General features: G+C 31.8%; 14 protein-coding genes, 7 long non-coding RNA genes and 1 other non-coding gene across 42 annotated transcripts; 9 read left to right on the forward strand and 13 right to left on the reverse strand.

Moving 5' to 3' along the window:
* Positions 1 to 7,200: 7,200 nt before the first annotated feature.
* On the reverse strand, positions 7,201 to 8,054 carry LOC105344444 (uncharacterized). The gene is made up of 3 exons (XR_010712041.1): positions 7,973 to 8,054; positions 7,655 to 7,789; positions 7,201 to 7,316 (listed from the first exon to the last, which is right to left on the reverse strand). It is a non-coding gene; the product is annotated as an uncharacterized protein (transcript).
* An 803-nt stretch (positions 8,055 to 8,857) lies between these two features.
* Positions 8,858 to 11,053, forward strand: LOC136270238 (uncharacterized). Its single transcript, XR_010707982.1, has 2 exons — positions 8,858 to 9,286; positions 10,105 to 11,053. It is a non-coding gene; the product is annotated as an uncharacterized lncRNA (long non-coding RNA).
* Positions 11,054 to 13,177: 2,124 nt separating this feature from the next.
* Positions 13,178 to 14,130, reverse strand: LOC136273801 (uncharacterized). The gene is made up of 3 exons (XR_010712045.1): positions 14,004 to 14,130; positions 13,587 to 13,732; positions 13,178 to 13,338 (listed from the first exon to the last, which is right to left on the reverse strand). It is a non-coding gene; the product is annotated as an uncharacterized lncRNA (long non-coding RNA).
* A 249-nt stretch (positions 14,131 to 14,379) lies between these two features.
* Positions 14,380 to 16,484, reverse strand: LOC117688540 (uncharacterized). The gene is made up of 3 exons (XR_010712046.1): positions 16,411 to 16,484; positions 16,213 to 16,249; positions 14,380 to 14,503 (listed from the first exon to the last, which is right to left on the reverse strand). It is a non-coding gene; the product is annotated as an uncharacterized lncRNA (long non-coding RNA).
* Positions 16,485 to 18,707: 2,223 nt separating this feature from the next.
* Positions 18,708 to 21,232, reverse strand: LOC136273803 (uncharacterized). Its single transcript, XR_010712048.1, has 4 exons — positions 21,008 to 21,232; positions 20,190 to 20,327; positions 19,723 to 19,860; positions 18,708 to 18,864 (listed from the first exon to the last, which is right to left on the reverse strand). It is a non-coding gene; the product is annotated as an uncharacterized lncRNA (long non-coding RNA).
* Positions 21,233 to 27,933: 6,701 nt separating this feature from the next.
* LOC136273804 (uncharacterized) lies at positions 27,934 to 30,296 on the reverse strand. The gene is made up of 4 exons (XR_010712050.1): positions 30,196 to 30,296; positions 29,678 to 29,730; positions 29,283 to 29,488; positions 27,934 to 28,006 (listed from the first exon to the last, which is right to left on the reverse strand). It is a non-coding gene; the product is annotated as an uncharacterized lncRNA (long non-coding RNA).
* A 630-nt stretch (positions 30,297 to 30,926) lies between these two features.
* Positions 30,927 to 33,746, reverse strand: LOC105344435 (uncharacterized). The gene is made up of 5 exons (XM_066079358.1): positions 33,614 to 33,746; positions 33,174 to 33,407; positions 32,605 to 32,859; positions 31,361 to 31,495; positions 30,927 to 31,144 (listed from the first exon to the last, which is right to left on the reverse strand). The coding sequence occupies exons 1-4, from the start codon at positions 33,699 to 33,701 to the stop codon at positions 31,473 to 31,475; spliced, it is 600 nt and encodes a 199-aa protein (XP_065935430.1). The 5' UTR covers positions 33,702 to 33,746; the 3' UTR covers positions 30,927 to 31,144; positions 31,361 to 31,472.
* Positions 33,747 to 39,123: 5,377 nt separating this feature from the next.
* LOC105318691 (uncharacterized) lies at positions 39,124 to 46,822 on the reverse strand. 5 transcript variants are annotated; one of them, XM_066067251.1, is made up of 10 exons: positions 46,560 to 46,820; positions 44,538 to 44,631; positions 43,788 to 44,027; positions 43,103 to 43,354; positions 41,799 to 41,936; positions 41,410 to 41,547; positions 40,938 to 41,078; positions 40,299 to 40,436; positions 39,662 to 39,769; positions 39,124 to 39,466 (listed from the first exon to the last, which is right to left on the reverse strand). In XM_066067251.1, the coding sequence occupies exons 1-10, from the start codon at positions 46,560 to 46,562 to the stop codon at positions 39,159 to 39,161; spliced, it is 1,560 nt and encodes a 519-aa protein (XP_065923323.1). In that variant the 5' UTR covers positions 46,563 to 46,820; the 3' UTR covers positions 39,124 to 39,158. The 5 variants fall into 5 exon arrangements, with proteins under 5 accessions (XP_065923323.1, XP_065923321.1, XP_065923320.1 ...); XM_066067249.1 differs by having other exon boundaries at positions 39,124 to 39,454; positions 39,608 to 39,769; positions 46,560 to 46,819; XM_066067248.1 differs by having other exon boundaries at positions 39,608 to 39,769; positions 46,560 to 46,818.
* Positions 46,823 to 56,101: 9,279 nt separating this feature from the next.
* On the reverse strand, positions 56,102 to 94,194 carry LOC105342568 (uncharacterized). Of its 3 annotated transcripts, XM_034465988.2 has the most exons (27): positions 94,069 to 94,194; positions 88,507 to 88,568; positions 88,000 to 88,059; positions 87,782 to 87,856; positions 86,474 to 86,569; positions 85,995 to 86,076; positions 85,589 to 85,715; positions 85,154 to 85,238; positions 84,229 to 84,420; positions 83,301 to 83,433; positions 77,628 to 77,744; positions 76,371 to 76,498; positions 75,897 to 76,021; positions 74,837 to 74,979; positions 63,423 to 63,539; positions 62,965 to 63,059; positions 62,593 to 62,722; positions 61,535 to 61,710; positions 61,049 to 61,130; positions 60,703 to 60,831; positions 60,374 to 60,484; positions 58,971 to 59,204; positions 58,449 to 58,550; positions 58,188 to 58,310; positions 57,931 to 58,047; positions 57,490 to 57,729; positions 56,102 to 56,455 (listed from the first exon to the last, which is right to left on the reverse strand). In XM_034465988.2, the coding sequence occupies exons 1-27, from the start codon at positions 94,148 to 94,150 to the stop codon at positions 56,208 to 56,210; spliced, it is 3,411 nt and encodes a 1,136-aa protein (XP_034321879.2). In that variant the 5' UTR covers positions 94,151 to 94,194; the 3' UTR covers positions 56,102 to 56,207. The 3 variants fall into 3 exon arrangements, with proteins under 3 accessions (XP_034321879.2, XP_065923342.1, XP_065923347.1); XM_066067270.1 differs by lacking the exon at positions 77,628 to 77,744; XM_066067275.1 differs by lacking the exon at positions 57,931 to 58,047.
* Positions 94,195 to 98,711: 4,517 nt separating this feature from the next.
* LOC105345636 (scavenger receptor class F member 2) lies at positions 98,712 to 108,242 on the reverse strand. The gene is made up of 7 exons (XM_034465989.2): positions 108,125 to 108,242; positions 106,100 to 106,237; positions 105,857 to 105,994; positions 101,473 to 101,570; positions 100,849 to 100,973; positions 100,398 to 100,459; positions 98,712 to 100,257 (listed from the first exon to the last, which is right to left on the reverse strand). The coding sequence occupies exons 1-7, from the start codon at positions 108,219 to 108,221 to the stop codon at positions 100,115 to 100,117; spliced, it is 801 nt and encodes a 266-aa protein (XP_034321880.2). The 5' UTR covers positions 108,222 to 108,242; the 3' UTR covers positions 98,712 to 100,114.
* Positions 108,243 to 112,681: 4,439 nt separating this feature from the next.
* LOC105333541 (scavenger receptor class F member 1-like) lies at positions 112,682 to 166,257 on the reverse strand. 12 transcript variants are annotated; one of them, XM_066067298.1, is made up of 12 exons: positions 166,105 to 166,227; positions 124,209 to 124,253; positions 123,300 to 123,392; positions 121,152 to 121,391; positions 120,500 to 120,751; positions 119,524 to 119,610; positions 118,611 to 118,748; positions 118,237 to 118,377; positions 117,757 to 117,894; positions 116,041 to 116,138; positions 115,374 to 115,484; positions 112,682 to 113,622 (listed from the first exon to the last, which is right to left on the reverse strand). In XM_066067298.1, exons 3-11 carry the CDS (start codon positions 123,349 to 123,351, stop codon positions 115,377 to 115,379), a joined length of 1,254 nt encoding a protein of 417 aa, XP_065923370.1. In that variant the 5' UTR covers positions 123,352 to 123,392; positions 124,209 to 124,253; positions 166,105 to 166,227; the 3' UTR covers positions 112,682 to 113,622; positions 115,374 to 115,376. The 12 variants fall into 12 exon arrangements, with proteins under 12 accessions (XP_065923370.1, XP_065923367.1, XP_065923362.1 ...); XM_066067295.1 differs by having other exon boundaries at positions 119,473 to 119,610; positions 120,518 to 120,751; positions 166,105 to 166,225; XM_066067290.1 differs by having other exon boundaries at positions 112,682 to 113,572; positions 119,473 to 119,610; positions 166,105 to 166,223.
* On the forward strand, positions 128,829 to 148,246 carry LOC117681006 (uncharacterized). Of its 2 annotated transcripts, XR_010708006.1 has the most exons (11): positions 128,829 to 128,856; positions 132,260 to 132,351; positions 132,469 to 132,717; positions 137,962 to 138,213; positions 138,557 to 138,694; positions 139,234 to 139,371; positions 142,955 to 142,998; positions 143,566 to 143,699; positions 144,213 to 144,256; positions 145,557 to 146,088; positions 146,313 to 148,246. XR_010708006.1 is itself a non-coding variant. In XM_066067330.1 (10 exons), the coding sequence occupies exons 2-10, from the start codon at positions 132,285 to 132,287 to the stop codon at positions 145,718 to 145,720; spliced, it is 1,230 nt and encodes a 409-aa protein (XP_065923402.1). In that variant the 5' UTR covers positions 128,829 to 128,856; positions 132,260 to 132,284; the 3' UTR covers positions 145,721 to 148,246. The 2 variants fall into 2 exon arrangements, 1 of the variants encoding a protein (XP_065923402.1); XM_066067330.1 differs by having other exon boundaries at positions 145,557 to 148,246.
* A 3,422-nt stretch (positions 166,258 to 169,679) lies between the features above and the next one.
* Positions 169,680 to 186,005, forward strand: LOC136270250 (uncharacterized). Of its 3 annotated transcripts, none has more exons than XR_010708005.1 (11): positions 169,680 to 169,742; positions 173,146 to 173,237; positions 173,357 to 173,608; positions 175,566 to 175,823; positions 176,310 to 176,447; positions 176,993 to 177,130; positions 180,718 to 180,761; positions 181,340 to 181,473; positions 181,986 to 182,029; positions 183,317 to 185,554; positions 185,779 to 186,005. XR_010708005.1 is itself a non-coding variant. In XM_066067325.1 (10 exons), the coding sequence occupies exons 2-10, from the start codon at positions 173,171 to 173,173 to the stop codon at positions 183,478 to 183,480; spliced, it is 1,239 nt and encodes a 412-aa protein (XP_065923397.1). In that variant the 5' UTR covers positions 169,680 to 169,742; positions 173,146 to 173,170; the 3' UTR covers positions 183,481 to 186,005. The 3 variants fall into 3 exon arrangements, 1 of the variants encoding a protein (XP_065923397.1); XR_010708004.1 differs by having other exon boundaries at positions 183,317 to 183,848; positions 184,073 to 186,005; XM_066067325.1 differs by having other exon boundaries at positions 183,317 to 186,005.
* A 6,946-nt stretch (positions 186,006 to 192,951) lies between these two features.
* On the reverse strand, positions 192,952 to 226,882 carry LOC105333551 (scavenger receptor class F member 1). The gene is made up of 10 exons (XM_066067340.1): positions 226,715 to 226,882; positions 225,765 to 225,857; positions 201,440 to 201,667; positions 200,789 to 201,040; positions 199,840 to 199,977; positions 198,975 to 199,112; positions 198,601 to 198,741; positions 198,121 to 198,258; positions 195,924 to 196,021; positions 192,952 to 193,220 (listed from the first exon to the last, which is right to left on the reverse strand). The coding sequence occupies exons 2-10, from the start codon at positions 225,814 to 225,816 to the stop codon at positions 193,119 to 193,121; spliced, it is 1,287 nt and encodes a 428-aa protein (XP_065923412.1). The 5' UTR covers positions 225,817 to 225,857; positions 226,715 to 226,882; the 3' UTR covers positions 192,952 to 193,118.
* On the forward strand, positions 202,216 to 207,880 carry LOC136270254 (uncharacterized). Its single transcript, XR_010708011.1, has 4 exons — positions 202,216 to 203,145; positions 203,610 to 203,679; positions 204,250 to 204,324; positions 204,800 to 207,880. It is a non-coding gene; the product is annotated as an uncharacterized lncRNA (long non-coding RNA).
* LOC117686848 (uncharacterized) lies at positions 209,411 to 221,549 on the reverse strand. Its single transcript, XM_066067338.1, has 16 exons — positions 221,179 to 221,549; positions 220,804 to 220,932; positions 220,391 to 220,488; positions 219,679 to 219,859; positions 219,173 to 219,240; positions 217,801 to 217,867; positions 217,442 to 217,595; positions 214,617 to 214,734; positions 214,319 to 214,466; positions 213,642 to 213,814; positions 213,328 to 213,523; positions 212,917 to 212,994; positions 212,512 to 212,655; positions 212,220 to 212,416; positions 210,345 to 210,651; positions 209,411 to 210,031 (listed from the first exon to the last, which is right to left on the reverse strand). Exons 1-16 carry the CDS (start codon positions 221,533 to 221,535, stop codon positions 209,729 to 209,731), a joined length of 2,718 nt encoding a protein of 905 aa, XP_065923410.1. The 5' UTR covers positions 221,536 to 221,549; the 3' UTR covers positions 209,411 to 209,728.
* Positions 215,009 to 217,020, reverse strand: LOC136270252 (uncharacterized). Its single transcript, XM_066067346.1, has 2 exons — positions 215,690 to 217,020; positions 215,009 to 215,558 (listed from the first exon to the last, which is right to left on the reverse strand). Exons 1-2 carry the CDS (start codon positions 216,477 to 216,479, stop codon positions 215,296 to 215,298), a joined length of 1,053 nt encoding a protein of 350 aa, XP_065923418.1. The 5' UTR covers positions 216,480 to 217,020; the 3' UTR covers positions 215,009 to 215,295.
* LOC136273530 (uncharacterized) lies at positions 221,852 to 223,952 on the forward strand. Its single transcript, XM_066078077.1, has 6 exons — positions 221,852 to 221,875; positions 221,972 to 222,074; positions 222,405 to 222,508; positions 222,935 to 223,009; positions 223,140 to 223,244; positions 223,716 to 223,952. The coding sequence occupies exons 1-6, from the start codon at positions 221,852 to 221,854 to the stop codon at positions 223,878 to 223,880; spliced, it is 576 nt and encodes a 191-aa protein (XP_065934149.1). The 3' UTR covers positions 223,881 to 223,952.
* On the forward strand, positions 224,023 to 224,802 carry LOC136270255 (uncharacterized). Its single transcript, XR_010708012.1, has 3 exons — positions 224,023 to 224,189; positions 224,404 to 224,495; positions 224,776 to 224,802. It is a non-coding gene; the product is annotated as an uncharacterized lncRNA (long non-coding RNA).
* A 3,560-nt stretch (positions 226,883 to 230,442) lies between the features above and the next one.
* On the forward strand, positions 230,443 to 245,441 carry LOC105333605 (uncharacterized). The gene is made up of 10 exons (XM_066067352.1): positions 230,443 to 230,523; positions 233,932 to 234,023; positions 234,143 to 234,394; positions 236,314 to 236,565; positions 237,142 to 237,279; positions 237,826 to 237,963; positions 241,507 to 241,550; positions 242,140 to 242,276; positions 242,799 to 242,842; positions 244,128 to 245,441. Exons 2-10 carry the CDS (start codon positions 233,957 to 233,959, stop codon positions 244,427 to 244,429), a joined length of 1,374 nt encoding a protein of 457 aa, XP_065923424.1. The 5' UTR covers positions 230,443 to 230,523; positions 233,932 to 233,956; the 3' UTR covers positions 244,430 to 245,441.
* Positions 245,442 to 248,987: 3,546 nt separating this feature from the next.
* On the forward strand, positions 248,988 to 259,558 carry LOC105333599 (protein PIF). The gene is made up of 13 exons (XM_066067356.1): positions 248,988 to 249,161; positions 250,101 to 250,168; positions 250,957 to 251,514; positions 251,822 to 251,866; positions 253,154 to 253,192; positions 253,532 to 253,708; positions 254,468 to 254,671; positions 255,360 to 255,539; positions 255,988 to 256,183; positions 256,586 to 256,796; positions 257,839 to 257,935; positions 258,493 to 258,572; positions 259,317 to 259,558. Coding segments are annotated over exons 1-13 (1,914 nt in total). The 5' UTR covers positions 248,988 to 249,159; the 3' UTR covers positions 259,374 to 259,558.
* Positions 259,559 to 272,626: 13,068 nt separating this feature from the next.
* Positions 272,627 to 283,789, forward strand: LOC136275921 (multiple epidermal growth factor-like domains protein 10). The gene is made up of 9 exons (XM_066086350.1): positions 272,627 to 272,709; positions 275,256 to 275,322; positions 276,944 to 277,039; positions 277,514 to 277,654; positions 278,415 to 278,552; positions 279,045 to 279,182; positions 280,392 to 280,529; positions 280,965 to 281,149; positions 283,610 to 283,789. Exons 2-9 carry the CDS (start codon positions 275,271 to 275,273, stop codon positions 283,787 to 283,789), a joined length of 1,068 nt encoding a protein of 355 aa, XP_065942422.1. The 5' UTR covers positions 272,627 to 272,709; positions 275,256 to 275,270.
* The last annotated feature ends 4,569 nt before the right edge of the window (positions 283,790 to 288,358 follow it).

Here is a 288,358-nt window from a genome sequence, read left to right on the forward strand (position 1 = left end):
TAGATATGGATTTAATTTGTTTTTTTAATGTTTGCTCAATAACAGTTATAATCAAAATCTGTGAAGAACAATATAACTATTTTTTTTTATCCTACATGTAGATACCTGATTATTTAATAACAAAATGATTCAAATTTATCTGTTTTTTGTACTTATTTGGCGTGACTGGCAGAGTTGGTGTTAAATTGATGCTACAGCAGGGTTGCCTCGCAACAACAACAATATCACAACATGATGTGATACTTATCAATAGGTGAATTGTACATACACAACTGCAAAAGCGAATATAAAAGGATATAGTCTTAATGAAATGTAGATATATCTATTTGTATTATTAACTGTTTCTGTGCGAAATTGTGATAAAATGTTTGTGAAGTATGGCGTACTTGATAATGCTACCTATTGTATAAATTATCTTATAAATAACTTTGTTTTAACGCCTAATATTTAATTGGAAAACAGTCAAAGATGTTCCTCAGTCTTTACCTGAATCTTTTGAAATAGTTTTAAATATGTCTGCCTTTGTGAGTTCAGTTCAGTTTCAACATAAATGGAATGGTATTTGCGAAATAGTCAACGTCTTTAAAACAGAAAACTCCGATTTCTTTTTCCGTTGTGTTTGATATGTACACAAAATACCAAGAAAATCAACCGACTTAGCAACGTTGGGGGCATTATCAACTTTTTTGGAAAAAAGAATCAAACCTCTCTTGCCATTTGAATAGACCAAAAAAGCTCTTTAATGTATTCTAATCAAGGACAGCATCTGCTTTCTCTGGGATATCTCATTTTGATATTTAACTAAATTTTATACTGCTTCAGTGTTGATATTTTTAAACTGTCTCAGGTAAATTGACTCAAAAATACAATTTAAAAACAGTGTTTCTTGTACGTTAGATATTACTTTTATCTGAAAAAACAATATCAAAAAATATTTGGCTTAAATGAGCCTCCTCTAATTTTGCGTCTCATCGACCTGATGATAACATAGCCCGGCTTGTGCTTTTTTTTTTTTTTATAAATGATGATTTTGAACTATAGTATCTTGATCATAAGATTCGGCAATATAGCATAATATTCGTTCTCGTGCCAAAGCTACGTGTAAGTTACATTCCATGTAAAGATTAGAAAAATAACGTCTACTATAGCATGTCCTTTGTGGAAACGGGTGTCACACTCGAAGATGAAAAATATACTGTTACAAATAATAAATATATTCTCTAATTATTCATTTATATAAGTTGGATAAAAATCATATCCGATCGCAAAGCATGAGATTTTTTTATCACATGTTTTCCACGTATTTTGTTAAACGTTAATCTTTTCTGTAAACATTGTATTAGTGAGCTTCACAACTCATTTACTACAAGACTTTAACAAACTTACACAAAAGTAAAAAGGTTTCTTGAATATTAACAAATACGTATTCAATTTTTAAAGATATTTTTATCAATGTATAAAAAATGAAACAGCATTAATGAGTCACATTTGAAGCTCTACAGTTTTCAACTGATTTTTTTGCTACTTAATCATTCTACGTAGTTTTTATTGCACCTTAAGCTACTGAATGTTAAATAATGACGCCACATGGCATAATAATACCCAGATGAAGATTTGAAAATTATCCCATGAGTAATATCCACCGCACATTGAGCTAAATATGTGATAAAATGAACACAAAAATGCAATGATACTTTGGTTATTATCCATGCTCTTTAAATGTATTTTTTAAAATTGCTGTCGTCCATTGGTCTCCTAAATAAATTTTCATCATTTGGTAAAGTCAGGATATTTTCTGCATAGCAAAATTATATATTTTAATTTGCAATTTTTGCAGATTCAAAAAAAAATCACTGTTGTCATAATGCTATATGTTAACTTGTTCTTTTTTATATGAAGTCAGTAAAAGAAATTGAATTTAAGACTGCATTTTTAAAATAGAAAACAAATACCTTAGGGATCAGATATACTTCATGATAAAAAGATTTCAAACATTGTCATTGTTGCAATTTGTTTTAGTATAAATGTCTATCCAACTTTTCTTTAATTGTATTTTTAAAAATATCTATTAACGTAAAATTTGACAAACTTAAAATAAATTCTAAATGGTTTTTAGTTAATATAAAACGTAATCATGTCTCCACTGGGCAACTGTATACCTATGCATTAACTATATTGTCATACTTTAGGAGAACAGAAACCATACATTGAATTAATAGTATATTCCACGTAACAATCATTACCAGTATGTGTAATGCAAAGGCATACGGAGTTCAAATATCTTTGATTGTCTAGGGTCCTCGACACTCCATGATTAAACTTTTTTTTAAATTGTACGTGTACGTTAATGCGAAACTATTTATTTTTAGTTGATTCACCCTGTAAAGCAATGGTTATAATGTTTTTTGACCTGCTGGTCCCTAGTTTGAACACAACAGGCCCTGTTATTTTTATGAAGAGTGATACATTTTCAAAAGTGATTTTCTCCCCAAGATTGAACTGAGCCTTTCCTCAGTAATTTTTATGTCAAAGGCATCATAAAATTTCATATCTTAAAGAACTATAGAAATCAAGGCTGGTGCGAGAAACATTTTTCGAAGTATATAGCCAAAGAGTTGTGCTTAGATATTGGGTGCCCAAAGAAGTTGAGTTTTGGTCAGCTAAATTACGAATGTAGAGCGAGTTATGTTATACATACATGTATCACACATAATTTGTTCTGAAAACATATCCATGTACCTGTTAACACTGGGAATAGTGCCATGCTTAAGAAAATGTTAATTGACATCCAACATGTTCAGAAACGATAAAAAAATAATAAGAAGAATGTTCTTACCGATTTTTTAATCTCTGATGACACTCCTTGGGTAATCTATATATAAAGAGAGAGAGAGAGAGAGAGAAAGAGAGAGAGAGAGAGAGAGAGGTGCTAGCTAGACCAGGAAGCAAATCCTTATCGGTGAAATGTGATTTGCATGTTTATACACATGCCTGTTTGTGCGAAATCAAACAATTTTAAACAAGAGGCCAGTGGGCCCATATAACATTCTATTTCTTATCATATGCTTTTTCTATTTTAAACTTTGAAACCATTTCTGGAGTAACAGTATTGATCCGGGTTTTATAGTTAATATAACCTCAACAAATTAGAATCTTCACTATTTGAGGATCCCACAAACTAGCATTGTAGTTCTCGAGATTAACATTTTTAAACATTTATTTTCCATTTATATGTCTATGTTAAACTTTGAACCCTTTTTGGGCCTCAGGATTAGCCTGGGGTCACAACTTTGATAATTTTAAATCTACATCATGTATGGATGCTTGTATTGTAATTTCATTATTTGAAGCGTTGTAGTTTTCCAGAAGAAGATCTTTAAAATATGTCCCCTGTACATTTTTATGTTAAACTTTGAACCCCTTCTAGGGACCCAGTATTAGATCGAGGGTCACGGCTTTTATAATTTAGAATGTAAACTATCATGGAATCATAAAAATTCGTGGTGGCTTGAGACCTGAGTTATCTGTCTTACTGAAAATGATAATCGAGGCAACCATGAAAATACATTCCCACGAATAAGCAAAAATCCACGTACCACGTAAATTTGCCCCCGCGAATTTATATGATTCTACAGTATTTGAGAAAGCTTGCTTTGACAAACTGAAGCATTGTAGTTCTCAAAAAGAAGGTATTAAAACAATTTACATAAACACTTCAATGACATCTACATTACACTCTTTACCCATCTTGGGTTCCCAGTATAAGTTCAGGGGTAACTGTTTTGGAAATAGTATTGAAAATACTTTATCCAGTGTTGCATGTATAGTAATCTCACAAATTATAGCATTGTGGTTCTCGAGAAAAATATATTTACATGTAAAACATTTTCCCTATGTACTTCTTTGTTAAACTTTGAACCCCTTTTGGGCCCCAGTATTAGTCCAGGGTTCACGATTTTACCAATTTAGAAACCATGGATTATTGCATGTTAATGCCACAAACTGATGCATTATAGTCCTTGAGAGGAAGATTTTCAATCATGTTCCCTTTTATTTCTATGCTTACCCTGAACCCCTTCTGGGGCCCCAGAAGTCTAATAATATAGAATCTTTACAGTTTGAGGAAACTTGCATTGTTATCTCACAAACCAGAGCATTAAAATTCTTAAAGAGAAGATTTTTAAACACTTTATATACTTCTCTGTTAAACTTAAAACCCCTTCGTTTTGATCAAGGGGTCACGGGTTTTTCAAATTTGAATTTTTCAGTCTTTGATGATCCTTGCATAGTTAACAATAGTTGCAACTTTGTAGCCTCGAGAAGAAGATTTTTAAACCTGTTTCTTTGTTTCACTTTGAATCCCGTCTTGGGCCCCATTTTTTTATTTTTTTTTTTTACAACTTCACAATATATACAAGCTATTATGTAAATATTAGCATTTCTGGTACAGTGGTTCTTGAGAAGAAGCTTTTTTTACAGATTTTTTCCATCGTATTTCTATGTTAAACTCTGAATTCCGCATGGGACCTCAGGATTTTTTTCTGGGGGTCACAATGTTTACAATTTAAAATTTTCACTATTTTACATGTAAATACTGACATTTCTGTTGCAGTAGTTCTTGAGAAGATTTTAATTATTTTACCGACTTATTTCTACGTTAAAATGTGATCCACACCTGGGGCCCCAGTTTTGGTCCGGGGTCATGATGTTTACAAATTAAAATGTTCACTGTACATACTAGCTTTTGATTAAATATTGATATTTTTAGTGCAGTGGTTCTTGAGAAAATTGTCTGAAAAAACACACACCTTTTACTCACTCCTTTATAATATTCTCCTTTTTCAAAAGGGTTTAACCTTTTGTTTAAACAATTGAAATTTACCTTTCCATAAGAATGCTTTATACCAAGATTAGCTAAATTTGTCCAAGTGGTTTAAGAGAAGATGTCAAAATATGTTAAAAATTGACAGACGGACGTCGAATAACGGGCGAACAGATAAGTTCACTTGAACCTTCGGTTCAGGTAAGTTAATGATATAGTAGATGGTATCCTTGGTATGTTTGTTTTCAGCTCACTTGGTCCAGAAATCCAACAGCAAATTTTCAAAAAATGAAGCATGGTATCATAATTTATTAAATTAAGCAATAAGTTTATTATGTAAGGTTAGATATTTAAGAAAACCTAATGAAAGTTATTTAAAAAAGTCTAAATAATTTTCTACAGAAAATATACAAAAACATTACATTTATTCTTCACAGAAATTTCCGAATAATTCACAAAATTTCATATTTTTGGAAATGTCTCAAAACATTTTTTTGATTACATACTTTTCTTATTTAACATTTTAAAGAGTTCTTTATTTTGTTAACAAATGAATATAGGTTATGAAAATTGATGAGATGGTTTTTGCTTGGTATTTTTTTTAATTTATTTGGAAAATTATGACATATATATTTGTACAGCAGTACAACAACAATAACAATAGAAACTCTTAAAAAATCTAATGGCATAACTACATGCAAAGCTTAAATTAAACATAAAGATAAATGAGAAATAAAAAAAGAAATATATAATAGTAAAAAGAATCATTTAAACAAAACATATATACATTTTTTAGGTATCAAATATGATATTTATTTTGAGTTATTTTATCACATTAAAAAGTTTGTAAGCAATTCATATATCATCGTTGTTTTCATCTTCTTTTTCAGCCTTCATATCACCATTAAATTATATCTTACTAATCAAAGCAAACATACTCCGACGCGTCTTGTAGATAGTCGTAAATGGTTTGATAGATTAATCCGTATTCATCCTTAAAGTTAAGTATAAACAAGAGAAAAATTATAATTTATGTAAATCCAAAGTTTTTTTGCAAAATTTCATAATACCGCAACTACTGATTCAATAATGACTACAGTTTTAAAGTATGAATGATACATTTTAAATGAAATTGCTAGTGCGGAAGAAACAATGTTTTATATTCATTGCTTAAGTTATCAATTTCATTAAACTGTGTTTTTGATATGTTTTATTTTTTCCTTAGAACCCTTGCAAGGTTTGTGTTGGTCAAAACTAAATAACAAAAAACTCTTTAGTTCCAGAGATTCCAATTGCCCTATTTCACTTGTTCTGGTTTTGGAACCTATATTAGTACTTGCCAATTATAAAAAAAACAAAGTAACTACTTAATAACTTTATATTCCAAACACTTGTGAAGGAATTACATGTACTATTTGTACATATTTATGTAACGTCCACACTGTACCTGAGTTGCGCATAACTCTGGTCTCCTTGTCTGTAGTTGTCGGACTGTTGTTAACACGTCAATGTTGTCATCCATAGTGATTTGTTGTATGGAGTTAAACACAGCACAGAAGACACCACACATTGAAGCACCATCCCTGTTTCCATAGTGTTTAGAAAACCACATAAAAGATCATAACATTTTCATAAACGCTTACGTAAATCATAAATGTGAAATATTTATCGACGCACAGAAAAGTGTTTGACACATAGAAACATTGAGACTTTAAACACTGTTAAACGGTGTTTTACAAGTGTATATCAAAGGTTGTTGTTAGAGCAGGTAAAATAATCCGCAATAACACTATTTACGAATAATACTCTTAATTGAGAATAGGTTATAAATATGATAGGAATATTTAAAAAAGTTTAAAGAATGCTCACATGCTAATAACAGCTATAGGACTGTTCCTCGGGCGATTAATGGCAAATGAGACCAAGTTAGAAAGACATGTCACATCGTTCTGAAATTTTGAGCCAAATTCGTATTTAGGTTCAGCTACCGTAACACAGACTGGTTCTTCCTAAAAAAAATATTCATGATATGGTATTTTAGAAGGGGATTGCATTTTTAACAACAATAAATTAAGTACATCACATCTTTCTTTCTTTTTTTTTTTTGAAAAACAATCATTGGTCGATGATGAAAATGAACACCGTTTATCTAGAGATTGTAATCTATAACATGATCAGGTGAATCATTTTAGAAACAAATTACCTGGTACCTACATCTTCACTCATTAATGATCAATCTTAATAATCATATAAAAATGCATCATATATGTATTATTCGTATCTTTGTATAGGTTAACGCAAATGTTTAATATAAAGAAAAAAATATCTGACGTATAAAGAAAACCCATACTTCAAGAATAAGATTAACTATTACCTTGTCTTTGTGTACAATTAAAGTTGACACCTTCAGGTCGGTTTCTTTGCAGGTATTGCAGACTACTCTGTATGGAGACACAACCATTTCAGATGATGGCGATGGCATCCATGCTTTGCTCTTATTTAAAGAAAAGAGTATTTGATGTTAAAAATATAAAATTACATCAAGTTTGACTTAAAGCATTAATTTGCATTTAATTTTAAACCAATTGGATAGGTTAATATTTTTGCTAGACAGATTAATTTAATTATGTTCAATGACTCGTCAAAATTATCTCAAATAAATTTAGAATAGACGTCATAAATGTAAAATTGAAAAAAAACTGCTTTATAAAATATAGTAACATATATTGTATTCTTGCTGTAAGTTGGAACATACAAACTACATTTGAGAGAACACTAAAGGTAATAAGCATTTGTAATGCTATCGGGAAGACAAAATAAAAGATAACACACTGATTTGATATGGTGTAGGGGATCCAGGCAAATGACTGTGCGGCATTCATAGTAAACTATGAGACGAATAAACTCAACAACGTTGTCATGTGACGGGTACTGTGTAATAATGAATCCGTTGTCCTTGGTATATGTCTGAAGATAATAGATTTTATCCTAATAAACTAATGTCTAAAATAACATGGCAAACAAAATCATAATGCATGGAATTTAACTGTAATAATCATTTTTCGCAGTCCTCTTAAACGAATTGATTGAAAATCTGCAAGTTATGTAATAAGGTTTTAGGCCTCACTTGTTATTGGTAGAATTACTTACGGAAGCAACAATAGCGTCGATAAAGCTCCCCCTGGCAAGAATAGTTGATGTCATATGAGGCCTATATTTATTAACTTGGAAACAGAAACAGAAATGCCAATAACTATGTCATTTGCAATTAATGATAAAACAAAATAGATATCTTAGCTTCATTTTTTGGTAAATGTTTAAATAGAAAATCATATAGTCATGAACAATAGATAAAACAAACTTTAAAATGTAAAATTTGTTCCTTTTTACATATCAGAACCATTTTGTTATTAAAATGTTAAAACGACTATGTAATACAGAACAGCATGTCACATGCAAGCTCTAAAATCTAAAACATTTAATTAGAATTTCTCTCTTCCATAAAGATATGAATACACACCAAGTAAATATGCATCTTTCCCAGAATTTTCCATATGCTGTTTTTCCGCCTTGTAACCGTCATCCGTGTATGCTGAACACAATTTCTTTAAAATCTTCAAAATCATGGTAGTTTATAGTTAAAAATAGGATAGCGCAAACAGAGGGTGTTATTCAACTACATTTAATTTTATGAAGACACCATCAGATGAAAATTGTCCTTTGAGAGTTAATGTAAATTTTTATTGAATTTATTTTTTGATATCAAAAATTGTATAACATTTAGTAAGTTCATTTGGAGTCGGTAGTCATTAATTCTTACGGATAATTTTAAAACCTTAACTAAAAAAAATAATGTATAGTGAATACCCAGGTAGGGTACATGTTCAAATAAACTATTAATTTCAAGGACATTTCCGGATCGTTTTGAAAGTTTCAACAGCGACGTGAAGGACGGCTATTTTCGACGCCATGTATGGCACCGACTCGTTAATCCCGCTGGAATGAATTATTTTGTAATCAAAGAATGTATTAAGGATGTATTCTTGTCATCAATTTTTACCCCAAGTGGGTCTCCATACATGAACATGTCGTAAAATTCAAACTGTTACAATTTTCAACAAAACTTCTACAATAAATTAAATGAATCATATTTTACACAATAAACCCTTATTAAATGCATACGTGACAAAGGAATATGTAAAAATATGTCATTTACGACATACCATAGTCGGCGCGAACAACAATGGAGAGGGAAATCCGAAAGGAGAAAGGGTCGCTTCGTTTCAAAGCGATGTGAACAGCAGTACGAGTCCTCCGAAAATGACAACTGAGAGACGAGGAAAGATGGGGAAAAAATTCAAACAAAATAATCGCCAAAAAAATTATTTTAAAACTGCAACTAACGAGCGAAATGAGTCAGAGGAACTTCCAGTAGAGGAAATCGAGATAGTTTACAGCAAAAATGTAAGTCGTCAGTGCTTTTAGACTTAGTATAGTTAAAATGGCATCGTTTATGCTACACTATGCCCATCATATAAATGTTCTTCAAACTCAAGTATCGCATATATATATGATAATCTTATAGATCAAATCAACACCATTGCAACAAGCAGGCGATACATGTGTATATGGCGGCCCATGCGGTAATACCGAAATGGCTATTTTATGAGAAACACAAGATTTGAATGTTTATATAGTAACTATTTTCATTTTATTTTAATTTCGGCAAGTCTACCATAGAAATAAACCTTGCTAATAAACAGGAGATCATAGCTAGAAAGTTATTTTTCAGTTTTATCATTCTTAATAGTGTCAAATGGAGTCAAAGAAATATGAAAGGAGACAGCTTATCTACAAATCAGTATTGATTTATTGAGGTTTTTTTTTTTTAAAGATGATCCTCTAAATATATTCTAGCCATTCAATAGTTTAAAATAAATCACTGGTCAATATTTTTTCTGAGAATCCTACATTTAAATTATAATTGAATGTCTATTTTCATGTAGAGCTACATTTGTATATAATTTATATATTCATAGTAAAGAGATACAACAGAGTCTAAGAAATTAAAGCATTGTGTGTATGCACTATACTTTTTGCAGCACTAATACAATATAAGTCACAATAAATATTAAATGTGGCGAATTGATGATTAATTTGTTACACAATGGCCTGGACATTTAACCTTTAAAATGTCATTTTTTCTGCATATCTAGTCTAAAGCGGAAAACTAGCAAGTTAACCATAATTTTGCTTATTATGTATTAATTTTTGTTTAACAGGTGGTAATTGCAAGTTATCCAGATAGCTGCAGCATGATGAGAAGATCACTGGCAGTGTTTTGTCCAAACAAAATTTCCAATTTCTTCCTCTGCATCTGAAGAGACAGTCCTAACTGTCAAAGGTGGTCAGTGTTCAACAGAGGCAAACCTTATCAATCCAGCAAATTTCCTCTGCTTTAGAGTACTTCGTTGACTTCATTAACAAGGAAATTGAGCCATCCCTACTGGGCATAGCATCAAGTCTTACTGGGCATAGCATCAAGTCTTACTGGGCATAGCATCAAGTCTTGAGATGGCCATGTTTTAGTCAACACCATGTTAGCAGTTGGAAAGATGGATGCTTTTAAAAAACATGTTGCAGGATTTGTTGATACAAAGCTTCTGTTGAGGTCACAATTCCCAAGGTTGCCATCTTATACCCGACAGACTTTAGTTTCATCTTCTTACCAGTACATTGTAACTATGCTGCTCATGATGCTTTACTGTCATATCCCTTCAAAGACTTGTATGATCAGTCAATTTTGATTCACAGAACAGTTAGAAGGCATCATTCTCTCTGCTAACTGCAACTTTTTTACATGAACATTTGTCAATGAAGAGAATCATTTAGTGTATGGATAGAAAAATAGCTGTCAGTGACTTGAACTATGCAGTTCTAAAGCTAGGATTTAGTAGAGGAAGAGGGCACACAACAAGTTTTGTCAAAAGAGTGTGGAAGTGGACCAAGAGTAACAAAGTAATCAAAAATCAGTACATTCGCTTGCTGAACACTTTGGATATACTTTTATAAGTGATAGTTAAAGCTCATTATATCAGAAGTGATAGTTAAAGTTCATTATATCAGAAGTGTACATACTACCTTTGATTTTCATTATACCTGAACTAGTTACTAGTTCCAGTACATGTATATACTGTATGATGTAACACAACACAACACCCCCACCCCCCCCCTCCAAAAAAAAATAATCCTGATAAAGATAAATTGATAAATTCTACTGATAGTATATTTTGAATCACTCATCGCTATAAAGTGTTCAATTTATATCTATATTCTAGCTACCTTAATGGAATGGTTTTGTCATTCAAGGAATTTTCATAAAAGAAATGTTTTTCAACTGATCAGATGAAGTAATGTGCAACTTCTTATATCAATAGACAAGACAGTATTGTAATGCAACCATATATTGATGTGTGTTCATTTACAATATAACAGTTTATTAGAATATATCATACATGTAATTGTATGTATATGAACTATCAATATATGCTATGACCTAGAATGCATATACACTGGTTAAAACTTATTGATCAGACATCAATCCATTTTGAAGTTGCAGTTTTTTCATTCCATGGCATTGCTTGAATTCATTGAGAAAACACTGTCATTCAAAATCTATGCATCTAGCTACTTTTTTTTTCAAAGAAAATACCAATGAATTTTTAATTTCATAATTATTACATTATTTTAAAGACTTCGATGAATTAGAACATATAATTATATAGCAAAAAATACCTTATCTCATTCCATGTTATTCACACCAAGGTCAAGGTCACACCCAGAAGATGGTTTATAAGCACTATTTTTATGATTATTTTAAAGTTTATTTTGTTGTATGTCTATTATATATTCTTGTAATACTTAACTTTACATAATTACATTTGTTATTGAAGATAAATTCACCAGTTTTAAAATTTTGGCGAATAAAAGTCTATGTTTTGCTGCAATTATGGCTTATTTTGTTACCATAAAATGCTTCAATGGAAATAGGGGTGGGGATGTAACCAACAATATTTTTTTCTTATATATGCACACTAACCCCCACTTTTTATGCCTTCAGTTGGAACCATAATATGTAAAGAAATTATACAAATACTTTCATAAAAAGTTAAATTCTAGAAACCTGTCTAACTTAGGTTTATTTACCATATTTGCAACAAAAACATGCTCCAATTTTACTTGGGAAACACACATTTTTGGGCATAACTTATCAAAAAAAGTTGTTTCATAGTTTTAGATTTGTCTAAAAATAAACTCCGAGATGTTTTTAAGTAAGCAAAACTGAAAATGTCTGAAATCTGCTTTTATTTTCTAAATTAGAGGGAATTTCTGGTCAAATTGCTATTTATATGAGAATTTCAATACACCATTTTTGGCCCATGTTCTGGGGGCCAGATCTCTCTTAAATGAAAACGAACATGCACTTTTCTTGTTTTCAATTTATTCCTTAGGAATAGTACTTTTAAAAAATCATAAGCATCTACAAAGTTTGATGTAGGGTTTTTTTCGTGAATGAGCAGAATACACCCTTAAGTACGTGTTTAAATGTTCGGGTGTTTTTTGGAAAAGAAACAATGATCAAACTAGAGTGTTGTCTGACGAAACTACAGTTCAAAAAATAGTACTGCGCTCAGTTATGATATATTGGGAAAACCCTCGTAACACAAACCAGATAAGAAACACGTACACAGTGGGAGTAGAGTTGAAAAGCTTTTGATCTTAAAAATTAGTTGTAACGTACATGTCAATGACTTGTAATATTTCAGAAATTCAAGTAAACAATGCTTAAAAATCAAACCTCGTGTTCCTGTTTTAGCGAAGTAGAAATCATATTTCCTTTCTTCATTAGTGATGTAACTTTATTCAAAAACTGTTTCTTTGATTGCAATGCAGGCTGAGCTTGAAAAGCTTCTTGCAATGCAAGGAACACTGCCACATATTGATTCTGAATGAACATATAAACAGAATCATACAATTGGCACGGAATTAAAAATAACAGTTAGAGCTTGGAGAATTAAGACATTTTTAAGTATTTTAAAAATTATTCCAAAGAGAAAATAATTGATACAGCCAATAATTCTGTGGTATGATTTTGATTAAGACAATAAGAACCATACTCTATGACATCATTGCTACATTTTACATTAATGGGATTATCATTAAAATCTTGTACAATAATTTGTAAACTAATTCAAAATACTTAATCATATTGAATGTAATTTTCACATGCTATATTACATTTTTTTAAGGATTACATATCGAATGACTTGCCAAAATAGAATAATGCTCCAAGTTTATTCACTGTGAATAATTTACTTACAAAAGTTTCAACCATGTTCATTCGGTTTTCCCTCATTGTTTTTACATATTCCGCTACATTTACACTGCCAGACATCTTTCCAGTTTTGTAAAGATAGTCAAAAGCTATGTATGTACCCGTGCGACCAGTTCCTGTGCTGTAAAATCAAAGTATTCGTTTAATCTTAACTATTCAATCATTGAAACTCCACTAGTCTACACATATATTCAGACTTACGCTAAAATTTAGTTCTTTTATTGTGTTTAATCAATAAACAAATATTATAGAGGAAAATCTAATAGTGTCTTGATACATGTCTTACTTTATACTATATCCTTGTAAATCTAAACTATGTCACAAATATACGTAAATGCAAATCGTTTGAAGTTTAAAGGGATGGTTTACCTGCAATGAACTAGGGTTGGGGATATTCCTTGAGCAACAGTTTCATTGGCCACGTGATTGTGAAATATGACCAAACACAGAGGATCTAGGGTCTTGTGATCAGGCCACGTGGTATAATGGAATTGAGTTACCACGTATGATTTTATCTGCAGCAAAAATTTTAAATTCAACAATGCACATAAAATGCATAATTTTAACAAATGATTGTACATGCCGTTTTTCTTATTATTAAGTGTTTTTAATTTTGTTAATTTGAATGTGAAACAGGAAATTTTTCTTTCATCTGAGAAAAAAAAAACAACCTTGGATCTGCGTTGTTTTGACACCATCTAATCTAATACAGTTAATTAACAACATTTAGTTCATAAGAGTATGTTGCAAGCAATAACAATGTAATTTCAGTTATAAGTCACTCACCCCTAGTTGAGACACTCTAAATCTTCTCTTGGTGAAGAAAGCATACACCATTTCTTCAATGAATTCAACAGAAACTGTTCCATACGTTTCCGTTTTTCCTTTATTTGGCCAGTACTTGTAGCATTTTACCTTTAATAAAAATAATATAATATAACGTATTGTGTTATTTGTCTCGGTTGTAGCATTGTGTGTGTCAAACAGTTAATAAACGATACATTTGAAGGAAAGGGGAAAAAGTAGAAAATCATCATCTCGTTTTTTCTTCAAAAGATACTGTTATTACTATGATTATATCAAAATGATATGTCTTTTTCCATTATAACTGATCAGTACAATCGTTAACATACCAACCATGCAATTTACTGATTTTTTTTTCATTGGAAAATATATGAGTAAACTCGCCTTTTCTCCTTCTGTAAGATTTGTCAACATGATTATCTGCTGTATCTGATCTTGGTACACCATCTCCCAGAACTCAGATAAAGTTGTTTCGAATGGACCTAGGCGTGACAGTTTTCTAAACTTAATAATTTGTTACATGCCATGCCACTTGACGAGAGAGAGAGAGAGAGAGAGAGAGAGAGAGAGAGAGAGACGTAAAATAAATTCCGAAGAAAATACATATATAATTAAATACATTTATGGCGACACTTGCACATTACTTTGACACGCCAATAAGCAAATACTATATGTAAGTGTATCCATTAAAAAAATAAGTAGAACTGAGAAAAAAGGTTGGCATTTTTCACAGTTTGCATCATGATAAGCAAATACTAAACTTTCACCCGTGCGAACACGTGAAGACATTGCATATGATATCGGACATTGACGAAACAGATACATTGACACAACATATTGTTGACATTTATCTAACAAAGTTTTAAGACTACAATAATGCTATTAATTTCACTACACTCTGCTTAGTTAGAATATTCTAACTGTGTCTTGGGACAGGCCTTCACGACAGTTAAAATGCATCCCATATATCCAGAATGATGCAAAAAATTGCAGAATCGCTCCGAAACGATTTCGGAGAAAATTATAGCAGCTGCATAAAAAATAACAATTAAATTATTCATAACAAACCATTTTGAAGCTGTAAAAACCCTCAATCGAAATATTTAATTCATAAATATGAAGAATTAAACACTTTTTCACCGGCGTTTTTACTGGCTTCGAATTTACATGCCATGTTGATATTTGGATCTCAATTGTGGAAGCGTAAAGTAAAGAGCCTTCTGTGACTTAGCGTGAATGTAATGTGCATACGCAAGATTGTAAAATCCAAAAAAATCAAGATGATTTCCGGATTTTTAAAATGAATTTGCGCTGATTACTAATTAGCGAAGCTTGATTTAGAAAAAATAAAAACAAATTGGTAATCTTTAAGTACCAATGATGTTAAACATATATAAACCAAAAGACAGTACTCCGATTTCTCGGTATTAAAGCCCAAAAACTTGAGTCTATTTTTTTAATATAGTAATATAGAGGTTATTATGCTTTTATTGTGTGTTTCAAAACATAAAAAAACAAGGATGTTCACGTTTTTGTGCATTAACTAAGAAGTAACAAATTGCGTTAGATGTATACAAGCGCATTGATTTATATGATTATCTCATGGACGTTTAAAATCTGACTTACATACAAAGATGAAGTCGAAAAGAGACACGCATACAGTCAGTTCAAGAATATCTTTTACAACATACAACATAGCATAGCATAGCATTGAAATCTCATAGCATAGCATTGAAATCTCATAGCATAGCATTGGAATCGCATACCATAGCATACAATCTCATAGAATCGCATTCATCATATCAAACCATAGCATAGCATACAACATTATTTTAACTCTGTTTTGAATGTTTTTATTTGAAAAAATAAATGTTTACATGATAGATTTTTGGTAAGTTTTGGCTTTTTATTATTTTACTTCGAAATGTGTGTAACTCTTCTGTGTATGGAGGCGTTTTTGTTAAAATCTCAAAGCATACCATAGCATAGGATAGCATACCATATCATTAGGCCCTTCATTTCTATCTCTCACAGCATAGCATACAAATCTCATAGCATATCATTAAAATCGCATACCATAGCATAGCATTAAATTGTAAAAGATATGCATGAAATGGCTGTATGCGTACAGAGACAAACATTGATAAGGTTTGTTTAACGGAAGTTTATAATTGTTGTGTATATAGATTACCTTGAGCAGCAATGTATTCATTATTTCGTTCGGCTCCCTAGAGAAAGAGAAAGAAAAATAAAGAAGAAAATAATGAATTTAAATGTGATATACGATTTCCATGTATTTTGTATAACTGTTTCTTACATGTTAACATAGTCATATTAAGTTTATACATTTACAGTATTAATGTAAAACCTCAACCTTTAAAACGCTTACACTTATATAATTGGCGTTGATGTAATCACAAGCTGTTCCTACGTACCGTCTAAGGATTACTCTAGAGTGATCATCTTCAAAACAAAAACTAAAATGTTAATACTAAATATAATATTCATCGGTTGAGAAGAACAGGTCGGTACTCAAATACTAACATTTGTACGTTATAATATGACTGAGTAAAATATTTCATCACATGACTTTAAAGTTACAATTTGTGTTTTGAAGGACAAAATAAAAAAACTAACTATTTGACTTTTACTTATTTATATTCCAGTTTTATTAGAAAGTAAATAAATCCCATAACAGTTAAGCTATTCATGTGTTTACCTACCATTGGAACTAATATTTGGCAAGTTTAGAATTTTGTAGATCAAATAATATGCAACAAAATCTTTTTGTATATACTCTCAAAAAAACTAAACAATTGTAGCATAAAGAAAAATGAGAACTTAATCAAAACTTTTGCAAACAAGGGTTGCATAAAATTTTCCTTACATGGAAGTATTTTTTGAACACTATTTTTCGGACGATTTATGGATAATTTTCCTGCGTCGCATGGAAATCTTTCGCCATGTGGTAGGGACTGAACAAAACAAAAACCATATAATGACTGACGTAAAAAGGTAGAATAACTATGTTACATGATTCTAGTAAAAACTGCTCTGGCTAAGTGTAGTTTTGTCATTACAAAGGTACAAAAAACAATAACAAATGAAATTACCTTAAAGATGAATATCTTCTAATGTATTACAATTTTAATGATTGCGTATTATCTACAACTTATATTTACAAAGACATTTTATTAAAGATACACACTGCATAATCTCGTTTAAATCCCTCAGAATTGTCTCTTTGCTTCTTTGTTATAATGGATCCTAGTTCAGTTATCGGAATGTCGAGCAGCAACTGTTGGTAGGTACCATTGGAATTCTTCACCTGCAGTTTTTCATAGATGTTACAAGTGGTCACATGACGTTTAACTTCCGTTTGGTCTAAATCTGTTCGAGCCAATCGTGTTTCTTCTTGGAAAGTGCTGGTGTCTAATTCTAAAGTTTCGTAACTTCGGCATGAAGACCCATCTATACATAAAATATTTGGGAGCGTGTTACATGTTATACGTTCATAAGATTTTTATTACTTAACCATTTCAATTTTCAACTCTTAATTTAAGTTACAAATATTTATAGGTGTCATTTCAGCGATAATCATAGCCGCTAGTAAAATACGTTCTCGCTTATCACTATTGTACCCATATAATGCTCTAAATTGTTTACGCTTCAAAATGCATGACAAACTTACTTCTTTGTTCAGGTCTGGTTGACTTCAGGACAGCCCTCTGAATGGTTTGCCTATACAGATATCGAAGTGGAAGAGGGAAAAAATGATTATATCATATGAAACACGCATTATGATACTGTAAATAGTGAGAAACCTAAGTTGATAGAAAACGTTTATTTCGTATGAAACACAAATTATGAGATACTTTTTACACATACACATTGAGAAACTGAATTTGATACCTTCTATACAGAAGTACGACCGCGGCTATTATCACAACAAGAGACAGAAATCCAACGAATCCGTCAACATAAGCCGACAAAAGATTATTCTCAGTCTCGTGTTCCTGTAAAACGTCGTGATTAGTTGTGGCGAAGTTTTGTTGATAACTCAAACTGATAGTTTAACGCAGGAAGAAAAACTATTCAAGGTAGTAAAAACATGTCATTGTAACACATTCATTGCAGTAAAGGTTACCATAAGGACATTTAGCTAAGGAGCTGAAACTATATTCCAGGAAATATTAAAGTATAAGAGTAGTAATTATTAAGATGTTTATACATACATGTATATCAAATTATATTCTATGTACTTAAAGAAGTTTGCAAGAAATTACCACCAAGTTAAATATCTACATATGTATGATGATAATGTGACATACTACTAGGCAATATCCGCTTTTAGAATCACAAGTTTGGTTTCGGCAATTTAAGCTGCAGGTTGAGTTGCAATTCGATCCATAATACATATAAGAGCACGCTATGAAAAAAATAAATAAAAAATATATAACCAGAAAAAAACGGTTTCGACAGTTTGATACATTTAAAAATATATATATTCAAAACTTCAATCCTTTTTGGCTTTAAGGTAACATAATTTCAGATTGCATTTGTTTCTAAAGCGTTTTTTAATGGCTAAATTGAAAATAATGAATACATTTTTTTATTCATTCTCAAAATTTTAATGTAATATGTATGTCTCTTTTTTATTCTCTAGCTACTGAATTGATAAAAAAGTAATACAATATACTCTGTGTCTTACTTTTGTTGCAGAAGACCCCTTCATAGCCCGGTTTACAGCCATGTGGGCATTTGCCTGTTATTTTATCACATGGTGGGTCACAATGACCACAGGTGTTGTTGCAATTCTTACCGTATGTTCCGTCATTACATTCTTCAATTAAAAAAAAAATTGTAATTTTTTTTTTCTAATTGACACTTTCATATTCACCCATATACAACAATACTATACAAATGAGATATTCTTGTATGATTTCACATAAAAGCATTTTCATACTCCTTCTTGAACCATGTTAACAGTTGAAAATAAAAAATATTCAGGTTCAAAGTATCCGTATTTCTTTTTATGCGGGAAAAAAATATTAAGAAGTGTGTAGTTTTTATATATTATTATTACAGTAACTTGATCTAAAGGGTCGGAACATGTCATTTTACGAGGCGCGGATCATTAGAGCAAAGGAGACGCAAATCGTCGAGTTTAATCTCATGAACCGCACCTACCAACGAGATTTGACCCGCTCTTTGTATCAAGATACTGTTATAATTACAAATTTATATATACCGTTGTCTTTTTAAAAGTGTTGATCACAAAAATATCCTTATTAAATCAATTTTATAACATTTACTTTTATAACAAAACTATTTTGAAAAGAACTCTTTTAAAATGCGCTTAAATACAGAAGTTAATTAATTCGTACTACGTAATCAGAATCAGAAAGTTGTGATACGGAATCGGGAAACCAGAGTGCGGTAATCCAGAAAATTGGATTAGACTCTGTAAAACTGACATAATCAAAAAGTGAAAATTAATGGATATGAAAAAAAAGTTTCCCTGCACATATTTTTACACAACAATTATAAAATTCTCTATCAAATATGATATATGATAAAGGTCTTGGATCAACGTTTCTTTTCTTAATATTTTAAAAATTTATATTGATTGAAAACAATTTAATATTTTATTCCATACACGATGATATAACAAATAATGTTTAAAACATTACAACTTTACCCATTTTACATTGACTTCCATAATACCCTGTCTCACACCCAGCGTAACAGAAGCCGTTAATGTGGTTACATCTCCGTCCATTTATACAATATCCACAGTCTTCTGCACATCCAATTCCATATTTGTAAGTTTCACAGTCTGTAACGATTCAACGTTCAATTTAATCACAGAAAAATGATAAAAAGAAATAGCCTGGTTTGGTACCCAACAAAAATAAAGGTACACAAAGAATAATCATACTTTTAAAATCAACGTTATTTAACACTAAATAATAAAACAAATGCCATCGATATAACCATTTTTAAGCATGTAATTGTTGTTGCATATATAGAACATACCATTTGTTGGTTTTGTAGTTATCTGTATTTGTGCTATCAAATAAATTGACCATACCCATACTCATTTCCTTAATATTATTATCATGCAACTTACAATTACTACTATGCGATTGAAACAAAATTACTTACAATGTTCACATTTTAATCCCCGATACCCATCATTGCATCCAAAACAATCGCCAGTCTCTATGTGACAGCGATGGCCTTTACATTGAGCTGGACATAGATTGGAACAGTTTTCTCCGAAGACAAATGGAGAAGGACACCCTTAAAATATATATTGCTAAAGTATGCTCGTCAGATGATGGCATATATAAATCTTTCTATATAAACCACGAAACATGATTTAATAGAATAGGTCAGAATAAAACTTCCGGGGAAACACTGTTATCGTCTATCCTAAGATACTTATGCAGGATATTTGGCCGATTAAAAAAAAACAAGTACACATACCTGTGAAAGAATTTCAATTGAAATTGATAAAAGGGAAAATCCCCAAGATATCTTCATTAACACATTATCATTTTTCACTCCTAAAAGTTTACAGAGACAAAAACAAATTTCTGAAAAAGATTTCCAGTGGGGAATGTTTACATCTTTTCTCCATTCTGAAGTCACTCGGAATACCTCGCACAATTTTTCAACGTTATCATCCAGGTCTGCTTCAATACAAAATCCCCGTAGACATTACTTTTTTGGCGTGGATTGAAACATAATTAGCCACAGGGACTGTTTCAGCGAAAATATCTTGGAAATAGTTGATACTTTGAATGAACATCGTTTGAATCCTGAGGTATTTATAGATATTGAGTAATTAAGCCAAATGTGAATCCAGGATATCTTGGGACATTGTATAAACACATTTACGTCTCAAAAATTAAATTTCAGCATTCTGATATATATAAAATAAATAAGCTATTCGGATATTTAACGCATCAAGTACTCACCATATACCTCAAATTCACAAAGATCGTTGTAAGCGTAGCGTGAATAGTCTTCTGGGTAACTAGTTCTGGTCCTGTTGTTTTTGAAAGTTACATATCTGCCGTGCATAGTACAGTTCAAAGTTAAAACTGCAGGAATGGTGTACTTGTCAAAATGGAAGTCGTGAAAACACAGAACTTGGTCTTCTTTTAACGTTGTGTTTGAAATATACACAGAAAATCCCAGAAATTTGCCAGCATTCTCGTTAGTGGGTCCTTTGCAAGAATTAAAAAGAAATACATGTTAAACCAGATTTAATTGATATACATGTTAAATCAATCGATCAATAATCGTGTCTTTCGTAACATTTTTCAAAATCTACGATACAACATCAATTTTTAGGTATAATTCAGTGCTGAATGTTGACATGATTATGCTGTTGCACTGTTTTTAAATTTTAGAAGACGTCAAAACCACAAATACATCTGCTTACAAAATGCGACAGTCATATCACATGACTAATATCAACATAGAATCATAGAATATTGCACTGCTATGAACAGTGTATATATATTTCAGAAACATCTTGCATTTGAGCGATTGTTATTAAGAAAAGACATGCCTGTGAAACTTAAGTTCACGTTTTTTCATCACAAAAATTAGCCGATACTTTTACTGGCCGCCTTAACTGTATTGCGTACGTAGATAGATAGATAGATAGATAGATAGATAGATAGATAGATAGATAGATAGATAGATAGATAGATAGATAGATAGATAGATAGATAGATAGATAGATAGATAGATAGATGGATTGAAGAAAACAATAAATTAATCAATTATTGTGTTTACCCCAAGGTAAGTTGTCTGTTCTATAATATATAGTGATGTGATGAATTCCTAGAATCGCCCCAAGATATACACGTAACAGAGCCACATATCTACTGCTATGTGATATCGTACATTGATATCCAGAAAAGGAAAGGTTTGTTTTCAATCCGTCAACTGCCCTTGACGAGTTCAGATAGTCTGCAATTTCTTCATTTTCGTAAGGATACAGTTGCCAGGTGTCCTTATTTAGAGCAATGTTCTCTAAAACAAAAATAAAACAAATGTGTTTTTTTAAACAGTGATTAATACACGCGGTCAAAACGAGCACTTTTCTCTTACTGTGATTTTTAAAAGTATTATGAATTCACTCAAGCTGTTTTCTGAGACTCTTGCAGTTCTAAAATTGGTTACATTGACGAATGAAAATAAAATTATTTCTTGGCCAAAAGCCTGATGGTGTAAGACAGAGAAATAAATGACAGAATGAAAAAAAAATGATTTAATATTTTATTTATCATTAAAGTAGATCCAGTGTTCTGTGACGTCACACTTTTTTGTAAAGCTTTGAATTCTTTAAAAATTGTGCAAGATAGTTTGATTTATTTTATGTGAATATAATCACATGGACGTAATTAGAATTATTGGTAGGATAAAGATATTTTCGCACTTAATTTTATACTTAATTTCCAAATTTTTATATATTTTATCTGTGCAAAGGGGAAATAACTCTTTTTCTGACTTTTCTCTCAGTTGTATGTCTAAATGCTATAGTTTTTCTTATTCCAACGATTAATTTTAAAATATTTTTGTAATTTTGGTTTTCTGATAAAGTTGACATTAAAATTAAACAAGAAAAACAAATTTCTGCCTACAAGATTTTACTTTTAACTGAAAAAAAATACATTTTTCTAATGCTTAAATATGCTTTAGTTTGTGTTTATCTGGCATCTCAAAAAGTGTGATGACATGTATATTTTTTCTAACAATTGACGACATTTAAGTCTATTAAGTCGAAATCAGTTCGGTTTTTCAACTTTCCTCAGAGAATTTTACGAGTATGGAGCTACCTTAAGTCAACAGTTTTCATTTATACTGAGATGGTGATTGATACTGGCTTAATAGTTAATATTCCGATGTATACTAAGCGCTTTGACTAATTGGGCAATGCTGATTGTTTATTGGGACATACATGTATTGCTTTGCAGTCCTAGATAGCAATCTTAGCTCTTTTGCAATTCACTTCCAATAGACTACAATGCTACAAAGAGACAGTTACCGTAGGCAAATACAATCCCTGGCATCATAAACAAACATAGCATCTTAGAAATGTTGTGTATGATAAAACTCATATTTACCATATGTCATCTGCAAATATATTAAATAAACAAAAATAGGAATTCAAATTGTACATAAAATGCATATTTATATACCATGGAAAAAGCCGGAAATATAACTGGCTGTTTTATAAAGCAATACAAATGAGTTTCACCTTTTACTAATTTATATAAAAGTCTATGGCGTTCTTCAGAGATACAATATTCAAATTTTTAAAGGAGTATCCCGGGGTCATTTTGTTATAATTTTCAACCACTACTTTCAATAAACACCAACCTAATTCGAGATGGTAATATAAATCTCCCTAGATTAAGTTCAGTGATCATATTCTGTAGTTTTGTAAATAAAGTATTTTAAGGGTAATAAATGATAATGAAATAAGTAAACATTTAATGCAATACGTTGGCCATGTGAAAAGACGTGCTATCGACCCAGAAAAGTTTAATAAACATAATCATTTTTCCTTCTTCCTCTTTCTATCACCAATTAACGAACTAAACAGAAAAAAAAATATAAGGATAACACGATCGATATTCCCATACATTTTATGGGTTTTTTAAAAATCGATATATTTGAATTATAACCTAACAAATATCTTTCTTAATTTTTAAATTGGGTTCATTAATTATTGTTTTCAAACTCGTAAAAAGAATAATTGCATGATTTGTTGACCAGCCATTGAAGGTTTCAGCGCTTGTCAACCCTCACCACCAATAGATACGATTGTTATTTATCATTCCTTTTTTTTTTCGAAAGATCAGTATGTCAAGTGAAAAAAAAAAAACATAAAAAAAGAAGCTAAATTACAATTACTCAAATGACATTGTAAAGGCAAGGGCCAATAAAATGAAATCTTTGACGAGCAGCAAAACAAGTATTTTGTTAAAATGTCAATTTGAATTGATATGGCGTTAATTTTCTTTGTTAAATTCGTTGTGCTTTTTTAAAGAAACGTTGATGGTTGTAAGAGATTGATCTGTTGATTTCGATTTTACCATAACATCAAATAAAGGTCTTGCTAGTTCAGTATTTACAAGTTAAATCAAGAAACCGCTGAATCATTGAATGGCCCGATTTATGGGTTAAACCTCGAGGAGGATAGATGGTATACAAACAATTGTTGTACTTTGTAATAAATCCCTTAATCAAACATAGAATTTTATGTAAGAGCAAGGAATGGACCGATATTTTAAACTTTTTTTAAAAGAAAGACATTGAAGGTCTAAAGGGTTTCATATATTTTTTATTAACGAATAATTCGTATTAACTTTTTAAGATTTGAAGGACTATACATTTTGAAGATATAACGTTTATTCTTTTTTTTTCTTTTTTTTTTGAGCAAAATAAAATAAAATAATATTGGGATTTTAATCAATGAAAAAAAGACAAAAGGATTGCTAAAAATATACTTGATATCCCTATTCCTATTTACTTAGATGCATACGAAGAACGCTATTAAGGTAACATATTATTTCATGTAACGATTTCTTTACCGATGCTTAAATGAGCAAACGAATGTTTGTCATATTTAAGTATGACATAAATGTTAAATACCAATATCTGAATACATGATAAAAACGAAACATGAAAAAAAAAACCATACATACAATTCATATCCTGTGATTTGGATATTCATGTACTCACTACTCTCTGATCCAGATCGAAACCGATAGAGACACTTATATAATGTACACCAAGTTTTTACATATAAGACAGAGATTTACGAGAATTTTATTTATTTACGCTGGTTTAAAGATTGAGAAGGAAAATAGTGATATAAAGTAACACAGGAGGACATAAACATCTCATCACCAATACCATAAACTCTACATACTTCCGTGGTTCTCAAGGAAGAAAAAGAGGACATAGTTCCCTTTTGTGATATCTACCAAACAATATGAATTTGAATTGAAACAAAACTAGAAAAGTTGCAGCAAAATTACAAGGAATATAAGTACTGAAGTACTGACGGTAGTTGATTTTAATTATCGATTGTTATTTAATTTAAAATCGCCGATATGTTATTTGCATTGAAAGTAGTTTCTTATATGTTCATGTACATCCATTTAAATTGCACATTTTTTATAATATGAATTCTTGTACTTCTCCGACGAGACTTTTGAGAAAACCTCACGTGATTCGTTTTGTGTAATATTTAAGGATTGAATAAGTTGCATCAAACTACATATCAGTAATCGAAATATATCTGAGAAACTGTATGGATCTAAGCAATATTAAACTCTTGTCTCGTGTAACCATAGGCTCAGCTTTTACCGGTAATATCCGACAAAAGAGAGATTTTCTGCTTGTCTGAGATTTACGGAGTCAGCCGAGCTTCAGGCTGAACGAAAATATATTGAAATCTCGCGTAGAAATACAAACGACGGCAGGAAATTGTTCGTACCATTTAAAACCTTTCTATTTTCAATGTAAGCAAAAACAATGCTTCAGAATAGATTACATCGAATTCATCGATAATGCTCAAGTTAGTGTTCTTTGGCGTTTTTATTTTATGCTTATGTTAAAACACTGTTTCACTTTCCAGTTTGCCAGAGTAACTGCATAGGAGAGTTGAATAAAATCCACTCCAAAAAGTCGAGCATTTCTTTGAAAAAATAATATTTAAAAATAATTTGTTATTACATTACATTTTGTCTTTCTTGCGCATTTTAATTTCTACAATATAAAAAATGCAATATCACTGTACAATGTGCAATGTAGATAAACCAAACCTTAGAAGACTATCTCAGTATTATAATTTTACCAAACATAATTATAAAATGCAAAACAGAAGCAAATCTAACACGACCTCTACAAGAACTAAAGGCATGATCAGGTTCATGCCTCTGCTTACCGGCCACAAGCCGTGTGCTCTTTGTCGTAATCTGTAGAACAGCAAAATTCGTAGACATATCGGTGATTAATAATGGCTAAACACTAAATATGAAACACATTATTTAGCATTTAAAGTAGCAGAAGATTGCGTTTGCTGACAAGGTCGTTGTATTGACCTTAGAACTAAAAACATGATGACTTCAATCGAAGCTGTTTATTTTTTGTTTTATTAACTTGTTTGTCAGTAGCTTGCCTCGTTTTAAAAATTGTTCATCCGTAGAGCATACCCTTGCGTTTTGAATCAAATGAGAGACAAAAACTCTATGCAGGTGATGAAGACATATTTCTACATTCGTAAAAACACTTGATAGAAATATTGAAGTCATCACGTTTCATCATACAGTTTTGTTGTTTTGTTACCATTAAATGTTTTTTTTCTAGTAAATATCTAAATATCAAACAGATGACTCTGACTTTGTGGTATCTTTTATTTCAAGTTCACTGTGATATATCGAGTCAACCTAAAAATAAAAGTAACCGATTTAAAATAAAATGAAAATTTCAATAATATCGGTAGAACAACAGTTTACGTCAACAATAAGTGAAATTCGGACTTAATAGCTCTTTATAAACTCCATTAATTTTAATTTCTAAAGGAAACCAATCCATTAAAATAAAAAAAATGAATTAATATTAATAAGAAATGCATTTTCATTAAAATGATAAAGAGCTACTGGAGCAAAATTAGAGAACGTCATGAAGTTTAATTGTATACAAAATTAGAAAATGTTATCAAAAAATCAATAAAATTACATGGAAACAACTTCCTTGTTATTCATTTGCATCAACCCAATTTGCACGTTGATTATACAGAATGATAATAAAAAATATATACATTGTTTCATGAGTAAAATGATAAAATGCCAATAGATATGTACCTTATTAACTACATCTACATGTACAGCTGTACAACACACTCGGTTTTTTCGTTAGTTCATTTTTTTTCCTTAAGAAATGTACAATTGTTTCAGAATATAATTTGTGTTAAACATATATCAACAGAATTCAACTGTACTATCTCTTCACATATATTTTTTTCATAGAGCAATTTTCAGGTCAGCAAAGGTGTACAACATTATGTAGATGACATTGTTGTTGTGGTATGTTTTCGTACCTCATTTCTAAAATAAAACAAATGAAATAAAATGTATGATGTTTTATTCAGAAAAAAGCAAATTTAAAGGAATTACTGAAGAATGATTTCCAATTTATCTTTATTATAACTTTCATCGAAACTTCGAAAGCGAGCAGATGCAATGTGGATGTGAACTTTAACTACAGTATGGAAAAAACAAAACTTTTTAGTTTTACTTTACAAACAGATTAGAACGACAAAAGCCATACATGTAGTTTGCTATTACTTTAAATCAATGATTAAACGTTTTTCGCCACATGCGAATAACTGATTGAGATTGTTTTCGCCAACCATATCCCATTTTGTCAAAATTCCGAATGAAATAACTGATTGTAGAGAATAAATATCCAAAATGTCTATATTCACTCGACTATGCATCTATTTATTAATGTATTTTAATATAACGATTTTCACCAATGGTTATTTAACTGCTTAATACATGTATGTTTGAACTGTAAATTTTAATAATGCCTACACCATTATTGATATTACCGTTGATATAACTTCCAATTTTCTCCTTGTACAACTCTGATCTGATTGTCTGTAAAGCAGATAATCAGATTGATAAACCTCATAGGATTTTTTTCCTTTGGGATATCAACTTGCAATAGAAATACAAGTAAAACTTTGACTATCCCAAAAATGTATTTTATTTTACATACTACATGTATGTAATGCAGTTACAATCACAAAAATTCTTTTTTAAAGTTTGAAACAAATTAATTTAAAATATCAGGATGAAGCTTTTCTTACATGGAAGTGTTGTTTGGACGGCATTTTTAGTACAATTCATGTACATCTTTCCTTTGTTGAATGAAGATCTAGACTTTAAAAACGACAAAAAGCATTTTGAAAAACATTGTTAGTAAATTAATATTTATACATAACTATACTTTGACCCGTGCGTGCACGGGATGGTATTGAATATGATATCGGACATTTACGAAATTGATACATAAACACACTGTATTGTTGACATTTACATAACCAAGCTTTCAGTCTACAATAATGCTAGTAATTTTACTACACTCTGCTTAGTAAGAATAATCTAACTGTGTCTCGGGACAGGTCTTTGCCACAGTTAAATGCCTCCTACCAACCAGGGACGTATATACGTCCCTACTCCCACATACCCGTAATGTAGCAAACAAATTCAGAATCGCTCCGAAATCGTGTTTGGAGAAAACCAATGAAGCTGCATTGAAAATAACAGTTAAATTATTCATAACAAACCATTTTGAGGCTTGAAATACCTTTTATCTAAAAATGTAATTCATCTTAATGAAGAATTCAAAACTTTTTCACCACCGTTTTTTACTCGCTTCGAATTTACACACCATGTTGATATTTGGAACTTTTTTTTCATTTTAAATGCACTGAGTTAGAGTTATCTCCGTATTTCCTTTGACGAACAGAATATATGACAAATGTTCAATGAAAAATTACATGTATTTGTAATAATGTTGCTGAAGTTAGCTATGCAAATGTGATATTGTGATACATAAACTAAAGAGCCTCCCGTGATTATCATGCATGTAACGCGTATGCGCAAAAATGTAAAATCCAAATAATCCAGACGATTTCCGGGTTTTTAAAAATGAATTTTCGTTTGTTATAAATTAAAGAAGCTTGATTGAGAAAAAAAATAAACAAATTGGTAATCTTCAAGTACCAATGAAGTTTAAAATATAAAAAACAAAATAGTTTTCCGATTTTTCGGTATTAAAGCCCCAAAATTCGGGTCTATTAAATAAAATAGTAGTATAGATTAATACTTATGACATCAACCACAATAATACGTTTGTATTGTAGAACAAAGTGTACAGGCTTAACAAAAGCATACACATTTCAAGTTATCAATTATTTATGCAAATTGATTCGGACAATGGGATATTTTATCAACAACAAGTTACATGATGCATATGAATAATGAATGACACATCATGATTTGAATCTGTTGAAATATTAAACGGAAGATGTTGGAAATTATATAGTTGGTTAAATTCAGAAAAAAAAAAAATAAACAGATATTTATAACTCAAACATAAAAAAGAGTTCTAATTATATTAGAAAAAAAAATCAAATGTTATCATAAAACATACTTCCCTGTCCGTCTTAAGTGTGGTAGATTCAGTGTCATTTATTGGAATGGCGAACAACTCATCGTAGGTGCACATATTTTCAGCGGAATTTTGAATGTGTATTTGTTCGTAACTATTTTTGTCAATAGCATTCATTTGTCTTTCTATTAGACGCCTTGATGGTTCGTCAGTGTTTAAATTCAAGTCAGTATTTTCGTATGTTTTGCCTAAAATCAAATCATGCAAAAAAAGATTCTTAGTCTTCTTGTTTGTTTGCAAAATTTTTAACGTACGCAGCAACCTTACTTAGTCAATATTACTACATTATTGAACACAAGAGACACACAAAGCAATGTTTTTTTGTAATACATATCCACTGTAAAGATTTAAATAAGAATACTTAAAAACAAACTTACGTTTTGATTCCGTTTTCTTTGGCATTGATTTTTGACACTTTTTGCTGATAGTCCTGTGTTTAATTGATTTCAAAGTATTTTTAAAATAAATAAAACGAAATACATACATTAGATCTAATTCGAATCAAATTCCATAACTGTAAAGAATTTAGAGTTACATACTTGTATTATATTTTACTGATTAATATCGTGAAACATTCTTTTAAAAAGTTAACAACAACAACAACAACAAATATTAACTATTTTTGGCAGGTTATTGTTGAGATAAGTTCTAATTATCTGTATATGATTGCATAAGTTATCATACTTAATCTAAACATCACATGCATGCACTATGATTATCAATATTTCTGTCAGCGTCTCAATAATATAATATCTGTAAGAAAGTACTTCACAGTTGTAACAAAACAGAAACACAATAAGTCATACAAATATATGCTATTTTTTGTTTCGTATTGTTCTTGCAATTATTTATAGTCTTTCTAAGTGTAACCTGTACAATATATGAAAATAAATACCTTTTATATAAACTGAACACAATAATGATTAGGAGACACAGTGCTGCCGAGGATCCACCAATTACAAACAACATTATATTGTTATTGTTCTTTTGAACTACCTGAAAAGAGATCAGTCGGATAGAGTGTGCATGGAATATATATATATATATATATATATATATATATATAAAGCACAGAGAAATTCACCTTTTTGGAGCTCCACCTCCGCCCCGGCCGGGGCTTGAACTCACGACCTCTGGAACCCATTCTCCTAGCAGTGAGCGGCCACCGCGCTAACCACTGGGCCATATATATATATATATATATATATATATATATATATATATATATATATATATATATATATATATATATATATATATACTCAAAGAGTTGTATCGGTAAAATGTGGTATCAAAGTATCGAAATTTTACAACAAATTGATAATAAAATAACGCCTTTCATCATAAATTATAATATAATGACATATCATTGCAATCTTTATATTTAGTATTGCGTTTACAGTGAAAATATATTAATTCGACGAAATTTCATTAGTAAATATTTAAAAAACAAATATAAAGCCTTGAAAATATAATGAAAAACTAACTTTTAAATTTTTGACTCTAAAACGAACACCATTATCTTTTACATAAACAAAGGGTATGCATTAATTTTTGTGACAAATAAGAATTGTTCAATTGGATAAACACAGTGGAAAAAATGAGGTAGATGTATTATACCATACAAACAAATAACGACTTGTTTAGGTGAGAACATATACACATTATTTCATCATTAAACAAAGTGGCAATCATAAATCAAATTTCTGATAAATAATTAGTACATACAGGTACTAACGGTTTCGTTTCCAGACAAGTCCCACTTTTAGAATCACAAGTTTGGTTCAGGCAACTTGTTTTGCAGGTTAGCTCACAATTCGGTCCGTAACGCATTAAGGCGCATGCTGTGAATAGTATGGAAAGATAAAATGGTCATGTGAATATATTAACAGTTTTAAAACAACATAAAATAAGAGTTATTATGTCTACTATAACATGCACAATTAATAGATTATTGAAACGTCCATATAGGTTGCAAACAGCTGCAAAGTAAAAACTAAACCGGTTTATGTTCCTATTATTCTATTTCTTTTTTCTACACATATTAACTGTTATCTTACTTTTATTACAATATATCCCTTGATATCCAGGCGAACACCCTGAAGCACAGATTCCCGTGTTTTTATTGCAGTGTCCCCGATTACAATAACCACATACACCACTGCAATCTGTTCAAAACGTCCCTACGTCACATTCTAGAGAGGTAAATATTTAATAAAATCAACTAAAAAATAGATCGACATATTTTCTTGTTTCATGTGTTTAGTATATTCATCCAAAAGTACAAATATCAGTTACAAGGATACCATAAAAGCTGGTAACTTTTCTTTAAATTTAGATTGGGTGTTTTGTTGTTTTGTTAGATTTTTGTTGTTTTCTTTGTTGTTTTCCTCTTTTTTGTATTTGCTTTTTCGAACGGAAACAGTGACAAAACATAATTTAATTACACTTAATTATCTAATGAACATTTTATTCATAATGAAACTAATGTTATATACCATAGTGCGCAAGGTCAATTTAGGAATATCTCATGCTATTCAACATTAAATTTTTCATACCATTTACAAATTAGCTACTCGTTCATGTATACATATTTAATATACTTGTATTTGTTTCCAAAGATAGGTTCTAAATTAAATGGTTAAACAATTAAGACACATATATGCAGAAATTATGATAGCTTAAAATGTAAATTTTTGAATCTAAAAATATAATAGGATATTTTTAATCAAGTTTTATTAGTTAGACGGTTTAATGTTTTTTAACTAAACCTGGGGAAAATATGTATGCTCTCTGCAATTTCTGAATATTTGATAACTCTTGATATAAGCGGACATAATTAATTAATTGATCCTAATTGTTTCCTGTATCGACTCTATATTTCTTAATTACATATATGTTTTACTTCCTTATGTAAGGTTTGATACGGTAATGTAGGAAATACCATAAACATCAGTATAAGAGTGAGATATGACAATAATTTTTACTAGCAATTTATTTTAGCTATTGTTTGAACATTTTTCAAACCCCTTATGAGCTGGATCTGTTTTTTATTGTTTATTCTCTGCATGTCAAAATTAGGGCAGTCAAAACCATGAACGGGCTATTATATACACTGTAAATGCATTCTAATTCAGGAACATTAATACTTTCTTTCTAGTGCATTGAATAAGCATTTTAAAACACCATGCAAACGCTTGCTCAAATATGAAGACAAATGGAGGATAATATTCTGTAAGTTACTGATTTTTGAACATGTTTATAAACTACTAATTCTCTAAGATCATTATAAAAGCACACATACCAAATACTTCTACTTCACATAAGTCAGTTCTTGCATATTCAGAATAACCGTTAGGATAGACAAGCCCTGGCGCTCTCTCGTTGTGGTAGATTACATACTGTCCGTGTAAAAGACACGCAGTGGTGAAGACAGCTGGGATGATGTTTAGTGTAAAGTTGGTGTCCTTAAAACACAGCTTTCCCTGTGATATATCCGGAGTGTTGGAGACATACACAGAGAACCCCAGGAAAAAATGTGCGTAGTAATTAAAAGGTCCTACAAAAGATAAATCTATAAATTAAATCATTGGGTGTCTTAATAATACATTTATTATTGATCATATAAAAGACGTTTGCTAATATACATACAAAACCTGAATAACCTTTCAAACACGTTCAAAGTATCTAAGCTTGTGGACAAATCAAGAATTCGGTCTTTTTTCAGATTTTCAATTTACTAGTTATGTTTTTATCTTTATTCTAAGATATTACTTTTGAATATATGTTTAGTTACTATCAACTATTTTTTTTAAAATGAAAAAAAATGTCAAACTCAGCAAAAGAATATTGTGAATGTTTATCTACATGTACCCCAATTTTTATTGTTGGTCATGTAGTGGATGGTGATATGATGGATGCTGTGGACTCTAGTCAGGTCCACCCACCAGGTGGCAGTTTTTTTCTCATCACCTGATACAACACATTGACCTCCCCAAGGTCTGAGGTCAGATTTACGCCCATCTACAGCATTACTGGCGTCGAATTTCTTCTGACCTGTTTTGTGTGGATGTTGTTGGTAAGCTGGTTTGTTAAGGGCAACATTAACTGGAAACATTACAGAAAATATATTTATTAACGTAGAACATTTGTGGATACTTATTCATATTTACCGCTTTTAACTATAAAGATAATAAGATTAAAACCATATTTCAAGCAAAAATTATATACGTACAATGCACGTCATAACTCTAAGATACCTGCATTTGTAGATTGTCTTTAACTATGAATAACTTTTAAATTGACAGTCTTACCGTAAGCTTGGGTTATTGTCAACAGGCTGAGCAATATTAGGACGTCTTTATAACACATATACAGTCGGAACTTGAAGAACATATTCATATGTTTCTTATTCTGTGAACATTAATGACTCTGTCAATAGGCATGCCACTTTTAAAAAAACAAATCAGTCTAATTAAAAATATTGCATACAATATTTGGAAATCTATTTAAGGTATAAAAGCGTAATACCGTAATTAGGACGTCAAAGAACTATGCAATCATTGTTATATTTCCCTTATTATAAAGATAATTATCAAGTCTCATTATTCAACACATACGTGATAATTGATTTTACATAGACATGACGCATAAGTTTTTTGTTTTAATTTTCTGGAAAATCAGATCATGAATACTTTAAACACTTATTTTTAGATACTAGTAAATGTCTTCTTACAATATGGATTTAAAGTTTCAAGGCATTCTATAAGAAATATATTCATTTAAAATTAACGGAAAAAAAACAATTATATTTGATCATTATGAAGTTAAACGATCTAATAATCTCATAAAAAATCATATTCAATAGACGGTACTCGGTGCGGGTTTTGCTCTCAATGTACAGCAAATGACCAGTTGTAAGATTAAAGGTGACGTCCTAAAAATGCTAGAACATAGAAAAGTTAGTTGAATTTGTGAAAAGAAGAATGAAATAATAATTTTAACATTTATATCTTTATTGATATATATTGGGGTAGTAGTTATCACTACTAAAAAGTGGAGTAGTTGCTTGGTAACAGTATCGATAGCCCTGCTGACTGTACTTTTATCAAACCCCATTGTATCTCCGATAACCTACTGAAAGCTCCTAGAGGCATAAAAACGTAGGGCCAGCATAACCTGCAAGGTTTGATATAATTTAATGATACATGTATTTTTTTCACGTGTTTTTAAATAGGCTCAGAGGGGGCACATGATACACCGATCATCAATGTTAGCAATCTTGTATTAATTTTATAAAGTACTGACGTCATATTTTAAGTATCAAAAATGACGTCACTTGACAGCGTTCATATTTGCTAACACTTTCATTTTTTCTTTCTAGATGTTTGCATTGATAATATGTATACTTTAAGATGGACAATTTTCATTTCATAAACAATTTAATAAACAAGTTTACCAAGGATAAGAAAGGATAAAAAGAGATGTGTATTTCTCGGCCCGATACGTCAAATTTATAAGTATATAATACGTTATACTTAGCATAAAACCTCACGTTGTATGTTACGTACCAATTTAGTAATTGGTCCAGTATGTGTTTTTATGTATGCTAGTATAATGCTTATTTTGTCATAATGTTGTTTTAAATCTATGAATGTGTATTCTGATAACAAGTACATGCATTTCCACCGACATGGGCTGACTTCGTTTTGTTTCTCTTCACAGATCATTACGCACTATGTCCGAAATATATACCTACATGTAATAAACTAAGCTTTAACAATAAGTTAACGTTCGTGCAACCCATTTAACTCGCTGTTAAATTAACGTCACGTTAACGTCAAGTTAACGGCTAGTTAAATTTAACTAACGTTTGTGCAACCGGATCAAGGTTTTCAGATAACACTGTTTCTCTTTAAATTTGCCTGCAATTACACTAAAATCTTGCTCAAATGACAATCAATGATATTGCATTATACTGTTTTGTTGTTATATTCTACTACAGCCACGATTTATAAAAAAAAGATCCCTCAAACATAGTCACCATATCAAATTAATTGCAGCTACATATACTAGTATGTTATGTTTGTGAAAACATAGTAAACATATTATTCACGATCATTCTAGATATTGAAACAATTATTTCAGCAAATGTATTTAAATTAGAATGTTTATTGATTGATTCATTGTGTTAGTAATAATTTTCCATGAGATATTCTTGTACCATGTATTGATGTATGTTGTATATATAAACATTGTCAGGGTTGTCTCCAAAAATTGACGTAGAAGGAAGAAATAAAAATGTCGAAGGGGAGTCTGGGCGTCTTACTTGTAGCTACATTGTGTTTGAAATGCAATAATAACCGGGTAATTAAGGCATTACTGGCGGGGAAATTCCCCGCTCCCCGGGTCTTAGAGACAACCCTGCATTGTTGTGTTATCAAAACTACTGAGAAACGAGAGTTAATTGACATAACAAAAAGTAAATAAGTAGTTACATGCAAAAAATGTCAACCATAAGTACAACATTCACACCAAGTCGAGTTAAAGTGTTACTTAATTTGGTGATGGGTTTTTTCTTAATATTTTGCGGAATTTAGTTGAACTCTGCTAACTTATCGATCTATGCAAAATCAATGACGTTGTTAGTCATAATTTAACTTGATGAAAAACTCATCGAAGAAATGCTGACATCCTCTAAATTAAGTTGTGCATGTGAAATACAGTTGAAACGTGTATATAAGCATGTTTAATTTTATAACAAGGCCAGCCACTATATATATCTTACAATATATCAATACAATTAAAGACATAGAATATGTTATTTTGCACGGGAAAAAATCGAGAAAGTAGAATAAATATCATAATTCGTTCAATTTTATCTAAAAAACAAAGCAAAACAAATCTATATCATAAATTAGAAAGATGTGCCTCTCGCAATTTTGCGAAAAAAAAAACCCAGCGTTTTTCCCTCATATTAAAATTCGCCTCTGATGTCTAGGGGGGGGGGGGGGTTCTAGTTGCATTAAGACTTCAAAATCGCTACAAATAAAACAACCCACAATGATTTGGAATAGCAAAAAAAAAAAAAAAAAAAAAAAAAAAAATGAGTTCATTTAGTCCAGTAATATATCAATCTGTGTAATGAATATTGCGAGTACTATTTGGAAATCTATTTAAGGTATAAAAGTGATAATACGTCATAAGGAAGTCAGAAAACATGTAGTTTTCGTTATATTTTTCCTTATTTAACAAATATCAAGTTCAATTATTTAATATAATAATTAAATATACCCGGACATGACGCATAAGAATTCTCTTTTTAATGTTTTTGGAAATCATATCATTGATGTTTCACACATTTATTTTCGGATACTAAAAATGTGTTCTCACAGTATGGATTTAAAGATTCAAGGCGTCCGATAAAACATATGTTAATCGAAAATTAACGAACTAAAAGATAACGTTTAATCACTATAAAGTTAAAGGTTCTCAAAATCTCATAAAAAACAATCATCTTCATAATAGGTACTCTTTGCAGTTTAACTTTTGCTATTGATAAACAATGAGTAAAAGGATTATTGATAAATTTCAAAATAAAAATGCTGAAAATACAATCTACCAAAAAAAACCCAAAAACTGTAAGATGATTTTATAAAACGGAAGATGAAATAATTATTCAATATCTCTATGCCCATAATGATTGGACATTTTGACATGCATTACTTTATTCAAAATGCTTTCCATCATGTTGTCAAAGACATTTTCATAATCTTAGGGTTTGTTTACATACAAGTTGTTTGTATTTAATTTACTACAGGTAGAAGACATTGTGCGTTTTAAAATGGTAACAAGTTATATTTTCCTATAAAAGATTATGGTAAATTCAACTAATATCATAATTTTGAATATCTGTAAAACTGGTCATTATCGCTATCAATTTGTTTCATGTGACATTAGGCAAAAGTATGACCGACGGCTAGAAATCTGAAAAAAAGATGGACAATCAATTGTATTAATGTTTGTTGAACTATAGGTTTTTTAACTTGTTTCCTAGATATAAAGCTTTTGATGTTAACGATTAAATGAATCATTAAAATCACCAGGAAATTCACTTCGAATGAATCAGAATTAAGCATGATCTATTAACAAGTGTAAACATTAGAGTAGAGAATAAAAATATATCCAAGTTTCTAATTTTGATGAAAACATCGATTGTTTTGCATAATTTTAATTGGATTTATCCTTGAAGAGAATTTAGAAATACCTTTTAATGTTATGTCGTATTAGATTTCACTCATTTAATGTCGGTATTTTAAATATAGACAAACATTGTCCTATCAATAAGGAAAAACCAGTCCGAATACATGAAACTATGAAGTGGTGTACTTACGATGTTTGTAGATAATAAAAGTGAAGTTAATTGTATAGCAATATATTTCGTACCAAATAACACAAAATGCACTAAATTCAGTCAGGATTTTAATTCCCAGATTTTCAGATAACACCGTTTCTCTTAAAATTTGCCTGCAATTAGACTGAAATCGTACTCATATGACAATCATTGATATTTCATTATACCTTTTCGTTGATATACTCTTCAACAGATATAAGATGGATCTCTAAAACAAATTAACAATATTAAATTAATTGCAGCTATATGTAACTCGTGAATTATCCATCAACGCATGGTTGTATAAGTTTTTTTGGTGAAAAGACAGTACACAGATTATTCACGGTCATGCTGTTTCTTAAGCCAAATATTACGGTACAGATTTTGGAGCCTGAAAGCTGAAAGATATATTTATTGTGTTCTATCGATTTATTTCATATATTCCTGTACCATATCTTGATTGTTGTTTGTTTATATAACCATTTTTTACGTCATTACGACTATTGAGAAACGAGAAGTAATCGACATTACGAAATGTTAATAAGTAGGTACATGCAAAAGGGGCATGTATAACAATTTTTTTCAGAAAGTCAATATGAAATGTACATTAACATCCTCTGATGATTTTTTGTTTTTCATGACATATTAAGAGAACTTAGTTGAAGTATGTTATCTAACTGATCTATGCAAATTCATGTTGTTACAGATAATCTAAGCTTATGGAAAACCCAGTGCATTCTGACATCTCCTAAAGAATGTTGTGCTTGTGAAAAACAGTCGCAAAGTGTAGCATTTTACATTTTATAACAAAAAATAAAGCAAGATCGTATCATCCACAGAAGTTGTTTTATACGATTTTGCGTAGATAGTATTATTTTGCGTTTAAGTAAAACACAACAACATAACATTAAATTCAAGTGACGTATAATTGGAGCGCAAGTGGAGTTTGCATACTTTTATTCAAATACATGTATATAATCGTACACTTGCTGTTACATAAAGATAAGTAAATTGAAATCATTCTTTGAATAATATGACATGCTATCTTTGATCGGGGCATGACCAAATTTATCATTAGCTATATATTTGTGGGTTTTTTTTTTCTTATTTTTTAAGAAGTAATATTATGTGTAATGAAGATATTTACCTCTTGAGCTCAATTATTGTTGCATGCAATTTGAATAACTTTGAGGAACATTTATTCAAACATTTCAGGTATCAAAGTTATCCTTTGACATGAAATTTTGATTTATACATAAATTATCAGCCAAGCGAAACAGCCTGATCTGCTAGTAAATGTTCACATATAATTGATGAGAGTGATTTAAGTATACATTATATAAGCATATGTACAAGGCAAATTTCAAAATAGACTGTATGAAACTTAAATGAGAAATACTTTAGTCATAACTTTAAGGTTCATCTTTAAAAAAAGTACAAATTCCCTTTTTCAGACAAAACCTGAGCTACTGTTTTTCGGATGAAGAGAGAGCTGTACAGTTTGCTGACAAAGATTTCTTTTTCAGCTCCAAGATTTCAATCTCTGATGAGACTTTCTTCGTCAGAAGTTTGATGTATTCCATTTCCAATTTCAGTTTTTCTATTTCAGCAACAAAGAGTTCTGACTGACTATCATAAACATTATGTTTTCCTCCAAAGGAGTGTTCTTCAGGAAATGTCTTTGAGATGGGAGAAGTGGCAGCCTGCATTGGTTGTTCCATTGTTGCAATTGTTGGCTGATTCACTACTGCTTGCTGTGTTCCTGGTGGTTGAACTAAAGTTATCAGTTCATGTTTATTAATTAAAATCATAAAAAATTGTTTATTGTGGATGCAGTTTTTGCATGTAAAAATTAATTGTATTATTGTAAAGAAAGTAGTGTTTTACGAAGCTTGTAAAAGTACGTATAGTTTACCTAATTTATCATTTACAAATTGTTGTTCATGTGTTTCAAAACCAGTATGTGAACCTTTCAAGTTGAGTTTCCCAGTGAGGGGAGAAAACTCAGTTTCATCAGTTAAGGGCGTAGAGGAAGGACCTGGGTCCGAGTTTGATTCATCTCTGTTTATCTCTTTAGCTAAGAAAATGACAATTGTGGCGATTTTTTTTTAAAAGGGACAAATTACAAGGTAGACATGGTGACATAAACAAGTTTAATCAAGTGTTCCATAAACAATGATGCATTTTTCTATTTTCTTTGAAAATCGATATACAGAATCAAACTTTCTAGATGTAAGATAAGAGAAAAACATCATTGAAAATATCTCTAAGGCGTAGCTTGAATTTTAGCTATTTTCAGTTTAGTTTTCTCATACAAAAACAGCATATTTTTTAGAGAATATTTGTATAAGAGGAATACAAAGAGCAGAATAACTTTGTTTTTTGCTGTTGTTTTTTTTTGCTTCTGTTTGACAATTTCTTTTTAAAAGAATAAGCAATCAGACAAAGTTAATTATGTTTTTTTTATTATTGCATTTATATATTATGTTTATCTAAATTTATTTTTGTACTTTTTGAAGAAAAAAATTGTAAACGTAGGAAAATGAATTCTTTTGATAACATTTTTAATTGAGAGGAGCAATAAAATAAAACAATTAGATTCTTACATTGGTTGCAGTAGAGCCCATCGTATCCTGAGTCACACACTGGGGGACATACCCCTGTTTTCTTGTTACATGCCTTCCCCTGGTAACAGTGACCACATACTTTGCTGCAATTTGTTCCAAATGTTCTGTCATCACATTCTAAGAAAAAGAATTCTTTTTGTCATATAGAAAATAATTCCACATGCCTATTTTCATTCGCTTTACATATCATACAAGGTGAGAGGGATAAAACATATATTTAAATCACTTGTTTTCGCTTTAATGCTTTAAAATGAATTTTGTACAAACTGTCATTATTCGATCGTCATCTTACCATATTTAAAAAAAAAATCCTCTTATTAGTAAGATTTGTTTTTATTATAAGTTACCAATTTTATACATATTATCTTGTTTGAGCAATTGTTGACTGACTTGGCAAACGTATATGTATAAAACCTACGATTATCTAAAAAAGCTGATAAAATCAGCATTAAATTAAAGTTCATCCTCAATTAAAAAGAATGCAAGATAATTAAAAGTGTCAACTTTTATGTTAAAAAATATTGAATAATTGGGAAAATAATGATAATGAATGTAGAACCAATATATTTGTTGTGTTACAGCCTTAATAGCTAAGACTTTAAATCAATAGTTATGTACCTTTATTACATTGAGGTAATTTCCACCCCTCGATACAACCACCATGGCAGGCACCGGTCATTTTGTCACAGGTATAGGACACATGACAATTTTTACTGCAGGTTTGTAAACAATTTCTTCCATATTGGCTATCTGGACATTCTAAAAGAATACAAGTAAGATGTCGTTTTTCAAAGTTTGCCAAAGTAAACTTTGAAATAATTTGTATAATTGTTTTTTTTTTCAAAATGAAAACATTAATCTACATGTATATTCATACTGCTTTTCCGATTTCAACGCAAGTAAAAAAAAATGTGTATGCATTTGAAAATAAACATATTTATTTTCACAAAAGAGCGTTAATATATGTATAAAAGCAACTCAATGTATTAGTTTTAATTGATTCATCAGTAGAAAGGTAATTCAAAATTACTTAAATAAGCAGTTTTCCTCCATGTATCATAGTTTCAAATTTCTTTTTAAGCTCTAATACCTGATTTACAGCTAAAATTGTAGTAACCGGCTTCACACCCATTACTGCAAATGCCGTTGAGAAAGTGACATTTTTCTCCACCTAGACATTGACCACACTTCTCTAAACATCCGGCTCCATACGTGTTGTTCTTACATTCTAAAATATAAAACTTCACCATATAACGTTTTCTTAGCAGCTTATTCAAATCTACATTTGTTTACATCGTTTACAGTAAATTGTTCATTTTTCAAAAGTCATTCATTTTTCTATGTAATTTAGTTCTTTTTGTTCACTTTAAACATTTTTTTATTAAGTGTATATATGATCATGTATACCGAACATATGTTAACGAAAAAACTAAGAAAACAAATTAAAACAAAAAATAAAAACAAAAACAAAAAACCTACGTTCTTTACAATAAGGTCCCCGATAACCATTTTCACAATGTAGACAATATCCAGTCTCTATGTGGCATCTGTTGTCTTTACAGCGAGATGAACACGTTTGGTTGCAGTTCTTGCCATAGTGATCAGGAACTGGACAACCTATACAACCAATATATAACTATTATGGTAAATTTATCTTTGTTACAGAATTAAATAATTGATTATGTCTTGAAAATAATTCACAAAAAAATGTTTAACAGATCCAATATATTTGACTTTTCTTTTGTAATTGTTTACGTAAGCATTAGGGAAAAAAAGGAAAAGTTTTTAATTGATAAAAAGACAACATCAATTAAGAAGCTAAATGTACATGTATATACCATAGGGCGTTACCATGCTCGATGTGTTTAAAACAAGTCTGTCGCTAAACTTTCAAATAATCAATTCGTGCACAAGCATCTTTTTAAAATAAACTGTCCAAATAGAATTAAAATTTATCCATCTATGATATAAAAAGTCTTTTGTAAGAAAACCAGACAAACTGTGTGAGAGGTTTGACTGCTAAAAAAATGATATATCAAGTGACAGATCAGTTTCCTATAAAATGTCACTATGTTAACACCTTCGTACCTATTCAATGATGGGATTAGAATCATGCTTTATTTAAAGATTTAGAAAATTTCCACAGAAGGAATTATTATGAAATTAGATTGACAATAACATTAATTATGTTGTTGTATGTTACATTGTTTAGGGGAAGAACCATTCTGACGCTTGCCTATTTTTTATATACTACTAGATGATACATGTAACCCGCAAAAGTGCGGGGATTAACACTTTATACATTATTATTTTATAATGCTTAATATGTGGAGCCACATTTCTTTATTCATTTTTGTATACACTTTGTCCGAAACAAATTGACAAATTTTTTTTATTCAACATTTTCAAATCTTAAATTCAAGACTTTGGGCAGAGTATTTACTATTTTAAATTTAAAAAAAAGGGGGGGGGGTGTACTCTGTCTTCACATACACCTTTTGAAGTCAAAGAGCAGGGTAGCTGACTGCCAATTTCAGCATGATAAACGATTCAGTTTGACCTTTTGGAAGTTTTTTTTTTACTATTACTATAAATTTATTCATTTAGCCTACCATATGCTTCAAACTCACAACGTTGAATTTAAGCATAAGGTGAGCAGTCAAACGGATTGCCTCTGTTGTTTATGCTTGTTTCAAACCCTTTTAAAAAATCATTATCCATTTTTTGTCATATTGATTCATAGCAACACTAAAAAATTATATAGTTAGTTTTAAAGACCTCACCATATACTTCAAATTCACACAATTCGTTGTAAGCATACTGTGAGTAGTCCGGTGGTAGATATCTTGATGTTCTGTTGTTGTAGTAGATGACGTATCTACCGTAGTGAGTACAGTTCAACGTTAACACAGCTGGAATAGTGTACTTGGTAAAATAGTCGTCCTTGAAACAGAGGATGCCGTCTTTTCTATCTGTTGTATTTGATACGTACACAGAAAATCCCAGGAATCTGCGGGCATACCCATTGTCAGGACCTAAAAAAAAAGGAAACTTGTATTCGAAAAAAATTAAAATCTGGAGAACACAACGAATTGCTATGTTTCATGTCGAATTAATTATGCCAAGCATCTTGTATTTGTTTCAATATTGCGATGGTCAAAGAGCAAATAGAAAAAAAATATCTGTGTTTTTATTTGCATGTCGAGTAATTTCGAGACATTGAGAATCAGATTGTTAACACGTTTTCAAAGTGATCGTTAATTTATCTAGGAGAACCGTATTGACAAACGATACCATGGTAAACCATTTTAAAAAAAACCACATATTAGTTAATTAAGCAATGCGTAAAAGAAAACACAAAACTTTATCACACATAAGAATTTCATTTCAATTATTGAGAAAGAGAGAGAGAAAGAGATAGCGGGAGAAAGAAATAAAGAGAGGAGGTATATAAATAGATATACTTACCCCACAAAACATTTTCTGTTTTATAATATAGAGTAATATGATTGATGCCTAGAACAGCTCCCAGGTCAACACGCCACATGGCTTCATATTGACCATTTCCAGAATGAGTGCATTGTCCTCCAATGAAAGACAGGTTTGTTTTGAGTCCATCAACAGCATTTGAAGCGTTCAAAGAGTCTTTGTAGTATGTACTTTCGTAGGGATGTAACTGCCAAGCATTTTTGTGTAAAGCAACGTTCTCTAAAATCGAATAAACACCAGAGTGATCGTTTTTTGAAAAAAAAAACAAAAAAAAAACCAAACATTTTTTTTCTTGACACACATAAAAATTCCTTCAGAATAATGTATTCAATGTAACTCATTCTTATATCAATTAACGCTGGTCTACGCGATCAAGAAAACACAATAAAGTTAGATCTTTTTGTCTTAATTAAAGTGTTAACATTACAATTGACATATTTGTTGTATGCAGAAAAATAGATATTTTCAATTTTAAAAACTTGGTTATTATATCTATTCTTTATTCATAATTGATCATGTATACTTTTTGAAACTTTGGTATACATATAATTATCTATGATAAATATATCCATTAATATACATAAACTTGATAATACAGACATAAAGAATGGATATATAGGTATAGAAAAAGAGATACGGAAGAGATAGTGAGACAAAGCGTATCAAATAATGTAGGGATTGCATAATACACTGCATATTATATCTCAAACTTTATATAAAGGGACATACCGTAAGCATATGCTATCCATGGCAAGGCAAACAAAATCACGGTTTTTAACATGGCGTTTGGAGATAAATTACACATGTACCCAATCATCCATATCTGCAAATGAACATTTATACGGAAAACGGAAAATTACACATTTATATCACTGCAAGAAGTGCCAGCTGAACTTATATTTTAAACATGTTGACCAACAAGTGTTCATAGACTCTGCAAAAAAAAAAATAAAAAAAAAATACACATCAATTTACTGAAATGGATCTACGTCTTCTTTTTAAATGTGGTGCATATTTCATGCAGGCCTGGTTTAACATTAATTGTTTAGGAGTTCTTATTAGAGCCGGATTTAATGCCATCGATGGGCTTTGAATTTTTGTTTGTATCATTTTCTTCAATGATTAATGTAAAGAGAACGCAATTTTGCTACTCATGCAAATTAATACATCTCTATAATGATCATGTAAGCAATTTGAACACGTTAAATGTCTGAAATGATGAGGTGCATAAGCAAAATGTACGACCAAGAAACCAACATTGAAATATGATATTTATCAAACTAACTTTGTCCAATCATTGGTTAAATCTACTTAAAATCAGATGGACCACTAACCAGTGGCCAAAGCAAAGAATAAATTATATTTTTTGCATTGTGTCTGTTTTGCATTAATATTTTGTTGGGGAGGGGGAGGGGTAAGGGGTGTTGGAGGTGTTTTGTTTACTTTTTTAAACATATGCAAACTCCATATCCATTTAAATAATTGGTAAAATTGTGCTGCTTAAAGAACAATGATATAATTATAATTATTCAACAAATAAAAAGTTGCTCAATTAAAATAGTGCCAACATTATTTAATATACGATAGCACTTGATGATTCACCGCGCTTAATTATTAATACTTTACACATTATTATAATAAAGTGCTTGATATGTTGAACAATATTTTTTTTTTCATTTTTTGTATACACATTGTCCAAATGTTTCCTTATTTTAATCCATTGAATTAAAATTAAAAAAAAATGCATTGCTGGATATTTCGGAGAGCGGGCAAAGATGAAAACTCTAAACTGAAATGGATATGTACACATGTACATGTACGTGGCCTTAATCTAGTCTGAAGCAGCTGACTTTAAGAAATAAACCTTTTTTTTTCATTCTACATTTATTTATTTCAAACCAGTGGATTTGTATACAGTGTATCTCTCTCTAAAATTGATTCTTTAAGTCGATTTTCAATATAATTTCTATAAATGTCGCAAAGAAGGATTTTAGATAAAAGAAAAACAATCTTGAGGAGGGGGGGGGGGTGCTATAAATTCTCCTGTTTTATGCATACAGCATTTTTCTATCAATATAGCAATAGCAACTTTCTGAGAGGTTGCGTTTGACAGTAAATAGACATAGAATACATTTAATGTTTTAGGTGTACAACCAATCTGTCGTGGTATGAAATGTATGAATTCAAACTAAACCACGCCAGGTTATGCATTATTAATATCCATTTATATGCATATTTCAACCCAAAGTTGTCAGATTCAAAGTAGCTGATCAAAGCCGAAGGTTCACTTGCCCTACGGTTTCTGTCATGATGTGAATTAGTCAACCCCTTTCTAGGCTCCCTGTTCTGGGAAGTTCTTTCAATTAATACCAAAATTGTATTAATTGTTTCATTTGACTTATTAACTTTTTGTATTAATCGAAGTCCGATCCAAGGTATCTGCCCGCGATGCATGATGAACTCGCCCTACAGTTGTCGTTAATAAGTCAATCTACGTTCTTGATTTCCCCGTTCTGGAAAGTTGTATCTCATTTTTTCGGCAGAGGACGTGCTTCGCAAGTGAATGAGTATCAAATCTCAAATCTACCACTTAAGAAAGGAGTTGACATTTCATTTACTCAACATTTGTCAATTCATAATTTTAATATATTATCTAAAAGGGCTCACAGTAAATATATTCACTATATACGTAATTATTCAATATTCTTTCATTGCAAATATATATTTTATAAAATTTCAATTTTACCTTACCATATTATTCACTGTTGCAATCCACAAGGTTAAGAAAAGTAATCTGTTGATTCCCTATGTTCCTTGGTTGAACTGTTTTGCCTATGTGTCACATTAAATCACAACATCATATGCACGACATCTACTTCCTTGATGAAATGCTTAACTTCCCGAGATGTGTTTGCCTTCAATTTTTGAATGTCAAGGTCAATAATTATATCCGCCTCAAAAACATTTGGCTTCGTGTACCGATCTAATTTTAACCGCTTGTTTCTCTTTTTAATCTGTGAGATGAAATGTTTCATAAACCTTTTATTTCCAGTATAAAAGTTTTATCAAACGTCAATTATATCTTTGTAAACAATAAATCAAATGTGTACATGTACATGAAAACGATCAATGTATATAAACCAAAACGATTTCTCTTCAATATGTATAAACTAATGTGAGTGTGTATATGTAAGGCAAAAGTGTGTATATGCAAATATAAAACTTTAAGGAATATTTAAAATCAAATCTAGAGACAATATTAAACCACACATTAAACAAATTGACCTTTTCACTTTAAGACATGTATGAACATGAAAGCACTGCCTTTATAAAAGAGTCGCTGACACTTTTACCTTCCACCTTCCACCGATAAAAAAAGGATCAACTACAAAGCTTCATTTTATCATATCGTCGTAAAGGCACAATGGCAACGCAATGAAAACTAAAGTCGGTCTCCGGAAATAGTCGTGTTTTTAAATCTGCATGTCTATTCCGGACCTCCATTCTGACCAAAGAAGAAGATGGAAATATTGGATTCTAGAGGTTAAGCTTCTTGAATGCTATTCTTTTGATAAGCGTGTTGCATACAATTCGTTAAATTTCTCAATCTCTACATCTTAATAATCGTGTAAACCGGGGTTTTTTTTAAGAGTCCACTAGTCTGTTTTGGAATCCCATTTTGATGAAGAATGAAAGTTTAGATATATGATGCTGAACGTCATCCAGTCCCTAGAAAAATATCCCTGTTTTACTTATTGAAATTCCTTAATTTCATCGGGTTACCTGTTTGATATTATGCTAACGCAATTTCTTATGTAAACCCAATTCCTTTTATATGTATGATCAGTCTATCTGTCATGTGTTCCTATGCTGACAAACAGATAAAGGTTAAAATGTGGGATCCTGGGTGTAAGCCAGTACCTTTGATAATATTTTCATTATCACAGAGTTATATGAAATTTGCTAACATCACGGGGCTCTACATATATGTTAGTGATCGTGGACCTTTTTCCTTTCGAGGGTGAATAAAGTCCTTGATCTGGAACCTTACCAAAGACAAGTTTCCAAATGTTAGATCCTAAGTTTTGGCCAGCCTCTTGGAAAAGTACTTATTAAACATCTTATTGATTACGAAATACTAATGATACTCTCCTCAGGCGAGCTTAAAGTGTTAGTGGTCAAGTAATTTATGCCAACGAACTGTTTTACTCCTCCTCTGCATTCTTTGATACTATGAAAACAAAACCGATCACATAGTATTCGTTATAAGAATTAGGAATAGCATATACATTTTCTTAACTTCTGCTGTCTGTTTTGGTCAGATAGCAACTAACTGTAACCTTACAATGGCGTTAACACAATAAGCTGTAAATGCACTTGTGAAAGGTATTTTGTGACCAAATAATCTTTTTAATTCCGAAGCACTGTTAACCGACCAGAAAATATGGAAAATGTTAACTATGACATTATACAAACAAGTCGTCAAAAATACTATTAAATAAAGTAGTTTATGATTGTTATGGGTAAAAAAAACCCATTGAAAATTACCTATGCGTACAACTACAAAGTCAAATAAGTCCAGCAACAATAAATAAAAACAACTGACTGATCGTAGTGCACTTGTCGATATGACATCATACTGTTATTTTTGACGCATATTTTGTGTAGATAGAGGCGGGTCAATCATTTTTAACATGTAAAATGCATTTTATAAAGGACCAGAGCATAATCTTCAAACAATCATTATAACATTAAATCCTATATTATGCTTGTCTTTATTTGACATGTGATTTTTTTTAGAGCGTGCATTATTTCTTTTCTAGAGTGTTTACAGCAAAGTCCATAGAAGCATTTAAAAGGCGTTAATTTCAGAAAAGTTTTTATGTTTTGACTACATGTAACCTTTGTCCAATCAGATCGTAGAAGGAGAAGATGAGAGATCACTGCTCGTGACTTAACGAGAGAGAGAGAGAGAGAGAGAGAGAGAGAGAGAGAGAGAGAGAGAGAGAGAGAGAGAGAGAGAGAGAGAGAGAGAGAGAGAGAGTTATTCGCTTAAATCATAGATGTATATCAAGAGTTCTAAAGTGACAAATCAAGGTCTAGTATCTCTTATAAGTTTATGTAATTTTGAAGTGTTTTGAAATTCTTTAACCGGAGAAAAACGATGTCTGTACATGTATACAGATGATGGGATGATGTAATGTCAAACATCGAAGACTACATACGAATATGAAGGATACTGTTTTCATTACAATTGTTACCGTTAGTATTTTAATCAAAATATGCTGCATCTTCAAGGAATCAAATACAGGTTGTAAATTTACTTTGTATCAAAACTTTCCTCATTGTTACTCATTGTGAAACATTCTCTACCTAAGGACGAATTTGTCCGCCATTGTTTTATTTTTTCACTAGGCATCCGCTTGCGTTGCCTTTCCTTTTCACTACACCTAAATTCATAAGTGATCTTCGCATGTCAAAATATTTAATGACCGTTTTATCAGACTTCATGCCAGGAAATTAAGTCAGTTAGTTTCATCCTCCTTATACATTTACATGTATGAAGACACTGTTGTCGACGGCCAAAGAATTGTTCACAGTCGTTCTTTAGAACGCTTTAAAGTTAAACCAATATAGGAAATACATGTAATATTTTTTATCTAGATTTCTTCATCGGCATCATCGGCATCGCTTACAATTTACTCAAGTCTCTCTCTCTCTCTCTCTCTCTCTCTCTCTCTCTCTCTCTCTCTCTCTCTCTCTGGCAATGTCTTATTTCCGCCCAGCTACAATTTGATTAGACTAAGCACTTTTTTCAGAATCTACCAACTAAATAGAATTTGATTATCATTAAAAAATATTTCGAATAAGAGTATACTCTTGTAATATTGAAATTTGTTTATGCCCTCCATTCGGAAGAATTATCAACACATGTCACGTGACAATCAATTCAGGGGGCCACATTAAGTGTCATACAAAGTAGCATTTACTATACTGTTTCAATTAATATCACGTTTATATTATGATAAAATAACTTAACATATGTTTTTGTAATAACAGATGCATCGTTTTATGAAGATTTATTCCGCTGATATTTTCATAGTAAGCCTTAACAGTGCTGAGTCCTGTCAGCTTTAAAATCAGCTAGTAAACAATGAGTCTTAAAATTAAATAGTAAGTGTGCATAACACACATTCTTACAGATGACAAAATATATGTACACTGTACATTGAATACAGGAAATGCAATAATTAACGGATAATGTTAAAGGTCTTTAGAAATAACCAAAACAATTTCAGAAATGGATGTAAAAATAATAATTAAAAACAATATTCTGCCTACCGGTTAACTCTTCTCCGACTTCTTCGTTAGTTGTTTTTTTTTTTTAGACCAGGAAGCACATTTCAATTGTTGCCATGTGATACTCATATGAAGACACTCGTATGTTTGTATTATGCAGGGGTTTTCTTAACTATATTCTACCCTTTTAAATTTCCTGCATCATACTTAAGCGTATAAGTATTTAGATGACTTTAAAAAACCTTTTACACTGCATGTACATATCAAATATTCTCATGAACAGGGATATTTGAAATGTCCCTTAAATTTTAAAACAAAAACTGTTTCGAACTGAATTTAGACCGGGGAATATATTTTACAAGTGTGATCTAGGGAAAAATATATTTATTCGAATAACGATTTTCATATTAAATGTAATTATTTCAGTGTATGAAATTCGTTTTTAATGTTTTTTAAAATCTGATTGAGAGCAACTTTAGCCAAATAATGTACATAACTAGTAATAAAAGTATATGCATGCAGAAATGTAGAAGTTTCAGTCAAATATCTTTCACACTATGTATAGCACAAGTACAAATGTATACTATTTGTTTACCACATCATAGCAGTATCCAAAGGCTTCAGTGATTCAATGATGCATCAAAATAGATGAAAAAAATACACGAAGCAGAGTTGTAGGGAAAATTGTTGGGACAATTTTTATATTTTTGGGGTAAAGTGCCAAGAGGTTTCAAAACTAGATAAAAAGCCATAAAGACACATGAGGTGGAGGAAAGAAATTAAAGTACAATTTCCATGTAGCTACATGTAAAATATATTTATATAGAGATTAAACAAAATTAATAATAGATGCTATGATAGATTTGGAAATAATTTCTATAAATAATATATTTTTGTTTAATATAATATTTTGATTTTGTTAATCTTGAATCAAGATTTTGAAAGAATTTCTATAGATAATATATTTTTTTTAATATATAATCTAATAAACCGGTTTATTGTTTTCATATCATCAGGTAAACAACACTGTTCATTAAATTATGGGTGCATTGCATTGCATTGCTCAAGTTTGTTATCATTATTTAAAATTAAAGTTTTGTAATGAAATATGCGTTCATTTGATATTTTGTTGATAATATGTGGTAGGGTGTGTTCATCCTTGATCTTGGTTAAATTTAGACCGGGGAATATATTTTACAAGTGTGATCTAGCAAAAAATATATCTATTCGAATAACGATTTTCCTTTTAAATGTAATTATCTCAGTGTATGAAATTCGTTTTTTAATGTTTTTTATCTGATTGAGAGCAACTTTAGCCAAATAATGTACATAACTAGTAATAAAAGTATATGCATGCAGAAATGTAGAAGTTTCAGTCAAATATCTTTCACACTATGTATAGCACAAGTACAAATGTATACTATTTGTTTACCACATCATAGCAGTATCCAAAGGCTTCAGTGATTCAATGATGCATCAAAATAGATGAAAAAAATACACGAAGCAGTGTTGTAGGGAAAATTGTTGGGACAATTTTTATATTTTTGGGGTAAAGTGCCAAGAGGTTTCAAAACTAGATAAAAAGCCATAAAGACACATGAGGTGGAGGAAAGAAATTAAAGTACAATTTCCATGTAGCTACATGTAAAATATATTTATATAGAGATTAAACAAAATTAATAATAGATGCTATGATAGATTTGGAAATAATTTCTATAAATAATATATTTTTGTTTAATATAATATTTTGATTTTGTTAATCTTGAATCAAGATTTTGAAAGAATTTCTATAGATAATATATTTTTTTAATATATAATCTAATAAACCGGTTTATTGTTTTCATATCATCAGGTAAACAACACTGTTCATTAAATTATGGGTGCATTGCATTGCATATGCTCAAGTTTGTTATCATTATTTAAAATTAAAGTTTTGTAATGAAATATGCGTTCATTTGATATTTTGTTGATAATATGTGGTAGGGTGTGTTTATCCTTGATCTTGGTTACATTCAGTATTCATTACTTATCAATGTGTATTGATTTGATGGTGTAATACCAGAGCTCATCTTCAATAGATTTGATTGCGCATAGTAAATAAAAATCCTCTGTCTTTGAGTTACTCAAGTAAAAACTAGAGGTACTGTGAGCAAGCTCACAATTGATACCCCCGCTAAGAAAAAAATCATAACGCATGTATTTTTGCTATTATAGAAAATATTGGATAAATCTATTTCACTGATCATTTTCTAAAAATAACAACTGCTCTATTTTTTAAATTGTTAATGCTAATAGGAGTAAACAAACCAATTTCTATCCTTTAATTCCATTTTATTTTAAGTTAACTGTTAATGCATGAGGACATTTGCATCTTTCCTTTAACAACCATGACGCAAATCAAACTCAAATCAAACGAAATCCACATGACAAACAGCCATTTAATATTTAAACATTTTGAATTATTGGTATACTGAGCCCGATTGTTTTGCATTTTTTCTGCCAGTGACCTTGACCTTGCACGAATGACCTTGGGTCAAGGTCATGACACACCCTTAGGTCATAAGCAATCTGTGTGTGAAGTAAGAACATCCAATGTTTCTCCATAAGAAAAATATAGACCGGACACAAATTTTGCATTTTTTCTGCCAGTGACCTTGATCTTGACCGAATGACCTTATGTCAAGGTCATAACACACCCTTAGGTCATAAGCAATCTTTGTGTGAAGTACGAACTTCCAATGTTTCTCCATAAGAAGGATATCGACCGGACACGATTGCACAGACAGACGGACAGACAGACGGACGGACGGACAAGGTGATTCTTTATACTCACCAAACTTTGTTTGCGGGGTGTATAATAACTTTTGGAAAAGTTGAACTTATTTGAGACTTGTCCATTGGACATTTTGGATTGAAATTAAGCTCTCGTTAAACTATACAAATAATTGATAATGTCCAATAATTGGTCACAACACAACAACAAGACCAATGTAAGAGTCATAATAACACAATAACCAAAACATAAATAAATACGAAGTTGTTAAACTCACCAATGTTAATTTTCAGAGTATGAAGCAAAGACATGGCATCATTAGCAATGCAACCTCTGCATTCCATTTCACTCGGGGTAAAAAAGCTCCGCTGTATTTTTTCAAACAAAGTAATTATTCAACCTTTATCATTTTAAAACGATCATTTTACTAAAAGTGTGTGTTTGAAATTGTTACCTTTGTTAATCATATAACGACATTTTAAAATTGGTATTTGGATATTCTAATGACAATGTATTCAAGAGTTATGCTCATTCAATCTGTATTACCTAAGCCTTAGACCAAATAGGTGGAGTCTGACGACGTTAGACACCTCGCACGCTGGTTGGTGTCTTAAAATAGTGCGTATGATTCAATTAGAGCGTTTTATTGTCCGAGTGAAACCATCCGATCACTATTTAAACAACTTGTTCATGGCAGCAGCAATATTGCTGTAGTGTTTATTTTAATACGCCCTTTCTGATGTGTCAGATCAAGAAGTCACAAATGTTCAAACAAGAGTTCTCTCACAACAGGGAGCACTCGTTAACCCATATTTGTTTAGTCTGTACGGTCAAAGGTTTATGTCGGAGTAAATAATAAACTCTGGACTTTGGAAGATGTGTGTTCTAAATATATGCTGCATTTTAAAAGGTAATATGATCCGATACATTTCATTCTGGGTTTTTTTAACATATGCTACTGTAGAATATTAAAGAACTTTGTTTGATTTACAATAGTCTTGTAATACTGCGAATTTTAAAACATAATATAATTCATTAGATTGCAGTGAATTAACCTATGGACCCAACTAAAGCACACAGCAGCAGAGGCGGATCGGAAATGGGGTTAAGACTCGGGATATAACAGTATGTTTAAAAAAAATCATGGTTTTAGAGTTTTGAATGTAGTTGTTAATCGGACACACTGAGCAGTGTCAAAAATGGTACATGTATGTGGCCAAGGTGCATGTAGCGAAGAGGGTCTTGGTATATGGATGATCTTTTACTTCACCATATTGCAAGTCATTAACAACTAACTGAAGCAGCAGATATTGAAATACCAAAACGACATCACTTTCGGTTATATTTCAAGTAAGTGGCTAGAGAAAAAAATTTAGTAGGTAAAACATGAACATTGTATGTCTAAGGTCTGATATATGAAGTACTAACATATGTTGTTGTTTTTTTTTATCAATAAAGCAAGACTATTCACACCCATTTTCACGAAGTTGCAAAAATATGTGACGTCATTGTTTTCAAACAGCTGTGGCAGTATTGAATATCAAACATTGATATTTTGATGATTTTACATATATAGTTTTTTTTAATCTAAAACGGCTTCAAGAGGCGTCCATTTGCAAATAGACAGTTTATTAAAAACAAATATATATTTCCATATACAACAGAATATTCGATATTATCTATTAGATGACCAACAGGGAATAAAAAAAGTGCAAATAGATAATATTGTGATTTATGTTAACTGTACCAGATATGACACAAACGGAATATATTCAACCCCCAAAAAGTTGATACATTTCTTTCTGGAGAGACCCGTTAGAGGTTATGCGGATCTTCAACAGAAATGGTTTACGATTAAGATCAACTTGTTCAGAGAAATCAAGAGGTAGATGCTCGATTGAGGTGAATTTTTATCTATGCTTTCTAGGGACAGCTTTATAACATTTATTTTGTATTTGAAGATAAAAAATCAAATTTCTAGATGCTTCATGCGATTCTTGTTTTTCTTTTTTTATTGACATCGATATTTACAAAATTGAAAACAATGCATTTTATTGAAAATTGGTGGATGATTCTGAAATTCAAAACAAAACCCATAAAATTAGAGAAAAAATAAGCGCAGTCATTTAAATACAACTTAATCTATATTAAAAAGCTGAAAATGTATTTCAATGCGCTAGTATGTAACCTTTTAAAATGATGTAAAAGTCTACATGGTCTTTCTTATTATAAATTGTTGTTGTTTACCGAGTGTGAACTAAATGCACCTCTCACATTGCATCTCGTCGTTGGCGCGTACAACGTGACATGCATTTCGGTAAGCTTGTTCTACCTGATTAGATCTGCCAATTACTCTACCTTAAAAGCTTAGTTGGATCTAATCATCAATGTTGCTTTACGCAATCTTTCCAAGTAACAGGTTTTTTTTATCCGCTGTGCGCTACATAAACCCTTGACCAGACAGGCAAAACACATTCAGGTCAGCAGTTGCGCCATCTAGTGATTGTACTTTAATTTTTTTTTTATTGTTTATTCACACCAATCAGAAACTGCTAATTGAGCAGAAAAACTAATTTTTTAACCCCGTCAATCTCTGTCTATTTTTTTTTTATTGTTTATTCACACCAATCAGAAACTGCTAATTGAGCAGAAAAACTAATTTTTTAACCCCGTCAATCTCTGTCTATTTGTTCAAATCCGTGGACTTTGGAAGAATGCATCAAACGAGGCAATACAAAATAAAGCATTTCACACGAATCAATGTCATTCTTTTTTAGTCAAAGTTCTTAAAGTTTTAAGACAATGTATAGATGTTTATATCTGACTAAACAGCTACTTCTTAGATGAAATAAAGAAGATCTAAAAAACTGTAATTACAAAAAAAAAATCACTATCTAATCTTCATTGAAATAAAAGGGCTACTTAAATATAGTCAGAATATCATCATTTTATGATGATCAACAACCAACTTGTAAAGTCTAAGCATTTCAATTAGCAAACACCACACCGAAGTCACTGAGTCTGCATTATTTCATTTGTGCAAAATTGCCAAAAAATTAGTCATAAAATTTCTTTAGGTCAAAATTAATAGTCAAGTTATGATACTTTTTCTTAATAATAAATATTGTCATGTTTTCTTGTTTCTTTTTTGTTGAATAAAATCGTATATCTTTACACATAATAGTTTACATATAACATTAAAAACAAAAGCAAAAGAGAATATTTGCTGCAAATATTTATTTAGGATTACCAGAGTAAACATAAATTATGCATTGTTTTTTTACATCTAGATTAGACAAATACCGTTTCCAAAAGTGGACGATTCCCTAGCAGTCTTTGATGATACAGAACAACCATGCGCGATTGGGATTCGTTGTGTAGCACCAGGGCATTGCTTTGTTGTCAGGGTTTCTGCAGTAATTTTCCTGGTCACTCAGTGCACTCTGTGAGTGTTCGTGTGGGGTCTGACTGTCCCAGCGCTGACACGGGTACCCAAACTGCGTCACATTGTAAGTTCCAAAGTAGAGCTTTCCTTGTGGGTCAGAGTCAGGGATACATTCCAATGGTGGAGTCGCTAAATAGGTATGATTCGTTTTTATGAGTAATATTAACACTACACATGTAATCTTATACATATGTGACTTTGCAGATCTGTAATCTACTATTTACATTTTTTTTCTTCTGTTTATAATTGTATAGACCTAAATACTGAACAATTTTTAAAATTCATAAAAGAATTTGCAGCAAAAATATCTTGAGTTTAGCTGATTCAACATTTGGATCAATTAAAAACAATCATTCTTTAATCATTTAGAATGTTTAGAAGAAAAAAAATCTTACTTTAAATAAATACAAAGAAGCATTTTGTTTATCTACTAAAGTAGATTACACACACCCACACACACACACACACACACACACACACACACACACATATATATATATATATATATATATATATATATATATATATTTAGTAAAACTCGTTAAGTTCGAACACAGATATAGCGAATTCTCGGATTAACGTAGATATTTTTTAAGTCCCCGGTAAAATTCTTATCAAATCTTTGCAAATGTTTACGGTCATAGCAAATTCGGATATAAGGAATTTACGGATATATCGAACTGATTTTGAGTCTGGTATAGGTGAATAATAACGAAATTTAACACTTTTATAACGAATTCCTTTTTTTTAAATGAAAAAAGTATACACTAACATTTAACGTAATATTGTGAATTTATTTTTATATAAGTTTTTCTATTCAGAATCCGATTATTAAGTATCAAAGTAATGTATTTTGATTTAAAGCCTCAATTATGAAAAATTATAGTCTGGTGAAAGAAAACATGTGTATAGTGAATTCCTTATAGTTATTATTACGAATTCGTTATACTAATATAACGACTTACGGATATAACGATGTAAATCCATTGGTCCCGGGGGACTCCGCTTTAACAGGGTTTTACTCTCTCTCTCTCTCTCTCTCTCTCTCTCTCTCCCTCTCTCTCTCTCTCTCTCTCTCTCTCTCTCTCTCTCTCTCTCTCTCTCTCTATATATATATATATTAATCACAAAAGACAATTGATTTCCCAATATTTTAAACATACCACAATTTGGAATATTGCATTCCTCCCAGTCCTTGTATGGATCCGTTGTATAGCACCAGAGATACCCGGAGTCACTTGGATCCCTGCAGTAGTTCCCCGGTAGGTTTGTCCCGTACGTGTGTGCGTGCGGGGTCTGTGAGCCCCAAGCCTGACAGTTTCTTCCGGACTTCGTGATTCCAATCTTTCCACTGTATTCCCAGCCCGTGGTAGTTCTTTTGCAGTCTGCTTCTTCAATTGATTCTATACAATAGCGGCAATTTAGTTTTATAATATTTACTTGTATATAGTTAATAAATCAGAAAACCGAGTGTGGTACATGTACACCGTTAATTTGATTTAGGTTATCAGAATCTCTTCAGAATGTTTTGTTTTTAATCATTTTTGACAGTCATTCAAACAATATATAAAGTATGCCTAATACATTACCGATTTATAACGTACCAAGTATTTCACAATTATCGCCCTTAAATCCATTTAGACAGGTGCAGGTAAAAGAAGTGTCGTTTACTGTACATTTGCCATGGTTCTTGCAAGGGTTTTGAAAACAAGGAGATTCGGCTGAACAAAAGAATCAAAATTAAAAATTGTTTTGTTCCTAAACATACATTTCTACAAATTTTTGTTCCTAATTTTCCAATGGAATTCCAGTGACGCTTAAAATTTGTCCGTGAGAAGCTTTATGACAAAATATAATTTACCACAAGACGGAATTGTGCATTTTTCTTTTACATGTTTCGTGTTTCCTTGTACATAGCACCACGGGCTATCGGATGAATCGGGATTTCTGCAGTAGTTCCCTTCATGCGCCATCTTTTCTGAAACTAAAAAAACCCAAATCTATAAATACATGTAAAAGTTAGGATAATTTCAAACCTTATTTTTCATATCAACAATATTTATTAAATAGTTACCGTGTAGGCTAAAGAACATTTAATTGATTTTATTTTTCGGTAACTAACTATTTTTCCAAGGCAAACAAATTTTTCCCGAAGCTGTGACGTTGGTTTTTCCAGCATAATCTATCCCTGTTGCTGTCAGGATACACTCTTGTTCGACTCTCTCTGTAAAAGGAAACATAAGTCTTCCATAATCTCCGCATAACATTGCATTTACTTCGTTTTTTTCTAAATAATAATGCTTTAATTACAACCATCGTCGCCTCAAGTACGTGAACAAATTATCGTTATTTCTGCGGTTTAAAGCATAATTTTGCAATACCGGTAAACGATGACGCGCAACTTCAGCACTTTCCTTTATGAGAGTCATTAAATCAATTTTGCAGCTCAAAACAAGTTACATACATGTATAATGGCAATTTTGATAAATAAAAACAAAAACAAAATACAAAAAAGAAAGTTATAACTTTGCAACTATAAATGCTAAGGAATAAAAAAAAATACACGAAGTCAAACTAATCCGAACTATACTCGGCCTCGTTAGATAATATTTGCACTTCTTTTCAAAAAATATATTTTTGGTACCACATCTGGGTACGTCGCAGTATCCCAAGCGTACGGCGGGGTCCATAGTCATACACCAGGGAGCCACGCTGGAGTCGGGATTCCGGCAGTAGTTCTGGTCCTGGGTCAGCATGTTGTATCTGTGTTTATGCGGGGTGTTCGACTCCCACATCTGACAGGGCAGGCCGTTCACTGTGTGACTCACTGTCCCGACATAATCACTGCCGTCAGAGGCGTAGGAACATTCCGAGGCGTCTGCACAACACAACGTCATACTGTGGTTTCATCAATATTCGTTGAATACCAATTCTCGTGAATTTCGTTATTAAGTTGATCCACGAAATTAAATGTTCATTGAAGTGCAATTTCTATTAACATTTTGTATTTTTATTAACATAGGGTCGTTGGCCACGAATTAACGTATTCTTGAAATTGTGATTTTCACTTTATCCACGAAAATTGATACCCTTGAATATTAATGAAACCACAGTAGTTTTTTGTTTTTGTTTTTATTTTATAAACACGAAACTTATATAATATTATGTAAAATACGCATTTTAGGAAACAATTCAACAGTTATGTTAATACACCTGCATTTATAACCATAATGTAAAAAATATCATAAAGAAAAAAAATAACATCATCTTATCTGTGAACCAATGCTCACAAGTATAATAACTCCGCTCTGATGTGATTATGCAAAATAAGCAAAGTCGACATTTAACAGGATGTTGGCATGTGATTATATCCACTGATATGGAGGGCCTAAACAAATAGTATGGTTAAATTTCAAGCATCTGCAATATACATGCATATAGTTGCTGAGAAATCTTTGAGGAAAATGTGTTTAAAAAGTTAAGCTAAAAATAAACAAAATTTTTATTGAACAGGAAGTTGACATCTAATTGGTTAAAATATACCAGACGATTTGGCATGCGTAAACTAACAGTAAATTAATATATTAAAGCATATGCAATGATTAACTGCTGAGAAAAGTTCGACAGGCAGACACACACACAAGTGTAGAACGGTATAACCCTTTCTCCTTTTGAGCAGATGAGAGAGAGAGAGAGAGAGAGAGAGAGAGAGAGAGAGAGAGATGTGTTAATTATTGAGAGAGAGAAAGAAAGAAAAAGAAAGACGAAATAATGATATATAGAAATGTTTATGTCTTATGAAAATTCAAAATGTTTTAGACTTTGTTCAATTTACAGTGGCATAAATCATGTTGATCTCCAATATGATTGTTTACAAATATCAGTACACAACCCCCCCCCCCCCCCCCCCCCCAAAAAAAAAATCTAATAAGTATCGACCTTGAAGAATGATAGATTTTATGAGAACAATTAATTCATAGCTGTAAATTAGACCGAACACATCACCATGCATTTTTTGATATAGCGATAGTCAATAATTGTACTTACAGCAGTAAGGAACGCCGCACCAGTCCCATGTTTTGTTGGCATCAGTGGTGTAACACCAGGGATCCGCCGCATCCCCCATTCTACAGTAGTTGGACTCAAAGTGGGCGTACTCTGTAAAATAATGCTTTCTTTTTTTTGGCTATTCTATAGAAGCTAGACTAAAAGGATAAGCATTAGGTATAACATTGTATTCAAATAACGTGGTATGAAACAAATGCATCAAGCATTTGAATAATCATGATGGTCTATTGATGAAAAAAAATTAAACTCATCCGGGAAAAACTGAAAGCATCCCATGTAAAAAAAAAGAAAAAAAAGATCACGCTTACTTGAGGTCACTAGATGAGGTTCACTAACGTTCCACGCCTGGCATTTGATCCCTTTCTTGGTGTAGCTTCGTGTTCCGTTATATTCTTTTTCTTTTCCAAACTCAATACAGTCCTCGGGGGCTATAGCATCTATTTAGTAAAAACCATGAGGAATTAAAACCAAATTCAGGCATAAACATTTCGCACTCTTATATTTATCTACATTTGATCTTGCCCTCAGTCAACACAATTCCATTTCCTGTAAATCTCTTCTGAACATTTACAAATGCTTGGCTTGATTTTTAAGTTGTAAAAATGAAATCAATTGTTTCTTTTCCGTAGATTGGTAGATTAAATTGAAATATACCGCAATTTCCAACTTTCCACCATATGTCATCCAAAGCTATGTCGCTATCCCACGAGTCGCCCCTGATTGCTTCAAATGACAGCTTCAAATTGAAGTGGAATTTAAAAACCACTTTTTATACAATACCAATGATTTAAAAATGAGTTTGCTTCCCTTTCTCTTTTCCTTATCGTTTACATTTGTTTACAATTTGTTCGTCTTTCAAATACATATCTTACATTAGAGTGCAAAAGAAAAAAAACCCGGAAACATATCTATACTTTGATGGAAACGGAAACAAACAAACATTGTATTATTATAATGAACCGTTTATAGAGAGAACTATCAAGGAAAAAGGTCAAATAAAATAACCTGTTCAACTGTGTTTCCTACGGAAATGCCAATAAATTACAAATGAAATTTTATTCTACTATTGGTCAATGTTGTCTAGGTTCAAGTAAGAAAAAAAAACAATGGATAAAGAGTAGCAACGGGCATCATACTTACATTTAGCCCATTTGTAGCAGGGACACTGATATCTGCTATCAACCAATCAGAACCTTGGTTTCCTGTTTTTGACCACAGTTCAGTTTTATTTGAGGCGGAATCCTCAAATAACAGAGATAACTTGTTGACGTTACGACCAAACATATTGTATGCAAAGGACAGGCAGCCGGCCTTCTCTGGAAAAAAATAGTTACATGGATTATTTTTGTAAAACAGGGAAAGACGTTTTCAATAATGATAAATTACCAACCACATATTCAATAACAGATATATCTAACCTTTGGAAAGTACACATTCATATTATATATACTGGTACTGTTCCAGTTTTCGGCTGAGACCAGTTATCTCTTATTCTGAGAGTTCAGGTTTATAGAAAACGAATTTTTTTTTAAATTTAGTCGCATGTTTCGGTTAAAAAAAGTTTGGGTTTATAGCAATCGACTTTTTTTAATACGGTTATCTGTCTCTAAATAAGAAAAGTAAGTTTGCTTGAAAACTTTCTTGAAAATGTCTGAAATATGAGCTTAAACGATCATTGTTTACCTCTGATTTCAGTAAAGTAGGAATTATATATATCCGACTCTGCTACACAAAAGTATGGAAAATCTTTAAATTTTAAAACTACAGTATTTCTTTTTTTTTACTAAAGAACAAACAAATATATTCTAAATGTAATGTTTTTTAGCACCAAGCCTCGAGCTTACAAACCGTGCTTTAAAATTTGGGTACTAATATTGGGAAAACATAGATATTCATTATTACAGTGTAAGTATTGAAGTAAATTTTATTTTCACATACTGAACATTTATATAACATATTTTCATCAAACTAAACAGCACTTCAGATAAAAACAAAATGAAATAATGCATGCCGTGTAAAAAGCGATTTAATACATTACAAAATTCATTGACCAGGTCTACTTCTATTAAGTTTTTTTTTTTCAAATCAGATTTAGAATATTTTCCCTTATTTTCCCAAATGAAAAAAAGTGATATACATATTCCGGTATCATAATGATCAAGAGATCTAAAAACATTTTGGCAAAACTGAACACTAACCTGGTAAAGGGACAATTGTTCGCAAAATGGCCTTGTCTCCTGGAAATCTGGGGAAGGACATTTCAGTGAACAGGAACTGTGTACCCCTGTGTGCCCCTTCCGGTCCCGTTCCCAACGACACGGAGTGTTTCTGATCATAAACGATAAAGTGTAAAAAAAAAAAAAAAAAAAAAAAAAAAGAAAAAAATATATACATATATATAAAAAATTGCACTTATATACGAACCTACGCAAACGGTTTTTGGTTGTTGAAAAGGCCATAAATTATTAGCAAAATGTATTGACAAAATCAGAAATAAAAGAAAAACCTTGATATTTTGTTATCCTTTTACTAACTTCATTATGAATTAATCATAAGCTACATGTACTTACAAATCCTGGTCCCCATTCAAAATCATCTCCGTCCTGAATGTTATCGAAGAAGCATTTCTCAAACCGTTCAAAATTGCAGTTTAGTTTTGCATCATCTATAAAACGAAATTTCACTTAATGTCATAAACATTTTGTTTAAAACTTGGATATTGTTGCAATGAAACGAATTTATTCATTACTATATTCTGATTAGGATATCATTCCATGCGTGACGCTGCATGGTAATTTTGAGGTGACTTAATAGAATCACTTTGAAAATGGAATTAACAATTAACAAGATAGTTACAATGCGTTGTGTATTCGCGCGCCTTTGCACTTCTGCAAATAACTTTATTTACTGCAAAGAAAAAATCAGCTAAATGCACTTCAATGAGAGAGAGAGAGAGAGAGAGAGAGAGAGAGAGAGAGAGAGAGAGAGAGAGAGAGAGAGAGAGATATGATTTGTTTCATATTCTGACCTTCGACTTTATCACACATTTCTCCCTGGTATCCGGGTTGACAGACACATTTGTAATTACACTCCTTCAGCTCGTCAGCTACACACACTCCAAACATGCACTGATTGTCTCTGCACACTGAGAACAGGAAAGCATGTTACACAAGCTACACATTGGAAATGTTGCTGAACAAACACCAAAACAATGTTTTCTTTGTTTCATTTAGATTTGCCAAATATGTTGACAAAATACATACACAAAATGATGGTCAAACATTATATATGAGGTTATTCCCCTTATTCTACCTTCTGTTGAATGTTGTAATAAAGGTGTTTCGTTTCCAACGTTTCTTTTTCTCTTTTTTTTTCAATATTACTAATAAGGTCTTCCGTTGGAAACGGAAGACCTTATTGTTTTCGTACTGTTTCTTATTAAGGTCTTCCGTGGGAGACGGAAGACCTTATTGTTTTCGTTCTGTTTCTTCTTATTATTATTATTAAGGTCTTTTGTTTCCGACAAAAGACCTTATTGTTATTGCTTTGTTTCTTCTCCCCTATTATTATTATTTTTCTTTCTTTGACGTTTTCTCTAAAACACTTATTCGATTTTGCTGAAACTTTCAGATCTTACTGAGCACAAAATTAGTAAGTAATTTATCGATCAATTTTTTGGTCGCCACCTCGGGTCCCGAGATATATAAGATTTTATGTTTTTGCTTGTTCACGGTTTTTCTCAAAAAACCTTAGATAAAACTTTCAAATTGTCAATGGTGGTAGAGAGTCCTAAGCCGCAGTATCTCTCGCATATCAGAACGTGTCCCGTTACTTCCGGTCGCAACTGGAAGGATATGGAAAACCTTAATTTTTCATTTATTTTTTTGAAATTATTTTATGTTACTATTCGATATAGACGCTCAAATAACTTCAGAATATGAAATTTGTCTTCAAATCGATCCACGCAAACTTGAGATTTTGGGCTCCAAAGTCCTGATGCGAGAGTCAGAGTAGTGCAGTAGTTAGAGTGTTGGACTTGTGCCCAGGCGAGCCAGGTTCAGTCCCCGAGTGCCGAATATTTTTTCTTCCTTAATTGTGTTTAGTTTAACTATCTTATCTTTAAAATGATGTATGTTGATGTTTTCGGTTTTATTCTTAATATAAATGAAGATAGTAGCAGCTTTCTTTAAGTACAAATAGATAGCTCGTTTCTGTCTGCAGTTTGCTAAATTCAAACGCTTATTGCATCGCCGGCATCAAAGACGTGCCGCTGAAGTTCCCCTACAGTACGACCGCAGTAGAGGTGGCTGGGTTTCTTTGCCGGCATCAAGGAAATGCTGCAATCTCAATGACTGTATGCACACACATTTACCATTGCAAATGCACCCACGTTTTAAGTATTCTACATGGCTTTAAAAGGAGGACTGATTTGTATCTATTCACATATATAGATACGTGCTTGAATGTATACATGCGTTTATTGACATATGTTGCTTATATACAGATTTCCTGAACACTTTGAAATCTCTCTCTCTCTCTCTCCTCTCTCTCTCTCTCTTTCTCTCTTTTTCAGAAAGGTAAAAGCACGATAAATACCCGTACAGAATCACAACTGCCAGTTCCAACACAGTTTTGATATAAGTGATATTTTTTGGTAAGTGTATAGCTACAGTGTATAGCTAGATAAACAATGAACGCGCTAATCCGTATGAAAAAAAACAAAAAACAGCGAACATTTTCATCCGGGTATAATATTAATTTATTAAATTGGATTTTCAATTAATTATTCTCCCCATTGAATAAAGGCCTTTTCAACATGGGGATCTTCCAAAATTATTGATGAAATAAAATGTTTTTCTATTAACTAACATTGCAAGTTAGAAATGCTGAGGTGGATTGAAAATATGTTTCTTATAGAACGAAAAAAATATATTGCCAAAGCGTCAAATTAACTGCAAAAATATAATTGATGTATGAATCATCATTAGTTGTTTACATAAAAACGCACCACAAAGAAGAAAATAATTAGTTGGTTGTACTATTAATCTTAAATGTAAATGTTGATATATTTTTTCAGGAACAGGTTTTAAAGTGTAATATTTCACTATTATTATTAGGAATCGAATTCGTTACTGTAAGTATTTCTAACGGTTATTGGATGACCATTGCCATAGTATGAAGTAATGGAGAACACATTGATTTGTACCTTAATCTATGACAAAGTTCAACTCATCATTTATCTCTTGGGGATTATGTATTTAAAACCATTTTTATTTTTTGTTGCATTGCATTGAATCGTGTGAGATTATATGGCATTGCTCATCCGGTAGCGATTATATGCTCATCCGGTAGAAACTGCAAAATTTTAAAGGTAGAAAAATAAGCCGGATCCTTTTTTTCCGAAATTGAATATTAATTCTTATTTTCACTTCAGTTTATGAAGATAATCATGCTTATTTATTTTCATGAGGTTCTCAAAAGGATTAAAAATCAATCATGTCAATTTAAATTTTCAGGTCTTTCATTTTGCGTAAATTATTGATATGGACGTCATTTTATGATATTTTTCTACCACATTTCATATAGAAATATTAGAAACACACATATAGTCATTTCATTTGAAGAAGAACAAAGAAATTTAAATATATCATTTATATAAAATTTCATGTAATTCAGGTCTTCAGTATTTCAGGTCTTCAGAATTTATTGTAAACCAATCCCGAAACAATGAAAAACTCCAAAATTTTCCGAAAAGATTATAGTCTCGTAAAATCGCACCTAACACGACAGTCTATGACCCACTTTACATTTACGAGTAAAACAAAAAATATGTAATATTTCTTAAAGGCATACAACATATTTCTACATGGAAATTTACTTTTATTTTATACATATGAGCATAATATTAATTCTATATATATAAAAAAAAAACTATCCCGCAGAAACGCAGTTACCCTATCTAAATGTATATCAAATATCGGACCACTTTTTGGTGGCCAATGTTTTCTCAGACCTCCGCGTCAATTTGTTCCCGCTCATTTCAATTGTTTTTACAGTAACAGGTGAACTTGACGTAAGCCATCTATTTCCGATCTTGTCAGTTAAGGTAGGTCCCTACTCTGGGTTGCCCTCTTTTCTTGCAGAAATCAAATTTCAAAAATTAATTGAAGTTACAGGTTTACTACGTACTACGTAATCTCCCGCACAGATTAGGATTATTTTTTGCTCGTCATGATCTTTAAATGATTTTGCCCCCCCCCCACACACACACACACACTTTTTAAAAAATGGTGCTACATGCATGTTAAAGAATATATCATTATCTTGTGATCGTAACATTCAATAAGATTAAAAATAAGTGTATGATATAAAATATTGAATGAATTCATTCTCCTCTTTGTACAAAATGTTAAAGCTATATTTATCATGATAAAAATGAATATCGATGAAAAAATCATACAGAAGATTTTGAGAAAGATTTCATTTTTCAAAATAATGGTAGAGGGGCGTACAATAGGGTACAGTGCTGTTCAGTTCCCTGTACATTGCCGTACAGTGAGGTACAGTGCTTCAATAGGATTGTACAGTGCGATACAATGGTAGTCAGTAAAAGGTACAATCAAGTACAGTTAATGTATAGTAAATGTCAGACAATGTCAGTCAATTTTTGGGAATATTATTGGATTTTTAATTCAGTAATCTTACTTCGCTAAGCCTAGCTTCTCTCTCTCTGTTTCTTAAAATTTTAGTGATGATTGTTATTTTTTCAGCTGCAGTGCACTTCGCACATTTAATCGTCCACCGTCACTTCCGGTCGTCACCAGAAGAAAGCAAACCCATTTATTTTTCAACTTTCCTTGGTTTTAAATATTGTTTTGCCACGTTACGATACAAACGCTTTAATGATTGCAGAATATGTATTTTTGTTCTAAAATTGATCCACGTTGGAGTGGAAGACTTTTGTCCAAGCGACCCGAATGCCGACTCTTTTTTCTTTCTTCATTGTGTTTCGATTCAAAATGTTTTCTCTAAAATGATGAATTTTAATAAGTTTTGTTTGAATTTTATCAAAAATCATAGTAACAATGCCCTTTCCTAATCTAAAGATATGTCTGTTAAAATCCTTAAAGAGGCTTACTTGAATTGGAGAAGGTGTTGATAAATGAAAGAAACTGTCCCGATACCCTATTGAATGTGTATTCAAACGGAAGACCTCTTGTTGCTTGCAACAAGCGTCTAGTTATTATTATTTTCCAAATTTTGTGCACGCGATGTCTCGAAAACTATTCAACCGATTTCAACAATTTTTGTACAGATGATTGAACGTGACTTGAATTTTATATGTTTTTGAAATTTTTGACGTCGTCACTTCCTGTTATGGCCGATTTTGCATTTTGTACGACCTATTTTGTGCAGAGGTGATCTCAAAAACGCTTTGAGATATGGCTTTCAGTTTTTCAGTCAGACTTTAAATTTTTAGGATATATAAAGTATAGATTAAAATTATGCCCTATTAAGTTTTTTGCCAGTTGCTCCATTTCTTTGAGCTCAACGAGGCAAGTAATTTTGGTACACATTTTTTTTTTCTCCGCCCCCCCCCTCCCTTTTTGTTTGCATAATATCTCCGAGATGACAGCATAGAATTACCTGAAATTTTCAGGGAAATAAGATTTTGCATATATCTCCCAGCCTTTTTTGTCATTTTAAAACAAAAATCGTTTCCGGTCGTCCGTTTCCTGTCCGCAACAAAAAAAATTTGTTTCCTCGTGAACTCAGAAACGATTAAGACTTGAACAACCAAACTTTGTAGGATGATAGATCAATGTCTGTAAATGTAATTAAACAATTTTGTTTCGTTTGTCGTAGCTTCCGGTCGTCACTGGAAGTAATTAAAAATATGGTGTTTTTTTTCGTTTTTAATTTATTTACATATTAGAATGAATGTATTAGTATTAATCTTTACGTATGTCATTTTTGCAATGCTGAATTAACCAAAAAAAAGTTCTGCTTCCAGTGAGATCTCAATTATATCAGGTAGCTCTTTTGAAACAAATGATCGAGATCTCCGAATGTGCACGTGATCAAGTAACAAAACTAACATGGATAAGAAACATTTGATAAGATATTCCTTTGACTGGTCTCCTTTTCTCAACCTTCACTTCCGGTCCTCACCGGAAGGGTTCAAACAAATAAAGTTGATTGAAAGTTTAACTGTTGTACAACTGTCTAATATTCAAGAAATACTAACGTTAATTTTCATTAAGCATTTCGGTTTGTCTGTTTCTTGTCGATTGTCAAAACAATTGACTCTATGACGACTTGAACAACCAGACTTTCCTCAGCTGTGTTAAGGGCGTCCATACCAAAATAGCGATATTTATCACATAAAATGTTAGCCTTTGAACAATCTTGGTATTCTACTCCAAACATTTGTTAAACAAAGTGATATTTTATCGATTATACACATTCAATAATTTGTTATCGGATGAGCAATTTTTGAGTCTCTTTGGAATACCCTGTCACGTGATACTGCTAAAAATAGATGAACCAGGAATAATACGAACAAATGCAAAGTGCAAGGGCATAACATAAACAAATATAATTATTTCTGTTTCTAACTTCTGAAAAAAACCTTCAAAATTTCGAAAAATGCTGGGAGCTTAAAATATTCAAGTAAGAACAATTATTAAATTCAATGTAAACAGTGTATGAACAGCAATTTACTGGGACAGCACTTTTTGATATAATAGGGATACAATGGTAAGACATGGAAATTTTCAATATAATTGATCAAGTGTATGCCCTTGCACTACTGCATTTTATCTGACCCACTTCACTTTCAGCGTCATTTGCATGAAATTCAAACGCAACACTGACTAAGATCATGATTTAAATTTTCATTCTTAAAATAATTTAACGCTGTGAATTTCACTAGAATAATGTTAAAATGTTGTTTCTGTTCACACCAATCATCATTATAAAATTGTTGAAATTGGAAAAACATAACTTCATCAGTTGCCTTTATTGGGGGGGGGGGGTGTAAGTGTTGAGTGTAAGTGTTGAGTTTGTAATTTACTTTATGTTTCATAATAATTTATGCTACTATGCTGGTGAATAAGTTCTTTTAATGTATAATCAGGTTTATTTGTAATCATAATTGATATTTTAGTACTAATTAAAGAAAGCAAGAAGAAACAATATATCAATATTATCAATTTATTTTGTTAATCAACTTTACAAATACTGTAGAGATTGCTTTTCTGTGACAAACTGTTCAACAAGACTAGTGTTTTCTGATTTTTAGTATTTTTCAGTCATAATGTGTAATTTAGGGTAATTGACAATTCTTCTTGCACACTACATGTTCTTCTCTTCTGTCTTTTTGATATAAGGAGGTAGTACAGTTGATAAGAAAACCAATATCTGAAATGATGAATATATATAAATTTCAAATTTCATTTCAATAGATATCAATGCAAATTATTATAATAGGTTACATTAGTGTCATTATCAATATGATATTAAAAAACAACAAACTATGCATGAAGTTGAAGTTAGTGAGTAAAAGAAATATTTATATACATTTGTAGTACCTACTTTTTATCAACATCCCAAGAAGTGTTTTCAGTTCAGTGGACCACCTACTGCCTAAGTAACCCTGAAAATGAATAATGTGTCATAATTAGCATTAAGTTATTGTGTTAAAAATAACATGAAAATGAAACATTACTCTATTATTGGGCATATTAATGGCGGTTTCAATTTCAGTGATAATACAACAGGCATAATCAAATGTTTATTTTTCAAATGTGTGGAAATTCAGTTTGAACACACTTTAATTTTGTCTTAAATAAAATTAATTAGATCTTCATAAAAGAAGGCTGAATAAAATAACACATTTCGATTTACTTAAACAAATTACAATCTTGTCTATAATCATTCCAGATCCTCACAGTAATCTTTGTAGTGCTAGCACATACAGTGTTTGGCCATGGACTTTTTTTTGTGTACTTTGAACATGGAGGAAATGCGATCTAATATTATCGCAATATGATAATGAGACCAGAAAAAAGCTACAATGAGCCTCAACGCTCTCTATGATCAAAACTAGCGAAACGCAGAACAATTACTTTGCCTGACTGAGTCACCAAACTGATGTTTGAACACACTATTACATGAAAAACAAATGTAAATAAGTAAACAAATCGAAGCCGAGGAATTTCACTTCGTTTCCGTTCCATCCAACAATATTAAAGTCTGTCCCAAGATATTTATGCTGCATATTTGAACGATTTTTAATAAAAATACACATACATGTGACTGAAGTGCAGTTAAAATCGATGAAAGGGAAAATTCCCAAGATAACTTCATTCACACATTATCATTTTTCCCTCGAACGAAAACAGTATCAACGCTATCATCCGGGCGTCTTCATCTCCTTGGCAATGGAAAAACCTCGCAGAGTTTTTATTTTTAGCCGGGTACTGATACCCGACAAGCTAGAGGGGGCGTTTCAAAGGGGAACTCTTGGGATTTTTTCATACTATTGAATGAACATCGTCTCAACCAAGAGGTATTTATAAATATTGAATAATTGAAGAAAATATGAGGCAAAAATATCTTGGGACAGACTATAGGTAATATAAAACAATATCTATGCCGATTTATGTCCACGCTGGTTGTAAACGAGTTAAATTCTGAGATATATCACTGAAATCCACATGTTTATTCTGATCACAGCTGCAAGCGCCGGTGTGACGTAGTCAACCTCGACACGTCATCAGACGACTTAGGAATTTCATGATTTCGCGAGATATAAAGAATAGTTTATGATTTTATTTCAGTACACCTTTCTTTAACCATTCAAACCCAATAATTAATCATATTCATTTTGGTAGATGTTTCATAATTACCGAAATACCCATATCTCGTAAAATCTCATGAATAAGGGGCGGGGCTTATGCAAATTTTTCTAAATCACACGTGATAGAATTCTTAGACCTTCCTTAACATAGCTGAGTCTGAAATCCTAGCCCGATGAATGTATCCGTGTTTACATTATTTTGTTTGATTTGTCGCCACTTCCAGTCGTCACAGGAAGCATTTAAAAAACTATAATTTTTTTCTTATTTTTTTTTTTAAATGGAATGAATATATCAGTATAAAATCTTGTATATGTTAAAGCTATACACGCTATAATTTGCGTCAATTTTGAATAAAGGGGAAAATGTATGTGTTTGATTACTAATAAAAGTTACCTTCATTCTGTAAGTTATAATGCTCAATTCGATCACGTAACAAATATATCAAATATTAAACAATAAAAAATATTTATTTTCCTGCCAGGAAAGTAATGCCTCCTCGTGAATATCAATCTATCACGTGATATCGACAGCTAAATTTAGCCTATATTACCAAAACTGGTGAAGGGTCAACACCTTCATAATTGTGATAGTTTCACAAAGGAAAGGATATTTTCAGTAAAGCATAAATTTGTCCGATATACGAGTACAAACAAAAGAAAAAAATACAAGCCTGTGAGTAGATATGAATACTTCCTTTAAAAAAATGACGTAGACCTATGTTTTTCCCATATGTGCTATTTATAGATCCTATAAGTGTTAATGCAGAAGTAAGAGTATCGTGAATGGCAAGCGTATTTTACTCATTATACATGTATGTTTTTCAAATTAACAACTGTTAAGCATATTAAAAATCAAGTTGGAATTTTTATTAGGCAAACAATAACGACCACCTAGTTCTCCGCGGACATGCGCAATGAGGTCGGTTTGCTCTTCCTTCATCAATATTCATGAAAAGGTATATTTTCCTGGCAGGAAAATAAACAATTAAAAATCGATATCTTTGTAACGAGATGGAATTCACCCTTGTAATTTACAGATTAAGGATAACTTTTATAAATAGACAAACACATGCGTTTTCACTGTCATTCAAAATTGACGCAAATTATAGCGTGTATAGCTTTAACTACACAATGTTAAATAAGCAAACTTATTCTACTTCCGGTAAGATATCTCAAATATCTTATGTGGCTTTCCTTTTAAGAAATTTGATACCCGCGAGATTTTAGTTACTGTAAGTGGTTGAGACACAGAACTTTTCTGAATGATAGACAATTGATTGAAGATATGTTTAATGGGTTAACTGTCACTTCCGGTATTTACCGGAAGGATTAAGAAAAATCATGTTTTTAAGAAATCAAACAGACTTTATTGGGTGTTTCATTTATCCTGATAAACAGTGATGTACACTAAGCAAACGTCCAACAAATATCAGCTTTTATTTTCAACAATTCACTTACGTCCGTCCGTTTCCGGTACCGAGACAAAAAAAAAGTTTCAACAAGATCTCAGATCTCGCAGAAAGTATCAATATTTCATCGTATCATACATGTATAAAACAAATGAGACGGAAGACCTAATCGTTACTCGTAACGAGAATCTAGTTATTATTATTAATTTGTTCTACGAATTGCGTGTACGCAATTTTCTCGAAACCCATTCGGCCGATTTAGACAATTTTTTTTTCACAGATGATTGCCAGTGGTCATTATTCTTTTTGAAATTTTGAAATCGTCACTTCCGGTTCCGATTTACGGCCGATTTTTTAAGTATTTACGACCAATTTTGTGCTGACATAAACTAAAAAACTATCAGAGATATAATTATGAAATTATCAGGATAGGTAGACCATAGTATGAAGTTGTGCATAATGCAGTTTTTACGCCATTGGCGCAATGTTTTGGACCTTGCCTAGGCTTGAAAATTGGATACAAATTTTGAATCAAAATTTTCATACTTTTTATCAGTTCATATTGTGTTAAAACATATATAACAAAACTGGTAAACCATTAAAAGTTTTTTTCCCAACAAAATCAAGAAAAAGGGGCAAGGCCCCTTTTTAGGGACCAAGACACTCGTAAACTCTATCACAAATAACTTAAAAACGATCAAGATTTTGAAATGCTTTAAAGAAGCAGAGTTTTGGTCATAACAATATCTATCAGGGAAAAAATCATTGCCAGGCCCATTTATTACGTAATTAGGGGTTTTTAGGGACCAAAGTACTTAAACTTTGACGCAATATATCTAGAGAAGTAGACATATTTTGTTAAGCATTGTAGAAAAGAAATGTTTGCATCGATGATTCTAATCGATTCTATTAATCAAAACACCAGTGTCTGTTCCATTAAGAATCTAGCGGGCTGACCCCTAAAATATTCAATCATTTGTTTCTAAAAAATTTTAGATAGTAGTAAAAACAAAAATGTTAGTATTTGTAAGACCTTTTCAATGAACTCAAGAAAAAAGGGGGTGGCCCCTTATATTAGGGACCAAGAGACTCGTGGAGTCTCTTACACATACCTTAAAACGATAAAGATTTTGTAATGCATCATAGATGCAAAGTTGTTGATCGTAACAAAATCAGTTTGAAAAATTCCATTGATATTTTAATCTATCGTTTAAAAAATGAATGGGAGACCTACGCGTTACTCGTAACGAGATCGTATCTAGTAATTATTCTTTTTTTCTGAACACTTTTCTTAAAACTCAAATAACTCAAATATGCTTCAACGGATTTTTATGAAATTTTTAGAAATGATACAAAATATTAAGGTCTTTTATCACATACATTTTTGTTGATGACATCACTTCTGTCGACCGTTATAGTCGTTTTTCTTTTTGTAAAAAGTGATTTTGTCCTCTTTTTTTCTAAATAACGATTAAAGATAAAAAATTGAAAATTTCAGGAATTAATTTTTAAATTCCTAGGGCCAATCTGGTAAATCGACGATGGTCCGTAACTTTCGCTTTGCTCAAACAGCATATTTGGAAAATTTTGTTTTAAAAATTTTTACAATTAAAAAATTTACATTTTTTTCCCATCAGAATATGTTTTAAACTTATCACCATTTAATTTGAGCAGGTCGTCCGTCACCTTCAGTCGTCACTGGAAATTATTCCAAAATTTCGATAATTTTAAAGCATATAAGGTTTGTATACATGTTTATAATGAATACAAAACTAAATACCGTTTTAAAATCAGACAATGCATTGCAGAGATATTAAAGTTTAAAAATGAACTTTTCCAGAAATCTTAATTTTGCAGTGTATGTCAAAAAATTAGTTTAAAATAAGTTAATATAGTAAATGTCAGCATTTTAATTCAACTCTATCATTAATTCATAATCCAACGGAAGATCCACTCGTTGCTCGCAACGAGATCATGTCTAGTTTAATTTCTTATTCAAGATATGAATAAACTTTTAGATTATAAAATGTTTATTGACCAAATATGTATTTCTTGAAATATAATATATACACTACAAATTTACCTAACTTACATTTTTTAAAAATATCCACATCATGCATTAGCTTTATGAATTGACGTTAAGTATAACAGTATTTTGCAGTGTACTACCTTCGCGTTCTAACTTAAAATGAAGCTTTAGTCCTTTATTCGCGGCCATTTTCCCTGCTCTCTTAGTATCCATGGTAACAATCATAAATGTCGGGGAATCAACTGAGGTTAAGAAACTTTTACCAACAATATCACCACACCGACTGTTAAAAAAGGAAAGCATAAATCAAATCTAAAACGTATTTTGCATTTAATTTTCCTCTTTTCCAAACATTCGGTACTTAATTAAAATCACACTGTCATCATGGATAAACATACGATCACCATTTGTTGTCATTAAATCAAAAGAAATATAGAGTCAGTAATCTCTTAACAAGAGGCCCATGGGCAACAACGCTCACCTGATGAGCAATAGGTGTGATAAAAACAGCTTAATAGAGTCAAAATGCAAATTATCTGGACGATGTACAATAATACATGTTGATCATGTATAAATGAAATCCATCTTACCCCCTGGATATTCTTATGAGGATGTTTGCAGACAAGTTTCAGCTTTTCTGGCTCATGAGTTTCTGAGAAGAAGATTTTTAAAGAATTACTCTATGTAAAACATTGACCCCCCCCATTGTGGCCCCACCCTAACCAGGGGGCCATGATTTTCACAACTTTGAATCCACACTACCAAAGAATGCTTCCACACAAGTTTCAGTTTTCCTGGCCTAATGGTTCTTGAGAAAAGGATCTTTGGAAATTTCTCAAATTTTTTGATTAATTTCTAATTATAGTCCCTTGAAAATAGGCGTAGCCCCTTATGTTCACAACTTTGAATACCATTTGCCTAAGGATTATTTGTGCCAAGTTTGGTTGAAATTGGTCTAGTTGTTCTTGAGAAAATGTTGAAAATGTGAAAAGTTTACGTACAGACGGGCAGACGGAAGGACGACAGACAAAATGTGATCGGAAAAGCTCACTTGAGCTTTCAGTTCAGGTGAGCTAAAAATTGCACAATAACGTGTAGGATTTTTTACGTTTTTCGTGTTTGTGAATTTTAATAAATCACGCTTATCATTATAACATACAACCGGTCATAGAGTTCGTTTTATTTCAGTTAGGGTCATACCGAATGCCAGGTTGTCCGGGCAGATTGTATTGGATCTCCAGCCAATGGTAGCAGAGCACTCTGTCATAATTGTAGGCCATGTGAAGGTCATCTATCGTCATCTTTATGATGTAACCAGACGGTGCCTTCGAATTAGAATATATATTAGATCTAACTGGTTTGAACTTTCTCAATTCAATAACTCTCCATTTATTTTTATTTTCTTCAAGAATACCCTTTGACAGATATGATTTAATTATTTCGCAAAAAGAAAGAAATCTCAGCCCCCTAAAAAATTGCTTTGACTAAAGAAACCGATAGACCAAAAGAAAAATACAAACCATGAGAAAAGAATATCATAAATCATATACAATATCAAAATAAGGCTTTCAATTCAAAACAAGAAATTTTGAAAGAAAAAAAAAAACCGTTATACAAATTGTTTCCGTCTTATACCGTTTGATACGTTACATGTACGCTTTATAATTAGAATACCTTGACGGCCCATCTACAAATTTTCCCCAGACCGACTGGGTCCGGGTAGTTTGGAGATGAGACGGATATATCCCTGCTTACGCCAAAATTGAACGTATCATCCTCCAGTGTTACATAGCCACCGCAATCTGTGATATTAAAAAGAAATGCATTGAATATTAATTAGTACATTTTTTGTTTATGTTTATTGTGGGCGTAAAGAATCTTTATTAATGCATTTTTTAGAAGATATTTATTTAGCCACATTAACAATAGATCGTGGAAGAGACGACTCAACGTCATTTTGCATCATATAACTAAAAAAAAAATCAAATATTGTCGACAATCTTGTGTAAATTAAAGGACAGAGTGTACTTTAAACCCAACAAATCCTAAAATAAACGAATCGAAATTACACGTAGGAAAAACAAATGAAATTTCTGAACTGCACGTATTTTTACTTTATGTATTTCTTTAGAAGACTGTATTCATTTGTTTTAGAAGAAAAGTCATGTAAACAGTTAATCGACATCGTGATAATACCTATCAAATATAGAGATTCAATATCGTTCAACTAAATGATAATACATGTATACAGTACCGATCAGACCCAGCCTAACACTAGAGTAAACCCAAACTAAACACTGGGTTTACTATTGGGGTTTATTTTGGGTCTACTCTGGGTTTACTTTTTGAAAATTTGGGTCCACTCAGGGTTTACTTTGGATTAACTCGGGGTTTACTTTGGGTTTTCTTTAAAATGGTTTTTTGGTCAACTGTATGCACTGAAGTGTGAAACAGACTAGTATTTTTATCTTACCATCCTACTGCCTGTAATTCCTACCCCTTGTATATTCCGAATACACAGTTAGCGTCTGCTTTCAGGCGTATCCTTCTGATCGGGGTTTACTCTCTGTGTCCACTCTGAGTTTACTTTTGGTTTACCCTTGGTTTACTTTTGGTCCACTCTAGTAAACCCAAAGTAAACCCAGAAAGTAAACCCAGGGTTTTGATGGGGTTTACTTTCTGTTAGGTTGGGTCTGATCGGGACGGTACTTTAATCATACCTAAACAATTACGACGGATATGCTGGGTATGATTGCTAACCACTTATTCCCCTTTCTACAATTTAATATTTTTTTCTGTTAAGATGTTAAAGAGAACGCATGCAGATTTAAATTTCTCACTCTACATGTTTCAAGAAGCATTGGTTTACACTAAACACTACGAGTATGTAACATATAATTTGCAAATCTGAATTCAAGTATGCAATTTTACCTGGATCAGTGACAACCGTCTCACACAGCGCCCCCGTGAAGCCTTTAGGACACTCGCACTCACAATGTGTGTTGGTGTAGCCGGCGTTCTGACATTTTGGAGTGTTTGTACAATGGTCTTTAAAAAAGGTTTTTTTTTTAATTCGAAAACTCCATTATTATAATTAAAATGAGATGACAGGTCAAAATCAGTCATTTCATATTAATATATTATATTTTTTTTTAATACAAAATAGCATCTAACGACAGTTGGGTCAAAAACAAGAGGCCCATGGGCAACATCGCTCACCTGAACAGCAGTTCCTTGTTACATTACATTTCGTTGCATATGCTTTTTCTATTTTCTATTTTAAACATTGAACCCCTTTCTGGGGACCCAGTATTGGTCCGAGGTTTATAGTTAGCTTGAACAACATGAATAGTAACATAGGAATGAAAATGTGTAGCACTGCGGTGGGACAACACGTACACAGAAACTGAACGTAGAAGAGTTCCACTTCAAGAGGAATAACTCTCAGACTGTACAGAACATCAAGAAAGATAACTCTTGGTTCCACTACATTAGCGTTTACACAATTTGAGGATCCTTGCTTAGTAATCTCACAAACTGTAGCATTATAGTTCTCGAGAAAAACTTTTAAAAACATTTTCAATATATCTTTCTATGTTACATTTTGAACCCCTCTTGGGGCCACAGTATTAGTCCAGTGCTAAAGCTTTAATTATTTGGAATATACATGTTTTAAGGTCAAACGACACGTTCCTCAATTGTATATAACTTTTTCCAGGAATTTGTTGATGATTTACTACTATTTTGACAAGCTTTCTTGTAAAAAATTAGGGTACCTTACCAGGCATTTCTCCGAAATACTAGAGTATGCAATTTCCTATATATACACTTGAATTGCTGATATAAAAATAAATACATATACAGCACAGCAAAATTCACTATATAGGAACTCTATCTCGGCCGGAGCGGGGATTTGTACTCCGACCTCTAGAACATATAGTTTTACGCTTCTGGCAGTGAGCGGCCACGGTTCTAACTACAGGGCCATCTAGACACATAACCACATCTAATTAAATTTTAATCATTCTTAAAATTATAATAAAATTAATATTTTTTATAGGAACTATCTATAACGAGGAGATACAAACAAGATTCTCGAGGAACGTGTTATCTGACCTTAAGGATGCTTGCATAGTAATCTCACAAGCTGAAGCATTATAGTTCCCTAGAAAAAGATGTTTCAACATTTTCCCTCATTATTTCTATGCTAAACTTTGAACACCTCTTAGGGCCCCAGGATTAGATTGAGGTCACGGCTTTTATAATTTCGAATCTACATATTTGAGGATGCTTACGTAGTTATCTGACAAATTGATGCATTGTAGTTCTCGAGAAGAAGATTTTAAAACATTTTCCATATATACTTCTACATTTAACTTTAAACCCATCTTGCGTCCCCAGTATTAGTCCAGCCTGAGGGGTCACTATTTTAAAACTGTCGAACCTTCATTATCCAAGGTTGTATGCATGATAGTAATCTCACAATCTTAAGCATTGTAGTTCTCGAGAAGAATATTTTTTAACATGTTACCTTTATATTTCTATAATAAACTTTTACCCCCCTCTTGGGGCCCAAGTATTGGTCCGGGGTCACGATTTTACCAATTACGAATCTACATAAGCCAAGTATGCATGCAAAAAAATCCACAAACTATAACATTGTAGTTCTTGAGAAGAAAATTTTGAAACGTTTCCTTTATGTTGTTTAACATGTTTATATTTTGAACCCCTCTTGGTGCCCCATCAATTGTCCGGGAGTTACGATTTTTACAAATTAGAATCGACATTATTTAAGGATGTACATGTATGAATAGTAATATCCCAAACAGTCGCATTATAGTTCTTAAGAAGAAGATTTTAAAACATGTTCATATATATGTTAAAATCTAAACCCCTCCTGGGGCCTAACGTTTTGTTCGGGGGTCACGATTTTTACAATTTAGAATCTTCACGATATATACAACCTTTTGTGTAAATATTTGCATTTTTGATGCAGCGGTTCTTGAGAAAAAAAAATTAAAACATTTTTCATATGTAGTTCTATGTTAAACTTTGAACCCCGCCTGGGGCTGCAGTTTTGGTCTGGAGGTCACGACTTCTACAATTTAGAATCTTCTTTATACATTTCAAAGGCAGGAACGCCCACAAAGGCCTCAAGCTGACATTCTCTTTAAAATGGGAATCATTAATTTAAATTTCTGTACCAATAGTCGTATATCAAATAATATCAGACTTAAAATATTTTGTGTAACTATATTCGTACATATTAAAGTATTTATTGACAAGCAGACAACATACAAATTAATACACATAAAACATGGGTTCATCCGTCCTTGACCAGAGATCCCGCGAGATAGCGATCCGTGCTTGCGCTGTCTGAGTTAGGTCGTACGTACAATAAGTCCATTAATACCACAATATGCAACTATATTTTTATATGCAATTTTAACATCACCATGTGATAGTATACTCAGTATATTTCCTTATAGAATACGTAGTGATGCATTTGTAATACAATGAATCATAACTCATCATTTTTACAAAAATCGAAAAAATGTCAAAGTTCAAAAATAAATTATCTTCTTTCTGCTTTAAACACTCTTTGAGCAAGTTTTACGAGTTCATCATTTGTATACGAGGGAAACACATTAACAGTGTTTCCCTAAGGCTGTTTAAAATTAATTCTACGTTTAACATCACATGAAAAATTAAAACCTACAAGTGAGGGAGGAAAAAATAAACAAACAAATGTGTATTTATTGAAAGCCGTCCATTCAGTTACCAATACATCAACACATTATATAATACATATGGTCGGATTCGGTCCATGTAAGTTCTTGCATTTTCCAAGCAAATACTTTGTGTAATTTGGGTTTATGTCCTTTCTGTGAGTACATCATGTAGTACTGGGCGAAAAGTGGAGTGACTTGCAAGCACATCAAGTGGTACATTCAATGGATTTTCATCACCACAAACGTAGCAAACCAAAGGAAAACTTTAAATTTTCTTTTTATTGAACAAGTTGCATATGAAACACATATGACTCACACATCAAAATAATGACATTATTTCATACATTTTCATAATGACACATTTTAAAACTTAACATACCAGAGCTATGTTGTAGGATTCACTGTACATACTTCTAAGAACTCAAAACAAGGTCCTTAACATAAGTGTATTCCAGTTCTTCTTTCCCATTATTATTCTTTATTAATATAAAAAAATGTTTTTAAAAATGTAGATACATTTCAAATGTAAATGATTTGGAGTCATTATCATGTGAGAACTAAAATAAGTAAAATATGCTGACTTAATGCATTACATTGGGACTCTTTGCATTACACTTCAAGATATTACATCCATAACTATCATATTTATCATCAAATAGTGTTTGTTTGAACACTAAAATCTCAGTATAATTTTAAAGGGTTCATTCACCCTTGAAATTGAACAAAAAATAAATAGTAAGAAATTCATCAGATCGTGACGTTAAAAAAGAAGTAAATGGGGAAAGGTATAATTTTTAAGTCTTTTGAATATACATATATTCAGTACAGTGTTGGTAAAAAGCTGCTTAAGTTTCTTCAAGCTGTAAAAATGCAAAAATTGTAACTTCATCGTTAACATTTTGATTTTTTTTATTAAGATGGGTAGTAATTTCAGTTGTTAATGGACTACTTTAAAAAATGTATACAACAAACTTAGTTTTTGGACAAAAGTTGGCTCAGCATGGTTCAGGCTCTGTAACTTGACAACCGACATCATTCAATCTTGAAATAAGATTTTTACTGCCAACTTTGATCATGTGTTGATCCATTTTTGTTCATTTTTAATTTTTTTTCTTTGACAGTGGCGTAGACTCTCATTTTCTTCGTATTATGAATAATGAATACCTCGATGCTGTTTCTGAGCATGTTTTTCTCTCATCCAGGTTGTAAAAATCAGTAGCTAAATGAAAACCCAAACCGGAACGACTTTTACAAATCCGGATTTGCTTGTTTTTTCAAAACGACATTTTCGCCGAAACCTACGCGTTCGGGTTATGTTAAACGTAGAATTAATATAAAACATACTTTTTTAAAAAATTTAATTCCCGTGTGAAAGAAGATTATCTATGGTATGGTTGTTTATAAATAAATCCACACCACATGCGTTGATCTGCCGTATCTATAATCCTCACCCAAACTAGCTGCAATATTGCAACAAAATCACAAGATAAATTTATCGCTTACATTTATTTTGGAGACCGTGCCCGATAACAAATCAATTTACATATTAATTTTTATTCTTATCGGACACAGTATCTAAATTAAATGTAAGCGATAAACCAAAATAATATTTAGTGAATTTTTACACCTTATTGTATTCATCCGTCATTTCTTGATTAAACAACCTTATATACTTATGCAGTGAGTTGTCAATAATAAGGGATACACAGTTGGGTTTTTTGGTGCACAATTTAGTTGAATAAAGGGAACAAAAGTCATGAAAACATTTTGACTATGTATTTCTATGTAAAACTTTGAACCACGCTTGGGGCCCCAGTTTTGGTCCGGGGGTCACGATTTTTACAATTTAGAATCTTCAAGGCAAACTTTTGTGTAAAAATTGGCATTTCTGGTGCTGCGGTTCTTGAGTAGAAGATTTTTTAAAACATTTGCATATGTATTTCTATGTTAAATTTTGAACCCCGCCTGGGTCCCCAATTTTGGTCCGGGGGTCACGATTTTTACAATTTAGAATTTTCACTATATTTACAAGCTTTTGTGTAAAAATTGGCATTTCTGGTGCAGTGGTTCTTGAGAAGAAGATTTTTAAATCATTTTCCTATGTGTTTCTATGTTAAACTTTGAACCCCGCCTGGGTCCCTAGTTTTAATCCGAGGGTCACGATTTTTAAAATTTAAAATTTCACTATATATACAAGCTTTTGTGTAAAAATTGGCATTTCTGATGCAGTGGTTCTTGAGAAGAAGATTTTTAAAGACAGGCACCCTATACTCACTGTTTCGCAATTATCTCCCTTGTGAAAAGGGCTGTGCCCTTTATTTTAACAATTTATAATTTTTGTACCAAATTTAGTTAAATTTGGCCCAGTGGATATGAGAAGAGGTCGAAAATGTGAAAAGTTTATAGACGGACGGACGGACGGACAACGGGTGATCAGAAAAGCTTACTTGAACCTTCGGTTCAGGTGAGCTAAAACGAAGTCACGCAAGATTTTATTAACCTGAAAACAAAAATGTTGCCGAAGGCCGAGGGCAACATATCTGTCTGAAGGTTCAACCCATCATTCAATACACATGCATGTTGACATGTTTCTTTCCTTAATCCCATTTAAAATCGCTCTGTCATATCCTTCACCTCAAATGCAATTTAAACCATGTCATGTCGAAAACCTCGCTGGCTATTTTCGTTCTACCAAGACCGGATGGGTATAAATGAATTGGTGCAAATCAGTCATATATCGGTATATCATTCACAATCAATTTCGACTGGCTTGTTCGATATTTTTTTTACTATCTGTTGGTATGAACTAAAAATAAATTTCTATGATGGTAAAACGAAATTGGTATTATTTCGAAGTCTTATATACATATACCTGTGCAACGGTATTGGTCTAGGACATCCTTTAAATCATAGAAAGTCAATAACTGTCTTTTATCTGGGTATGCCAGGAACTCTAGGTTCTCGTCCCTCAATTCCATTGTTCCTCTATCATCAACTCCGAAAAACTGAAAATAGATGAATATATCATCACTAATATATAATAATTTCAATCATAAAAATACATAAAATTAGATTGATAACGGTCGCTTTCCCCCTAAAAGTATCAGTGACACTTACTTTGCCTGACTAATTTAATATACTTTGATGCAACATTTTTGTTTCTGAGAAAAATGTATGTAACCTTTCAAATTAATTCGGATTTATAGAAGCTCATCAACTATGGACTATTTTATGATTGCATTTTTTCTGATCAACTATTACGAGTATTTCACTGAAAAAACGACAAGCAATACAACATTCAAGCTCTTGTCATTCTTATTGAAAAAAAGGTTAATCTCTTTTTTAGCTTTTGATGCAATAAGAATATATCATGCAAGAATAATACATTTAATTTCCTTTTGGTCACAATGCTTAGCCCCAGCTCCTTATATGTTGTCTGTCATGTGAATTTGGTTCATTTCACTTTCATAGTTATCCAGCAATACATATTTAACTAGTTTAAACTGATTCAAAATTGTTCAATATCCCTTCGTTATACATTGAATACCTTAACAAATAACAATCTTTTTTTATTTACTTTTGCAGATGTACATCCTTATAGAATAGTAAAAAAAAGTCCAATTTTGTGTGAACACTTTTATGATTTCACGATAATAAGGGCAGGCACATATTGTTTGACGGTTGCAATGTTGATCATATGACCAACACGGTTCATGTCCTGGTGAATTTTTAAACTTGATGTTTATTTGTAAAATCTATTAATTACACTGTTTAAATGTACCATCTTATTTTTTTTTTACCAATGGTTCATACTGCATAATACTCCCAAGATCATACGGGTTGCGGTCGTAGGTTAACACCCTGTAAAAGTTTTCCTCATGACCGGATATGACGTTCTTCCAGATGATTTTGACATACCGATTCCGATCGTTACGAGATTGTTCGTGAGTCTGACCGAGGATGTGCAGCATCTCATGCACTGCGATGTCAACCTGAATAAGACGAAAAAGACAAATATGTTTTTTTTTTATCAATTTTTTCATTAAAACAACAGTACTAGGATGTCAAAATTTCATTGTAATCAACAATTTAACCTTTTGAAGTTTTTATCAACAAGCTAAGCATCAGTTTAGTATTTATGTTTCACTGCGTCAGCCTATTTTTATCGAAAATTCTAGATTTATTTCACTGCCATATTTTTTGTATCGGAAATCTTTTAATACTGATACCAGCATGCACTTGTCTGAAAAAAAAAATCTTGGTCCTAAAACTCTATTATATTTTTTTCTCATGCGGAACTGCCTTTAGCTTTTGCTAACTAAACAACGTCTTATTTTCAATATAAAAACATATTTGAATTGATGAACATCACATATCTTTCAAAGAATTCATACAAGCAGGCGAAGTCTTGCAAGGTGATAAAAATATGAACATGGTGGCGATAAAATTAGAACCATTTTAATCATAGCTTGAGCTGTGCTTTACAATGTAGTTGTGTCGAACATCAACGTGTCAACATTCATTGCTGCCCCCTAACCATGGCTCTTTACAGTCAACACGATTTGTCTGGGATTTGAGTTATGACTACGTAATCAGTACATATTTCACCCAAAACCAACGTCACATTTAAATTGTTTTGATGATAGTTGCAAGGAATAGATAGGTTAGTCCTATCAAAAGTCCACGTTCATGGTAAAATGGCTCTATACTTAGCTATGTTCTCACCGATCCACATCCGGGTTCTTGTAAAGTGATATTGTGTCCTCTGTCCCCTTTAAATCCAAGTCCAGAACTACTGCAACCGGAACCACTGTAATAACGTAATGAACATGTGAAAATGTAAAATTATATTTAATGTAACAATTTATCTAAGGTCATACGTTGTAGCGTATGCATGATTGTTTAAAAAAAAAATTACCAAATGCAATATCATATCAAATGTATGAAATAAAACATTGCATCAAGTCGAATTTCATAAATTAAATAAAGAAATAAAAGACGTGAACTGTCCAGCGTGCGATTTACGGGTTGTAGACACTGTATTGCATAAAACATTAACATAATCAGTCACAAAGTTCATCTTTATAACGCTGTAAACATATTTTATGTTATTTAATATTTTTGGATAATTATTAACTTCGGATACATCATCAGACCTACCTTTGAATCTTGACATATCCGTCATGCCCTGCTTCCGCCTTAACTTCCGGGGATCTAGGATTCCATCTGATGCATGTAAGGTTGTTAAACAAGTCTACTGCTTCAAGAAAAGATCTTCTGTTTGCGACTTGAAAAAGAACAAAAACATAACAAATGAATATGACTACACTCAGGACAATTTAATATAATTATGATAATTCTCATATCAGTTTAGATTTTTTAACATAACAGTACTTTTATTGTATTTACATTTTTTTTAATTTTTTTTTTTTTTGGTTGACATATTTTTGGTTGAGTTCAAGCACTAAAAACCCCAACCGCAAATAAACAACATCTAGTCGAAAAACTAAACACACATACGCCAATGCACAAGCATATATACGATTGGTCATTCAAAAATATTTACCTAAGTTGTCATCAAGTATATAAGGTACGATTCCTTTTGGCCATCTTACCCAGCCTGGCCCAAAGTTCCTTTTATTCCTTCTCTGAAAAGTTAAACAGTGAGTACTATTAAATTTTGTAATTAGAAAATCTGATATACAGTAAACAAATGAACAAATATGGCATGTCGCATATCTAATTTGCCTGAAACATACATGCAGTCTGAAATTAAAAATTAAAAAAGAAACAGTTATAGAACAGAACGAAAAAAAAATATTTTCTTGTAGCTTCAGAACTGTTAGTTACAGGTAATTTTAGAGTGATTGACGGTACAGGTACAGTTCCGATCGTACAAAAAGCTATTAATGTATAACAAAAACATTCTTTAGATTTCAATCACACAAAGGACAAAAAAATGTTGCCAATATTTATCTCCAAAGCTTGAGCATACCTTTAATTATAAAATTGAAACTGGAAATACAGACATAACAATATACAAACTTGTCCTTCCTTATCCGCCTCGCGGTCTGTTTGTAATGTCCTATCCAAACTCTGTTCTTTCAGTAGCTTGGAATTTTCGGGATGTAGTCCTTTCGGCTAAGAAGATAAGTATGGTTTATCACTTAAATACATGAAAACTATCAACTAGTAAGTGTAGTGAACTTATTCGGAATGGTAAACGCCATTCATGAAATCTAAATTTAGTGTGATTGTCTTATTTCCGTTTACAGAAAATCGTGCAACATAATCTGAAATGTAGACCCGTCAATGTGCAAGTTAAAACTAGATAGCCTATTTTTGCATATTATTGCAATGCATGTACTTATGATACTTATCAATTCCTGTGAACTTAATGTATGTTTACATTTGTAACAGGTTGAAATCAATAAATATGATTACTACATGGTGGTCTAGATCTACATATATTTGAGTTCAACAGTAAGGAAGGATTGTCGATAAGAAACAACAGATCTATCAGAAAAACTTTTTTTTTCAATTGTAATGGAGGTGAGAGAGAGAGAGAGAGAGAGAGAGAGAGAGAGAGAGAGAGAGAGAGAGAGAGAGAGAGAGAAAGAGAGAGAGGATCAACATCTCCTGATGAAAGAGAAAAAAAGGTAAATTTGAAATTCGGGCATATGTGTGATAGCACATGAATATTGTATATGTCAGTTAATATATCGTTCTATTGAAATGGAAATTGTCGTACAACTTGTACTGACATATATATTTTATCAAAACAATAAGTTTCGATAGGTCGGCACATTCTTCTGCTTTTTTCTTGTTTCATTTTATTAACATTAATTCTTAATTAAATAGTCCTGATATATGTTAATACTTTCTAAGCTAATTTGGTATCAAATTTAAACCTCCTTATTTGCATTAACTGTAAATTGTTTCCGTTAAATACTGACAGCAAAATATTTTTTTTAGGAAACTGTTACGAAAGAAAAGCCAAAAAAGAAAAAAAAAAGAATAGAAAGAAAATCAAAAAAATGAGTAAAAAGAAAAAGAAAGGAGAAAAAGAAACCAAACAGACAAACAACATTAAAAAAAATAAATGAAATCAATAAATCCACAAAAGTTCTGTGCAGGGCATCAAGTACAATGGTAAAACTAGTAAAACTATGAACAAAGAATGCGGAAAAATCGGATCACGCTTTGTAAATTTTACTTTATCTATCGTAAGGCATATCTTCTTGGACAAAAAAAACCCCACAAATTTTTATATCTAAAAAGAAATATTCGCAAACCGTCAGACTTTTTTATCGATAGAATAACTTTTTCTTTTGACAAAGTTATGAAACTGACCTTCTTTACAACGCCGTTTATTTCTACACCCATACTCAAGAATAACTGCATATTTTTGTCATCGGGATCGATATCCTGGAAAAAGAAAAACAAACAAAATTATTCCACTTTACCGACACACAGAAAAATAGGATAGGTCTCGAAAGACTTAAAAATTACGACTGACAACGTGTTTATTATCTAGATGAATCACTTTCATTGTGTGGTCGATCGTTAACCTTGCTGTCAATTTCATCTTCATTTCGTCTACCTCCACTTCCGCTTTCCTCAGGTTTGGACTACAAAATATGTCAAATCTTAAAATGATATTATCGACATTCCTTAGAGAAGCTTTCTTGATATTAAAGGAAGTGATCGACACGTTTCATCAATGGCGAACATCCTAAAATGTATTCATAAAATCCAAGAGGACATCATGTTTTAATTAACAGTATTCCTTTCATATACCCTCCGAAAAAATCGCTCAAATTTAACACTTTGAACACATCGTCTTCGTTAAAAACATTCGACACCTCCTCTCCTTAAAAAAATCGAGTTGTATACGAAGTTTACTGCCAAATAAAGCAGTGAAAATATTACGCATACAAAAAAAAAAGAAAACAAAGTTGCCAGTTCAAATATCAACAACATAGTAAAAAGCAAAATGTGTAGGCAAGCTGTGGAATTGCCATATTCCTCAACAGAATCAGGTGTAACCAGCTATAAAAGTCGATCATAAAACTTACCATTGCGTTATAGTATTCTCTTAATTCTTTTCTGATGTCTTCTAGTATGTGTTGTTTTATGGCTAAATTTAAAGAAATATGGAACGCCTCGAGAAATTGCGATTGTATAACTGAAATCTCAGTTCTACAAAACATCAACAAACAACAAATGCATTGGAAATTGAAAATTATAAACAAAAATAGCATTCGGATGTTAAAAAATCTTGAAGTAGATACCGAATAAAGCTTACTCGCTGTGTGTTTTTTAATGAAATAATGTACACAAATTATCTAAAACCAAAGAGGAAAGGACAGGGGACGTTTTAAAACAAGTTCTCCTGGAAAAGGGTGAAAGCAGATAAAACTTACAACAAACATTTTTCGAAAAAAAAAATGTGTTTATTAATCATTTTTTTTATCATTTCCGTTAATCATAGGAAATATTGTGCTCAGCATGCGTAAAATAGTCAAGCCTTTACTATTTACTACATTGCAGTATATTCAATTTCTTTCTTTCAAATTCATTGTTCTCAAATTAATACCAGGAAGCTGATTGAAAGACACATGATATTATTTTATGTTATACTAGTTTTTGACCCGTGCGTGCATGGGTTAACATTGCATATCGGACATACATGTATACGAAATAGATACATCGACACACCGTATTGTTGACATTGACATAACAAATCAATGCTATTAATTTCACTACACTTTCTGAGTTACAATAGATCTAATCTAACTGTGTCTTAGGAAAGGTCCTCACCATAGTCAGTTAGAATGCCTCCCATATTCCCGTAATGTAACAGAAAATTGCAGAATCGCCTCGAAACGATTTTGGAGAAAATTAATGAAGTTGCATTGAAAATAACAGTCAAATTAATTATAATAAACCATTTTGAGACTGACTGTTAATACCTTTCATCTAAAAATGAAAAAATTCAACACTTTTTCAACAACGAACACGTATTTTCTTTGCTACAGAGACAATACACGGAACGCATTCAATCGTAAAACCGAGTCCGTAGGACATAAATATATTTTTATCATTTTAACGATAAAACATTCTATATATTATATATTCACTCTCCTAAGAAATATATTGTGAATTTTATGTAAGAAATCAAATATTTGTTGCCATCACGAAGACAAGAGTAAGTACTATGTAGATATGCATATTTGTTAATTTATAATTTATCTCATAAAAAATCATAAATATATATGAACAGAATATATAGCAATTAAATTTCCAATGGAAATTTATACGTATAAGTATTATCGTTTCTGAGTTTATTAATGCAAATATGATATTGTGGAAACATAAACTAAAGATCCCGTTAGCGAGAATATATTGCGCACGCACTAGATTGTAAAATTCAAAAAATCAAGAGGATTTCCGGGATTTTTTTGGGGAAATTTCACTGATTATTAATTAGCGAAGCTTAATTGAGTAAAAATAAAAACAAATTGGTAATCTTCAATTACCAATGATGTTTAAAATATATAAAACAAAAGGCAGTACTCTTCCGATTTATCTGTATGAAAGCCCAACATTTCGAGTCTATTATTATAATATAGTAGTATAGATATCATAGATCGGTGATTTATGATGTCATTTTAGAGAAAAGTGCGACGATGTGTTTGTCTGAAACTATAGGTAGAATAAAAAATCGCCGTAAACAAGTAAGTGTTTTCGGGTCGACAAATACTTTATCGACATAAATCTGTTTCATCGTACATCTGATTTTCATTGAACCCTGGACTTTTGATTTTATTACGTGTGGCAGTTAGTCATTCCTACCCGAGGTTATCCAAGCCGTGCTTTTTTCTGTTTGCAGTGGGTTTTTTTCACCCTTAAGGTTGCACAACAGTATTAAATTGTACTATATATCCTTACCAAAATTGCACAACTTTACACACAGATTAAAAATTCAAAACGAACTTCTGGAAAAAATCCTCTTGACATCTGTTTAAACAACGCTTCATTTACAATTTTCTAACAAAATACACAGCTGCATCTAGCAAGGCGTGATACTTTACTTCGACGTTACACATGTGCTTGAAAATCAAGCTCGGGCCTTTTCACCCCCTCCGGAAACAACAAGCTTCAAAAATTCAAATGACCTCGCATTATTACAAAACTGGGATAGTTAGACCTCTTACACATAGTTTTTAATCTCATAAAAAAAAAAATCACCTCCTGTTTCGAGCGGAAACGCCCCAAATTTTAAGGAAAATTCGGGAATTATTTTTCTTCAGCCATGTTTTGAAATGAACCTTCAGTGAAATACTGTAGTGACACCTTGAAGGGGCATGATCACAATTTTGGCCAAACATAATTTTTCCGATTTTAATGTTTACAATGCTTCAGTAAGGCACTTCTAACAGGCAACCAAAATTTAAGCATCAGTAGTAGAGTTAAAAGGGAGTGACATAGCTTACAATTCTTTGCTATGTTAACAAAGCTTTTGATTACATTTTAAATGTTGTAGTGAAAATTCAAACTCAGTGTCCATTCTGGTGTATTTCATTTTATCAAATCAAATATACAACATGACTACTTCTTGTATATTTGATTTGATAAAATGAAATATATCAGAAAGGACATCAAACCTAAAATGAATGTTTTAAACGTTAGGAACTGTTTATTTATGCATAAAACGATTTATAAGATATGCAAATTAGCTTGAAAAACATATTTTAATGTTATAGTGAACCTATGTAAACTAAATCGTGACCATGCCCCTTTAAAAACCTGATTCAGATGTCAACAAGATGTGCCCTAGTTTTTTCGCTAGTAAATGTTTTGATCTGTAGGCATGGAGTTATGAAGAGGCGAGAAAGAATTGTTTTTATTTATTTTACTCATCAATTCAAGCGAAATAAATATCTTTTTATTGTAAAGCTGTGTCCAAATTCCAAAGAAAATTATAATATAAGAAATGAAACTTTAAAAAAAAGATTGTTGAAATTTTAACATTAACTTTTTTTAAAAATGTATATCATTATTAGCACATCGGGACGAAGTTAGGGGAGCTTATGCTATACGCCCGGCGTCACTTATTTTAATATACAGTTCATGCAACCCCGTAGGACCGTTTTAGCTTCACATAATTGTTATAGCTCTTTTTGTCTTCCTTATAAAAAAAGTTAGGGTTTGGGGCTTTGACTGCTACAATGCTAAAACGTGTGACAAAGCCATATATTTCCACCTTTGAAAAGTGATCCTTCGATATCCAGTATTTCATAACTTATTCATAGAGTTCTCCTTCATTGAGTTCACTGTATAGTAAATAGTCAATGTTTCATAATATTTTCGTTTTAAAAAAAAAAAGAAACAAAAGAAGATAAATCACTGTTCGTAAAGTGTTAATCGAGAACGGTGTCAATTGGGATCACCAGCTATATTTTCAGATCCCATTAACATAATGACTTTCCTCGTTTTCACTTTTTTTCTAGTTTTAAATGGTTATGTCAAGTTGTAATAAGTTTGCTTTATTAGAAAAAAAATCAAATCATAAAACGTGAAGTTTCAGCCATCAAAACTTTTTAAAAATGTATAAGAAGTGGCGCTTGGCGAACCACAACAATAAAAGCAAGACATTAAAAAATGGAGGCAATCTAAGTTAATGCAGAGTTCTGAGGTATTTGAAGCTAAGGAATTAAACATAATTGAAAGCTAAGTGAAAAAAGAAAATGCATGCACGATGGCTCGTTATAGTATTTACCGTGCGGCAAAAATTGTTTTAAACTGGCTATTCTGATAATGAGTTCGACCGGAGCAATAAGAAACCGGCGGAAAATAGTTTAAATGTCGAAAAAATGAATGTATTTGCTACTTTGACAAATGGCAAATGGCATGGTAAATTGATAGAAATTAGTAAACTAAAATGGTTTATCTGCCTTTTGTAGCTCACTTAATTAAGGACATAGTTTATATGTCGACAAAAATGAATTAATTTGCTACTTCCGCAAATGTCATGGTAAATTGATCAAAATTATGGAACTTAAAGTAGTTAATCTGCCTCTTGTAGATCGCCTTATATAGGAAAGGTACTTAACTTTGACGACACTCTTACGTGTATGATGAGTCAGAATTACAATGGCCAATAACTAAAATCTTTTCATTGTAAAAAATTTGAACAGTAGAGTTATCCTGACGATGTATACATGAAAATAAGAACTCTCTTGTATGAATGTTATAATAAGCACAACGCATTATCATGTGTAAAAGGCTTGTAAAACGATTCAGACAGTGATTGTATTCATTTAACAGTTCATTAGATTTAATGTGCCAGTCTTAAGAACTAATGTAAACAAATGCCAAAAAAAACCCCGTGTCTGTTGTGTCCTTCTTATGGTCAAATCTTTATTGCAAGGCCGTTGCTTAAAGTGCAAATCAGGATTACTGTATTCCCAATCTTTTTAGTTCCCGTTTCATAGAGAAATCGTAAAGTGAATACGTTAGCTTGAAAACTCAGATATTATTTTTTTTACCACTTGCATATTTGATGTACCGTGTATTGTGAACTAAAACTACACGTGATACAGTTAATGCAATGTTGCCGTGTGACTCTTTCAGACTTAAGGTAGTTCATCCATAACTATCATGTTTCATATCTAATAGATTGTAAGTTTGATCACAAGAATCATACCGTGATTTTAAAAGGTTTATTGGATAATAAAACAAGATCCGCCTATGAATTAAAAACAAATAATACCAACAAAAGTTTGCCACCCTTGAAGTCTATGGAAAAAATGCATTTTTAAATTTATTTCCTTAGTACAAGTCATTCTCTCGCAAATCGTTTGGTAAACAGTTTTAAAACACTTTCACTTTCTTAGATAGTGCCCTAGTTATTCATAGCCTACAGTACTTATGTGTAATTTGAGAACTTTTTTTTTTCAAATTTGTTGTAAAGGGCAAACAACTCTTTCAAAAAGTTTAAAAGACAAACAGACCATATAATTGACAACATACAAACTCCCTAATGTGGTTTTTGTTAGTCTAATAATAAATTTACACATTTTTTGCAGTTTTAATTTTTCAACTGTAAAATCCACCTTAGTTATGGATACACTACCCAAAATGCAATGTGAAGGGCAGTTTACAGTGTAGCAGTAAGGACACATTCAGTACTTATGTATACCTTGATCGATGTTTTTTCTTGTTTGCATTCATGTTACAACAAGCACAAAGAGGTCGCACGTAACGTTCGCACGCACGTTCAAATGTAGCCTAATTATTATGTATAAGTAAAGACGTCAATACAAAGAAATTGTTTTAACGGACTTCAAATGTAACGGACTTCAAATGTAGCTTAAGTATTCTGTATGAGTAAAGATGCAATAAAAAGAAATTGTTTTAAAGTTGGTATATTTCACGTTGACCAAATTAGGTGGTATATACGAATTTTTCATGTTTAATACAGTTACAGCAAAATGACGTCAGAAATGGATGACGCGTTTAACTGCTGGTATGATGCAGCCAAAAAAAAAACTTGCACATATTTACTGTTATTCGTAATAAGAAAAAATATGTTACATGTTGACAGATTCCCTCTCCCGTTTTTCATAACTTACATTTTTGTTGATTCTCAGATTCAGACACGGGATAACCAGCAGTCACCACTATAGCCAAGCAGACAGTTACACATCGCAACATACTGGAGGCTTAGGCACATTTAGTTCACCCACAATGTGATGGCAAGGTTCTTTTTATGCATGTACATGTAAATGACGTAAGTGACAGGTGGATAAAAATCCTCATTTTCTAGATGTTAGGTACCACCCCTACCATTACATGCAATTTTTTAAAGATAGCATGAATCAATGAAACTTCTGCATTTGGTTGGTGGGTGGTTTGTGTTTTTTGGGGGTTTCGCGAATATGCGATACATGTACATACGTTATTTTCTTTTATTCTAATGTTAAATTTGAATGCGGCATTTGGGTAGGACCAACAAACCTACGTAGAAAAAACCCCAACAACAAACCATAATCAATATATACTAGAACAGACTGGGAAGAATGATGCTGTGCAACGAACGACTAAAGGTAGCTGCAGGGCTGATTCCATTTCTGCACTCAAGAAAGCCGAATGTTGTTGATACCAAATACCCGGGGTTTTTATCGCATGTCACAAATTTGCGATAATAGGAAATTGTGTCATTTTTTTAGCGACAGTCATTTATTGCAATTTTAACAATTTTTTTATAGAAATTAAAACCGAGTATAATTTATCCGTATTAAATAATTTGTAATTCTAAAAAAGATCGCGAAAATGCGAAAATTAGATAATCGCAAAAATTACGGGATATACGGTATGTTCCTCGCCGAACGACAGGTCTAAGTAAGAAATAGATTGCGGTGTTTGCCCAGTGTATCATCATGAAGTTTAAATGATTCTTTAAGGTCAAAATCTAGTGAATGAATTCAGTTGTGTATTGTGAAATATGTTAAACTTGCTACATTCCTTGAGTACTTATATCATGCACTTGTGATATCATCAAGTAATATTTTTTTAACAAAAGTGCAATAATCCCAGAGTCAAAAAAAATTGTGCTAACAACCGTTCTACGTAAAACGGGATTTTACCAAGTTTAGATATTAAAATGTCTTGTTTCTTTATCGATTTTTATTGTCATTCGCATTGATACATGTATTTATCTGATGCAATTTTTCTAATTAATGATGGTAGAACATTTCGATAAAGCAATCTTCCTTAACTTGCTTACTAATCCCCTTAGCCTTCCAAAAATGTCCTAGTCTTAATGCTGCATCAGATCTTAGTGTATACATCACTGGTTCATGTGTGCTAATATGACCATATGTAATTCATAATCCAGAGTTCTTGTTGTTTTATTTTAAAGTAATTTTTGTTCGTAGATAATTATCAAAACGGACACTACCAGGTACTTAGCGCAAAACGTTTTGATAACATTTAATTCTGGTTGTAAAGTTGATTACCAAAAACCGTTTTATAAAAACAGTTTTAGAATATTTTAAAAACATTCAAATTTGTTGCAAGGATGTTATCAAACATTATCAATAAAACATTTTAAAAACATGTCCTTATAGTTTTGACAACGTTGTAAAACATTACGAAAAATTTTATGATTATGTAGCATAAAAACATATCTTTAATATGTTATAAAAATGTTTTATTTGTGATTTTTATTACACTGTCAGTAAGAAATGTCTGACCAAAATTGCTTACATCGTTTTTGTATGTGAAATGTATGGTTTTTTTGGGGTTTTTTTATCGTCAGAAAACTGCTTATCATACACAATGAAAATGTTATCAGAAAGCATAACAAAACCCGACAATGTTTGCAGAACGTTTTGAAAACATCTAAATAATCGAAGGGGTTTTTTTCTCTTTAAAACGTTGAAGATTGGCCTGCCTCAGTTTCTCGTGTAAGAGTTAAGCAATAATCACTATAAAGTATATTTAAACATTATTATTTAAAAAAAATCAGATTAATAAATTTTCATATATACACGTATACTCTTTGTTGTATTTTTTAATCGAGATATTAAAAAGAAAGAACTTAATAAACATCCAATTTCATTAAACATCTAACAGTGGAAAATAAATGAAAATACTTTGGGTGCAGGGCATTGGGTTTTCGTTTAAAATGTGTTTATTGCAAGTTAATTGAATGTCACAGCGGGATGCCATCATATAATAGCCAGCGTGAAAGCAATAGATCCCTGTTAAGCAGTTTTCGAGCAATTTGTTATCTAAGTGGGACAGATTTTTGAAATGGCAAACACTTATGCCATTTTACAAAGAGTAAGGATTTAGAATGGTGTATATTTTTTTCGGTAAATGTAAGTATTATTTATCGTTAATGCAGAGTAATAGCTTGGGAAAAGTGCACATGTAAATATAACTGCTTTGCGCTAAGCTATGTTATATCTTTGTATTGCTTGTGCCATTTAATTGGCAATACCTGTATATAACTAGCAATATGCAAATTATTTGTGATAACACCAGTACCATATTGTTTTCAACTTTTAAAAACAATTATTATATTTTACAATAAACCAAGTGCTGCGCCCAAATATTGACTGATCAAAAGGTGTACCATTCTAAAGTGAGAAGTTTAGTTTCATTGTGTTGATGTTAGCCGAAGATATGGCATTTAAGGAGTATCAACCAAAGGTATTTGAATTTTCCCCCAGGTGTATTACATGTATTATATAAATTGCATACAATTGCATACATGAAGAACAATGTTAATTATTCAATTTCCACCGTTTTTTTATGTTTCAGGGCTAAGAAATTCAATAAAACACATCTGTTACGACTATCAGGTATGGGGTAATTGAAAACAGTATTAGTAATTGAGTGTAATTAATTACATTTTTTAAGTAATTGAAAGTAATTTGTAATTGAATTTGTCTTCAATTACAAGTAATTAAATGTATTTAAATACACTCCAAAAATATTGTGCATTTTCAATTCCTTTTTATTTACATCTCAATTACTTATTTTCCAAGTTTAAAATATAAAAAAGATGTCTTATAATGATAAATAAATTTTATAAATGATTGGCATGGACTTTTGTTCATACAATAATTAAATATCCCATAATGTTTCATATGTTTATACAGCATAACACACTGTCCAGGGCAATAGGTAAAGATCTAAATTTGTGGAGTTGTGAATTCCTCTAATACCCAAGAACCCCTATTGATTTTAGACTTAAGGATTCAAAAAATCTCATTTTAGTGAATTATAGCAATTCTTATTTATACTGATATGCTGTACTGCCGAAAGTTGTACTTTCTGAATAAACATAGTTTTGATATGTGAATAACAATTAATTCACTATAGAGAACATATTATTCAGAACCAAAAATGAACTCAATGGTACTTCATGAATTTAATGTTAACGAAAATTTTTCTACAAATTTTCAAGAAATCTGATATGACGTGAACTATACAACCTTTAAAAACATAACCGTACATAAAGCTCTGTATATCTTAATGCTGTTAATATATGTATATGTTCTCAAGATTTAAGAAATAAAACTAAAGTATTTAAAATGTAATTAATTACATTTATCAAAGTAATTGAGAGTAATTAATTACATTGTAAAAAATCAATGTAATTGTAATTGCAAGTAATTGATAAAATTGTCAATGTTATTGAAAGTAATTAATTACTTTTCAAAGTAATTGACCCCAACTCTGACGACTGTATCCATTTGAGGAAAAATGAAAAAAAGTAGTACACTGTACTTTTAGGAACTATTAAAAGCATTGAAAAAATCCAGCGTTTTCCCATTTGTAATCTTATGCTGTTTACCTGATGTGAACTCGCTTTACCTTTTATAATGTTACTTCTCAGTGCCACGCGTGTCACGTGACATAAAAACCGGTAAGCGTTTTGGACGTGATTGTATATGTCATTTACCCTCATTTATGAGGCTACATTATTTTTAAGTTGTATCTTCAACGGATTCCATATCTGATCACTAATTCTTCCCTTACTAGAGAGGATAAGGCAATAAAGAGAGTCCCGTGATATGTCCATTATAAACGAGTCTTGTCTGATCTGCTTCATTTCTTCATATACACGTACATATCACGTATTAATATACCTCAATATGATTATTCTAGATAAAGCAACCTCTGATTGGTTCTAGACAATCAGGTGCAAGGGCAATACAACTTCATATTTCCCTGTCATCGTAATATTTTTCATCATATCCCACCCCCTTGAATTTTCATTCCATTCTGATGAAAAATCCTAATGATGAACATTCGATGTAATTAAATGATTAATTCTACTTTTAGAAAGCAGTTTTAAATCCTTTTTATATCATAAAACAGACATAGAAAGAAACCGGTAAACATTAAGTACGTGAATCAAATTGAGGTATTCTAAATATTCACCTGTCGTTCGATATAACAAATAATTTATTGCATGAACGGGAAATATGAAGATTAATTCCCCCATAAAAATCATATTTTCATCGGGCGTTGTCTTCTGGAAATATGATTTTCCGTGGGAAATAAATTTTCATATATCCCTAACAATCATGCAATAAATGCGTATTGTACCATGTTTTTCCATTCATTTTTATTTAGTAGAAGGACAGTGTCAGAAACCAGAACTCAATTTATTGTTACCGAATCCACACTCATATATGATGTGCCAATTAATGCGATAAAAAAAAAGATCCATGCAAACAACACTAATTAAAATGTGTCATATTTATTCACACTTATTTTTAAATTATCCAATGCACGGTAGTTTTTATAATTCATTTTATGAAATGTGGACGTTTTCATATAATTAGGGATTTCATTTGCATTTGCTATAAATGTTGGATGCTGTGGTTTTAAGTTTAATGGCATACTTATAAAAAATCTTTAAATCAGATTCAAACAAAAAATATCAACATTTTGCTTACAGTGCATGGGGTAAAATTTTTACCCCTTTGCTTAAAAAATCTACGTCTGTTATGTTCTTACTGAATAAAATCTAATTTTACACCCATGTGAAGATGAAGTTTGCCATGTAATAAAATCCCAATAATGTATAACAATACATATATGCATATATTGACGGAGAATAATAGAGGCTCAAAACAAAAACAGAAATTTATCAATACAAAATGATCTATAAATGAAACATTCCCCTGATTTTAAAGGTCTACTTTATATATAAACAACATTATAATGATAATAATAACAAAATAAAACTACGAAAATAAAAATGATTGGGGGGAGCAAGGAATTGGTTACTGACCGATTAACCGGTTATTAGTTTGAAATTAGGAAACAAAAAAAAAAAACAATACATTTTTGTCTTTAAACTAGGCACTATTAAATGGCATTAAAATCCCCTTCCTTAGTATAAAACATTTTTTAAAAAAAATAGAAACTTAGAGATAGTCTTCAACAATTTTAAAATAAATCTTGAGGACATATCACAATCTGCAGATTCGAAGAATGTTTTGATTTTCCTTTAAAAAAAAAAAACGGTTCCTTTTAAACTTTGAAAAAAATCAACGATTTTGCTTTGAATTTATAATAACTTTATGAAAGAAAATACATTATTTAAACAGAGGTTTAATAGTGGTACTTGAATAACTTCAACACACGTATAATTAGGAGAACGAATGAACGATGCCTGTTGTTCATATGAAAAAGGCCATTGAAGATATTACAAAAATCCAAAGAATAACATAACAATTATACAAATGTACGATGAAGACAATTACAGTTATAAAACAGCTTAGGAAAAAATAATAATTTTAGTTCACACGACAATAACACATATAATACACTTCACTGTATTTTTCGTCATAAAGGATATATTATATACAATTATATATGTACATATTTACAGAATCTTATCTTTATAGTCTCTAAACGTGTTACTTCTATGAAATTATAGTTGCTCAGCATTAGTAGAAATGAAACATGTTTTAACAATCCTAATGAATAATCATATAGTTATTTGAAGAAAAAAAAATAATCCACGTGAATTTAATTCAAACGTTTAACGTACACAGTATACCAAACAAATTGCAACCTACCAAAAACTAAAAGCGGTTTTGATTTAGAACACCGTAGTCGACATCGCATTCAAAAGAGGGTTGCTTCTTAAGCTTGTTCATATATATGTTCAGCGGTGTTTTGGTATTGTGATTCCATCAGCTCCATGTAGAATCCCGACGTCTGTGTGGATGGCTCCTCTTGACATGTGTTGCTTTGAATGTTATCATTCTGAGCGGATTCGCAGTTTACTATAAAATGGATCTCTAAGTACATTTTGTTGATTTAATATCATAAATCAGAATATTTTTACTGAAACCCATGCATTTGTGGTTTTGAATGCAATCTTTTGTAAAGTCGATATGAAATTATATTGTTAAGTTAAACTCACTTGATTTATGTGATACTAAGCTTGAGGTTTGACGATTCTTGCCACTGTGACAGTATGGTTTTCTTATGAAATAGAATGTTAAGTTCAATTAAGCAAAAACACAGTTGTTTTTTTTATTTATTATTATTATTTATTTTTTTTTTTGGAATTTTTTTTTTTTTTAGTGTTCTAGTTTTTTGTTTGATTGTATGCTTTTGAACTTTTAATTTCATATCCAGTTATGTGGAATCATTAAAATTCGTGGGGGCCAATTTTCGTGGGTTGCTTCAATTTTACAGGTTCCTGGGGACGTGATTTCGTGTATTCTCTAATACTCACAAAAGGAAATATTTACAGTTCTAATTTATTTATTTGTGGAGGATGTTAATTCGTGGGTGAGAGGTACCCACGACTTCCACGAAAATGGAGCCACCACGGAATCTAATGATTTTACAGTAATTAATAGCGATACCTTTTGTTTGATGTGATGAGGGCAACAACATGTATTACGACAGATAAGACTCCCACTGATCCACCAATCGCAATGAACAGTTTCATATTTCCGCAGTCATCTTTTCCAGAACGTTGGTAATTTTCCTACGAGAAACACCGCACTGTTTAACTTATGTATGACTACATATTGACTTTATTTTTAAGAAGATTAATATAATATGTATGCCCATTTAAATAAAAAAAAAGGTTTCATATTTACATCCTCTAAATATTTAAAGGAAACCCCATAGTTGTAAGGGGTTGGCATTTCTTGTACCAGTATTTAATAAAACAGGGAGAAATAAGGTATCAAAGCTGGATGCAATCATGAAGTAGCTTGAATATACAACAAATTCAAACATACACAGATTTCATAAAAAAAAAAACCAATACTCAAATTTTGGCAAATTAAACTCTCCATCATGCATCAGTCTAAGAAACAGCAAAGACGATTATTCTTGATATTTGTTAGACGTTTCATTTTCGTTTCAAGGGGTATGTAGCATTGTAGCAGCAGTTGAAGACATGAGAATAAAAACCTTGGGTGCCAGTTTTTATTTTAAAAAACGGTTATTAAAAAATGACAATTTATGCAATGATATACCTGTAAACAGTCTTCTTTTCCAGAGTAACACATTTCGTTTGGGCAAGAACTGTTGCATATTAAGACGCAGTGGGGTCCGTAGTAGACAGTTTGGCATGCTGAATGACAACAGGTATTACATATTTATTTTTTTCATAGTCATTAACTCTTTTCCATGGTAACATTGATAACATCCTAGTTTAAAGGTAAACCTAAACTCTAATTGCAATTAATTAGTTTATTAGGCTGATCACGAATGAGCAATTAAAAAAAGAATATAATAATAAAAATAATTTTTATTAATTTCAATATTTTATATGTGTATATAAAAGGACTGTGTTCCTGCAAGTTAAAGTTATTTTAAACCACATGTTGAACTCCTTTTCCGATTATTATCGTCTGACAATTTTTAATAGTAATGTTTTAATATCAACCACTGTCACATAGCCAAACCAATGGTTGAATTGTAGTTGAATGTAAGGTAAATTTTCCGATTTAAAATGCAATTTAGGCCTGATAAGTGTATGCTTATGTATTATGTTCAGTTATACATTTCACACACAATCACTTCCTCTATGCACTTGTATGAGTTATATAAAGCACAGAACAATTGTTATGCTTTTATATGGAGACTAAGTCGGGGGTGCCTTTGAGTGTTACCGACTTTTTAGATTAAAAAATGGCAATTAAGCAAATTACTGATAATTATAAAACAGCTGTCTATACTTTACGTTTGGCATTGGAAAATGCAAGTCATAAGTTTAAGCTTTAAAATACTTATTATTGTAAGCTTTCCAAGGTTTGTTTTTTTTTACAGCATTATTTCCCATTTTTCGCTCACCTGAGCTGAAAGCTCAAGTGAGCTATTCTGATCACATTTTGTCCGTCGTCCGTCTGTCCGTCCGTCTGTCCGTCTGTCCGTCTGTAAACTTTTTACATTTTGAACTTCTTCTCTAAAACTGCTTATCCAATTTCAACCAAATTTGGCACGAAGCATCCTTATGGGAGGGCGAATATAAATTGCAGAAATAAAAGTTTGATCTGTATTCAAAGCGGAGAAAACCTTGAAACTGTAGAAAAAGGGGGGTGCATTTTTAAAAATCTTCTTCTCATAAACTACCGAGGCAAATTCAACCTAGTTTAGCATAAATTATCCTTATGGGAAGGAAAATATAAATTGCAAAAATTAAGTGGTAATTCTGTTTCAAATCTGAGTTATTACGAAAATAATAATAAAGGAAAGGCGTGTTTCAATCAGTTTAATAGCTTCGGGTTCGGCATCCGGTAAAATGATTCCATACTTCTAAAACAAGGTTCTTTGTTTAAAGCAGCCATGACATTATACGAAAAAGGGTCGATCTGACTATGATGAATTTGCTTGTTGTGCAACAGTTCGCGTATGAAGGGAAATTTTGAAACATACAAAATTTATTGGTGCCGATTTTGTGAAGTTATTTCAATGCGTTGACAGTTTTCACACATGACGTTGGTGTTAGCTTGTTCTGATTTTCGTTTCGTTCTCATTATGCTTTGTAACCTGGAAACTATCGTCTGTATTTCGTGATTTTTACGTATCAAATCAAACAGAGACTTCGGTAAATCAAACAGTTAACTGATTACCTGCGCAAATTAAGCAAAATCGGATGTAGGGGTACTGAAATACAATTCATTCTATCGGTAATTCGGCATTATCTTTTGCGTAATGGTACATGTAGATTAATGCAATAGGTTTTGTTGAGATGCTCGGCATTTTCTCAAGTTTATTCAGTTTAAATAGAGTTTGATATCGCTGACGGAAATATGTAGGTATATACATGTATATATATGATTCATTTCGAAAAAATAAATTGTGTTCTTTATTTGTTATCCATGTAGTGCATGTTTCTTGTGTTTAATTGTTTACAATTTCTATTTACTAACCATATTTGAGTGTTAAGCTTCGAATTATAAGCAATATACAGAGATTTGCTCACAATTCTATGTTTGTACACAGATCTTAAAAACTAAAGCTTAAAAAAGTAAAAAAAATTGTCAATATTTATTAAGAAAATTTTCAAAGTCTGTTCTTCCAGAAACCAACTTTAACAACTTATTGTATTGTAAACTTAACCTTTTTAGCTCACCTGAGGGTGGGGCCACAATGGGGGGTCGAAGTTTAACAAATGAATATATAGAGTAAATCTTTAAAAATCTTCTCCTCAGAAACTAATCAGCCAGGAAAGCTGAAACGTGTGTGAAAGCATCATCAGGTAATGAAGATACAAATTTGTGAAAATCATGATCCCCGGAGGTAGGGTGGGGCCACAATGAAGGATCGAAGTTTTACATAGGAATATATAGAACAAATCTTTAAAAATCTTCTCAGAAACTAATCGGCCAGAAAAGCTGACACTTATGTGGAAGGATCCTCAGGTAGTGTAGATTCAAAGTTGTGAAAATCATGACCCCCGGGGTACGGTGGGGCCACAATGGGGGTTCGAAGTTCAACATAGGAATATATAGAGTAAATCTTTAAAAATCTTCTCAGAAACTAATCAGCCGGCAATGCTGAAACTTCTTCGGAAGCATCCTCAGGTAGTGTTGATTCAAAGTTGTGAAAATAATAACCCCTGGGGGTAGAATGGGGCCACAATGGGGGGTCGAAGTTTAACATATGATTATATAGAGTAAATCTTTAAAAATCTTCTTCTCAGAAACTAATTAGTCAGGAAAGTTGAAACTTGTGTGGAAGCATCCTCAGGTAGTGTAGATTCATAGTTGTCAAAATCATGATCCCCAGGGGTAGGCTGGGGCCACAATGGGGGGGGGGGGGTCAAAGTTTAACAAAGGAATATATAGGGTAAATCTTTAAAAATCTTCTCAGAAACTAATCAGCCAGATGTTTCTTTATAATTGTTAAGACTTTGGCCTCAGGACAATTCTTTGGCCTCCCGAGAAGGTTCAGAGTTTGATGTACGTTTATATCTAATATATAAATTATTGTTAAGGATCATTTTGAGAACTGCAATACTCAACATATGATATGACTATAAAATCATCTGGTTAGAAAAGGGACTAATGATTATAAACAAAATAATATCCAGGGGAAAATGGATTTTATTTATACAGGATCTACATGTATTATTGTACATTGTCCAGATAGTTTGTATTATGACTCCATTAAGCTGATTTTATCATACCTATTCTACCTCAAGTGAGCGATGTGGCCCATGGGCCTCTTGTTACATATATCGTAAGGTGGGCTAAATTCTTTATGGTCTTGGAGTTTTTTTCCATTTGATTCGTTCGCGTATATTGCAAGATTTGGTCCGAGGTTGATTAATATACTCATTGTTATTTCCATTCATCTTTTCGCAAGTTCTATGGTTGATACAACGACCTTTTCAGCAAATAACATTTTCCATTGGGTCGCATGCTGACAGATGTTTTTCATATTAATTGTTAGACCATAATTAATCACCTAATTGTCTACGGACTTTTCCGATTTTTTCCCGATTACGACAAAGAGCACACGGCGGGTGTGACCTGTCAGCAGAGGATGCTCACTCCTCCTTGGCAACTGATCCACCCTCTATCTTTTTGGAGGTCCGTGTTGCTCTGCTTTGAATTTGTATTTCGTTTAATAGATTGTTGAGATGATTCAAGGTTTGTTATTGTCACTTTTTCATACAAAGAAATATATGTCCTAAATACGCCGTATCAATTAGGGTGTTTTTGTCAAAAAATCATCCCACATTTTACCCCCTAAATTTGAATGAAGTTATATTTGATTAAAGCTAGCTAAACGAGATTAATTGATTTAGCTTAGAAGTATTCAATAAATCGAAAAAATAAAAAAAAATAAACTATGTTTATATCGTAAGCAAAGATTTGGTTAAAATAATATAAATGTATATTTATTATCATGTTCGTTCTAGTTTGTTTTATAATTTGAGTAGAATAGGACATTATAGCCTATCACGTTAAGTTATATAATGTATTTGTAACATATTTTATCATATATGATTGTATTTTTATGCTTTACCATACGGATATCTAATGTACATCATCATATCATATCAATATATGATCTTTTTGAAAGTTTGAACTCACTTACTTGCAAAATATAATTATTTTGAGGGGGCAATTGAGGGGTGGGGGTCCGGATACATTCGTTATTTTAAAAAGGTTAAAAATCAAATTAAGATAATAATATTTTTAATTACATACTTAGTAATAAATATATGTTTTTGCATTTGTGATACGGATGACATCACAAAATTTATATCGGCCCTCGGCCTGATATTGGCCCTTGGGCTGATATTGGAGTCTCGGGCTGATATTGGAGTCTTGGGCTGATATGGAAAATGGTATGTATTATTCTCTATGTATAGGATGCTTTAAACCAGTGATAATAATATCCTACATTGGTTGCAGTAGATTCCTTCATACCACCGATGACATCCTGAAGGACATGCCCCTGTCTCTTTGTCACAGGCTTCCTCATCTTTACAGTGACCACATAAGGTAGCACAATTTTCCCCGAATGTTCCCTCTTTACATTCTAGAAGATGCATGGATAGAAAAAAAACTTAACGTTCAATCAAGTAGATGTATTTAGATAGAAATGTACATATGTATAGGTATGTTTATTCTCTCGGTAATATACCTTTCTTACAGCGTGGTGAGTAATAGCCAGCCTCACACCCGTTGTGACAAGTTCCTTTGATATGATTACACTGTTCTTTGTTCAAACAATGTCCACACTTCTTTGAACATCCGGCTCCATAGGTATTATTCTGGCAAGCTGTTACAAATGTGCACAAAAAGAGTGATACAATGAATAAAAAAAAAAAAACCTACTCATTACTTCAATGATGAAAAAACCTGCATGTAGATTTGAGGAGGGTTTGATGGTCGCTGCTAATTTTTTTTACTGTATGAATCTTCTTTAGAATAAAAGCTCTATATAAAAAAAGTTTGGCAAACACCCAACTGTAAACCATGTCTTAAAGATATTAGGTAGATATGATGGTTAATCTGTTGACTATTGAGCCACCTTAGCAACAAATTTAAAACTAAAGGTAGAGCCGAGTTCGTTGCAAGCAACGTGGAGGTCGTTATAGCCTTAAGCCAAGATAGATTGTCCATCAGCCTTAATAAAACCACTCTCCTTACACTTGTTAGGATCTGACAGGTATTGATAGGAGGTCATCTTGCATAGGAGGTCATCTTGCATAGGAGGTCATCTTCACAAGACTATAACTTCTGCCCAATCAGGGCTTTAGAAAATGAGTTGAAACGCTTCAGAAGTCGATAGACAAGTTAATACATGCCTGTTTTCTATGTAACCTCCAACTGCAGATTATTGAAGAGTTACCACTCTCATAAAACAGATAAAGGCATGTGATAAATTGGGGTTATATTTCAATTGTATGCAGTTAGTAGTTAGGAGTGGAACAACCTAAGCTATTTTGAATTCAGGGTGATTCTTAACGAGGCCGAGTACAGAACAAGTACGCACGCTTTCGCGCAGCGTTTCATTTGTATTGTGACGTCATCTTTTTGCTTGGTTGACGCCATGGCGTGATAGTTTCAACTGCAGACATTCAGCGAAATTTGTTGAAAATGGCTCGTTTAATGCGTAAAATTAATGTTATATTGTGGAATAAACATAACTGTCTCGAAGTATAAGCTATATTTGGGCTCGGGTCGCGTTTTCTTAACCCGCCTAGATATAGCTTAATTCATATATTTCAAGACAGTAACCATGTATTTTATATTAATGACCCTTAATATGTGATGTTATATATTTTTTTATTACTTCAATATGTCTGAATGCTTTAATAATACTATAAAGATCACCTTTTCCGCCTTTGTCAAATAAAAAATAGCCATTATCTGACAAATCTGGGAAATTGGGCATACAAAAATCAACTTTGATAAGACGCCTGGAACAAACCAGGAGGTAAAAGGTTTTTTTATTTGACCATTTGATGCCTTTTAGCAATAACTTTAATATGTAGAACAGAAAAAGAAATCCCTAGGGCAGAAGTTTAAAAAAATTTGCAAAATTGATACATTTCAAGCGAATTCCCATAGGGTCCTATGTTAAAAACTAACAAACTTTGAGATGACCCCCTAAACAAACGGTGTGGTAAATGTCTTTTTTTGTAATCTTAAAATAATATTTATATCAGTAGAAATTCAGGTAAAAAATTTCATTAAAAAATCTAGGGCCGAACGAATTAGACCCGGCCTCGTTAAATGTGATATAATTCATTTATTAAAAAAAATTCTTAATTATAGAGATATAACAGTAAGATATAAAAAAAACAGCGTAATTGTTTAAAAAGAAGTGTTCTTTTTAAACTTAGCTGAGTGGAAAATGTTCATTCAAGGTATTTATCATGATTAATTTATTGCTTTTTGCATTTTTTTTTGTATTCTGTTTAACAACAGTGACAAATATATCCAATACTTTTTTTAATTAGTGCTAAATAACATAATTCCTTTCAAACAACGAAGTTGGATAATCGTTTAAAAATGCGTTGATTGTAAGGACTTTTTATTTGAAAATTTGAAATAATTGAGAATGTTTCAGATAATAAAATATCATGGATATTTTAAAACAAAGTTTAACATGTGTTATATATACTCTTTATGGTCGTTTTAAAGACATTGAAAATCTCACCATAAGTTCCAGATATTGCCAACAGAATAAACACAGGTATGGCGTCTTTATGACGCATGTATAGTCCTGTCTTGGGCCGCATATTTGTACGTGGCATTCAATGCTTGGCTAGCTTATGTACTTTTAAGTATCAAAGTGTGTGTTGACACTATATATATTTTTTGTTACGTTATGAGGAAGGAAAACTATTTTAGTGTTTACTATAATTTTCTTCCTGAAACCATTATCAAGTGTTAAATTTTAGCGTACTTAGTTTCAAATCAACATAGACAAGACTTACGTGTTTTGTTTTTGTTTTTTTTTTTACATTTTAAAACGTGTATATTCTTATCCTGAAAAAATGTCTTGACTTAAGGATGGATTCTTTTCATATTTCTTATATTCCGAAAATGATGAAATTAAGCATGTAGATACTTTAAGATATGCTTATTTTAATTAAAAAAAAAAAGTTTAAGGTATTTTTGCTTGATTTGCCTTGAAGGTCATATGAAATGTCAATACTAAAAATAGAGTATTTTAGTGTAATAACACAGAAATTCCATGGTGGTATCTTAAATTGATTGCTCAAGAAAATAAAATATGATTAGATGTAAAAAAGCAACTAAAGTCTACGGTTCTATGTTAAAGCATGATATTAAGTAGTAAACAAAACGAACTATTGTGCTTGAAACTCACAAAATATTTTTTCCGAATTTCCTCTGTACACTTGAAGAATTGATATTTCGGTGTTCGTAAATCCCCTTTCAATGGATATTTTTTTTCGATGTAATCATATATTCAGAATTTTGTTGTTTTACATTCATAGTGAAGATTAGTAGTCACAGAATCATTAAAGGAATCGTTAGGTATTCATGCATGTAAGATTTTCAGATTTGCTCGATTTTCCTCATCTTTAAATTTTTCAATAAAAACATAAAATTATTTTATTGTAATATTTAAGACACAAATTCATAAGGCCAGACAAGGAGTTGGATAATATATTCTTTATAAAATGTGATATTATGAATTATTGCTGTTATTATCATGTTTCAAGTCAATGAAACGTAAAAATAATTCCGTCCGAATTTCTTCCGATACAAATTGATTTAAAAAAAGTTACACATTTTTCCGGAATGTAATAATGTTTCATTGAAAAACAAAGCCACAAAATGAAGCTGTATTATGAAATTATAAAAATGTTTGTATATTTACTATTAATTTTTGATATAATAATTGATAGTATAACTATAAAATTGTTCACAAATCTCAAAAATGTACCAACATTTTTAATCTTCCTGTTTACAATGACCAGTTGGCTGATACTGGCACGGTACAAGTTATCTGCTAAAATTTAACGTTTTCTTTTCGTATTTCCTTATTTCTTGATATTTTTGGATAAAACTTGACATACTTTTATGATTTACTGTACCAGTTTTTGGCTTTGTGATAACAAGAGTAAAATCCCTGTACATGTTGATTTTATACTCTGCTAAATGTAATTTAAATTATGCCCCTTGAGGGATCGGACTAAAGTCGTCGGGGTTATGATACAATATAAACAAAACTCATAAAATTGTTTGTGTATTATCATACGAAAATACACCAAATCGTAGACTATTCAATACATAATTGTGCAATCAGGCGTTCAACTGCGCAACGAATCTCTCGGAAATTAGTGAATTTCTTTTATTTGTACATGTTATATGTATTGATATCATATGTCAAATCAAAGAAGGGATATAATCACGTAACACAAAGAGGTAATATTTTATTGAAAACTTATTACGTCACTTCCCCCACTGCTGAAAGTCCAAAGATGTAAAATCAGCGGTAAACAATGATCGTTTAAGGTCATGTATAAAACATATTCAAGAAAATTTACAGGCAAAATTACTTTTCTCTTTTCGATAAAGACGACTGAATTAAAAAATCTTGGATTGTCGGGTGCTAAAAACCCGAACTCTCAGTTTAGTTGATAACTGGTCTTAGCCGATAACTGGTACAGTACCAGTATGGTTGGCAGATATCAGTGTAAAAAACGCTAAAAATACAATTTATATATGACATCTTAGCTGTACTTATAATATATTGATCACAAATCTCAAAATGTACAATGAATTAAATTATATTTTCCTGTTTACAATGAAATTTTGGCTGATGTGGTTAATAGATATCAGTGTAAAAAATGCTAGAAATACTAAATGTATTAATATATGGCATCTTAGGTGTACATATACATGTAACTATATCTCTGATAGCAAGCTTATATTGGCCCAGCGTCGACCGATGTTATCATTTATTTGGGCCATTGACATGTCGGAAAATAACATCGGCCCAATGTAATTTTGCTCATCGGCGCAAGATTGCACAAACACGCTGGCGTGACATTGGCCCATTGTCAGTAGATTGACAGTTTTAATGTTGGCCCAATGTTGAGGCAACGATTTAATCCAACCAATATTCTCCAAAGTTTGTCCTTATAAAACAATGTCACAAAGATTAACAGTAAGTCTAATCTTTATTGTTTTCTCACAGAAATATAAATCACTATTCAAATTTTCAGTTTTTGTTTTTATAGTCGATCTATATACTACCACATCCCTTCAATCTTCTTCTTTTGTTTTCTTTACTCCCATGTTCATCCACTTTCCCAATCAGATGAATAACGAATCACAATGAATGCGTTTAGTCACTATCTTTAGTTCAGTTCCAGTTTAGTTCTCTAGTTCTAACCTCGTTGATACGCTGCTGTAAATAAAAAAAATAATCATATAAAATGGAAAAAAATACATTGAAAAAAAAAATATATATATATATATATATATATATATATATATATATATATATATATATATATATATATATATATATATATATATATATATATATATATATATATATATAAGCAATTCTAATTATATTGATATTCAATAAATTATGACTTTTTAGTCAGAAGTTTTAGTTTTTAAACGGCAAAAAACTGATAAAATGATTTTGCAAAACATATACAATATCAGCAAAACAAGGTCAGAAAGTGGCCATGAAATTGGTATTTATATTGTGGAGGATATCTTAATGTTCTTTAAATTTGAAAAAAAAAATTAACAAAAGTTTATTGAGTAAAGTTTTTGAGCTGCATTACCTATTCCTCCTTAATTGAATTTGACCGATGGCTTTTAGAGATTCTTTAAAAAAAAACTCATGTATTGTATCATAATGAAATGTGCCGATAACGAACAGTGTTCCAAAGCAAAAGTCCTAAGGAAAAATACAACACAGGAGCAAAGCAAACGCGAACCTCTACAAAAATAAGAGGAATAAACTGGTGCCATGGAGGAGTAAGCAACCTCTGTTGACCGGTCACATCGGACGTGTGCTCCTTGTTGTAATGTCAGTCATCATACGACCTAGCAGAAGATTTTTGCTGACATTGTAAAAAAAATGTATGATATTGCATCGAATCATATAAAATGATATTGTAGAATATGATATTATATTGTATCATGAGATACGATATTGTATCATATGGTATTGTATAATGAAATATGAAATGGTAATGTATTGTATGATACGATATTGTATAATATATATGATATGTATAATTCAATCATACTTTTATATCATATAATTTGATACTGCCTCAGGCTGTCCGATAATATCTTATACCATTTAATCTTTAAATAAATTTAGCTTTAATTCTATTTAACAAAAAATCATAGGCATTTAAATAAATGTATATGATGTAAATTTTCACTCTGAAAATTTCATAAATAATCATAAGTTTCTGAGATATTGAGGACTGTTTAGAAAAAAAAAACACGAAAAATACGCTGCATCAAAATGACCCCTTTTTATCAATGAAAACGTCATGTAATTGGTTGAGTAATATTCCTCACAACAACTAATTTACGAATCCCATTTTCTTTTATTTTGTCACTATTTTAAAAAAAAAATGTCGCCTGTTAAGTTGTTTTCCCCAAAGGTATCCTTATTCCATGAATCGTACAACTAAATCTTGTGTCTGTTTTATATACAGTTTAAACATGAAAGATAACTGCTCTTTTGTCTGATTCATCTTGAATGAAATGTAATTCAACCAAATAAGTATTCAACCTACCATTCAAACCTGCAATTGATTAACTGGACTTATTGTTAGTTTTCCCGTAGAATATTTCACTTAGTTATTATGTATTTTCTGAAAATATATTTCGTGAGCTAGAAGCGATCCTAAACACACGATTAACATGCATATGCATACACGTCAACGAATATAAAAAAAATTGGACTTTTATCATATTTCACTTTACGCTCGACCTAAGACAACAACAAATAGAAAACTTTGCTATTTTTCATCATTAAGTATCATTTTTGTTTACCTTTTCTTTTCTTTCTGATTAAGTTAAGATCATTCACGCTCTGTCCCTGTGTTAATAAGAAATCTAAACAGAGGTAGCGATTAATCCATGTAGGCGCGTTATTTATCAAACATAACTCTCTCTCTCTCTCTCTCTCTCTCTCTCTCTCTCTCTCTCTTAACACACATGTATCCATAACGTAGTTTTAAAGAAGAAACGCACGTGTCGTTAAAATAGTCTCCTTTATTACAGCTTGAACGATTACATGGTACATGTAATAATGAATATTATCCAACATTGAAAGTATAAACACCGATGGAAAACAAACATATTTAAAAAAAAAAAAACAATATGTCTGCATTAATTAACAATATGTATTTCCTAAATATAAAACAAAGTGAGAGAGATACCTTGATATACAGAATATAAAAATAACAAGTATAGCTTTTTCCACAAAATATGCAATTGAAAGAAGTAGGTGGTGTTAAATAAAACTCATGAACTCTCCGAACATATATAACTACATGTATATTTACATTTTCAACTGTCTTTGTCTTCGACAACATCACAAATCAATTTTGAACACTAAAACCCAATAACTAAAAAATGAGTGACACAAAATGGTCGTGTCTTATAGCATAATCGAAAAACGGTATTGGCTGCGCCGCGTACGAATACATACCATGTGCTTCATGAAATTAATGGTTTTGATACAATATTGCTTTTAAATGTACAAATTGCAATTAATATAAGTAATAAGGAATCATTCTTCGAATATTATGAGGTGATAATTTCGGTCGGGGCGTAGTCAAATCTATCATAAAGCCCTTCGGGCGTTATCGGACTTTATCGGATTTGACCACGTCCCGACCGAAATTACCACTCATAATGCAGAATGAGTCATTATTCCTTAAATAATGTACAAACAACATTGAGCCCCGACTCTAAGAATATATCATTCGTGTTACGCATTGCATTATTTGCTTATTTTCTACACAGGCTTTTAAAATTAGGAACAAAAGGAGGAGTTTGATGTTCGATTCTGTATCATTCACTTATTGTAATCATCCTTGCTGTCCTCCTATCTTGAGTTTCGATGAATACACTTTTTTACCTGTTGTGTAGAGAGTCGAGCATTTTCTTATCGATTAGTTCAACACAATCCTAAAAAAATCATAAAACAAAAGAATTATATATTGTTATTTAAAACAGTATGAACACCACCAATTCAGTCAACTAAAAACAACTGAAATATGACTACAAGATGCAAAAGGTGACCAATTGGTCATAAGTCACGTTTAACGACCTTATTAAACAATAAGCTGAGTGAATAGCACGCTATCCAATGTGATTTTAACATCACCAAAAAAAAAAAAAAAATGAAGCGTACTCTTTATCAAACTGAAATATACATTTAATGTTTGGGTTTTTTTATTTGTGATATTTGAATTATTTGTTATTGAAAAAGAATGTCTTAAGACATTTGCCTTATTTTAATGTTAACTATAACAATAAGAACTATCATATTTTAAATCGCCTTAAATTTGTTCCAACATACCCTTAGAGACACACTTAATATGGTAATGTCATCAAACAAATGTATATTCGTTTAAAGTGGTCGTAACTTCTGAAATATTTTTTTTCTCAAATATACAATGTAGGGGCAATATTTCCATAAAGTTAATTTGAATATTGATTTCTTAAGTAAAATATAGATAACATTGTAACTTTCTAAACATATAAAGAACACGTACTACCTAGTTTTATCATTTCGAAACATACAGTCAAATGAGTTTTGTTTGATCTTAATGTAATTGTTAATGAGTATTTATTGTTAATTAATGTGAAAATGGTTTTCCTAAAGAATGAATACCGTTAATCATAACAGCAATGTGACGTGTGCTTAAGCTTTTTGAACATCATTATCGAAGGCCAACACAAAAGGTTGGAGGTCATTCAAAGTAACTTTATCTCTGAATTGTTGTTAGTCTCCACTATCCAATATTCATATAATTATAATGGTATTATATAAAAGTTTTCGCTGCATTTTGCCTATCTTAATTTAATAGCAGAGTAATGCCAGTCATGACGTTACCTTTTTTATCAAAATGAATATGTTTAGACACCGTTAAGCGTTGTTGATTATCGTTTGAAAATTCTTACATTATCTTACAAAGGTTTTTAATTATGATGTACAGCAACTGTAAAATGCAGGGTTTTTTTTTAATTATACTGCATAAGAATTGATCAAGTATTATGATTTTTATACTTGCAAAGAAACTTTTATAAAACTAATATTAGATAAAGGTCACGATGGTCAAACATAAGGTCAATACTTCGATAGCAAATTATCAACATTAATATAACATATAGACTGTTGTTAGAATAATCATGAACATTATAACCATTAATTGTTGTTATCGAACACATGGAAGAACATAGACGGTAGTAGCATCCAAAAACAGTAAGGTATTCCAATTATAACAAGAAATGAAAAATACATGTATGCAGTGTATTTCAAAAAACCGTCTGCTTAGCATGTATTAATATTCATATTTTGAAAAAGACCATGTCTAGACATAAATAATAGATAGGCTTCTTTGTTTGAGATTGGTGCACTACAATCATGCTCCAGGATCAGGAAGCAGTGGAATATATGTCAAATATTAAACATTGTCTCTTAATGTATATTGATTGAAAACAATGACAAAATTAAAATGGTATTACAAGTGTTCTAGTATAAAGCTGTTGATGACAAATTATAGTTGCCAAGTAATATTTAAAAATCATTTTATAACTGACTAAAATTTTTTCTCAAGCCAAATATTGTTTCATTAACCTGAGGCCAGAATTAAAGTACATGTTGTCAGCATTTTCTTAACTAGAACATAAATGAAATGCACTAATTTACCAACCTTCTAAACAAATACTACAACAAGAGCAGTTAACACTGCAAACAGGATTTCCCTGGATTCAACAATAATATCAGATGTCTTGCTATTTTTGTGGCCAATTTCGTTTTGAACCTGCCAAGAGACCATGATATGTTTAATATTGATGAAAATGATTTCTTTTATCAAAAAAGCAATTTTATGAACCTGAGTAATACTACATAATCTCACCTTTTTTTCTGCCAGTAATGATCAGTGACATGTTTAGAATTTACGACAATTTCTTCTTATAAGAATGCAATTTTGTTATTCTGAATAATACTGAATGATAAGATTTTTTTTTCAATATTAAAGGTTTCAATTATATCTATGAAAAGCATTAATACATGTATTATATATCAAGATAAATTATAATGAGTATCTAACTTTTTAATAAAAAATGAATAAGAATATGTGTTAACAATTTTGTGTAACACCTTAATTCAACTACGAAATAACAAATATGAACACCATAGTTAAGCATACGTTTGATAAGACTTTTTCGAAGGTATATTCTTCTGAGAAAAAATATCAGCGATGGTTGATTTATATATGTTTAGTAACGATAGTTATTGTATCATTATAGTGTAATTAAATAAACAAAACCAATATCTATAATTTTAGCAAATTGTTTTTATGTTTTATTCTATACCATATCACAGCTGCCTTTCTCAGCATCACATGTCCGGTTGATGCAGGTGTTGCTGCACCTCAATCTGCAATTTGGTCCGTAGAATGAATGGGCACATGCTACAAAAAAAATGTAAAAAAAAAAAAAAAAATTGGAGTGACATTAACAATCCTCTGTTTCTCTAACTATGGCTTATGTACCTGCTATATACGCAACTCAAATACAATATTTAAAAACATTCCATAATGTGTTACCCCGGTACAACCTACATGCATACAGATAACAAAGAAAACCATTTTGAAAGTTTCTATAGGTTTGTCATAAATAGCTCTATTGAATTTCTAGTTTTTAACCCAAAATGTATTTTAAGTTAATTTTATTAAATTTGCGACTTAATTCCATTTGACTTTGAATTCCATTCCTTTCAGTAATGAGACAATAAATCTTAGAAAATGAAAACAAAAACAAACATTGACTCGCGCCCCGATAGCATGAACGAGCTCATCATTTATTTTACACAATTTTTGCGCTTTGCTTTAGGAATAAAAACAATTTCCTTTTAAAGGGGATTATCAGTATGTGATCTCATACGTCAGCAAATTTTCATGCAATGCAAAGAAAAACCCAACATGATAAATATGATATACATTTTTGTTTATTTACATCTACCGAGTATGATTCCCTGTATTTCTTTCAGAAACTTACAGTTATTTCATAAATCTATAGAATCAGCAAGACTGAAATCTACAGGCCCCGTTCATCGATTGGTCAAAATCTACAACGACTGAAACTGAGAGAACTAAAATCAACACGCCCTGTTTATCGATATCTCTAAACCTACAGTCATTTAGAAAAATCACAGGCTACAGGAAAATATCATGATGATGTCAGAGCCAAAGTCTTACACAAGAGACGATCTTGCTGTCTCTTTAAGCTAACGTTCTTATCAACATTAATAGTAATTTAGTAAATTTCACTTACATTTTATAATCACTTTATTTATTAGTTAAAAGTACGATGTAAATATAAACAATTAATTGTTTGTTTTTTTATGATTAAATGTTTAAATCGTGAGGTGGACGCATTATAATATTTATTCTTAGTAATCTGCATGTAATTGAAAATTAACATGAAGCTGTTATTGGATAGTTAACGAAGTAGTGCAAAGGGCAATGCATGCGCAAAAAGTAATGTTACCGGATGCTTCATATGGACACTACCGTCATCGGCCGATGCCGATGCCGATCACAAAAGGAAACTCCCATTAAACAAACAACATTTCGGTAGTGCCAAATGAAAAGATTGTTCTGAGATGAACACGTGTGGGAATTTGGCAGATCTTGTTAAACATATTATAGTGTGGACCACTTGTCAAGCCTAATGTTTTACACCACTGCAAAAATAGCAACATATTGAAAATGTAAGGGCATTTTAATACATGATTGGTTGTAAAACCTTAGAGTTTATTAATTTGTATCAAACGGTTAGATTGAATTGCAACTTCACTTTATAAAACAATTATAAGTTTATTAATGTGTTAGAATTTCCATTTTTATGTTGGTAAAAAAAGATTTTAAGGAAATATTAATGCATTTCCATTTATGTTGTATTAGATACCGGAAAAAGTAACATATTTTATCCTTCTTGCAATAGATCCCAACTGAAAATAGCGATTGTTATTCCGTTTACATTTCTGCAATATAAACCTAATTAAAATACATATAACTGATAATTTACATTCGTTGCAGTGGATCCCTTTGTATCCTGAGTCACATCCATTTGGGCACGCCCCCGTCTCCACGTCACATGACTGTCCTTGATGACAATGACCACAGTAATTGCTGCAATTTGTTCCAAATGTTCCGTCATCACATTCTATGGAAATAATAAAATACTCTCTTCTAATTCACTGGGAAAAGTTAAATGCAGTATGTTGTTTTCATAATAGTTTACTTTAAATTATAATTAAAACTTTTTATTTTTTTTTCAATCAAGTTTTAAATTAGATAGGAACTTCAACTTTCTTGTATTCTTTTCTCATAAGACCGGTTGGATAATTAAATATTGAATTAGATGGGTAAATGGGTAAATTTTGTCAATTTAAACAAACTAAGATTTAAAGAAAAAAGGTGTAGCATCAATAAGATCTATAAACGAGGAAAACTGTAAAACGAAAATCATAGACAGTAGAAATAGATGTAAACAAAATATATGTACCTTCATTACACAAAGGTGGTTTCCATCCTACAGCGCATCCCCCGAAGCAGACACCGGTCTTTATGTTACAATCCTTGTATATGAAGCATTTTTCACTGCATTTGTTCGAACAGTTTCTTCCGTAAAACCCTTGAGGGCATTCTAAGCAATCACCAAAAAATGAAAGTAACAATAAAATAAAATCTGACAATTTTTTCTAATATTTCATTTTCAATACTTTGAATGCAAACCCTTTTGAAAATTATTCTGTTAAAATGGTAGTAATAGTTCAGTTCTTATTAGATTGTACATTTATGTGGATGACTACAACAGTGATTTTCTTTTTTGTTCCCCCTTTTTGAGGGGTATGTTTCATTTCAATGCCAGTGAAATACCCATTTGACAATGACTCCCGTAAATGCCAGCCTCACAACCATTATGACAAGTTCCGTTGACATGGTTACACTGTTCTCCATTCACACAAAGCCCACAGATCATTGAACATCCGTGACCATACGTGTTTTTCTGACAAGCTGTAATGCGCAAAAATTAGAGTTAAAACTTAAAATCAAAACAATAGCCATACATGTAGCATAAATTATATTAGGTGATGAAAAAATTTACTATATGTCGATGTTGCTATAATCTATGATTTACATTCCACATACTTTTTGCAAGTAAAGTGTATGATATGTGTCCACCATGATAATAAGACTGTAACAATCAAAGGATTCTGGAAGATTGTATGATGAGTTTTATTATGACGTTGCACACATCGATCACTGTTCGTGTGCAACATCACAAGTTAACGATGTTGGCTGTAACACAGGCTCTTCCATTATTTTGAACTTACACTTATGATTATACAGTAATTTTGAAATATAAACCACATTACAAAAGAAGAAGTTAAACTGATATAAAATATAAGCATTGAATGCCTTATTTTGTTTACCATCAGCCCTATAAGCCACCAGACCATGCAGATATATTCAATATCGCGCGTTAGCGCCGCATAATTTGTCTACACGGCCTGTTGTGTTATCGGACCGACGACTCCTAAAACATAAGTTTTCCATGTTAAATAAAAATGTGAAGTAACCATGATCATGATTTTAAGAACCTTGAATTGTTAAATCATTTGTGATAAAGTTTTCTTTTAAGATTGAATTTTAGTAATAAAAAAGAATATAAATTTGGGTTAAAAACTTGACGAAAATGTTTTTTTTTAACACATGGTACAATTGTATCTGTACGTACGTTGATCACAGGTAGGACCCTGATATCCAACTTTGCATCCAAAGCAATTACCAGTTTCTATGTGACACCGGCTGTCCATACACTGATCTGGGCACGATTGAGAACAATCTTCGCCATAGTAACTAGGAGATGGGCAACCTTAAATATCAATACATGTAAAATGTCATATTGTACTTATACCTTGGGAATCATCTGTTATTACATTATTTTTACAAAATGCTCAAATGTTTCTAAGCATACTATGTTTTTTTTTTAATATTTTGCAAAAACATTACCCCGCTGTTTCAAACTAGATCATCAAAGTCGATTGACATTTTCTTATAGCAGACAATGGTACGAAGTTCAAGAAGTTCACAAGGAAATAACGTCTCTCATAAGAAATATTGTTGGCTTGTGTCAGTATGCACAGACGTTATCTCTGAGTTATCTTGAACCCAGTATTATCATTTGTATTTTTTGGGGGAAGTTTGCTTTTTTCTTTCTATTCTTTTTTTTTCGGGAAAGTTTGCTTTTTTCGTTTTTATTCTTTTTTTTTTTTTTTTTTCTTTTTTTTTTTTTTTTTGGGGGGGGGGGGCTTTGTTTTTGTTGGTTTTTTTTTTGGGGGGGGGGGGGGTGGTTGGGTGGTTGGGGGAGGGGAGTTACTATGGAGAAAATATATGTTTCTTCTTGTTTTCTTTTCTTCGTATTTTCTGTTCTTTGCTCACACCATTAACGATAATTACTGACTACTGTATTAAGAAACAAATAAGAACGATACACGTATGATTAAGAAGGCAGTGTGTAATACATTGAATACCGATGTCCTGCAAACAATCTGACTCTCTCTTGTCTGTATTGACCGTTATTTTGAAAATTATAAACATGTTGTAAGTAACAAGATCCAGATTTAATGCTATAAACATTTGACTTTTTTTATTAAATTTAGAAGCGTTGATCAAACATTTTTTTTTTAAGTTTGTGGTTTAGCAATATATATTAATGAATAGAAATACGAATTAGAACGCTTCAAATGATGACCATATCTTACCATATACTTCGAACTCACAAAGTTCGTTGAAAGCATAGGCTGAGTAGTCAGGTGGTAAATTAGTTGATGTTCTGTTGTTGTAGTAGATGACGTATCTACCGTGGTGAGTACAGTTCAATGTTATCACAGCTGGTATGGTGTACCTAGTAAACTTGTCGTCCTTAAAACAGAGAACCCCGTCCTCTTTGTCAGTTGTATTTGATATGAACACAGAAAATCCTAAGAATCTGGTGGTAAACCCATTACCGGGACCTAAGAAAAAGAAGGATATCTACGAAATTCAAGACAAAGTTCGGAGGAACAAACGGCAAAGAATATGCTTTACACTACAGCTTTATTACAACTTTCTTGTGCATCTTTAGTTTATGTCATAAAGTTTACAAATTATCAGAATTTGTTTGTTTGTTTGGGTTTTTTTTGCATAATGAGAAAGCAAGAATTAAAAACTATGGGAAATATGAAATCCATAAACTTTGTTCTCAAGTAATATGTTTTATATGCACGAATGATATTGTTTTGAAACATTGGAAAATAGAACAATAAATTAATTTATGGAAATGTTTAATGAAGAAAACACAATGCTAACAAATACACAAATATGTCAGCTTAATTTCTAAAACTCAGAAAGAGGGACATTAAGTTTGATACTAACCCCAAGGAACATCGTCTGTTTTATAATAAATATTGATGTGATGGATCCCTAGAACTGCTCCAAGGTCGACACGCCACAAGGCTTCATATTGATAATTTGCAGATATTGTGCACTGACCTCCAAAATACGACAGGTTTGTTTTGAGTCCATCAACAGCATTGGATGCATTTGTTGTTATTATTTTATGCTTGTACATGTATGGATGTAACTGCCAAGCACTCTTAAGTAAAGCAATGTTCTCTAAAAACCAAACCAAATCAGGGCTGCAGTTTACAAAAGAACTTACGACAAAGCCGTAAATATTTACAGTCTCATAAAACAATCTTTAGAGAAAAAAATTGAAAAAAACCATTTGTTTACAAATATTTCAAATCCCATAGTTATATTTTCCAGCCATATGAATAAATCATTGATTAGTTTGTGATTAATAAGCATTCATGAGTTTGATCGTAAGTCGTAATTTCTTTTGTAGAACTCAGCCCAGAGTGGTACATGTATCTCATGAAACAAAGCGGCATTGTTTATATATTATAACCCCATATAATTTTGTTCAAAATGATGTATGTTCCCCTTAGTAAAATTAATATGGCACTTAAAAGCATGAAAATTCGCAACAGTTGCATATTAGACCGATATATTTACATTCTACTGTGTTTTTCCATTAAATTCCGTGATGTTTAAATGCCTCTAAATGCAACAAGTAGTCAAAGGTCAAATTGACGAGTTTTATTATGACGTCACAAACGTTGAACGTTGTAAACTGCAACGTCACAAGCGAAAATCAAAGTTCACGCTTGTGGCTGTTACTGTGGCTCTTCCGTTAATATTAACTTACCCTTAGGATAAGATAGGAATTTTAAGGTATGAATCACATTTGCAGACAAGGCAAAAAGTTAAAAAAATGTAAATATAAGCATTAAATCATGATTTTTTGAAGTATACACTCTCATAACTGCAGCGGTGTGTGCATACAAATTTTCATAACGCGCTAACGCGCGTTATAAAAATTTGTATGAACACACCGCTGCAGTTATGAGAGTGTATACTTCAAAAAATCATGATTCAATGCTATAGTATTTACATTTTAAAGTTCTCTTTAAAAAAAGTAAAAAAAGGTTGATGAAAAAAATGTACATGTATCTACAGATGTACATGTATCTATCTCAGCAGAAATGGAATATATATCTGTAATGAACACAAATATAGCAAGTTTACAGCTATAACAAATTCATTTCCATGTCCCGGCAAGTTGTTATGTATGCATGTACCTATACAAAATTAACGTAGTTTTCGAACATACCTGTAACAAATTATTATAAGACATCCGCTGCTAACATTTCAACGCATTTTTTAGTTATAAAAAGAATAATTTTTATGAAAAAATTCCTTAACTATACATTAAGTTTTTTTTAAATACATAAATATTATACTCCAATATAAACATTTTACATATTCTATTTTATTAAATTGAAATGAAAAGTTTTTGTTGACATCTTTTTTCTTTAAATAACGATTATATTTACTTTATAAACAGCGGTACTATGAAGACCTGTCAGCTGATTATCTAAAAAGGAATGCGCTAAAATAAATCTTATGAATTCGATATGAATGTATAAGTAATTGGGGTTTTATAACAATACTGTTTTTTTCTTTTCTTTTTTTTTAAATATGGTCTTTTGAAACTTCCTATAAAAGGGTGTTGTTGTCTAAAAGAAATATTCAATAGAAATATAAAAAAGCAGACCGACATTTGTATTGTAAATTGTATTGAAAATGTGTGTATTTCATAACGACCAAACACTTGGTATCGCTTAAACCAATACATTTACAAGAGAGAGAGAGAGAGAGAGAGAGAGAGAGAGAGAGAGAGAGAGAGAGAGTTTTGAATGTTTTGCTTATATATTTACTTAACATCATTTATATATTATCAAGATGCACAATTGTTCGTGCCCAAAAATTATCAAGTTTATCATCTAATAAATTCATTTGTTTTACCTCTCAACTATTTTCATGAAGAATATTTTCCTCTAAGATATTAGAATAATAATTTACTTATCAATTTATTGGCTATGCATTGTCATACGAGACAAAAATTGTAAGGTTTAGCATAAACGGACACATACTATGATTTAAATAGAAAAGACAAACCGTAGGCGTATGCTATCCATGGTATGGCAAATATTATCAAATAATTTAACATGGCGTTTGAGGAATTATAACAAATACACGCTGACTAAACACCTGCAAATAAAAAAAAGATAAACTTTAAGGATAAAATGAAGACAAAAATGAATTATACATATGTAAAAAAAAATATTAAATTAGAAATACATTTTCTCTTAGAGCAGTCTCAAATAGGGCAATATGAAAATGTACTCAATGGGGGAATACATCTTCATATTCCCCAAAGGTTCATACAATAAATTGTGTATTATGCCGAACTACAGGTGATAATATAGAATACATCGGGTTCTAATAGGTCTTCAATTCTGGTAAAACAATAACGTAGTCAATGTTTACAGGTTTCTTCTAATATTAAAATGATTTATAACAATTTATAATACGTTACTATCTGAGGATGCTTCCACTCATATTTGAGCTTTCCTGGCCTAATAGTTTTTGAGAAGAAGATTTTTTAAAGATTTTCTCTCTATATTCCTATGTAAAACTTGATCCCCGTGTTATGGCCCCACCTTTCCCCTTGGGACAATGATTTGAACAAACTTGAATCTACACTACCTGAGGATGCTTTCATTTCAATTTAAGCTTTTCTGGCCAAATAGTTTTGAGAAGAAGACTTTTAAAGATTGTCTCTATATATTCCTATATAAAATTTGATCCCCTATTGTGGCCCCACCTTACCCCCCAGGGACTATGATTTGAACAAACTTGAATTTACACTACCTGAGGATGCATCCACACGAGTTTAAGCTTTTCTGGCCAAATAGTTTTTGAGAAGAAGATTTTTGAAATATACCAACAAATTTTCAATAATTCTCAATTATCTCCCAAAAGAAGGTGTGGCCCTTCATTTGAACAAACTTGAATCCCCTTTACCTATTGATGCCCTGTGCCAAATTTGGTTGAAATCCGCCAGTGATTCTGGAGAAGAAGAAGAAAATGTGCAAAGTTTACAACGACAACGCCGACGACAGACAACTTCTTGACAAAATCTTGAGCTTTCAGCTCAGGTGAGCTAAAAAGTTAAACAATGATGCAAAAGCCGCAAAACGTTTTTTAATAATAATAATGCAATGTGAACATACATTTTGAAATAATGACTAAGTTATATCGGTTTGTTTTATTTAGATACAGATAGCTAGCTTTCTAACGAGTATCAATAACAAAGAGCAACAATATATTTAATGTGGTTTCATGTATAATGTCCAAAATTGTTCTTTTTAACGTTATACACTGTGTATATCGGTTAGCCTCCTGAAAACCCCAATGGTAGTTTCCTCTTCAAAATATTGGTTACAGTAGCTACATGTAAAACAGGAAGACGCTCGGTGATTCAGTCAACTGAATGTTATCTAAAATCTCTTTACATTTCTGTTGACTAAAATGACAGAGGTGTATTCCATATGAACCAGAGATTAACGATTGTTACACTTTATTCGTTTGTAAAAATATGAATGTCCAAAAAAAAAATAATGAAAATAGAAATTATAACCGTAAATGACTATTCGTCTATAAAAGTTAAATCTTACCTCAGCACCTAAACTCAGTGTTAAGAACCGCAAGGCTAAAAGATATATTTCTTTTTTCAATTCCTGATTATTCACTAAGATGCCACATTGTATCAAAACACGATGAACAAAAAACTATTTCCTGCGAGAAATTCTCTGCTGCACGAGATATGTATGTTTTTAATGTTCTAATGTCAAGGTCAATAATTTTATCCGCAGCAAATGCGTCAAGCGCACGCCAATGCTTTGTTTATGTAATAGCTACCATCTGCGGATGTGAAAAGTAAGGAAGCCAGTTATTGTCATGTAAGATTTATAGAATCATTCAGTCAATTATGTTAGAAAAAATCAATATACACAAAACCACGCTAAAAACAAGCAACAAAACGCTTTTATATATGTATATAAAAAAACAAAGAAACAAATAAAACAAAACAAAACCATCGATGTGTAAAAATACGTGTGCTAATTTTAAAAGCAAGTGTGTGAATATGTAAACAAATGATAAATATAAAAGCAATTTTTGTAGATACATTATGAATGACCCTCAGCTGAGTGATAAATATGTACTACGAGAAAACATGCAAATACGTCTGCTTAATGCCTCCACGTTTTATTAACTGATTATACACTTAAATACATTCTTTCACAGACTATCACACTTCAAGTTTTTGCGGAGTAAATTTCCGATTGCATAAATGCTTTAAACATTTTTTTTAGGGTTTTTTTTGTTTTGTTTTGTTTTGTTTTTTCTTTAATTTATTTATGCTAGAACTGGAGATCTTATGAATCAAACATAACAGCGTCCCTTGCTGAGTTCAAACTGCTTAAATGGGATCTTGCAATTTTAGCTCCATAAAAGATTGTTTTAACGATTGACAATATTTTTAGTTTAAGCACTGTGCTAGATAATTATACCAGTGTCAAAGTGAAAAGTTATACCCGTCTGAGCTGCATGTATCGAACAATTATAATACAACACATGACAGACCATTGAATAGGGAGTTTATAAACACAATTGTGTTTCACGTGAGACAATTACATTTAGAGAAAAAGATTCCTACAGCAATAAATTGTTTTTTCTCATAGGAAAAACAATTTTGCCAGAATAAGGAAACTTTCTTTAGGAATTTTAATTCCGATCGAAATTTAATGAAACTCCCATTTATAAGATTTTAAAATACGATAGGAACATTTTAAATATTTCTTATTAGAAAAATACCTGTCTAAATCATATTCGATAGTTTTTTTTTATATATCCTGTACGATAGATACGTACATTACATTAGAATAAGATTCTCCTAACGGATTTTTATTTATTTTTTTATGCTATATTAATTTTTAAGGTAAATATATCAACTTTCAGATGAAGCACACTAAACACAGAAATGGTTATATAATTTCTAGACGTCCGTCTGACAATTGATAAATATTTTTTTTTTTACGAAACTGCACTTTAGCACTGAAATACTGTATATCCGGGTGTCAATTTAGCACTGAAATACTGTATATCCGGGGGGTTTTGCGTATCACAAAATTTGCGAATATCGGGGAAAGTGTGTAGCATTTATATTTTGGACTAGTGATTTTTTTTGCGATTTAGTGTCTTAAAGATAATAATACGGAATATAATTTCTGCGTATTCAATAATTTGCAATTCAAAAGACATTGCGGAAAAAGCTAAAATTACATTAATGAGAAAATTACCGGATATACGGTAAATATCCGGTTTAGTGGTGTTTATTTTATTAACTCCTTTTCGGTTATCAGCTTTTTAAAGTCTTGACTACTTTTGTCTTCTCTAAATAAGTAAGATTATATGCATTAAAATATCAGATTTTCATTTCATTTTATTATATGTTACTAAACAGCTTTAATCAACTATACTCTAAGCATATAATTTATGAAATACAAATTATAGTTAAATGCTTCAAGAAAAACTTTTGATCAGTAAAATAACCACCAAATATACGTGGGTTTCACATGTTGAAAAACAGACTAAGCACCATCCAGGAAGTTGCATCATGCGCAAGGTCAAGCAGGATTCTATACTTTAGTCAAAATAGTCAAAATTACTAAACATTCACCTGTCTATATATACTCATATGTGTCGTTTATATAACACCAGCAGTTTTGATATAAAAAAAAATACTTCATTTAAAAACCATTGCTCAAAAGTTATTAATTTTTAATTTTATCAAAAACTATGTATCAAACACATGTTTTCCTCCATTGATGCCATCAGGTTGTGTGCACGGATAAAACTAAGACAAATATTGATATAAGCAGATGCACAACTATAATGTGAACAGCTAATACACTGCGTTCAGGTAACGAAGAAAACCTTTATAGATCGTATGGTTTTAGAAGATGTACAAAAAAGGAAATAGAAATTCCAAACATGTCATGGCCCTAATAAGTTCCTGTAAATTCTTTTTTTTTTAATTTTACGTTAATACTTAAATCTGCGATTCCGCTATTTTGTATCAAATTGCAAGGACATAAAACACAAGCACCACTTGAATTATATAATTTTCTAAAGATAAGAAAGACTGTCTGAAAAATAAAAGCGAAATTTTAAATTTTACAGGCGTTGCTTATCCCGATTTAGCGCAACTATAAACTACAAGCCTTTAGTTAGGACAAACCTTTATTCGTCTCTTTCTTCATGAATGATACAATTTAGTATCTTGACACAAATGTTATAGTGATGTGCGTTAAGGCGACCTTACAAGTATTAATACATTATATTAAAATAAAAAGGGCACAGTTTCGTTTCAATGAATCTGCACTCAAACAAATGTAATTTAGTGCACAATTAACGTTGATCAAATTGTTTTTGGGGTTGTTGTGGTGGCTTAAAAACAATCATAGATAGATAGATAGATAGATAGATAGATAGATAGATAGATAGATAGATAGATAGATAGATAGATAGATAGATAGATAAATAGATAGATAGATAGAGCCTTGGTACAGCACCAATATTTAAATGAATAAAATAGAATGCGCCAGTCCAATTAAATAAATTGTTTATTGTTAGCCCTTGCAGCTTTTTTACAATATTATTCAAATATGTTGTTGCTTCAAAGAATTCAATAAAAACTACGCATCATGTATAACTAAATGTGTATTTAAAAAAACATGCTTGCTTTATAGATCGAAGTACGAAAAAAATAAATTTGAGACAAGTCTGTTTAAGAAATATGAATAATTTTAAAAAATTACATCTGCTTTCATTTTTCATAATTTTTTTTTTACCGATGCTATTAGTCCTACCATTACTTTTAACAATATTTAACTGAAATGTTAAAACTGTGCAGGGTCTTCTTGAAATATTTTATTTGTTTTGATAAATCATACTATTTCCTTCTTATATTTAAGGTCGTTAGAGAACTTCTACATTAAGATTATTATAATGGTTAGGTTTTGCTCTGTATAGCTCTAGACAATACTACTAACCTCAGCTACATGATTATCTTCTTCAACCTTAATTAAATAACTTAAAAGGTAATCATCAACACAAAGCACAATTTTACAGAGCGAAATCAATGTACATGTTTACGTGAAGATAGCTCATAGATACTCATCGTAATGATTTACAACTGTCTCGTCAAGCTGACACTTCACTTATTTACAATGGGGGGGGGGGGGGGGAGGGGTATGGTCAACAAATTAACTCGCAAATCTAAATCTAAGATAATCTAAGATCTAAATTTCAAGATATCATTTGTTCAGCTTATTATAAAAACGTTTATTAAGTAAAGAAAACAGGGCAAATATTAGACTTTTTAAATTTAAGAATTTTCCTGTATCGTTATATTTTAAGGAGCCCTTTATTTACAGGAAATTCAAAACAGTCTAAAAATAGCCAAAACCATCGAATCCTCTTAGCTGAAGTGCCATAGAGTACACATACGCGGCTCAAATTAATTTCCTGGTTGTCAAATAATTTTCTAAGGGTTTCTTTCAGTCTAATCTTAATGATCATTAATACAACACTTCTAATGCAAAAGGTACGTACAATTGTTTTAGCGCACCTCGCAATACTGATGTAACTAAACATGTCAATTTTTTCTAGAGTGGGCATTATTTATACAATGTATAATATATTTTTGCCCATTTAAATCTGTTCATGAATATATTTAAAATTATGCATTTAATCCTAACTAATCAATAAGGAAGCAAATGTGTTGATTTCTTCTACATCATTACAGAAATTGTATTACCTTTTCACATCATTATATATTATATACAAATCTGGGCTGCATTTTACAAAAGAACTTATGACAAAGTCGTAAATATTTACAGTCTCGTAAAATGATCTTTAGAGAACAAAATTGACATAAAACCATTTGTTTACAAATATTTCAATTCCAATTGTTATATTTTCCAGCCATGAGAATAAATTATTGATTAGTTGGTGATTAATCAGCATTCAGTAATTTGATCGTAACTTGTAAGTTCTTTTGTAAAACGCAGCCCAGGGCTGCATTTTACAAAAGAACTTACGACAAAGAGGTAAATATTTACAGTCTTGTATAATGATCTTTAAAGAAAAAAAATGATATCAAATAATTTGTTTACTAATATTTGAGTTTCGATAATTCTTTTTTCCAGCTATAAGAAAAATTTTTGAATTAGTTTGTGATTTATTAACATTCACTTATTTGGTCGTAAGTCGTAAGTTCTTTTGTAAAACGCAGGACAGATTGTGATTTTTTATAAATGTACGCACAATAATTGTGTGGAGTATAAACAAACAAAAATAAATAAAAAACAGAAACTTCAATGACGAAAAAGGAAATATTTAAGAAATGAAATACTGCAGATTACTTATTTTACGCCAGTACCTCAAGGGACTCAGACACGATTTGAGCTCAAAATTTTGAACTTTATTTTTCAATTTTTAAAATTTAGAATGGTTAATATGGGTATTTGTAACGCTTTGTCAACTATTGGGTTATAAGCAAGGTACAGAGTTTGGAATTCTTTGTTTTAAACAAAGACGAGCCTTGTTATTGTTTAAATGTGTGTTTTATTGGTATAATCTTCAATCTAATGATGTTCTCTTTTGTTAATAATATTATTTATAAACACATTAAACAAGTAACCTTGTTTTTCAGAGTCATTTTGTCAAAGAAATGGTAATGGCATACTTTATATTATTTGTAAACAAATATAAGACACGAGCTTTGTTTACATTACAATGAATCCTTACCTCTGTATATCTCTAAAACTTGAATTATAACATTCAAAGTTTGGTCAATCAATCAAAATGTGCAAGTATACCATTTTATATATGAAAAATTAATTTTCAAATAAAAAAAATTAATCTTAAATCATGCCCAACTCCCTTTAATTTTGCTATTCCACCTATCTTCATAAAATTCCGTGGAGCATAAAATCGCGAATTGTGAACATATGTCCGACAAAAGCGAGATGTTAAAATTCGAGAGATGTGCTTCTTCTAGCGATTCGACGCGGAATAATTATTCCTTGCGTTTAGTATTGAATCTACAGCAACATACTTTGCAATAGTGTCATATTGATTTAATACATTTTCAAAGATACAAACGATAAAAACCGAGACATATGTGGGTGTATTTCGTTTAACGCACTTTCCTCTTTGTCCGAAATTGTAGTTCCTGCATAAATGTTAGGTTTACCCATTCTCCGGTTTCAATGTAAAGCGGAAAGAGTTGATACATTGTTCAAGATGACCACTTAGCCAGCTATAAATATAGTTGTGTTGTAAAAAAAAAAAAGGATCATTGACATCCCGTGACTTCTACTTGTCATGATTGTACGTCCCAACATGGCGATTTTAACATGTTGTGGAAGAGTTTGTATCGTCAAATGTTGGGGTCTATTTTTGTGGCGCAATGTGTGTAGCTTTGGTCTACCAACCCACAGATCCACAGCTCAAATATTGCAGGAGGAAGGATTCTTTTTCTCAAAAATGAATTAAGTTTGGGTCATTTCCTAGTCAAACACATGCTTAAGTCTCATATGTTTAAATTTTTTTAGAAAAATGGGCTTGTATGCATAACTTTATTTTAGGTGTGTTAAAGACCACTTACATCTAACAGGAATTATATTGTCATTACACAAAGAAATTGACCAATGTTGGACAAAATTTTCAATTGATTGTACCAAATCATAGAACAGACATTCAAATAAATTCCAATTAAGCAAAACAAATGTTAGATTTATTTTCTTAAAACAAAAGCAGTTATGTGATTTTTTTTTATTGCTTAAGCCCATTATATTTATATAATATAGAACACAGTTTCCCATCACTATCAAAATCTTTTTTGATTTGTGTATTATATATCTGGTGAAAAAATAACATTTAACAATCGTACATCGGTTTATCAAATGTATTTAAATGCGCAAAATTGCAACTGCTTGCAGATAAACCATTTTGATAAGCTCAGTAATATTCAAAGACAGTCATTGAAATAACCTACAGATAAATTAAATTATCAGTTGATTTTGCAAGCACTGTAGATTATCAATATTACGCAAGTACTCAATCTATTGATTCAACCACTTAGCATAAAATTGCAATATTAAGTAATAAAGTCGCGAACACCCAATTTCATAATTTCATTTAGTTTATATCTATTTGGAAATAAAAGCGGGATTTAAAAATCCGCCAGATGTGCTCCTCGAAATTTAATGCGGACATTAATTGATCGCAATTAACTAGGAAACAGTACGGAGAATTGAGTTGAATATAAAGCGCCCGATTTGAAAGTTTTTTTTCCAGTGCAATTTTACGCAAAGAGTGAAATTCAAAATCTTATGATATATAAGTTAACACATCTTAAAGATCGTTTCGGCCTGCGGTGACCTTTAATTAAAATAATACATATCCTCAAAAGTTGTGAACCAAAAAAATTCACAAAAACAAACGTTGTGAGAAGACTCTTGTGTTCACTGTTATACATGTACAGCTTCTTATCAAAAATATAATATTGCATCATGCAGTAGATTGGTTCGAACATAATATTTTGTCTTAGAAGCCATTTAACATTTACTGTTGAAGCTGAGTAGTCCAAGATAATGACAATGCATTTTCACGAAATGAATAACTCTTTATTCGGTAAAGATGTGACAATATATCTAATATAAGAAATTAAATTCATCTAATCCTTCATATTGATATGTCCTGTTCTTGGTATATGGGGTTTTAAATATTATTTATACAACACGATATTGATATACAACGAATGTCTAGATAATTGTTGATGCTGGTTATAACATCCTGTTGTGTTTTTTTCGTTTTGTTTGTTTGTTTGTTTGTTTTGTTTTGTTTTTGCTCTTTGTTTTTTGGTTGTTTGGGTTTTTTGTTTTTTTTTTTGTTTTTTGTTTTTTTTTTTGTGAAACATTTTAGCTCGATTTTTGTTTCAGCGATTTGCACAAAAGAGGGGAGGAAATGGAAAAACGCATATTTTTACCGATGACATTTTGGTTTTCTTTACCATGGATAGCTTATACTTACGGTAACGTAAGATGTATTTTCAAGAAAATTGAATCGCATGACATAGCAATTCGTGTATGTGTACACATATACCATATTACTTAAGTACCCATGTTAAGCTGTCTTTTCAATCTTACAGAAAACATTGCTTTACGCAAATTAGCTATGCAGCAACATCCGTTCGTGCCTCGCGATCCCTCATACCGTATTTTCGATTTTTCCGCCTCTAATGCTGTGGATGGACTGAAGACAGATTGTTCTGCCTATGGAGGTCAATGCACACTGTCAGGGGTCAATAAACGTACAGCACTTTGGATGGTTGACCTTGGGTCCATTCTGAGCATCCATCATATTACCATTTACTATAGAACCGACAACATTACCTGGGGTAAGTATCAGAGTTTATATCTTTAACAGCTTCGATAATCTTGGCCAGTTTTAGGCACTATAATTTTCTTGTGGAGAAGAAGAGCTCTATATAGAGATATAGGATAACATTAAAATTGCAAAGCTAAATTATTCGGTTTTTTGTTTTTTTTATTGTCAATTAACAGCTTTTGATTAAAAATATCATATTTGAAATGTATGAAAGATTGAGAATTTGTTGACTATCAAGAACCCTTTACATGTAGATGAGAAAGTTCTCCATACATAATTGTTAAAACAAACACGCAATTATTAAGGTCTTCCGTTGGAAACGGAAGACCTTGTTGTTTTTGCTTTGTTTCTTTTCCTCTATTATTATTATTATTAATTTTTTTTTCTGTCACGTTTTCTCAAAAACGCTTCAGCCGATTTTCATGAAACTTTCAGATCTTATTTATGACAAAATTTGTAAGAAAATTACACGAGATTTTTTTGGTCGTCACTTCCGGTACCGAAATATTAAAGATTTTATGTTTTTGCTTGTTCACAATTTTTCTCAAAAAGTATTCCAGATAGGACTTTCAAATTTTCAGAGAAGGTAGAGAGTGAACGTCCGCAGTGCCCTTCGCATATCTAAACGTCCGCCGTCACTTCCGGTCGTCACCGGAAGGAAATGAAAAACCTTAATTTTTCAATTTTTTGGATTTGAATTTTTTTTATTTTTTCATTCGATAGAGACGCTCTGAAAACTTCTGAATATGAAATTCGTTTTAAACTCGATCCACGCATTCTTGAGATTTTGGACTCCAAATTTCTGAAGCGAGGGTCTGCGTAGCTCAGTCGTTAGAGTGGTGGACTTGTGGCCAGGCGACCCGGGTTCAGTCCCTGAGTGCCGAATCTTTTGTCTTTCTTATTTGTGTTTTGATTAATGGTTTTATTTTTAAAATGATGGATTTGAATGTATTCCGTTTTATTTTTGTCATAAATAAAAAAAAAATAGCGGCTTTTTTCAGTACAAATATAGAGCTCTTTTCTGTCAGCAGCTCTCTAAATTCCGACGCTCGTCGCATCGCCGACACCAAAGACATGCCGCCGAAGTGCCCCTGCAGTTCGACCGCATTAGAGTTCGCTGGGTCGCTTTGCCGGCATCAAAGAAATGCCGCCATCTCAATGACTGTATGCACACAATATTTAGCAATGCACCCACGTTATTCTACTCGGCTTAAAAAGGAGGACTGCTTAGTATTTAATCCCATATATAGATACACACATGCATGTATACATGCGATTATTGACCTAGGTTTCTTATATATTGATTTCCTGAACATTATAAAACACTATGTAATCTCTCTCTCTCTCTCTCTCTCTCTCTCTCTCTCTCTCTAAAGTACAAATGTTTTAGCATTTGAATAAGAATTAGTACAGGTAACATGGAGTAAAGTGGATAGTAGCTAAATGAACATTGGCATCAAAAAAATATACATATTTTATATCAAGTTACGGGATAATGTCTATGGATTCAAATAATTTAAAATGCACTGTTTAATGATTGTCTTCTTACTGATTGGAAGTCAACGCTAAAAAGTCATTTTTATTACAGATGGTGTACTTTTTCCTTTTTTTGTGCATGTCTATATACTGATACAAATCTGTTGCCTGTCGGGATTAAGAAAAACCTCCGAAGTTTATACACGTAACTATACAAACGAACGGGTGACTGCGACAATATTTAAAAACTGACCACCCGTTTATGAGTGTTTGAGCCTAAGAATAAATAGATGTAAAAAAAAAATCAATAGTTACATCTTTCAAACAACGCTTCAATATTGTTCTAACATATGTATTTTATTTAGAAATTGTGTAATATGTGATATTTAGAATTTGATATTCTACGTTTAATATAGAAGTCACCGACCGACCCCCCCCCCCCCTCCCAATTCATAAAATCATTTTGTTTTTCTGGCCCGATTTTACTTGATCTTTGATTTTGGGCCTTTAACTTCAACTAATTACCATTCTAGATTACTGTACTAATTACCAGACCAATTCGTTCATTAATAACAGAGTTATGAAGTTTTTGGCATTTGAGTTTCAATTGTCGTGTTTGACGTGTACTATAAAAAAATTCTAACTCCCAAGCCCTTCTTTTAATCCTAATGAAAATTCGTGAAAATGAACCTCGGACCCCATTCTTATTGTCTGTGAAATATGATTGAACAATTAAGACGAAATTTCTGAGATTTAACAGCGCTTATTGCCTATACGTGGAAATTAAATTTACACAGTACACCCACCGACCCCCCCCCCTTCCTATTCACAAAATCATTTAGTTTTTCTGGCCCGATTTTACTGGATTTGTCATCTTGAACTTTATTTTCAACCTAGTTCAAGTCTAGATTACTGTACTAATGACCAGAACTTTTCGTTCATTTTTAAAAGAGATATGAATTTTTGGGCATTCGATTTTCGATTGGCGTGCTTGACATGTACTGTAGAAAAAAAAATCTAACTCCCGAGCCCCTTACTCAATCCTAATGATATTTTGTGTAAATGTACCTCGGACCCCATTCGTATTGTCTGCCAAATATGCAGCGGATTGAACAATTAAGAATAAATTCCTGAGATCAAACGGCGAGTATAGCCTGTACAGAGACTTAAATTTACACAGTACAAGGGATGTAAGCAGCCGCGTTATATTTCTGTTGCATGTATATTTCTTGTTTTCCATTTTGTCTGTATCTACGATAGCGTGTGAACTACTTATGAATGTTAGAACTGTGGAAATTTCTGTCATCAAATGTTACCGAATAAATTTACGTGTTACTGATTTCGTTATTTCTACATTTATAAAGATTTTATCAATCCTGCTGAAATAGAACAGTCAAACATAATAGTAAACGACACGAAAAAAAATCTCAACACTAAAATACATGGGTAAAATGCATCAGTCATTGTTTTAGGACTTCCCCTAATTGTTGTTAACCGAATCCGAGATCCGTTGTTTTTCATCTCATACAAAAACTCAGCTCCTCTCCCGGGCGGAAACTCCCAAAATTCAAAGACAAATTCGGGAATTATTTCGCGTCAGCCATGTTTTGAGATACCTGAAAAGGTTGTGTGTTCTAATCTCGCCGGAGCCAAGATTTGCTCTTTCTCTCTATTACTTTCTCTCCTTTTTATTTCTTTTTCTAACTAAAATATTCAACATAAAAGGGTTGTTGGACTGTAGTACAAGTCGACAAACACTCTTCAATTAAGATTTAGACAAAAACAGTGTTTTATTATTAGGGTCTTCCGTCTTCAGCGGAACACTCTTCTATTCTTATTATTATTAGGGTCTTCCGTTTACAAGGGAAGACCCTCTTTTTTTCTTTGGTTTCTTTTTATTACAGGTCATTAGACCTGTTATTAGGTCAAAAGATCTCTTATTTAATATGATATAAAATGGGGCTGGTCCTTCAAATTAGGAATCCAACGGGGTCTATAATCCTTCATCCATCGCTCTTTTAGATCACATCTGCATTTCTTGATATGTTTCGTTGATGAAGATAAAAGGCAAGGTCATTTCCTCTTTCTAAAAATCGGACGGAAGACCTCCTCGTTGCTCGCAACGAGATCGTGTCTAGTTATTATTATTATTTTAAATTTGTCTCTTAAACTTTGATACAATATAAAATTAACACTTAAACTGTGAAATTATTTCAGGGGAAGTACATGTATAAAGGAAATGCAAAATATTCATCAGATATTGAGAAGCTTTGCAAGATTATACTTAACAATGGAATTCACTATTCGATTCATTTTCTTGAGATTTATATGTATTTAGAAAAACATATACCAAGAAAGTATCTAACCAATAAAAGATAAAAGTTTAAATGATTTCCTTTGGCAGAGAATGTGTAAAATACTTTAAAAATTGATAATATCGCAAGTAAAGTATATTTATTAGAATTAAGATATATTTATTTATTTATTTATCTACATAAAATTGATTTCAAGCGGATGTAATTTTGATATATTAAGTATGCATGGAAAAAAAAGTTGACCAGTCTTTAATTCAATTTTAATTTTATCCTCTTTGCCCTCGTTACCAGCAGACAATCTAACCAATTTATAGCCCTATCTAATTAATGTGTTGATTAGAAAAAACAGAATCCATCACACCACGATAAAATGATTTGAAAATTAAGAAAGGACAACTAAAAATCAAGCAAAAACAACATGATACCCCTCTTTACAGTAAATGACAAAATTAAAAGGGTCAAATAGTCGTGGCTCTTCTGGAGGGGATTCGATCTCTTAATGAAGAATATTTCTGTATTAAGATCTAAGAAGATGCTCAAATTGTCAAGCTAAAATATACAAGATTTTTCTTCTCTAAATAAAAGTGCATAGTTTAGAATACCATTCGTAAAAATATGAGGTAATCAGGCTCCGTAAGTCGTGTTTAACAAAAAAAAAATAAAAAAAATAACGGCTAACGACCAAATTAATGAATGCTAATAAATCATCAACAAATCAATCATTTATTCCAATGGCTGGAAAAAACGATTATGGGAATTGAAATATTTGTAAACAAATGGTCTATATTTTCCCCAAAGGTACAAGTAGTACGATACGACTAAATACTTCAATTGTATTCGAATTGCCCTTAGTCAATTACTTTTCGTTCTTGTAATTATTAACCCTGTATTGGCATTCGATTTTTTTCTTGTATTCATGAATATATCATGATTGTACGTTACCGTATCTGTATTTATTTTTTTCTCTTTTTTTCAAGTGAATTTCTTTTTTTTTTTTTTTTTTTTTGCTTTAACAATGTATTTTTCAATTAATAAGTCTATACTTAAGAAGTTATATCATTAAAGGAAAGTTTTGCTTTGTAAATTGTTCAGTTTCATGAAAGTATTTGTCAAAATTTTGCGCACAGAACATCGTATGAATATAAACTAACAGTTTGTAAAGGAAAAACAACGTATAAAGCATCTTATTTTTTTTTTATAATTTATTTCTTTAAAAAAAAAAACAGACATGCAAAACAGACATTCAATCACACACACACATACACACTTATGAATAAACACTGAAATTTATCATTTTGTGATTACTTGCTTACATGGGGAAAAAAATAAGTATAGAAAAAAAAATATTCATGATACAGTGTAATAAAAATAAATCAGATATCAGCAGCAAATATATCTTTCCAACTATCCCATAAGTTTTCAAAATATTGTAGTTTACCAGTTTGTCATCTTATTTGTTCAAGGTCCTAGCAATGGTTTTGTCCATAGATTCCTTGGGTTCTCTGTATTCATAATGAACACCACAGAGGGCAAAGATTTGGTATCATGTTTCCATGACACGACGTTTAATGACACGACTATACCGGCAGTGTTAACTTTAAATTGTACCACCCAAGGGAGGTACGTCATCTACTACAACAACAGGACAGCTACTAATTTGCCATCCTTCTACTCAGAATATGCGTTCACCGAACTGTGTGAATTTGAAGTATATGGTAAGTGGCTTCAGGTTAAGAGAGAGAGAGAGAGAGAGAGAGACAGAGAGAGACAGAGACAGACAGACAGACAGACAGAGAAAAGGAGAGACAGAGAGACAGACAGACGGACGGACGGACAGAAAGACACACAAAAGAAAAAGATACCCTTAAAGAGTGAAATAAACACTAACGTGTGTTTGGAAAAGTGTAAATAGGAAAAGCATAATGAAATTGACTATAATGCTTTACTTACCTATAAATTAAGATTTTTTCCGTAAACCTTTAACGTGTGACGATCTGTATACATAGATAAAATTATATATATATATATATATATATATATATACTATGATTTTTGCAGGCTGTTCCAATCCCGGATACTACAGCGAGAACTGTTCCATGCCGTGTCCACCCCACTGTGTAAACAGTCGGTGTCATATAGAGACTGGTCATTGCTTTGAATGTGAAGATGGATATCGGGGACCAATGTGTGAACAACGTATGTTTTGCACATTGACTTCATCATTTGGAATTTGTTGCCTCTTAAATATTGAAAATATGGATTGTGTTTTAAGAATTATCTTTATCGTTATCTCTATATATAGGAATCCATCATTTATTTCATAGTGTCTATCTAAAAGCATACACTGTCAAAGCCATGTTAAGGGATAAAGAGGAAGTCACAATACCTTAACAAATTCTCAAAAGTTTTATTATCAGAAACATATAAATGATTTCATTCATTATTTGAGCTTCAACAGAGTAATTAATCGTTTTAAAAAAAATTAGAAAAAAACGACGCCGTTTAGAAATGTATGTATTTACATGTACATGCAATTTACCGGATGAAAATTGAAATGAAAGAAGCTTATATATATCATGGGGTGCTGTGGTGTTTTATTCATTTTAACTTTTCTAGTTATGTTATATATAAACAACATGTTTTCTCTGTTATTGCCATAATTTTTGATACTGAAGACCCTGCGTTACATTACATTAATTACAAATTACATTACATTACAATTAACTGCATTACAGTTTGTCAAAACAACACATTTGGAGGTGGTTGTTCAGAGAGTTGTGGCCAATGTCTTAGTGGACTCCAATGTCACCACGTTACTGGATCTTGTTACCTTGGATGTGCACCAGGGTACTATGGAAGTCAATGTAAAACGGGTAAAGTCGATGACAAATTACTCTTACTCTTTATTTACGTTAAGCGGGCTCAATTTTCAAGACTTTTTTCAAACTGTATTGGTCTCCTTTGGAACAGCTATTAAAATTTAGGAAAATACCTTAATTCAAAAGATAAAATGTAGGGTTTTTTTCTTTACTGAATAATACTTTCTAGCTTAGCAAATTACAACATTAACATTTAGAAGATCTGATGGTTGATTTGTTAAACATCTAGCTTCCTTGAACACATAAGCTTACAAGTGAAACAAACAATTCCTACATTCACGATAATGATAGAGTTGAAAAGAATGGACGTTTAAGAGGATCCTTATTTTGATTAAAAAGAAAATTATAAACCCAACTCTTAACGTAATACATATTTTAAAATTTCTTTAAAATATTAAGATGTTGGACATCAAATCAGTTTCATTGGAAGATAAAACAAAAAAATGTTTAAATTTAAGAGACACAGTAAAAAAACAAACTGTGTCCAGTATTCATTTATCCGTTTTAAATGTTTACCAAGTTTCAGTATGCTATTTCTACATGCAATAGTACACTTTAATTTCAGAGCGTATGTTGTCGTGTTATAAGCGAGATAGAAAGTTCATAATTCTATGTAATGTAAACAAAGCTCAATTCATGATTTTACTTACATTTTGAAAACCCAACAAGAAGACCTAGTATGAATGTGAAAAACGCTAAAATCTGTTTTATTTTGTTCAAAACGTATTAGCGGAAAGAAAAATCAGCTTGAAAACGATCTTTGACGTATCAATTGAACTTTGTTTTCATAACAGAACAGAAATGTAAGCTCTGATTCTTGCTTATAACCCTTCCACTGACCCTCAAATTTTGGTTGATCATTTAAATGGCAATAATAAAACATTTGTAAACAATATAAACAGAAAAAAAAAATGAAATTGAACCAAAATGGTGACCCTTTTAGAAATAGAATAGCTATTTTTATATCTGTGGGTAGATAAAAACGGGTTAGTCGCTTTAGAGTCAGCTGACTATCTTTCCGTTTTTAACCAATTAAAATAATCTATTTTGTTAGTCCAATCAAATCAATGTAAATCAGATTGAAAGTTGTGATACATATGTACTTTGAATCTCTAGGTAAGTCAGGTGTAATTTTCTAAAAGAAAAAAAAAACAACCAAACAAAGAACTAGAGACAGTTAGTTAGTAAGCTAGTTAAGTAAGATAGATAAGATGTTAATTCATTTCAAAGTTTATGCATTTAATATTATTATACTTTTATGTAAAATACTAAAATCTGATTGGTTTAGACGCAGTTGATAATCCGTTCTACTACCCTCAGCGTTAGCAACACACTTAGCAACGGGTAACACAACGAATTGTTACATGCGCGTAAATCATGCGCGTACGGTTAACCAAAGAATTCACGTCATTCCTATATAAAAGCAGTAAAGTTTTGTTGAAAATTAAGACATTCAGTATAATAAAATAAATAGTGCCTGTTTGGGGGGGGGGGGGGGGGGGTAGGAGATAAAATTGACACCCCTCGAATATACCATTGTCAACCTCCGCTTCGCGTCTGTTGACAATGGTTTTCTAGGTGTGTCGATTTTAACTCTTACCCTCCAAAACAGGCATTATATATATATATATATATATATATATATATATATATATATATATATATATATATATATATATATATATATATATATATATATAGTGTTACCTTTGTGCAGTCAGTACAAGAAATAAATGCAAATAAAGCTAACGAATAAATATCATTAGTTAATTGTAAAGAGGGTACGATGGTCATGATAATGTATAGATTTTTTTTTGTTTCCCTTTGGAAAAAAAGGTTATCAAATAAGATACAGGATTTTTTTCTCTTACCTTATAAACGTTTATAGCTACAAATCATACAGTGTATCTTAATACTTCTAAAAGTAATATCATCTTATATTGAACTCTATATCAATTTTTTTTCTCTATCGAAATTTTCTTGTTAAAAATGATTAAACTATTAAAGTGAAATACATGTACATTAAGTGTTTTGATTATAAAGTATGTTTAAAATGGTCACTTCCTTGTTTTATTAATATCTACTAAATGACACCATATCGTTAGTTTTGAGAAAGAAAGAAATCATTAACTTTTCCGACTTATACAACCTTTATAAAAAGAACAATAATACACTAAACACCATAAAAGTCAAAATCTAATAATATATGTAATGTCAAAACTTAACGTTAACTGAAATAAAAATGAACTGTTATACTTTTTTAAAGAAGTTATTGATATTAACAAGTATAAATAATCTTCTAAAACATCTTACAGTCTAAACATTAAAAACAAAAACATGAATCAACGTTCGTTGTGATTGTTTGCACTCAACCTATAGAATAACGAGGGTATTCAATCCTTTGTGAACTTTTTCATGAAGTCACAATGATAATCGGTACGCGCTTATCGTTTGACGGTTTGTTGGTAGCATGTAAAACACAGGTAGTTTAAACTTTTTGAACAATTTTCCTTTATTTAAACGTAAATGTGTTATTAACGGCTATGTTAAAAAGTTCACCGGGATATGAACTTGGTTGGTACGGGATGAAATCTTCTGAGAAGCCCTTCAGATTTCACAGGATTTGATCACTTAACCAACAAAGGGTTGGTACGGGATGAAATCTTCTGAGAAGCCCTTCAGATTTCACAGGATTTGATCACTTAACCAACAAAGTTCATTTATCGGTGAACTTTTTAACTTGCTGTTTATTTCTTAATTGAATTGTATATCATAGAATGTTAAATAATAGAATGCAAGTTACAAAAAATATCATTATTAATAGTTTCACTTCCTGAACCACATCTATACATACTTAATGAAGCACCAGCTTAATTATGTCCTCAAATTGCTGAGGACCTTTAATATCCATTAAGCTTATTTTGCAAAAAAATGGCATATAAATATATATAGTAAAAAAACGATCAGTCTATACCTTCTTATTAAAACACGGTGACAGCGCGCACGCTTAAAAACATGCTTACAACGAATTATTTTCCATTCCGCAAGTCATTAATTACACTAAAAGGTACATGTACATTTGGCATAACGAATCCATTTTCAAAGACCTTGGTACTTTGCTAAAGAAGTGTTTTAGCTAATGATTTTTTTTTTGAATTGCAAAAACCAGTAGTGTAACAGAGAGTAATATCTCACTATAATTGAACTCGGCTTTAAATGAAAGGTAATCAATTGTGGTTATTAAGTCGATGATTTAGGCTACCAATGTCTTTTTTTTTTAATTTTTTGACCTTTACTATAGGTAATAATTTAAAGTGATACCCAAAACTATTACTGAAACCACAATATATAACAAGGTAAACTTCTGCTATTCAGTCAGTAAAATTATGACTAAAAAGTTACTTAAACATGACCGAAAAGTTAGTTAAAGGTGACTGAATTATGCCTTTCAGTCGCATTTCCAAAAGTGTTGGTTAACATTTACACATGTAGTTGCCTGTGTAATAGAACTCTATTAGGCGTATTATAAAAGAGGGTTCATATACATGAATATTTAATCAACTGTGTTTTCATTCAGCATGCCCAAGTGGGAACAACAGATCCAATGGCAACTGTATACAGGTATACCAACGCATGAATCAAAGATAAATATGAAGAAAATCAACTGGTTTTTTTTTTAATTGCATTTTTGTTTTGGTGGGGATTTGAGGGCAGGCGTTAGGTACCGTAAATGTACTTTATTCTAAATGCAGAAATATAATTTTCAATGCTGATTTTTATGGTTATCAAGAAGAGTATGTAACCAATGCCAAGATAACTAACTATATACCGTGTTGTTTATTTATGTTGGTTATTTCGTGTCATTGGATTTATGATTGCGTCAAGTTTTTTGTTTTTTTTTTAATTAACAACAAAACATTTTCTAAATCTGATCAAAGAAAAGATAAAATATTATGTAAAACCTAACAATATTTGATTTATTGAGCAAATTGGAAATACAAAATTCTCGTTTTCTGTTTTTTCAGTTCTTTTCGATGTTGTGGCTTTGATTTTTTTTTTTATATTTCAGATTTCTATACTCTCTCTCTCTCTCTCTCTCTCTCTCTCTCTTTCTCTCTCTCTCTGCCATATGTAATTCATTCGTTAGAGCACAGTACTCATCATTTTCTCTCATTCTTACTCATTTAGGATTCATCTCAGGAAAATAAAGAAATCGGAAGAAATAATCAAACCGGAAATATGATTATCTATGTTGCTATTGGTGGATCGGTAGGAGTCGTGTCTGTTGTAATTGCAGTAACTGTCATAGTGTACAAACTAAGGTAGGAGTATTTATGTATTTAGTGCACATATAAAAAAAGTACTATTGTATTGTATACCAATGCAAGTATCAGCCCAATAGAAAACTTTTTTGGTCATTGTAAGGCAGTGTTTTGAATTCCCATTACCAATTCTTTCTTTCTTGAAGTTGTCAAGGGTGTCTGATCCGCCTTTACTCAAAAACATCTTTCCAAGTCAAGGGTTTTCTACAGCGGGGTGGATTGTAAACTCTTGACTTGGGAAGACGTGTTTGAGTAGCAAAACGGATCAGAAACTGGGGAAGATGTACATTACCATTAAACTTTTTTTTAAATACAGTAATCTATACAAAAACTGTTTGATCCATTTCAAAGTTATTGCTTTTGGATGGGCATCTAAAAGATAATTGATTCTTTTATTCATCAATCTATCATTATTACTTGATTTTATATTTTTTTTTGTCAAGAAAACGAGTTTTGATCAGGCAGTCATTAACTTTGATTTAACACTCTCTTTCATAACAAATGATAACAAAGACGCAGTGGCAAGAAGGATCATCTGTCGAACACACAGGCATCAGGTGAGTAGACTACAGCTTTTACAAACACTTAATGATAAAACATACCAAAGATTCCTTATATTGTGCGAGAACTTTATTCCGCATTTCGGCCGTTTTGCATCAAATAGCAAGAATCTAAAATTCGCGAGACCTGATTTTTCTTTATCTTTGTTCCATTAAGTTATGAATTCTCAGAGAAATAGAAGCGATATTTTAAAATCCGCGAGATGTGTTCTTCGCGATTTTACGCAGATAACAATCATTTGCGTTTAATTAAGAATTTAAAGTAGTTAATATAAATAGTAAAAGTAGTAAATATAACTTGGAATTCAGCGTGAAAACGTACTAATATAAGTAATATATTACTCTTATAACTTATATTTCTCATCAATATTCTAATTACAAAACAAACGGGAATTTTTTCAGTCATTAATATGCCCCCAAAAAATCGTATTGAGTACATGATAAAACTTTTAAAAATTATACGTGTGATCTAGAATTGTGAAATAGTCCATTGAAAGCAAACTTAATATTATCATGGTAATTTATGGAGTGTATTGATCTCCATCGAGCTTTGTATAATGATATAGAAAAATACCGCCCAAAAAAAAACACACAATTAAAATTAATTTACACATGATCTTTATTATTATTATTATTATCATTTTTTTCCCTCAATAATACTCTTAACAGTTTACAGTTTAAAAAGAAAATGACAATAACAAACTGTAAACCAACTCAAAAATCCATTTATCGAAATACAAACTCAAAGAAGAGCAACACGGACCTCTAAAGTGATGTAGGGGGGATCAGGTACTTCGGAGGAGTGAGCATCCCCTGCCGACCCTCATATCTAGAAATCCGAAATAGATGGGTATTTTGTTAACCATCCAACTTCCTAAAATGATATTTATTAGAATAAAGCGTAGATATCAATCAACAGTGTGTTCACTTAAGGTGGAATAACACATCATCACAAAATGGCTCATTTCTGATCGAAACGACATTTCGTTTTATAAAACAGGATTTTATCGACGACAATACGTAACTTACTCAATAGCCTAGTAGATAAAGTATAAGGCTTATGATCCGTGTATTCCGAGTTCAAATCCAACAGGGGTTTTGTTGTTACTTACTGAATTATTTTTTTTTACAAATATTCCTTTATTATCCCAAAACTACAAATTGTTTGCTTATTTGACATATGCATAGTTTATTAATCATTAAATCTTTCATAATCCAATAATTTACTAATACATGTATTTTGAGTGACTTTCCCAGGTGTGTAATTGAACTTTAAACAGTGCATATGTGTTTTCAGATAAACAACCGAACAACGAGGACGTTTCCCTTCAATACGACGATAACATTCAGGACTCCAAGTGTCATGGAGAGTCATCTTCACAGAAGTCGGAATATTACTGCGAACTGGCGGAAACTGAATACAATGATACTGCAACTGGAAGAGCCTATGAAAATATCTGATTCGATTATGTCAATGAACTGTGTCACAATTATGTTCCAACCATACTCCCATACTTTTGGTTGAGTTCTAGTATCTAAATTTTGTTTGAAATGTATTTCCATACTTTTGAGTTATTTATATATTTTTGCTTGCATGAGTGGTCACTGGGTGTAGTAATACTACTGGAGAAAACCTGTTTAACAGGTATTATTTATTTTTAAATAAACTTGCTAAGTGGTTTGAAGAGTGAGGTTAGATGTATTCTGGGCGACACGCTGTGTGGACGTGTCTGTACTCTTGGTGAGATATCTTGGGCGTTTCCCATGCTGTGTGATCTTGGGAACGGCATCCCTGTGTGGGCTTATTTGTGTGAGAGAGATACAACCCAGTAAGTGTTACATTATTTCTATTTTTATGGTTGATATTAATTCTGCATTGTGAGTAGAGTTAGACTACAGGTATGTGAAATTGTAATTTAAATAGCTGTTATGTTACGGTAGCCCAGAATTGTAATATACTGCAGCGGTGTGTTTAATGAGTCAGTATATGTATCTAATTTCAAATAGGTGTATAAGAAAACTTATTATGCCACGTTGTTCGATATTTAAATAGGTGACCACGGAGTGGGCACGTGCACGTGGTGGACCATGTTATATCCGTGGAAGGACTTATGGTAGGACAATTAATATCCAAACCAAAAACTTATGCTTTTCCAGTCCTCCGGCACTTACCTTATGTGAGACGTCTTGTCGAATGCCATCTAGTCCATCCGATAGAACTGATGTCAACAACCTCCTAATTATTGTATATTTGTAAATAAATTGTGTTTGTTTTGTAAATTTTGTTTTGTTTGACTTACAAGGACCATCCTTTTACCAGATTGGTGAAATGTGTTAAGAACCTAGTATACAATTTGAATGCAATTGTGACATTTTGGTGGCAGCGGTGGGATTGTCTTTGTTTAGTCATTTTTTTGTGGTACTATTTGTGTGAACTACTCGCATATTTTTCCATTGTAATATGTTTTAGTACCTGTGCTTACTTTTGAGTTTTTTTTTTCTAATGTAGCAATTTTTTTTTTGAAAAACTCAAACATTTTTACATTGTATGTCTACATTTTTTCGCACGTTAAGCGGTTTGTTGCTCAATTTTTTTCTTTTTGAACATGGAATTCATTGAGTTGGGTACTAGATTAGGATTGAAAGATGAAGATTTGAAAGAGATTGAGCTAGAAACGATAAAGAGATAAACAGAGTTACAGATACAGAAAAACTCAGAGATAGCTGCTGCAAGTGCTTCTGCATAAGTCAGGCTAAACTTCCCAAACTACCAGTTTTTGAAGAAACTAATGACTGTATTGACTCCTATTTACAGAGATTCGAGAGATTTGCATTCAACGCAAAATGGGAAGAGTCCATCTGGGCCATCAATCTCAGTGCATTGTTAAAAGGTAAAGCTCTGGACGTTTATTCTAGATTACCTGCAGGTGAAGCTCTCAATTACGGATGTCTGAAGCAGGCGCTACTTAAGCGATTCCAACTGACAGAGGAAGGATTTCACTCAAAGTTCCGTAATTCTAAACCAGAACAAGAGGTCATTAAAGGATCAGAGAACATTGGAGCATATTTCCTGAGTCGGCATGTGGCAGAATAGATTAGTTTTAAGTGCATGAACTGTTCAACTTACGGCACATTTCATTTACGATAAAATGTTACAAAATTGTATTTTGTTCTTAGGAAAGGAGGTATTGTCACAATTATGTTCCAACCATACTCCCATACTTTTGGTTGAGTTCTAGTATCTAAATTTTGTTTGAAATGTATTTCCATACTTTTGAGTTATTTATATATTTTTGCTTGCATGAGTGGTCACTGGGTGTAGTAATACTACTGGAGAAAACCTGTTTAACAGGTATTATTTATTTTTAAATAAACTTGCTAAGTGGTTTGAAGAGTGAGGTTAGATGTATTCTGGGCGACACGCTGTGTGGACGTGTCTGTACTCTTGGTGAAATATCTTGGGCGTTTCCCATGCTGTGTGATCTTGGGAACGGCATCCCTGTGTGGGCTTATTTGTGTGAGAGAGATACAACCCAGTAAGTGTTACATTATTTCTATTTTTATGGTTGATATTAATTCTGCATTGTGAGTAGAGTTAGACTACAGGTATGTGAAATTGTAATTTAAATAGCTGTTATGTTACGGTAGCCCAGAATTGTAATATACTGCAGCGGTGTGTTTAATGAGTCAGTATATGTATCTAATTTCAAATAGGTGTATAAGAAAACTTATTATGCCACGTTGTTCGATATTTAAATAGGTGACCACGGAGTGGGCACGTGCACGTGGTGGACCATGTTTTATCCGTGAAAGGACTTATGGTAGGACAATTAATATCCAAACCAAAAACTTATGCTTTTCCAGTCCTCCGGAACTTACCTTATGTGAGACGTCTTGTCGAATGCCATCTAGTCCATCCGATAGAACTGATGTCAACAACCTCCTAATTATTGTATATTTGTAAATAAATTGTGTTTGTTTTGTAAATTTTGTTTTGTTTGACTTACAAGGACCATCCTTTTACCAGATTGGTGAAATGTGTTAAGAACCTAGTATACAATTTGAATGCAATTGTGACAAACTGTTTACTTATTCGTAACGGTTTCATTTTACCGAGTAAATTACATGTTAAAACGACCTCCTAGGTCCCGTTCAGGTGAATATGCCGGTCTATTTCTCTTTTAGATAGTTGGCCATTAGCCAATCAGAGAACTAGGGATGAATCATGTATGTAATAAGTAATTTGTCGGCATAATATTATTTTTGTAGAACCCTTTACTAAATTCAATCATGGCAAACATGGCGCTGAGTTGAAATCTGATATAATTCGGCATTATTATAATTTCGTATACTCCCCATGTTGGCGTTTCCTGTGTAGCTTTTCTGATACATGCATGTTTTCCCCATGAATATTTTATCTCATGCATTTATATATACTCTGTACTAAACTTTTTTTTCGATATTTTTGTACAAGCTCAACATCAATATATCTATATATATATATATATATATATATATATATATATATATATATATATATATATATATATATATATATATATATATATATATATATCGTCTTCAAGATTTATTGGAAACCTATACGATTTGCTCCCCAAGAAAAGTTGACTCGAGTGCAACAAAAGAAAAATAAACTGCCCTCAAAATAGAAAGAGTTGTCCTTGATACAAAGAAAATCCTCTTTTCTTTATATTTTTACAATATGACAAAATTTAGTATATGTTAAACATAAATTTCATACATTGTGGAAAATCGTACGAAGAGTAATTTATGTCTATTTTCACCAATTATATTTATTTGTCAAGTACTTTCTCAATTTATGTGAATACAATCTATCGAAACTTTTTAATGTGTTGTCCTCCCATCCTGTGTGTTTTGAAGTGACCCAGCAGCAATTGAGTTTACTAAGCAAATAATGTTAACGTCGATCGACCGGACTTCTCGGTATTATTAACTACACCGTAATACTAAATACTGAAATCAATCTTAATTTTGTTGGGATCATTTGAAAAAAATGGATTGATATCAAAACCGATTTAAAACATATTTGGAATGTACTCAGGCTACTCTCTCTCTCTCTCTCTCTCTCTCTCTCTCTCTCTCTCTCTCTCTCTCTCTCTCTCTCTCTCTCTCTCTCTCTCTCTCTCTCTCTCTCTCTCTCTCACACACACACACACACACACACACACACACACACACACACACACACACACACACACACACACATAATGATTACAGTTACTAATTTAACGAGCGAAGAAGGTAAGGATTAGATCTTTGTCTTCATGCCAAAGTTAATTGAACTGCCAAACAAAACTGAAATATATTTTAAGAAAAATACAGAAATATTATCGTCTTCCAAAAACCCCTTTGTAAAAGACCGTTCATTTTTACAGTGTCAAAAAAATGCTACAATATCAAATTTCGACCATAAGCATCAAGACAATTTCCTTTTTCCGGCTATTTGTTACTCAGTATTTATGAAACCATTCCTCATTATGATAACGCCTAAGTGTCTGTGATGACCAACGACTTCAAGTGTAGGACTTATTCCAGTAAAGAGGGCGGAAGAGGCGATGAAGCATACGATGTAAATGAAGTGACACTTCAAAACACCCTCGTAAATTAATACTTAGATAAAGTAATTTAGATATTTCATGCGCGGATCCAGAGGAGGGAAATGAAAAGTGTTAAATTTACATGGTAAAATTATCGCAAATATGCCTCGGACCCCCCCCCCCCCCTCCCATCGAATTAGGAATTTTATGATTTTGGGGATATTTTTTTCCTAGGTATGATTTTTTTTTTACCTGAGGTATACTACCCCCCCCCCCCCCCCCCCGCATCACCGGATTAGGAATTTAATGATTTGGGGAATTTTTTAATTTTTTTAAGTGTACCCCCTCCTCCGACTTTCAATTTGGACTCCTATGGATAAAAAAAAAATCTGGATCCGCGCATGTATTTGCAAAACAAAGACAAAGGGATCTGGGTGAACAATTTCCTTTTTATTGAGAAATACAGCATTATTGTAAATGATAGCATTTATGTAAATTGTGATATGTTATTTTTATGCCAGGTCCAAAAATAATAGTATTGTCATAATATAAATGTAATCCTAATTTTTGAGTATTTTTGAGTATTTAGCTTATCTTCTTTTTTTTTTCTACATCAGAGTGCGGCGTTTAGTCGCGGATTGTTTTGACTACGTCATTTTAACTGTCAGCTGTCAACAAGTTTGTAAATACCGCAATCAACCCACCCTCCTTCCCCTTCATTACATTTGTAGTTGGGGATTTATTTTGCAATGTATTACACATGTATGTTGCTGTTGATGTGTGAAATGCTGTTTTGTTCAACAATATTTTTGTTGTATGTTTGGTACATGTTGATATTGTATTCATCTTTGTTTAATATGGGGGAGGTCATTTGCACACCTTTTCTAACTCACATTCAATGTCTGGCTATTGATATTATGACTGTTTGAAGACCTCCCCTTATTGCCTAATTTTTCTTATCAGCAAAAATAAATGGCAGTATATACACACAACCATGTTTTATATTTTTCTATCAATCCTAGCCAGATCAACAATATTACATAAAAATCAATATTATTGCGATTGTGTAACTCTTTTTTTTTCATTTATCAGAAAATAATTGCTTTTAATTAATATTTATTTCAGAAATTTATAACTAAATCCTAATGAATCCATTTTTCATATAGGTGAGAGAGAGAAAAAGAATGAGAGAGAGAGAGAGAGAGAGATTCATATCAACCCTCAATTAATGTACATAAACTTATATGCATTTCAAAATAAATGCATTATTAAAGTTATTGAAAATTTGATACAAATTCATGTAGTAATAATTATACCATGCTAAAAAATCGTATTATTGAAGACAGAAGCTACGTACAACTGTGGGGTTTTTCACAGGATGAAGCTCTGCCATACAGTCAACTGAATGATAACTAAATGGTCTTGAAGGGTGACTGAAAGGCAGAACTATGCTATTCAGTCACTTTTCAGTTACCTTTTAGTCACATTTCAATTGACTGAATGGCACAGATTCATCATGCGTTTAGACTCGTGTCACGGTTCATTACGTGTTTAAAGTTAATCGTGCGTAAAATAACCTTATGAGGCTATAGATAGCAATAACATTACATCTCAAATAAATCTTGACGTCGGCAACATTTAGGAAATTTTGCGTTTTAAAAATTTTAGTAGATCTATTTATTTGTTCTGCCTTAAAATTTAAAAGCCAGACACATGACTCTTAATTTTAATAAGCTTAATCATATATAACTTTCAATTTTGAATGTATTGAACTACAATAAATCTCTTATCCCGTACAATACATGCCATTGAAATTTATACTTAACATAATTTAAACTGAGTTCATATTGAAAAAGAAATTGTTTCTGCTATAAATAACTGTAATAAAGAAAACATGGAAATTAAAATTATTGACTAAAAATTTGTTTTCTATTGATTTTCTTGAGCGAGTGTCTAGTTATTCATTTAAGTTCCTACTAAGTCGCGTTTTTTGTCACACAATCAATAATTTTACGCAAAACCTCTGTCCAGAGATGGTAGTTTAAAAAGAAAAATCACTATGATGTTTTTCTCTATTAAAAGTATTAATAATCAAAAACAATTTTTTTCCAACTTTAATGCTGTTTATTCAAATCCCCCCCCCCCCAAATATAATTTATAACATATTTCTAGAACACCATAACTTGTAATCTGTTACCTGATAAATAAATCTGGATTTGATATCCGGAAATAATTAACTTGGTAGTCATCTGACGACGGTTTTTATTGTTTTGAACCGAGATCAACAAGACCGATAACCCAACAATGCCCTCCCGGCGGGACTGGCGTTGATCGACAAGGTAGCGGCCATTATGGATGCTATTTATAAGTACATTTGTTTCTATTATTTTCACTCGACAAGAATGTAAATCTTAGCGATTATTATTGCAAACTCTGAATACCACACAGATCCAACCTTAATTCTTAAAATTTCAAATTTTTAACTTGACAGGAAATCGCTTTAAGTCAGCATATACGATTTCTACCTTGGATAAATAAAGCCCCTAAATATTCTTTTTTTTCACCTGGTACGCAATCTTAATTAAATTTAATGTAATTATTTAAAAAAAAATTAATCTCTATTATGATTTGTTGATGGGTAAATGGTTTCCCATATACATATATTTGCATTTTCCAGTGTCTTTGTCTGTGATAACACTACGTATCGATTAATAACTTAGCAGTATCCTCTGGATCCTAAAAATCCCTAGTTACGTAATAATGCGCTCCGACGATGACTTTACACAGACAGTTCTTCTTTCAAACTGCTACTACAAGTCATGCACTGTTAGCGTCGCAATCGTATTGGACATCACGTGATTTGAGTGCAAACCAAACCCACTGGAACAGGCAGCTATATTTGGTGGCATCCTTTCAAATATCAGGTTGGTTGATTATATAATACAATATTATGTTAGCATGTCCTGAACTGTTCTAAAAATTACTCCATAATAGTTATACCCCACAAAACTTGTTGCTGAGGGTAGATTGTTTTTTACTCGTCCGTCAGTCAGTCGGTCCTCTTTCCATGTAAGCACAACTCCTAAATCGTTGCAAAGATTTGTCCGATACGTTGTAGGAAATTAGAACACAATGTGCATATTACCAGAAAATGCTGGTTCCATATTTTTAAGGGTAATTTGTCACTTTTGTTGATCTTAAAGGCAACATTTTATACAGATGTGCATATTTCCTGGATATAGAGCACATAGTCAGTAACCGAAAAGTCGCTGGTTCAAACCCAGCGGTGGTCACTTCCTGTTGTCAGTTGTGCACCCAGCTGAAATTGGGTACCGGCTTACGCTGGCGGTTGACCTGGGATGGATTGGTGTCCTATCAAGGGGGAGTCACTGACTTTCATCCACTTAGCACCACGGAAACCGGGGATAAGAACCGGCCTTGTGCGCCTCCACGGCACGGAGAAGGATTTAACTAAACTTTAATAGCAAGCGCAGATTAAGGCTTGAATACGCGTTCTAAGTACCGCGCAAGTTTTGTTTAGAACCAAGACATTTTTACATGTGTCCATTACTTCGTATTGAGTTGAGATACGTAAACAAATAATTCTAGATTTTAACGTAGGACGTCACAGTGGCTCGTGCTATATTTCCCTAGGCGGATCAAACATCGGTAATGCGTGTACTAGCAATTTTTAATGTATACACTTGACACCTGCCTCAGATGATGTTTTTATTTTTTTTCATTTTGGTATTGATAGAGAGATTATATATATGCTAGCAAGAGTCATACTTTACTATCATATCGTTCCAATGTTAAGCTAAATGTGCATGTATGTAGAGTAAGTATAATAAGAAAATATTTTAAAAATGGGTCGTGTTAAACTAAATTAAAAAGAATAAGAAGAAAAAAAAACAGTTAAAATATCTACACAGATATTGCATTTTGTCGAACCATTAGAAAATAGGACATTACACAACTACAAGTAGCTAGGGACCGGGGTACGGATGCAACGTATGTAATTAGAATGCAAAAATAAAACCAAATAATTTTAAACCAGGAAAAAAATAAATTCAGATAACAACAAGGTACAACAAAATAACAGTATTCATTGTTAACAATTTTGACCAAATAAACACAAAATACGTTTTACAGACTGATCAAATCTTTTTCAAAGTAAAGAACGGTTTTAGGTGTCTATGAAAATCGTAATAGCGAGCGCAGCTCGCCGGCGCGCAGCGCCGGCGCGAAGCGAGCTCTTCCGACAAGGCGTGTGTGAATAGAAAATTCGGACAGTTGCACATTCATTCAACGAATTTTTTTGGCGTCAGTAAATCGGACCAGTAATGCATCGTTTTAATCGTCCCAGTAGTTCCCTGTAATCGTGGCAATTTTTATCACTTCACACTCTCACGAGAATCAGCAAGACAAATTTAGACAGTAAAAACAATAACGATGTAAGCGACATACAGTCAATGTTACCTCTAAAGTTCACCTCAGTACACTTTCAATCAAAAATAATCGTGTGACGTCAAAAACGTTTACACATTGATCCGATATATTTTTTCGGAGTCAGTAAATTTTGACCCACAATTCATAGTACCAATGGTTTCCAACCTCACGTTCCAACATCACGTTCTCCCGAGAATCAAAGTAAAACCTTTGAAAAGCTTATAAGATGTGTAAAACACCATGCTTTTTAAGTGAATAAAACAGTATACTTCGCATACTTTTATTTCTCAGGGGAGTTTTAAAGAGTAAGACGACACTTAACCAACGTCAGCTTTGACGTCACAATAAGCACTGATCAGGGGAAATTATTCTAATTGAAGTTATTGTAAATCTGCTGACATGACCAAAATCCTCTTAAAATCTTGCAAAGGCTAAGATAAAGAACAGCTGACGAATAAGGACATTTCTTCAGATACAGGAAACAGTTGTAAATTGCACTAATTTGGATGAATGCTCACAAATATTTTATTCACTATAATTACGGTAATTTCCTGAAACGTAACATTATACGTATTTTTGTGGCCAATTTCGTTTTGAACCTGCCAAGAGACCATGATATGTTTAATATTGATGAAAATGATTTCTTTTATCAAAAAAGCAATTTTATGAACACGAGTAATACTACATAATCTCACCTTTTCTTCTTTTTTTCTGCCAGTAATGATCAGTGACATGTTTAGAATTTACGACAATTTCTTCTTAAAAGATTGCAATTTTGTTATATTCTGAATAATACTGCATGATAAGATTTTTTTTTCAATATTAAAGGGTTCAATTATATCTATGAAAAGCATTAATACATGTATTATTTATCAAGATAAATAATAATGAGTATCTAACCTTTTAATAAACAAGAGGCCCATGGGCCACATCGCTCACCTGAGGAACAATAGGTATGATAAAGTCAGCTTAATGGAGTCATAATACAAACAATCTGGACAATGTACAATAATACATGTAGATCCTGTATAAATAAAATCCATTTTTCCCCCTTGGAACTCGGATAGCCCTGATTGCTGCCAATATTTACAAGAGCAGACTTTAATCACCGCTCCTGCACATCTATAGGGACTCAAAGTTACGCAGGCAGGGATGACCGCACACCTACGCAACTCACAGGTACCAACGTTAACGCAAGCAGAGATAACACAAGCAGGGATTACCGCACACTTGCGCTAGAAAGGCCAGAACACCAGAAGGGATGACCATACACTAGTGCTCCGCCGTAACCACCACAAAGACAAGCAGGTATGACCGCACACTTGTATTAATGCGATACAGGGCAGGAAGGACCGCACACTCTGTATCGTAGGTTAGAAAAACACGAAGATTAGATAGAGCAGGGATGTCCACACCCTCAATCTCTCCGTACCTGTTCAAGTTTAACCTCAATCAGTCGCTCGTCGCAACGCAATATACACTGTCCCTATATATGGGCCGGCCTAAAATAATTCATAGTATCTAAAAATTGGAAATCAAAAATAAACAAACTAATCCGGCCTAACCCAAAACTACTTATGCAGAACAACTTATATACATTGAATATTTATTATTGTATAAAAATAATCATCACAATAATTGGTTAACAGTGGATGCATTAATTAAAATAATCAAGAATCAATAAATCAAGGGCAATAACTCAAAACAGTAATACAAAAAGATTCTAATGAAAAAATAGCTGCCTGCTTCAATTTTATAGTCATATCACATGTTGAGTATTGCAGTTCTCAAAAAGATCCTTTACAATTGTTTATATATGGGATATTTAGCTACATCAAACTCTGAACCTTCTTGTGAGGCCGAAGAATTGTCCTGGAGCCAAAGTCTTAACAATTATAAAGAATCATCTTGCTGATTAGTTTCTGAGAAGAAGATTTTTAAAGATTTACTCTATATATATTCCTATGTAAAACTTTAACACCCCCCCCCAAAAATGTGGCCTCACCCTACCCCCAAGGGTCATGATTTTCACAACTTTGAATCTACACTACCTGAGGATACTTCCACACAAGTTTCAGCTTTCCTGGCTGATTAGTTTCTGAGAAGAAGATTTTTTTAAATATTTACTCTATATATTCCTATGTAAAACTTCGACCCCCCCCCATTGTGCCCCACCCTACCCCCAGGGATCATGATTTTCACAACTTTGAATCTACACTACCTGAGGATGCTTCTACACAAGTTTCAGCTTTCCTGGCTGATTAATTTCTGAGAAGAAGATTTTTAAAGATTTACTCTATATATTCCTTTGTAAAATTTTAACACCCCCCCCCCATGTGGCCTCACCCTACCCCCAGGGATCATGATTTTCACAACTATGAATCTACACTACCTGAGGATGCTTCCACACAAGTTTCAGCTTTCCTGGCTGATTAATTTCTGAGAAGAAGATTTTTAAAGATTTACTCTATTTATTCCTATGTAAAATTTTAACACCCCCCCCCCAATGTGGCCTCCATCTACCCCCAGGGATCATGATTTTCACAACTATGAATCTACACTACCTGAGGATGCTTCCACACAAGTTTCAGCTTTCCTGGCTGATTAGTTTCTGAGAAGAAGATTTTTAAAGATTTACTCTATATATTCCTATGTAAAACTTCGACCCCCCATTGTGGCCCCACCCTACCCCCAGGGGTCATGATTTTCACAACTTTGAATCTACACTACCTGAGGATGCTTCCACACAAGTTTCAGCTTTGCTAGCTGATTAGTTTCTGAGAAGAAGATTTTTAAAGATTTACTCTATATATTCCTATGGTAAACTTCGACCCCCCATTGTGGCCCAACCCTACCCCCGGGGGTCATGATTTTCACAACTTTGAATCTACACTACCTGAGGATACTTCCACACAAGTTTCAGCTCTCCTGGCTGTTTAGTTTCTGAGAAGAAGATTTTTAAAGATTTACTCTATATATTCCTATGTAAAACTTCGACCCCCATTGTGGCCCCACCCTAGCCCTGGGGGTCATGAATTTCACAACTTTGAATCTACACTACCTGAGGATGCTTCCACACAAGTTTCAGCTTTCCTGGCTTTCTGGTTCTTGAGGAGAAGATTTTTGAAAATTTCTCGAAATTTTCATTAATTTCTAATTATCTCCCCTTGAAAACGGGTGTGGCCCTTAATGTTCACAACTTTGAATCCCCTTTGCCTAAGGATGATTTGTTCCAAGTTTGGTTGAAATTGGCCTAGTAGTTCTTGAGAAGATGTTGAAAATGTGAAAAGTTTACGGACAGACGGACGGACAGACGGACGGACAGACGGACAGACGGACGACAGACAAAATGTGATCAGAATAGCTCACTTGAGCTTTCAGCTCAGATGAGCTAAAAATGAATAAGAATATGTGTTAACAATTTTGTGTAACACCTTAATTCAACTATGAAATAACATATATGAACACCATAGTTAAGCATACGTTTGATAAGACTTTTTCGAAGGTATATTCTTCTGAGAAAAAATATCAGCGATGGTTGATTTATATATGTTTAGTAACGGTAGTTATTGTATCATAATAGTGTAATTAAATAAACAAAACCAATATCTATAATTTTAGCAAATTGTTTTTATGTTTTATTCTATACCATATCACAGCTGCCTTTCTCGGCATCACATGTCCGGTTGATGCAGGTGTTGCTGCACCTCAATCTGCAATTTGGTCCATAGAATGAATGGGCACATGCTACAAAAAAAATGTAAAAAAAAAAATTGGAGTGACATAAACAATCCTCTGTTTCTCTAACTATGGCTTATGTACCTGCTATATATGAAACTCTAATACAATATTTAAAAACATTCCATAATGTGTTTCCTAGGTACAACCTACATGCATACACATAACAAAGAAAACCAGTTTGAAAGTTTCTATAGGTATGTCATAAATAGCTCTATTGAATTTCAAGTTTTTAACCCAAAATGTATTTTAAGTTAATTTTATTAAATTTGCGACTTAATTCCATTTGACTTTGAATTCCATTCCTTTCAGTAATGAGACAATAAATCTTAGAAAATGAAAACAAAAACAAACATTGACTCGCGCCCCGATAGCATGAACTGTCTCATCATTTATTTTACACAATTTTTGCGCTTTGCTTTAGGAATAAAAACAATTTCCTTTTAAAGGGGATTATTAGTATGTGATCTCATACGTCAGCAAATTTTCATGCAATGCAAAGAAAAACCCAACATGATAAATATGATATACATTTTTGTTTATTTACATCTACCGAGTATGATTCCCTGTATTTCTTTCAGAAACTTACAGTTATTTCATAAATCTATAGAATCAGCAAGACTGAAATCTACAGGCCCCGTTCATCGATTGGTCAAAATCTATAGCGACTGAAACTGAGAGAACTAAAATCAACACGCCCTGTTTATCGATATCTCGAAACCTACAGTAGTTTAAGAAAATCACAGGCTACAGGAAAATATCATGACGATGTCAGAGTCAAAGTCTTACACACGAGACGATCTTGCTGTTTCTTTAAGCTAACGTTCTTATCAACATTAATAGTAATTTAGTAAATTTCACTTACATTTTATAATCACTTTATTTATTAGTTAAAAGTACGATGTAAATATAAACAATTAATTGTTTGTTTTTTTTATGATTAAATGTTTAAATCGTGAGGTGGACGCATTATAATATTTATTCTTGGTAATCTGCATGTAATTGAAAATTAACATGAAGCTGTTATTGGATAGTTAACGAAGTAGTGCAAAGGGCAATGCATGCGCAAAAAGTAATGTTGCCGGATGCTTCATATGGACACTACCGTCATCGGCCGATGCCGATGCCGATCACAAAAGGAAACTCCCATCAAACAAACAACATTTCGGTAGTGCCAAATGAAGACTTTGTTCTGAGATGAACACGTGTGGGAATTTGGCAGATCTTGTTAAACATATTATAGTGTGGACCACTTGTCAAGCCTATTGTTTTACACCACTGCAAAAATAGCAACATATTGAAAATGTAAGGGCATTTTAATTCATGGTTGGTTGTAAAACCTTAGAGTTTATTAATTTGTATCAAACGGTTAGATTGAATTGCAACTTCACTTTATAAAACAATTATAAGTTTAATAATGTGTAAGAATTTCCATTTTTATGTTGGTAAAAAAAGATTTTAAGGAAATATTAATGCATTTCATTTTATGTTGTATTAGATACCGTAAAAAAAGTAACATATTTTATCCTTCTTGCAATAGATCCCAACTGAAAATAGCGATTGTTATTCCGTTTACATTTCTGCAATATAAACCTAATTAAAATACATATAACTGATAAATTACACTCGTTGCAGTGGATCCTTTGTATCCTGAGTCACATCCATTTGGGCACGCCCCCGTCTCCACGTCACATGACTGTCCTTGATGACAATGACCACAGTAATTGCTGCAATTTGTTCCAAATATTCCGTCATCACATTCTATGGAAATAATAAAATAATCTCTTCTAATTCACTGGGAAAAGTTAAATGCAGTATGTTGTTTTCATAATAGTTTACTTTAGATTATAATTATAACTTTTTATTTTTTTTTTCAATCAAGTTTTAAATTAGATAGGAACTTCAACTTTCATGTATTCTTTTCTCATAAGACCGGTTGGATCATTATATATTGAATTAGATGGGTAAATGGGTAAATTTTGTCAATTTAAACAAACTAAGATTTTAAGAAAAAAGGTGTAGCATCAATAAGATCTATAAACGAGGAAAACTGTAAAACGAAAATCATAGACAGTAGAAATAGATGTAAACAAAATATATGTACCTTCATTACACAAAGGTGGTTTCCATCCTACAGCGCATCCCCCGAAGCAGACTCCGGTCTTTATGTTACAATCCTTGTATATGAAGCATTTTTCACTGCATTTGTTCGAACAGTTTCTTCCGTATAACCCTTGAGGGCATTCTAAGCAATCACCAAAAAATGAAAGTAACAATAAAATAAAATCTGACAATTTTTTCTGATATTTCATTTTCAATACTTTGAATGCAAACCCTTTTGAAAATTATTCTGTTAAAGTGGAAGTAATAGTTCAGTTATTGTTATATTGTACATTTATGTGGATGACTTCAACAGTGATTTTCTTTTTTGTTCCCCCTTTTTGGGGGGTATGTTTCATTTCAATGCCAGTGAAATACCCATTTGACAATGACTCCCGTAAATGCCAGCCTCACAACCATTATGACAAGTTCCATTGACATGGTTACACTGTTCTCCATTCACACAAAGCCCACAGATCATTGAACATCCGTAACCATACGTGTTTTTCTGACAAGCTGTAATGCACAAAAAGTAGAGTTAAAACTTAAAATCAAAACAATAGCCATACATGTAGCATAAGTTATATTAGGTGATGAAAAAATTAACTATATGTCGATGTTGCTATAATCTATGATTTACATTCCACATACTTTTTGCAAGCAAAGTGTATGATATGTGTCCACCATGATAATAAGACTGTAACAATCAAAGGATTCTGGAAGATTGTATGATGAGTTTTATTATGACGTTGCACACATCGATCACTGTTCGTGTGCAACATCACAAGTTAACGATGTTGGCTGTAACACAGGCTCTTCCATTATTTTGAACTTACACTTATGATTATACAGTAATTTTGAAATATAAACCACATTACAAAAGAAGAAGTTAAACTGATATAAATATAAGCATTGAATGCCTTATTTTGTTTACCATCAGCCCTATAAGCCACCAGACCATGCAGATATATTCAATATCGCGCGTTAGCGCCGCATAATTTGTCTACACGGCCTGTTGTGTTATAGGACCGACGACTCCTAAAAAATAAGTTTTCCATTATGTTAAATAAAACTGTGAAGTAACCATGATCATGATTTTCAGAACCTTGAATTGTTAAATCATTTGTGATAAAGTTTTCTTTTAAGATTGAATTTGTGTAATAAAAAAGAATATAAATTTGGGTTAAAAACTTGAACCAAATGTTGGTGTTTTTTTTAACACATGGTACAAGTGTACCTGTACGTACGTTGATCACAGGTAGGACCCTGATATCCAACTTTGCATCCAAAGCAATGACCAGTCTCTATGTGACACCGGCTGTCCATACACTGATCTGGGCACGATTGAGAACAATCTTCGCCATAGTAACTAGGAGATGGGCAACCTTAAATATCAATACATGAAAAATGTCAGATTGTACTTATACCTTGGGAATCATTTGTTATTACATTATTTTTATAAAATGCTCAAAAGTTTCTAAGCATACTATGTTTTTCTTTTTAATATTTTGCAAAAACATTACCCTGCTGTTTCAAACTAGATCATCAAAGTCAATTGACATTTTCTTATAGCAGACAATGGTACGAAATTAAAGACGTTCACAAGGCAAAAACGTCTCTCATAAGAGATATTGTTGGCTTGTGTCAGTATGCACAGACGTTATCTCTGAGTTATCTTGAACCCAATATCATCATTTGTATTTTTTTTGGGGAAGTTTGCTTTTTTTGTTTTTTTGTTTTTTTTGTTTTTTGTTTTTTTGTTTTTTTTTTTTTTTTTTTTTTTGGGGGGGGGGGGGGGGCTTTGGTTTTGTTTTTTTGTTTTGTTTTTTTTTTTTTGGGGGGGGGGGTGGTTGGGTGGTTGGGGGAGGGGAGTTACTATGGAGAAAATATATGTTTCTTCTTGTTTTCTTTTCTTCGTATTTTCTGTTCTTTGCTCACACCATTAACGATAATTACTGACTACTGTATTAAGAAACAAATAATAACGATACACGTATGATTAAGAAGGCAGTGTGTAATACACTGAATACCGATGTCCTGCAAACAATCTGACTCTCTCTTGTCTGTATTGACCGTTATTTTTGAAAATTATAAACATGTTGTAAGTAACAAGATCCAGATTTAATGCTATAAACATTTGACTTTTTTAATTAAATTTAGAAGTGTTGATCAAACATTTTCTTTACTAAGTTTGTGGTTTAGCAATATATATAAATGAATAGAAATACGAATTAGAACGCTTCAAATGATGACCATATCTTACCATATACTTCGAACTCACACAGTTCGTTGTGAGCATATACTGAGTAGTCAGGTGGAATGCTGCTTGATGTCCTGTTGTTGTAGTAGATGACGTATCTACCGCGGTGAGTACAGTTCAATGTTATCACAGCTGGTATGGTGTACCTAGTAAACGTGTCGTCCTTAAAACAGAGAACACCGTCCTCTTTGGCAGTTGTATTTGATATGTACACAGAAAATCCTAAGAATCTGGTGGTATACCCATTATCGGTACCTAAGAAAAAAAAATATTTACCATATTAAAGACAAAGTCCGGTAGAACAAACGACCAAACATATTCTATATACTATAAACTTCACTATAACCTTCTATGTATCTATAGTTTGATGTCATATAGCTTAAAATACTATCAGTGTTTGTATGTTTGTTTGCATAGTGAGAAAGCGAGAATTATATAACTTTAAAAAGGTAAGGTCCTTAAAAAATTCTTTCTTCAGTAATGTTTTACTTACATGAACGATATTTCTGAGAGACATTGTAATATAAAAAACGAAGTGAAATCAAGTTGATTTATGGTGATGTGTAGAGGAAAAAATCAATGCTAACAACTAACAGGTATTTGAGCTTAGTTTCTAAAATTCAGAAAGATGGACATACAATTATGATACATACCCCATGGATAATTGCCGGTCCTGTAATATATAGTGATGTGATGGATCCCTAGAACGGCTTCAAGGTCAACACGCCACACAGCTTCATACTGACCATCTGCAGATAGTGTACACTGGCCCCCAAAAGCCGAAAAGTTTGTTTTGAATCCATCAACAGCGTTGGATGCGTTCCCAATGTGAGGGTTGTATGGGTGTAACTGCCAAGCATTCTTATGTAAAGCAATGTTCTCTAAAAACAAAATCAAACCAGGGTGGTATTTAATGAAACAAACTGGCATTGCATATCATACCCCCACATGGTTTAATTTGAATGACGAAGTTTCTTCCTTAACTTTAAAGCACCAAAACGTTCAAATGGAAGTTAACAAAGAATCGATTCGATATTAGACCGATCTGTTTACATGTTAGAGTGTTCCCTTGAATAGAAAAATGAACAAAAATAAGAGTGATCAGAAAGTAAGGAAGATTGAGTTTTAGAAAAATTACTTTATTGAGAGAAGAAAAGAAAGCAAACATTCAAAAAGGTTATTTTCTGAATAATGAATATGTGTGTTATAAAACAATAAATATAGATATATCCACAGTAAAAACCAAACATAACATGTGCAAATATAGCAAATCCACGACAATAACACCACTTTACCGTATTGTATTCGTTATAAAATAATTTGCAGTGCAAATGTTCATGACAATGCATTGAATTTTGAAGCTGCAAACAAAAAATACTTAAATTAAAATACTTTATTACATACTTAGTAATAAATACAGGTTTGTTGCACATGTGATACAGATGACATCACAAAATCTGTATCGGCCTCTGGGGCTGATACAGGTTATCAGCCCTGCAGGGCTGATACGGATCCGTATCACATCCCTTGCGGAACTCCTCTGCCTTTTTTCGCTTCGGCATTTTTGCATGTTTACAGACGAAAAATCAAACATTTTCAGTTACAGTCGACATTTTTAAATGCAGTTGAAAACTTCAAATGCTAGCATATGTTTTAAAGCAGTCAAATTTTAAACCTAATAAAATTCCGTTCTGTAGCTTCATGTTTGTTTAAACAAGAACTTATATTTTTGTTAAATACATGTACATATCCATACTTTTTTCAAATGATATGAATAATCAATTTGTTCAAGTTGATGGGATTTCTTTTTAAAATTAATACTAAGTATGTAATTAATATAATAATAGATACCCTTTTCCATATCACAGCTTGTATCAGCCCTCGACCAATATCAACCCTCGGGCCTTCGGCCCTCGGGCTGATAATGGAGTCTCCGGCTGATACAAGCTGAGACATGGAAAAGGGTATGTATTATTCTCTATATACATAGCTTTTTTCACATTGAAGTAAACAACTTTTGTTGACATTTTTTATAGGAATTACGATTGTATTTTTTGTTTTTAAATAAAACAGGGGAGTTTGAAGTGTTGTCAGCTAAGTATTTATTGATGAATGCGCTAAACGATTTTGTACGACCTCGTTTTGGTTATACATATATAACCAAATATATATATATATATATATATATATATATATATATATATATATATATATATATATATATATATATATATATATCACTTCTATAACAAAGTTCTTGTCTATGGTCCTTTAAAATTCGCTATTATCGAGTGTTGTAGATAAGAAATATTCAATGTACATATTAAAAAAGCGCAATGACAGTTTGTATTTTATTTCCGAAAATATTTTCAATTCATAATAACCAATCACTAGTTATTGAGTCAAACAATAAACCAATAAACAAGAGAGAGAGAGAGAGAGAGAGAGAGAGAGAGAGAGAGAGAGAGAGAGAGAGAGAGAGAGAGAGAGAGAGAGTGTGTTTAATGTATTGCTTATCTATGTTCATACATGATCAATATTATGTTATAAACACGTCACAGTTGTTCCTGTCCAGGCATAAGCAAGTTCATTGCCTTATAATATGAATTAATATATGAACTTACATTGCTCGCATGTAGAATATTTTCCTCTAAAACACTAGAAAATAATCTAGATATCAATTTATCATTGATTCCTTTTGCCATGTATTGTGACAAGGGACACAAATTTTAAGGCATCACAATAACGAACCCATACTATAATTTATATAAATAGACAAACCGTAGGTGTATGCTACACATGGTAGGGCAAACATTATCAAATTCATTAGCATGGTACTTCAGGAATAATTTCATATACACGATGATCAAATATCTGCAAAGAAAGGAGAAAACAAACAACAACAATTTATATATGTACTATTTATGAAAAAAAAATCATAAAATCAAAAACATAATTTCTCTCGCTGCACACTTAACACAAACTTGCTTGTATTACCTTGTACCATTTCAAATTCAGTGTACATGCAAGTTTAAAATATTTTAAATCATCGAAGAGTCTTGCAAATACCGATTTAATCTTCAGCAGATCTTATCAAAGGTGGCAATAAACTTGAGACATATAATTTATTTTATCATCACCATTTACGTTAGAATTCAAAATATCAAAGACCTTATATTAAAAAAAAACCCACTGAGTTCGATAGCATATACTATATGACCATATACTTTTCTATTTATACTAAGATGATTCATTGATTTTACATCATTCGGACACAGATAGCTTGCTAACTTACATGTATGTCAATTGCAAAAAGCAACAATATACATGTATTTATTATCCTGTATTTGTGAGATACACAGTGTGTATAGTGGTTTGTTGCATTAAGAAACCCAGTTACTTTACATTTTTTTTTAGTTACGGTAGTTAACACGGATTGAACCTCTGTCATTCAGAAAACTAAAAGGTCTGAAATATTAGTGTGACTAATGGCATACCTGTGTCATTCAGGTCTCTATTCAGTTACCTTTGAGTTACATTTCAATTGACTGAGTAGAAGAAGCCTATTCCGTGTGAACCAGTGATATTATTTTTGAAAGCAATATTACACTTTATCCGTTTGTAAAAAAATGAATGCCAAATAAAAACAAAAACAACAAAGCCTGAAAATAGAGATGCTCACCATAGATGACTGTTTGTCTATGAAAATTAAATCTTACCTTAGCACCTGACTCAGTGTTAAAAAACGAAAGGCTTAAAACTTAAGTATCTTTCTTTTCTCAGTTCCTGATCATTCAGTCAGATGCCACATTTTATCAAAACACGATGAACCAAAACTTTTTCCTGCGAGAGATTCTCTGCTGCACGAGATATGTATGTTTTAAACGTTCTAATGTCAAGGTCAATAATTGTATCCGCTGCAAATGCGCTAAGTGCACGCCAATTTTACACAGACGGTTTTATTTATGTAATAGCTACAATCTGTGGATGTGAAAAGTAAGGAATCCTGTTATTGTCATATAAGATTTATAGAATTATTCATTTAACTATATTAGAAAAGAAATTAATGTACAGTGGCACAATAATGCAGAAAACAAACAACAAATAAACTTTTATTAAAACAAACAAAGCAAAATAAACAGCCCCCCCCCCCCCCCTCAACAAAAAATTAAACAGAACAAAACAATCGATGTGTAAAAATAGGTGTGCTTATTTTTAAAAGCAAGAGTGTGAATATGTACACAAATGATAAATATAAAAACAAGCTATGTAGATACACAATGAATATACTAAGAGAAAACATGCAAATACGTTTGTTTAATGCATCTGCGTTGTATTAACTGATTATACACTCATTATAAATACATTTCCCGTGTTTCGCAGTCTATCAAACTTTAAGTTTTGCAGAGTAAATGTCCGAATTCATAAATGCTTTAAAATTGGTTAGTTTGGTTTTTTTTATGCTAGAACTAGAAATCTTATAAATTATTACATAACAACCTCCCTTGCTGAGTTAAAATTGCTTAAAAAGGATCTTCCAGTATTAGCTCCATTACACAAATGTTTTAAGGATTTACAATACCTTAAGATTAAGCACTGTGCTAAAATATTATACCAGTATCAAGGTAAGAATATTCTATACCCGTCTAAGCTGCATGTATAGAAAAATTATAATACAACACATGATAGACCATTGCATAGGGAGGTTATAAGCACCTTACGTTTGTTATTTATGTATCCCGCCTTTCACGTCACAGCAATGTATTTTTTCTCATCGGAAACAATTTTGCCGGATAAAACAACTTCCCCTAGGAATTTTAATTCCGATCGAATTTGAACAAAACTCCCAATTATAGGATTTTTAAATGCAATTATAGGAACATTTAAAAAATGTCCTATAGGAAAATTACCTGTCTGAATTAAACTCAATAGTTTTTTTTTTTTTTTTTTTAAATATATATATTTCCTGTACGATAAATACGTACATTACATTAAAGTACGATTCTCCGACGGGAATTATTATCTTTCTATGATATATTAATTTTGAAGGTAAAAATCTCAACTTTCAGATGAATCATACTAAAAACAGAAATAATAATATGCTATTTACTTTTTAGACGTATGTCTGTCAAATGATAAATACTTTTTTTTACGAAACTGCATCTTAAGCGGGTGCAAACATATCACTTTAGAAATGAAATACTGTATATCCGGGTTTTATTGTGTGCCACAAAATTTGCGAATATCGGGGAAAATGTGTAGCATTTTTAATTTGCGCCAGTCATTTTTGCGATTTGAATAGTTTCGTATAGAAAATAATACAGAATATAATTTCTGCGTATTCAATAATTTGCAATTCAAAAGACATTGCGAAAAAAACTAAAATTACATCATTGCAAAAATTACCGGATATACGGTAAATATCCGGTTTAGTGGTGTTTATTTCTTTAACCCCTTTTCGGTTTTCAGCTTTCTTTAAAGTCTTGACTACGTTTGTCTTCTCTAAATAAGTAAGATTCTATGCATTAAAATATCAGATTTTCATTTTAACTCTGCAGGCCATCTTAAGGTCTCAGACAAGGAACTATTTTATTATATGTTACTAAACAGCTTTAATCAACTATACTCTTAGCATATAATTTATGAAAGAGAAATTATAGTAAAATGCTTCATGAACAACTTTTGATCAGAAAAATAACTGCTTATGCGGCTTCTAACATAGATAATCGAGAGTAAACATACCCACCACCAAATATACGTGGGTTTCACATGTTGAAAAACAGACAAAGCACCATCCAGGAAGTTGCATCATGCGCAAAGTCAAGCAGGATTCTATACTTTAGTCAAAATAGTCGAAATGAATAAACATTCACCCGTCTTTTACCCGTCTTTTACAACTCATATATGTCGTTTATATAACACCAGCAGTTTTGATATAAAATAAATGCTTCTTTAAAAACCATTGCTCGAAATTTCTTTTGAATTCTATCAAAAACTATGTTTCAAGCATATTTTTTCCTCCATTGATGCCAGCAGGTTGTGTGCACGGATAAAACTAAGATAAATATTGACACACGTTATAGTGATGTGCGTTAAGGCGACCTTACATGTATTAATACGTTATATTTAAAAGAAATGGACACAGTTTCGTTTCAATGAATCTACCACTCAAACAGATGTAATTTAGTGCACAATTAACGTTGATCAAATTGTTTTTGGGGTTGTTGTGGTGGCTTAAAAACAATCATAGATAGATAGATAGATAGATAGATAGATAGATAGATAGATAGATAGATAGATAGATAGATAGATAGATAGATAGATAGATAGATAGAGCCTTGGTACAGCAACAAATATTTAAATGAATAAAATAGAATGCGCCAGTCCAATTAAATGAATTGTTTATTGTTAGCGCTTGCAGCTTTTTTACAATATTATTCAAATATGTTTTTGATTCAAAGTATTCAATAAAAACTACGCATCATGTATAACTAAATGTGTATTTAAAAAAAAAAAATGCTTGCTTTATAGATCAAAGTACGAAAAAATAAATTTGAGACAAGTCTGTTTAAGCAATATGAATAATTTTCAGAAATTACATCTGCTTTCATTTTTCATAATTTTTTTTTACCGATGCTATTAGTCATACCATTACTTTTAACAATATTTAACTAAAATGTTAAAACTGTGCAGGGTCTTCTTGAAATATTTTATTTGTTTTGATAAATCATACTATTACCTTCTTATATTTAAGGTCGTTAGAGAATTTCTACATTTAGATTATTATAATGGTTAGGTTTTGCTCTGTATAGCTCTACACAATATCACTAACCTCAGCTACATGAGTATCTTCTTCAACCTTGATAAAATAACTTAAAAGGTAATCATCAAAACAAAGCACAATTTTACAGAGCGAAATCAATGTACATGTTTACGTGAAGATAGCTCATAGATACTCATCGTAATGATTTACAACTGATTCGTCAAGCTGAAACTTCACTTATTTACAATGGGGGAGGGGGGGGGGGGGGTATGGTCAACAAATTAACTCACAAATCTAAATCTAAGATACTCTAAGATCTAAATTTCAAGATATCATTTGTTCAGCTAATTATAAAAACTATCATTAAGTGAAGAAAACATTTGAGAATTTTCCTGTATCGTTATAATGAGCCCTTTATTTACAGGAAATTCAAAACAGTCTAAAAATAGCCAAAACCATCGAACCCTCTTAGCAGAAGTGCCATAGAGTACGCATACGCGGCTCAAATTAATTTCCTGGTTGTCAAATAATTTTCTAAGGGTTTCTTTCAGTCTAATCTTAATGATCATTAATACAACACTTCTAATGCAAAAGGTACGTACAATTGTTTTAGCGCACCTCGCAATACTGATGTAACTAAACATGTCATTTTTTCTAGAGAGGGCATTATTTATACAATGTATAATATATTTTTGCCCATTTAAATCTGTTCATGAATATATTTAAAATTATGCATTTAATCCTAACTAATCAATAAGGAAGCAAATGTGTTGATTTCTTCTACATCATTACAGAAATTGTATTACCTTTTCACATCATTATATACAAATCTGGGCTGCATTTTACAAAAGAACTTATGACAAAGTCGTAAATATGTACAGTCTCGTAAAATGATCTTTAGAGAACAAAATTGACATAAAACCATTTGTTTACAAATATTTCAATTCCAATTGTTATATTTTCCAGCCATGAGAATAAATAATTGATTAGTTGGTGATTAATCAGCATTCAGTAATTTGATCGTAACTTGTAAATTCTTTTGTAAAACGCAGCCCAGGGCTGCATTTTACAAAAGAACTTACGACAAAGAGGTAAATATTTACAGTCTTGTAAAATGATCTTTAAAGAAAAAAAAATGATATCAAATAATTTGTTTACTAATATTTGAGTTTCGATAATTCTTTTTTCCAGTTATAAGAAAAAATTTTGAATTAGTTTGTGATTTATTAACATTCATTTATTTGGTCGTAAGTCGTAAGTTCTTTTGTAAAACGCAGGACATATTGTGATTTTTTATAAATGTACGCACAATAATTGTGTGGAGTATAAACAAACAAAAATAAATAAAAAACAGAAACTTCAATGACGAAAAAGGAAATATTTAAGAAATGAAATACTGCAGATTACTTATTTTACGCGAGTACCTCAAGGGACTCAGACACGATTTGAGCTTAAAATTTAGAACTTTATTTTCAATTTTTAAAATTTAGAATGGTTAATATGGGTATTTGTAACGCTTTGTCAACTCTTGGGTTATAAGCAAGGTACAGAGTTTGGAATTCTTTGTTTTGTAAACAAAGACGAGCCTTGTTATTGTTTAAATGTGTGTTTTATTGGTATAATCTTCAATCTAATGATGTTCTCTTTTGTTAATAATATTATTTATAAACACATTAAACAATTAAGTAACCTTGTTTTTCAGAGTCATTTTGTCATAGAAATGGTAATGGCATACTTTATATTATTTGTAAACAAATATAAGACACGAGCTTTGTTTACATTACAATGAATCCTTACCTCTGTATATCTCTAAAACTTGAATTATAACATTTAAAGTTTGGTCAGTCAATCAAAATGTGCAAGTATACCATTTTATTAAGGAAAAATAATTTTCAAATAAAAAAAAATAATCTTAAATCATGCCCAACTCCCTTTAATTTTGCTATTCCACCTATCTTCATAAAATTCCGTGGAGCATAAAATCGCGAATTGTGAACATATGTCCGACAAAAGCGAGATGTTAAAATTCGAGAGATGTGCTTCTTCTAGCGATTCGACGCGGAATAATTATTCCTTGCGTTTAGTATTGAATCTACAGCAACATACTTTGCAATAGTGTCATATTGATTTAATACATTTTCAAAGATACAAACGATAAAAACCGAGACATATGTGGGTGTATTTCGTTTAACGCACTTTCCTCTTTGTCCGAAATTGTAGTTCCTGCATAAATGTTAGGTTTACCCATTCTCCGGTTTCAATGTAAAGCGGAAAGAGTTGATACATTGTTCAAGATGACCACTTAGCCAGCTATAAATATAGTTGTGTTGTAAAAAAAAAAGGATCATTGACATCCCGTGACTTCTACTTGTCATGATTGTACGTCCCAACATGGCGATTTTAACATGTTGTGGAAGAGTTTGTATCGTCAAATGTTGGGGTCTATTTTTGTGGCGCAATGTGTGTAGCTTTGGTCTACCAACCCACAGATCCACATCTCAAATATTGCAGGAGGAAGGATTCTTTTTATCAAAAATGAATTAAGTTTGGGTCATTTCCTAGTCAAACACATGCTTAAGTCTCATATGTTTGAATTTTTTTAGAAAAATGGGCTTGTATGCATAACTTTATTTTAGGTGTGTTAAAGACCCCTTACATCTAACAGGAATTATATTGTCATTACACAAAGAAATTGACCAATGTTGGACAAAATTTTCGATTGATTGTGCCAAATCATAGAACAGACTCACATTCAAATAAATTCCAATTAAGCAAAACAAATGTTAGATATATTTTCTTAAAACAAAAGCAGTTATGTGATATTTTTTATTGCTTAAGCCCATTATATTTATATAATATAGAACACAGTTTCCCATCACTATCAAAATCTTTTTTGATTTGTGTATTATATATCTGGTGAAAAAATAACATTTAACAATCGTACATCGGTTTATCAAATGTATTTAAATGCGCAAAATTGCAACTGCTTGCAGATAAACCATTTTGATAAGCTCAGTAATATTCAAAGACAGTCATTGAAATAACCTACAGATAAATTAAATTATCAGTTGATTTTGCAAGCACTGTAGATTATCAATATTACGCAAGTACTCAATCTATTGATTCAACCACTTAGCATCAAATCGCAATATTAAGTAATAAAGTCGCGAACACCCAATTTCATAGTTTCATGTAGTTTATATCTTTTTGGAAATAAAAGCGGGATTTAAAAATCCGCCAGATGTGCTCCTCGCAATTTAACGCGGACATTAATTGATCGCAATTAGCTAGGAAACAGTACGGAGAATTGAGTTGAATATAAAGCGCCCGATTTGAAAGTTTATTTTCTAGTGCAATTTTACACAAAGAGTGAAATTCAAAATCTTATGATATATAAGTTAACACATCTTAAAGATCGTTTCGGCCTGCGGTGACCTTTAATTAAAATAATACACATCCTCAAAAGTTGTGAACCAAAAAGAATTCACAAAAACAAACGCTGTGAGAAGACTCTTGTGTTCACTGTTATACATGTACAACTTCTTATCAAAAATATAATATTGCATCATGCAGTAGATTGGTTCGAACATTATATTTTGTCTTAGAAGCCATTTAACATTTACTGTTGAAGCTGAGTAGTCCAAGATAATGACAATGCATTTTCACGAAATGAATAACTCTTTATTCGGTAAAGATGTGACAATATATCTAATATAAGAAATTAAATTCATCTAATCCTTCATATTGATATGTCCTGTTCTTGGTATATGGGGTTTTAAATATTATTTATACAACACGATATTGATATACAACGAATGTCTAGATAATTGTTGATGCTGGTTATAACATCCTGTTGTGTTTTTTTCGTTTTGTTTGTTTGTTTGTTTGTTTGTTTGTTTTTTTTTTTTGCTTTTTTTTTGGTTGTTTGGTTTTTTTTGTTTTTTTTTTTGTTTTTTGGTTTTTTTTGTGAAATATTTTAGCTCGATTTTTGTTTCAGTGATTTGCACAAGAGAGGGGAGGAAATGGAAAAACGCATATTTTTACCGATGACATTTTGGTTTTCTTTACCATGGATAGCTTATACTTACGGTAACGTACGATGTATTTTCAAGAAAATTGAATTGCATGACATAGCAATTCGTGTATGTGTACACATATACCATATATTACTTAAGTACCCATGTTAAGCTGCCTTTTTAATCTTACAGAAAACATTGCTTTACACAAATTAGCAAAGCAAAAACATCCGTTCTTGCATAAGGATTTTTCATACCTCATTTTTCACGATTTTTCCGCCTCTAATGCTGTGGATGGACTGAAGACAGATTGTTCTGCCTATGGAGGTCAATGCACACTCTCAGCGGTCAATAAACGTGTAGCTCTTTGGTACGTTGACCTTGGGTCCATTCTGAGCATCCATCATATTACCATTTACTATAGAACCGACAACGTTACCTGGGGTAAGTATCAGAGTGTATATCTTTAACAGCTTCGATAATCCTGGCCAGTTTTAGGCACTATAATTTTCTTGTGGAGAAGAAGAGCTCTATATAGAGATACAGGAGAGCATTAAAATTGCAAAGTTAAATTATTGGGTTTTTTTTTATTATCAATTAACAGCTTTTGATTAAAAATATATTTGAAATGTATGAAAGATTGAGAATTTGTTGACTATCAAGAACCCTTTACATGTAGATGACAAAGTTCTCCAGACATAATTGTTAAAACAAACACGCGATTATATTATTATTACTATTATTATCAGGATTATTATTATTATTTTAAATTTGTCTCTTAAACGTTGATACAATATAAAATTAACACTTAAACTGTGGCAGTATTTCAGGGGAAGTACATGTATAAAGGAAATGCAAAATATTCATCAGATTTTGAGAAGCTTTGTAAGATTATACTTAACAATGGAATTCACTATTCGATTCGTTTTCTTGAGATTTATATGTATTTAGAAAAACATATACCAAGAAAGTATCTAACCAATAAAAGATAAAAGTTTAAATGATTTCCTTTTGCAGAGAATGTGTAAAATACTTAAAAAATTGATAATATTGCAAGTAAAGTATATTTATTAGAATTAAGATATATTTATTTATTTATTTATTTATTTACATAAAATTGATTTCAAGAGGATGTAATTTTAATATATTAAGTATGCATGGAAAAAAAAGTTGACCAGTCTTTAATTCAATTTTAATTTTATCTACTTTGCCATCGTTACTAGCAGACAATCTAACTAATTTATAGCCCTATTTAAATTAATGTGTTGATAAGAAAAAAACGTATCCAACACACCACAATAAAATAATTTGAAAATTAAGAAAGGACAACTAAAAATCAAGCAAAAACAACATGATACCCCTATTTACAGTAAATGACAAAATTAAAAAGGTCAAATAGTCGTGGCTCTTCTGGGGGGGATTCGATCTCTTAATGAAGAATATTTCTGTATTAAGATCTAAGAAGATGCTCAAATTGTCAAGCTAAAATATATAAGATTTTTCTTCTCTAAATAAAAGTGCATAGTTTAGAATACCATTCGTAAAAATATGAGGTAATCAGGCTCCGTAAGTCGTGTTTAACAAAAAAAAAAAATAAAAAAAAAAAATAACGGCTAACGACCAAATTAATGAATGCTAATAAATCATCAACAAATCAATCATTTATTCCAATGGCTGGAAAAAACGATTATGGGAATTGAAATATTTGTAAACAAATGGTCTATATTTTCCCCAAAGGTACATGTAGTACGATACGACTAAATACTTCAATTGTTTTCGAATTGCCCTTAGTCAATTACTTTTCGTTCTTGTAATTATTAACCCTGTATTGGCATTCGATTTTTTTTCTTGTATTCATGAATATATCATGATTGTACGTTACCGTAAATGTATTTATTTTTATCTCTTTTTTTCAAGTGAATTTTTTTTTTTTTTTTTTTTTTGCTTTAACAATGTATTTTTCAATTAATAAGTCTATACTTAAGAAGGTATATCATTAAAGGAAAGTTTTGCTTTGTAAATTGTTCAGTTTCATGAAAGTATTTGTCAAAATTTTGCGCACAGAACATCGTATGAATATAAACTAAAAGTTTGCAAAGGAAAAACAACGTATAAAGCATCTTATTTTTTTTTATAATTTATTTCTTTTTAAAAAAAAAAACAGACATGCAAAACAGACATTCAATCACACACACACATACACACTTATGAATAAACACTGAAATTTATCATTTTGTGATTACTTGCTTACATGGGGAAAAAAATAAGTATAGAAAAAAAAATATTCATGATACAGTGTAATAAAAATAAATCAGATATCAGCAGCAAATATATCTTTCCAACTATCCCATAAGTTTTCAAAATATTGTAGTTTACCAGTTTGTCATCTTATTTGTTCAAGGTCCTAGCAATGGTTTTGTCAATAGATTCCTTGGGTTCTCTGTGTACATATCGAACACCACAGAGGCCAAAGATATGGTATTACATGTATGTTTCCAAGACACGACGTTTAATGACACGACTATACCGGCAGTGTTAACTTTAAATTGTACCACCCAGGGGAGGTACGTCATCTACTACAACAACAGGACAGCTACTAATTTGCCATCCTTCTACTCAGAATATGCGTTCAGCGAACTGTGTGAATTTGAAGTATATGGTAAGTGGCTTCAGGTTAAGAGAGAGAGAGAGAGAGAGAGAGAGAGAGAGAGAGAGAGAGAGAGAGAGAGAGAGAGAGAGAGACAGACAGACAGACAGAGAAAAGGAGAGACAGACAGACGGACGGACGGACAAAAAGACACACAGAAGAAAAAGATACCCTTAAAGAGTGAAATAAACACTAACGTGTGTTTGGAAAAGTGTAAATAGGAAAAGCATAATGAAATTGACTATAATGCTTTACTTAGCTATAAATTAAGATTTTTTCCGTAAACCTTCAACGTGTGACGATCTGTATACATAGATAAAATTATATATATATAAATATATTATATATATATATATATATATATATATATATATATATATATATATATATATATATATATATATATATATATATATATATATATATATATATATATATATATATATATATATATATATATATATATATATATATATATATACACTATGATTTTTGCAGGCTGTTCCAATCCCGGATACTACAGCGAGAACTGTTCCATGCCGTGTCCACCCCACTGTGTAAACAGTCGGTGTCATATAGAGACTGGTCATTGCTTTGAATGTGAAGATGGATATCGGGGACCAATGTGTGAACAACGTATGTTTTGCACATTGACTTCATCATTTGGAATTTGTTGCCTCTTAAATATTGAAAATATGGATTGTGTTTTAAGAATTATCTTTATCTTTATCTCTATATATAGGAATCCATCATTTATTTCATAGTGTCTATCTAAAAGCATACACTGTCAAAGCCATGTTAAGGGATAAAGAGGAAGTCACAATACCTTAACAAATTCTCAAAAGTTTTATTATCAGAAACATATAAATGATTTCATTTATTATTTGAGCTTCAACATAGTAATTAATCGTTTTTTAAAAAAAATAGAAAAAAACAACGCCGTTTAGAAATGTATGTATTTACATGTACATGCAATTTACCGGATGAAAATTGAAATGAAAGAAGCTCATATATATCATGGGGTGCTGTGGTGTTTTATTCATTTTAACTTTTCTAGTTATGTTATATATAAACAACATTATTTCTCTGTTATTGCCATAATTTTTGATACTGAAGACCCTGCATTACATTACATTAATTACAAATTACATTACATTACATTACAATTAACTGCATTACAGTTTGTCAAAACAACACATTTGGAGGCGGTTGTTCAGAGAGTTGTGGCCATTGTGTTAGTGGACTCCAATGTCACCACGTTACTGGATCTTGTTACCTTGGATGTGCACCAGGGTACTATGGAAGTCAATGTAAAACGGGTAAAGTCGATGACAAATTACTCTTACTCTTTATTTACGTTAAGCGGGCTCAATTTTCAAGACTTTTTTCAAACTGTATTGGTCTCCTTTGGAACAGCTATTAAAATTTAGGAAAATACCTTAATTCAAAAGATAAAATGTAGGGTTTTTTTCTTTACTGAATAATACTTTCTAGCTTAGCAAATTACAACATTAACATTTAGAAGATATGATGGTTGATTTGTTAAACATCTAGCTTCCTTGAACACATAAGCTTACTAGTGAAACAAACAATTCCTACATTCACGATAATGATAGAGTTGAAAAGAATGGACGTTTAAGAGGATGCTTATTTTGATTAAAAAGAAAATTATTAACCCAACTCTTAACGTAATACATATTTTAAAATTTCTTTAAAATATTAAGATGTTGGACATCAAATCAGTTTCATTGGAAGATAAAACAAAAAAAATGTTTAAATTTAAGAGACACAGTAAAAAAACAAACTGTGTTCAGTATTCATTTATCCGTTTTAAATGTTTACCAAGTTTCAGTATGCTATTTCTACATGCAATAGTACATTTTAATTTCAGAGCGTATGTTGTCGTGTTATAAGCGAGATAGAAAGTTCATAATTCTATGTAATGTAAACAAAGCTCAATTCATGATTTTACTTACATTTTGAAAACCCAACAAGTAGACCTAGTATGAATGTGAAAAACGCTAAAATCTGTTTCATTTTGTTCAAAACGTATTAGCGGAAAGAAAAATCAGCTTGAAAACGATCTTTGACGTATCAATTGAACTTCGTTTTCATAACAGAACAGAAATGTAAGCTCTGATTCTTGCTTATAACCCTTCCACTGACCCTCAAATTTTGGTTGATCATTTAAATGGCAATAATAAAACATTTGTAAACAATATAAACAGAAAAAAAAAAGAAATTGAACCAAAATTGTGACCCTTTTAGAAATAGAATAGCTATTTTTATATCTGTGGGTAGATAAAAACGGGTTAGTCGCTTTAGAGTCAGCTGACTATCTTTCCGTTTTTAACCAATTAAAATAATCTATTTTGTTAGTCCAATCAAATCAATGTAAATCAGATTGAAAGTTGTGATACATATGTACTTTGAATCTCTAGGTAAGTCAGGTGTAATTTTCTAAAAGAAAAAAAAAAACAACCAAACAAAGAAATAGAGAAAGTTAGTTAGTAAGCTAGTTAAGTAAGATAGATAAGATGTTAATTCATTTCAAAGTTGATGCATTTAATATTATTATACTTTTATGTAAAATACTAAAATCTGATTGGTTTAGACGCAGTTGATAATCCGTTCTATTACCCTCAGCGTTAGCAACACACTTAGCAACGGGTAACACAACGAATTGTTACATGCGCGTAAATCATGCACGTACGGTTAACCATAGAATTCACGTCATTCCTATATAAAAGCAGTAAAGTTTTGTTGAAAATTAAGACATTCAGTATAATAAAATAAATAGTGCCTGTTTGGGGGGGGGGGGGGGTAAGAGATAAAATTGACACCCCTCGAATATACCATTGTCAACCTCCGCTTCGCGTCTGTTGACAATGGTTTTCTAGGTGTGTCGATTTTAACTCTTACCCTCCCAAACAGGCATTATATATATATATATATATATATATATATATATATATATATATATATATATATATATATATATATATATATATATATATATATATAGTGTTACCTTTGTGCAGTCAGTACAAGAGATAAATGCAAATAAAGCTAACGAATAAATATCATTAGTTAATTGTAAAGAGGGTACGATGGTCATGATAATGTATAGATTTTTTTGTTTGTTTCCCTTTGGAAAAAAAGGTTATCAAATAAGATACAGGATTTTTTTTCTCTTACCTTATAAACGTTTATAGCTACAAATCATATGGTGTATCTTAATACTTCTAAAAGTAATATCATCTTATATTGAACTCTATATCAATTTTTTTTCTCTATCAAAATTTTCTTGTTAAAAATGATTAAACTATTAAAGTGAAATACATGTACATTAAGTGTTTTGATTATAAAGTATCTTTAAAATGGTCACTTCCTTGTTTTATTAATATCTACTAAATGACACCATATCGTTAGTTTTGAGAAAGAAAGAAATCATTAACTTTTCCGACTTATACAACCTTTATAAAAAGAACAATAATACACTAAATACCATAAAAGTCAAAATCTAATAATAAATGTAATGTCAAAACTTAACGTTAACTGAAATAAAAATAAACTGTTATAATTTTTTAAAGAAGTTATTGATATTAACAAGTATAAATAATCTTCTAAAACATCTTACAGTCTAAACATTAAAAACAAAAACATGAATCAACGTTCGTTGTGATTATTTGCACTCAACCTATAGAATAACGAGGGTATTCAATCCTTTGTGAACTTTTTCATGAAGTCACAGTGATAATCGGTACGCGCTTATCGTTTGACGGTTTGTTGGTAGCATGTAAAACACGGGTAGTTTAAACTTTTTGAACAATTTTCCTTTATTTAAACGTAAATGTGTTATTAACAGCTATGTTAAAAAGTTCACCGGGATATGAACTTGGTTGGTACGGGATGAAATCTTCTGAGAAGCCCTTCAGATTTCACAGGATTTGATCACTTAACCAACAAAGGGTTGGTACGGGATGAAATCTTCTGAAAAGCCCTTCAGATTTCACAGGATTTGATCACTTAACCAACAAAGTTCATTTATCGGTGAACTTTTTAACTTGCTGTTTATTTCTTAATTGAATTGTATATCATAGAATGTTAAATAATAGAATGCAAGTTACAAAAAATATCATTATTAATCGTTTCACTTCCTGAACCACATCTATACATACTTAATGAAGCACCAGCTTAATTATGTCCTCAAATTGCTGAGAACCTTTAATATCCATCAAGCTTATTTTGCAAAAAAATGGCATATAAATATATATAGTAAAAAAACGATCAGTCTATACCTTCTTATTAAAACACGGTGACAGCGCGCACGCTTAAAAACATGCTTACAACGAATTATTTTCCATTCCGCAAGTCATTACTTACACTAAAAGGTACATGTACATTTGGTATAACGAATCCATTTTCAAAGACCTTGCTACTTTGCTAAAGAAGTGTTTTAGCTAATGATTTTTTTTTTTGAAATGCGAAAACCAGTAGTGTAACAGAGAGTAATATCTCACTATAATTGAACTCGGCTTTAAATGAAAGGTAATCAATTGTGGTTATTAAGTCGATGATATAGACTACCAATGTCTTTTTTTTTTTAATTTTTGGACCTTTACTATAGGTAATAATTTAAAGTGATACCCAAAACTATTACTGAAACCACAATATATAACAAGGTAAACTTCTGCTATTCAATCAGTAAAATTAAGACTAAAAAGTTACTTATTTGTGTCCGAAAAGTTAGTTAAAGGTTACTGAATTATGCCTTTTAGTCGCATTTCCAAAAGTTTTGGTTAACATTTACACATGTAGTTGCCTGTGTAATAGAACTCTATTATGCGTATTATAAAAGAGGGTTCATATACATGAATATTTAATCAACTGTGTTTTCATTCAGCATGCCCAAGTGGGAACAACAGATCCAATGGCAACTGTATACAGGTATACCAACGCATGAATCAAAGATAATTATGAAGAAAATCAACTGGGTTTTGTTTTGATTGCATTATTGTTTTGGTGGGGATTTGAGGGCAGGGGTTAGGTACCGTAAATGTACTTTATTCTAAATGCAGAAATATAATTTTCAATGCTGATTTTTATGGTTATCAAGAAGAGTATGTAACCAATGCCAAGATAACTAACTATATACCGTGTTGTTTATTTATGTTGGTTATTTCGTGTCATTGGATTTATGATTGCGTCAAGTTTTTTGTTTTTTTCAATTAACAACAAAACATTTTCTAAATCTGATCAAAGAAAAGATAAAATATTATGTAAAACCTAACAATATTTGATTTATTGAGCAAATTGGAAATACAAAATTCTCATTTTCTGTTTTTTCAGTTCTTTTCGATGTTGTGGCTTTGATTTTTTTTTTATATTTCAGATTTCTATACTCTCTCTCTCTCTCTCTCTCTCTCTCTCTCTCTCTTTCTCTCTCTCTCTCTCTCTCTCTGCCATATGTAATTCATTCGTTAGAGCACAGTACTCATCATTTTCTCTCATTCTTACTCATTTAGGATTCATCTCAGGAAAATAAAGAAATCGGAAGAAATAATCAAACCGGAAATATGATTATCTATGTTGCTATTGGTGGATCGGTAGGAGTCGTGTCTGTTGTAATTGCAGTAACTGTCATAGTGTACAAACTAAGGTAGGAGTATTTATGTATTTAGTGCACATATAAAAAAAGTACTATTGTATTGTATACCAATGCAAGGATCAGCCCAATTGAAAACTTTTTTGGTCATTGTAAGGCAGTGTTTAGAATTACCATTACCAATTCTTTCTTTCTTGAAGTTGTCAAGGGTGTCTGATCCGCCTTTACTCAAAAACATGTTTCCAAGTCAAGGGTTTTCTACAGCGGGTGGATTGTAAACTCTTGACTTGGGAAGACGTGTTTGAGTAGCAAAACGGATCAGAAACTGGGGAAGATGTACATTACCATTAAACTTTTTTTTAAATACAGTAATCTATACGAAAACTGCTTGATCCTTTTTAAAGTTATTGCTTTTGGATGGGCATCTAAAAAATAATTGATTCTTTTATTCATCAATCTATCATTATTACTTGATTTTATATTTTTTTTTGTCAAGAAAACGAGTTTTGATCAGGCAGTCATTAACTTTGATTTAACACTCTCTTTCATAACAAATAATAACAAAGACGCAGTGGCAAGAAGGATCATCTGTCGAACACACAGGCATCAGGTGAGTAGACTACAGCTTTTACAAACACTTAATGATAAAACATACCAAAGATTCCTTATATTTTGCGAGAACTTTATTCCGCTTTTCGGCCGTTTTGCATCAAATAGCAAGAATCTAAAATTCGCGAGACCTGATTTTTTTTATCTTTGTTCCATTAAGTTATCAATTCTCAGAGAAATAGAAGCGATATTTTAAAATCCGCAAGATGTGTGTTCTTCGCGATTTTACGCAGATAACAATCATTTGCGTTTAATTAAGAATTTAAAGTAGTTAAAGTTAAATATAACTTGGAATTCAGCGTGAAAACGTACTAATATAAGTAATATATTACTCTTATAACTTATATTTCTCATCAATATTCTAATTACAAAACAAACGGGAATTTTTTCAGTCATTAATATGCCCCCAAAAAATCGTATTGAGTACATGATAAAACTTTTAAAAATTATACGTGTGATCTAGAATAGTGAAATAGTCCATTGAAAGCAAACTTAATATTATCATGGTAATTTATGGAGTGTATTGATCTCCATCGAGCTTTGTATAATGATATAGAAAAATACCGCCCAAAAAAAACACACAATTAAAATTAATTTACACATGATCTTTATTATTATTATTATTATCATTTTTTTCCCTCAATGATACTCTTAACAGTTTAAAGTTTAAAAAGAAAATGACAATAACAAACTGTAAACCAACTCAAAAATCCATTTATCGAAATACAAACTCAAAGAAGAGCAACACGGACCTCTAAAGTGATGTAGGGGGGATCAGGTACTTCGGAGGAGTGAGCAATCCCTGCCGACCCTCATATCTAGAAATCCGAAATAGATGGGTATTTTGTTAACCATCCAACTTCCTAAAATGCTATTTATTAGAATAAAGCGTAGATATCAATCAACAGTGTGTTCACTTAAGGTGGAATAACACATCATCACAAAATGGCTCATTTCTGATCGAAACGACATTTCGTTTTATAAAACAGGATTTTGTCGACGACAATACGTAACTTACTCAATAGCCTAGTAGATAAAGTATAGGGCTTATGATCCGTGTATTCCGAGTTCAAATCCAACCGGGGTTTTGTTGTTACTTAGTGAATTATTTTTTTTTTTACAAATATTCCTTTATTATCCCAAAACTACAAATTGTTTGCTTATTTGACATATGCATAGTTTATTAATCATTAAATCTTTCATAATCCAATAATTTACTAATACATGTATTTTGAGTGACTTTCCCAGGTGTGTAATTGAACTTTAAACAGTGCATATGTGTTTTCAGATAAACAACCGAACAACGAGGACGTTTCCCTTCAATACGACGATAACATTCAGGACTCCAAGTGTCATGGAGAGTCATCTTCACAGAAGTCGGAATATTACTGCGAACTGGCGGAAACTGAATACAATGATACTGCAACTGGAAGAGCCTATGAAAATATCTGATTCGATTATGTCAATGAACTGTGTCACAATTATATTCCAACCATACTCCCATACTTTTGGTTGAGTTCTAGTATCTAAACTTTGTTTGAAATGTATTTCCATACTTTTGAGTTATTTATATATTTTTGCTTGCATGAGTGGTCACTGGGTGTAGTAATACTACTGGAGAAAACCTGTTTAACAGGTATTATTTATTTTTAAATAAACTTGCTTAGTGGTTTGAAGAGTGAGGTTAGATGTATTCTGGGCGACACGCTGTGTGGACGTGTCTGTACTCTTGGTGAGATATCTTGGGCGTTTCCCATGCTGTGTGATCTTGGGAACGGCATCCCTGTGTGGGCTTATTTGTGTGAGAGAGATACAACCCAGTAAGTGTTACATTATTTCTATTTTTATGGTTGATATTAATTCTGCATTGTGAGTAGAGTTAGACTACAGGTATGTGAAATTGTAATTTAAATAGCTGTTATGTTACGGTAGCCCAGAATTGTAATATACTGCAGCGGTGTGTTTAATGAGTCAGTATATGTATCTAATTTCAAATAGGTGTATAAGAAAACTTATTATGCCACGTTGTTCGATATTTAAATAGGTGACCACGGAGTGGGCACGTGCACGTGGTGGACCATGTTATATCCGTGGAAGAACTTATGGTGGGACAATTAATATCCAAACCAAAAACTTATGCTTTTCCAGTCCTCCGGAACTTACCTTATGTGAGACGTCTTGTCGAATGCCATCTAGTCCATCCGATAGAACTGATGTCAACAACCTCCTAATTATTGTATATTTGTAAATAAATTGTGTTTGTTTTATAAATTTTGTTTTGTTTGACTTACAAGGACCATCCTTTTACCAGATTGGTGAAATGTGTTAAGAACCTAGTATACAATTTGAATGCAATTGTGACATTTTAGTGGCAGCGGTGGGATGGTCTTTGTTTAGTCATTTTTTTGTGGTACTATTTGTGTGAACTACTCGCATATTTTTCCATTGTAATATGTTTTAGTACCTGTGCTTACTTTTGAGTTTTTTTTTCTAATGTAGCAATTTTCTTTTTGAAAAACTCAAACATTTTTACATTGTATGTCTACATTTTTTCGCACGTTGAGCGGTTTGTTGCTCAATTTTTTTCTTTTTGAACATGGAATTCATTGAGTTGGGTACTAGATTAGGATTGAAAGATGAAGATTTGAAAGAGATTGAGCTAGAAACGATAAAGAGATAAACAGAGTTACAGAGACAGATAAACTCAGAGATAGCTGCTGCAAGTGCTTCTGCATAAGTCAGGCTAAACTTCCCAAACTACCAGTTTTTGAAGAAACTAATGACTGTATTGACTCCTATTTACAGAGATTCGAGAGATTTGCATTCAACGCAAAATGGGAAGAGTCCATCTGGGCCATCAATCTCATTGCATTGTTAAAAGGTAAAGCTCTGGACGTTTATTCTAGATTACCTGCAGGTGAAGCTCTCAATTACGGATGTCTGAAGCAGGCGCTACTAAAGCGATTCCAACTGACAGAGGAAGGATTTCACTCAAAGTTCCGTAATTCTAAACCAGAACAAGAGGTCATCAAAGGATCAGAGAACATTGGAGCATATTTCCTGAGTCGGCATGTTGCAGAATAGATTAGTTTTAAGTGCATGAACTGTTCAACGTACGGCACATTTCATTTACGATAAAATGTTACAAAATTGTATTTTGTTCTTAGGAATGGAGGTATTGTCACAATTATGTTCCAACCATACTCCCATACTTTTGGTTGAGTTCTAGTATCTAAATTTTGTTTGGAATGTATTTCCATACTTTTGAGTTATTTATATATTTTTGCTTGCATGAGTGGTCACTGGGTGTAGTAATACTACTGGAGAAAACCTGTTTAACAGGTATTATTTATTTTTAAATAAACTTGCTTAGTGGTTTGAAGAGTGAGGTTAGATGTATTCTGGGCGACACGCTGTGTGGACGTGTCTGTACTCTTGGTGAGATATCTTGGGCGTTTCCCATGCTGTGTGATCTTGGGAACGGCATCCCTGTGTGGGCTTATTTGTGTGAGAGAGATACAACCCAGTAAGTGTTACATTATTTCTATTTTTATGGTTGATATTAATTCTGCATTGTGAGTAGAGTTAGACTACAGGTATGTGAAATTGTAATTTAAATAGCTGTTATGTTACGGTAGCCCAGAATTGTAATATACTGCAGCGGTGTGTTTAATGAGTCAGTATATGTATCTAATTTCAAATAGGTGTATAAGAAAACTTATTATGCCACGTTGTTCGATATTTAAATAGGTGACCACGGAGTGGGCACGTGCACGTGGTGGACCATGTTATATCCGTGGAAGAACTTATGGTGGGACAATTAATATCCAAACCAAAAACTTATGCTTTTCCAGTCCTCCGGAACTTACCTTATGTGAGACGTCTTGTCGAATGCCATCTAGTCCATCCGATAGAACTGATGTCAACAACCTCCTAATTATTGTATATTTGTAAATAAATTGTGTTTGTTTTGTAAATTTTGTTTTGTTTGACTTACAAGGACCATCCTTCTACCAGATTGGTGAAATGTGTTAAGAACCTAGTACATGTATACAATTTGAATGCAATTGTGACAAACTGTTTACTTATTCGTAACGGTTTCATTTTACCGAGTAAATTACAGGTTAAAACGACCTCTTAGGTCCCGTTCAGGTGAATATGCCGGTCTATTTCTCTTTTAGATAGTTGGCCATTAGCCAATCAGAGAACTAGGGATGAATCATGTATGTAATAAGTAATTTGCTGGCATAATATTATTTTTGTAGAACCCTTTACTAAATTCAATCATGGCAAACATGGCGCTGATTTGAAATCTGATATAATTCGTCATTATTATAATTTCGTATACTCCCCATGTTGGCGTTTCCTGTGTAGCTTTTCTGATACATGCATGTTTTCCCCATGAATATTTTATCTCATGCATTTATATATACTCTGTACTAAACTTTGTTTTCGATATTTTTGTACAAGCTCAACATCAATATATATACCATTTTTGAATAAGTTTTATCGTTATGTCACAAATGAAATAATTTTATTACTATGCCCTGCACATTGCTGAATCACACCGGAAACAGTTATATTGCCCTCCCGGAAACAGTTATATTTCACAGGAAATAGTTATATTGCCCTCCCGAAACTGTAATATCACCATCGCGTGCAAGAATTCTGCATATTAATTACGTCGGGTTCGAAATTCAACGAACCAGTTGCTAAGCAAAGGTAAACAGATCCGCGAATTTTAAACATGTCAGGCCAACGTCTGCGGTTTGTTCATCTAAGTTCAGATGAACTCGATAGTTTAATTGATGAAAAAAATTCGGCAAATACGACAAAGTGATAAACTCAAGCGTTAGTGTTTTAAAATGTTTTCCTCTGCCTTGTGAATTAAATAATATGTTGATAACCCGAGTTTGATTTGTTTAAAAATGTTATATAACATATATTACATGTCTTCTCGGGCGACAATGCCAGAATATTTGTCCCTCGGTGACAGGAAAGCCCTGGAGTGTTATGTCGCCCTCTGCCTTCGGCATCGGGCGACATAACACTCCAGGGCTTTTCTGTCACCTCGGGGCAAATATTCTGGTATGTCGCCCTCGAAGCCATGTAATATATGTATAATATATTATATATATATATATATATATATATATATATATATATATATATATATATATATATATATATATATATATATATATCGTCTTCAAGATTTATTGGAAACCTATACGATTTGCTCCCCAAGAAAAGTTGACTCGAGTGCAACAAAAGAAAAATAAACTGCCCTCAAAATAGAAAGAGTTGTCCTTGATACAAAGAAAATCCTCTTTTCTTTATATTTTTACAATATGACAAAATTTAGTATATGTTAAACATAAATTTCATACATTGTGGAAAATCGTACGAAGAGTAATTTATGTCTATTTTCACCAATTATATTTATTTGTCAAGTACTTTCTCAATTTATGTGAATACAATCTATCGAAACTTTTTAATGTGTTTTCCTCCCATCCTGTGTGTTTTGAAGTGACCCAGCAGCAATTGAGTTTACTAAGCAAATAATGTTAACGTCGATCGACTGGACTTCTCGGTATTATTAACTACACCGTAATACTAAATACTGAAATCAATCTTAATTTTGTTGGGATCATTTGAAAAAAATGGATTGATATCAAAACCGATTTAAAACATATTTGGAATGTCCTCAGGCTACTCTCTCTCTCTCTCTCTCTCTCTCTCTCTCTCTCTCTCTCTCTCTCTCTCTCTCTCTCTCTCTCTCTCTCTCTCACACACACACACACACACACACATAATGATTACAGTTACTAATTTAACGAGCGAAGAAGGTAAGGATTAGATCTTTGTCTTCATGCCAAAGTTAATTGAACTGCCAAACAAAACTGAAATATATTTTAAGAAAAATACAGAAATATTATCGTCTTCCAAAAACCCCTTTGTAAAAGACCGTTCATTTTTACAGTGTCAAAAAAATGCTACAATATCAAATTTCGACCATAAGCATCAAGACAATTTCCGTTTTCCGGCTATTTGTTACTCAGTATTTATGAAACCATTCCTCATTATGATAACGCCTAAGTGTCTGTGATGACCAACGACTTCAAGTGTAGGACTTATTCCAGTAAAGAGGGCGGAAGAGGCGATGAAGCATACGATGTAAATGAAGTGACACTTCAAAACACCCTCGTAAATTAATACTTAGATAAAGTAATTTAGATATTTCATGCGCGGATCCAGAGGAGGGAAATGAAAAGTGTTAAATTTACATGGTAAAATTATCGCAAATATGCCTCGGACCCCCCCCCCCCCTCCCATCGAATTAGGAATTTATGATTTTGGGGATATTTTTTTCCTAGGTATGATTTTTTTTTTACCTGAGGTATACTACCCCCCCCCCCCCCCCCGCATCACCGGATTAGGAATTTAATGATTTGGGGAATTAGTTTTTTTTTAAGTGTACCCCCTCCTCCGACTTTCAATTTGGACTCCTATGGATAAAAAAAAAATCTGGATCCGCGCATGTATTTGCAAAACAAAGACAAAGGGATCTGGGTGAACAATTTCCTTTTTATTGAGAAATACAGCATTATTGTAAATGATAGCATTTATGTAAATTGTGATATGTTATTTTTATGCCAGGGCCAAAAATAATAGTATTGTCATAATATAAATGTAATCCTAATTTTTGAGTATTTTTGAGTATTTAGCTGATCTTCTTTTTTTTTCTACATTAGCCAATCAGAGTGCGGCGTTTAGTCGCAGATTGTTTTGACTACGTCATTTTAACTGTCAGCTGTCAACAAGTTTGTAAATACCGCAATCAACCCACCCTCCTTCCCCTTCATTACATTTGTAGTTGGGGATTTATTTTGCAATGTATTACACATGTATGTTGCTGTTGATGTGTGAAATGCTGTTTTGTTCAACAATATTTTTGTTGTATGTTTGGTACATGTTGATATTGTATTCATCTTTGTTTAATATGGGGGAGGTCATTTGCACACCTTTTCTAACTCACATTCAATGTCTGGCTATTGATATTATGACTGTTTGAAGACCTCCCCTTATTGCCTAATTTTTCTTATCAGCAAAAATAAATGGCAGTATATACACACAACCATGTTTTATATTTTTCTATCAATCCTAGCCAGATCAACAATATTACATAAAAATCAATATTATTGCGATTGTGTAACTCTTTTTTTTTCATTTATCAGAAAATAATTGCTTTTAATTAATATTTATTTCAGAAATTTATAACTAAATCCTTATGAATCCATTTTTCATATAGGTGAGAGAGAGAAAAAGAATGAGAGAGAGAGAGAGAGATTCATATCAACCCTCAATTAATGTACATAAACTTATATGCATTTCAAAATAAATGCATTATTAAAGTTATTGAAAATTTGATACAAATTCATGTAGTAATAATTATACCATGCTAAAAAATCGTATTATTGAAGACAGAAGCTACGTACAACTGTGGGGTTTTTCACAGGATGAAGCTCTGCCATACAGTCAACTGAATGATAACTAAATGGTCTTGAAGGGTGACTGAAAGGCAGAACTATGCTATTCAGTCACTTTTCAGTTACCTTTTAGTCACATTTCAATTGACTGAATGGCACAGATTCATCATGCGTTTAGACTCGTGTCACGGTTCATTACGTGTTTAAAGTTAATCGTGCGTAAAATAACCTTATGAGGCTATAGATAGCAATAACATTACATCTCAAATAAATCTTGACGTCGGCAACATTTAGGAAATTTTGCGTTTTAAAAATTTTAGTAGATCTATTTATTTGTTCTGCCTTAAAATTTAAAAGCCAGACACATGACTCTTAATTTTAATAAGCTTAATCATATATAACTTTCAATTTTGAATGTATTGAACTACAATAAATCTCTTATCCCGTACAATACATGCCATTGAAATTTATACTTAACATAATTTAAACTGAGTTCATATTGAAAAAGAAATTGTTTCTGCTATAAATAACTGTAATAAAGAAAACATGGAAATTAAAATTATTGACTAAAAATTTGTTTTCTATTGATTTTCTTGAGCGAGTGTCTAGTTATTCATTTAAGTTCCTACTAAGTCGCGTTTTTTGTCACACAATCAATAATTTTACGCAAAACCTCTGTCCAGAGATGGTAGTTTAAAAAGAAAAATCACTATGATGTTTTTCTCTATTAAAAGTATTAATAATCAAAAACAATTTTTTTCCAACTTTAATGCTGTTTATTCAAATCCCCCCCCCCCCCAAATATAATTTATAACATATTTCTAGAACACCATAACTTGTAATCTGTTACCTGATAAATAAATCTGGATTTGATATCCGGAAATAATTAACTTGGTAGTCATCTGACGACGGTTTTTATTGTTTTGAACTGAGATCAACAAGACCGATAACCCAACAATGCCCTCCCGGCGGGACTGGGGTTGATCGACAAGGTAGCGGCCATTATGGATGCTATTTATAAGTACATTTGTTTCTATTATTTTCACTCGACAAGAATGTAAATCTTAGCGATTATTATTGCAAACTCTGAATACCACACAGATCCAACCTTAATTCTTAAAATTTCAAATTTTTAACTTGACAGGAAATCGCTTTAAGTCAGCATATACGATTTCTACCTTGGATAAATAAAGCCCCTAAATATTCTTTTTTTTCACCTGGTACGCAATCTTAATTAAATTTAATGTAATTATTTAAAAAAAAATTAATCTCTATTATGATTTGTTGATGGGTAAATGGTTTCCCATATACATATATTTGCATTTTCCAGTGTCTTTGTCTGTGATAACACTACGTATCGATTAATAACTTAGCAGTATCCTCTGGATCCTAAAAATCCCTAGTTACGTAATAATGCGCTCCGACGATGACTTTACACAGACAGTTCTTCTTTCAAACTGCTACTACAAGTCATGCACTGTTAGCGTCGCAATCGTATTGGACATCACGTGATTTGAGTGCAAACCAAACCAACTCGAACAGGCAGCTATATTTGGTGGCATCCTTTCAAATATCAGGTTGGTTGATTATATAATACAATATTATGTTAGCATGTCCTGAACTGTTTTAAAAATTACTCCATAATAGTTATACCCCACAAAACTTGTTGCTGAGGGTAGATTGTTTTTTACTCGTCCGTCAGTCAGTCGGTCCTCTTTCCATGTAAGCACAACTCCTAAATCGTTGCAAAGATTTGTCCGATACGTTGTAGGAAATTAGAACACAATGTGCATATTACCAGAAAATGCTGGTTCCATATTTTTAAGGGTAATTTGTCACTTTTGTTGATCTTAAAGGCAACATTTTATACAGATGTGCATATTTCCTGGATATAGAGCACATAGTCAGTAACCGAAAAGTCGCTGGTTCAAACCCAGCGGTGGTCACTTCCTGTTGTCAGTTGTGCACCCAGCTGAAATTGGGTACCGGCTTACGCTGGCGGTTGACCTGGGATGGATTGGTGTCCTATCAAGGGGGAGTCACTGACTTTCATCCACTTAGCACCACGGAAACCGGGGAAAAGAACCGGCCTTGTGCGCCTCCACGGCACGGAGAAGGATTTAACTAAACTTTAATAGCAAGCGCAGATTAAGGCTTGAATACGCGTTCTAAGTACCGCGCAAGTTTTGTTTAGAACCAAGACATTTTTACATGTGTCCATTACTTCGTATTGAGTTGAGATACGTAAACAAATAATTCTAGATTTTAACGTAGGACGTCACAGTGGCTCGTGCTATATTTCCCTAGGCGGATCAAACATCGGTAATGCGTGTACTAGCAATTTTTAATGTATACACTTGACACCTGCCTCAGATGATGTTTTTATTTTTTTTCATTTTGGTATTGATAGAGAGATTATATATATGCTAGCAAGAGTCATACTTTACTATCATATCGTTCCAATGTTAAGCTAAATGTGCATGTATGTAGAGTAAGTATAATAAGAAAATATTTTAAAAATGGGTCGTGTTAAACTAAATTAAAAAGAATAAGAAGAAAAAAAAACCAGTTAAAATATCTACACAGATATTGCATTTTGTCGAACCATTAGAAAATAGGACATTACACAACTACAAGTAGCTAGGGACCGGGGTACGGATGCAACGTATGTAATTAGAATGCAAAAATAAAACCAAATAATTTTAAACCAGGAAAAAAATAAATTCAGATAACAACAAGGTACAACAAAATAACAGTATTCATTGTTAACAATTTTGACCAAATAAACACAAAATACGTTTTACAGACTGATCAAATCTTTTTCAAAGTAAAGAACGGTTTTAGGTGTCTATGAAAATCGTAATAGCGAGCGCAGCTCGCCGGCGCGCAGCGCCGGCGCGAAGCGAGCTCTTCCGACAAGGCGTGTGTGAATAGAAAATTCGGACAGTTGCACATTCATTCAACGGATTTTTTTGGCGTCAGTAAATCGGACCAGTAATGCATCGTTTTAATCGTCCCAGTAGTTCCCTGTAATCGTGGCAATTTTTATCACTTCACACTCTCACGAGAATCAGCAAGACAAATTTAGACAGTAAAAACAATAACGATGTAAGCGACATACAGTCAATGTTACCTCTAAAGTTCACCTCAGTACACTTTCAATCAAAAATAATCGTGTGACGTCAAAAACGTTTACACATTGATCCGATATATTTTTTCGGAGTCAGTAAATTTTGACCCACAATTCATAGTACCAATGGTTTCCAACCTCACGTTCCAACATCACGTTCTCCCGAGAATCAAAGTAAAACCTTTGAATTGCTTATAATATGTGTAAAACACCATGCTTTTTAAGTGAATAAAACAGTATACTTCGCATACTTTTATTTCTCAGGGGAGTTTTAAAGAGTAAGACGACACTTAACCAACGTCAGCTTTGACGTCACAATAAGCACTGATCAGGGGAAATTATTCTAATTGAAGTTATTGTAAATCTGCTGACATGACCAAAATCCTCTTAAAATCTTGCAAAGGCTAAGATAAAGAACAGCTGACGAATAAGGACATTTCTTCAGATACAGGAAACAGTTGTAAATTGCACTAATTTGGATGAATGCTCACAAATATTTTATTCACTATAATTACGGTAATTTCCTGAAACGTAACATTATACGTATTTTTGTGGCCAATTTCGTTTTGAACCTGCCAAGAGACCATGATATGTTTAATATTGATGAAAATGATTTCTTTTATCAAAAAAGCAATTTTATGAACACGAGTAATACTACATAATCTCACCTTTTCTTCTTTTTTTCTGCCAGTAATGATCAGTGACATGTTTAGAATTTACGACAATTTCTTCTTGTTATATTCTGAATAATACTGCATGATAAGATTTTTTTTTCAATATTAAAGGGTTCAATTATATCTATGAAAAGCATTAATACATGTATTATATATCAAGATAAATAATAATGAGTATCTAACCTTTTAATAAACAAGAGGCCCATGGGCCACATCGCTCACCTGAGGAACAATAGGTATGATAAAGTCAGCTTAATGGAGTCATAATACAAACAATCTGGACAATGTACAATAATACATGTAGATCCTGTATAAATAAAATCCATTTTTCCCCCTTGGAACTCGGATAGCCCTGATTGCTGCCAATATTTACAAGAGCAGACTTTAATCACCGCTCCTGCACATCTATAGGGACTCAAAGTTACGCAGGCAGGGATGACCGCACACCTACGCAACTCACAGGTACCAACGTTAACGCAAGCAGAGATAACGCAAGCAGGGATTACCGCACACTTGCGCTAGAAAGGCCAGAACACCAGAAGGGATGACCATACACTAGTGCTCCGCCGTAACCACCACAAAGACAAGCAGGTATGACCGCACACTTGTATTAATGCGATACAGGGCTGGAAGGACCGCACACTCTGTATCGTAGGTTAGAAAAACACGAAGATTAGATAGAGCAGGGATGTCCACACCCTCAATCTCTCCGTACCTGTTCAAGTTTAACCTCAATCAGTCGCTCGTCGCAACGCAATATACACTGTCCCTATATATGGGCCGGCCTAAAATAATTCATAGTATCTAAAAATTGGAAATCAAAAATAAACAAACTAATCCGGCCTAACCCAAAACTACTTATGCAGAACAACTTATATACATTGAATATTTATAATTGTATAAAAATAATCGTCACAATAATTGGTTAACAGTAGATGCATTAATTAAAATAATCAAGAATCAATAAATCAAGGGCAATAACTCAAAACAGTAATACAAAAAGATTCTAATGAAAAAATAGCTGCCTGCTTCAATTTTATAGTCATATCACATGTTGAGTATTGCAGTTCTCAAAAAGATCCTTTACAATTGTTTATATATGGGATATTTAGCTACATCAAACTCTGAACCTTCTTGTGAGGCCGAAGAATTGTCCTGGAGCCAAAGTCTTAACAATTATAAAGAATCATCTTGCTGATTAGTTTCTGAGAAGAATATTTTTAAAGATTTACTCTATATATATTCCTATGTAAAACTTTAACACCCCCCCCCCAAAATGTGGCCTCACCCTACCCCCAAGGGTCATGATTTTCACAACTTTGAATCTACACTACCTGAGGATACTTCCACACAAGTTTCAGCTTTCCTGGCTGATTAGTTTCTGAGAAGAAGATATTTTTAAATATTTACTCTATATATTCCTATGTAAAACTTCGACCCCCCCCCCCCCATTGTGCCCCACCCTACCCCCGGGGGTCATGATTTTCACAACTTTGAATCTACACTACCTGAGGATGCTTCTACACAAGTTTCAGCTTTCCTGGCTGATTAATTTCTGAGAAGAAGATTTTTAAAGATTTACTCTATTTATTCCTATGTAAAATTTTAACACCCCCCCCCCCCAATGTGGCCTCCATCTACCCCCAGGGATCATGATTTTCACAACTATGAATCTACACTACCTGAGGATTCTTCCACACAAGTATCAGCTTTCCTGGGTGATTAGTTTCTGAGAAGAAGATTTTTAAAGATTTACTCTATATACTCCTATGTAAAACTTCGACCCACCATTGTGGCCCCACCCTACCCCCAGGGTTCATGATTTTCACAACTTTGAATCTACACTACCTGAGGATGCTTCCACACAAGTTTCAGCTTTGCTAGCTGATTAGTTTCTGAGAAGAAGATTTTTAAAGATTTACTCTATATATTCCTATGTAAAACTTCGACCCCCATTGTGGCCCCACCCTAGCCCTGGGGGTCATGAATTTCACAACTTTGAATCTACACTACCTGAGGATGCTTCCACACAAGTTTCAGCTTTCCTGGCTTTCTGGTTCTTGAGGAGAAGATTTTTGAAAATTTCTCGAAATTTTCATTAATTTCTAATTATCTCCCCTTGAAAACGGGTGTGGCCCTTAATGTTCACAACTTTGAATCCCCTTTGCCTAAGGATGATTTGTTCCAAGTTTGGTTGAAATTGGCCAAGTAGTTCTTGAGAAGATGTTGAAAATGTGAAAAGTTTACGGACAGACGGACGGACAGACGGACGGACAGACGGACAGACGGACGACAGACAAAATGTGATCAGAATAGCTCACTTGAGCTTTCAGCTCAGATGAGCTAAAAATGAATAAGAATATGTGTTAACAATTTTGTGTAACACCTTAATTCAACTATGAAATAACATATATGAACACCATAGTTAAGCATACGTTTGATAAGACTTTTTCGAAGGTATATTCTTCTGAGAAAAAATATCAGCGATGGTTGATTTATATATGTTTAGTAACGGTAGTTATTGTATCATAATAGTGTAATTAAATAAACAAAACCAATATCTATAATTTTAGCAAATTGTTTTTATGTTTTATTCTATACCATATCACAGCTGCCTTTCTCGGCATCACATGTCCGGTTGATGCAGGTGTTGCTGCACCTCAATCTGCAATTTGGTCCATAGAATGAATGGGCACATGCTACAAAAAAATGTAAAAAAAAAAAATTGGAGTGACATAAACAATCCTCTGTTTCTCTAACTATGGCTTATGTACCTGCTATATATGAAACTCTAATACAATATTTAAAAACATTCCATAATGTGTTTCCTAGGTACAACCTACATGCATACACATAACAAAGAAAACCAGTTTGAAAGTTTCTATAGGTATGTCATAAATAGCTCTATTGAATTTCAAGTTTTTAACCCAAAATGTATTGTAAGTTAATTTTATTAAATTTGCGACTTAATTCCATTTGACTTTGAATTCCATTCCTTTCAGTAATGAGACAATAAATCTTAGAAAATGAAAACAAAAACTAAACATTGACTCGCGCCCCGATAGCATGAACTGTCTCATCATTTATTTTACACAATTTTTGCGCTTTGCTTTAGGAATAAAAACAATTTCCTTTTAAAGGGGATTATTAGTATGTGATCTCATACGTCAGCAAATTTTCATGCAATGCAAAGAAAAACCCAACATGATAAATATGATACAGTCATTTCATGCATATCTTTTACAATTTAATGCTATGCTATGGTATGCGATTTTAATGATATGCTATGAGATTTGTATGCTATGCTATAAGATCTGTATGCTATGCTATGAGAAATTGAAATGAAGTGCTAAATGATATGGTATGCTATGCTATGATATGGTATGCTATGAAATTTGAACAAAAACGCCTCCATACACAGAAGAGTTCCACACATTTCGAATTAAAATAATAAGAAGCCAAAGTTTACCACAAATATACCATGTAAACATTTATTTTTTCAAATACAAACATTTAAAACCGAGTTAAAATAATGTTGTATGCTATGCTATGGTATGATATGACGAATGCGATTCTATGAGATTTTATGCTATGGTATGAGATTCCAATGCTATGCTATGAGATTTCAATGCTATGCTATGAGATTTCAATGCTATGCTATGATATGGTGTATGTTGTAAAAGATATGCTTGAACTGACTGTATACATTTTTGTTTATTTACATCTACCGAGTATGATTCCCTGTATTTCTTTCAGAAACTTACAGTTATTTCATAAATCTATAGAATCAGCAAGACTGAAATCTACAGGCCCCGTTCATCGATTGGTCAAAATCTATAGCGACTGAAACTGAGAGAACTAAAATCAACACGCCCTGTTTATCGATATCTCGAAACCTACAGTAGTTAAAGAAAATCACAGGCTACAGGAAAATATCATGATGATGTCAGAGTCAAAGTCGTACACAAAAGACGATCTTGCTGTCTCTTTAAGCTAACGTTCTGATCAACATTAACAGTAATTTTATAGTAAATTTCACTTACATTTTATAATCACTTTATTTATTAGTTAAAAGTACGATGTAAATATAAACAATTAATTGTTTGTTTTTTTATGATTAAATGTTTAAATCGTGAGGTGGACGCATTATAATATTTATTCTTGGTAATCTGCATGTAATTGAAAATATACATGAAGCTGTTATTGGATAGTTAACGAAGTAGTGCAAAGGGCAATGCATGCGCAAAAAGTAATGTTGCCGGATGCTTCATATGGACACTTCCGTCATCGGCCGATGCCGATGCCGATCACAAAAGGAAACTCCCATCAAACAAACAACATTTCGGTAGTGCCAAATGAAAAGTTTGTTCTGAGATAAACACGTGTGGGAATTTGGCAGATCTTGTTAAACATATTATAGTATGGACCACTTGTCAAGCCTATTGTTTTACACCACTGCAAACATAGCAACATATTGAAAATGTAAGGGCATTTAATTCATGGTTGGTTGTAAAACCTTAGAGTTTATTAATTTGTATCAAACGGTTGGATTGAATTGCAACTTCACTTTATAAAACAATTATAAGTTTATTAATGTGTTAGAATTTCCATTTTTATGTTGGTAAAAAAAGATTTTAAGGAAATATTAATGCATTTCCATTTATGTTGTATTAGATACCGGAAAAAGTAACATATTTTATCCTTCTTGCAATAGATCCCAACTGAAAATAGCGATTGTTATTCCGTTTACATTTCTGCAATATAAACCTAATTAAAATACATATAACTGATAATTTACATTCGTTGCAGTGGATCCCTTTGTATCCTGAGTCACATCCATTTGGGCACGCCCCCGACTCCACGTCACATGACTGTCCTTGATGACAATGACCACAGTAATTGCTGCAATTTGTTCCAAATGTTCCGTCATCACATTCTATGGAAATAATAAAATAATCTCTTCTAATTCACTGGGAAAAGTTAAATGCAGTATGTTGTTTTCATAATCGTTTACTTTAAATTATAATTATAACTTTTTATTTTTTTTTCAATCAAGTTTTAAATTAGATAGGAACTTCAACTTTCTTGTATTCTTTTCTCATAAGACCGGTTGGATAATTAAATATTGAATTAGATGGGTAAATGGGTAAATTTTGTCAATTTAAACAAACTAAGATTTTAAGAAAAAAGGTGTAGCATCAATAAGATCTATAAACGAGGAAAACTGTAAAACGAAAATCATAGACAGTAGAAATAGATGTAAACAAAATATATGTACCTTCATTACACAAAGGTGGTTTCCATCCTACAGCGCATCCCCCGAAGCAGACACCGGTCTTTATATTACAATCCTTGTATATGAAGCATTTTTCACTGCATTTGTTCGAACAGTTTCTTCCGTAAAACCCTTGAGGGCATTCTAAGCAATCACCAAAAAATGAAAGTAACAATAAAATAAAATCTGACAATTTTTTCTGATATTTCATTTTCAATACTTTGAATGCAAACCCTTTTGAAAATTATTCTGTTAAAGTGGAAGTAATAGTTCAGTTCTTGTTAGATTGTACATTTATGTGGATGACTACAACAGTGATTTTCTTTTTTGTTCCGCCTTTTTGGGGGGTATGTTTCATTTCAATGCCAGTGAAATACCCATTTGACAATGACTTCCGTAAATGCCAGCCTCACAACCATTATGACAAGTTCCGTTGACATGGTAACACTGTTCTCCATTCACACAAAGCCCACAGACCATTGAACATCCGTAACCATACGTGTTTTTCTGACAAGCTGTAATGCGCAAAAATTAGAGTTAAAACTTAAAATCAAAACAATAGCCATACATGTAGCATAAGTTATATTAGGTGATGAAAAAATTTACTATATGTCGATGTTGCTATAATCTATGATTTACATTCCACATACTTTTTGCAAGTAAAGTGTATGATATGCGTCCACCATGATAATAAGACTGTAACAATCAAAGGATTCTGGAAGATTGTATGATGAGTTTTATTATGACGTTGCACACATAGATCACTGTTCGTGTGCAACATCACAAGTTAACGATGTTGGCTGTAACACAGGCTCTACCATTATTTTGAACTTACACTTATGATTATACAGCAATTTTGAAATATAAACCACATTACAAAAGAAGAAGTTAAACTGATATAAATATAAGCATTGAGTGCCTTATTTTGTTTACCATCAGCCCTATAACCCACCAGACCATGCAGATATATTCAATATCGCGCGTTAGCGCCACATAATTTGTCTACACGACCTGTTGTGTTATAGGACCGACGACACCTAAAAAATAAATTTTCCATGTTAAATAAAAATGTGAAGTAGCCATGATCATGATTTTAAGAACCTTGAATTGTTAAATCATTTGTGATAAAGTTTTCTTTTAAGATTGAATTTGTGTAATAAAAAAGAATATAAATTTGGGTTAAAAACTTGACGCAAATGTTGGTGTTTTTTTAACACATGGTACAAGTGTATCTGTACGTACGTTGATCACAGGTAGGACCCTGATATCCAACTTTGCATCCAAAGCAATTACCAGTTTCTATGTGACACCGGCTGTCCAAACACTGATCTGGGCACGATTGAGAACAATCTTCGCCATAGTAACTAGGAGATGGGCAACCTTAAATATCAATACATGTAAAATGTCATATTGTACTTATACCTTGGGAATCATCTGTTATTACATTATTTTTATAAAATGCTCAAATGTTTCTAAGCATACTATGTTTTTTTTTTATATTTTGCAAAAACATTACCCCGCTGTTTCAAACTAGATCATCAAAGTCAATTGACATTTTCTTATAGCAGACAATGGTACGAAGTTCAAGAAGTTCACAAGGAAATAACGTCTCTCATAAGAAATATTGTTGGCTTGTGTCAGTATGCACAGACGTTATCTCTGAGTTATCTTGAACCCAGTATTATCATTTGTATTTTTTGGGGAAGTTTGCTTTTTTCTTTCTATTCTTTCTTTTTGTTTTTGTTGTTGTTTTTTTTTTTTTTTGGGGGGGGGGTGGTTGGGTGGTTGGGGGAGGGGAGTTACTATGGAGAAAATATATGTTTCTTCTTGTTTTCTTTTCTTCGTATTTTCTGTTCTTTGCTCACACCATTAACGATAATTACTGACTACTGTATTAAGAAACAAATAATAACGATACACGTATGATTAAGAAGGCAGTGTGTAATACATTGAATACCGATGTCCTGCAAACAATCTGACTCTCTCTTGTCTGTATTGACCGTTATTTTGAAAATTTTAAACATGTTGTAAGTAACAAGATCCAGATTTAATGCTATAAACATTTGACTTTTTTATTAAATTTAGAAGTGTTGATCAAACATTTTTTTTTACTAAGTTTGTGGTTTAGCAATATATATATAAATGAATAGAAATACGAATAAGAACGCTTAAAATGATGACGATATCTTACCATATACTTCGAACTCACACAGTTCGTTGTGAGCATATATTGAGTAGTCAGGTGGAATGCTGCTTGATGTCCTGTTGTTGTAGTAGATGACGTATCTACCGTGGTGAGTACAGTTCAATGTTATCACAGCTGGGATGGTGTACCTAGTAAACGTGTCGTCCTTAAAACAGAGAACCCCGTCCTCTTTGTCAGTTGTATTTGATATGTAAACAGAAAATCCTAAGAATCTGGTGGTAAACCCATTATCAGGACCTAAGAAAAAAAAAATATTTACCATATTAAAGACAAAGTCCGGTAGAACAAACGACCAAACATATTCTATATACTATAAACTTCACTATAACCTTCTATGTATCTATAGTTTGATGTAATATAGCTTAAAATGCCATCAGTGTTTGTTTGTTTCTTTGCATAGTGAGAAAGCGAGAATTATATAACTATACAAAAAGTTAAGTCCTTAAAATATTCTCTTTTTAGTAATGTTTTACATAAACGAACGATATTTCTGAGAACAATTGTAACATAAAACACGAAGTGAATTCAAGTTGATTTATGGTGGTGTTTAGAAAAAAAATCAATGTTAACAACTAACAGATATGTGAGCTTAGTTTCTAAATTTCAGAAAGATGGACATAAAATTATGATACATACCCCATGGATGATTGCCGGTCCTGTAATATATAGTGATGTGATGGATCCCTAGAACGGCTCCAAGGTCAACACGCCACACAGCTTCATACTGATTATTTGCAGATATTGTACACTGGCCCCCAAAAGCCGAAAAGTTTGTTTTGAATCCATCCACAGCGTTGGAAGCGCTCCACATGTAAAGGCGGTATGGACGTAACTGCCAAGCATTCTTATGTAAAGCAATGTTCTCTAAAAACAAAATCAAACCAGGGTGGTATTTTATGAAACAAACTGGCATTGCATATCATACCCCCACATGGTTTAATCTGAATGACGAAGTTTCTTCCCACATTTTAAAGCACCAAAACGTTCAAATGGAAGTTAACAAAGAATCGATTCGATATTAGACCGATCTGTTTACATGTTAGAGTGTTCCCTTGAATAGAAAAAATGAACAAAAATAAGAGTGATCAGAAAGTAAGGAAGATTGAGTTTTAGAAAAAATTACTTTATTGAGAGAAGAAAAGGAAGCAAACATTCAAAAAGGTTATTTTATGAATAATGAATATGTGTGTTATAAAACAATAAATATAGATATATCCACAGTAAAAACCAAACATTACATGTGCAAATATAGCAAATCCACTTTACCGTATTGTACTCGTTATAAAATAATTTGCATTGCAAATTTTTATGACAATACATTGAATTTTGAATAAAAAAAAAATGATATTTAAGAGGCAGTCTACGATAGAACCATGCAAAATCAAAATTTTATAATGAAGGGTGTAGATTAATTTTCATAGTTTATCTGGATATATCTAAAGTATATTGTATATTTTATCAAATTTTCATGGTTAAATTTATGTGCACCACTGAAATCCCCCAGATAAGACCATTTCTATTTTTAGCCCATTATTCATAATAAATTTCATGCATGAATAAGGCTAATTTCATAGAGTCATTTAAGTATTAAATAGAGTTTAATCATACATGGAGTTAGATTCACATAACATCTGATACAAATACCTTTGATTTGGTGCACACATTTTTTTTAATTCATTCGTTGATTTTAAGCTAGATGATCAAATATTATAATAAGATAGGTAATGTCCAAAACACACTACTTCTCTTAGTAGGATATAAAACCTCAAGAAACGTTTTAAATTTAGAGTTTCTTGGTTTAAACAATAGAATTATCCATAAAAAAATATATTTGAATGGGAATTTGGTTGCAAATAAATATTAAGCTTATATTCCGGTGTTTAAATTCGGGATTTTTACAAATTAAATTATCTCCCTTTGTGGAACTCTCGTGTAAAGAAGATAAAGAAGAATGATTGGAGAAAGCCAGATGTCAACAAAATGGATGGTTTGAAATGTAGTTTTGGTGAAAATTGTAAAGAGAAAGCAGATAATATACTTTAGGATTGTAAGAAAAACACTTCAGCACACTTGAGATTTTTTAAATGTACCTCTGAGTGAGATATTGTACAAATACCAGAATCATCGTGCTGGTGTGCATGGGTTGAGGCTGTCAATTTTCAGCGGGCGTACATGTGCTAAACACAGGCAGGAATATGGAATTCAGTGGAAAATGAAAAGGAGAACATGCTGTCATTCACTACATAAACAATCTCAATCTGGCATAATCGCGAGTGGAATTACATTCATTCAAAGCCGAGAGATATGGATGAAGCTGAGCACACATTTTCCAACTGGTTCTGGTAAGAAAAAATTGTCTTTACCCAATGACATAATTCTTAACAAACCAAAAATATTTATATAACAGTACTCTTATGTGTACCAGTAAATATTGCTAGGACAAACTACATGTATGTATGCATAATTAAAATAAATGCACATCAATATCAGATTAAAACTGCCCCCCTCCCAATTTGATTAGATATCTATGGAAAAGATATACAGTTCAGTTTTTATAGTGGTATAGTGTTCTAAACTTAAAATTTACTTGTTGAAATACTCATACAAATTTGAAAACCTATTTTTATTATTCAAGGAATGAATTAGTGCTTTTATAAACCCATGCTTGATCTCAATTTCCTTACCTGTTGTCACTGATAAATTATTGTTTTGATTATGAACAAAAACTCTGTTAAATGAACCAACGTTTACGGGGAAATTAATGCATAATGGACACATCAGATGTTTGGAATTTTACCATTAATAGGTGTTCGCAGAAAACGCATTGAGAGAAAACTGTGTCAAGATTAATACAGATCTGAAGGAGGAGTTGAAAGGTGTGTTTTTTACACAATTGATTGACTGAATTATTATGATGTATTCAACTCATAAAACTTTGTTGTACATTACATATGAAACAGAAAATATAAATACAAAGGAGTTGAGGAGTACTACATGTAAGAACAAATGTTGTCCAAAGATATTTAGGGGGGGGGGGGGCATGCCAGGCCTGGATTTTTCATTTAAGTATTTAAGAGAAAAACAGATTTATACATAAAAATGTCTTAAAATCAAAGGGAATTTCAAATGGTTAATGTATTTGTCCCATTAAGATAGCATTATAGTTTGTATTCATGCTAAAAACTTATTTAGCTGGACAACATTAGATTAACTGATAATAACAGTGTCTTTTAATGGTTAAAAATCTTTAATCATCTACACTTTATATTTAGTTATTTTACAATATGTCTATTGAGAGTTCAACTAATCAACATTTGGGATTGTATATGTACATTAGATATTGTGTATGAAAATCAGAAATAAGATCTGGCTATATTTTTGTTAATATATAGACTACATATACATTACCGGTATATTAGATATACATTAAATGTACTCTTTTGTAGAAATATGCTGTTTATTAGAGAGACCTACAGATTCTGAAGCAATGGACGCTGATATATCTTTTTCTAACCCAAGAGGTATAACAGTGAAAAAATATTACATGATGTACAAGATGATTAATGACGCATACTTGGCATTATTATCATAGATTATCATAGATATTCCAAATATGAATTTTTTTACCCTTTTCATTATTGCCGCATGGGTGGTATATATGTTTCTTGAACTGTATGGTTGAATTTCAGTTTTACAGTTCAATGAGTTTAAATGTGATTCAGGCACAAGGACAATGCTAAATGTAGATAAAAGTCACTGTGATCATCTTAGGGATCGAGGTCATTCAAAGATTGGCTGCCACTTGAAATGATTATCATATGTAAATTTTACAATGCATAATTTTTTCTGAAATGTCATATAGTTGTTATTAAAGCTGTCAATGCTTTGCATGTGTATTATAGTGGTACATATATGTGTGTATCCAACAGCTGAGTTTAGTCTAATACTTTGAATACATATATTTTAATGAATATACCGGTATATATTTATTTTCAGATTGTGATCTTCTGTCATCTCAGAAAACTGTGGGGTCTGATCAGTCCAAAGATGAAAGAACAGAGCATGAAATCTTAAATGAAGCTGTGAAATAATTGTCATATGGAAAGTACTCCCCTGTAAAATCACAGCCATCTATGTATCTTCATCAACTTCAGTATTCAAAGAGAATTGTGATACATGCATGAATTCATATTATTATATTTTCATGTTAAATACTACTCGAAAACCATTGTCAACCTCCGCTTCGCGTCGGTTGACAATGGTGTCCTTGGGGTGTCAATTTCAACTGTTACCCTCCCAAACAGGCACTATTTATATAATGTTAGTCCTCTAATAGCACTACATGTGTATGAGTTGATGACGTAAGTCTTCTAATAGCGCTACAGGTATAAATTGATTATTTTAGGCCATTAATAGACATACATGTATTAATTGAGGATGTAAGCTAGATAATAGCACTTCATTAATGATTTGATGATAAGAGTTGTCTAACATCACTTGTATGAATTGATGATGTTATTTGGCCAGAAGTGCTACATGTATGAATGTTGGCAAGTAGCTCTACATGTATGAATTAATGATGTTAGTTATTTAATAGTGCTACATGTATGAATTGATAATTTTATTTGCCTAATAGTGCTACAAGAAGGAATTGATGATGTAAGTTTGCTAAAAACATTACATAATTGATATATGAATTGATGTTGTCTGTTCTATAATAGCATTTCATGTACGAATGATGATGTTAGTCCTCTATTAGCACTACACATATATGAATTGATAATGTTTTTGTACTAATAGCGCTACAGGTATGAATTGATTGTTATTTGGCCAATAGCGCTACATGTATCAATTGAGGATGTAAACTTTATGAATGATTTGATGATAAAAGTTGACTTATAGCACTAGCGTGAATTGATGGTGTTACCTGGCTAGCTAATTGTGCTATACGTTTGAATTGATGATCTTCTTAGACTAGTAGCGCCACATGTATGAATTGATGAGGTTACATGTATTTGGCTAACAGCGCCACATGAATTAATGATGTTATTTGGCCAATAGTGAAACATGTACATACATGAATTAATGATCATTGTTGTCTTAAATTGCTACATGTTTAAATTGATGATGTTATTTGGCAAATAGTGATTCATGTATGAATTGATGTTGTTTGGTTATCAGTGCTATATGTATGAATCAATAATGTTTTTTAGCTTTTAGTGCAACATGTATGAATGATGATAAAGGTTGTTCAATAGCACTACATGTATGAATTTATGATTTTATTTGACTAAAAGATAAGTGCTACATGTGTGAATTGTTGGTGTTTGGTTATTAGTGCTACATGTATAAATTGGTGGTAATACATGTATTTGTCTAACAGTGTTAAATGTATGAATTGAAAATAGATGTCTTATACGGCTACATGTATAAATTAATGATTTTATTTGACTAATAGCACTACATGTATGAATTGATGTTGTTATTTGGCCAAAAGTGATACATGTATTAATTGATAATAGTTGTCCACTATTGCTACATGTATAAATTGATGATTTTACTTGACTAATAGCACTACATGTATTATTGATGATGTTATTTGGCTAATAGGGATACATGTATTAATTGATGATGATAACTTTCTAAATTTAAATTAATTGCACATCTCTGTCTTTTTTTCGTATGTAACTGAATAATGAATATTTCAATTCACTGATTTTGTATCTTTTTTTCTGAAATTAAAATTCTCTTTCCGATGTATTCATTGTAGGTTGAAATTTGGTTGTATTGCATATTTTATTTCATAGCTTTGTAAACAATGGCTTTTCATATTTCATGAAAATAACTGCAATAATTTGGTCTTTGCTTTTTGCTCCATTTGAAGCAAAGGCTCATTACAAGTATTTCTTATAAATGAGTGTTACATGTAGGCTTTTCAGGATTTTTTTTTTAATATCAGGTGGTTATATGTACATTTTGAAGTTTATAACTGTAACAAATAATCCATGAATATTAAACAGGTTATTTATTAAGTTAAAGATTGTTATTTGCTGTGTTCTTCTCAGATATCATCTTAACAATATACTTATGTTGTAAACTCTGCTCAAAAATACAAATGTATATGATAAAAAAAATGTTTGATATGTACATTCATTTAAATTTGAATACATGTAACATGAAATCCATTGTTATTGTATTTTAACAGTTTTATGTCAAAGCGGATGCTTATATAAATTGAGGTGCTGTGGGACATAATTCGATTTTAATATGGATTAATGTACATTGTGATTGAAATACTTTCACCGGTTTAAAATTTTCAAATTTTACAATATTTAACCAAAAAAGAGCTTTTAAAAATATTTGGAGAGGTAAAAATTGTAAAAACCCAGAGCGGAAGTCAAACTCATGACTTACAGATTCGTAGTACACCCTCTAACCCACTGCACGTCGCTGTTAGGTGACAAACTTAATGGTCCAAGTTTCCTTTCAATTGCAGCCGCCCCCCCGCCCCTCGACTGAGGGCAATTCATAGTAATTCTGTGTGTTTAATTTTTAAGACTACTTAATTCTCCATTACTACTTGTTTTATTTGGCAAGGAAAATCTAAATAATTATGTAATAGCATTTTTCTTACCCTAGATAAAAGTGCACCATGTCTACCCCAACCCCCTCCCAAATCCACCCACCCCCCAAAATTTCCACTGAATTTCATTTGCAACCAAATTCCCTCAACCAGATTAAAGACAAATAAAGACCATATAAGCTGACAAAATATTATATTAATTGATGCGTTTCTTGGGCAGTTATGCCAGTTTTAGTGCAAATAGGTCAATTTTGGTAAAATTTCAGTATTTTCATGAAGTTAAGGCCCACATATCTTTGTGTATTGTGTTTAGAAATTTAAATTCCTTATTATTCAGAATACCTATGGGTTTTCACAATGTGAAGAAACGGGTTTCATTCAATTGCAGTGTGTAATATTTCCAGTAAACTAAAAAGAATTGTATGCTGTCTAATTTTTCAAAAGTTCTATAAATAGAACAAGGGGAAAACCCAAGTGCCATCCGTTTCCATAGTTACTGATGTAATGTAATAAAAATCATTCTCATTATAATCAAGTTAGGTTATCATGAATATCTGTGCCAAGTCTCATGAAATTTCGATATACTTCCATTGATAGCCATTTGCATGGTTCTATGGTAGACTGCCTCTTAAAATACAATACATTTTCACATTTCACTTTTTTCACATTAAAGTGAAAAACTATTGTGGACATTTTTTTATAGGAATTACGATTATATTTTTTTCTTCATAAAATAGGGTAGTTTGAAGTGTTGTCAGCTAATTATTTATTGATGAATGCGCTAAACGATTTTGTACGACCTCGTTTTGGTTATATATGAAATTTTACTTCTATAACAAAGTTCTTGTCTATGGTCTTTTAAAATTCGCTATTATCGAGTTTTGTAGATAAGAAATATTCAAAGTACATACACAGGAAAAATGTCCATATGTGTAAAACATGTGTTTAATACCACACATGTTTTACACATATTTGACATGTGTAAAACACATGTTCAAATTTATACATGTATAATATATGTATATTTTATATGAAAAACACATAAAATATACATATATTTTACATGTGTAAATTTGAACATGTGTTTTACACATATTATATACATGTTTTTTGACACACATGAAATATGTATATTTTACATGTGTGTTACATGTGTGATGAGTTACATAGAAAATATACATGCATATTCTAAGTGCCAAAGATTGCAAAAATGTGTGATGAATGATGGAAAGTAAGACTAAAAATAGATCATTTATAATGCTTGTCCCAACAATGAAAAGGCATGTTTATATCTGTCTACCTACTTCTCATAGTATAGTAAAGAGAACAACTCATCCATGAAGATAAAAAAGTCATTTATTGAACATAAATGACAATAAATAAATTGGAAATATACACATAAAAACCTGTTGCATTAATAGTACACAATATGTCCAGTTAAAAACATGCAACTAGGCTTACAGTCCTACTAATACCTTTTTCTCTATTCATTTTACGCACATTCACCATCAATGCCATGGTACATGAGGTACATACAACTATACAATTATACATATATACAAATTTCTTTACAGTGGATGACACACTGTACATTTTCAGAAGTTCAGCTTGAAAAAGTTACAAATATTGAAGAAGGACAAGCTGATTTATAAATCTTGAAATCAATAAAAATGAACAAGTTTTAGCATCAATTCACAAAATGGAGGTTTCTCGACATTCTAGTTAAAAAATTCATATTATAAAAATATGCGTAATTCAAATTAAAAACTACGTATACATGTACTTGTCATGCAAAATAACATATCATTGATTTTAAAATAAATAAACATCGACAAAATCAACTCCCGTCAGTTCTTCAGTACTTTGATTCTATTGTGTAAACAGATGTTTGTATAATATGTGAACAATTCTATTTTTGGGACCAGAGAACATTTCTGCTCTGTATGAGACCATTCTAGAATAAATATTGACAGATAAAACAAGTTTTTCAATTCATTATAATTTATGCATTTCAAATGAATACATGTATTTTTATTTTTATATTAAAAAAAAATACACTGGTAGTTTTTAGACTAAAATTGATCACAAAGACTTAACAATGGATAATACCTGTCAAAAACATTGGTCTCTGAATGATAATTTGTTACCAAAGGTAAAAATGTGGCTAAATTGTTATTCCAATTTTAATTCTATTTCACAATAAAATCCTAATGACTAACTACCCAAAACAACTTAATCTCCTGCATGTAGAGACTTTTACATATGCATGTACATACACATGCATGTATATATGGAATCAGTTCAAATAATGAATGTTGTGATCAATACATTCAGCACAACATTCATAATTTGAATTGATTCCATATGTAAGAGTTCACATTTCTGTGTCTTACAATACCCATTTCATTAGAGTTAGTCTTTGTCACCCGACAGCTGGCATATTTGCAATTGTGAAAAATGTGTTCCAACTGCACTAGCTTGCTAGGACTAACAAAAATAAATGTGTCTTTCAACTCAAAAATTTTACATCCAGTCTCTGTTGCAATTCCGGTCTTTTCCATGATTTGTAATTTGACTGCATTAATGACCTCTGCACTCCTTTTTCTCTTTATAATAAGGCCCTCTTCAAAAATCCCCACGGCCACCTGTTAAAACGCACATTCCAAAATAAATGCTATTTAAGACATCAGTTCACAAACACCATTACTTTCTAAAAATTTTACCTTAAATACCAGTACTTTAATGTATCAGGTAAAAAGTTATTTTAGAAAAAAAACAGGCCAAAAAAGGCTTCACAGAAGTTTTAAAAACATAACAACAAAGTTCATTTCATTGTGACTTTATTAAAAATATCACAGAAATGAACTTTGGCTATTCTGTATGATCATTCAAATAAATATATATGTATCTCCAAATGTGTAACTGTACATGATATATAATACTTGCAGTATATTTTACCTCATTTTGCGATGAAAGATACTGCACAGCATCCCCACTATTTGCGAGCTCATTTTTCCTCCTGGTTCTTGCAGCTTTTCCTGTAAATATGACTGCATCCTCTGGAGAGAAAGCTGGTACCTCCATCTCTGTACAGAGCTGGAGGAGAATACACTCCTCCATTGCAGTTGAAATAACCTTCCCATTGGGTTTCCTTTTCAGTTTCTTAATTGGAACTTCTCCCTCCTCCTGGGGCATCTCTCTACCAATAAACTGGACTATTTCACGTTGTTGCCCCAAAGTCCTTGCCTTTTCTCCAATACACACCCTGAAACATTAAATCTTAGTGTTATAAAGTAATACATATAAGGTATCTCATCCATATATATTGTTTTATTTTATACTGAGTAACCTTTAATATCCATCCATGTATTAAATACTTTGATATTATTTGTAAGAATTTTATTTACCAAGAGAAATTTTCAATAATGTTATTATCTAAACAGTGATTAATTAATGAAAATTGCATTAAGGTCTATGGTAACAAGCACATGTTTGAAAATAAAAAAAATTAATACTATGAATATCAATAAATGCTCTCATGAACAAGAATAAAATTCCTGGGTCCCCCGCCGGTCAAGCAGTAGATCTATACTAGTATCGACCAAGGCTGATTTAGGAACTTGACCAATTCCCAGTGATATAAACATTTGGTATAAATTTCATGTAAGTCCGTCAAAATTTGTAGGCATGAGAGCGCTAACAAGGTGAATTTTGGGATAAAATGGAGTCATTATTGTGGTGAAAGTCCCATAATTCCAACAAAAAGTATCGACCAATGCTGATTTTCGAACTTGACCAAAGTATTAGTGGTATAAACATTTGGTATAAATTTATTGAAAATCCGTCAAAATTTGTAGGCATGAGAGCGCTTACAAAAAAGTGTGACGGACGGACACACGGACGGACGCCCGGCATTTCTATGTCCCCGCTCCGCGTTGCGGCGTGGGACAAAAAAATATTCAATCATTAGGAATAGAACAAGAGCCCCATGGGCCACATCGTTCACCTGAGGAACATTAGGTATGATAAAATCGGCTTAATGGAGTCATAATACAAACAATCTGGACAATGTACAATAATACATGTAGATCCTATGTAAATAAAATCCATTTTCCCCCTGGATATTTTTATGTTTATAATCATTAGTCCCTTTTCTAACAGGATGATTTTATAGTCATATCACATGTTGAGTATTCTCAAAAAGATCCTTAACAATTGTTTATATATGGGATATAAAACTACATCAAACTCTGAACCTTCTTGTGAGGCCGAAGAATTGTCCTGGAGATAAAGTCTTAACAATTACAAAGAATTATCTGGCTGATTAGTTTCTGAGAAGAAGATTTTTAAAGATTTACTCTAAATATTCCTATGTAAAACTTTAACACCCCCTATGGTGGCCCCACCCTACCCCCGGGGGTCATGAATTTCACAACTTTGAATCTACACTACCTGAGGATGCTTCCACACAAGTTTCAGCTTTCCTGGCTTTATGGTTCTTGAGAAGATTTTTTAAAATTTCTCATTTTTCATTAATTTCTAATTATCTCCCCTTGAAAATGAGTGTGAAGATGTTGAAAATGTGAAAAGTTTACGGACAGACAGTTTGACGGACAGACTGATGAAAGACAAAATGTGATCAGAATAGCTCACTTGAGCTTTCAGCCCAGGTGAGCTAAAAACTATGGTATTTAAAACAAATTCTAAACCTGATCGATTTTTTTTAAATTGATTTTTATGGATTAAAAGCAAAAGGAGCAAGTCTTCAAGAACAGGAAAATGTCCTTCATTAGCTAACTTAAATATAGAATTATGTAGTAAATCTAACATTACCAATCATCATTCACAGGAAAATATCCACCAGAAATCACATGGTTAAGCAATGTCATGTGCGAAAATGAAATTGCAGTGTCTCTGCTTCTCTGTTTTTGGTTTTGGTGAAAGATATCATTGCGTATTGAAGCATGCTTTTTTTCAAATCCATCTTCTGTGTATCCTTTTGGAGGGCCATGTCTTCTGATATCATCAACCTTCAAAACATTAAAAGAGATCTTCACTGACTAATCTGTAATGTACAAGGATAAAAATTTCAGTTTACCGTAAACAGCTAAGCTATCATGATTACCAAGTGACACAGTAGATGAGTTTTGACTTTTCTTTTCAATTCCGGTGCATGCTCATCAACAAGTTGTAAATACTTGTTGACAAGATGTTCTGTCTCAACGATATCTTCCTCAACAAATTCATCTTTAAGAAGAATTTTCTGGATCTGAAAAGCATTTCCTAATTTACACTTGGATGACTTCAAATGTATTCAATAGAAGTTGAGACAGGATGCAGGATAATAAGTATAAAATGAATATGTACATAAAATTTATACAAGTGTAAACATTTTCATGTAGTCAATGAAAGATGATGTGACAAACAGATATTGAATCATTTACTTTTCAAGATTATTTAACCAGGGTTACGGAAAAAGCCTATACATATGCAAGTTTTGTAATGTAACATTTCATGTATATGGTCTTACCTCTGCAAGTGTAGTCAGCATTTTCAAATGTTCCCGTGGTATGCCAACAAATGCAAAATTGATTGGGGCAAACTGCAACTAATGAAAAAACATCCTATTTACCGGGTAATTATATAGAAATGACATATTTTTCTGCGACTTTCATTGTGCAATTAATTATCATTTGAAAACATGATAGTTGTTCAAAAAGAAGCTTTAAATAAGACTATAATTAATTAAACTCCATAGCAAGTTCTATTTCGTTAGAAAATATTAAACAAATGACTGTATATATAAATACATTTGTGGGGATGTAAATTTGTAGGCATGCAAGGGTTATACCCACAAATTCAACAAACATTGATCTCCCACAAACAATGCTGATTCTACAGTATACATTAATTCTACACAACAAAGAAAGCATGTTCATACATATTGCTTGAAGTCTTTGCCTTGACGACTGTTTATGGAGGAAAAAAAGTTGTTGGCAAAAGATTCATTTGTAAGAGAGGACAAGTGAGCTTGCAGCCTTTCAACCTTTTCGTCCGAAATTGATTTCAAGATGTACTTCACTAAGTGTTTGGTGAGGCCAAGCGGTATGAGATGAAGGAAGCCAACAGGAATGTCCCTGGAATGATAATACATCATCAATAATGTTTTGTCTTAAGTATAAAAAGAAATACTCTTCATCTTTTCTTATAGAAACCCCGGTTAAAAAATTTCTCAATGAATAAGATTTTTCATACCTGTGAGGATTTAACACATCCCAGATATGGTTTTCGTATTCCTTAACTCCTGTCCGTTGCCTTAATTTACGTTTGTCTGTCTCCATACTTCTCATATTAATTCTATTTATGGTAGTCAATGTCTTAGTTGGTGTTCTTTCTTCTGCCTTCCTGATGGCATGTTCTGCATCTGCCTATATGAATTAAGGGCATAATTAAAACACTTGAGTACAAACGCTTATAGTATATATATATACACGCACACACACACACACACACACTAGTTAACGATCTCCGATCCTCAGCAATGTCCGATAACTCTAAATAATCCAGAATTTTTTTGTTCGTACCTTAAATCTGTCTCTTATATAGTCTAATTTAATAAGTCTTCATATCACACATACCTATTCAAAGAACTGCTTAGCTTAGTGGCTCCACAGAGACCCACTACATAAAGAAAAAGGGTTTCGAGCCATGCATGCATGCACTGGAACGACCGTTGTTTTTTTTCACTAATATAATCTTAACTTGTATACTTATTTCATTATATCCACTGTGCCCAAAATTGCAATAACTTTTATGATGAAAAAAATGCTTTGAGGCAGAGGATCGGAAAACCTTAATATTTACCCTCAAAACCTGTTGACTTAATTATTGATAATGACAACTGAAATTTACACTACATTTAACTTACTTACATAACAACGTGGGCAATATTTGGTAGCAGTGGCTCCGAGGTGGTTGCAAAGATATGACTGCATGTTGAAGTCTGCAACAACGACATTCAAGTCTGTTGTAATGGTACATTCCTCCATTCTGTATGCATCAAATCCACTAATTCCATTCCTAAGAATTGAAAAATATTTACATTAAAGTATGCTACTTATTACTCAAAAATTTTAAAAACTCTTTGTAAATTATTTTATAAGTTTAAGATACAGTTCTTTAATTTTAACTGTTATCTGCATCTCACCTTTATTATTGTGTAATAAGTACCTTTTACAATTCTGTATATCTGAGATGACCGGCTTCATAAGAGTATTAGGGTCAACTTTTTCAGACGCACCTAATAAGAAGATTGACTCATGATGTTGTCGAAGATGGAGCTTTAATCCTATATGAAAATCAATGCATAAGTTGAATGAAAGAATTCAATTGCAAGTGACATAAAATGTCATAAGAATATAAAATTGGCTAGATCTTTGTACTAATGCAATTTCAGAGCGATTTAGTAACTATTATGACATAAAATTTAGTATGCGCCGTTCAATTCCAACGATCATGTGCTAGTACGACATCAAATAATCATGTTGACATTGACTTGATTGGTATTGGCAGCTGGCACATATTGACGACAAGTTTGCAAAAATCAAGTAATAATTAATTGTCCAATGGTGCGGTGTTTTTTCTTTGATGTTTCTCGACTGATATATCGCATACAATTTTGTTATTTGAATATCACATATGTGATATTTTTGCATACTAATTAGATACGCCCCCTCATGGCGATTGGCTAAAGAAAACACACAATACTGGCAACAAACTTTATTCAACAAATTGTAAACATGAAAAAAAAAATGAAAATTTAAAATTGAAATGTTCTGTTTCTTTAACAGTTTGAAACAAAAACTGAACAGTTCTTTAAAATGTTACATGATCAATATACACATTAGGCCTACTTGTTTCCTGCATCAAAAATATGGACATTACAGTTTGTAATGTTGATCATTGGGGTGCGCATTGGATCAACCATTAACTTTGGAAGTTTGCTATTATTGGCTTCGAATTCTGCCGCGCATTCGTTTTCTTCCGAGCCCAATTTCGGTGGATTTAGCGCCATGCTTACTGCACTAAGTTGTTCCTGGCTTGGTCGTTTGTAGTTCCGAACTGCCGTGCTTCTGTGTCCTGTTCTGGACATTACAAGCTGTTCCTCTATTCCTGACAAATAAAAATTTATGAATACAAAAGAAAATTAAAAAACTACGCCAGAGAGAGAGAGAGAGAGAGAGAGAGAGAGAGAGAGAGAGAGAGAGAGAGAGAGAAGAGAGAGAGAGAGAGAGAAATATTACCTGATTGAAATAGATTTGTAGCACATGTTCGTTTGCCCGAATGGTTGGAGAAATTCCCATGGAAGCCAGCCCCACTACACATATCCTTGATGATTTTCCCGAGTTTGTTTACTCCCATGACCTGCTTGGAATACTTCAGTCCCTCACCTGCTAATGGACGACGGTACATGCTTCCCGGTCCAACCATGTCAATGTAAGTTTGGTACACATGAAATAAATTCCGAGGTCCGTCGGGTCCACAGTCGTGTTTTACTTCCTTGGCAGTTAGGTTTCGCTGATTTAATCCCCCCGCAAAGTTCTTGGAAGTACGACCGTAAAATGTAATAAACATTTTGTCACTAATCTTGTCGAGCTTGAACTGCTCCGTCACTAATGAACGATGTTCATCAAGACCTCTGAGCCCAAATAATTTACAGTTGTAGAAGAATATTGTGTTGGTAAGTGCAACTGAAGTTTTCATACCCAGATGTCCGCCTTCCCATAACGCGTTCTCCATTTCGGGGGAAATTGGATCCGCCTGTCGAATTGTCACACCTATTCCCTCCGTGCCGAGTTGTTTCATTCGGGCATCTAATGTTTTGCGGAAATTCCGAAAACGCATATCTTTACCGTCAAGAAAATTTAAGTCGATTTCATTATCTCGCATAAATCTTAAAATAGCAGCACACAACTGGTATAAGGTTTTAGGTGGATATGGACTACCATCAGCCCTGCGGCACTCGATCACAAAGCAGGACAAAATATGGTCTAAATCTTGTGAGCTGCACGATAGTAAATCAGGAAGTTGCATTTCTAAACCTGAATTAGCGTTTCTCGATTTTCGCCAGTCGTCAAAAACTTTAACTCCCCAAGATGTATTGCGTCGTGTATTGGTACTTTCCTGACTTTTGTGAAGCTCCTTTCTTTCTGTAGAATTCACTGGTTTGCCGAAACGTTCCGGAGGGTCGGTTCTGACGTCATATTGTTCAGTTTTAATGTTATCCTGTTTTTCTAACTCCTTTAAAAATTCATCAACGTCGAAAGTAAAGTTTCAAAATTCAACATCTTTTTCGTCCAATTCATCAAAGTTTTCAAAAGATTCAAGCGCTTGGCTTAAAATCAAGTCATCGGAGTCGCCGAGTACGTCCATCTTCCTCCACCGAATTTCTGAAACTGCGCATTTAATTTGTACCAGAGAGCGGGAAAAAGTGAAAATATCACCGGATGGCGGGAAAATGTGCCAAAACCATTGGACAAATCAGTTACATGATTGACAGCTCGAGCATGTACGGAATATATCGCCTCACCTTTTGACACTCGGGGGCTCCGCCCCCTCGTGCCAAAAAGTGAGGCGATATATTCCGTACATGCTCTCGTGTCATCATGTAACTATAACATAGACCCGTAGCGCTTTTTTGTCAGGACATCATTATATTTTCTATATAAAACATATGATATAAATATCATGACATCATGACATCATAGTTTGTGATGGTATGTGATTTATATTTGAAAAGTTGAGTTAATTTCTATCCCCCAGTCTCAATGTAATGGAGATAAAACATATGCATTCAAAGCACTGTTAAAAAATCATATTTCATATGTTTTACATGGTATGATAACATGTTTTAATCCTGTTTTATGTGCTAGCTACTGAAATTCATTAATTATGAATTAATTAGATTTACATGGATTAAGTTTATGTACATGCTGGAAAAGATATTTGCTTATATATTAATAACCTAATTAAAAACCAGTAAAAAAAAATATTACCTGCAGGTTGCATTTGCACACAATGTAGACCGAGCCATCTCTTACTCCTGATTGCAGAAGTATCGTCAACGAAAATATTGACAGGCAATGTCCATATTGGAATTGATGGTTTCTCTGCAGCCAGGTTTGACACACTTTCAAGCTGGCAATATGCCTTAAAATGAAATTGAAAATTAATGCATTTCTTCAAGATATTCTTGAGTCGATCTTAATGCAGCATAAGCTTTACTGTGAGTATATAACCTGATGTGAGACATATTGTAACTCAATGACTTTCAGCCAGATCTTTCATTACAGCTTGGACAAAAGATAAAGAAGATCAATTTCATTAAAGGAAAAGCAGTCAGTTATTAACTTACTTGCTCATTACATTCTTTCAATTGTTTTAAAGGAAAGTGTATCGTATAATCCAATGCTCGAACAACTCTACAATAGAATGAATTAATATATGAACAGTAAATTTTACATTTCAGCAACGAATTAATTATTAAAGTTGGACAATTAAACGGCGCCCTTCTTTGTTAGTCTACTTCAACATCAACATGATAGTTCAGGAGTAATAAATATTTTATATAATCATGCACATTCTAATAACAAGAGGCCCAGGGGCCACATCGCTCACCTGAACAACAATTGCCTTAATTCTGATCAAATTAGCTTTACAGTATCAAAATATCTTGACAACTAAGTACAGTAGATCTTGCTAAAAAAAACCCTGAAAATCTGCCAATTTTTATCCACCTCTTTTTTGGGGTAAAATACCAAGCCCCTTTTGTTGTTGTACCTGTAAGAATATTTTTCTTTCTTCCTATGTACCCCCCTCCCCCTCCCATTTCGTGGCCCCACTTTTCTCTAAGGAATCACGGTTTCATCAAACTTAAATCTGCATAACCTGTGCTTTCACACTCAGTACTGAGTTTTGGACCGAAAACTTTCCCAGAATATTTTTAAAGATTTTCTCTATAAACTCCTATGTAAAAATTCAAACCCCCATCACGGCCCCACCCTACCACTAGGGACTGAGATTTTGCAAACTTGAATTTACACTACCCGAGGATGCCTCTACACAAGTTTAAGCTTTTCTGGCCAGTCTTTAAAAAGAAGATTTTTAAAGATTGTCTCTATATATCTATGTAAAAATTCATCCCCCATTGTGGCCCCACCCTACCCCTGGACTATTATTTAAACAAACTTGAATCTACGATCTGGGGATGCTTCAAACCAAATTTGGGCTTTCCTGGCCTAATAGTTTTGAGAAGAAGATTTTTAAAGATTTTCTCTATATATAAAAATTTATCCCCCATTGTGGCCCCGCCCTACCCCCGGGAACCAAGATTTGAACAAACTTGAATCTACACTACCTGCCTCCACACAAGTTTAAGCTTTCCAGGCCGATTAGTTTTTGAGAAGAAGATTTTTGAAAAATACCAATAAATTTTCAATAATTCTCAATTATCTCCCCTTTAAAGAGGGCGTGGCCCTTCATTTGAACAAACTTGAATCCCCTTTACCTAGTGGTGCTTTGTGCCAAATTTGGTTGAAATCTGCCCTGCGGTTCTTGAGAAGAAGATGAAAATGTGAAAAGTTTACAACAACGACGCCGCCGACGACAAAGACAGACAACGGACAAATTGTGATCAGAAAAGCTTACTTGAGCCTTTGGCTCAGGTGAGCTTATAAGTAAATCTGCATTATGGTCAAACATTTAAAAAAAAGCTTATTTATATATACCTTTGATGGCCAGATCCATCTTCATTTGTTTCTGTGTATGGTTGGATGACTGCTTTAATAGCATCATGCTGTAAATGTGATAAATGCACATACCAGTATTAGTGCCATAAGTTTTAATCCAACGAAAAAAATTTCTAAGTCCAGAGCTTCGAATTTTTTCTGGATGAAAAATTGTCGAAGTTCAGAGCTCCATATTTTTTTCCAGATAAAAAATAAACCAAGTCCAACTCTCCATATCATATCCATATATTTTCCAGATCATTTACAGATTTTTCCCCGCATTTCCGTATTATTTAATTTTTCCGCATTTTTTTCCATATTTACAAAATGCAGAAAAAATGCGGAATAATGAGTGGAAATCTAGAGATCTGAGATGTGAGTAGTTAATCTGCTGTTATAATCACCATGCTATAATTATAATTTCTTAAAAAAAAGAAACTAAATGTAATAAAATCAAATCCCATTTTTATGAGAAATTGTTATACATATTTAGAAATATATCTTACGTTTACATCATCAATGAAGCTTTTCAGCATCCCATGTTGCTCCTCCTCTGTTTGATCATCTTTATATGTGTACATTTTGCCAGTAAAGAATGACACATTTTCAACTCTCATATGGTGGAATGCAAGATCTTTCTGCCATTTTTCAGCTCCAGATGGATGGTTGTTCTTACTTGTAGGGTACCTTTATGATGAAAAATGATTTATAAAAATTCTCAAAATATAAAAAAGAAAAATTGTTTTTTCTAAAATTAAATGCTCACAATTAAGAAATCTTGTGATTACAAATGCGAATGCATGATTAAATAATCTACAGAGTTCCTTTACCATATGAGTATTATAGTCATACTCAGTGAGGTAGCAAAGAAAATGTCATATAGATATGATATAATCTGCATATATGTTAATTGAGTTGGAAAGGGAGTGGGAGGTCATGTACACCCTAAATGACAGGTATAGTGGTGAGAATTTATAATGTTTCCAAGGGGGAACCATTTCTTTGAGGGAGTCAGGACCACAATGAATATTGAAGCACAGTCAGTTCACAATATAAAATATTTCATATTTATTATATAGCATTAAATGATTTATTCAAGTTGCATCGTAGGAAGTTTACTGAACATGAACCACATAAATAGGTCAATTATAAAACTAAATAAGTAAATGAAAGCATGTATATATAATATAAATAATATATTATTTAAGATAAATTTACCTCATAATATCCCCTGCAAATTTGGGATTTGCTAGAAATAGTTTCAGAATTTCTGATGGCTTCAAGCACCAAAATGATGTTCCATCTTCAGCATGATGCTATTAATTAAAACAGATTATTATTATTTTTTGTCATATATTACCGATTACCTAGTTCTTGTTAATTGGTCTCCTTAAAAAAAATGTGAATCATATAAAAGGGTTGAGGCCATTAATTTATACTGTATTGATCTCCTGTACAAGCTTTTTTAAAGGAGATCGAGCTCTATAAAAAATATGTAGGAAAGTACCAAAATTCAAAAGGTGTTCATGGATATCCTTTTTGACTAATTAAATAATAGTTTATAGTTAAGGCACAAATCATATCTAAATTTTTTAGGCAGATCTAAATGTAAGCTTAATTATTTTACGCACCTCATCTACTAAAGTCTCCCAATTCAAATCTCCAAAACTGGTGGCATCAAGTTCATGCATTGATGGAATCTCTTCCTTTATCCCAACTTCTTTCATGATGAACATCACAAACTTAACGACTTCATTGCTCTAAAATATTTTTTTTAAATTAAAGGAAATGTTTGAAACCCAGCCATGCAGTTGCATGCTGGCACGCGCTGGTATAGGTTATATGTTATAACCATCCAGGCCTTTCTTTTAGATAATGCCACACATTCTATAAATAGCTTATATACACCGGTAAAAAAAACAAGCCCAACAAACATTACAAAAAGGTAATGGAAAATTAAATATTAATTAATTTTTTGAACTACGATGTTAACATATTGAACTTACCACTGCATGTGTTGGTGAATTTTTCAAGATGTAAAGTAGAAGATGTAACTTGTTTTTAAATGGATAGTATTCTGTTTGTTCACCTTCCCCTTGATTCGAATTACCAATGAATGGTTCACGTTCGCGTTGATCTTCACTTCGATCGTCCTGTAGTTCATCATCTTCATGTACCTCGTCGCATCTACTTTGTTGGTCGTCTGGTGACAGAATGAGACGCACATCCACGGTAGTTTGGAGATTGTTTTGTTCGTTTCCGCTGATAAAACTTGAAGCCCTTATATGCTTGGTTGTTGACAGGTGTCTTTTATAATTATTTTCTTTTACTGTTTTGAATTCACAGCAATCGCAGACGTACATTTCGTTTACCCCGCGAGCTGTCAACGAACTATAAATGAGATCGATCCCGATCGGTATTGTGTGCAATTAAATGAGCTGCAGAATATTACTAACACTGAGAAATAAATTAAAATTTGTCGGAATCATACTCTTTTTGTTTTATTTGATTTCAATTTTACTAGAACTGTGGACTTTTAATGTGTCATAACAGAAAAATGGAGTCTGTATTATGATCGGGTTTGGATTGTTTGTTGCCATTACGTCATTGGTAAATAATGAATATTCATAAACAATAACAGACGACAACGTGCGCTGTACAAAGACGAAAAAAGCAGAAATGTCAAGATTCCAGTCTATTTATGTAAGTTTCTGTTTAAAAATATATACAAAATTGTAATCAATATGTAACATTAATTACATAAATTACACAAATGTATAATGTAATGTAATATTAAAGGATTCACAAGAGACTGAGGCACCAGCATCCCAGGAGTTGTTTGGCCAAGAGTCAGATCGAGAGCAGACTGTCCCTGTGTCTGAGAAACTGCTTAAAGACATCCGTAAGTTTATAAATGCCAATTAATTCATAAAACATAGTATGTTCATATGTTCTTTTTTGGATCAGAATATTTTTTTTTACTTACTGTAACCATGGTAACGTTATCAGCTAAAAAAAATCATATTTTCGAGGAAGCTGGAAATTTTATTTGTTTAATATGAAAAGTAATAATGTAAAAGATGCAGTCTTATTAATTTTTAAAGTTGATTTTGGATTAAGGAATGAAAAAAATATATCTAATATTTTTGAAAAGGGGTAGGCCCTAGGGGTCAATTTCATGAAAGTTACTGTGAAAGTGTTGACCTATAGAAAATGTTTATATTTGCCATAGTACAAGAACTAAAAGACCTTAGAAAAAGTATCGAGGAACTTAAAAGATCCTCAGAAACCAGGGAAAAAACAACATTATTCAGAATTGAAGATCAGGGTTTTCATGTAAGCCTCTCTCTCTCTCTCTCTCTCTCTCTCTCTCTCTCTCTCTCTCACACACACACACACACACACACACACACACACACACACACACACACACACACACACACACACACACACACACACACACACACACACACACACACACACACACACACACACACACACACACACACACACACACACACACACACACACACACACACATACTCTCACACACGCACGAATACATTTAATAAGTTATATATTTACACACACAGACATGTATATACCGGTATATATATATATATATATATATATATATATATATATATATATATATATATATATATATATATATATATATATATATGTGTGTGTGTGTGTGTGTGTGTGTGTGTGTGTGTGTGTGTGTGTACATACACAACCACATTTAATTTTTTGTTGCAGAAAACCTACTTCCAGTATTTGAAGGGACTCTTCTGCAGCTTTCCCTGGCTTGACATTGAAAATGAAGACTTCAAGGTTAGTTTTGAGTGACTTAATTATAGTAATGCATATACATTTAAGAAATATGACAAGAGTACAAAGTTTTCCTTCAACCTCATCTGACATTCAAGTGAAGCACATACAATCATTTTGATGCATTTTTTAGAGAGAAGTAAAAGAGCTTGTCGGTGAAAACCCGTGCAAATTTCGGAGTATGTGCAGTTTTGCTTCTCAGAAGTTTACTCAGATGAGAAATCAACTGAGGCGAATGGTAAGAGAACATTTATGTTCATGTACATGTACATAAAATGTGTCTTGTTTTAGTGAATTTTAACAAGTTTTCATATATATGTTAGTTTTTTAGTAATATGATGCAAATATATATAGTGCAATATCAGAATATTTCTGTTTAAGCTGCTTGGTATCCGGACACTGATGCATGGCTGCATATTGTTTATTTAATTATATTTCTTATCTCAGACTTCTTCATATCGCTGTCAGTTTTTAACAATCAACAGCACTTGTATTGTATAACATGTACTTGCAAAACATCATTTAAAAAATACATGTGAACTCACAATTATTTAAATATGGAAGTTTAAGATTTTTTTTATAGTTGTAATAGTGGTAATTTTAGGATGTACAACAATGACCTCTCTTTCATGTGTATACAGTGACTGATTTTAACACACATCTTTGTTTTTTGTTGCAATATTGATTGTCTGATGTTTATTTTTCTTAGCTGTTCCATTCTACAATGGACATACAGGCCCTCTCCCTGGATGGCCTGTGCAATTATTTGTACAGGCCATTCACTCCACCAGGGGAGAGTCCTGTGGACAAAAAGAGGAGGAAGATGACAGTAACACTTGTAAGTCTAATTTTGTGTGATAAACAAAATATGTAAATAAAAATCAACAATACTATGCATCTTAAAAGAGCAGGATCTACATTGTAATGCAAAGTATAGATACTTAGTGAAATGTATTGGCTAACGACACAAACAATTGAACTTAACATGCAATCAGTCCCTTCTTTTGGACATAATTATGAACAAATAAATTGCATCATATGCATGTATCTAAATATATATATAACTATCTATTGATTTATACTTTATGAAAGAATTTTGCTTACTTTTTCTTCATCTTTCAGAGGGCATTCTTATCAACAAAGAAGTTTAATGAATGTGAGAAGTTTTGGCCAGAGTTTAAAGGTGCATGAGAATTATAATATTATATATACATAATTGTATAGTAAAAATAACACGTATGTAAGTTCTGTTACAGAAATGCACATATTTAAAACAGAAAAGATATATTTAAATTAAAGTGAAAAGATTCTCAAATGACAATAATCTAATTAAATCTTCAATCCATGAAATATACCATGACTATTAATTAACTTTAGATTATTTTTTATGTCACCAGAGTTCTATGCATCCATAAAAGAAGACCTTAGACCCAACATCTGGGATCTTCTACAAGAAAAGGAAGAAAGAAGAATTAAGCGGTACCAAGATGTAAGTTAAAAGATTTGTTGTGATTTCTTTCTTTCTTTTAAAATCCTAATAAATCATATACATTTTCTGACCTAGATTACTTATCTAGTGTAATTTTGTATGGATGAATTCCTCTTTTGAAGCTATATATATATAATGTAATAGCATTTGTCATTGGATATAGTGTAATAAGTGCATCCTGTAAAACAGACATGGAAAATAATAACTACATGTAATTTTGGTGTTAAGAAACACTACATATGCATATATATATATATATAGGTTTTCTTTTCATTTATAGGAACAAGAAAGAGAGAAATGAAAGGGCAATTGTACAACGCACCGTGATGAAGAATAAACTCCTGAGAACAAATTAATGAAGTTTTTGTTATTACTTTATTTTGATATACCAATAATGCATTTGCAATAGTTCTATACTGATGATCCATACATTTATATCGAGGAATAGTTTGAAGCGAAGTGAAAATATGAAGCATATTTAATATATTTTAAATGAAAGCTTAAGTCAAGATGTACCTTTATTATTGAAAATTGCTAACAAAAATTTATACATGAATTTCATATATAAAATGCAACACATATATTACACATATAGAATATGTGTTTTACACATATAAAATATGTCATGTTTAATTTCACATGTGTTTTACACATGTTAAACACATTTTGAACATGTGTGAAATTAAACACTTAATACATGTGTGCTCTTTTTATGTGTTTTACACATGTAAAATATATATGTAAAATATATGTTTAACACATGTTTTACACGTGTGGACATTTTTCCTGTGTATAAATAAGCGCACTGACAGTTTGTATTTTATTCCCGAAAATATTTTCAATTCATAACAACCAATAACTAGTTATTGAGTCAAACACTAAACCAATACACAAGAGAGAGAGAGAGAGAGAGAGAGAGAGAGAGAGAGAGAGAGAGAGAGAGAGAGAGAGAGAGAGAGAGTGTGTGTGTGTGTGTGTGTGTATGTGTTTAATGTATTGCTTATATATGTTCATACATGATCAATATTTTGTTATGAACACGTCACAGTTGTTCTTGTCCAAGCATAAGCAAGTTCATTGCCTTATAATATGAATTAATATATGAACTTCTATTGCTCGCATTAAGAATATTTTCCTCTAAAATACTAGAAAAATAATCTAGATATCAATTTATCATTGATTCCTTTTGCCATGTATTGTGACAAGGGACACAAATTTTAAGGCATCACAATAACGAACCCATACTATAATTTATATCAATAGACAAACCGTAGGTGTATGCTACACATGGTAGGGCAAGCATTATCAAATTCATTAGCATGGTACTTCAGGAATCATTTCATATACACGATGATCAAATATCTGCAAAGAAAGGAGAAAACAAACAACAACAATTTATATATATACTATTTATGAAAAAAAAATCATGAAATCAAAAACATAATTTCTCTCGCTGCACACTTAACACAAACTTGCTTGTACATGTATTACCTTGTACCATTTCAAATTCAGTGTACATGCAAGTTTGTAATATTTTAAATCATCGAAGAGTCTTGCAAATACCGATTTAATCTTCAGCAGATATAAATCAAAGGTGGCAATAAACTTGAGGCATATAATTTATTTTATCATTACCATTTACATAAATTTCAAAATATCAAAGACCTTATATTAAAAAAAAACAACACTGAGATCGATAACATATACTATATGACAATATACTTTTCTATTAATACTAAGATGATTCCAATATTTGTTGATTTTAAATCATTCGGACACAGATAGCTTGCTAACTTACATGTATGTCAATTGCAAAGAGCAACAATATACATGTATTTATTATCCTGCATTTGTGAGATACACAGTGTGTATAGTGGTTTGTTGCATTAAGAAGCCCTGTTACTTTACATTTGTTTAGTTACGGTCGTTAACACGGATTGGACCTCTGTCATTCAGTAAACAAAAAGGTCTGAAAGATTAGTGTGACTAATGGCATACCTGTGTCATTCAGGTCTCCATTCAGTTACATTTGAGTTACATTTCAGTTGACTGAGTGGAAGAAGCCTATTCCGTGTGAACCAGTGATATTATTTTTGAAAGCAATATTACACTTTATCCGTTTGTAAAAACATGAATGCCAAATAAAAAGAAAACAACAAAACCTGAAAATAGAGATGCTCACCATAGATGACTATTTGTCTATGAAAAATAAATCTTACCTTAGCACCTGACTCAGTGTTAAAAAACGAAAGGCTTAAAACTTAAGTATCTTTCTTTTCTCAGTTCCTGATCATTCAGTCAGATGCCACATTTTATCAAAACACGATGAGCAAAACTATTTCCTGCGAGAGATTCTCTGCTGCACGCGATATGTATGTTTTTAACGTTCTAATGTCAAGGTCAATAATTTTATCCGCTGCAAATGCGCTAAGTGCACGCCAATTTTACACAGACTGGTTTTGTTTATGTAATAGCTACAATCTGTGGATGTGAAAAGTAAGGCATCCATTATTGTCATATAAGATTTATAGAATTATTCATTTAACTATATTAGAAAAGAAATTAATGTACAGTGGCACAATAATGCAGAAACAAATAAACTTTTATTAAAACAAACAAAGCAAAATAAACAGCCCCCCTCAAAAAAAAAAAATGAAACAGAACAAAACAATCGATTTGTAAAAATAGGTGTGCTTATTTTTAAAAGCAAGAGTGTGAATATGTACACAAATGATAAATATAAAAACAAGCTAAGGAGAAACACAATAAATGTACTACGAGAAAACATGCAAATACGTTTGTTTAATGCATCTGCGTTGTATTAACTGATTAAACACTTATTATAAATACATTCCCCGTGTTTCGCAGTCTATCAAACTTTAAGTTTTGCAGAGTAAATGTCCGAATTCATAAATGCTTTAAAAATTTGGTTTGTTTGGGTTTTTTTATGCTAGAACTAGAAATCTTATAAATTATTACATAACAGCTTCCCTTGCTGAGTTAAAATTGCTTAAAAAGGATCTTGCAATATTAGCTCTATTACACAAATGTTTTAAGGATTTACAATACCTTAAGATTAAGCACTGTTCTAGAAAATTATACCCGTATCAAGGTAAGAATATTTTATACCCGTCTAAGCTGCATGTATAGAAAAATTATAATACAACACATGATAGACCATTGCATAGGGAGTTTATAAACACCTTACGTTTGTTATTTATGTATCCCGCCTTTCACGTCACAGCAATATATTGTTTTCTCATCGGAAACAATTTTGCCGGAATAAAACAACTTCCCCTAGGAATTTTAATTCCGATCGAATTTGAACGAAACTCCCAATTATAGGATTTTAAAATCCAATTATAGGAACATTTTAAAAATGTCCTATAGGAAAATTACCTGTCTGAATTAAACTCGATATTTTTTTTTTTAAATATATATATTTCCTATACGATAAATACGTACATTACATTAAAGTACGATTCTCCTACGGGAATTATTATCTTTCTATGATATATTAATTTTGAAGGTAAATATCTAAACTTTCAGATGAATCAGCTAAAAACAGAAATAACAATATGCTATATACTTTCTAGACGTATGTCTGTCAAATGATGAATACTTTTTTAACAAAACTGCATCTTAAGCGGGTGCTTAAGACCATCACTTTAGAAATGAAATACTGTATATCCGGGGTTTTTTGTGTGCCACAAAATTTGCGAATATCGGGGATAATGTGTAACATTTTTAATTTGCGCCAGTCATTTTTGCGATTTGAATAGTTTCGTATAGAAAATAATACAGAACATAATTTCTGTGTATTCAATAATTTGCAATTCAAAAGACATCGCGAAAAAAGCTAAAATGACATCATTGCAAAAATTACCGGATATACGGTAATATCTGGTTTAGTGGTGTTTATTTATTTAACCCCTTTTCGGTTTTCAGCTTTTTTTAAAGTCTTGACTACGTTTGTCTATTCTAAATAAGTAAGATTCTATGCATCAAAATATCAGATTTTCATTTAAACTCTGCAGGCCATCTTAAGGTCTCAGACAAGGAACTATTTTATTATATGTTACTAAACAGCTTTAATCAACTATACTCTCAGCATATAATTTATGAAAGAGAAATTATAGTAAAATGCTTCATGAACAACTTTTGATCAGAAAAATAACTGCTTATGCGGCTTCTAACATAGATAATCGAGAGTAAACATACCCACCACCAAATATACGTGGGTTTCACATGTTGAGAAACAGACTAAGCACCATCCAGGAAGTTGCATCATGCGCAAAGTCAAGCAGGATTCTATACTTTAGTCAAAATAGTCGAAATGAATAAACATTCACCCGTCTTTTACCCGTCTTTTACAACTCATATATGTCGTTTATATAACACCAGCAGTTTTGATATAAAATAAATGCTTCTTTAAAAACCATTGCTAGAAATTTCTTTTGAATTCTATCAAAAACTATGTTTCAAACATATTTTTTCCTCCATTGATGCCAGCAGGTTGTGTGCACGGATAAAACTAAGATAAATATTGACACACGTTATAGTGATGTGCATTAAGGCGACCTTACATGTATTAATACGTTATATTTAAAAGAAATGGGCACAGTTTCGTTTCAATGAATCTACCACTCAAACAGATGTAATGTAGTGCACAATTAACGTTGATCAAATTGTTTTTGGGGTTGTTGTGGTGGCTTAAAAACAATCATAGATAGATAGATAGATAGATAGATAGATAGATAGATAGATAGATAGATAGATAGATAGATGGATGGATGGATGGATGGATGGATGGATGGATGGATGGATGGATGGATGGATGGATGGATGGATGGATAGATAGATAGATAGATAGATAGATAGATAGATAGATAGATAGATAGATAGATAGATAGATAGATAGATAGATAGATAGATAGATAGATAGATAGATAGATAGATAGATAGATGGATGGATAGATAGATAGATAGATAGATAGATAGATAGATAGATAGAGCCTTGGTACAGCAACAAATATTTAAATGAATAAAATAGAATGCGCCAGTCCAATTAAATGAATTGTTTATTGTTAGCGCTTGCAGCTTTTTTATAATATTATTCAAATATGTTGTTGATTCAAAGTATTCAATAAAAACTACGCATCATGTATAACTAAATGTGTATTTAAAAAAAAATGCTTGCTTTATTAATCAAAGTACGAAAAAATAAATTTGAGACAAGTATGTTTAAGCAATATGAATAATTTTCAAAAATTACATCTGCTTTCATTTTTCGTAATTTTTTTTTACCGATGCTATTAGTCATACCATTACTTTTAACAATATTTAACTAAAATGTTAAAACTGTGCAGGGTCTTCTTGAAATATTTTATTTGTTTTGATAAATCATACTATTACCTTCTTATATTTAAGGTCGTAAGAGAATTTCTACATTTAGATTATTATAATGGTAAGGTTTTGCTCTGTATAGCTCTAGACAATATCACTAACCTCAGCTACTTGAGTATCTTCTTCAACCTTAATTAAATAACTTAAAAGGTAATCATCAAAACAAAGCACAATTTTACAGAGCGAAATCAATGTACATGTTTACGTGAAGATAGCTCATAGATACTCATCGTAATGATTTACAACTGATTCGTCAAGCTGAAACTTCACTTATTTACAATGGGGGAGGGGGGGGGTATGGTCAACAAATTAACTCACAAATCTAAATCTAAGATACTCTAAGATCTAAATTTCAAGATATCATTTGTTCAGCTAATTATAAAAACTATCATTAAGTGAAGAAAACATTTGAGAATTTTCCTGTATCGTTATAATGAGCCCTTTATTTACAGGAAATTCAAAACAGTCTAAAAATAGCCAAAACCATCGAACCCTCTTAGCAGAAGTGCCATAGAGTACGCATACGCGGCTCAAATTAATTTCCTGGTTGTCAAATAATTTTCTAAGGGTTTCTTTCAGTCTAATCTTAATGATCATTAATACAACACTTCTAATGCAAAAGGTACGTACAATTGTTTTAGCGCACCTCGCAATACTGATGTAACTAAACATGTCATTTTTTCTAGAGTGGGCATTATTTATACAATGTATAATATATTTTTGCCCATTTAAATCTGTTCATGAATATATTTAAAATTATGCATTTAATCCTAACTAATCAATAAGGAAGCAAATGTGTTGATTTCTTCTACATCATTACAGAAATTGTATTACCTTTTCACATCATTATATACAAATCTAGGCTGCATTTTACAAAAGAACTTATGACAAAGTCGTAAATATTTACAGTCTCGTAAAATGATCTTTAGAGAACAAAATTGACATAAAACCATTTGTTTACAAATATTTCAATTCCAATTGTTATATTTTCCAGCCATGAGAATAAATAATTGATTAGTTGGTGATTAATCAGCATTCAGTAATTTGATCGTAACTTGTAAATTCTTTTGTAAAACGCAGCCCAGGGCTGCATTTTACAAAAGAACTTACGACAAAGAGGTAAATATTTACAGTCTTGTAAAATGATCTTTAAAGAAAAAAAAATGATATCAAATAATTTGTTTACTAATATTTGAGTTTCGATAATTCTTTTTTCCAGTTATAAGAAAAAAATTTGAATTAGTTTGTGATTTATTAACATTCATTTATTTGGTCGTAAGTCGTAAGTTCTTTTGTAAAACGCAGGACATATTGTGATTTTTTATAAATGTACGCACAATAATTGTGTGGAGTATAAACAAACAAAAATAAATAAAAAACAGAAACTTCAATGACGAAAAAGGAAATATTTAAGAAATGAAATACTGCAGATTACTTATTTTACGCGAGTACCTCAAGGGACTCAGACACGATTTGAGCTTAAAATGTAGAACTTTATTTTTCAATTTTTAAAATTTAGAATGGTTAATATGGGTATTTGTAACGCTTTGTCAACTATTGGGTTATAAGCAAGGTACAGAGTTTGGAATTCTTTGTTTTGTAAACAAAGACGAGCCTTGTTATTGTTTAAATGTGTGTTTTATTGGTATAATCTTCAATCTAATGATGTTCTCTTTTGTTAATAATATTATTTATAAACACATTAAACAATTAAGTAACCTTGTTTTTCAGAGTCATTTTGTCATAGAAATGGTAATGGCATACTTTATATTATTTGTAAACAAATATAAGACACGAGCTTTGTTTACATTACAATGAATCCTTACCTCTGTATATCTCTAAAACTTGAATTATAACATTCAAAGTTTGGTCAATCAATCAAAATGTGCAAGTATACCATTTTATATATGAAAAATTAATTTTCAAATAAAAAAAATTAATCTTAAATCATGCCCAACTCCCTTTAATTTTGCTATTCCACCTATCTTCATAAAATTCCGTGGAGCATAAAATCGCGAATTGTGAACATATGTCCGACAAAAGCGAGATGTTAAAATTCGAGGGATGTGCTTTTTCTAGCGATTCGACGCGGAATAATTATTCCTTGCGTTTAGTATTGAATCTACAGCAACATGCTTTGCAATAGTGTCATATTGATTTAATACATTTTCAAAGATACAAACGATAAAAACCGAGACATATGTGGGTGTATTTCGTTTAACGCACTTTCCTCTTTGTCCGAAATTGTAGTTCCTGCATAAATGTTAGGTTTACCCATTCTCCGGTTTCAATGTAAAGCGGAAAGAGTTGATACATTGTTCAAGATGACCACTTAGCCAGCTATAAATATAGTTGTGTTGTAAAAAAAAAAAAGGATCATTGACATCCCGTGACTTCTACTTGTCATGATTGTACGTCCCAACATGGCGATTTTAACATGTTGTGGAAGAGTTTGTATCGTCAAATGTTGGGGTCTATTTTTGTGGAGCAATGTGTGTAGCTTTGGTCTACCAACCTCAGATCCACATCTCAAATATTGCAGGAGGAAGGATTCTTTTTCTCAAAAGTGAATTAAGTTTGGGCCATTTCCTAGTCAAACACATGCTTAAGTCTCATATGTTTGAATTTTTTTAGAAAAATGGGCTTGTATGCATAACTTTATTTTAGGTGTGTTAAAGACCCCTTACATCTAACAGGAATTATATTGTCATTACACAAAGAAATTGACCAACGTTGGACAAAATTTTCGATTGATTGTGCCAAATCATAGAACAGACTCACATTCAAATAAATTCCAATTAAGCAAAACAAATGTTAGATATATTTTCTTAAAACAAAAGCAGTTATGTGATATTTGTTATTGCTTAAGCCCATTATATTTATATAATATAGAACACAGTTTCCCATCACTATCAAAATCTTTTTTGATTTGTGTATTATATATCTGGTGAAAAAATAACATTTAACAATCGTACATCGGTTTATCAAATGTATTTAAATGCGCAAAATTGCAACTGCTTGCAGATAAACCATTTTGATAAGCTCAGTAATATTCAAAGACAGTCATTGAAATAACCTACAGATAAATTAAATTATCAGTTGATTTTGCAAGCACTGTAGATTATCAATATTACGCAAGTACTCAATCTATTGATTCAACCACTTAGCATCAAATCGCAATATTAAGTAATAAAGTCGCGAACACCCAATTTCATAGTTTCATTTAGTTTATATCTTTTTGGAAATAAAAGCGGGATTTAAAAATCCGCCAGATGTGCTCCTCGCAATTTAACGCGGACATTAATTGATCGCAATTAACTAGGAAACAGTACGGAGAATTGAGTTGAATATAAAGCGCCCGATTTGAAAGTTTATTTTCTAGTGCAATTTTACGCAAAGAGTGAAATTCAAATTTTTATGATATATAAGTTAACACATCTTTAAGATCGTTTCGGCCTGCGGTGACCTTTAATTAAAATAATACACATCCTCAAAAGTTGTGAACCAAAAAGAATTCACAAAAACAAACGTTGTGAGAAGACTCTTGTGTTCACTGTTATACATGTACAACTTCTTATCAAAAATATAATATTGCATCATGCAGTAGATTGGTTCGAACATAATATTTTGTCTTAGAAGCCATTTAACATTTACTGTTGAAGCTGAGTAGTCCAAGATAATGACAATGCATTTTCACGAAATGAATAACTCTTTATTCGGTAAAGATGTGACATTATATCTAATATAAGAAATTAAATTCATCTAATCCTTCATATTGATATGTCCTGTTCTTGGTATATGGGGTTTTAAATATTATTTATACAATACGATATTGATATACAACGAATGTCTAGATAATTGTTGATGCTGGTTATAACATCCTGTTGTGTTTTTTTCGTTTTGTTTGTTTGTTTGTTTTGTTAGTTTTTTTTTTTTTTGCTTTTTTTTTGGTTGTTTGGTTTTTTTTTTTTTTTTTTTTTTGTTTTTTGGTTTTTTTTTGTGAAACATTTTAGCTCGATTTTTGTTTCAGTGATTTGCACAAGAGAGGGGAGGAAATGGAAAAACGCATATTTTTACCGATGACATTTTGGTTTTCTTTACCATGGATAGCTTATACTTACGGTAACGTACGATGTATTTTCAAGAAAATTGAATTGCATGACATAGCAATTCGTGTATGTGTACACATATACCATATATTACTTAAGTACCCATGTTAAGCTGCCTTTTTAATCTTACAGAAAACATTGCTTTACACAAATTAGCAAAGCAAAAACATCCGTTCTTGCATAAGGATTTTTCATACCTCATTTTTCACGATTTTTCCGCCTCTAATGCTGTGGATGGACTGAAGACAGATTGTTCTGCCTATGGAGGTCAATGCACACTCTCAGCGGTCAATAAACGTGTAGCTCTTTGGTACGTTGACCTTGGGTCCATTCTGAGCATCCATCATATTACCATTTACTATAGAACCGACAACGTTACCTGGGGTAAGTATCAGAGTGTATATCTTTAACAGCTTCGATAATCCTGGCCAGTTTTAGGCACTATAATTTTCTTGTGGAGAAGAAGAGCTCTATATAGAGATATAGGAGAGCATTAAAATTGCAAAGCTAAATTATTGGGTTTTTTTTTATTATCAATTAACAGCTTTTGATTAAAAATATATTTGAAATGTATGAAAGATTGAGAATTTGTTGACTATCAAGAACCCTTTACATGTAGATGACAAAGTTCTCCAGACATAATTGTTAAAACAAACACGCGATTATATTATTATTACTATTATTATCATGATTATTAAAATTATTTTAAATTTGTCTCTTAAACGTTGATACAATATAAAATTAACACTTAAACTGTGGCAGTATTTCAGGGGAAGTACATGTATAAAGGAAATGCAAAATATTCATCAGATTTTGAGAAGCTTTGTAAGATTATACTTAACAATGGAATTCACTATTCGATTCGTTTTCTTGAGATTTATATGTATTTAGAAAAACATATACCAAGAAAGTATCTAACCAATAAAAGATAAAAGTTTAAATGATTTCCTTTTGCAGAGAATGTGTAAAATACTTTAAAAATTGATAATATTGCAAGTAAAGTATATTTATTAGAATTAAGATATATTTATTTATTTATTTATTTATTTACATAAAATTGATTTCAAGAGGATGTAATTTTAATATATTAAGTATGCATGGAAAAAAATGTTGACCAGTCTTTAATTCAATTTTAATTTTATCCTCTTTGCCCTTGTTACCAGCAGACAATCTAACCAATTTATAGCCCTATCTAATTAATGTGTTGATAAGAAAAAACAGAATCCATCGCACCACGATAAAATGATTTGAAAATTAAGAAAGGACAACTAAAAATCAAGCAAAAACAACATGATACCCCTCTTTACAGTAAATGACAATATTAAAAGGGTGAAATAGTCGTGGCTCTTCTGGGGGGATTCGATCTCTTAATGAAGAATATTTCCGTATTAAGATCTAAGAAGATGCTCAAATTGTCAAGCTAGAATATATAAGATTTTTCTTCTCTAAATAAAAGTGCATAGTTTAGAATACCATTCGTAAAAATATGAGGTAATCAGGCTCCGTAAGTCGTGTTTAACAAAAAAAAAATTAAAAAAAAAAAATAACGGCTAACGACCATATTAATGAATGCTAATAAATCATCAACAAATCAATCATTTATTCCAACGATTATGGGAATTGAAATATTTGTAAACAAATGGTCTATATTTTCCCCGAAGGTACATGTAGTACGGTACGACTAAATACTTCAATTGTATTCGAATTGCCCTTTGTCAATTACTTTTCGTTCTTGTAATTATTAACCCTGTATTGGTTAGTGACAGGGATTGGTAACATTATTTTACATTTTGTTCTTGTATTCATGAATATCTTATGATTGTATGTTGCCGTATCTGTATTCATTTTTATCTTCTTCTTTTTTTAACAATGTATTTTTCAATATTTAAGTCTATACTTAAGAAGAAGGTATATAATTAAGGGAAAGTTTTGCTTTGTAAATTGTTCAGTTTCATGAAAGTATTTGTCAAAATTTTGCGCACAGAACATCGTATGAATATAAACTAACAGTTTGCAAAGGAAAAACAACGTACAAAACATCTTATTTTTTTTTTTTATTATTTCTTTTTCATTGAAACAGACATGCAAAACAAACATTCAATCACACACACGCACACATGTAAACACTGAAATTTATTATTTTGTGGTTACTTGCTTACATGGGAAAAAAATAAGTATAGAAAAAAAAATATGCATGATACAGTGTAATAAAAATAAATCAGATATCAGCAACAAAGATATCTTTCCAACTATCCCATAAGTTTTCAAAATATTTTACCAGTTCGTCATCTTATTTGTTCAAGGTCCTAGCAATGGTTTTGTCCATAGATTCCTTGGGTTCTCTGTGTACATATCGAACACCACAGAAGGAAAAGATTTTGTATTATGTTTCAAAGACACGACGTTTAATGACACGACTATACCGGCAGTGTTAACTTTAAATTGTACCACCCAGGGAAGGTACGTCGCCTACTACAACAACAGGACAGCTACCAATTTGCCATCCTTCTACTCAGAATATGCGTTCAGCGAACTGTGTGAATTTGAAGTATATGGTAAGTGGCTTCAGGTTAAGAGAGAGGGAGAGAGAGAGAGAGAGAGAGAGAGAGAGAGAGAGAGAGAGAGAGAGACAGACAGACAGACAGACAGACAGACAGACAGACAGACAGACAGACAGACAGAAAAAATAGAGAGAGAAAAGGAGAGACAGACAAACAGACAGAAGGACGGACGGACAGAAAGACACCCAACATAAAGAGATACCCTTAAAGAGTGAAATAAACACTAACGTGTGTTTGGAAAAGTTTAAATAGGAAAAGCATAATGAAAATGACTATAGTGCTTTACTTACCTATAAAATAAGATTTTTTCCGTAAAACTCCAAGATGTGATGATCTGTATACATAGATAAAATTATATATATATATATTTAAAACTTAAATAAATGAAAACACAAAGATCGAGTAAAACATAAGCGCTTTCATTTTCTTCAGATGTTTTGTGAAAAATTTGGCATAAGGGCCCTTTTCTCATGGGCGCAATCATATATATATATATATATATATATATATATATATATATATATATATATATATATATATATATATATATATATATTGGGATTTTTTCAGGCTGTTCCAATCCCGGATACTACAGCGAGAACTGTTCCATGCCGTGTCCACCCCACTGTGTAAACAGTCGGTGTCACTTAGAGACCGGTCATTGCTTTGAATGTGAAGATGGGTATCAGGGTCCTAAATGTGAACAACGTATGTATTGCACATTGACTTCATCATTTGGAATTTGTTGCCTCTTAAATATTGAAAATATGGATTGTGTTTTGTAAATTATCTTTATCCTTATCTTTACACTTAGAAATAAATCATTTATTTTATACTGTCTATCTTAAAAAAAAAACATACACTGTGAAAGCTATATTAAGGGATAAAGAGGATACCACAATACCTTAACAAATTATCAAAAATTTAATTATCAGAAACATATGATTGATTTCATTCATCATTTGAGCTTCAACATAATAATTAATCGTTTAAAAAAAATATAGAAAAACACGACGCCGTTTAAAAATGTATGTATTTACATGCAATTTACCGGATGAAAATTGAAATGAAAGAAGCTTATATATATCATTGGGTGCTGTGGTATTTTATTCATTCTTACTGTTCTATTTATGTTATATATAAACAACATTATTTCTCTGTTATTCCCATAATTTTCTTATACTGAAGGCCCTGCATTACATTACATTAATTTAAAAATTACATTACATTACATTACAATTAACTGCATTACAGTTTGTCAAAACAACACATTTGGAGGCAGTTGTTCTGAGAACTGTGGCCATTGTCTTAGTGGACTCCAGTGCCACCACGTTACTGGTTCTTGTTACCTTGGATGTGCACCAGGATACTATGGAAGTCAATGTAAAACGGGTAAAGTCGATGAAAAATACTCTTTTACTTTATTAACGTTAATAGTGCTCGATTTTAAAGACTTTTTAAAACTGTTTTGGTCTCCTTTGGAACAGCTCTTAAAATTTAGGAAAATACCTTAATTCAAAAGATAAAATGTGGGGGTTTTTTTTCTTTACTAAATAATACTTTCTAGCTTAGCAAATTACAACATTAACATTTAGAAGATCTGATGGTTGATTTGTTGAACATCTAGCTTCCTTGAACACATAAGCTTATTAGTGAAACAAACAATTCCTACATTCACGATAATGATAGAGTTGTAAAGAATGGACATTTAAGAGGATCTTTATTTTGATTAAAAAGAAAATTATAAACCCAACTCTTAACTTAATACATATTTTAAAATTTCCTGAAAGTATTAAGATGTTGGACATCAAATCAGTTTCATTGAAAGATAAAACAAAAAATGTTTAAATTCAAGAGACACAGTAAAAAAAAAAAACTTGTGTTCAGTATTTATTTATCCGTTTTAAATGTTTACCAAGTTTCAGTATGGTATTTCTACATGTAATAGTACACTTTAATTCCAGAGCGTAAGTCGTCGTGTTATAAGCGAGATAAAAAGTTCATAACTCTATGTAATGTAAACAAATCTCAGGTCATGGTTTTACTTACATTTTGCAATTGAAAACCCAAGACATAGACGTTATGAATGTGAAAAACGCTTAAAACTGTTTCTTTTTGTTTAAAACGTAAAAGCGGAAAGAAAAATCAGCTTGAAAAAAATAGTTGACGTATCAGTTGATCGAAAGTAAATCAAACCATGGCATACGCTTTGTTTACATAACAGAACACAAACGTGAGCTCTGAGTCTTGCTTATTACCCTTCCATTGACACTCAAATTTCGGTTGATCATTAAAATTGCAATAATAAAAAATTGTAAACAATACAAACAGAAAAAGAAAGAAATTTAACCAAAATTGTGACCTTACCCCTTTTAGAAATAGAATTGCTCTGTTTATATCTGTGGGTAGATAAAAACGGGTTAGTCGCTTAAGAGTCCACTGACTATCTTTCCGTTTTTAACAAATTGTATAATCTAATAATGTAAGTCCAATCAAATCAATGTAAATTAGATTGAAAGATGTGATACATATGTACTTTGAATCTCTAAGTAATTCAGGTGTAATTTCCTAAAAGAAAAAAAAACAAACAAAGGAATAGAGAAAGTTATTTAGTAAGCAAGCGAAGTAAGATAGATAAGATGTTAATTCATTTCAAAGTTGATGCATCTTATATTACTATACTTTCATGTTAAATACTGAAATCTGATTGGTTTAGACGCAGTTGATAATCCGTTCTATTACCCTCAGCGTTAGCAACACACTTAGCAACGGGTAACACAACGAATTGTTACTTGCGCGTAATTTTTTGCGCGTACGGTTAACCAAAGAATTCACGTCATTCCTATATAAAAGCAGTAAAGTTTTGTTTAAAATTATGACATTCAGTATAATAAAATAAATAGTGCCTGTTTGGGAGGGTAAGGAGATAAAATTGACACCCCTCACATATACCATTGTCAACCGCCGCTTCGCCTCGGTTGACAATGGTTTTCTCGGTGTGTCGATTTTAACTCTTACCCTCCCAAACAGGCATTATATATATATATATATATATATATATAGTGTTACCTTTGTGTAGTCAGTACAAGAGATAAATGCAAAAAAAGCTAACGAAGAAGTGTCATTAGTTAATTGTAAAGAGGGTACGATGGTCATGATAATGTATAGATTTTTTTTTGTTTCCCTTTGGAAAAAAAGGTTATCAAAAAAGATACAGGGTTTTTTTCTCTTACCTTATAAAAGTTTATAGCCAAACAAATCATACAGTGTATCTTAATATTTCTAAAAGTAATATCATTTTACATTGAACTCTATTTCAAACTTTTTCCTCTATCGAAATTTTCTTTTTAAAAATGATAACACTATTAAAGTGAAATACATGTACATAAGTGTTTTGATTATAAAGTATGTTTAAAATGGTCACTTCCTTGTTTTGTTAATATCTACTAAATGACATCATATCGTTAGTTTTGATAAAGACAGAAATCATTAACTTTTCCGACTTATAAAACCTTTATAAAAAACAATAATACACTAAATACCATACAAGTCAAAATCTAATAATATATGTAATGCCAAAACTTAACGTTCACTGAAATAAAAATAAACTGTTATAATTTTTTAAAGAAATAATTGATATTTACAAGTATAAATAATCTTCTAAAAACATCTTACAGTCTAAACATTAAAAACAAAAACATGAATCAACGTTCGTTGTGATTGTTTGCACTAAACCTATAGAATAACGAGGGTATTCAATCCTTTGTGAACTTTTTCATGAAGTCACAATGATAATCGGTACGCGCTTATCGTTTGACGGTTTGTTGGTAGCATGTAAAACACAGGTAGTTTAAACTTTTTGAACAATTTTCCTTTATTTAAACGTAAATGTGTTATTAACAGCTATGTTAAAAAGTTCACCGGGATATGAACTTGGTTGGTACGGGATGAAATCTTCTGAGAAGCCCCTCAGATTTCACAGGATTTGATCACTTAACCAACAAAGGGTTGGTACGGGATGAAATCTTCTGAGAAGCCCTTCAGATTTAACAGGATTTGATCACTTAACCAACAAAGTTCATTTATCGGTGAATTTTTTAACTTGCTGTTTATTTCTTAATTGAATTGTATATCATAGAATGTTAAATAATAGAATGCAAGTTACGTAAAATATCATTATTAATCGTTTCACTTCCTGAACCACATCTATACATACTTAGTGAAGCACCAGCTTAATTATGTCCTCAAATTGCTGAGGACCTTTAATATTCATTAGGCTTATTTTACATAAAAATGGCATATACATATGCATAGTAAAAATGATAAGTCTATACCTTCTTATTAAAACACGGTGACAGCGCGCACGCTTAAAAACATGCTTACGACGAATTATTTTCCATTCCGCAAGTCATTAATTACACTAAAAGGTACATGTACATTTGGTATAACGAATCCATTTTCAAAGACCTTGGTACTTTGCTAAAGAAGTGTTTTAGCTAATGTTTTTTTTTTGAGTTGCGAAAACCAGTAGTGTAACAGAGAGTAATATCTCACTATAATTGAACTCGGCTTTAAATGAAAGGTAATCAATTGTGGTTATAAAGTCGATGATATAGGCTACCACTGTCTTTTTTTTTAATTTTTGGACCTTTACTATAGGTAATAATTTAAAGTGATACCCAAAACTATAAATGAAACCACAATATATAACAAGGTAAACCTCTGCTATTCAGTCAGTAAAATTATGACTAAAAAGTTACTTAAATATGACCGAAAAGTCAGTTAAAGGTGACTGAATTATGCCTTTCAGTCGCATTTCCAAAAGTTTTGGTTAACATTTACACATGTAGTTGCCTGTGTAATAGAACTCTATTATGCGTATTATAAAAGAGGGTTCATATACATGAATATTTAATCAACTGTGTTTTCATTCAGCATGCCCAAGTGGGAACAACAGATCCAATGGCAACTGTATACAGGTATACCAACGCATGAATCAAAGATAATTGTGAAGAAAATCAACTAATGTTGTTGTTTTTTTTTCTTCTTTAATTGCATTATTGTTTTGGTGTGGAATTAGGGCGGGGGTTTTGTGCCGTAAATATATTTTATTCTAAATGTAATATTAAAAATATAATTTTTAATGCTGATTTTTATGGTTAATTATCAAGAAGAGTATGTAACCAGTGCCCAAAAATATCTAACTATATACCGTGTTGTTTATTTATGTTGGTTATTTCGTGTCATTAGATTTGTGATTGCATCAAGTTTTTTTTTTATAAATTAACAACAAAACATTTTCTAAATCTGGTCAAAGAAAAGATAAAATATTATGTAAAACCTAACAATATTTGATTTATTGAGTAAATTGGGAAAAAAAATCTCGTTTTCTTTTTTTCTGTTCTTTTCTATGTTGTGGCTTTGAATTTGTTTTTAGATTTCATATTTCTATATTAACTCTCTCTCTCTCTCTCTCTCTCTCTCTCTCTCTCTCTCTCTCTCTGCCTTATGTTATTCATTTGTTAGAGCACATCACTCATCATTCTCCCTTCATTTTCACTCATTTAGGAGGATTCATCTGAGGAAAATGAGGAAATTGGGAGCAATAATCAAACTGGAAATATGATTATCTATGTTGCTATTGGTGGATCGGTAGGAGTCGTGACTGTTGTAATTACAGTGACTGTCATTGTATACAAACTAAGGTAGTAGTGTTAGTTAACTGAAAGTGCACATGTAAAAACGTATTGAATTGTATATCAATGCAAGTATCATTCCAATGAAAACTTTTTTGGTCATTGTAAGGCAGTGTTTTGAATTTCTATTACCAATTCTTTCTTTCTTTCTTGAAGTTGTCAAGGGTTCCTGATCCGCCTTTACTTAAAAACATCTTTCCAAGTCAAGGGTTGTCTGTATCGGAGTGGATTGAAAACCCTTGACTTGAAAAGACCTGTTTGAGTAGCGAAGCGGATCAGAAACCCTTGACTTGGGAAGATGTACATTACCATTACATTTTTTTTAGATATAGTAATCTATACTAAAAATTGTTTGTATCTATTTCAAATTTATTGCTTTTGGATGGGCATTTAAAAATAATTGGTTTTTTTTATATCAATTCATCATTATTACTTGATTTTATATTTTTTATTTTGTCAAGAAAATGAGTTGTGATCAAGCAATCATTAACTCTGATTTAACACTCTCTTTCATAACAAATAATAACAAAGACGAAGTGGCAAGAAGGATCATCTGTCGAACACACAGGCATCAGGTGAGTAGACAGCAGTTTTTACAAACACTTCAAGTTGGTGATAAAACATACTAAAGATTCCTTATATTTCACTTAATTCCTCTTTTCGGCCGTTTTGCATCAAATCGCGAAAATCTAAAATTCGCGAGACCTGATTTTTTTTATATTAGTTTCGTTAAGTTATCAATTGTCAGAAAAATAGAAGCGATATTTTAAAACCCGCGAGATATGTGCTCTTCGCAATTTTACGCGATTTTACGCAGACAACAATCATTTGCGTTTAATTAAGAATTTAAAGTAGTTAAAGTTAAATATAATTTTGAATTCAGCATGAAAACGTACTAATATAAGTAATATATTACTATCATAACTTATCTTTCTCATCAATATTCTAATAACAAAACATACCGGAATTTTCAGTCATTAATATGCCCAAAAAATGATAAAACTTTTAAAAATTATACGTGTGATCTAGAATAGAGAAATAGTCCATTGAAAGCAAACTTAATATTATCATGGTAATTTATGGAATGTATTGATCTCCATCGAGCTTTGTATAATGATATAGAAAAATACCTCCCAAAAAACACACAATTAAAATTAATTTACACATGATCTTTACTATTATTATTATTATTATCATTTTTTCCCTCAATGAAACTCTTAATAGTTTAAAGTTTAAAAAAAAAATGACAATAACAAACTGAAAACCAACTCAAAAATCCATTTATCGAAATACAAACTCAAAGAAGAGCAACACGGACCTCTAAAGTGATATAGGGGGGATCAGGTGCCAAGGAGGAGTGAGCATCCCCTGCCGATCCTCAAACCTAGAAATCCGAAATAGATGGGTATTTTGTTAACCATTCAACCTCCTAAAATGAATTTTATTAGAATAAAGCGTAGATATAAATCAACGGTGTGTTCATTTAAGGTGGAATAACACATCATCACAAAATGGCTCATTTCGGATCGAAACGACATTTCGTTTTTTTAAAATAGGATTTTATCGACGACAATATATACGTAACTTACTCAATATCCTTGTGGATAAAGTATCGGGCTTATGATCCGTGTTTTCCGAGTTCGAATCCAACAGGGGCTTTTGTTGTTACTTACTGAATTAATTTTTTTTTAAAGATATTCCTTTATTATCCCAAAACTACAAATTGTTTGCTTATTTGACATATGCATAGTTTATTAATCATTACATTTTTCATAATCAAATGATTTACTGTTACATGTATTTTGAGTGACTTTTCCCAAGTGTGTTATTGCACTTTAAACAAAGCATATGTGTTTTCAGAAAAACAACCGAACAACGAGGACGTTTCCCTTCAATACGACGATAACATTCAGGACTCCAAGTGTCATGGAGAGTCATCTTTCCAAATGTCGGAATATTACTGCGAACTGCCGGAAACAGGATACAATGATACTGCAGCTGAAAATATCTATGTAGAGAACGTTTCCTCTCAGTACGACGATAACATTCAAAGCCCTAAGGGTCATGGAGAGTCATCTTCACAGAAGTCGGAATATTACTGCGAACTGGTGGAAACTGAATACAATGGAACTGTAACTGAAAGAGCCTATGAAAAGATCTGATTCGATTATGTCAATGAACTGTTTACTTATTCGTAACGGTTTCATTTTACCGAGTAAATCAAATGTTAAAATGACCTCCTAGGTCACGTTCAGGTGAATATGCCAGGCTTTTTTCTTCTAGATAGTTGGCTATGAGCCAATCAGAGAACTAGGGATGAATCATTTATGTTATAAGTTAATTATTTCGCATAATGTTATTTTTGTAGAACCCTTTACTAAATTCAATCATGGCAAACACGGCGCTGATTTGAAATCTGATATAATTCGTCATTATGATAATTTCGTATACTCCCCATGGAGGGCGTTACCTGTGTAGCTTTTCTGATACATGTATACCTTCTCCTAAAATATTTTATCTCATGCATTTTATATATACTCTGTACTAAACTTTGTTTCCGATATATATGTCCATGTTGAACATTAAATCAATGTATATCGTCTTCTAGATTCATTAGAAACCTATACAATTTGCTCCCAAAGAAATGTTGACTCGAGTACAACAAAAGACGATTAAACTGCCCTCAAAATAGAAAGTATTGTCTTTGATGCAAAGAAAATCCTCTTTTCTTTATATTTTTTACAATATGACAAAATTTAATACATTTTAAAGATAAATATCATACATTGTGGAAAATCATACGAAGAGTAATTTATGTCCATTTTCACCGATTATATTTATTTGTCAAGTACTTTCTAAATTTATGTGAATAAAATCTATCGAAACTTTTTAATGTGTTTTTCCTCCCATCCTGTGTGTTTTGAAGCGACCCAGCAGCAATTGAGTTTCCTAAGCAAATAATGTTGCAGTCGATCGACCGGACTTCTCAGTATTATTAACTACGCAGTAACACTAAATACTAAAACCAATCTTAACTTTGTTGTGTTTATTTAAAAATTGGATTGCTATCAAAACCGATTTAAAACATATTGAGAATGTCCTCAGGCTACTCTCTCTCTCTCTCTCTCTCTCTCTCTCTCTCTCTCTCTCACACACACACACACACACACACACACACACACACACATACTGATTACATTTACTAATTTAACGAGCGAAGAAGGTAAGGATTAGATTTTTGTCTTCTTGCCAAAGTTAACTAAACTGCCAAACAAAACTGAGATATATTTTAAGAAAAATACAGAAATATTATTGGCATCCCCTTTTGAGCGGTGTCCTCCAAAAACCCCTTTGTAAAAGACTGTTCATGTTTACAATGTCAAAAAAATGCTACAATATCAAATTTCGACCATAAGCATCAAGACAATTTCCTTTTTCCGGCTATTTGTTACTCAGTATTTATGAAACCATTCCTCATTATGATAACACCTAAATGCCCGTGATGACCAACGACTTCAAGTGTATAGGACTTATTCCAGTAAAGAGGGCGGAAGAGGCGATGAAGCATACGATGTAAATGAAGTGACACTTCAAAACACCCTCGTAAATTAATACTTAGATAAAGTAATTTAGATATTTCATGCGCGGATCTAGAGGAGGGAAATGAAAAGTGTTAAATTTACATGGTAAAATTATCGCAAATATGCCTCGGACCCCTCCCCCCCCCCTCCCCCCCCCCCCCCATCGAATTAGGAATTTTATGATTTTGGGGATATTTTTTTCCTAGGTATGATTTTTTTTTTACCTGAGGTATACTACCCCCCCCCCCCCCCCGCATCACCGGATTAGGAATTTAATAATTTGGGGAATTAGTTTTTTTTAAGTGTACCCCCTCCTCCGACTTTCAATTTGGACTCCTATGGATAAAAAAAAAATCTGGATCCGCGCATGTATTTGCAAAACAAAGACAAAGGGATCTGGGTGAACAATTTCCTTTTTATTGAAAAATACAGCATTATTGTAAATGATAGCATTTATGTAAATTGTGATATGTTATTTTTATGCCAGGGTCAAAAATAATAGTATTGTCATAATATAAATGTAATCCTAATTTTTGAGTATTTTTGAGTATTTAGCTGATCTTCTTTTTTTTCTACATTAGCCAACCAGAGTGCGGCGTTTAGTCGCGCGATGTTTTGACTACGTCATTTTAACTGTCAGCTGTCAACAAGTTTGTAAATACCGCAATCAACCCACCCTCCTTCCCCTTCATTACATTTGTAGTTGGGGATTTATTTTGCAATGTATTACACATGTATGTTGCTGTTGATGTGTGAAATGTTGTTTTGTTCAACAATATTTTTGTTGTATGTTTGGTACATGTTGATATTGTATTCATCTTTGTTTAATATGGGGGGGGTCATTTGCACACGTTTTATAACTTACATTCAATGTCTGGCTATTGATATTATGACTGTTTGAAGACCTCCCCTTATTGCCTAATTTTTCTTATCAGCAAAAATAAATGGCAGTATATACACACAACCATGTTTTATATTTTTCTATCAATCCTAACCAGATCAACAATATTACATAAAAATCAATATTATTGCGATTGTGTAACTCTTTTTTTTTCATTTATCAGAAAATAATTGCTTTTAATTAATATTTATTTCAGAAATTTATAACTAAATCCTAATGAATCCATTTTTCATATAGGTGAGAGTGAGAAAAAGAATGAGAGAGAGAGAGAGAGAGAGAGAGAGAGAGAGAGATTCATATCAACCCTCAATTAATGTACATAAACTTATATGCATTTAAAAATAAATGCATTATTGAAGTTATTGAAAATTTGATACAAATTCATGTAGTAATAATTATACCATGCTAAAAAAAACGTATTATTGATGACAGAAGCTACGTACAACTGTGAGGTTTTTCACAGGATGAAGCTCTGCCATTCAGTCAACTGAATGATAACTAAATGGTCTTGAAGGGTGACTGAAAGGCAGAGCTATGCTATTCAGTCACTTTTCAGTTACCTTTTAGTCACATTTCAATTGACTGAATGGCACAGATTCATCATGCGTTTAGACTCGTGTCACGGTTCATTACGTGTTTAAAGTTAATCGTGCGTAAAATAACCTTATGAGGCTATAGATAGCAATACCTTTACATCTCAAATAAATCTTGGCGTCGGCAACATTAGGAAATTTTGCGTATTAAAAATTTTAGTAGATCTATTTATTTGTTCTCCCTTAAAATTTAAAAGCCGGACACCTGCCTCTTAATTTTAATAAGCTTAATTATATAAAATTTGAACTTTCAATTTTAAATGTGTTGAACTACAATAAAACTCTTATCCCGTATAATGCATGCCATTGGAATTTAAACTTAAGATAATTTAAACTGAGTTCATATTGAAAGAGAAAGTGGTTCTGCTATAAATAACTGTAGTAATGAAAATATGGAAACTAAAATTATTGACTGAAAATTTGTTTTCTATTGATTTTCTTGAGCGAGTGTCCAGTTATTCATTTAAGTTCCTACTAAGTCGAGTTCTTGTCACACAATCATTACTTTTACGCAAAACCTTTGTCCAGAGACGGTAGTTTAAAAAGAAAAAAAATCGCTATGATGTTTTTATCTATTTAAAGTATTAATAATCAAAAACAATCTTTTTCCAACTTTAATGCTGTTTATTCAATACCCCCCCCCCCCCCATATCTAATTTTTTTTTATAACAAATTTCTAGAGCATCATAACTTGTAATCTGTTTTCTGATAAATAAATCTGGATTTGATATCCGGAAATAATTAACTTGGTGGTCATCTGACGACGGTTTTTATTGTTTTGAACCGAGATCAACAAGACCGATAACCCAACAATGCCCTCCCGGCGGGATTGGCGTTGACCGACAAGGTAGCAGCCATTATTGATGCTATTTATAAGTACATTTGTTTCTATTATTTTCACTCCTCAAGAATGCAGATCTTAGCGATTATTATTGCAAACTCTTAATACCACACAGATCCAACATTAATTCTTAAAATTCAAATTTTTAACTTGACAGGAAATCGCTTTAAGTCAGCATATACGATTTCTAACTTGGATAAAAAAAGCCCCTAAATATTTTTTTTTTTCACCCGGTACGCAATTTTAATTAAATTTAATGTAGTTATTTTTAAAAAAAAATAATCTTCATTATGATTTGTTGATGGGTAAATGGTTTCCCATATACATATATTTGCATTTTCCAGTGCCTTTGTCTGTGATAACACTACGTATCGATTTTGTACTATTAAACCCATAACTTCAAATGACGCCAAATTGAAGCGCCGGCGGGATCTGCTTATTTATATCTAAATAGATGTATTTAATCGTACGGTGGCCTAAAATTATATAAATATAAGTAAAAAGGAATCATTCTTTGAAAATTTTGAGTTGATAATTTCGGTCGGGGCTTTATTGGATTTGATCACGCCCCGGCCGACATTATCGCCAAATAATACTCAAAGAATGATTCCTTATTTTTTATATAGTAACAATTAGATCGTTTTGCATGTAAAGAAATATTTGCAGAAAATAACATTAACAATTATTGATAATTTTTTGAGATTTTCCTGCAGGTGTAAATTTTTGCTTACTATTTCGTTTATTTTTCACTGTGGTAAATAGTGCGGCAAAAGTTTATATTTCCAAGGAATTTAACTTTTATTGATCTTCATAAATAATCCACGCGGTGACCTTGGATTCTATTCGCCGAGGATAATTTATAAACGCTCGGCTAGAGAAGATGGACATTAAATTAGATAGAATAATCTATATGTATATAGAAAGGGAGAGAGCAAACTGATTTCTAGATGATGGATTTTATATTGGATACAGAAAAATGTAAGTGTAAATTGTGTCTGTTATATTTAGAAGGAAAAATCTCCAAGGAATTTTTTTCTTTTTCTTTCTTTCTTTCTTTCTTTCTTTTTTTTGAGAATTATTACTATCGGGTTTTTTTTTCAATGTTCCCTTCAAACTGTAGAAATGAATTTGTCGTGTCTTTAAATAAACAAATTTTGTTCCGTCATGAAGGGGATGGACGGGGCACTAATAATATATGTTTTATATATGTTTTCCAATGATATTTACATGCAATTTTTGGGGGATTCCTAAAATCTTAGATACATGTATGTTAATAATGTCATTCAATTTCGCTTCTGAGAGGCTATCATTCTATGACGATTTTTGACTCATACATATAAATTATATCTTATAACTCCTTAACTAAATCATCTAATACAAACGCTAAATTAAAAACAAATATTGTTAGAAGTACATTAATTGCTTGATATTAGTCCGTACAAATGTATGACATTTTATTCTATGCGACAGTTTGACAAAAACGATATACATAAATAAGATAAATTTAAAAAAAAATTATAATGTTTTATGTCGATGTTATATTTTGAAATATAAAAATATCTCCTCCCAGTAGAGAGTATACAAAATAAAATCGGTTAATATATTATAAAGCCGCCCCTACATGTATGTATGAATGTTCATCGGAAAGGCCAACAGGTGCGCGAATAAATTATCATCTGTTCCTTTTCAAACTAAATCTAGTACATGTACCTCTGCAGGCAAATAGTTAGTATTCATCGATTTGTTAATTTTTTTTTTTTTGTGAAACAAAAAAAAAAAATCTTTTAACAGTATTCTGAGAACTGTATACTTTTATGAAAAAAAGGAAACGCGTTTTTGATTGTATTAAATAATATCAATAATCCCCAAATCATTCTGAAATTGCTGCTAAATATTAATTTTTCTTCAACTTTCCAGGATAAAGTTGTATTTGATTCCGGCTTTGCTTGGATATCTTGTCTGTACAAGAGCACAACAAACAACAGGTGAAGCTTAAAGATATCTTCTGTTTTTTTTTAATAAAAAGGGAGTACTATCTATTAAAATAATATTGGGGGGGGGGGTAAATGAATACAAATAAGAAATCCTAAAAGAAATCCCAAAAGAAAGAAAGATAGATAGATAGATAGATAGATAGATAGATAGATAGATAGATAGATAGATAGATAGATAGATAGATAGATAGATAGATAGATAGATAGATAGATAGATAGATAGATGATAGATAGATGGATAGATGGATAGATGAATGGATGGATGGATGGATGGATAGATAGATAGATAGATAGATAGATAGATAGATAGATAGATAGATAGATAGATAGATAGATAGATAGATAGATAGATAGATAGATAGTAGATAGATAGATAGATAAGATAGATGGATAGATGGATAGATGAATGGATGGATGGATAGATAGATAGATAGATAGATAGATAGATAGATAGATAGATAGATAGATAGATAGATAGATAGATAGATAGATAGATAGATAGATAGATAGATAGATAAATTTAAATTTAATTGAGAGAGATTGTTTTAATAAACGAATGGAAACAAAGTGTTATGACATTACTCAAAAACTATATCAAAGCATGCCATTTATATATATTAATTCAAACTGATTTACACGTTGTCAGCGGGCAAATTTGGGACGGAATGAAACCTTTTCCAAGAGTTATGAGGGCGAAAGTTACATAAGACAAAAATAACCCTGTATACAGTAGCCTATATCATTCCTTATGTTAAGTTGTGTTTTTTTTTTCTTGATAGACGTCCCTAAGGAACTATGCGCACACCCAATGGACGTGGTATTTGTACTGGACGGTTCGGACAGTGTGACCCGCGTGAACTTCGATAAAGTGAAAAAGTTCACATCAGACATCATTGATGAGTTCGACCTATCACCGGCCAAAGTTCGAGTAGGCGTCATTGAATTTTCTACATTCATCGGAAGAGTAATCGAACTTGGACAAATCAGTAGTTTACCTTTACTCAAGTTTCTCATCAGCAACATTTCCATGTCAAATGATGGAACCGGAACTCATAAAGCGTTGAAGCGCATGCGCGAAATGTTTCAGGAGCGAGGTCGACCGGAAGTGCCTCGGATTGGAGTAGTGATTACGGATGGACTTTCGGTTTCCCCGTATCTAACTAAAGAGGAGGCAGGGCTTTTGCATCTAGATGGGGTTATAACTTTTGCTGTGGGGATAGAAGGAGATAAAACGTTTCAAACAGAGCTGGAGTATATTGCCAGCAGAAAGGAGAATGCATTGAGGGTCTTGGATTTTGACGCTCTTCCACGAAATCTTTCATCTTCACTTTGCCTAAGTATGAAATATATTATTACATTTCTGTGCTTTGCTCACTTTTAGAAAAAAAATAAATTTGCTTTCTAGATTTCGAGAACACGATTTATCTATAATGAATGTAATATCGATAATTTCGATAAAATTCCGGCGTTTGATTTTACAGGAACGGAATCTCTTTTTTTATCATTCAAACTTAAGTGTATATTGCAATATTGAATTAATTGTCATTTTATAACGTCAACAATTGTCTAAATGTTGTTCGTTCTATGTTATACCTATAACATCCTGCCAAACGCGGTTGATTCTTGTCTTATTTTTTTTTAAAGTTGCCGCACCACCAGAGATTACAACTAACCCGACATCTAGCATAGGTAAGTTTATTTTCTACATTAAATTGCATCCAAAATTCAATACAAATACCAGATATAAGATAACAAATATTAGTGTGATTTCTTGTGTTAAGAATTACGTGAACTAAAACAATATACATGTGGTGATTCATGCGGGATATTTGAATTTAGCAATATTGTAGACTTTTATATTTATTTTGGCAATGATTGCTCCGGTCCTTTCATAATCCGCATGAACCATCCATGATAGCATTGTGTTGTTTATATTTACATCTTTCTTGTAATTAATTATTGAATTAATCGTGAAAATAGGGGAAACGTTAAGTTATAATTTTTAATGTAGAAAAGTACGTTTCATAAAAGAAATGGCCAATTATTCATATATAGGGATTTGAGTCTGACATCATCAAGATTATTTCTTGTCGTCCGTGTTTTTTCTTAGTTTGTTAAAGGTTTTGACCAATCGATAAACTGGCAGAACTTGATCGTGTAGATTTCAGCTCTGTCAGTTTCTATAGCACTGTCAATAACAATCAATTTACTTAAATAATAAAGTAATAAAGGACACAGTGAATGTATTCTGTACTTAGTACTCTGTCCAAAGTTTCTGCCTCCACCACTTTTTTAATTTTTCGATATTCAAAAATACCTTTGTGCCCAAACTATGTTTTTCCACTAATAAGAAAAAAACGAATAAAAAGGCAGACATTATATGTTTTGAAACGCCCCCTCTGCCGCTTCAGTAGCATACAGGGATGTTGCCTTACAAAAGCCATGATAATACCCGAGTTATAACGTTGAAAAAAAAATGATATTAATAATTAATAATGATTATTAAGCGACTTATTCCGAGTGTCTTCCGAATAAAGAGAATAAATAAATGTTCCCCAATATAAATCTCCGTAAGAAATCTATTTTTGTTCCTGTGACTTTTTTTATGGGTGAAAAATAATAATGCGGGAATAAAAATATATTGGATATATTCTCTTTTATCAATTTTAATTGTACTTCCTTCCTAGGTATGTATATATTTATTAAAAATGGAAGCAAAAACTCGTGACAGATTAAATATAAATTACTTGCTAGGCTTTAAATGTATTTTTGTTTTTATTGAAATAAGGGTCATTCTTCCGCTAATTATTTTAAGGTTTAAAGGCCTTTCTTCTGAATGATAACATTTTGTAAGCAATAGTTGATTCTGTTTTTAATGAATACCCGAAAAGTATATTGCTATTATATATGCATCCGGTCATATGAATATGTTTAACAAAGGTGGTATATGTTTATTTTTTTCTCTTTTGCTTGAAGTTCCAGACAGAATTGGAGAATCAAGCGGCAAAAATGATGGTGAGATTTTTATATCTATAAATTACAATATACTGCTTGAGGTTAGGAATTGGAAAACGTTTTATTTCACTTAGTTTCTACGACGTTTTATCTTTAAATTATAATATACTATATATATATCTTTTCTTTCACTAAGCATGTCATCAGAAAAACGCCAAAAATAGTTACCTGTGTGTACAACTAGTATTTTTTTTTTCGATAGCTGAAATTGAACCATCATTTAATTCCATTGAACGTTTGTCAAAGGTTTTACATACAAAAAAATAAAACTCTTGTCAAATCTTTGAACAAAAAAAACCAACATTCTTCTTGCATTAAATATGTGTTTGAGTGTTTCAGGCTACGTTGATGAGGGGCGGCACTTCCAAGTTCATTCATCAGATTGTACGAAATACGTAGAAGTAGTTCCAGGGGTAGGCGGAACACTCACCTTCATCAAGTCGTGCTCATTCGGGCTGTTTTGGGACGAGATAAGTCTTACATGCGTCAATTCGACTCAGGCGGATTGTTTCAATGGTAAGCTTTCATTTCATAATTATCTGTTTTAGGTAAGGATTTGTACAACAACAAAAAACTATCTATCGGGAGAAATTTGAATTGAGATTTCAAGAAAAAAAATAACGTATCAATAAGTTATCTTTGAATAACTTAAAACACTTCGATTATTGAATAAGATGACGCAAAAATATTTAGTTGATATTTTAGATTCGAGTTATGGGTCCAAAACTGTTGTTCGAATATTGAAACAAGTATTCCTTTTAAAGGAATGATTGGCATGAAATATCATTGGTCAGCTTTGTTTAAAAGATATACGCTATATGCAGTAAACATTGTATAGCATCGTTGTATTGATTTCCGAAATGGCAAGGCATGAATGAGCTTTACTTCTAGTAGGCGAATTACACTTCATAGTAATATTCTTATGCATGTGTGAAAAAAATGGGTTTTGAATCATTTTGTATGTAACTCTATAAATGTTTTATTTTCAGGGTAAACGGATAAGATTACCGTTTTCAGTAATCTACGTCTAAAAAAAGATTTAAATAAGGTTGTCATTGCATAGTAAATAAAAATGTGCATTGCGCAATGCGTGCGCAAATAGTTAAATTTGCCGGACGCCTCATATGGACACAACTGTGATCGGCCGAAGCGGATCACAAAAATAAGCTCTTCAAGCCTATTTGGTTGATTCAATATATTAAATTCACTACGATCGTGTTGTATGAAGTTTAACCGTCTTTGATCAAATCCTTTTATCATCTCTTTCTTCATCAGAACCTTGTAGAAGATATTCCTCAGGATACACCTACCCAATGGACGACATATGCTCCGGATTTTGGACCTGTTTCGACCGGAAGTCTCTCCCGGCGTGTTGCATCATGGGTCATAGGTTTGAACCAGGCCGCGGATGCGTTACCGACCCAACGTGTGTGACCCCCTGTCCCCCAAGACAGGACACCGTCACTGACCAATTACAAGGTACTGTACATATAACCTTTGATTTGTTGGCTTTTATCACATAGGTTCTCGTTTACTCGATATCAGAGCTACAATAAAGTCTGTTTTTGACGGTGTTTTGAATTCGTGGTTTCACGTAAAGAGTTATCCTAAATACATGCACATGTATATACAAGGGCAAAAATGGAGAAAATAATATGATATGCATATTAGCTAAGCAAACAGTTATTTTATTGGTTTTATTTTTTTTTTTATACACAAATGACAAAATAGTATGGATATTAATGTATGATATCAGTGAACTCAACGTATCTCAGTCACGTCTATTTTTCTTATTCCAATAATCTAATACTGGATACATGTGATAAACTTCGAGAGCACATGATTGTATTACAATGTTCTGTATGTTTGTGAATCCGTTTCGTTGTATGTATTTCTGTTTGCATAAAGTTAAAACACTTATTCATGGCGTTTGAATCGTCGGGCGAATTTTCAGTTGGAACTTGTTTGTTATGCTGTTTTTTTTTTTTGTTATGCTTGTTTGTTATGCTCTTGGAAATTCTTTGTTATGTTCTTTAAAATTTCAAATGAGCACAGACCATGTTTGAAAAAAAATCGTTTAGAAAACCACATAAAGGATAAACGAAACAGTTATATGATAACAATCAGAAATTAAATAAATAACAATTGTACGAATGTTCTTCTTCAGGATGTAAAAGATGGGCTAATCCTAATGACAGCCAGACGTACTTTGAAGAAATACACAACCGAAACATTTCTCGACCATGTGCTCCCGGATCTTCTTTTGACCAACCAGCATGCGGATGCACACACCACGTGACAGATGATACCGTTATCACACTACCAACCTCAAAGCCTAATACTAGTCGTAGGAAATTCGATAATCATATTTGTCGATTTTGATTGCCTAATTGCATGTTCCAAACACATTCACAGCCCTCTATTTTATTATTGTTTAATTTTTAATATTCATTAAGGTGTTATTCAATGCATAAGACTAAATTAATATTTTTCTCTTTTGAAGAACGTTTGATAACATTTACTTTTCATTTTGATTTTTTTTATTTGTGTTATCGGATTCAGTAGGGTAATAACTTGAACGTGATTTCCATCAACAAACTTCTTCATATTAGAAAAAAAGTACGATTTGCTTTGCCTTTTTACTATAGCAAGTTTACTGTTCTAGTCACAAATAGTGGGAACAATAAACTTGTTAATGTCCTCACAGCCAGTAATTTGGTATTTAAATTTTTTTAATCAATATAATTATGTATATTTTATAAGTTTTATTAATGGAGATCTTTATTCATTGCCAGTATGTCGTGACGAGCTATATCTGAAGTTCAACAAGGGAAAGGAAGGTAATGTCAATGGATTCAAAGATTTCTCAGGTCGCAATATCCACGTTGCGCAGCGTGATGTCGTCATTTCCGCTCTGGGAGATGGAATGATGAAAATGAATGGCAACTCTAGTTGTCTGAATATATGGCGATTTTCCAACATAGAATATCGGTAAAAAAGCAAATATGTTTTATTTAATAGCATCCTAGTATCGCGTTGTGTTGGGATAACAACTTACTGCTATGTTTAGCATATTCAAACTCAATTAATACTCCGTTTTAAAAATCAAAACAATGTTGCTTACGAAAAATCACACACAGCTTTCAATACTAATTAGCTGTTTTCTCTGTGTGAGTCTTCTTCTATCATATCAAAAACTTGTTTTATCTCGGAAAATGAAATAAATTCGAAAACATTTTTGAAGCTGGTACAATTGCTTTATTTAACTTTTATTTAAATTTGTCTACAAACCTCTAAAGAAAACTATTATCCATTTACTTATACATAGTGCTTGTCAAATTTCTAAACTAAAATGAAATATATACAATTTACCTGTAATCGTTTTTCCAACAGAAGTTTAATGATATCTTTGAAATTCATCGCTATGCGCTCTGACGATGACCATACACAGACAAAGTATCAAGTTCTTCTTTCAAACTGCTACTACAAGTCATGCACTGCTAGCGTTGCCATCGTATTGGACAGAATTAATCACGTGATCGGAGTGCAAACCCAAACCGCTGGAACAGGCAGCTATATCTGGTGGCATCCTGTCAAATATCAGGTTGGTTAATAAATACATGAGCATATCTTGAACTGTTTTCAAAATTACTCCATTATAGTTATACCACACGGAACTAACTTGTGTCTGGATGTAAATTGTTTTTGACTCGTCAATCAGTCAGTCAGCCAGTCTTGTTTTCATGTAAGCGCAACGCCTCATAAACCTTTGTAAATAATTTTCCGAAACTTTGTAGGAAACTGGGACACAATGTGTAGATGTGCGAGTTACAAGAACAATTTAGTTCCTTTTATTTTTTCGGGAAATTTAGAACGTCTCTTGTTCTTAAAAGCAAAATTGTATATAGATATGCATTTTTTCTGTAAGTTTTGTTGTGATGATTTTTGGGGAGTAATGCCCCTTTAACTACATGTTACATGTACTTTTTTGCGTATTTTATGCTTACACTGCCATTTATTATGTGTAGCAAAGTCATCTGTTTAATAATTTGCTTTTATCCACAGGTTGCAACGTATTCAGAATTTTGTGGTGTATTTTTAATCGACTGTTTTTATTTGTCAAACTGAAAGACCTTATTTTTGTCTAAATTAGCGATTCAAAATAATTTGAAAAAAGGCAAAAAAAAAAAAATAAAAATAAAAAAAATAATAATACACATCACAGAACAAAAAACCCACAACAAAACACAAAAAATATATACGTCAGAGTGATTTGTTTTCCCGATTGTAATACATTTATTTGTTTTGCTAGGTAGGGTTTCCTAGTTAAACCTATCAGGTCAGAGGTATAATAATGCACATTGCTTCATGTCAGCTTTTGATAAATGATTGTTTAAGTAATATTGATGATCTGACTGGGACTTAAGAACATAACACATGCTTGAGTAAATATTGTCAATGTATTTTGACAATAAAGAAAAACAGACTAGATGGAACGTCTTAACAATAGTTAGATCATCCGACTTTGGATGTAATTGTTAGATCAAATAAATAACGAATTCGAAATGTGACCTCCCCTGCACACAATTTAAATGTTGCTTGTTTCTCTATTTTAATATTGCCTGTTTTTTTTTTTTATTTTAAAGGTTGATATAATAAACAATGTTACTCTGAGCTTCGACCATAAGGGAACAAATATCAACTTTTCACTAAACAAAGAAAACAGAAAACAGTTTATCCAAGGTAGTACTGCAAATACATTCATTTTCATACAGATATTCGCTTACAAAAAATATTGTAATATTCTATGTTTAAACTCTTAACTTACTTGGCATATTTGTTACCAAATTGAGAGCAGTATACATTTAAGGCTAAAGGGTTGTTTTCAATGTTCATTTTTTTAAATTAAAACTAAATGTGACAATTTTGTTAAAAGTTTCGGGAATTGAAATTAAAATTTATATGTACTTGTGCTGTAGTTCCCACTTGTATCGTAACTGGCATGTGATGGAAATGCCTGTTTTGATCTTTTCTATATTATGTGTTTATTTTTGTGGTTTTTTGTTTGTTTCGTTGTTTTTTTAACAAAAATTATATTTACCTACATCAGTGGCAAATAATATTTTGACTCAAAAAAGTTTTTCTTTAGTGGAAGGAAACAACGATTTTATTGTTTTTCAAAATTATAAAAATTATTAAAAATTATATTTCTTTTGGTCATAATTTAATTTTTTATAGTGAAAAATAGCACAGTGTATTACAATTCGTCACAAAATAATACAATTGATGCAACATTGTAGAAATGGTTCTTTTAAGGCAGACTGGGATTGTTTTAGGTGCTGGAGGAATGTATAACAATTTCAAAGGATACATTGATCAGGTAATCAGGTAGAAGTAAATGCATTTTGTATAAAATAATGATTTTATTTTACTATAAAGATAAAAAAAAAACCACAGTAGATAAAAAAAATCCCTTATTATTATGAAATATTTGGGTTTTTTGTTAGTTAAACTATACGAAATAAAGTTGTACCATACATGAATAAACAAGTTTTGAAAAAAGTCTGGTTGTAAGTTTATATGGATTATAGATACTAGAAAATACTGTGAATACATGTTTTCCAACGATATTGTCATTATCGATGCATTGAGTGTTTCAGCAGTTTTTAACAGTTATGATTTCAATCTCTTTAGATACGGCTTATCAAGGGTCCACCTATTGTTGGAATGAATTTTAAATTTTTATTGGACTAATGCCAAGAGTTATGAAATATTGAAGCACTAGATTTATAAATGCATATTTTATGTTGCTTTATACATGTAAATATGTCTTAGCCAATGACTTTGCGGTAAAAGATGTTTTTGTAAGAAATATTGCATCAAAAATAGATTGTAGTGTCACAAGTGTGCGAACACGTGTAAAAGCACAGAAAATTTCTGTTAAAACATCAGTATATTTTGTGCAGTATAGCATACAAGTTTCAATGCATTCCTTGAATAGTGATGAAAGTGTTTGTGAGATCGTGACGGAAGCAAATGCTTAGCGTTTTGTTCAAATTCTTACTGAAACTCCCATAGAACGGATGCATTTCTTGATAATCTTACAACAAAATATCCTTTGTAGATCAGAATACACCATTGTGATGGAGACCCGCCGACAGAAATTGAGAAAGGATCATGAAGACTTTTATTGCGCGAATTTTTCCTTTTTCTTAAGTTGATTTATAAGAAAAACACTCATTTTTTCCAACTAAAATTTCTATTTTTATTAGCTCACTTGAGCTGAAAGCTCAAGTGAGCTTTTCTGATCACCTTTTGTCCGTCGTCCGTCTGTCCGTCCGTCTGTCCGTTCGTCCGTCCGTCTGTAAACTTCTCTAAACCACTTGGCCAATTTCAACCAAATTTGGCACAAAGCATCCCTATAGAAATGTGATTATAAATTGCAGAAATGAAAGATATATCTTTTTTTTAAAACGAAGAAAATCTCGAAACTGAAGAAAAAGGGGGGTGCATTTGAAAAAATCTTCTGAAGAACTACTGAGTCAAATTCAACGTAATTTTGCATAAATATTCCTTATGGAAAGGACAATATAAATTGCAAAAATTATTGGCGAATTCTGTTTCAAATCTGAGTAATTTACGAAAATAAAAATAAAGAGATAATCGCAGTCAATCATTTTATAACTTCGGGTTCGGTATTCAATATCGAAAATGAAAGTTCTTTGTATAAAGCAGCCATGTTTGAATGTTGACGCATGGCAAACGGGTCAAACTGACAAAGATATCGATGAAATTGCTTGTTGTGCAACAGTTTACGTGCGAATGGGATACTTGAAACATGCTAAATATATTTGTGCCGATTTCGTGAAGTGAATTGAGGTTGAATCTTTCAATGCGTTGACATTTTCACTCGTGACCGTGGTTTTACGTTTTGAATTTCGTTTATGCTTTTTAACTTGAAGGGAAATATCGCCTGTATTTTAGAATTTGTACGTATCGAATTAAATATAGACTTTCGTGAATCAGACAGTTAATTGTTTACCTGCGCTAAATAAGCTGATGCATAAACAACATAATTTTATTATATTATAAATACTACATTATATTGGTAATTCGGTACGATCTCTACGTTATGGTCGATAATAATGCAACGTGTTTTGTTAAGATGCTCTGCATTTTCAGTCTAAACGGAGATTGTTTCGCTCCTAGAAATAAACAGGTATATATATGCATGTGTAATGAAAAATTATTTGTGCTCTTTCTTTATTTTAGTGCATGTTTCTCCGTTTTAATTGCTTACAATTTTCTCTTTACTAGTCATATAACGGTGTGTCAAGTTTCGAATAATAAACAAGATACAGAGCTTTGCTCACAGAATACAGAAGTTTAAAAATCTTAAGTTGAATGTAATAAAGTCTTGTGAACAAAACATTGACTCAAACCAAGCAGAATTGTGAGCTCTGTATCTTGCCTATAATTCTACGATTGACGCTGACATTTTGATTTAGCACTAGAATTGTCTCACTAAACGTTAAATACTTGTACAAAAAAAATAAAAGGATGATATTCTGTTACAACAAGGCACCTCCTTATATGATGAATCTACACGAACTGTGTTGGTTTTTCAGACAAAATTAAATAAACACGACCTCTTTAAAACAGTTTAAAACATTACTGTTACGGGGATAAATGTATTATCGCTATTCTTAAGAAAAAATTACAGCGGAAAATAATCTTGACTTGTAGTTGTTTGTTGATTTTGAATAAAGATAAAAAGAAAGGGTGGGCCTTAGTAAAATAGAGCGATATGCGTGTCACTGCATTGCAGTCTGAGGCTCATTGAGAGGGGTGGGGGATGGGGGGGGCTAGACCTTATCAGAAATCTTGACAAGCAAAAAAAAAATGTTGAGAACGGCTTTGTCTAACTTTGCAAAAAAAAATGTGGAGGGGGGGGGGGCTTCCACCAAGTTCCGACGCCTATGCATTGATTATACATGAAAAAGCTTTTTAACATATCACATGACAACATTTTTCATTCGAGTGTATTCATCGATCAATTGAGTAAGGTTATAAAACGTTGCACGAGTTCACGCCTGGTAAACAGCAATCGTTTATAATGCGGAAGACCAATTAATGTTTTTAATTTGAGTGCCTTGAGGTACAATTTTCTTTTTTCACATATAGGAATTTTATAAATAAAATACAAAAACTAGCTGGTACAATGCAGTTGAAGATGAATATGTACCTATATGCAAATTCTCATTTATAATTTGATCGTTTTATAAAGTGAGGGGGCAGAACTAAAATAAAGGGAATTGGAAGTTAACAGTGTAGTCCTACCAACAATTTAGTTATATATATATATATATATATATATATATATATATATATATATATATATATATATATATATATATATATATATATATATATATTTATATCTTACATAGGATTTTTTTTTGGTAAAAATGGTATTTCATAAGGGTACAATGTCAAAGATTTAGTGTAGGAAAATAAGTGTAAAATTTGGATACAGTTAATTAGATATGGTATTCTTTTTTTGTTTTTCTACGGAAGGGCAATATGGCACAATTTCCTTTAAACACCCATATAAAGGCATTGTTGCTTAGGTGAGCGACGTTGCCCCTTGGGCCTCTTGTACTTAAATGCTTGCTTTATTTGTTTTACGCTTTCATCTTTTAAAAAAATCCCACTATTATGTTTGTTTGTGAATGGGAAAGTATATCTGTGACCAAAAATTTAAGTAAAATAGATGTAATGATTGTGTTGAATAGTTTTTGAAACTGTATAAAACATCAATGCTGTCTCTGAATATAATATACTGAAATTTAAAATTTTTAACGCGTTCCGATGCAATTATCCAAGATTTTATTTGTTAATGTGTATCATTGACTAATATGTACATATATAAACGGTATAACTTTATTAAAAAATACACAAATAAGTATAAAAGCATTTTAATTTAAGTCTCTTGTGTCATATATTACTTCCATTTTTTTCCCCAATGTTCTAATGGCTCTAACCATCAAAATAATTTAGGTTACTGTACTCTTAGCCTTATTACGTCGTTAAAAATGCAAACACTTACCGACCCTCTTCTAATTGCTCACGTAAAGAGATCTTAATGAAAAAAAAAATAAATCACCCAAAATGTCACATCGTGTTTAACAGTAAAAGAAGCACAAACTAACACACACTCCCATAAAAATGAAATAAAAAGCAAATTCACAAAATTAGTAGCCCAATTTGTCCACCCCTTTCACCTAAAAATAGAATTATAGCGAGCGCAGCTCGCCGGCGCGCAGCGCCGGCGAGCGAAGCGAGCTCTAAGAACCAGTGTGCGCGGGAAAAAGAACGAGCTAACCCTATAGTTCATCAAACAAATTTTTTTGTCTACGTCCCATAATGCTCTCTTATGTTTTCACTCGTGGTGCTATGCCAAAAATGGCCGACTTTTAACTCGTAATTTACGGTGACTTAAAGTTTGAAGACACGTTTTGAGTACCGCATATGCTTTGGCGAGATTCAAAAGATTTGTTACATGCTTCCATACCTCCGTATTGAGTCGAGAAACGTAAACAAAGACGAACAAAGTAATGGATGACGTCACAGTGCACTCGCGCTATATTTCCCACGATAAATTTAGAGGTGGATCAAACATCTGTACTGGCTATTTCAGTACTGCGATACCTGCCTCATTGACACATGATTTGTTTTTAATTTTTTTTAATATAGAGATTGTATGTATATATACTAGCAAGACCCATATTTTGCTGTCATATCGATCCATTTTTAAGCCAAGTGTGCATGCATGTACCATGTGTACAGTAGGCAGGTAACTGGTAAGTATATATGAGTAGGGAGGAAATAAACAATAGGATATTTTGAACTTTATAAAAAGGAATAAAATGAAAAAATATAAAAATGCAAAAAAATTATGTAGATATTGCATATAGTCAGACCATCAAATTTGTGGGAAATTACACACCTACAAACAGGAACCGGGCTCTCTCTCTCTCTCTCTCTCTCTCTCTCTCTCTCGGGGTAGGGGGTTGCGCTGTATGTATCATAACCATTAAAATTAGTACCTTTGGCATACTTATTGTAGAGCAATACTCTCTCAAAAATCCTTTGACGTTTCTTTGATTCCTAAATAAAACTATAAGTTGACAGTGATGCAAGGTATGTGCAATTCTTGCTGCGCTCGCCAGAACGGTAGCACCGTAAAACATATTATTTATTTCAACAAGAAAAAGACTCTTATTTCATCAACATTTAAACTATTTTACTTTGAAATAAGGGAACTTTGAGTTTAATTGCCAACACAGTAGCTTAAAAATCATACATTATCATTACTATCTATTATTATTGTAAACAAAACTGTACTGAAAATTGATTTGTACGTTAAAAAAGAAACAAATAAAATACGTTAGTAAGTTAATAAATGAACTACCTTTTTATTGAAACACTGGAAGACCAAAAAAAAAATATTAAATATAAAATATAAGAGATAGCTAGAGATTGCGAGCAACGAGGAAGTCTTCCGTCCGATTTTTAGAATATGGAATAACCTTGCTCTTGATTTTCGTCAACGAAACACATCTGGAAATGGAGGCGGGATCTAAGAGTTATGGATGAAAGACTATCTACCCCTTTGGTGTCTCTTATTTGAGGGATTAGCTCGTTTTCCTTCATATAACTTAAAAGGTATTTTTGTCTACCGCTAGTAAGTGTTTAGAAATTGGTTACCGTTCTTCAGATATCTGGGAAAGATCGTTTTGTGATCCGGTCATAAAACTCCTTGTAGGGTCCAGATAACAAACAATATATGGTTGTAAATTGTTAATCACATTATTTTAAGCATCTTCTTTTTGATATTGCTTTTCAGAATTTTCCTCCATTTCGAGATATTGAGGATCAAAATTTCGGACCAATGATCCCTAAAAATCCTCATTACGCAACGAAGGATTGAACAATTGCCATATATAGATAAATTACGTTATGATGAACATAATTGCTTCTCTAACGTATGACAAATTATTTCAAAGTTAAAAGTTATCATTTAAAGACTTTACAGTCTCCTCGGCCCCTAATTTGAAGGACCAGCCCCTTTTTTCTTCAGTTCAAATACATGTTGTTCAACAAGTGTTTAGAAATTCTGTACCGTTCTCAAGATATCTGTAGAAGGTCTTTTTAGGTACCGACTCTGTAACTCCTTGCTTTTCAGGATTTCCCTCCAGTTTGAGATATTGAGGATCAAAGTTTCGGACTTCCAGCCCCTAAAAGGGACTTGGACACGATTTGGGTTAAAATTTTCAAATTTTATTTTTTTCATTTTCAATGTTTATACTTATAAATATAGAAGGTTTTGGTGCTATCTCAATATTTGAAAGTCAAATATCAAGTTATAAGCAAGATACAGAGGTCATAATTCTTTGTTTTGTAAACAAAGCTCGAATATTGACTTCTTTTACATATGTGTTGTATTGGTGTAAGTTTCCATCAAATGTATCTTTCTTGTGTTGATACTTGTATTCATGAAGATATTGAGTTAGTTTAAATTGTTTTTACATGTCATTTTGTCTAAGAAATGGTAAATCTCTACATTACATATTTTGTAAACAACTATTAGACTCGAGCTTTGTTTACATAACAACAAAATCTTACTTTTGTATTTTGCTTGTAACTTGACCGTAACATTAAAAATTTTGGTCAATCATTTAAAATGCACCAGTAAACTAATTTATAAATAAAAAAAAAAAAAAATGTTTTTGATCTCAAATCGTGTCCAAGTCCCTCTAAACACCCATATTACGTAAGATAATAGTAAAAGATTGCCATGTTTAAGTTAACAACGTTATAATGAATATAACTGCAAAATATTTCACAGTTAAAAATTATCCTTTAAAGACTTTAGAGCTCTCTCGGCCCCTAATTTAAAGGGCCAGTCCCCAGTTCTTGATGTCAAATGAAAGTTATTGACCTTAAAAAGTTTATTTGCTCTTCATGTTATAACAAAATACTATCGATAAAATAGATATTGAAATAAAGCCACAAAAATTTCACGACGCTTTTTTAACCGTAATTTTCGAGCTCCAGTGAGCTTTGGTGCTTTTAGGCACGGGACATTATACAAACCACACGTCAGCTTTACCACCTTTCGTCTACAATCCCTGAAATTTTGAACTCAGTATCTTAAATCGTTTAGGAGTTTATCCCTGGAAAAGCTGACCCTCTGAAAATCGCTAAATTGTAAATATCTCCAAACCGGAAGAGACGCCATCTTTTTTGGAAAAAAATAAGAACATTCCGTCATAAGAAAGACGGTATTAAGAATTGAAATAATTTACAATCTCCTGGTTGTGCACTTCATTTCCTTTGTGATTGGTAGAAAATAATGTCAGAAAATTTACATTTATTTCATTGGTTGAAATACTGTTCAGCGCAAGAGATATCATTTTCTGATGATCTTTTTTATGTACGACTTAACAAATTTCGTAGATTTCAAATCTTTAAAAGTTAGAAAACGAAAAAGCAATACAAAATTGCTATGAATGAAATTCAGCCTTTGGTTTTCAGGTCCAACTAGTTGAAAGTAACATTCTATAATATCTATTGAAATTATTTGTTTTTCTTTTAGCATTTTTTATTCAAATATTTATACAAAATGAAAAAAAAATTGATGAGGTATGCCTAATATCGGTAAAGTTATTTGCACCTTAGATAGATAAATGCAGTGGGATAACTTTGATTTTATAAAAATTATACGAGTCTACGACCCTACTTAAGATCTCTTTTACCCTATAGTCGATCTTAACTTACAAGCTCGGGTACGCAGTTCTCAATTTTAGACACGAAGGCTTAAACGACACATGACATAAAATGTTCCAGTCGCCATGCTATGTAGAGGAAGGTGACATTTATAGAAAAAGAATTAAACTGTCTTTGATAACTAATTGCTGTTTAGGGTTTGTTCTAAAGACGGTAAGCTTTTAAAAAAAAGCTAAACTTGTTAAAATATGCATCAACTATTCGTGTGTACATGCAACGCATATACAGAAGTCCAGTCGATTTGAAAATCTCCGGAATCTACTACGTAGTATTTTTAACCATGTGTCCTCTACTCGCTCTTCTACTGTCCGAATCTAAACAAAACTTTTGCTCACCGCGTGTTAATAAACTTTTTTTTTAACCTTAAATATTCTTTTATATTAAAAAACAACAAAATTTAATTTAATTAAATGAAAGAATGAATTCAGCAATGAGTATGCATTTTATTGAATCGGAAGAGGTTAAACCTATAGTGTTATTTTTTACGGCCTGAATTTAAATAAAACGTGTTCAAAAATTCATGGGTATATTAAAGAATTCAAAATAATCCCTGATTCCTTCCATTCCTTCCGTGCTAGCGGGCATCATCGGTTAGTTTAATCGTGCCTGCACCTACTGCAAGCATGTAACATTGTAATACTGTAACTGCCATATCTCGAACGCTTTTTTTAACTCACGTTACTTACTACACCTTGCTTAGTTCATGCCCCAACTCCCCTCTCTCTTATAACTCAAAAAAGACTTCTAATATTTGTTAAACCTACATTAATTATAACAGATTACAGATACATAACATGTGTGTGTTGGTATAATCATGTTGTGAATACCGCCTAGAAGTGGGAAGTGTAATGCATCAAATTCTCAGCACCAACATGTAAGAAATATACAGATTTAGTTATCTTTCAACTCATACAAACGTTGTATTACATTCATTGATGACATTTTTTTATTTATTTTGATACGCACTATGATTTAAATCAATGCTAAATTAAAGGTTTGTTGTGCCTATAACCCATATGATTAAAAAAAAACCAATTTGACAAAGACTAAATAGATATCCAAATGTTTGATAACGTAGAAACATGAAAAGCCTGTGTCTTAGACTACAGCGAATCGCCTGTCCACTAGCGCGGTATCTCCTCGGCCTTGTGCGAGAGATGTTGTACACCCAACGTGGTGGATTTTAAATGTTTGCAGTTTGATAACATAACTGAATTCTATTTCCCAACAATAAATTATTTTCTGACATAGACAAGATCACAATGAACACCTTATTTCATAAACATTCGTACTAACTATCCTTCTTAAAATAGGAGACTACAACAGCATAACTTCTTAAGTTAAGGTATACTCTTTTAGACTTACTCCTTAAAAGCGGAAGTCTTTGTGCTTTCGGCTAAGTAAATTAACCAATGTGTGAATCGTATACGCAATTGGTCACATACAGAGCTCGGAATCCAGTTAGATTTAAAATGCGACTCAAATGCATTGCATAGCTGCAGTTCGTTTATCCATTATGTGTTTCACTATAGAAGAGAATGAAAATGTTGATACATTTTGCATATATGTACATTGTAAGCTGGTGCACTGTCTACGGTAGCTTTATGTCAGTTATACGCATAAAGATCTCGTCTAGTTGCCAAATGAAAACAGATATATTGTAACAAGTCTCGCTTTTTACCGTTATATTGCGCAATACCCGCACAACATATTATTGTAATGACATTCAAAAGATCAAAATGAACAACTTTTCCAGCGACAGCCATATCAAAATCTAAACCGTTTGCGAGTTATAAAGTAAAAAAAATTTAAGTGCTCTGGATCCCTAATTTGAGTGGCCAACCCCTTTTTCTTGATGTCAAACAAAAGAAATTGTAAATTCAAATCTTTCGTCTTCTACATGTCTCAACAAAATATTAGCGAGAAAATAGATAAACTAAGAAAACCATGCAAAATTAGAACGCTTTTTTATCTGAATGTTCGATCCTTACAAAGCTCCGGTAATTCTTGTGCTAGGAAAATATGAATGCTTTTGTACAAATTAACAATCTTTTGTTTATCATCTTTGAAATTTTGAAATCGATATCGTAAGTAGTGAATGATAACACTCTTGAACAAACCTAGAATTCCTTAAAATTTCAATATCTCAAAAACGGAAATGATGTCATCAACCAAAAAAAAAAACAATTCGGGAAGGTTCAGAACATCGTTAGTGAGATCTGAAAATGTCATAAAATTCGGTACAAAAAATTTCGGCGTTCGGGGTTTGTTAGTCACCTGGGCACATGTCCACGACTTTAAAGACTGAGCTATTCGGACTCTCGCTTCAAAACTTTGATGCTAGATATCTCGAGAATGCGTTGATTGATTTTAAAACAAATTGCATATTCTGAATCAGTGAAAGAGTCTTAATCAACCCTACAGAAAAAAAGAAAAAAGTTGAAAAAAAAAATTGTCTTTCCTTCCAGTGACGAAGTGACGGACGTTAATCATTTAACCTAAATGCATCCTTCCAAAGGTAGATCTATCTTTGCTGAAAATTTGAAGTTTCTATCTTCAACCATCATTTAAATATTTGCTGGACAAAAAAAAGGTTTTTGAAAAAAGTAAATTTAACGACGTTGACTAACGGAAGTGACGTCATACATGAAAAGCTTTAGGTACTGACTTCTATCTGTGAAATTTTCGTGAAAATCCGTCGAATTGTTTTTAAAATATTTGGTTTTGAAAAATTTGGTGCAGGAAAAAACACTAAAAAATAATAGGTCAAAAGAAACCGAACGAAAACAATAAGGGATTCCGTTGGAAACGGAAGACCATAATTAATGAAAGAATAATTTCCCAACAAAGTTAACAGGGGGATTCCACAACTTACGTTGTTCACGTTAAGCATTTGAATGTCAGTTTAGGAAAAAGAACGGTTAAAGTTAAAATATTTGATTATATTTATGTCCATGTTTTTCCCCCACAGAAAATTAGTTTGCGCAGACAAACGATTCCTGTCAAGTCAAAGATTGTGTTTGTGAATACGCTGATTTAATTACAATTTAAAATAAAAGGCAAACGTTCAGAATGTATAAATGTCATTCACAACAACAAGTAAATGACTAGTAATACTATTATTACTTATTAGGTTAGTTACTGACTCACTACGGAGATATATTGGGTTGATCAATCTCAAAGATGGCGAGGCGAAGCCGAGCCGTCTATGAGATTGATCAACCTAATATATTTCCGTAGTGTGTCAGTAACTTATCTAATAAGTGTTTTGTTTTCCCTAGGACTATCAAGCGACATATTTATTCACAAATAGCGATGATCTACGCAAAGCCATGTACAAGATGCCTAACATCTCGTCCAATTTTATCATTTAAACTCTTCAAAATTTTCAATATCACCTTTCAAATACTCTTTAAAAATTTTTGCTTCACCAATGTTTACTTACAAGGTTTTGTTGCTATTAAATTTTAAATGTTTTCTCCCTTTCCTCTGTAGAGATTTTAGGAAATGTCGACGCTGCCATTTTGACCTGCTCCAGACAAAACAGTGTGACGTCAATATTCTAAGGGAAACTACTCTAATTTTAAAGAATTTCAAAGGGCAACTACTCCAAATACTTTAAGAACTTACGGCATGCGGTTTATTCATTAAGTATTAAATACTATGAAATGTCGAAATGAGTAAGCAAAACGTCGACAAATGACGGTCATATTGCCTCATATTTTTTTCTCACAGAACAAATATAGAGATATATGAGGCAATCACGTACTATGTTTAAACCAATGAAAATGACACATTTCAGTCCAAGGGAAAACAAAATGGTATAAAACATAATAATGCACAATAAATTTAGATGTGCTGGGATTAATAACAAATCATTCTCAAACAACAGCATTATAAGGCTAAGGTTAAAAAAGAAATTAACCACAAGATCCTTGCCAATAACTCAAATGTACAAAAAACTAAAAACAACTAACCAAAGAAAAAAGGTGGTGCACAAAAGAGCAACTATAACAAGAAAAAATACATAAGCTAATTAAATTACAACAAGAGGCGAATGGAAAAAAAGGCAATTGTTGAAAAATTAAGAGGATACCAAAAAAGTAAAAAAAAAAAGTATTTCTGAAAAAAAAAAGCTTTGTAGGAAACATTTGCCATCGGCTAATAATATATTTGGATTAGTTTCAGCACCATTGTCAGTTTTAAAGGTATTGCAAGTAGTATTTAATTGCCATAAAAAAAATAACGATATCTGAGTTCGTAAAATGCTGTTTACGCATATTGATAAATATTTTGTAAAAAAACCGTAATATTCATTTTAGCAAAACATTTTATATTTCAAACATTCTTAACATTCTGAATCGAAAGAAATTAGCTCATATATGTATAATGAAATCTTTCTATCGTTTCAAGTTTTTACTGGCGATTACTTTTGTGTTCCTCCTTTATTAAGGTCTTCCGTTTCCAACGGAAGACCTCGTCATTTTCGTACTGTTTCTTATTTTTTTCTCCACGAATTCTGTGCACGCGATTTCTCGAAAACTATTCGGCCGATTTCGACTTTTTTTCATAGATGATTACCAGTGGTCATAATTGTAGAAGTTTTTTGAAATTTTGAAATTGTCACTTCCGGTTCCGATTTACGGCCGATTTTGTAAATTTTGACGACCAATGTTGTGCAGACATAAACTCAGAGACCATCAGAGACGAAAATATAAAATTTTCAGGATAGGTAGACCATAGTTTGAAGTTGTGCACAATGCCGTTTTTTTTACGCCAGTGGCGCAAAGTTTAGGAGCTCACCTGGTCTCGAAAAATTGATACAAATTTTGAATCAAAATTTTCATACGTTTTGATCTGTATCTTTTTATGAGTTGATATTTTCTTAAGACATATATAATAAAAGTGGTACGAATTCAAAGTTCTTTCCAACAAAACCAAGAAATAGGGGCTGGCCCCTTAAATTAGGGACCAAGACACTCGTAAACTCTATTACAAATAACTTAAATACGATAAAGATTTTGTGATGCATTATAGAAGCAAAGTTGTTGATCGTAACAATATCTATCGGATAAAATCAGTGTCACACCCATTTATTACGTAATAAGGGATTTTGAGGGGCCAAAGTACATAAACTTTGACGCAATATATCTAGAGAAGGAAACATAATTTGTTAAGCATTGTAGAAGAGAAAATGTTTGCATTGATAATTCTAATCGATTTCATTAATCAAAACACCAATGTCTGTCCCCATGAAGGATCTAGAGGGATGGCCCCTAAACTTTTCAATCATTTGTATCTCAAAAATGATCAACAATTTCAGATGGGTGTATTCTTAAGATATTTTCAATGATATCATGAAAAAGGGGCTGGCCCCTTAAATTAGGAGTCAAGCTACTCGTGAACTCTGTTACAAATAACTTTAAGACAAACAAGATTTATTACGTAATTAGGGATTTTGAGGGGCCAAAGTACCTAAACTTTGACGCAATATATCTTGAGAAGTAGATATACTTTGTTAAGCCTTCTAGAATGTCAATGTTTGCATTGATGATTCTAATCGATTCCATTAATCAAACACCAATAGTTGTCCCCATGAAGGATCTAGAGGGCTGGCCCCTAAAATATTCAATCATCTGTATCTAAAAAAAAACCCAACAAATTTAGATGGTTTTTAACAAAATCAAGAAAAAGGGACTGGCCCCTTTATTTAGGGGCCAAGACATTCGTTAATTCTATTGCAAATAATCTAAAAATGGTAAAGATTTTGTAATGCATTATAGAAGCAAAGTTGTTGATCGTAACAATATTTATCTGAAAAAATCATTGCTACGCCTATTGATTACGTAATGAGGGATTTTTAGGGACCTAGGTGCTTAAACTTTGACGCATTATATCTTAATAAGGAGACATACATTGTAGAAGAGAAAATGTCAGTATTGATGATTGTAATCGGTTCCATTAATCGATACACCAATGTCTGTCCCCATTAAGGATCTAGAGGGCTGGTCCTTAAAATATTCAATCATTTTTATCTAAAAAATAAACAACAGTTTTAGATATATGTAAGAACAAAAATTGTTAGTATTTGTGAGACATTTTGAATGAACTCAAGAAAAAGGGTTGCCCCCCTTTTTAGGGGCCAAGACACTCGTAAGTCTCTAACACATACCTTGGAAAACGGTAAAGAATTTGTAATGCATTATAGTAGCAAAGTTGTTGATCGTCACGATATCAGTTTGTAAAACTCATTGCCACACCAATTGATGACGTAATTAGGGATTTTAGGGGACTTAAATCTTAAATCTTTGAAGTACTGTTTCTGAAAAAGCAAAACACTTTGTTAAGCATGTTAAAGGAGATTGACAACCGTATACAATATCTGCAAGGGAGGGGTTGAGAGGATTTTCTGAAATTTCATTGATATTTTAATGGTATCGTTTAAAAAATTGAACGGAAGATCTACTCGTTACTCGTAACGAGATCCTATCTAGTTGATGATACTTTTGTAAATTATATAATGTTGTGTGGGTAAATTGTTTGAGTGTTATAAGAAAGAAGAGTGCTTCCTGGTCTAGTAAAAACGCTTCAGCACTAGGGGATCTCAGTTGTAATTTTCTCCGTCTTAAAACGTCTCAAGTTTTGATTAAATAACTAATGTAAAGGTGAGTCCAGTTTACTATATGTTTCCGATTAAAAGTTTAACTCAATGTATTTCAGAAATGGTTGTATGCAGAAATATACTTCTCATTACCAGACAAAAAAATATCAAGGAAAACGTTTTTTATAAACACCGATTTTATATTATTGTTCATGGTGTAATTTTTCGGCATTACATTTGGAGAAAAGTATGTCTGTATTTTTGATTAAAAGTTTTTTTTTATTTCAATTTAAATAGTTGTTTCTTCTTTATTTGTAATTTTGCATCTGTTTAGTTTATTACATGTTTGTTGAAATGTGTATGTTTGTCCTGTTATTTAAGTTTAAAACTAAGGCTAAAAATTGTTTTCATCATTTATTGTACATGTATCCATCAATCCTAAGACATATGTGATTGCATCAAATTGCATTTGAAACAAAGAATTATTAACACAGCCTAAACTAAGTCAATTTGGAGATATTTCAGGCATAATAATACTTTGAACATGAAAACGTATCCTTTTCCTTTTATCTTTGTTTCTATTTCTCTTTTTTATTATTAAAGCTGACTAATAAAGTATCAAACATATATATCAGGCACGTAATAAAACTGACGACCAAGAATATATAAATTCAGTATAATGAAAGGATAATACAGTTAGGAAATAGTAGCCGACAAAGGAGAATAAAAACTATCCATGTGTCCAATGTATATGATCTGTGTTCATTTCTGATCACTTGCAGTATGCATGAAACAAAAGTTCATAGTTTATGAATATTATAGTATTATAAATATACTTGTATAAATCAATTTTATTTTTCAATTTATCTTGAGAAAGTTTTTTTCTTACTTGTCAAATTGTATTTTTCATACTCAAGGAGAGAATGAAAGTACAGGATAAAATTAACTCGATTTAGATATGAGGTTAGTGCATATTTACTTAATAAAATTGAATAATGCTAATATGAGTTTATCATGCATTTTAACTGAATTGATTCATAAGAGTCCATTTGATAAGACTGATATTGTGTTTACAAAGTCACCTGGTGGTAGCACAATCAATGACTGTTACTTACACAACCCCCCCCCCCTCGTCTATTAAATGCTCTTTGATTACATAACTTGATTCTCTGTTTCCTCCTGAAGTTTTTTCTATACTCAGCTTTATTCGCTTCAGTCTGCGCTCTACCCCTGTCATCTTACCACGCAATCTTCGCCATCCATTTGCCATTGCAGTCGTCAATGTAAACATAACAGACAAAGGAGAATTGCTATAAATATATTATCACTTAACAATCTGAAGTATGTTAGAACGTTTGGGTCAACATCGAGTTAAAAAGACATGTCATCCTTTATGTTGCCGTCTAAATTTCGACGGTAACCGTTTAAAGAAGTGTTGTTCTAGTCGGAGGCAAAACAATAATTAATTATTAGGCTTTCTAACGTAATGTTCCTAGGGGAATTTCATTCCCATCGATTAATCATTTGACTGGAGAAATTGCCCGGCTAAAAATCAGTAATAGGGTTAAGCTTAAAGCTACGCGGCGATGTTAAGGCTGCCCGATTGATTTCACAACGATATGTAGAAAGTCACTTGTCTGTACTTTATAAGATATGACGTCATAGTTAACTTTGACGTCACGATCTGCATTCCTTTCGATCGTTCTTATAGGGAATGTATCGTAACGTAATAAGTGATATTCATTGTGCAAAATAAAACCGCTTCATTTCTTTACAGAGACACTGTCGAAAATACTAGTGATACTAAATTCAATATCATATGGAGTATAAAAAAATGAACAGTTTTAAAGCTTCGTAATAGGTAAAAAACTATTCATAAACTAATGGTTTTGAGACTCCTCCTGCTACGTGTAATCTAATGAATGGTGATATGTATATGCATATAAAAACGGCTTGGCGCAAGTGAAAGATAAAACAAATCTTTATTTTACGTGAAATCGGGAGAAAAATAAGTACCAATGTGAATCTTGCTGGGGGAAACCTACCGATTGACCCGATTTTGTGTAAATCGAGCCTAAAAGGTAAACATGTCCCTAATTTTGATGGCGGTGCGAAATGTTTTTACAATATTTCAAATAAACGAAATATTTATATGAACCCCCAGCAAGAAATGCAAAATACATTACTTATCGAAGGATTTTTCACAAAAATAGTTTTGATTTAATGTCATTGTTCTCTTGCGCTGATGCGACTTTTATCGATTTTTTACCGTGTTAGAATACACCCGTCACGTGCTCAAGAAAAATATACGACGTCACAAAAATACATCAAATATAGTGTTTGATGTCACTGTTAATTTATGAAATAAAAGTTTAAAGAAAATCGCTCGGTTAAAGTATTGGTCGATTTTTAAAATAGTATCATTTTTCGATATATATTTAGCTTCCGACAGCCTTAACATAGCCGCGTAAATGCAAATCCACATGATTGTTGGCTTGTATGTGTATTTTAATTGAAAACCTATGCAATTGCATTGGCTGATACACGTAAACTATGTTATGTGATACAATGTACAGCTTTTACATCTAAATTACTTTTTTTTATTTGCAGGTATTTTCAAAAACGATGATAAAGACAATATTTCTATTCATCTTACCATTGATCGCATTTACCTATGGTACGTCTACAGTGTTTATGTACGATTAACGCGGTAGTTCTTTGCATAAAAAAGAATGCAACTGATCAGACCACCGATGTTTGATAGCACCAATACTCTGAGTTGATTTAACCTAAAGGGATTAAAACAAATTGAAGTTTTTATCAAATTGACTTTATTGTTTTCAAATCAGTATCTAAACATAGCACTAACACTGGGTTTTTCCGTATCAAGAAACCTTTTAAAAGAAGCAAATAATAATCTAAATTTTATAGATATAGCATGGGATAATGACCTTTACTGTGTATATACGTTTACAACATGAAATACTGACCATTACTGTGTATACATACATTGAAATATAAGCCAAATGTTTACAAATAAGAAAAAAAAGTGTTTTTTTAAAATATCCTCTAAGTTTAAATCTAGTAATGGTGAAAAGAAGAAAGGTGAAATATTTTTGTTTCAGTTATTTTCTTTTTTCACCCCCCCCCCAAAAAAAAAAAAAAAAAAACAAAAACAAAAACAAAACAAAACAAAAAATAATAAATAACCGAAAAATATTATTTGAAAAAATATTGGGGATCAACTTCAACAATCAACTTGTGTGTTGCCAATCAGTATTTCGCAACTTGTGCAATTTAACTACAAATCACTTTCGCACTTGTTGCATTTGAGTTTAAATATTTAACTAACATAGGTAGTTTTTTTTTTCGAACTTAATTAGTTACATGTATATGATATACGATTAATAACCAAAGATTTCAAAAAAGTAAATGGCATGATATATTATAGAAAATAATATTGTTCATCATATTTAATGGCTGGAAGTACTTCACCTGACACTCGTCCTGATCCGGTATCGACGCGGAAGTGCGTTCGCGGAATATGGCATTACCCGACTAGGAAGTATCAATTAGAATGGATTAGAATGTATAAACAAAATGCCAATAGGAATTCTGAAAATAATTGCATTGACAATAGCATAGTACAAATCATTCTTAAATCGCATTCCGTTTAACTATACTGTAATAATAGAGATGTTAAGCAAACCAACGTGTATACATACGTGTACGTGAAGAAAGAAAAAAAAATGTGTGCATGACTTCATCAGTTTTTGTAATTACGAAGTTCTACACGTATGAGCATGAATGAACATATTACGTGTATATTGCAAAGTTTACGTTAGGTAAACTTGTAACCTATATTTACTTGTTGTCTATTAATATGAACAAGTGTGTTTATTTTTGTAACTAAGTGTCATACAAAGAGGCATTAACTATACTCTTTCATTTAATATCACATTTATATAATATGATACACAAACTTTACATAAATATTTTGTAATAATAGATCCATCTTTTTTATGAACGTTTAAATCCTCTGATATTTTCATAGGAAGCCCACACGGTGCTACGTGTCGGTCTTTCTATATACATGTTCATGTGCCTGATTAAACTTTTTCATTTAAACTGTTTACGACCGTGCAATGAAACTCTTTTATTAGCTATAGAACTTAACAAAATATAGACATTTTTTGTTCTCTGATCATTTTTGGCATGATATTGTGCATTCAAATTATATATAGCAAATTTTGAAAGCAAAATGCATAATGTGTGAAAAAAAAATGTTTATATCACAGGATATTATGTCCCCTGTTACATGCGGTGCCATAGCTGTGTGAACGAAATCTGTATCTTTTCTCGGTGTAAAACAGGATACACTGGTTGGGATTGCCGTAAGTACTAATAAGAACACAACATTTAACTTTTAGTTACGCTATAGGTTCATAAATGGAAGCATATTTGCAAATAAAAAAATACACATATATATTCATACTTGCTATGCCTTACAATGAACTTCACGTAAATCATTGGCGTGTAAGATAATTTAAATATTGTAAAACAATGCCAAGTTTTTGTCTAAAACAATAACCATATGGATAATTTGCATTGTAAAGTTCATTTTGATATATTTTACGAAAATAGTCCTTTATCTACAATACAATGTTTTTCTTATAAATGAAAAATTAAATGACAATTTAAAAAAAAAATAAAAAGAATCACATGCGTATCCTTTATAACACAAATTAATTATTTTGTGTGAGTGTAAAGTGGTTTGGATATCATGGATGATTCAGCACATAACAAGGCAAATTGGTATAGCTTAGTAGCACATGTCAACATTTTGAATCGTACACACTTACTTGCAGAATGTCAGTATAACTCGTATTATGGTGCCGGATGTCCAAACGAATGTGGACACTGTCTGAACGGAGAAAAGTGTGACCCTGTCACCGGGACTTGTAACAATGGATGTGAAGCAGGTTATACAACTATGATGTGTAAAAAAGGTAAATACAATACCACAACATACACTGTTGTATCTTAGCTATATTTTTTTTAAATTACTTTAGCTTGCAATACAGAAAAGAAGTATAGCTGCAGGACTGTAGCTCCCGGTCTGAAAAAATTCGGATGGACAACCTGGGAGCTACAGTGCCTCCCATAGTAAAAAAAAACCTGCAATTTACGGCGCACAAAAAATTGCGCTAGGTTTGGACTTATTAACCTTATTTTCATACAAATTCTGTAAAAATAATTAGAACCATTATATTCTTTCATCAAATTTACTACTGATATCGTCACTTTACTTGCCTCAGACTTTCTCTTAAACATGATAACCGACCTCTGAAAATGAAGTATGTTAATTTACGTCGAGATCGAGAGTCGCCATTTTTAAATGTAAACAAACTTGCACCACTTTAATTTACAGTGCTGGGGATGTTGTTTAAAAGAATATCAGAGGCAAGTGAAGTGACAATATCTTTAGTAAATTGTCCGAGGAATTTTTTTGGAATTAAATATTAGTACAGAATGTGATCGTAAATGAGATTATTAAGTCCAAACCTAGCGCATTTTTTGTGCGCTGTAAATTGCAGTTTTTTACTATGGGAGGTACTGTAGCTCTCAGGTCGTCCCTCCGAATTTTTTCAGACCGGGAGCTACAGTTCTGCAGCTAAAAAGAAGTAATGCTTTAACGTTATAGTCATTCTAGTCAAAAATTGAATATAATGTATTCTATTGAACTGAATTAAACAAATTTTATGCTAGAATGTGATGACTACAGTTATGGAAGAAATTGCAGCCAATCGTGCGGTTACTGTCAAAATGGAATGCCTTGTAACAAGAAAACTGGACGGTGTCCCTCGGGGTGTGCCTCCGGCTATGAGGGAATCTACTGTAACAAAAGTAAATAAAAGAATTATAACGCAAAATAGTGTACATGTAAATTTTAAAAAAAGGCACGAGTTTATTCCATCCATCGCTCAATGAAAAAAAATCATGTAAAATTTTATACAGATCCTGATGTATTGTTATCGTAATGAATACACGAAATAGTGTATTAATATAATACACGTTATCATAAAACTGATATTGTAAAAGTGTTATCTAAATATATAGATCAACATCAGATTGTCTGAATGCAGATTACTTCAGAAATTAGTGAACAAAACGTGTGGTTGTTTTTTAAAATTGTGTTTGAAACGAAAAATATATTGTTGTAGATAGATAAGCTTCGTATTATCACTTTCTCTTATATTCATGGACTTATTTATAATATATTTATTATTACATGTTTATATAATTTGCTTCTTTATTGATCCGATAATCTGTTTAAAACAATAAAATGGAGTAACCTTTAACACATAATCGTACACAGATTGGACATTTCATTTGTAGCATGTGACATAGGGTCGTATGGTTACGACTGCAATGAAACATGTGGACACTGTCGTGACGTAAACCAGTGTTTCGGTATCAATGGGACTTGTTTGACTGGATGTGATGCTGATTATCAAGGGGACTTGTGTAAAACACGTAAGCATATATATATATATATATATATATATATATATATATATATATATATATATATATATATATATATATATATATATATATATATATATATATATATATAAACAGGGTGTGATATACAAAGATGTATATTTATCCATTTAACTACGTATCAAATATATTCTTTAAAAATGTACAAAATCTAGAGGTCATATTCAGCTGTCAAAATGTATCTTCACGTGAGCTTCAGATCTTAGGGTATGGTAACTTGTAAAAAATATGTTGTTATGTAAAATATTGCAATGGTTTGATTAACGCTTTTCAAGCTCCAATAAAAGTTTGTTTATAGGTAAAAATTGCGATTAATGACAAGATAATGAAATTAAAAATCTAATTTCATTGGAAATCGATATTTTTAATAGTAAAATATTATTAACAATTTTAATGACGATAATTCCAATTGTTAGATAGGAAGTGTCATTTTTTATACCCCCGCTCCGAAGGACAGGGGGTATACTGTTTTACCCTTGTGTGTCTGTCTGTCTGTCCGTCCGTAACAAAAAATTCTGTCGCATTTATCTCAGCAACTATTTATCGCAGATGCTTAAAATTTTTACACAGTGTTTGTTCAGGGATTCCATATCATGGGAGATTTTTTTGTACCAATCGGAAGTCAACTTCCTGTTTAATGACAACTTTGCTTATTTTTTAACCAAAAATTTTCAAACAAATTTTCGTCAAAGATTTCTCAGCAACTATTTATTGCAGATGTGTGAAATTTTTACACACTATTTGTATAGGCATGCCATATCGTTGGATATATTTCTGTGTAACAATCGGATGCCAGCTTTCTGTTAAATGTCGACTTTGCTTATTTTGCATATTGACATCAGAGCGGGGGTATCACTAGTGAACATTGACTCACATATATCTTGTTGCATATTCTTTTACGGTTTGCCAATTGAAGTTTCTATAAAGCAGCAGTTTTGAAATTTACTACTATATACATTCATAAATTCATTTTGGGAAACTAAATAACACAGTACACAATAAACAGCATGTTGTTTGCTTAACACATTTCCAATTTTAATCAACTGACTTATAAGTTACGGAAAATATAAATATCTCATAGAAATTAATGGAAAAAAAATAGTAAATAGTATTATCATTCTAATCAAAAATTGAATAAAATGTATTCTATTGAACTGAATTAAACAAATTTTATTCTAGAATGTGATAACTACAGTTATGGAAGAAATTGCAGCCAATCATGCGGTTACTGTCAAAATGGAATGCCTTGTAACAAGAAAACTGGACGGTGTCCCTTGGGGTGTACTTCTGGCTATGAAGGAATCTACTGTAACAAAAGTAAATAGTAAAATTACTAAAATTTTATGCGAAAAAGCGTACATATATATTAAATTAAAAGTCAATAATAATATTAAGATTAGATTTAAGATTTATTACGTTTAATCTCCTTATGTAGATTGATCTATATGAAAACAGATTACTGTTTTCATTTAGACCACTCTCAGATTACTGCAGTTTCACATGTCTAAAATTAATTAAGAAAACGTGTGGTTTTTTTTTTTAAATTGTGTTTGAAAAGAAAAATATATTGTTGTAGTTAGATAAGCTTCTTATTATCACTTTCTCTAATAATAATGGACTTATTTATAATAAATTTATCAGTACATGTTTATATACTTTGCTTCTTTATTGATCCGATAATCTGTTTAAAACGATGAAATGGAATAACTTTTAAACACATAATCTTACACACAACGGACATTTTATTTTTAGCATGTGACGTAGGGTCGTATGGTTACGACTGCAATGAAACATGTGGACACTGTCGTGACGTAAACCAGTGTTCCGATATCAATGGGACTTGTTTGACTGGATGTGATGCTGATTATCAAGGGGACTTGTGTAAAACAGGTGAGTATATATATATTTCATTTTCTTGTTTTGATTATTTATACTGTGTGAGTTCACCGTTCACTCTTTTTGAATTATATATATATATATATATATATATATATAATATATATATATATATCTCTGTGTGTGTGTGTGTGTGTGTAAATATATATATGTGTGTGTGTGTGTTGTTAAGATAACATAGAAAAAATAGATGTACAAATTATATGTATTACATAGGTGGGAAGACTTATCTAGGAGATTTAATTTAATACTAATTATAGTACATACTCTGCCCATGGCAGTCTGTACTGTTCAATTGGATACGTCTGTCAAAAAAGTAAAGTTTTTTTTTTTAACTTGGATAATAGATGTACAAATTATATGTATTACATAGGTGAGAAGACATATCTAGGAGATTTAATTTAATACTAATTATAGTACATACTCTGCCCATGGCAGTCTGTACTGTTCAATTGGATACGTCTGTCAAAAAAGTAAAGTGTTTTTTTTAACTTGGATATTTGCTTTTGTTCATGAAATGATAATGAAATGTGTAATGATAGAATGATAATTATCTGAATTGTATTCAAAACATTACATTAAACAATTATCTTGAAATTAATGCCTAGCTCAGAAATCTTAGTTTTAGTTTTTACTCCAAAGTAATACTAACCTATATAGATTAAAAATATATGGCAACGAATTGAATGAATAATTTGGCAATCTTATGTGTATCAAGCTGTACTAATGTGGATACATCGGACGACAACGATTTGTCCATAGGTTAGTGCTTACATTTCTCCTGTTAAATTAGTAATGAAATGAATAAAGAAAAAAACCACACACAACCTAACAGTAAAAGTTACGTTTTAAAGAACATTACGATCTTAGCTTGCATAAAAAGATATATATTCGCCGGATGTAATTTCTAAAAGAGAAGAAAATATGTCAACGCAAGTGGATGTAAGTATATGATGTTTTGCATTTCTCTGTACACACCTATTATTTCAATGTATAGATTTCTTCTTTTTTTTCTTTTTAAAATCATTGAATGACTTTGATTGTTATGAAAATTACTATGTGTGCATCATACAACTCGTGATCGCGTTCGCGTTTGAAGATATTCGGTTTCCGTGAAACAGCATGGAATAATATAATCTTTGTATTAGGGTAAGTAATCACTTTGACTATTAAATCTAGAAAGAATAGAGGTGTTGTCATTTATTCATATTGAAAATGTTATGTAATTCCCACAACTCTTGCAGTTATAATACATGTCAAAGTTACCTACATGCATAACTGTGTTTATATCTTAAAGTTGTTATTTCATTATGAATAAAAAATATATAGGTTAGTTAGTCATTGAAAGTTGATGATGTATTGTCTAAATGTATGTATGCTTTGAAACTTTGAAAATGTATTATGACACTCATTTTTATTTCTTGTTATGGTTTTTTCTTAATGTAAAATGTATTTTACAAACTGTCTATTTGTCAGAACAGGGATAGGGTAAATGGGATTAAATTCGCTTAAGAGGGCATAGACTAGTGTATGCAAAGAGAAGTGAACATATACGATATGCTACATATATAGAAAATAATAAATATACTTTTCCATATCACAGCCAATATCAGCCTGACACTCCAATATCAGCCCGAGTGCCCAAGGCTGTGATATGGAAAAGGGTATCTATTGTTATATTTATTTTATTCTTACTAAAAAAAAACATCAACTTGAAAAAAAGTCGATTTTAAATATTAATTTTAAGTAATCTGTACATGTTTTGAATAAAAATATGAGATCTTATTGTTCTACATAATATGTATATTTAGCTACATAACCGAATCTTCTTAAGCTTAAATTAACTGCTCCAGAACAATAACTAGCATTTGTAGTTTCAGCTGGATTGAATATGTTGACTTGAACAAATGTTTTATTTTTTCGTTTTTAAACATGCATAAAAACGGAACGAAAAAAAAACAACAACAGAGGAGTTCTGCAGGGGGTGTGATGCGCATCAGTCTCAGCCCTAGAGCTAATAACCTGTATTAGCCCCGGAGACCGATACGAGTTTTGTAATGTCATCTCTATCACACATGCAAATAACCTGTATTTATTACTAAATTAGTAATAGAATTTTATATTCAAACTAGTGTAAGCAAATAGAAGTGGACATATACGACATGCTGCATATAATGATCTATTCAAACTGTTGAAGTTTTTATGTAAGTTAAATTTAGTTTGTTAACTTGTTTCTTAGTGGAGGACTGAGCATTTGTTAGATTTGCAAAATGGGCAGATCTAGCACCAGCAGCAGCTAGAAAATTCTTAAATTTATTTACCTTTTCAGAAAAAAAAACAACAGCAAACAAAAAACAGAAAGCAAAAAAATAACGTGACTATTATAAACTCCGAAAAAGATTCAGAGATATGTGGTCTTGAATAAAATACAGAGAAATGCTTACTGAAATATAGATATCTTCTTGTTGCGTTTTATATTGATTCTGGTGTTTTGTGTCTAGGTTCCAAGAGAAAAAAAGCGAAGAAGGTCAAAGAGCATCTGGAGAAAGAAAGACAACCGAGAAGAACTGAAAATGCACATGTGGAAAGAGGCGCAGGTTGTTGTTAGCGACCGCCGAAAGTGGCGTACCTTGTTGCACAGCCTCAGGCGTGCGTCCCTGGGGCACGGAAGGGATAAGTAAGTTCTGTCCTCAGTAGTTTTTGAATCTTAAGTATTCATATCTAACTTTTGAATTTGAAAAGGAATGCAAGGAAGAAGGGCAGTTAGAGGACTTGTAGTGGACAAAATGGGATGTGGACAAGAAAAAGAAACATACAAAGGATATGAGGCATCTTGTTATATATTTGAATATCAATGAGTTTTTGAGGTACATTAATTGTATTTTGTGAGTTTTACTATCAGCATACACTTTCTTTTATTGGTTTGATTTTTTTTAAAGTATTGATTATTATTTTTATTTTCATAGCTAACTTGATCCAATTTTCAATCGGGCTTTTCTGATCACCTGCTGTCCGTCGTCTGTTCGTTTGTCTGTCTGTCTGTCCGCCCGTCTGTCTGTAAATTTGTCACATTGTTGAATTCTTCTCGTGAACCACTGAGCCAAATTTAACCAAACCTTTTTATGAGAAGGGAATTCAAAATTCCAAATTCATACAGTAAAGGCCAAGAACCTTTTTAAAAGGGAGATAATTACAAAACAGTGAAAATAAGGTGTGTTAAAAAAAAATTTCAATAGTTTTGCCAATATTTACACAAAAATTTGCATATATAGTGAATATTCTAAATTGTTAAGAACGTTAATACTGGACCCCAAGGAGCGTTGAAAGTTAAACATAGAGATCTATATTCTATATGGAAAATATTTAAAAATCTTCAGAAAAAGGACTGCATTGCTGCAATCACTACTGGCTCTAAAAGGTACTGAAAGTGCCATTTTTTACTGATAGTTTCTGATATTTACTGATATTGTACTGTTAGTGCTGAGAATTGCTGATATTTACTGATAATTTTACTGCTGTTACTGATAATTGCTGTTGGTTCTGATATTTACTGATATTTACTGATGCTTTTGCTGTGAGCTCTGATAATTACTGATATTTACTGAGATTAACTGTTGGTACTGAGAATTGCTGATAATTACTGAGAATTACAGGCAGGGGATTTTTAAGAGATTAATTCTAATTACTGTAACATGCAAATTATATTTATTTAAAATTATCGGTAAACAAATACCGGGCATTTTTAAAAAAGAAATATGTAAGATCTAACTAAAGTTTTATCAACAGTAACTTCTTTTTTACAACCACAAAAATTAGATTTGATTATTCTTCTTGTTATCTGCTTATTTATTTCAATGCATATTTTTTTTTTTTGTTCTTGTTCTAAGTTTTATTTTAGCTGATTAACACAATTCAGCACATAAGTAAATAAATGTAGAAATTGCAGAATTGCTATATATCCCATCCCCGTCCGCCAATCCACTCGATACTACAGTGTTACATTGTATATATAGAACAATCCATAGTAAAAAAAAAATTATAAAGATTTTAACCACTTTATGTAATTGATAATTTAAACATCTATTTAATGATTCTAAATTTTGAGCGATCAACTCTTTAATTGAACCGTGTTAAATATTTATAATTATAAACTTAAGATGTTTTTATCCCGGCCATAATCACTAATTTTGTTTTCAAAATAACATCAAACACTTTTGTTTCACATTGTATTTCCCGGCCATTTATATTTGTTTATTCTGAGGCTGCAAGACACATACACAGGTGGTCAATTTTCACACCTTGCCACGGTCACTATGTCGTGTATATATTCTGAGCGCTGTCTGTTAGTTCTGAGGGTTTTCTTGATCCCAGACATAGAAAAGAATCTTTTCAGTGACTGCCAGACATATACACAGGTGGTCAATTTTCACACCTTGCCGTGGTCACCCTGTCGTGTGTATAGTCTGAGTGCTCTCTGTTAGTTCTGAGGTTTTTCTTAATCCCAGACATACAAAATATTTTTTTCTGCTTGCTTTTAGGCGTGGAGATTAAATATCTAAGCGTTCATAGATTAAGGAAAATCAGTTAAATTGTGTGTCTTATTTTCAACATTATATAGCTGCTGGTCATATAACCGCATACAAGTGCATGAATAAAGAATGAGAGAGAGAGAGAGAGAGAGAGAGAGAGAGAGAGAGAGAGAGAGAGAGAGAGAGAGAGGTTTTCAATCAAGTCGCTGTTGCAATCGGTGGTTATGATACTGTAATGGGACATAATAATGCTTATGCCTTTCTGCATTGACGCCTCAAAATACGTTATAATAGATTATCTGAGAGAGAGAGAGAGAGAGAGAGAGAGAGAGAGAGAATTAAAGCATGATAAGCCGTAACACTTTTTCACTATATTAAGCTGGTGTTCTTTGTAGTCTTAGAAAAGTTTACACTCGAAATCTGTGTTTGAAATGGCGGTTGTGATGCTGAAATAGAACTTTATTGTGCTAATGCCGTTATGCCATTTTGACTTGGAAACTCAAATTTTAGGACTAGATAATATATGTGAGCAATAGAGAGAGCAGGGTGGGCAGATTTACAATGCAACAGGAGATATATTACATATGTATTAAAAGAGAAAGAGTGAAAGGTCGGACAATAAAAATTATTCTTCGCCGATTGTTACCTATTTTGATTTCAGCAAATAGGAGAGAGAGAGAGAGAGAGAGAGAGAGAGAGAGAGAGAGAGAGAGAGAGAGAGAGAGATTATTTATCCAACTTTTTTGAATCAATTGAATGCGGAACAAATAAGATGATGAATATGAAAATCATTCTAATACGTTATTTATATTGTTGTCAAAAAAATAATACTTTTCTCTTTGAATAAATATTCTCAAGATCATGGATTCCTGTATACGGATATTACGTAATGTCATACACAAGGTGCCAGACTGACAATTTACAAGGTTGAATTGCGACATTCAAACCTCTTGATCTGCTGAAAGTATGTATACTATACACAGATACTGCCTCGCTAATCTTTCTGTGAAGTAAAACCTCAAAGACATTATAAAGTACTGACCGGGTATCTCTCTATTTTGAAAAGAAAAATAATATGTTAAGAATTATGGGGTTTTTCATTGTTGAAAAAAAAATGTCAACCGCATTTAGAAATTAAAATTCTTGTGGAGTCTGCCTTAAGTTTAAGTACCAATTTTTGACCGGCTTTCTAATATTGGCTTAAATGTGATATGTGAGTTTCCGAAGTTCAAAAGAAGCAAAATATCAAATAAATAAAACTTAAGAATATATAATTAAACTAGAGCAAAGCTCGTTGCAAAGCAACGAGTGGGTCTTCCGTTGATGTCGGAAGTAAAGCTGGAAGTTCCTGTAAGAAGCAGAGCTATTGAACCAATAACAAGTGTAACTAAAATAAAAAAGATGAAAAAATCGAAATATTCCTGGTACGACTTAACAAAATCCGAATGATTTTAAGTACGACTTAACAAAAACCTTCCTGATTTCAAGAACGACTTAACAAAAAAAATCCGAATGTGTTCAAGTACGAATTAACAATTACTTTTGGTACGAGTTAACTTTACTTTGAACATTTCGCTATTTTTTAAACCAAAGACGCGGAAACAAAATTTCCGGAAAAACCAATGTTTAAACCCCGATATCTCTTTAATGCATTGTCTGATTTTAAAACGGATTTCAGTGTTAGATTCAGCTTGATAAGCTTTATAAATCAAATATTCATTTTTGATTTGATCAAATATTCATTTTTTCGAAAAAAAAATTTCACTTCCAGTTTCGACCGGAAGTGACGGATTTTAATTTCCAGCCTTATTGCACATGTAAATTGCCAAATTCATAACCACAGAAAATTTCAAGACTCTATCTTAAAGCGTTTTTGAGAAATGTCGCGGACAAAATGACTTTTTTTAAAGTTTAAAAATGACGTAACGTCAAAACAGAAGTGACGTTGTTATGGAAACTTTAACATCTTTGAGGCAATCTAATTGCACATAATCCCTGAAAGTTTCCTTTAAATAAGTTGAAAATATTTTGAGTTATGAAGCCGAAAAGGAGTCAGAAAAAAAAGAAAAAGAAAACTAGAGCAAAGCTCGTTGCAAAGCAACGAGTGGGTCTTCCATTAATGTCGGAAGTAAACTGGAAGTTCCTGTAAGAAGCAGAGCTCTAAAACCAATAACAAGAGAACTAAAATGAAAAGATGAAAACAATCGAATTATTCCTGGTACGACTTAACAAAACCCGAATGATTTTAAGTACGAATAAACAAAAACCTTTTTGATTCCACGAACGACTTAACAAAAAAAATCCGAATGTGTTTAAGCACGACTAAACAATTATTTTTGGTACGAGTTAATTTTACTATAAACATTACGCTATTTTTTAAACCAAGGACGCAGAAACAAAATTTCTGGAAAAATCAATTTTTAGACCCCGATATCTCTGTAATGCATCGTCTGATTTTCTAACGGATTTCAGTTTTTAATCAAGCTTAATAAAAGCTGCTTTGTTGCTTTATAATAAATATCAGATTATTGGTCAGAAGAGAGTTAGAAAGAGTTAGTAGCCCTTGTACCCCCTAATTCGTGGGGCCAGCCCCTTTTTCTTGATATCAAATAAAAGGTCTCGCTAATATAAACATATTTTGTTCTACAAGTGTTCATGAATTGTAAATCGTTCTCGAGATATCTGTACAAATGTGTTTTAGGGGCCGACCCTTTAACCCCT

The sequence above is a fragment of the Magallana gigas genome, chromosome 1 (genome assembly GCF_963853765.1).
Source record: "Magallana gigas chromosome 1, xbMagGiga1.1, whole genome shotgun sequence".
Classification (NCBI taxonomy): domain Eukaryota; kingdom Metazoa; phylum Mollusca; class Bivalvia; order Ostreida; family Ostreidae; genus Magallana; species Magallana gigas.

Bases quoted from the DNA above. Each gene is read 5' to 3' on its own strand.
- LOC105344435 (XM_066079358.1), bottom strand. From the start codon at position 33,701: ATGAATATGTTCTTCAAGTTCCGACTGTATATGTGTTATAAAGACGTC. The intron at 33,408-33,613 runs GTAAGACTGTCA...TAATGTTTCCAG, and splicing joins GACAATAACCCAAGCTTACG to TTAATGTTGCCCTTAACAAA. The intron at 32,860-33,173 runs GTACATGTAGAT...TATCTTTTGTAG, and splicing joins GACCAACAATAAAAATTGGG to GACCTTTTAATTACTACGCA.
- LOC105318691 (XM_066067248.1), bottom strand. The intron at 43,355-43,787 runs GTAAGTATATCT...CTTTTTTTTTAG, and splicing joins AACAGAAAATGTTTTGTGGG to GTCCTGACAATGGGTATGCC. The intron at 41,937-43,102 runs GTGAGGTCTTTA...TTGGTTGTATAG, and splicing joins GTGTGAATTTGAAGTATATG to GTTGTCCAGTTCCTGATCAC.
- LOC105342568 (XM_034465988.2), bottom strand. From the start codon at position 94,150: ATGTTGCGATGTGTAACTGTCTGCTTGGCTATAGTGGTGACTGCTGGT. The intron at 59,205-60,373 runs GTAAGTACAATT...TGTGTTGTGCAG, and splicing joins GTGCGGCGTTCCTTACTGCT to ACGCCTCGGAATGTTCCTAC. The intron at 57,730-57,930 runs GTACGTTATAAA...GCTATTGTATAG, and splicing joins CGATAATTGTGAAATACTTG to AATCAATTGAAGAAGCAGAC.
- LOC105345636 (XM_034465989.2), bottom strand. From the start codon at position 108,221: ATGCCACGTACAAATATGCGGCCCAAGACAGGACTATACATGCGTCAT. The intron at 105,995-106,099 runs GTATATTACCGA...TGCATCTTCTAG, and splicing joins CTCACCACGCTGTAAGAAAG to AATGTAAAGAGGGAACATTC. The intron at 100,460-100,848 runs GTATCGCTATTA...CTATTTCATAAG, and splicing joins CTCATCACATCAAACAAAAG to AAAACCATACTGTCACAGTG.
- LOC105333541 (XM_066067290.1), bottom strand. From the start codon at position 123,351: ATGTTAAATTATTTGATAATATTTGCCATACCATGGATAGCATACGCC. The intron at 121,392-123,299 runs GTTTGTCTTTTC...TTTGGTTTTTAG, and splicing joins ATGGATAGCATACGCCTACG to AGAACATTGCTTTACTTAAG. The intron at 120,752-121,151 runs GTTAGTATCAAA...TCTTTTTCTTAG, and splicing joins AACAGACGATGTTCCTTGGG to GTCCCGGTAATGGGTTTACC.
- LOC117681006 (XM_066067330.1), top strand. From the start codon at position 132,285: ATGGAAAAACGCATATTTTTACCGATGACATTTTGGTTTTCTTTACCA. The intron at 142,999-143,565 runs GTATACCAACGC...TTACTCATTTAG, and splicing joins CCAATGGCAACTGTATACAG to GATTCATCTCAGGAAAATAA. The intron at 144,257-145,556 runs GTGAGTAGACTA...ATGTGTTTTCAG, and splicing joins GTCGAACACACAGGCATCAG to ATAAACAACCGAACAACGAG.
- LOC136270250 (XM_066067325.1), top strand. From the start codon at position 173,171: ATGGAAAAACGCATATTTTTACCGATGACATTTTGGTTTTCTTTACCA. The intron at 173,609-175,565 runs GTAAGTATCAGA...TATTTGTTCAAG, and splicing joins AACCGACAACGTTACCTGGG to GTCCTAGCAATGGTTTTGTC. The intron at 177,131-180,717 runs GTAAAGTCGATG...GTTTTCATTCAG, and splicing joins TGGAAGTCAATGTAAAACGG to CATGCCCAAGTGGGAACAAC.
- LOC136270252 (XM_066067346.1), bottom strand. From the start codon at position 216,479: ATGCAACTTCCTGATTTACTATCGTGCAGCTCACAAGATTTAGACCAT. The intron at 215,559-215,689 runs GTAATATTTCTC...TTTATTTGTCAG, and splicing joins TACAAATCTATTTCAATCAG to GAATAGAGGAACAGCTTGTA.
- LOC117686848 (XM_066067338.1), bottom strand. From the start codon at position 221,535: ATGTACGTCTGCGATTGCTGTGAATTCAAAACAGTAAAAGAAAATAAT. The intron at 219,860-220,390 runs GTAAATTTATCT...TTCATCATAAAG, and splicing joins TTTGCAGGGGATATTATGAG to GTACCCTACAAGTAAGAACA. The intron at 213,524-213,641 runs GTATGAAAAATC...TTATCATTCCAG, and splicing joins GATGTGTTAAATCCTCACAG to GGACATTCCTGTTGGCTTCC.
- LOC136273530 (XM_066078077.1), top strand. From the start codon at position 221,852: ATGTCAAGATTCCAGTCTATTTAT. The intron at 223,010-223,139 runs GTTAGTTTTGAG...TGCATTTTTTAG, and splicing joins TTGAAAATGAAGACTTCAAG to AGAGAAGTAAAAGAGCTTGT. The intron at 223,245-223,715 runs GTAAGAGAACAT...TATTTTTCTTAG, and splicing joins GAAATCAACTGAGGCGAATG to CTGTTCCATTCTACAATGGA.
- LOC105333551 (XM_066067340.1), bottom strand. From the start codon at position 225,816: ATGCTAATGAATTTGATAATGCTTGCCCTACCATGTGTAGCATACACC. The intron at 198,742-198,974 runs GTATTTCACTGG...GTGATTGCTTAG, and splicing joins CGGAAGTCATTGTCAAATGG to AATGCCCTCAAGGGTTTTAC. The intron at 193,221-195,923 runs GTATAGAATAAA...GTCTCTTGGCAG, and splicing joins AGAAAGGCAGCTGTGATATG to GTTCAAAACGAAATTGGCCA.
- LOC105333605 (XM_066067352.1), top strand. From the start codon at position 233,957: ATGGAAAAACGCATATTTTTACCGATGACATTTTGGTTTTCTTTACCA. The intron at 236,566-237,141 runs GTAAGTGGCTTC...GGATTTTTTCAG, and splicing joins GTGTGAATTTGAAGTATATG to GCTGTTCCAATCCCGGATAC. The intron at 241,551-242,139 runs GTATACCAACGC...TCACTCATTTAG, and splicing joins CCAATGGCAACTGTATACAG to GAGGATTCATCTGAGGAAAA.
- LOC105333599 (XM_066067356.1), top strand. The intron at 253,709-254,467 runs GTAAGCTTTCAT...TTTCTTCATCAG, and splicing joins TCAGGCGGATTGTTTCAATG to AACCTTGTAGAAGATATTCC. The intron at 255,540-255,987 runs GTAGGAAATTCG...ATTCATTGCCAG, and splicing joins CTCAAAGCCTAATACTAGTC to TATGTCGTGACGAGCTATAT.
- LOC136275921 (XM_066086350.1), top strand. From the start codon at position 275,271: ATGATAAAGACAATATTTCTATTCATCTTACCATTGATCGCATTTACC. The intron at 277,040-277,513 runs GTAAGTACTAAT...ACTTACTTGCAG, and splicing joins ATACACTGGTTGGGATTGCC to AATGTCAGTATAACTCGTAT. The intron at 279,183-280,391 runs GTAAGCATATAT...ATTTTATTCTAG, and splicing joins AGGGGACTTGTGTAAAACAC to AATGTGATAACTACAGTTAT.